The 288,358-nt window shown below is 31.6% G+C and overlaps 1 protein-coding gene and 1 long non-coding RNA gene across 3 annotated transcripts; one reads left to right on the top strand and one right to left on the bottom strand.

Annotated features, from left to right (window-relative positions):
• Positions 1 to 150,470: 150,470 nt before the first annotated feature.
• On the bottom strand, positions 150,471 to 265,278 carry LOC129968124 (sterol O-acyltransferase 1-like). Its single transcript, XM_056081945.1, has 13 exons — positions 265,266 to 265,278; positions 251,484 to 251,575; positions 174,590 to 174,652; positions 172,816 to 172,923; positions 170,584 to 170,735; positions 167,166 to 167,293; positions 163,964 to 164,039; positions 161,524 to 161,623; positions 159,241 to 159,514; positions 156,773 to 156,871; positions 156,082 to 156,210; positions 152,931 to 153,073; positions 150,471 to 150,682 (listed from the first exon to the last, which is right to left on the bottom strand). Exons 6-11 carry the CDS (start codon positions 167,277 to 167,279, stop codon positions 156,088 to 156,090), a joined length of 786 nt encoding a protein of 261 aa, XP_055937920.1. The 5' UTR covers positions 167,280 to 167,293; positions 170,584 to 170,735; positions 172,816 to 172,923; positions 174,590 to 174,652; positions 251,484 to 251,575; positions 265,266 to 265,278; the 3' UTR covers positions 150,471 to 150,682; positions 152,931 to 153,073; positions 156,082 to 156,087.
• Positions 265,279 to 267,175: 1,897 nt separating this feature from the next.
• On the top strand, positions 267,176 to 282,169 carry LOC129969613 (uncharacterized). Of its 2 annotated transcripts, none has more exons than XR_008784543.1 (4): positions 267,176 to 267,712; positions 270,493 to 270,764; positions 278,489 to 279,158; positions 280,243 to 282,169. It is a non-coding gene; the product is annotated as an uncharacterized LOC129969613 (long non-coding RNA). The 2 variants fall into 2 exon arrangements; XR_008784544.1 differs by lacking the exons at positions 267,176 to 267,712; positions 270,493 to 270,764 and adding exons at positions 276,595 to 277,143; positions 277,268 to 277,426.
• The last annotated feature ends 6,189 nt before the right edge of the window (positions 282,170 to 288,358 follow it).

Here is a 288,358-nt window from a genome sequence, read left to right as displayed (position 1 = left end):
AACGCGGGAACGAAGCTTCGTGGCCAGATCGGCAGCACGAGCCATCTAGTTTTTCTGGTCTTCAGTTCGAGTCTCGAAACTGAGAACTTTTTAAATATATTTTTCTTTTCTTTTTTTTACATTTTTTTAGATATTTTTATCCTTTATTCCCACACTTACTACGAACTTTTCCAAATCTTATACTACTAAAATAAAATTTTATGTCAAAATATTTCTATATTCAAGAGAAATTTTAGTCGTCGAGTTCACGCACATGCGCAGAATTCATTCCTATTCAAAACATTGTGCTTTTAGACCAGAATGACACCACGTTAAAACTTTTAGTGGATAATCATAATAAGAGTCTTAGACCATACAGAATCGCTGCGGGTACGAAGCTTCATGGCCAGATCGGCAGCACGAGCCATCTATATTTGCTGGTCTTCAGTTCGAGTCTCGAAACTGAGAACTTTTTAAATATATTTTTCTTTTCTTTTTTTTACATTTTTTTAGATATTTTTTTCCTTTATTCCCACACTTACTACGAACTTTTCCAAATCTTATACTACTATAATAAAATTTTTATCAAAATATTTCTATATTCAAGAGAAATTTTAGGAGTCGAGTTCACGCACATGCGCAGAATTCATTACTATTCAAAACATTGTGCTTTTAGACCAGAATGACACCACGTTAAAACTTTTAGTGGATAATCATAATGAGAGTCTTAGACCATTCAGACGCGCTGCGGGTACGAAGCATCGTTGCCAGATCGGCAGAACGAGTCATCTAGTTTTGCTGGTCTTCAGTTCGAGTCTCGAAACTGAGAACTTTTTAAATATATTTTTCTTTTCTTTTTTTTACATTTTTTTAGATATTTTTATCCTTTATTCCCACACTTACTACGAACTTTTCCAAATCTTATACTACTAAAATAAAATTTTATGTCAAAATATTTCTATATTCAAGAGAAATTTTAGGAGTCGAGTTCACGCACATGCGCAGAATTCATTCCTATTCAAAACATTGTGCTTTTGGACAAGAATGACACCACGTTAAAACTTTTAGTGGATAATCATAATAAGAGTCTTAGACCATACAGAATCGCTGCGGATACGAAGCTTCATGGCCAGATCGGCAGCACGAGCCATCTATATTTGCTGGTCTTCAGTTCGAGTCTCGAAACTGAGAACTTTTTAAATATATTTTTCTTTTCTTTTTTTACATTTTTTTAGATATTTTTATCCTTTATTCCCACACTTACTACGAACTTTTCCAAATTTTATACTACTAAAATAAAATTTTATGTCAAAATATTTCTATATTCAAGAGAAATTTTAGGAGTCGAGTTCACACACATGCGCAGAATAATTTCCTATTCAAAACATTGTGCTTTTAGACCAGAATGACACCACGTTAAATCTTTTAGTGGATAAATATAATGAGAGTCTTAGACTATTCAGACGCGCTGCGGGAACGAAGCTTCGTGGCCAGATCGCCAGCACGAGCCATCTAGTTTTGCTGGTCTTCAGTTCGAGTCTCGAAACTGAGAACTTTTTCAATATATTTTTCTTTTCTTTTTTTTACATTTTTTTTAGATATTTTTATACTTTATTCCCACACTTACTACGAACTTTTCCAAATTTTATACTACTAAAATAAAATTTTATGTCAAAATATTTCTATATTCAAGAGAAATTATAGGAGTCGAGTTCACGCACATGCGCAGAATTCTTTCCTATTCAAAACATTGTGCTTTTAGACCAGAATGACACCACGTTAAAGGTTTTAGTGGATAATCATAATGAGAGTCTTAGACCATTCAGACGCGCTGCGGGTACGAAGCTTCGTGGCCAGATCGGCAGCACGTGTCATCTAGTTTTGCTTCTCTTCAGTTCGAGTCTCGAAACTGAGAACTTTTTAAATATATTTTTCTTTTCTTTTTTTTACATTTTTTTAGATATTTTTATCCTTTATTCCCACACTTACTACGAACTTTTAAAAATCTTATACTACTAAAATAAAATTTTATGTCAAAATATTTCTATATTCAAGAGAAATTTTAGGAGTCGAGTTCACGCACATGCGCAGAATTCATTCCTATTCAAAACATTGTGCTTTTAGACCAGAATGACACCACGTTAACACTTTTAGTGGATAATCATAATGAGACTCTTAGACCATTCAGACGCAACGCGGGTACGAAGCTTCGTGGCCAGATCGGCAGCACGAGCCATCTAGTTTTTCTGGTCTTCAGTTCGAGTCTCGAAACTGAGAACTTTTTCAATATATTTTTCTTTTCTTTTTTTTAAGTTTTATTTTAGATATTTTTATCCTTTATTCCCACACTTAATACGAACTTTTCCAAATCTTATACTACTAAAATAAAATTTTATGTCAAAATATTTCTATATTCAAGAGAAATTTTAGTCGTCGAGTTCACGCACATGCGCAGAATTCATTCCTATTCAAAACATTGTGCTTTTAGACCAGAATGACACCACGTTAAAACTTTTAGTGGATAATCATAATGAGAGTCTTAGACTATTCAGATGCGCTGCGGGTACGACGCTTCGTTGCCAGATCGGCAGCACGAGTCATCTGGTTTTGCTGGTCTTCAGTTCGAGTCTCGAAACTGAGAACATTTTAAATATATTTTTCTTTTCTTTTTTTTACATTTTTTTTAGATATTTTTATCCTTTATTCCCACACTTACTACGAACTTTTCCAAATCTTATACTACTAAAATAAAATTTTATGTCAAAATATTTCTATATTCAAGAGAAATTTTAGGAGTCGAGTTCACGCACATGCGCAGAATTCATTCCTATTCAAAACATTGTGCTTTTGGACAAGAATGACACCACGTTAAAACTTTTAGTGGATAATCATAATAAGAGTCTTAGACCATACAGAATCGCTGCGGATACGAAGCTTCATGGCCAGATCGGCAGCACGAGCCATCTATATTTGCTGGTCTTCAGTTCGAGTCTCGAAACTGAGAACTTTTTAAATATATTTTTCTTTTCTTTTTTTACATTTTTTTAGATATTTTTATCCTTTATTCCCACACTTACTACGAACTTTTCCAAATCTTATACTACTATAATAAGATTTTTATCAAAATATTTCTATATTCAAGAGAAATTTTAGGAGTCGAGTTCACGCACATGCGCAGAATTCATTACTATTCAAAACATTGTGCTTTTAGACCAGAATGACACCACGTTAAAACTTTTAGTGGATAATCATAATGAGAGTCTTAGACCATTCAGACGCGCTGCGGGTACGAAGCATCGTTGCCAGATCGGCAGAACGAGTCATCTAGTTTTGCTGGTCTTCAGTTCGAGTCTCGAAACTGAGAACTTTTTAAATATATTTTTCTTTTCTTTTTTTTACATTTTTTTAGATATTTTTATCCTTTATTCCCACACTTACTACGAACTTTTCCAAATCTTATACTACTAAAATAAAATTTTATGTCAAAATATTTCTATATTCAAGAGAAATTTTAGGAGTCGAGTTCACGCACATGCGCAGAATTCATTCCTATTCAAAACATTGTGCTTTTGGACAAGAATGACACCACGTTAAAACTTTTAGTGGATAATCATAATAAGAGTCTTAGACCATACAGAATCGCTGCGGATACGAAGCTTCATGGCCAGATCGGCAGCACGAGCCATCTATATTTGCTGGTCTTCAGTTCGAGTCTCGAAACTGAGAACTTTTTAAATATATTTTTCTTTTCTTTTTTTACATTTTTTTAGATATTTTTATCCTTTATTCCCACACTTACTACGAACTTTTCCAAATTTTATACTACTAAAATAAAATTTTATGTCAAAATATTTCTATATTCAAGAGAAATTTTAGGAGTCGAGTTCACACACATGCGCAGAATAATTTCCTATTCAAAACATTGTGCTTTTAGACCAGAATGACACCACGTTAAATCTTTTAGTGGATAAATATAATGAGAGTCTTAGACTATTCAGACGCGCTGCGGGAACGAAGCTTCGTGGCCAGATCGCCAGCACGAGCCATCTAGTTTTGCTGGTCTTCAGTTCGAGTCTCGAAACTGAGAACTTTTTCAATATATTTTTCTTTTCTTTTTTTTACATTTTTTTTAGATATTTTTATACTTTATTCCCACACTTACTACGAACTTTTCCAAATTTTATACTACTAAAATAAAATTTTATGTCAAAATATTTCTATATTCAAGAGAAATTATAGGAGTCGAGTTCACGCACATGCGCAGAATTCTTTCCTATTCAAAACATTGTGCTTTTAGACCAGAATGACACCACGTTAAAGGTTTTAGTGGATAATCATAATGAGAGTCTTAGACCATTCAGACGCGCTGCGGGTACGAAGCTTCGTGGCCAGATCGGCAGCACGTGTCATCTAGTTTTGCTTCTCTTCAGTTCGAGTCTCGAAACTGAGAACTTTTTAAATATATTTTTCTTTTCTTTTTTTTACATTTTTTTAGATATTTTTATCCTTTATTCCCACACTTACTACGAACTTTTAAAAATCTTATACTACTAAAATAAAATTTTATGTCAAAATATTTCTATATTCAAGAGAAATTTTAGGAGTCGAGTTCACGCACATGCGCAGAATTCATTCCTATTCAAAACATTGTGCTTTTAGACCAGAATGACACCACGTTAACACTTTTAGTGGATAATCATAATGAGACTCTTAGACCATTCAGACGCAACGCGGGTACGAAGCTTCGTGGCCAGATCGGCAGCACGAGCCATCTAGTTTTTCTGGTCTTCAGTTCGAGTCTCGAAACTGAGAACTTTTTCAATATATTTTTCTTTTCTTTTTTTTAAGTTTTATTTTAGATATTTTTATCCTTTATTCCCACACTTAATACGAACTTTTCCAAATCTTATACTACTAAAATAAAATTTTATGTCAAAATATTTCTATATTCAAGAGAAATTTTAGTCGTCGAGTTCACGCACATGCGCAGAATTCATTCCTATTCAAAACATTGTGCTTTTAGACCAGAATGACACCACGTTAAAACTTTTAGTGGATAATCATAATGAGAGTCTTAGACTATTCAGATGCGCTGCGGGTACGACGCTTCGTTGCCAGATCGGCAGCACGAGTCATCTGGTTTTGCTGGTCTTCAGTTCGAGTCTCGAAACTGAGAACATTTTAAATATATTTTTCTTTTCTTTTTTTTACATTTTTTTTAGATATTTTTATCCTTTATTCCCACACTTACTACGAACTTTTCCAAATCTTATACTACTAAAATAAAATTTTATGTCAAAATATTTCTATATTCAAGAGAAATTTTAGGAGTCGAGTTCACGCACATGCGCAGAATTCATTCCTATTCAAAACATTGTGCTTTTAGACCAGAATGACACCACGTTAACACTTTTAGTGGATAATCATAATGAGACTCTTAGACCATTCAGACGCAACGCGGGTACGAAGCTTCGTGGCCAGATCGGCAGCACGAGCCATCTAGTTTTTCTGGTCTTCAGTTCGAGTCTCGAAACTGAGAACTTTTTCAATATATTTTTCTTTTCTTTTTTTTAAGTTTTATTTTAGATATTTTTATCCTTTATTCCCACACTTAATACGAACTTTTCCAAATCTTATACTACTAAAATAAAATTTTATGTCAAAAAATTTCTATATTCAAGAGAAATTTTAGCCGTCGAGTTCACGCACATGCGCAGAATTCATTCCTATTCAAAACATTGTGCTTTTAGACCAGAATGACACCACGTTAAAACTTTTAGTGGATAATCATAATGAGAGTCTTAGACTATTCAGACGCGCTGCGGGTACGAAGCTTCGTTGCCAGATCGGCAGCACGAGTCATCTGGTTTTGCTGGTCTTCAGTTCGAGTCTCGAAACTGAGAAAATTTTAAATATATTTTTCTTTTCTTTTTTTTACATTTTTTTTAGATATTTTTATGCTTTATTCCCACACTTAATACGAACTTTTCCAAATCTTATACTACTAAAATAAAATTTTATGTCAAAATATTTCTATATTCAAGAGAAATTTTAGTCGTCGAGTTCACGCACATGCGCAGAATTCATTCCTATTCAAAACATTGTGCTTTTAGACCAGAATGACACCACGTTAAAACTTTTAGTGGATAATCATAATGAGAGTCTTAGACCATTCAGACGCGCTGCGGGTACGAAGCTTCGTTGCCAGATCGGCAGCACGAGTCATCTAGTTTTGCTGGTCTTCAGTTCGAGTCTCGAAACTGAGAACTTTTTAAATATATTTTTCTTTTCTTTTTTTTACATTTTTTTAGATATTTTTATCCTTTATTCCCACACTTACTACGAACTTTTCCAAATCTTATACTACTAAAATAAAATTTTATGTCAAAATATTTCTATATTCAAGAGAAATTTTAGGAGTCGAGTTCACGCACATGCGCAGAATTCATTCCTATTCAAAACATTGTGCTTTTAGACCAGAATGACACCACGTTAAAACTTTTAGTGGATAATCATAATAAGAGTCTTAGACCATAAAGAATCGCTGCGGATACGAAGCTTCATGGCCAGATCGGCAGCACGAGCCATCTATATTTGCTGGTCTTCAGTTCGAGTCTCGAAACTGAGAACTTTTTAAATATATTTTTCTTTTCTTTTTTTAACATTTTTTTAGATATTTTTATCCTTTATTCCCACACTTACTACGAACTTTTCCAAATCTTATACTACTAAAATAAAATTTTATGTCAAAATATTTCTATATTCAAGAGAAATTTTAGGAGTCGAGTTCACACACATGCGCAGAATAATTTCCTATTCAAAACATTGTGCTTTTAGACCAGAATGACACCACGTTAAATCTTTTAGTGGATAATCATAATGAGAGTCTTAGACTATTCAGATGCGCTGCGGGAACGAAGCTTCGTGGCCAGATCGGCAGCACGAGTCATCTAGTTTTGCTGGTCTTCAGTTCGAGTCTCGAAACTGAGAACTTTTTAAATATATTTTTCTTTTCTTTTTTTTACATTTTTTTAGATATTTTTATCCTTTATTCCCACACTTACTACGAACTTTTCCAAATCTTATACTACTAAAATAAAATTTTATGTCAAAATATTTCTATATTCAAGAGAAATTTTAGGAGTCGAGTTCACGCACATGCGCAGAATTCATTCCTATTCAAAACATTGTGCTTTTAGACCAGAATGACACCACGTTAACACTTTTAGTGGATAATCATAATGAGAGTCTTAGACCATTCAGACGCACCGCGGGTACGAAGCTTCGTGGCCAGATCGCCAGCACGAGCCATCTAGTTTTGCTGGTCTTCAGTTCGAGTCTCGAAACTGAGAACTTTTTCAATATATTTTTCTTTTCTTTTTTTTACATTTTTTTTAGATATTTTTATACTTTATTCCCACACTTACTTCGAACTTTTCCAAATCTTATACTACTAAAATAAAATTTTATGTCAAAATATTTCTATATTCAAGAGAAATTATAGGAGTCGAGTTCACGCACATGCGCAGAATTCTTTCCTATTCAAAACATTCTGCTTTTAGACCAGAATGACACCACGTTAAAGGTTTTAGTGGATAATCATAATGAGAGTCTTAGACCATTCAGACGCGCTGCGGGTAGGAAGCTTCGTTGCCAGATCGGCAGCACGAGTCATCTGGTTTTGCTGGTCTTCAGTTCGAGTCTCGAAACTGAGAACTTTTTAAATATATTTTTCTTTTCTTTTTTTTACATTTTTTTTAGATATTTTTATCCTTTATTCCCACACTTACTACGAACTTTTCCAAATCTTATACTACTAAAATAAAATTTTATGTCAAAATATTTCTATATTCAAGAGAAATTTTAGGAGTCGAGTTCACGCACATGCGCAGAATTCATTCCTATTCAAAACATTGTGCTTTTAGACCAGAATGACACCACGTTAACACTTTTAGTGGATAATCATAATAAGAGTCTTAGACCATACAGAATCGCTGCGGATACGAAGCTTCATGGCCAGATCGGCAGCACGAGCCATCTATATTTGCTGGTCTTCAGTTCGAGTCTCGAAACTGAGAACTTTTTAAATATATTTTTCTTTTCTTTTTTTTACATTTTTTTAGATATTTTTATCCTTTATTCCCACACTTACTACGAACTTTTCCAAATCTTATACTACTAAAATAAAATTTTATGTCAAAATATTTCTATATTCAAGAGAAATTTTAGGAGTCGAGTTCACACACATGCGCAGAATAATTTCCTATTCAAAACATTGTGCTTTTAGACCAGAATGACACCACGTTAAATCTTTTAGTGGATAATCATAATGAGAGTCTTAGACTATTCAGATGCGCTGCGGGAACGAAGCTTCGTGGCCAAATAGCCAGCACGAGCCATCTAGTTTTGCTGGTCTTCAGTTCGAGTCTCGAAACTGAGAACTTTTTCAATATATTTTTCTTTTCTTTTTTTTAAGTTTTATTTTAGATATTTTTATCCTTTATTCCCACACTTAATACGAACTTTTCCAAATCTTATACTACTAAAATAAAATTTTATGTCAAAATATTTCTATATTCAAGAGAAATTTTAGTCGTCGAGTTCACGCACATGTGCAGAATTCATTCCTATTCAAAACATTGTGCTTTTAGACCAGAATGACACCACGTTAAAACTTTTAGTGGATAATCATAATGAGAGTCTTAGACCATTCAGACGCGCTGCGGGTAGGAAGCTTCGTTGCCAGATCGGCAGCTGGAGTCATCTGGTTTTGCTGGTCTTCAGTTCGAGTCTCGAAACTGAGAACTTTTTAAATATATTTTTCTTTTCTTTTTTTTACATTTTTTTTAGATATTTTTATCCTTTATTCCCACACTTACTACGAACTTTTCCAAATCTTATACTACTAAAATAAAATTTTATGTCAAAATATTTCTATATTCAAGAGAAATTTTAGTCGTCGAGTTCACGCACATGCGCAGAATTCATTCCTATTCAAAACATTGTGCTTTTAGACCAGAATGACACCACGTTAACACTTTTAGTGGATAATCATAATGAGAGTCTTAAACCATTCAGACGCAACGCGGGTACGAAGCTTCGTGGCCAGATCGGCAGCACGAGCCATCTAGTTTTTCAGGTCTTCAGTTCGAGTCTCGAAACTGAGAACTTTTTCAATATATTTTTCTTTTCTTTTTTTTTACATTTTTTTAGATATTTTTATCCTTTATTCCCACACTTACTACGAACTTTTCCAAATCTTATACTACTAAAATAAAATTTTATGTCAAAATATTTCTATATTCAAGAGAAATTTTAGTCGTCGAGTTCACGCACATGCGCAGAATTCATTCCTATTCAAAACATTGTGCTTTTAGACCAGAATGACACCACGTTAAAACTTTTAGTGGATAATCATAATAAGAGTCTTAGACCATATAGAATCGCTGCGGGTACGAAGCTTCATGGCCAGATCGGCAGCACGAGCCATCTATATTTGCTGATCTTCAGTTCGAGTCTCGAAACTGAGAACTTTTTAAATATATTTTTCTTTTCTTTTTTTTACATTTTTTTAGATATTTTTATCCTTTATTCCCACACTTACTACGAACTTTTCCAAATCTTATACTACTAAAATAAAATTTTATGTCAAAATATTTCTATATTCAAGAGAAATTTTAGGAGTCGAGTTCACGCGCATGCGCAGAATTCATTCCTATTCAAAACATTGTGCTTTTAGACCAGAATGACACCACGTTAACACTTTTAGTGGATAATCATAATGAGAGTCTTAGACCATTCAGACGCACTGCGCGTACGAAGCTTCGTGGCCAGATCGGCAGCACGAGCCATCTAGTTTTTCTGGTCTTCAGTTCGAGTCTCGAAACTGAGAACTTTTTCAATATATTTTTCTTTTCTTTTTTTTAAGTTTTATTTTAGATATTTTTATCCTTTATTCCCACACTTACTACGAACTTTTCTAAATCTTATACTACTAAAATAAAATTTTATGTCAAAATATTTCTATATTCAAGAGAAATTTTAGGAGTCGAGTTCACACACATGCGCAGAATAATTTCCTATTCAAAACATTGTGCTTTTAGACCAGAATGACACCACGTTAAATCTTTTAGTGGATAATCATAATGAGAGTCTTAGACTATTCAGATGCGCTGCGGGAACGAAGCTTCGTGGCCAGATCGGCAGCACGAGTCATCTAGTTTTGCTGGTCTTCAGTTCGAGTCTCGAAACTGAGAACTTTTTAAATATATTTTTCTTTTCTTTTTTTTACATTTTTTTAGATATTTTTATCCTTTATTCCCACACTTACTACGAACTTTTCCAAATCTTATACTACTAAAATAAAATTTTATGTCAAAATATTTCTATATTCAAGAGAAATTTTAGGAGTCGAGTTCACGCACATGCGCAGAATTCATTCCTATTCAAAACATTGTGCTTTTAGACCAGAATGACACCACGTTAACACTTTTAGTGGATAATCATAATGAGAGTCTTAGACCATTCAGACGCACCGCGGGTACGAAGCTTCGTGGCCAGATCGCCAGCACGAGCCATCTAGTTTTGCTGGTCTTCAGTTCGAGTCTCGAAACTGAGAACTTTTTCAATATATTTTTCTTTTCTTTTTTTTACATTTTTTTTAGATATTTTTATACTTTATTCCCACACTTACTTCGAACTTTTCCAAATGTTATACTACTAAAATAAAATTTTATGTCAAAATATTTCTATATTCAAGAGAAATTATAGGAGTCGAGTTCACGCACATGCGCAGAATTCTTTCCTATTCAAAACATTCTGCTTTTAGACCAGAATGACACCACGTTAAAGGTTTTAGTGGATAATCATAATGAGAGTCTTAGACCATTCAGACGCGCTGCGGGTAGGAAGCTTCGTTGCCAGATCGGCAGCACGAGTCATCTGGTTTTGCTGGTCTTCAGTTCGAGTCTCGAAACTGAGAACTTTTTAAATATATTTTTCTTTTCTTTTTTTTACATTTTTTTTAGATATTTTTATCCTTTATTCCCACACTTACTACGAACTTTTCCAAATCTTATACTACTAAAATAAAATTTTATGTCAAAATATTTCTATATTCAAGAGAAATTTTAGGAGTCGAGTTCACGCACATGCGCAGAATTCATTCCTATTCAAAACATTGTGCTTTTAGACCAGAATGACACCACGTTAACACTTTTAGTGGATAATCATAATAAGAGTCTTAGACCATACAGAATCGCTGCGGATACGAAGCTTCATGGCCAGATCGGCAGCACGAGCCATCTATATTTGCTGGTCTTCAGTTCGAGTCTCGAAACTGAGAACTTTTTAAATATATTTTTCTTTTCTTTTTTTTACATTTTTTTAGATATTTTTATCCTTTATTCCCACACTTACTACGAACTTTTCCAAATCTTATACTACTAAAATAAAATTTTATGTCAAAATATTTCTATATTCAAGAGAAATTTTAGGAGTCGAGTTCACACACATGCGCAGAATAATTTCCTATTCAAAACATTGTGCTTTTAGACCAGAATGACACCACGTTAAATCTTTTAGTGGATAATCATAATGAGAGTCTTAGACTATTCAGATGCGCTGCGGGAACGAAGCTTCGTGGCCAAATCGCCAGCACGAGCCATCTAGTTTTGCTGGTCTTCAGTTCGAGTCTCGAAACTGAGAACTTTTTCAATATATTTTTCTTTTCTTTTTTTTACATTTTTTTTAGATATTTTTATCCTTTATTCCGACACTTACTTCGAACTTTTCCAAATCTTATACTACTAAAATAAAATTTTATGTCAAATTATTTCTATATTCAAGAGAAATTTTAGTCGTCGAGTTCACGCACATGCGCAGAATTCATTCCTATTCAAAACATTGTGCTTTTAGACCAGAATGACACCACGTTAACACTTTTAGTGGATAATCATAATGAGAGTCTTAAACCATTCAGACGCAACGCGGGTAGGAAGCTTCGTTGCCAGATCGGCAGCACGAGTCATCTGGTTTTGCTGGTCTTCAGTTCGAGTCTCGAAACTGAGAACTTTTTAAATATATTTTTCTTTTCTTTTTTTTACATTTTTTTTAGATATTTTTATCCTTTATTCCCACACTTACTACGAACTTTTCCAAATCTTATACTACTAAAATAAAATTTTATGTCAAAATATTTCTATATTCAAGAGAAATTTTAGGAGTCGAGTTCACGCACATGCGCAGAATTCATTCCTATTCAAAACATTGTGCTTTTAGACCAGAATGACACCACGTTAAAACTTTTAGTGGATAATCATAATAAGAGTCTTAGACCATACAGAATCGCTGCGGGTACGAAGCTTCATGGCCAGATCGGCAGCACGAGCCATCTATATTTGCTGGTCTTCAGTTCGAGTCTCGAAACTGAGAACTTTTTAAATATATTTTTCTTTTCTTTTTTTTACATTTTTTTAGATATTTTTATCCTTTATTCCCACACTTACTACGAACTTTTCCAAATCTTATACTACTAAAATAAAATTTCATGTCAAAATATTTCTATATTCAAGAGAAATTTTAGGAGTCGAGTTCACACACATGCGCAGAATAATTTCCTATTCAAAACATTGTGCTTTTAGACCAGAATGACACCACGTTAAATCTTTTAGTGGATAATCATAATGAGAGTCTTAGACTATTCAGATGCGCTGCGGGAACGAAGCTTCGTGGCCAGATCGGCAGCACGAGTCATCTAGTTTTGCTGGTCTTCAGTTCGAGTCTCGAAACTGAGAACTTTTTAAATATATTTTTCTTTTCTTCTTTTTACATTTTTTTAGATATTTTTATCCTTTATTCCCACACTTACTACGAACTTTTCCAAATCTTATACTACTAAAATAAAATTTTATGTCAAAATATTTCTATATTCAAGAGAAATTTTAGGAGTCGAGTTCACGCACATGCGCAGAATTCATTCCTATTCAAAACATTGTGCTTTTAGACCAGAATGACACCACGTTAACACTTTTAGTGGATAATCATAATGAGAGTCTTAGACCATTCAGACGCACCGCGGGTACGAAGCTTCGTGGCCAGATCGCGAGCACGAGCCATCTAGTTTTGCTGGTCTTCAGTTCGAGTCTCGAAACTGAGAACTTTTTCAATATATTTTTCTTTTCTTTTTTTTACATTTTTTTTAGATATTTTTATACTTTATTCCCACACTTACTTCGAACTTTTCCAAATCTTATACTACTAAAATAAAATTTTATGTCAAAATATTTCTATATTCAAGAGAAATTATAGGAGTCGAGTTCACGCACATGCGCAGAATTCTTTCCTATTCAAAACATTCTGCTTTTAGACCAGAATGACACCACGTTAAAGGTTTTAGTGGATAATCATAATGAGAGTCTTAGACCATTCAGACGCACCGCGGGTACGAAGCTTCGTGGCCAGATCGGCAGCACGAGCCATCTAGTTTTTCTGGTCTTCAGTTCGAGTCTCGAAACTGAGAACTTTTTCAATATATTTTTCTTTTCTTTTTTTTAAGTTTTATTTTAGATATTTTTATCCTTTATTCCCACACTTAATACGATTTTTTCCAAATCTTATACTACTAAAATAAAATTTTATGTCAAAATATTTCTATATTCAAGAGAAATTTTAGTCGTCGAGTTCACGCACATGTGCAGAATTCATTCCTATTCAAAACATTGTGCTTTTAGACCAGAATGACACCACGTTAAAACTTTTAGTGGATAATCATAATGAGAGTCTTAGACCATTCAGACGCGCTGCGGGTAGGAAGCTTCGTTGCCAGATCGGCAGCACGAGTCATCTGGTTTTGCTGGTCTTCAGTTCGAGTCTCGAAACTGAGAACTTTTTAAATATATTTTTCTTTTCTTTTTTTTACATTTTTTTTAGATATTTTTATCCTTTATTCCCACACTTACTACGAACTTTTCCAAATCTTATACTACTAAAATAAAATTTTATGTCAAAATATTTCTATATTCAAGAGAAATTTTAGTCGTCGAGTTCACGCACATGCGCAGAATTCATTCCTATTCAAAACATTGTGCTTTTAGACCAGAATGACACCACGTTAACACTTTTAGTGGATAATCATAATGAGAGTCTTAAACCATTCAGACGCAACGCGGGTACGAAGCTTCGTGGCCAGATCGGCAGCACGAGCCATCTAGTTTTTCAGGTCTTCAGTTCGAGTCTCGAAACTGAGAACTTTTTCAATATATTTTTCTTTTCTTTTTTTTAACATTTTTTTAGATATTTTTATCCTTTATTCCCACACTTACTACGAACTTTTCCAAATCTTATACTACTAAAATAAAATTTTATGTCAAAATATTTCTATATTCAAGAGAAATTTTAGTCGTCGAGTTCACGCACATGCGCAGAATTCATTCCTATTCAAAACATTGTGCTTTTAGACCAGAATGACACCACGTTAAAACTTTTAGTGGATAATCATAATAAGAGTCTTAGACCATATAGAATCGCTGCGGGTACGAAGCTTCGTGGCCAGATCGGCAGCACGAGTCATCTAGTTTTGCTGGTCTTCAGTTCGAGTCTCGAAACTGAGAACTTTTTCAATATATTTTTCTTTTCTTTTTTTTTTTTACATTTTTTAGATATTTTTATCCTTTATTCCCACACTTACTACGAACTTTTCCAAATCTTATACTACTAAAATAAAATTTTATGTCAAAATATTTCTATATTCAAGAGAAATTTTAGGAGTCGAGTTCACGCACATGCGCAGAATTCATTCCTATTCAAAACATTGTGCTTTTAGACCAGAATGACACCACGTTAACACTTTTAGTGGATAATCATAATAAGAGTCTTAGACCATACAGAATCGCTGCGGATACGAAGCTTCATGGCCAGATCGGCAGCACGAACCATCTATATTTGCTGGTCTTCAGTTCGAGTCTCGAAACTGAGAACTTTTTAAATATATTTTTCTTTTCTTTTTTTTACATTTTTTTAGATATTTTTATCCTTTATTCCCACACTTACTACGAACTTTTCCAAATCTTATACTACTAAAATAAAATTTTATGTCAAAATATTTCTATATTCAAGAGAAATTTTATGAGTCGAGTTCACACACATGCGCAGAATAATTTCCTATTCAAAACATTGTGCTTTTAGACCAGAATGACACCACGTTAAATCTTTTAGTGGATAATCATAATGAGAGTCTTAGACTATTCAGATGCGCTGCGGGAACGAAGCTTCGTGGCCAGATCGCCAGCACGAGCCATCTAGTTTTGCTGGTCTTCAGTTCGAGTCTCGAAACTGAGAACTTTTTCAATATATTTTTCTTTTCTTTTTTTTACATTTTTTTTAGATATTTTTATACTTTATTCCCACACTTACTACGAACTTTTCCAAATCTTATACTAGTAAAATAAAATTTTATGTCAAAATATTTCTATATTCAAGAGAAATTATAGGAGTCGAGTTCACGCACATGCGCAGAATTCTTTCCTATTCAAAACATTGTGCTTTTAGACCAGAATGACACCACGTTAAAGGTTTTAGTTGATAATCATAATGAGAGTCTTAGACCATTCAGACGCGCTGCGGGTACGAAGCTTCGTGGCCAGATCGGCAGCACGTGCCATCTAGTTTTGCTGGTCTTCAGTTCGAGTCTCGAAACTGAGAACTTTTTAAATATATTTTTCTTTTCTTTTTTTTTACATTTTTTTAGATATTTTTATCCTTTATTCCCACACTTACTACGAACTTTTCCAAATCTTATACTACTAAAATAAAATTTTATGTCAAAATATTTCTATATTCAAGAGAAATTTTAGGAGTCGAGTTCACGCACATGCGCAGAATTCATTCCTATTCAAAACATTGTGCTTTTAGACCAGAATGACACCACGTTAACACTTTTAGTGGATAATCATAATGAGAGTCTTAGACCATTCAGACGCACCGCGGGTACGAAGCTTCGTGGCCACATCGGCAGCACGAGCCATCTAGTTTTTCTGGTCTTCAGTTCGAGTCTCGAAACTGAGAACTTTTTCAATATATTTTTCTTTTCTTTTTTTTAAGTTTTATTTTAGATATTTTTATCCTTTATTCCCACACTTAATACGAACTTTTCCAAATCTTATACTACTAAAATAAAATTTTATGTCAAAATATTTCTATATTCAAGAGAAATTTTAGGAGTCGAGTTCACGCACATGCGCAGAATTCATTCCTATTCAAAACATTGTGCTTTTAGACCAGAATGACACCACGTTAAAACTTTTAGTGGATAATCATAATAAGAGTCTTAGACCATACAGAATCGCTGCGGGTACGAAGCTTCATGGCCAGATCGGCAGCACGAGCCATCTATATTTGCTGGTCTTCAGTTCGAGTCTCGAAACTGAGAACTTTTTAAATATATTTTTCTTTTCTTTTTTTTACATTTTTTTAGATATTTTTATCCTTTATTCCCACACTTAATACGAACTTTTCCAAATCTTATACTACTAAAATAAAATTTTATGTCAAAATATTTCTATATTCAAGAGAAATTTTAGGAGTCGAGTTCACACACATGCGCAGAATAATTTCCTATTCAAAACATTGTGCTTTTAGACCAGAATGACACCACGTTAAATCTTTTAGTGGATAATCATAATGAGAGTCTTAGACTATTCAGATGCGCTGCGGGAACGAAGCTTCGTGGCCAGATCGCCAGCACGAGCCATCTAGTTTTGCTGGTCTTCAGTTCGAGTCTCGAAACTGAGAACTTTTTCAATATATTTTTCTTTTCTTTTTTTTACATTTTTTTTAGATATTTTTATACTTTATTCCCACACTTACTACGAACTTTTCCAAATCTTATACTACTAAAATAAAATTTTATGTCAAAATATTTCTATATTCAAGAGAAATTATAGGAGTCGAGTTCACGCACATGCGCAGAATTCTTTCCTATTCAAAACATTGTGCTTTTAGACCAGAATGACACCACGTTAAAGGTTTTAGTTGATAATCATAATGAGAGTCTTAGACCATTCAGACGCGCTGCGGGTACGAAGCTTCGTGGCCAGATCGGCAGCACGTGCCATCTAGTTTTGCTGGTCTTCAGTTCGAGTCTCGAAACTGAGAACTTTTTAAATATATTTTTCTTTTCTTTTTTTTAACATTTTTTTAGATATTTTTATCCTTTATTCCCACACTTACTACGAACTTTTCCAAATCTTATACTACTAAAATAAAATTTTATGTCAAAATATTTCTATATTCAAGAGAAATTTTAGGAGTCGAGTTCACGCACATGCGCAGAATTCATTCCTATTCAAAACATTGTGCTTTTAGACCAGAATGACACCACGTTAACACTTTTAGTGGATAATCATAATGAGAGTCTTAGACCATTCAGACGCACCGCGGGTACGAAGCTTCGTTTCCAGATCGGCAGCACGAGCCATCTAGTTTTTCTGGTCTTCAGTTCGAGTCTCGAAACTGAGAACTTTTTCAATATATTTTTCTTTTCTTTTTTTTTTACATTTTTTTAGATATTTTTATCCTTTATTCCCACACTTACTACGAACTTTTCCAAATCTTATACTACTAAAATAAAATTTTATGTCAAAATATTTCTATATTCAAGAGAAATTTTAGGAGTCGAGTTCACGCACATGCGCAGAATTCATTCCTATTCAAAACATTGTGCTTTTAGACCAGAATGACACCACGTTAACACTTTTAGTGGATAATCATAATGAGAGTCTTAGACCATTCAGACGCCTTGCGGGTACGAAGCTTCGTGGCCATATCGGCAGCACGAGCCATCTAGTTTTTCTGGTCTTCAGTTCGAGTCTCGAAACTGAGAACTTTTTCAATATATTTTTCTTTTCTTTTTTTTAAGTTTTATTTTAGATATTTTTATCCTTTATTCCCACACTTAATACGAACTTTTCCAAATCTTATACTACTAAAATAAAATTTTATGTCAAAATATTTCTATATTCAAGAGAAATTTTAGGAGTCGAGTTCACACACATGCGCAGAATAATTTCCTATTCAAAACATTGTGCTTTTAGACCAGAATGACACCACGTTAAATCTTTTAGTGGATAATCATAATGAGAGTCTTAGACTATTCAGATGCGCTGCGGGAACGAAGCTTCGTGGCCAGATCGCCAGCACGAGCCATCTAGTTTTGCTGGTCTTCAGTTCGAGTCTCGAAACTGAGAACTTTTTCAATATATTTTTCTTTTCTTTTTTTTACATTTTTTTTAGATATTTTTATACTTTATTCCCACACTTACTACGAACTTTTCCAAATCTTATACTAATAAAATAAAATTTTATGTCAAAATATTTCTATATTCAAGAGAAATTATAGGAGTCGAGTTCACGCACATGCGCAGAATTCTTTCCTATTCAAAACATTGTGCTTTTAGACCAGAATGACACCACGTTAAAGGTTTTAGTTGATAATCATAATGAGAGTCTTAGACCATTCAGACGCGCTGCGGGTACGAAGCTTCGTGGCCAGATCGGCAGCACGTGCCATCTAGTTTTGCTGGTCTTCAGTTCGAGTCTCGAAACTGAGAACTTTTTAAATATATTTTTCTTTTCTTTTTTTTAACATTTTTTTAGATATTTTTATCCTTTATTCCCACACTTACTACGAACTTTTCCAAATCTTATACTACTAAAATAAAATTTTATGTCAAAATATTTCTATATTCAAGAGAAATTTTAGGAGTCGAGTTCACGCACATGCGCAGAATTCATTCCTATTCAAAACATTGTGCTTTTAGACCAGAATGACACCACGTTAACACTTTTAGTGGATAATCATAATGAGAGTCTTAGACCATTCAGACGCACCGCGGGTACGAAGCTTCGTTTCCAGATCGGCAGCACGAGCCATCTAGTTTTTCTGGTCTTCAGTTCGAGTCTCGAAACTGAGAACTTTTTCAATATATTTTTCTTTTCTTTTTTTTTTACATTTTTTTAGATATTTTTATCCTTTATTCCCACACTTACTACGAACTTTTCCAAATCTTATACTACTAAAATAAAATTTTATGTCAAAATATTTCTATATTCAAGAGAAATTTTAGGAGTCGAGTTCACGCACATGCGCAGAATTCATTCCTATTCAAAACATTGTGCTTTTAGACCAGAATGACACCACGTTAACACTTTTAGTGGATAATCATAATGAGAGTCTTAGACCATTCAGACGCCTTGCGGGTACGAAGCTTCGTGGCCATATCGGCAGCACGAGCCATCTAGTTTTTCTGGTCTTCAGTTCGAGTCTCGAAACTGAGAACTTTTTCAATATATTTTTCTTTTCTTTTTTTTAAGTTTTATTTTAGATATTTTTATCCTTTATTAACACACTTAATACGAACTTTTCCAAATCTTATACTACTAAAATAAAATTTTATGTCAAAATATTTCTATATTCAAGAGAAATTTTAGGAGTCGAGTTCACGCACATGCGCAGAATTCATTCCTATTCAAAACATTGTGCTTTTAGACCAGAATGACACCACGTTAACACTTTTAGTGGATAATCATAATAAGAGTCTTAGACCATACAGAATCGCTGCGGATACGAAGCTTCATGGCCAGATCGGCAGCACGAGCCATCTATATTTGCTGGTCTTCAGTTCGAGTCTCGAAACTGAGAACTTTTTAAATATATTTTTCTTTTCTTTTTTTTTTTTTTTTACATTTTTTTAGATATTTTTATCCTTTATTCCCACACTTACTACGAACTTTTCCAAATCTTATACTACTAAAATAAAATTTTATGTCAAAATATTTCTATATTCAAGAGAAATTTTAGGAGTCGAGTTCACGCACATGCGCAGAATTCATTCCTATTCAAAACATTGTGCTTTTAGACCAGAATGACACCACTTTAACACTTTTAGTGGATAATCATAATGAGAGTCTTAGACCATTCAGACGCACCGCGGGTACGAAGCTTCGTGGCCAGATCGGCAGCACGAGTCATCTGGTTTTGCTGGTCTTCAGTTCGAGTCTCGAAACTGAGAACTTTTTAAATATATTTTTCTTTTCTTTTTTTTACATTTTTTTTAGATATTTTTATCCTTTATTCCCACACTTACTACGAACTTTTCCAAATCTTATACTACTAAAATAAAATTTTATGTCAAAATATTTCTATATTCAAGAGAAATTTTAGTCGTCGAGTTCACGCACATGCGCAGAATTCATTCCTATTCAAAACATTGTGCTTTTAGACCAGAATGACTTCACGTTAACACTTTTAGTGGATAATCATAATGAGAGTCTTAGACCATTCAGACGCACTGCGGGTACGAAGCTTCGTGGCCAGATCGGCAGCACGAGCCATCTAGTTTTTCTGGTCTTCAGTTCGAGTCTCGAAACTGAGAACTTTTTCAATATATTTTTCTTTTCTTTTTTTTAAGTTTTATTTTAGATATTTTTATCCTTTATTAACACACTTAATACGAACTTTTCCAAATCTTATACTACTAAAATAAAATTTTATGTCAAAATATTTCTATATTCAAGAGAAATTTTAGGAGTCGAGTTCACGCACATGCGCAGAATTCATTCCTATTCAAAACATTGTGCTTTTAGACCAGAATGACACCACGTTAACACTTTTAGTGGATAATCATAATGAGAGTCTTAGACCATTCAGACGCCTTGCGGGTACGAAGCTTCGTGGCCATATCGGCAGCACGAGCCATCTAGTTTTTCTGGTCTTCAGTTCGAGTCTCGAAACTGAGAACTTTTTCAATATATTTTTCTTTTCTTTTTTTTAAGTTTTATTTTAGATATTTTTATCCTTTATTAACACACTTAATACGAACTTTTCCAAATCTTATACTACTAAAATAAAATTTTATGTCAAAATATTTCTATATTCAAGAGAAATTTTAGGAGTCGAGTTCACGCACATGCGCAGAATTCATTCCTATTCAAAACATTGTGCTTTTAGACCAGAATGACACCACGTTAAAACTTTTAGTGGATAATCATAATGAGAGTCTTAGACCATTCAGACGCACCGCGGGTACGAAGCTTCGTGGCCAGATCGGCAGCACGAGCCATCTAGTTTTTCTGGTCTTCAGTTAGAGTCTCGAAACTGAGAACTTTTTCAATATATTTTTCTTTTCTTTTTTTTAAGTTTTATTTTAGATATTTTTATCCTTTATTCCCACACTTAATACGAACTTTTCCAAATCTTATACTACTAAAATATAATTTTATGTCAAAATATTTCTATATTCAAGAGAAATTTTAGTCGTCGAGTTCACGCACATGCGCAGAATTCATTCCTATTCAAAACATTGTGCTTTTAGACCAGAATGACACCACGTTAAAACTTTTAGTGGATAATCATAATGAGAGTCTTAGACCATTCAGACGCGCTGCGGGTACGAAGCTTCGTTGCCAGATCGGCAGCACGAGTCATCTGGTTTTGCTGGTCTTCAGTTCGAGTCTCGAAACTGAGAACTTTTTAAATATATTTTTCTTTTCTTTTTTTTACATTTTTTTTTAGATATTTTTATCCTTTATTCCCACACTTACTACGAACTTTTCCAAATCTTATACTACTAAAATAAAATTTTATGTCAAAATATTTCTATATTCAAGAGAAATTTTAGTCGTCGAGTTCACGCACATGCGCAGAATTCATTTCTATTCAAAACATTGTGCTTTTAGACCAGAATGACACCACGTTAACACTTTTAGTGGATAATCATAATGAGAGTCTTAAACCATTCAGACGCACCGCGGGTACGAAGCTTCGTGGCCAGATCGGCAGCACGAGCCATCTAGTTTTTCTGGTCTTCAGTTCGAGTTTCGAAACTGAGAACTTTTTCAATATATTTTTCTTTTCTTTTTTTTTTTACATTTTTTTAGATATTTTTATCCTTTATTCCCACACTTACTACGAACTTTTCCAAATCTTATACTACTAAAATAAAATTTTATGTCAAAATATTTCTATATTCAAGAGAAATTTTAGGAGTCGAGTTCACGCACATGCGCAGAATTCATTCCTATTCAAAACATTGTGCTTTTAGACCAGAATGACACCACGTTAACACTTTTAGTGGATAATCATAATGAGAGTCTTAGACCATTCAGACGCCTTGCGGGTACGAAGCTTCGTGGCCATATCGGCAGCACGAGCCATCTAGTTTTTCTGGTCTTCAGTTCGAGTCTCGAAACTGAGAACTTTTTCAATATATTTTTCTTTTCTTTTTTTTAAGTTTTATTTTAGATATTTTTATCCTTTATTAACACACTTAATACGAACTTTTCCAAATCTTATACTACTAAAATAAAATTTTATGTCAAAATATTTCTATATTCAAGAGAAATTTTAGGAGTCGAGTTCACGCACATGCGCAGAATTCATTCCTATTCAAAACATTGTGCTTTTAGACCAGAATGACACCACGTTAAAACTTTTAGTGGAAAATCATAATGAGAGTCTTAGACCATTCAGACGCACCGCGGGTACGAAGCTTCGTGGCCAGATCGGCAGCACGAGCCATCTAGTTTTTCTGGTCTTCAGTTAGAGTCTCGAAACTGAGAACTTTTTCAATATATTTTTCTTTTCTTTTTTTTAAGTTTTATTTTAGATATTTTTATCCTTTATTCCCACACTTAATACGAACTTTTCCAAATCTTATACTACTAAAATATAATTTTATGTCAAAATATTTCTATATTCAAGAGAAATTTTAGTCGTCGAGTTCACGCACATGCGCAGAATTCATTCCTATTCAAAACATTGTGCTTTTAGACCAGAATGACACCACGTTAAAACTTTTAGTGGATAATCATAATGAGAGTCTTAGACCATTCAGACGCGCTGCGGGTACGAAGCTTCGTTGCCAGATCGGCAGCACGAGTCATCTGGTTTTGCTGGTCTTCAGTTCGAGTCTCGAAACTGAGAACTTTTTAAATATATTTTTCTTTTCTTTTTTTTACATTTTTTTTTAGATATTTTTATCCTTTATTCCCACACTTACTACGAACTTTTCCAAATCTTATACTACTAAAATAAAATTTTATGTCAAAATATTTCTATATTCAAGAGAAATTTTAGTCGTCGAGTTCACGCACATGCGCAGAATTCATTTCTATTCAAAACATTGTGCTTTTAGACCAGAATGACACCACGTTAACACTTTTAGTGGATAATCATAATGAGAGTCTTAAACCATTCAGACGCACCGCGGGTACGAAGCTTCGTGGCCAGATCGGCAGCACGAGCCATCTAGTTTTTCTGGTCTTCAGTTCGAGTTTCGAAACTGAGAACTTTTTCAATATATTTTTCTTTTCTTTTTTTTTTTACATTTTTTTAGATATTTTTATCCTTTATTCCCACACTTACTACGAACTTTTCCAAATCTTATACTACTAAAATAAAATTTTATGTCAAAATATTTCTATATTCAAGAGAAATTTTAGGAGTCGAGTTCACGCACATGCGCAGAATTCATTCCTATTCAAAACATTGTGCTTTTAGACCAGAATGACACCACGTTAACACTTTTAGTGGATAATCATAATGAGAGTCTTAGACCATTCAGACGCACCGCGGATACGAAGCTTCGTGGCCAGATCGGCAGCACGAGCCATCTAGTTTTTCTGGTCTTCAGTTCGAGTCTCGAAACTGAGAACTTTTTAAATATATTTTTCTTTTCTTTTTTTTACATTTTTTTTAGATATTTTTATCCTTTATTCCCACACTTACTACGAACTTTTCCAAATCTTATACTACTAAAATAAAATTTTATGTCAAAATATTTCTATATTCAAGAGAAATTTTAGTCGTCGAGTTCACGCACATGCGCAGAATTCATTCCTATTCAAAACATTGTGCTTTTAGACCAGAATGACACCACGTTAAAACTTTTAGTGGATAATCAGAATGAGAGTCTTAGACCATTCAGACGCGCTGCGGGTACGAAGCTTCGTGGTCAGATCGGCAGCCCGAGACATCTAGTTTTGCTGGTCTTCAGTTCGAGTCTCGAAACTGAGAACTTTTTAAATATATTTTTCTTTTCTTTTTTTTAAGTTTTATTTTAGATATTTTTATCCTTTATTCCCACACTTACTACGAACTTTTCCAAATCTTATACTACTAAAATAAAATTTTATGTCAAAATATTTCTATATTCAAGAGAAATTTTAGGGGTCGAGTTCACGCACATGCGCAGAATTCATTCCTATTCAAAACATTGTGCTTTTAGACCAGAATGACACCACGTTAAAACTTTTAGTGGATAATCATAATGAGAGTCTTAGACCATTCAGACGCGCTGCGGGTACGAAGCTTCGTTGCCAGATCGGCAGCACGAGTCATCTGGTTTTGCTGGTCTTCAGTTCGAGTCTCGAAACTGAGAACTTTTTAAATATATTTTTCTTTTCTTTTTTTTACATTTTTTTTTAGATATTTTTATCCTTTATTCCCACACTTACTACGAACTTTTCCAAATCTTATACTACTAAAATAAAATTTTATGTCAAAATATTTCTATATTCAAGAGAAATTTTAGTCGTCGAGTTCACGCACATGCGCAGAATTCATTTCTATTCAAAACATTGTGCTTTTAGACCAGAATGACACCACGTTAACACTTTTAGTGGATAATCATAATGAGAGTCTTAAACCATTCAGACGCACCGCGGGTACGAAGCTTCGTGGCCAGATCGGCAGCACGAGCCATCTAGTTTTTCTGGTCTTCAGTTCGAGTTTCGAAACTGAGAACTTTTTCAATATATTTTTCTTTTCTTTTTTTTTTTACATTTTTTTAGATATTTTTATCCTTTATTCCCACACTTACTACGAACTTTTCCAAATCTTATACTACTAAAATAAAATTTTATGTCAAAATATTTCTATATTCAAGAGAAATTTTAGGAGTCGAGTTCACGCACATGCGCAGAATTCATTCCTATTCAAAACATTGTGCTTTTAGACCAGAATGACACCACGTTAACACTTTTAGTGGATAATCATAATGAGAGTCTTAGACCATTCAGACGCACCGCGGATACGAAGCTTCGTGGCCAGATCGGCAGCACGAGCCATCTAGTTTCTCTGGTCTTCAGTTCGAGTCTCGAAACTGAGAACTTTTTCAATATATTTTTCTTTTCTTTTTTTTTAAGTTTTATTTTAGATATTTTTATCCTTTATTCCCACACTTAATACGAACTTTTCCAAATCTTATACTACTAAAATAAAATTTTATGTCAAAATATTTCTATATTCAAGAGAAATTTTAGTCGTCGAGTTCACGCACATTCGCAGAATTCATTCCTATTCAAAACATTGTGCTTTTAGACCAGAATGACACCACGTTAACACTTTTAGTGGATAATCATAATGAGAGTCTTAGACCATTCAGACGCCTTGCGGGTACGAAGCTTCGTGGCCATATCGGCAGCACGAGCCATCTAGTTTTTCTGGTCTTCAGTTCGAGTCTCGAAACTGAGAACTTTTTCAATATATTTTTCTTTTCTTTTTTTTATGTTTTATTTTAGATATTTTTATCCTTTATTAACACACTTAATACGAGCTTTTCCAAATCTTATACTACTAAAATAAAATTTTATGTCAAAATATTTCTATATTCAAGAGAAATTTTAGGAGTCGAGTTCACGCACATGCGCAGAATTCATTCCTATTCAAAACATTGTGCTTTTAGACCAGAAACACCACGTTAACACTTTTAGTGTATAATCATAATGAGAGTCTTAGACCATTCAGACGCACCGCGGGTACGAAGCTTCGTGGCCAGATCGGCAGCACGAGCCATCTAGTTTTTCTGGTCTTCAGTTAGAGTCTCGAAACTGAGAACTTTTTCAATATATTTTTCTTTTCTTTTTTTTAAGTTTTATTTTAGATATTTTTATCCTTTATTCCCACACTTAATACGAACTTTTCCAAATCTTATACTACTAAAATATAATTTTATGTCAAAATATTTCTATATTCAAGAGAAATTTTAGTCGTCGAGTTCACGCACATGCGCAGAATTCATTCCTATTCAAAACATTGAGCTTTTAGACCAGAATGACACCACGTTAAAACTTTTAGTGGATAATCATAATGAGAGTCTTAGACCATTCAGACGCACTGCGGGTACGAAGCTTCGTTGCCAGATCGGCAGCACGAGTCATCTGGTTTTGCTGGTCTTCAGTTCGAGTCTCGAAACTGAGAATTTTTTAAATATATTTTTCTTTTCTTTTTTTTACATTTTTTTTAGATATTTTTATCCTTTATTCCCACACTTACTACGAACTTTTCCAAATCTTATACTACTAAAATAAAATTTTATGTCAAAATATTTCTATATTCAAGAGAAATTTTAGGAGTCGAGTTCACGCACATGCGCAGAATTCATTCCTATTCAAAACATTGTGCTTTTAGACCAGAATGACACCACGTTAACACTTTTAGTGGATAATCATAATGAGAGTCTTAGACCATTCAGACGCACCGCGGATACGAAGCTTCGTGGCCAGATCGGCAGCACGAGCCATCTAGTTTTTCTGGTCTTCAGTTCGAGTCTCGAAACTGAGAACTTTTTCAATATATTTTTCTTTTCTTTTTTTTTAAGTTTTATTTTAGATATTTTTATCCTTTATTCCCACACTTAATACGAACTTTTCCAAATCTTATACTACTAAAATAAAATTTTATGTCAAAATATTTCTATATTCAAGAGAAATTTTAGTCGTCGAGTTCACGCACATTCGCAGAATTCATTCCTATTCAAAACATTGTGCTTTTAGACCAGAATGACACCACGTTAACACTTTTAGTGGATAATCATAATGAGAGTCTTAGACCATTCAGACGCCTTGCGGGTACGAAGCTTCGTGGCCATATCGGCAGCACGAGCCATCTAGTTTTTCTGGTCTTCAGTTCGAGTCTCGAAACTGAGAACTTTTTCAATATATTTTTCTTTTCTTTTTTTTATGTTTTATTTTAGATATTTTTATCCTTTATTAACACACTTAATACGAGCTTTTCCAAATCTTATACTACTAAAATAAAATTTTATGTCAAAATATTTCTATATTCAAGAGAAATTTTAGGAGTCGAGTTCACGCACATGCGCAGAATTCATTCCTATTCAAAACATTGTGCTTTTAGACCAGAAACACCACGTTAACACTTTTAGTGTATAATCATAATGAGAGTCTTAGACCATTCAGACGCACCGCGGGTACGAAGCTTCGTGGCCAGATCGGCAGCACGAGCCATCTAGTTTTTCTGGTCTTCAGTTAGAGTCTCGAAACTGAGAACTTTTTCAATATATTTTTCTTTTCTTTTTTTTAAGTTTTATTTTAGATATTTTTATCCTTTATTCCCACACTTAATACGAACTTTTCCAAATCTTATACTACTAAAATATAATTTTATGTCAAAATATTTCTATATTCAAGAGAAATTTTAGTCGTCGAGTTCACGCACATGCGCAGAATTCATTCCTATTCAAAACATTGAGCTTTTAGACCAGAATGACACCACGTTAAAACTTTTAGTGGATAATCATAATGAGAGTCTTAGACCATTCAGACGCGCTGCGGGTACGAAGCTTCGTTGCCAGATCGGCAGCACGAGTCATCTGGTTTTGCTGGTCTTCAGTTCGAGTCTCGAAACTGAGAACTTTTTAAATATATTTTTCTTTTCTTTTTTTTACATTTTTTTTTTAGATATTTTTATTCTTTATTCCCACACTTACTACGAACTTTTCCAAATCTTATACTACTAAAATAAAATTTTATGTCAAAATATTTCTATATTCAAGAGAAATTTTAGTCGTCGAGTTCACGCACATGCGCAGAATTCATTTCTATTCAAAACATTGTGCTTTTAGACCAGAATGACACCACGTTAACACTTTTAGTGGATAATCATAATGAGAGTCTTAAACCATTCAGACGCACCGCGGGTACGAAGCTTCGTGGCCAGATCGGCAGCACGAGCCATCTAGTTTTTCTGGTCTTCAGTTCGAGTTTCGAAACTGAGAACTTTTTCAATATATTTTTCTTTTCTTTTTTTTTTTTACATTTTTTTAGATATTTTTATCCTTTATTCCCACACTTACTACGAACTTTTCCAAATCTTATACTACTAAAATAAAATTTTATGTCAAAATATTTCTATATTCAAGAGAAATTTTAGGAGTCGAGTTCACGCACATGCGCAGAATTCATTCCTATTCAAAACATTGTGCTTTTAGACCAGAATGACACCACGTTAACACTTTTAGTGGATAATCATAATGAGAGTCTTAGACCATTCAGACGCACCGCGGATACGAAGCTTCGTGGCCAGATCGGCAGCACGAGCCATCTAGTTTTTCTGGTCTTCAGTTCGAGTCTCGAAACTGAGAACTTTTTCAATATATTTTTCTTTTCTTTTTTTTATGTTTTATTTTAGATATTTTTATCCTTTATTAACACACTTAATACGAACTTTTCCAAATCTTATACTACTAAAATAAAATTTTATGTCAAAATATTTCTATATTCAAGAGAAATTTTAGGAGTCGAGTTCACGCACATGCGCAGAATTCATTCCTATTCAAAACATTGTGCTTTTAGACCAGAATGACACCACGTTAACACTTTTAGTGGATAATCATAATGAGAGTCTTAGACCATTCAGACGCACCGCGGGTATGAAGCTTCGTGGCCAGTTCGGCAGCACGAGCCATCTAGTTTTTCTGGTCTTCAGTTAGAGTCTCGAAACTGAGAACTTTTTAAATATATTTTTCTTTTCTTTTTTTTAAGTTTTATTTTAGATATTTTTATCCTTTATTCCCACACTTAATACGAACTTTTCCAAATCTTATACTACTAAAATATAATTTTATGTCAAAATATTTCTATATTCAAGAGAAATTTTAGTCGTCGAGTTCACGCACATGCGCAGAATTCATTCCTATTCAAAACATTGAGCTTTTAGACCAGAATGACACCACGTTAAAACTTTTAGTGGATAATCATAATGAGAGTCTTAGACCATTCAGACGCGCTGCGGGTACGAAGCTTCGTTGCCAGATCGGCAGCACGAGTTGTCTGGTTTTGCTGGTCTTCAGTTCGAGTCTCGAAACTGAGAACTTTTTAAATATATTTTTCTTTTCTTTTTTTTACATTTTTTTTAGATATTTTTATCCTTTATTCCCACACTTACTACGAACTTTTCCAAATCTTATACTACTAAAATAAAATTTTATGTCAAAATATTTCTATATTCAAGAGAAATTTTAGTCGTCGAGTTCACGCACATGCGCAGAATTCATTTCTATTCAAAACATTGTGCTTTTAGACCAGAATGACACCACGTTAACACTTTTAGTGGATAATCATAATGAGAGTCTTAAACCATTCAGACGCACCGCGGGTACGAAGCTTCGTGGCCAGATCGGCAGCACGAGCCATCTAGTTTTTCTGGTCTTCAGTTCGAGTTTCGAAACTGAGAACTTTTTCAATATATTTTTCTTTTCTTTTTTTTTTTACATTTTTTTAGATATTTTTATCCTTTATTCCCACACTTACTACGAACTTTTCCAAATCTTATACTACTAAAATAAAATTTTATGTCAAAATATTTCTATATTCAAGAGAAATTTTAGGAGTCGAGTTCACGCACATGCGCAGAATTCATTCCTATTCAAAACATTGTGCTTTTAGACCAGAATGACACCACGTTAACACTTTTAGTGGATAATCATAATGAGAGTCTTAGACCATTCAGACGCACCGCGGATACGAAGCTTCGTGGCCAGATCGGCAGCACGAGCCATCTAGTTTTTCTGGTCTTCAGTTCGAGTCTCGAAACTGAGAACTTTTTCAATATATTTTTCTTTTCTTTTTTTTTAAGTTTTATTTTAGATATTTTTATCCTTTATTCCCACACTTAATACGAACTTTTCCAAATCTTATACTACTAAAATAAAATTTTATGTCAAAATATTTCTATATTCAAGAGAAATTTTAGGAGTCGAGTTCACGCACATGCGCAGAATTCATTCCTATTCAAAACATTGTGCTTTTAGACCAGAATGACACCACGTTAACACTTTTAGTGGATAATCATAATGAGAGTCTTAGACCATTCAGACGCACCGCGGATACGAAGCTTCGTGGCCAGATCGGCAGCACGAGCCATCTAGTTTTTCTGGTCTTCAGTTCGAGTCTCGAAACTGAGAACTTTTTCAATATATTTTTCTTTTCTTTTTTTTATGTTTTATTTTAGATATTTTTATCCTTTATTAACACACTTAATACGAACTTTTCCAAATCTTATACTACTAAAATAAAATTTTATGTCAAAATATTTCTATATTCAAGAGAAATTTTAGGAGTCGAGTTCACGCACATGCGCAGAATTCATTCCTATTCAAAACATTGTGCTTTTAGACCAGAATGACACCACGTTAACACTTTTAGTGGATAATCATAATGAGAGTCTTAGACCATTCAGACGCACCGCGGGTACGAAGCTTCGTGGCCAGATCGGCAGCACGAGCCATCTAGTTTTTCTGGTCTTCAGTTAGAGTCTCGAAACTGAGAACTTTTTCAATATATTTTTCTTTTCTTTTTTTTAAGTTTTATTTTAGATATTTTTATCCTTTATTCCCACACTTAATACGAACTTTTCCAAATCTTATACTACTAAAATATAATTTTATGTCAAAATATTTCTATATTCAAGAGAAATTTTAGTCGTCGAGTTCACGCACATGCGCAGAATTCATTCCTATTCAAAACATTGAGCTTTTAGACCAGAATGACACCACGTTAAAACTTTTAGTGGATAATCATAATGAGAGTCTTAGACCATTCAGACGCGCTGCGGGTACGAAGCTTCGTTGCCAGATCGGCAGCACGAGTTGTCTGGTTTTGCTGGTCTTCAGTTCGAGTCTCGAAACTGAGAACTTTTTAAATATATTTTTCTTTTCTTTTTTTTACATTTTTTTTAGATATTTTTATCCTTTATTCCCACACTTACTACGAACTTTTCCAAATCTTATACTACTAAAATAAAATTTTATGTCAAAATATTTCTATATTCAAGAGAAATTTTAGTCGTCGAGTTCACGCACATGCGCAGAATTCATTTCTATTCAAAACATTGTGCTTTTAGACCAGAATGACACCACGTTAACACTTTTAGTGGATAATCATAATGAGAGTCTTAAACCATTCAGACGCACCGCGGGTACGAAGCTTCGTGGCCAGATCGGCAGCACGAGCCATCTAGTTTTTCTGGTCTTCAGTTCGAGTTTCGAAACTGAGAACTTTTTCAATATATTTTTCTTTTCTTTTTTTTTTTTACATTTTTTTAGATATTTTTATCCTTTATTCCCACACTTACTACGAACTTTTCCAAATCTTATACTACTAAAATAAAATTTTATGTCAAAATATTTCTATATTCAAGAGAAATTTTAGGAGTCGAGTTCACGCACATGCGCAGAATTCATTCCTATTCAAAACATTGTGCTTTTAGACCAGAATGACACCACGTTAACACTTTTAGTGGATAATCATAATGAGAGTCTTAGACCATTCAGACGCACCGCGGATACGAAGCTTCGTGGCCAGATCGGCAGCACGAGCCATCTAGTTTTTCTGGTCTTCAGTTCGAGTCTCGAAACTGAGAACTTTTTCAATATATTTTTCTTTTCTTTTTTTTTAAGTTTTATTTTAGATAATTTTATCCTTTATTCCCACACTTAATACGAACTTTTCCAAATCTTATACTACTAAAATAAAATTTTATGTCAAAATATTTCTATATTCAAGAGAAATTTTAGTCGTCGAGTGCACGCACATGCGCAGAATTCATTTCTATTCAAAACATTGTGCTTTTAGACCAGAATGACACCACGTTAACACTTTTAGTGGATAATCATAATGAGAGTCTTAAACCATTCAGACGCACCGCGGGTACGAAGCTTCGTGGCCAGATCGGCAGCACGAGCCATCTAGTTTTTCTGGTCTTCAGTTCGAGTTTCGAAACTGAGAACTTTTTCAATATATTTTTCTTTTCTTTTTTTTTTACATTTTTTTAGATATTTTTATCCTTTATTCCCACACTTACTACGAACTTTTCCAAATCTTATACTACTAAAATAAAATTTTATGTCAAAATATTTCTATATTCAAGAGAAATTTTAGGAGTCGAGTTCACGCACATGCGCAGAATTCATTCCTATTCAAAACATTGTGCTTTTAGACCAGAATGACACCACGTTAACACTTTTAGTGGATAATCATAATCAGAGTCTTAGACCATTCAGACGCACCGCGGATACGAAGCTTCGTGGCCAGATCGGCAGCACGAGCCATCTAGTTTTTCTGGTCTTCAGTTCGAGTCTCGAAACTGAGAACTTTTTCAATATATTTTTCTTTTCTTTTTTTTTAAGTTTTATTTTAGATATTTTTATCCTTTATTCCCACACTTAATACGAACTTTTCCAAATCTTATACTACTAAAATAAAATTTTATGTCAAAATATTTCTATATTCAAGAGAAATTTTAGTCGTCGAGTTCACGCACATTCGCAGAATTCATTCCTATTCAAAACATTGTGCTTTTAGACCAGAATGACACCACGTTAACACTTTTAGTGGATAATCATAATGAGAGTCTTAGACCATTCAGACGCCTTGCGGGTACGAAGCTTCGTGGCCATATCGGCAGCACGAGCCATCTAGTTTTTCTGGTCTTCAGTTCGAGTCTCGAAACTGAGAACTTTTTCAATATATTTTTCTTTTCTTTTTTTTATGTTTTATTTTAGATATTTTTATCCTTTATTAACACACTTAATACGAACTTTTCCAAATCTTATACTACTAAAATAAAATTTTATGTCAAAATATTTCTATATTCAAGAGAAATTTTAGGAGTCGAGTTCACGCACATGCGCAGAATTCATTCCTATTCAAAACATTGTGCTTTTAGACCAGAATGACACCACGTTAACACTTTTAGTGGATAATCATAATGAGAGTCTTAGACCATTCAGACGCACCGCGGGTACGAAGCTTCGTGGCCAGATCGGCAGCACGAGCCATCTAGTTTTTCTGGTCTTCAGTTAGAGTCTCGAAACTGAGAACTTTTTCAATATATTTTTCTTTTCTGTTTTTTAAGTTTTATTTTAGATATTTTTATCCTTTATTCCCACACTTAATACGAACTTTTCCAAATCTTATACTACTAAAATATAATTTTATGTCAAAATATTTCTATATTCAAGAGAAATTTTAGTCGTCGAGTTCACGCACATGCGCAGAATTCATTCCTATTCAAAACATTGAGCTTTTAGACCAGAATGACACCACGTTAAAACTTTTAGTGGATAATCATAATGAGAGTCTTAGACCATTCAGACGCGCTGCGGGTACGAAGCTTCGTTGCCAGATCGGCAGCACGAGTCATCTGGTTTTGCTGGTCTTCAGTTCGAGTCTCGAAACTGAGAACTTTTTAAATATATTTTTCTTTTCTTTTTTTTACATTTTTTTTTAGATATTTTTATCCTTTATTCCCACACTTACTACGAACTTTTCCAAATCTTATACTACTAAAATAAAATTTTATGTCAAAATATTTCTATATTCAAGAGAAATTTTAGTCGTCGAGTTCACGCACATGCGCAGAATTCATTTCTATTCAAAACATTGTGCTTTTAGACCAGAATGACACCACGTTAACACTTTTAGTGGATAATCATAATGAGAGTCTTAAACCATTCAGACGCACCGCGGGTACGAAGCTTCGTGGCCAGATCGGCAGCACGAGCCATCTAGTTTTTCTGGTCTTCAGTTCGAGTTTCGAAACTGAGAACTTTTTCAATATATTTTTCTTTTCTTTTTTTTTACATTTTTTTAGATATTTTTATCCTTTATTCCCACACTTACTACGAACTTTTCCAAATCTTATACTACTAAAATAAAATTTTATGTCAAAATATTTCTATATTCAAGAGAAATTTTAGGAGTCGAGTTCACGCACATGCGCAGAATTCATTCCTATTCAAAACATTGTGCTTTTAGACCAGAATGACACCACGTTAACACTTTTAGTGGATAATCATAATGAGAGTCTTAGACCATTCAGAAGCACCGTGGATACGAAGCTTCGTGGCCAGATCGGCAGCACGAGCCATCTAGTTTTTCTGGTCTTCAGTTCGAGTCTCGAAACTGAGAACTTTTTCAATATATTTTTCTTTTCTTTTTTTTTAAGTTTTATTTTAGATATTTTTATCCTTTATTCCCACACTTAATACGAACTTTTCCAAATCTTATACTACTAAAATAAAATTTTATGTCAAAATATTTCTATATTCAAGAGAAATTTTAGTCGTCGAGTTCACGCACATTCGCAGAATTCTTTCCTATTCAAAACATTGTGCTTTTAGACCAGAATGACACCACGTTAAAACTTTTAGTCTATAATCATAATGAGAGTCTTAGACCATTCAGACGCGCTGCGGGTACGAAGCTTCGTTGCCAGATCGGCAGCACGAGTCATCTGGTTTTGCTGGTCTTCAGTTCGAGTCTCGAAACTGAGAATTTTTTAAATATATTTTTCTTTTCTTTTTTTTACATTTTTTTTAGATATTTTTATCCTTTATTCCCACACTTACTACGAACTTTTCCAAATCTTATACTACTAAAATAAAATTTTATGTCAAAATATTTCTATATTCAAGAGAAATTTTAGTCGTCGAGTTCACGCACATGCGCAGAATTCATTCCTATTCAAAACATTGTGCTTTTAGACCAGATTGACACCACGTTAACACTTTTAGTGGATAATCATAAAGAGAGTCTTAGACCATTCAGACGCACTGCGGGTACGAAGCTTCGTGGCCAGATCGGCAGCACGAGCCATCTAGTTTTTCTGGTCTTCAGTTCGAGTCTCGAAACTGAGAAATTTTTAAATATATTTTTCTTTTCTTTTTTTTACATTTTTTTAGATATTTTTATCCTTTATTCCCACACTTACTACGAACTTTTCCAAATCTTATACTACTAAAATAAAATTTTATGTCAAAATATTTCTATATTCAAGAGAAATTTTAAGGGTCGAGTTCACACACATGCGCAGAATAATTTCCTATTCAAAACATTGTGCTTTTAGACCAGAATGACACCACGTTAAAACTTTTAGTGGATAATCAGAATGAGAGTCTTAGACCATTCAGACGCGCTGCGGGTACGAAGCTTCGTGGTCAGATCGGCAGCCCGAGACATCTAGTTTTGCTGGTCTTCAGTTCGAGTCTCGAAACTGAGAACTTTTTAAATATATTTTTCTTTTCTTTTTTTTAAGTTTTATTTTAGATATTTTTATCCTTTATTCCCACACTTACTACGAACTTTTCCAAATCTTATACTACTAAAATAAAATTTTATGTCAAAATATTTCTATATTCAAGAGAAATTTTAGGGGTCGAGTTCACGCACATGCGCAGAATTCATTCCTATTCAAAACATTGTGCTTTTAGACCAGAATGACACCACGTTAAAACTTTTAGTGGATAATCATAATGAGAGTCTTAGACCATTCAGACGCGCTGCGGGTACGAAGCTTCGTTGCCAGATCGGCAGCACGAGTCATCTGGTTTTGCTGGTCTTCAGTTCGAGTCTCGAAACTGAGAACTTTTTAAATATATTTTTCTTTTCTTTTTTTTACATTTTTTTTTAGATATTTTTATCCTTTATTCCCACACTTACTACGAACTTTTCCAAATCTTATACTACTAAAATAAAATTTTATGTCAAAATATTTCTATATTCAAGAGAAATTTTAGTCGTCGAGTTCACGCACATGCGCAGAGTTCATTCCTATTCAAAACATTGTGTTTTTAGACCAGAATGACACCACGTTAACACTTTTAGTGGATAATCATAATGAGAGTCTTAAACCATTCAGACGCACCGCGGGTACGAAGCTTCGTGGCCAGATCGGCAGCACGAGCCATCTAGTTTTTCTGGTCTTCAGTTCGAGTCTCGAAACTGAGAACTTTTTCAATATATTTTTCTTTTCTTTTTTTTTTACATTTTTTTAGATATTTTTATCCTTTATTCCCACACTTACTACGAACTTTTCCAAATCTTATACTACTAAAATAAAATTTTATGTCAAAATATTTCTATATTCAAGAGAAATTTTAGGAGTCGAGTTCACGCACATGCGCAGAATTCATTCCTATTCAAAACATTGTGCTTTTAGACCAGAATGACTTCACGTTAACACTTTTAGTGGATAATCATAATGAGAGTCTTAGACCATTCAGACGCACTGCGGGTACGAAGCTTCGTGGCCAGATCGGCAGCACGAGCCATCTAGTTTTTCTGGTCTTCAGTTCGAGTCTCGAAACTGAGAACTTTTTCAATATATTTTTCTTTTCTTTTTTTTAAGTTTTATTTTAGATATTTTTATCCTTTATTAACACACTTAATACGAACTTTTCCAAATCTTATACTACTAAAATAAAATTTTATGTCAAAATATTTCTATATTCAAGAGAAATTTTAGGAGTCGAGTTCACGCACATGCGCAGAATTCATTCCTATTCAAAACATTGTGCTTTTAGACCAGAATGACACCACGTTAACACTTTTAGTGGATAATCATAATGAGAGTCTTAGACCATTCAGACGCCTTGCGGGTACGAAGCTTCGTGGCCATATCGGCAGCACGATCCATCTAGTTTTTCTGGTCTTCAGTTCGAGTCTCGAAACTGAGAACTTTTTCAATATATTTTTCTTTTCTTTTTTTTAAGTTTTATTTTAGATATTTTTATCCTTTATTAACACACTTAATACGAACTTTTCCAAATCTTATACTACTAAAATAAAATTTTATGTCAAAATATTTCTAGATTCAAGAGAAATTTTAGGAGTCGAGTTCACGCACATGCGCAGAATTCATTCCTATTCAAAACATTGTGCTTTTAGACCAGAATGACACCACGTTAACACTTTTAGTGGATAATCATAATGAGAGTCTTAGACCATTCAGACGCACCGCGGGTACGAAGCTTCGTGGCCAGATCGGCAGCACGAGCCATCTAGTTTTTCTGGTCTTCAGTTAGAGTCTCGAAACTGAGAACTTTTTCAATATATTTTTCTTTTCTTTTTTTTAAGTTTTATTTTAGATATTTTTATCCTTTATTCCCACACTTAATACGAACTTTTCCAAATCTTATACTACTAAAATATAATTTTATGTCAAAATATTTCTATATTCAAGAGAAATTTTAGTCGTCGAGTTCACGCACATGCGCAGAATTCATTCCTATTCAAAACATTGTGCTTTTAGACCAGAATGACACCACGTTAAAACTTTTAGTGGATAATCATAATGAGAGTCTTAGACCATTCAGACGCGCTGCGGGTACGAAGCTTCGTTGCCAGATCGGCAGCACGAGTCATCTGGTTTTGCTGGTCTTCAGTTCGAGTCTCGAAACTGAGAACTTTTTAAATATATTTTTCTTTTCTTTTTTTTACATTTTTTTTAGATATTTTTATCCTTTATTCCCACACTTACTACGAACTTTTCCAAATCTTATACTACTAAAATAAAATTTTATGTCAAAATATTTCTATATTCAAGAGAAATTTTAGTCGTCGAGTTCACGCACATGCGCAGAATTCATTTCTATTCAAAACATTGTGCTTTTAGACCAGAATGACACCACGTTAACACTTTAAGTGGATAATCATAATGAGAGTCTTAAACCATTCAGACGCACCGCGGGTACGAAGCTTCGTGGCCAGATCGGCAGCACGAGCCATCTAGTTTTTCTGGTCTTCAGTTCGAGTTTCGAAACTGAGAACTTTTTCAATATATTTTTCTTTTCTTTTTTTTTTTACATTTTTTTAGATATTTTTATCCTTTATTCCCACACTTACTACGAACTTTTCCAAATCTTATACTACTAAAATAAAATTTTATGTCAAAATATTTCTATATTCAAGAGAAATTTTAGGAGTCGAGTTCACGCACATGCGCAGAATTCATTCCTATTCAAAACATTGTGCTTTTAGACCAGAATGACACCACGTTAACACTTTTAGTGGATAATCATAATGAGAGTCTTAGACCATTCAGACGCACCGCGGATACGAAGCTTCGTGGCCAGATCGGCAGCACGAGCCATCTAGTTTTTCTGGTCTTCAGTTCGAGTCTCGAAACTGAGAACTTTTTCAATATATTTTTCTTTTCTTTTTTTTTTAAGTTTTATTTTAGATATTTTTATCCTTTATTCCCACACTTAATACGAACTTTTCCAAATCTTATACTACTAAAATAAAATTTTATGTCAAAATATTTCTATATTCAAGAGAAATTTTAGTCGTCGAGTTCACGCACATTCGCAGAATTCATTCCTATTCAAAACATTGTGCTTTTAGACCAGAATGACACCACGTTAAAACTTTTAGTCTATAATCATAATGAGAGTCTTAGACCATTCAGACGCGCTGCGGGTACGAAGCTTCGTTGCCAGATCGGCAGCACGAGTCATCTGGTTTTGCTGGTCTTCAGTTCGAGTCTCGAAACTGAGAATTTTTTAAATATATTTTTCTTTTCTTTTTTTTACATTTTTTTTAGATATTTTTATCCTTTATTCCCACACTTACTACGAACTTTTCCAAATCTTATACTACTAAAATAAAATTTTATGTCAAAATATTTCTATATTCAAGAGAAATTTTAGTCGTCGAGTTCACGCACATGCGCAGAATAATTTCCTATTCAAAACATTGTGCTTTTAGACCAGAATGACACCACGTTAAAACTTTTAGTGGATAATCAGAATGAGAGTCTTAGACCATTCAGACGCGCTGCGGGTACGAAGCTTCGTGGTCAGATCGGCAGCCCGAGACATCTAGTTTTGCTGGTCTTCAGTTCGAGTCTCGAAACTGAGAACTTTTTAAATATATTTTTCTTTTCTTTTTTTTAAGTTTTATTTTAGATATTTTTATCCTTTATTCCCACACTTACTACGAACTTTTCCAAATCTTATACTACTAAAATAAAATTTTAAGTCAAAATATTTCTATATTCAAGAGAAATTTTGGGAGTCGAGTTCACGCACATGCGCAGAAATCATTCCTATTCAAAACATTGTGCTTTTAGACCAGAATGACACCACGTTAACACTTTTAGTGGATAATCATAATGAGAGTCTTAGACCATTCAGACGCACTGCGGGTACGAAGCTTCGTGGCCAGATCGGCAGTACGAGCCATCTAGTTTTTCTGATCTTCAGTTCGAGTCTCGAAACTGAGAACTTTTTCAATATATTTTTCTTTTCTTTTTTTTAAGTTTTATTTTAGATATTTTTATCCTTTATTATCACACTTACTACGAACTTTTCCAAATCTTATACTACTAAAATAAAATTTTATGTCAAAATATTTCTATATTCAAGAGAAATTTTAGGAGTCGAGTTCACGCACATGCGCAGAATTCATTCCTATTCAAAACATTGTGCTTTTAGACCAGAATGACACCACGTTAAAACTTTTAGTGGATAATCATAATGAGAGTCTTAGACCATTCAGACGCGCTGCGGGTACGAAGCTTCGTGGTCAGATCGGCTGCAAGAGCCATCTAGTTTTGCTGGTCTTCAGTTCGAGTCTCGAAACTGAGAACTTTTTAAATATATTTTTCTTTTCATTTTTTTACATTTTTTTAGATATTTTTATCCTTTATTCCCACACTTACTACGAACTTTTCCAAATCTTATACTACTAAAATAAAATTTTATGTCAAAATATTTCTATATTCAAGAGAAATTTTAGTCGTCGAGTTCACGCACATGCGCAGAATTCATTCCTATTCAAAACATTGTGCTTTTAGACCAGAATGACACCACGTTAACACTTTTAGTGGATAATCATAAAGAGAGTCTTAGACCATTCAGACGCACTGCGGGTACGAAGCTTCGTGGCCAGATCGGCAGCACGAGCCATCTAGTTTTTCTGGTCTTCAGTTCGAGTCTCGAAACTGAGAACTTTTTCAATATATTTTTCTTTTCTTTTTTTAAAGTTTTATTTTAGATATTTTTATCCTTTATTAACACACTTAATACGAACTTTTCCAAATCTTATACTACTAAAATAAAATTTTATGTCAAAATATTTCTATATTCAAGAGAAATTTTAGTCGTCGAGTTCACGCACATGCGCAGAATTCATTCCTATTCAAAACATTGTGCTTTTAGACCAGAATGACACCACATTAAAACTTTTAGTGGATAATCAGAATGAGAGTCTTAGACCATTCAGACGCGCTGCGGGTACGAAGCTTCGTTGCCAGATCGGCAGCACGAGTCATCTAGTTTTGCTGGTCTTCAGTTCGAGTCTCGAAACTGAGAAATTTTTAAATATATTTTTCTTTTCTTTTTTTTACATTTTTTTTAGATATTTTTATCCTTTATTCCCACACTTACTACGAACTTTTCCAAATCTTATACTACTAAAATAAAATTTTATGTCAAAATATTTCTATATTCAAGAGAAATTTTAGGGGTCGAGTTCACACACATGCGCAGAATAATTTCCTATTCAAAACATTGTGCTTTTAGACCAGAATGACACCACGTTAAAACTTTTAGTGGATAATCAGAATGAGAGTCTTAGACCATTCAGACGCGCTGCGGGTACGAAGCTTCGTGGTCAGATCGGCAGCCCGAGACATCTAGTTTTGCTGGTCTTCAGTTCGAGTCTCGAAACTGAGAACTTTTTAAATATATTTTTCTTTTCTTTTTTTTAAGTTTTATTTTAGATATTTTTATCCTTTATTCCCACACTTACTACGAACTTTTCCAAATCTTATACTACTAAAATAAAATTTTATGTCAAAATATTTCTATATTCAAGAGAAATTTTAGGGGTCGAGTTCACACACATGCGCAGAATAATTTCCTATTCAAAACATTGTGCTTTTAGACCAGAATGACACCACGTTAAAACTTTTAGTGGATAATCAGAATGAGAGTCTTAGACCATTCAGACGCGCTGCGGGTACGAAGCTTCGTGGTCAGATCGGCAGCACGAGACATCTAGTTTTGCTGGTCTTCAGTTCGAGTCTCGAAACTGAGAACTTTTTAAATATATTTTTCTTTTCTTTTTTTTAAGTTTTATTTTAGATATTTTTATCCTTTATTCCCACACTTAATACGAACTTTTCCAAATCTTATACTACTAAAATAAAATTTTATGTCAAAATATTTCTATATTCAAGAGAAATTTTAGGAGTCGAGTTCACGCACATGCGCAGAATTCATTCCTATTCAAAACATTGTGCTTTTAGACCAGAATGACACCACGTTAAAACTTTTAGTGGATAATCATAATGAGAGTCTTAGACCATTCAGACGCACTGCGGGTACGAAGCTTCGTGGCCAGATCGGCAGCACGAGCCGTCTAGTTTTGCTGGTCTTCAGTTCGAGTCTCGAAACTGAGAACTTTTTAAATATATTTTTCTTTTCTTTTTTTTACATTTTTTTAGATATTTTTATCCTTTATTCCCACACTTACTACGAACTTTTCCAAATCTTATACTACTAAAATAAAATTTTAAGTCAAAATATTTCTATATTCAAGAGAAATTTTGGGAGTCGAGTTCACGCACATGCGCAGAAATCATTCCTATTCAAAACATTGTGCTTTTAGACCAGAATGACACCACGTTAACACTTTTAGTGGATAATCATAATGAGAGTCTTAGACCATTCAGACGCACTGCGGGTACGAAGCTTCGTGGCCAGATCGGCAGTACGAGCCATCTAGTTTTTCTGATCTTCAGTTCGAGTCTCGAAACTGAGAACTTTTTCAATATATTTTTCTTTTCTTTTTTTTAAGTTTTATTTTAGATATTTTTATCCTTTATTATCACACTTACTACGAACTTTTCCAAATCTTATACTACTAAAATAAAATTTTATGTCAAAATATTTCTATATTCAAGAGAAATTTTAGGAGTCGAGTTCACGCACATGCGCAGAATTCATTCCTATTCAAAACATTGTGCTTTTAGACCAGAATGACACCACGTTAAAACTTTTAGTGGATAATCATAATGAGAGTCTTAGACCATTCAGACGCGCTGCGGGTACGAAGCTTCGTGGTCAGATCGGCTGCAAGAGCCATCTAGTTTTGCTGGTCTTCAGTTCGAGTCTCGAAACTGAGAACTTTTTAAATATATTTTTCTTTTCATTTTTTTACATTTTTTTAGATATTTTTATCCTTTATTCCCACACTTACTACGAACTTTTCCAAATCTTATACTACTAAAATAAAATTTTATGTCAAAATATTTCTATATTCCAGAGAAATTTTAGGAGTCGAGTTCACGCACATGCGCAGAATTCATTCCTATTCAAAACATTGTGCTTTTAGACCAGAATGACACCACGTTAAAACTTTTAGTGGATAATCATAATGAGAGTCTTAGACCATTCAGACGCGCTGCGGGTACGAAGCTTCGTGGCCAGATCGGCAGCACGAGACATCTAGTTTTGCTGGTCTTCAGTTCGAGTCTCGAAACTGAGAACTTTTTAAATATATTTTTCTTTTCTTTTTTTTACATTTTTTTTAGATATTTTTATCCTTTATTCCCACACTTACTACGAACTTTTCCAAATCTTATACTACTAAAATAAAATTTTATGTCAAAATATTTCTATATTCAAGAGAAATTTTAGGAGTCGAGTTCACGCACATGCGCAGAATTCATTCCTATTCAAAACATTGTGCTTTTAGACCAGAATGACACCACGTTAACACTTTTAGTGGATAATCATAATGAGAGTCTTAGACCATTCAGACGCACTGCGGGTACGAAGCTTCGTGGCCACATCGGCAGCACGAGCCATCTAGTTTTTCTGGTCTTCCGTTCGAGTCTCGAAACTGAGAACTTTTTCAATATATTTTTCTTTTCTTTTTTTTAAGTTTTATTTTAGATATTTTTATCCTTTATTAACACACTTAATACGAACTTTTCCAAATCTTATACTACTAAAATAAAATTTTATGTCAAAATATTTCTATATTCAAGAGAAATTTTAGTCGTCGAGTTCACGCACATGCGCAGAATTCATTCCTATTCAAAACATTGTGCTTTTAGACCAGAATGACACCACGTTAAAACTTTTAGTGGATAATCAGCATGAGAGTCTTAGACCATTCAGACGCGCTGCGGGTACGAAGCTTCGTTGCCAGATCGGCAGCACGAGTCATCTAGTTTTGCTGGTCTTCAGTTCGAGTCTCGAAACTGAGAAATTTTTAAATATATTTTTCTTTTCTTTTTTTTACATTTTTTTTTAGATATTTTTATCCTTTATTCCCACACTTACTACGAACTTTTCCAAATCTTATACTACTAAAATAATATTTTATGTCAAAATATTTCTATATTCAAGAGAAATTTTAGGGGTTGAGTTCACACACATGCGCAGAATAATTTCCTATTCAAAACATTGTGCTTTTAGACCAGAATGACACCACGTTAAAACTTTTAGTGGATAATCAGAATGAGAGTCTTAGACCATTCAGACGCGCTGCGGGTACGAAGCTTCGTGGTCAGATCGGCAGCACGAGACATCTAGTTTTGCTGGTCTTCAGTTCGAGTCTCGAAACTGAGAACTTTTTCAATATATTTTTCTTTTCTTTTTTTTAAGTTTTATTTTAGATATTTTTATCCTTTATTCCCACACTTACTACGAACTTTTCCAAATCTTATACTACTAAAATAAAATTTTATGTCAAAATATTTCTATATTCAAGAGAAATTTTAGGAGTCGAGTTCACGCACATGCGCAGAATTCATTCCTATTCAAAACATTGTGCTTTTAGACCAGAATGACACCACGTTAAAACTTTTAGTGGATAATCAGAATGAGAGTCTTAGACCATTCAGACGCGCTGCGGGTACGAAGCTTCGTGGTCAGATCGGCAGCACGAGACATCTAGTTTTGCTGGTCTTCAGTTGGAGTTTCGAAACTGAGAACTTTTTAAATATATTTTTCTTTTCTTTTTTTTAAGTTTTATTTTAGATATTTTTATCCTTTATTCCCACACTTACTACGAACTTTTCCAAATCTTATACTACTAAAATAAAATTTTATGTCAAAATATTTCTATATTCAAGAGAAATTTTAGGAGTCGAGTTCACGCACATGCTCAGAATTCATTCCTATTCAAAACATTGTGCTTTTAGACCAGAATGACACCACGTTAAAACTTTTAGTGGATAATCAGAATGAGAGTCTTAGACCATTCAGACGCACTGCGGGTACGAAGCTTCGTGGCCAGATCGGCAGCACGAGCCATCTAGTTTTTCTGATCTTCAGTTCGAGTCTCGAAACTGAGAAATTTTTAAATATATTTTTCTTTTCTTTTTTTTACATTTTTTTTTTAGATATTTTTATCCTTTATTCCCACACTTACTACGAACTTTTCCAAATCTTATACTACTAAAATAATATTTTATGTCAAAATATTTCTATATTCAAGAGAAATTTTAGGGGTTGAGTTCACACACATGCGCAGAATAATTTCCTATTCAAAACATTGTGCTTTTAGACCAGAATGACACCACGTTAAAACTTTTAGTGGATAATCAGAATGAGAGTCTTAGACCATTCAGACGCGCTGCGGGTACGAAGCTTCGTGGTCAGATCGGCAGCACGAGACATCTAGTTTTGCTGGTCTTCAGTTCGAGTCTCGAAACTGAGAACTTTTTCAATATATTTTTCTTTTCTTTTTTTTAAGTTTTATTTTAGATATTTTTATCCTTTATTCCCACACTTACTACGAACTTTTCCAAATCTTATACTACTAAAATAAAATTTTATGTCAAAATATTTCTATATTCAAGAGAAATTTTAGGAGTCGAGTTCACGCACATGCGCAGAATTCATTCCTATTCAAAACATTGTGCTTTTAGACCAGAATGACACCACGTTAAAACTTTTAGTGGATAATCAGAATGAGAGTCTTAGACCATTCAGACGCGCTGCGGGTACGAAGCTTCGTGGTCAGATCGGCAGCACGAGACATCTAGTTTTGCTGGTCTTCAGTTCGAGTCTCGAAACTGAGAACTTTTTAAATATATTTTTCTTTTCTTTTTTTTTACATTTTTTTAGATATTTTTATCCTTTATTCCCACACTTACTACGAACTTTTCCAAATCTTATACTACTAAAATAAAATTTTATGTCAAAATATTTCTATATTCCAGAGAAATTTTAGGAGTCGAGTTCACACACATGCGCAGAATAATTTCCTATTCAAAACATTGTGCTTTTAGACCAGAATGACACCACGTTAAAACTTTTAGTGGATAATCAGAATGAGAGTCTTAGACCATTCAGACGCGCTGCGGGTACGAAGCTTCGTGGTCAGATCGGCAGCACGAGACATCTAGTTTTGCTGGTCTTCAGTTCGAGTCTCGAAACTGAGAACTTTTTAAATATATTTTTCTTTTCTTTTTTTTTTTACATTTTTTTAGATATTTTTATCCTTTATTCCCACACTTACTACGAACTTTTCCAAATCTTATACTACTAAAATAAAATTTTATGTCAAAATATTTCTATATTCAAGAGAAATTTCAGGAGTCGAGTTCACGCACATGCGCAGAATTCATTCCTATTCAAAACATTGTGCTTTTAGACCAGAATGACACCACGTTAAAACTTTTAGTGGATAATCATAATGAGAGTCTCAGACCATTCAGGCGCGCTGCGGGTACGAAGCTTCGTGGTCAGATCGGCTGCAAGAGCCATCTAGTTTTGCTGGTCTTCAGTTCGAGTCTCGAAACTGAGAACTTTTTAAATATATTTTTCTTTTCTTTTTTTTACATTTTTTTAGATATTTTTATCCTTTATTCCCACACTTACTACGAACTTTTCCAAATCTTATACTACTAAAATAAAATTTTATGTCAAAATATTTCTATATTCCAGAGAAATTTTAGGAGTCGAGTTCACGCACATGCGCAGAATTCATTCCTATTCAAAACATTGTGCTTTTAGACCAGAATGACACCACGTTAAAACTTTTAGTGGATAATCAGCATGAGAGTCTTAGACCATTCAGACGCGCTGCGGGTACGAAGCTTCGTTGCCAGATCGGCAGCACGAGTCATCTAGTTTTGCTGGTCTTCAGTTCGAGTCTCGAAACTGAGAAATTTTTAAATATATTTTTCTTTTCTTTTTTTTACATTTTTTTTTAGATATTTTTATCCTTTATTCCCACACTTACTACGAACTTTTCCAAATCTTATACTACTAAAATAATATTTTATGTCAAAATATTTCTATATTCAAGAGAAATTTTAGGGGTTGAGTTCACACACATGCGCAGAATAATTTCCTATTCAAAACATTGTGCTTTTAGACCAGAATGACACCACGTTAAAACTTTTAGTGGATAATCAGAATGAGAGTCTTAGACCATTCAGACGCGCTGCGGGTACGAAGCTTCGTGGTCAGATCGGCAGCAGGAGTCGAGTTCACGCACATGCGCAGAATTCATTCCTATTCAAAACATTGTGCTTTTAGACCAGAATGACACCACGTTAAACCTTTTTGTGGATAATCATAATGAGAGTCTTAGACCATTCAGACGCGCTGCGGTTACGAAGCTTCGTGGTCAGATCGGCTGCACGAGCCATCTAGTTTTTCTGGTCTTCAGTTCGAGTCTCGAAACTGAGAACTTTTTCAATATATTTTTCTTTTCTTTTTTTTTACATTTTTTTAGATATTTTTATCCTTTATTCCCACACTTACTACGAACTTTTCCAAATCTTATACTACTAAAATAAAATTTTATGTCACAATATTTCTATATTCAAGAGAAATTTTAGGAGTCGAGTTCACGCACATGCGCAGAATTCATTCCTATTCAAAACATTGTGCTTTTAGACCAGAATGACACCACGTTAACACTTTTAGTGGATAATCATAATGAGAGTCTTAGACCATTCAGACGCACTGCGGGTACGAAGCTTCGTGGCCAGATCGGCAGCACGAGCCATCTAGTTTTTCTGGTCTTCAGTTCGAGTCTCGAAACTGAGAACTTTTTCAATATATTTTTCTTTTCTTTTTTTTAAGTTTTATTTTAGATATTTTTATCCTTTATTCCCACACTTACTACGAACTTTTCCAAATCTTATACTACTAAAATAAAATTTTATGTCAAAATATTTCTATATTCAAGAGAAATTTTAGGGGTCGAGTTCACACACATGCGCAGAATAATTTCCTATTCAAAACATTGTTCTTTTAGACCAGAATGACACCACGTTAAAACTTTTAGTGGATAATCAGAATGAGAGTCTTAGACCATTCAGACGCGCTGCGGGTACGAAGCTTCGTAGTCAGATCGGCAGCACGACACATTTAGTTTTGCTGGTCTTCAGTTCGAGTCTCGAAACTGAGAACTTTTTAAATATATTTTTCTTTTCTTTTTTTTAAGTTTTATTTTAGATATTTTTATCCTTTATTCCCACACTTACTACGAACGTTTCCAAATCTTATACTACTAAAATAAAATTTTATGTCAAAATATTTCTATATTCAAGAGAAATTTTAGGAGTCGAGTTCACGCACATGCGCAGAATTCATTCCTATTCAAAACATTGTGCTTTTAGACCAGAATGACACCACGTTAAAACTTTTAGTGGATAATCATAATGAGAGTCTTAGACCATTCAGACGCGCTGCGGGTACGAAGCTTCGTGGCCAGATCGGTTGCACGAGACATCTAGTTTTGCTGGTCTTCAGTTCGAGTCTCGAAACTGAGAACTTTTTAAATATATTTTTCTTTTCTTTTTTTTACATTTTTTTTAGATATTTTTATCCTTTATTCCCACACTTACTACGAACTTTTCCAAATCTTATACTACTTATATAAAATTTTATGTCAAAATATTTCTATATTCAAGAGAAATTTTAGGAGTCCAGTTCACGCACATGCGCAGAATTCATTACTATTCAAAACATTGTGCTTTTAGACCAGAATGACACCATGTTAAAACTTTTAGTGGATAATCATAATGAGAGTCTTAGACCATTCAGACGCGCTGCGGGTACGAAGCGTCGTGGCCAGAACGGCAGCACGAGCCATCTAGTTCTGCTGGTCTTCAGTTCGAGTCTCGAAACTGAGAACTTTTTAAATATATTTTTCTTTTCTTTTTTTTAAGTTTTATTTTAGATATTTTTATCCTTTATTCCCACACTTACTACGAACTTTTCCAAATCTTATACTACTAAAATAAAATTTTATGTCAAAATATTTCTATATTCAAGAGAAATTTTAGGAGTCGAGTTCACGCACATGCGCAGAATTCATTCCTATTCAAAACATTGTGCTTTTAGACCAGAATGACACCACGTTAAAACTTTTAGTGGATAATCATAATGAGAGTCTTAGACCATTCAGACGCGCTGCGGGTACGAAGCTTCGTGGTCAGATCGGCTGCACGAGCCATCTAGTTTTGCCGGTCTTCAGTTCAAGTCTCGAATCTGAGAACTTTTTAAATATTTTTTTCTTTTCTTTTTTTTACATTTTTTTTACATATTTTTATCCTTTATTCCCACACTTACTACGAACTTTTCCAAATCTTATACTACTAAAATAAAATTTTATGTCAAAATATTTCTATATTCAAGAGAAATTTTAGGAGTCGAGTTCACGCACATGCGCAGAATTCATTCCTATTCAAAACATTGTGCTTTTAGACCAGAATGACACCACGTTAAAACTTTTTGTGGATAATCATAATGAGAGTCTTAGACCATTCAGACGCACTGCGGGTACGAAGCTTCGTGGCCAGACCGGCAGCACGAGCCAACTAGTTTTTCTGATCTTCAGTTCGAGTCTCGAAACTGAGAACTTTTTCAATATATTTTTCTTTTCTTTTTTTTAAGTTTTATTTTAGATATTTTTATCCTTTATTCCCACACTTAATACGAACTTTTCCAAATCTTATACTACTAAAATAAAATTTTATGTCAAAATATTTCTATATTGAAGAGAAATTTTAGGAGTCGAGTTCACGCACATGCGCAGAATTCATTCCTATTCAAAACATTGTTCTTTTAGACCAGAATGACACCACGTTAAAACTTTTAGTGGATAATCATAATGAGAGTGTTAGACCATTCAGACGCGCTGCGGGTGCGAAGCTTCGTGGTCAGATCGGCTGCACGAGCCATCTAGTTTTGCTGGTCTTCAGTTCGAGTCTTGAAACTGAGAACTTTTTAAATATATTTTTTTCTTTTTTTTACATTTTTTTTAGATATTTTTATCCTTTATTCCCACACTTACTACGAACTTTTCCAAATCTTATACTACTAAAATAACATTTTATGTCAAAATATTTCTATATTCAAGAGAAATTTTAGGAGTCGAGTTCACGCACATGCGCAGAATTCATTCCTATTCAAAACATTGTGCTTTTAAACCAGAATGACACCACGTTAAAACTTTTAGTGGATAATCATAATGAGAGTCTTAGACCATTCAAACGCGCTGCGGGTACGAAGCGTCGTGGCCAGATCGGCAGCACGATCCATCTAGTTTTGCTGGTCTTCAGTTCGAGTCTCGAAACTGAGAACTTTTTAAATATATTTTTCTTTTCTTTTTTTACATTTTTTTTAGATATTTTTATCCTTTATTCCCACACTTACTACGATTTTTTCCAAATCTTATACCACTAAAATAAAATTTTATGTCAAAATATTTCTATATTCAAGAGAAATTTTAGGAGTCGAGTTCACGCACATGCGCAGAATTCATTCCTATTCAAAACATTGTGCTTTTAGACCAGAATGACACCACGTTAAAACTTTTAGTTGATAATCATAATGAGAGTCTTAGACCATTCAAACGCGCTGCGGGTACGAAGCGTCGTGGCCAGATCGGCAGCACGAGCCATCTAGTTTTGCTGGTCTTCAGTTCGAGTCTCGAAACTGAGAACTTTTTAAATATATTTTTCTTTTCTTTTTTTTACATTTTTTTTAGATATTTTTATCCTTTATTCCCACACTTACTACGAAACTTTTCCAAATCTTATACTACTAAAATAAAATTTTATGTCAAAATATTTCTATATTCAAGAGAAATTTTATCAGTCGAGTTCACGCACATGCGCAGAATTCATTCCTATTCAAAACATTGTGCTTTTAGACCAGAATGACACCACGTTAAAACTTTTAGTGGATAATCATAATGAGAGTCTTAGACCATTCAAACGCGCTGCGGGTACGAAGCGTCGTGGCCAGATCGGCAGCACGATCCATCTAGTTTTGCTGGTCTTCAGTTCGAGTCTCGAAACTGAGAACTTTTTAAATATATTATTCTTTTCTTTTTTTTACATTTTTTTTAGATATTTTTATCCTTTATTCCCACACTTACTACGAAACCTTTCCAAATTATATACTACTAAAATAAAATTTTATGTCAAAATATTTCTATATTCAAGAGAAATTTTAGGAGTCGAGTTCACGCACATGCGCAGAATTCATTCCTATTCAAAACATTGTGCTTTTAGACCAGAATGACACCACGTTAAAACTTTTAGTGGATAATCATAATGAGAGTCTTAGACCATTCAAACCCGCTGCGGGTACGAAGCGTCGTGGCCAGATCGGCAGCACGAACCATCTAGTTTTGCTGGTCTTCAGTTCGAGTCTCGAAACTGAGAACTTTTTTAATATATTTTTCTTTTGTTTTTTTTACATTTTTTTTAGATATTTTTATCCTTTATTCCCACACTTACTACGAAACTTTTCCAAATCTTATACTACTAAAATAAAATTTTATGTCAAAATATTTCTATATTCAAGAGAAATTTTATCAGTCGAGTTCACGCACATGCGCAGAATTCATTCCTATTCAAAACATTGTGCTTTTAGACCAGAATGACACCACGTTAAAACTTTTAGTGGATAATCATAATGAGAGTCTTAGACCATTCAAACGCGCTGCGGGTACGAAGCGTCGTGGCCAGATCGGCAGCACGATCCATCTAGTTTTGCTGGTCTTCAGTTCGAGTCTCGAAACTGAGAACTTTTTAAATATATTTTTCTCTTCTTTTTTTTACATTTTTTTTAGATATTTTTATCCTTTATTCCCACACTTACTACGAAACCTTTCCAAATTATATACTACTAAAATAAAATTTTATGTCAAAATATTTCTATATTCAAGAGAAATTTTAGGAGTCGAGTTCACGCACATGCGCAGAATTCTTTCCTATTCAAAACATTGTGCTTTTAGACCAGAATGACACCATGTTAAAACTTTTAGTGGATAATCATAATAAGAGTCTTAGACCATTCAGACGCGCTGCGGGTACGAAGCTTAGTGGTCAGATCGGCTGCAGGAGCCATCTAGTTTTGCTGGTCTTCAGTTCGAGTCTCGAAACTGAGAACTTTTTAAATATATATTTCTTTTCTTTTTTTACATTTTTTTTAGATATTTTTATCCTTTATTCCCACACTTACTACGAACTTTTCCAAATCTTATACCACTAAAATAAAATTTTATGTCAAAATATTTCTATATTCAAGAGAAATTTTAGGAGTCGTGTTCACGCACATGCGCAGAATTCATTCCTATTCAAAACATTGTGCTTTTAGACCAGAATGACACCACGTTAAAACTTTTAGTGGATAATCATAATGAGAGTCTTAGACCATTCAAACGCGCTGCGGGTACGAAGCGTCGTGGCCAGATCGCCAGCACGAGCCATCTAGTTTTGCTGGTCTTCAGTTCGAGTCTCGAAACTGAGAACTTTTTAAATATATTTTTCTTTTCTTTTTTTTACATTTTTTTTAGATATTTTTATCCTTTATTCCCACACTTACTACGAACTTTTCCAAATCTTATACTACTAAAATAAAATTTTATGTCAAAATATTTCTATATTCAAGAGAAATTTTAGGAGTCGAGTTCACGCACATGCGCAGAATTCATTCCTATTCAAAACATTGTGCTTTTAGACCAGAATGACACCACGTTAAAACTTTTAGTGGATAATCATAATGAGAGTCTTAGACCATTCAGACGCGCTGCGGGTACGAAGCTTCGTGGCCAGATCGGCAGTACGAGCCATCTAGTTTTTCTGGTCTTCAGTTCGAGTCTCGAAACTGAGAACTTTTTCAATATATTTTTCTTTTCTTTTTTTTAAGTTTTATTTTAGATATTTTTATCCTTTATTCCCACACTTACTACGAAACATTTCCAAATCTTATACTACTAAAATAAAATTTTATGTCAAAATATTTCTATAATCAATAGAAATTTTAGGAGTCGAGTTCACGCATATGCGAATAATTCATTCCTATTCAAAACATTGTGCTTTTAGACCAGAATGACACCACGTTAAAACTTTTAGTGGATAATCATAATGAGAGTCTTAGACCATTCAGAATCGCTGCGGGTACGAAGCTTCGTGGCCAGATCGGCAGCACGAGCCATCTAGTTTTGCTGGTCTTCAGTTCGAGTCTCGAAACTGAGAACTTTTTCAATATATTTTTCTTTTCTTTTTTTTAAGTTTTATTTTAGATATTTTTATCCTTTATTCCCACACTTACTACGAACTTTTCCAAATCTTATACTACTAAATTAAAATTTTATGTCAAAATATTTCTATATTCAAGAGAAATTTTAGGAGTCGAGTTCACGCACATGCGCAGAATTCATTCCTATTCAAAACATTGTGCTTTTAGACCAGAATGACACCACGTTAACACTTTTAGTGGATAATCATAATGAGAGTCTTAGACCATTCAGAATCGCTGCGGGTACGAAGCTTCGTGGCCAGATCGGCAGTACGAGCCATCTAGTTTTGCTGGTCTTCAGTTCGAGTCTCGAAACTGAGAACTTTTTAAATATATTTTTCTTTTCTTTTTTTTAAGTTTTATTTTAGATATTTTTATCCTTTATTCCCACACTTAATACGAACTTTTCCAAATCTTATACTACTAAAATAAAATTTTATGTCAAAATACTTCTATATTCAAGAGAAATTTTAGGAGTCGAGTTCACGCACATGCGCAGAATTCATTACTATTCAAAACATTGTGCTTTTAGACCAGAATGACACTACGTTAACACTTTTAGTGGATAATCATAATGAGAGTCTTAGACCATTCAGACGCACTGCAGGTACGAAGCTTCGTGGCCAGATCGGCAGCGCGAGCCATCTAGTTTTTCTGGTCTTCAGTTCGAGTCTCGAAACTGAGAACTTTTTGAATATATTTTTCTTTTCTTTTTTTTAAGTTTTATTTTAGATATTTTTATCCTTTATTCCCACACTTACTACGAACTTTCCCAAATCTTATACTACTAAAATAAAATTTTATGTCAAAATATTTCTATATTCAAGAGAAATTTTAGGAGTCGAGTTCACGCACATGCGCAGAATTCATTCCTATTCAAAACATTGTGCTTTTAGACCAGAATGACACCACGTTAACACTTTTAGTTGAAAATAATAATGAGAGTCTTAGACCATTCAGACGCACTGCGTGTACGAAGCTTCGTGGCCAGATTGGCAGCACGAGCCATCTAGATTTTCTGGTCTTCAGTTCGAGTCTCGAAACTGAGAACTTTTTAAATATATTTTTCTTTTCTTTTTTTAAAGTTTTATTTTAGATATTTTTATCCTTTATTCCCACACTTACTACGAAGTTTTCCAAATCTTATACTACTAAAATAAAATTTTATGTCAAAATATTTCTATATTCAAGAGAAATTTTAGGAGCCGAGTTCGCGCACATGCGCAGAATTCATTCCTATTCAAAACATTGTGCTTTTAGACCAGAATGACACCACGTTAAAACTTTTAGTGGATAATCGTAATGAGAGTCTTAGACCATTCAGACGCGCTGCCGGTACGAAGCTTCGTTGCCAGATCGGCAGCACGAGCCATCTAGCTTTGCTGGTCTTCAGTTCGAGTATCGAAACTGAGAACTTTTTAAATATATTTTTCTTTTCTTTTTTTTACATTTTTTTTAGATATTTTTATCCTTTATTCCCACACTTACTACGAACTTTTCCAAATCTTATACTACTAAAATAAAATTTTATGTCAAAATGTTTCTATATTCAAGAGAAATTTTAGGAGTCGAGTTCACGCACATTCGCAGAATTCTTTCCTATTCAAAACATTGTGCTTTTAGACCAGAATGACACCACGTTAAAACTTTTAGTGGATAATCATAATGAGAGTCTTAGACCATTCAGACGCGCTGCCGGTACGAAGCTTCGTTGCCAGATCGGCAGCACGAGACATCTAGTTTTGCTGGTCTTCAGTTCGAGTCTCGAAACTGAGAACTTTTTAAATATATTTTTCTTTTCTTTTTTTTACATTTTTTTTTAGATATTTTTATCCTTTATTCCCACACTTACTACGAACTTTTCCAAATCTTATACTACTAAAATAAAATTTTATGTCAAAATGTTTCTATATTCAAGAGAAATTTTAGGAGTCGAGTTCACGCACATTCGCAGAATTCTTTCCTATTCAAAACATTGTGCTTTTAGACCAGAATGACACCACGTTAACAGTTTTAGTGGATAATCATAATGAGAGTCTTAGACCATTCAGACGCGCTGCGGGTACGAAGCTTCGTGGCCAGATCGGCAGCACGAGCCATCTAGTTTTGCTGGTCTTCAGTTCGAGTCTCGAAACTGAGAACTTTTTAAATATATTTTTCTTTTCTTTTTTTTACATTTTTTTTAGATATTTTTATCCTTTATTCCCACACTTACTACGAACTTTTCCAAATCTTATACTACTAAAATAAAATTTTATGTCAAAATGTTTCTATATTCAAGAGAAATTTTAAGAGTCGAGTTCACGCACATTCGAAGAATTCTTTCCTATTCAAAACATTGTGCTTTTAGACCAGAATGACACCACGTTAAAACGTTTAGTGGATAATCATAATGAGAGTCTTAGACCATTCAGAATCGCTGCGGGTACGAAGCTTCGTGGCCAGATCGGCAGCACGAGCCATCTAGTTTTGCTGGTCTTCAGTTCGAGTCTCGAAACTGAGAACTTTTTAAATATATTTTTCTTTTCTTTTTTTTACATTTTTTTTAGATATTTTTATCCTTTATTCCCACACTTACTACGAACTTTTCCAAATCTTATACTACTAAAATAAAATTTTATGTCAAAATATTTCTATATTCAAGAGAAATTTTAGGAGTCGAGTTCACGCACATGCGCAGAATTCATTCCTATTCAAAACATTGTGCTTTTAGACCAGAATGACACCACGTTAACACTTTTAGTGGATAATAATAATGAGAGTCTTAGACCATTCAGACGCACTGCGGGTGCGAAGCTTCGTGGCCAGATCGGCAGTACGAGCCATCTAGTTTTTCAGGTCTTCAGTTGGAGTCTCGAAACTGAGAAGTTTTTCAATATATTTTTCTTTTCTTTTTTTTAAGTTTTATTTTAGATATTTTTATCCTTTATTCCCACACTTACTACGAACTTTTCCAAATCTTATACTACTAAAATAAAATTTTATGTCAAAATATTTCTATATTCAAGAGACATTTTAGGAGTCGAGTTCACGCACATTCGCAGAATTCTTTCCTATTCAAAACATTGTGCTTTTAGACCAGAATGACACCACGTTAACACTTTTAGTGGATAATCATAATGAGAGTCTTAGACCATTCAGACGCGCTGCGGGTACGAAGCTTCGTGGCCAGATCGGCAGCACGAGCCATCTAGTTTTGCTGGTCTTCAGTTCGAGTATCGAAACTGAGAACTTTTTAAATATATTTTTCTTTTCTTTTTTTTACATTTTTTTTAGATATTTTTATCCTTTATTCAAACACTTACTACGAACTTTTCCAAATCTTATACTACTAAAATAAAATTTTATGTCAAAATATTTCTATATTCAAGAGAAATTTTAGGAGCCGAGTTCGCGCACATGCGCAGAATTCATTCCTATTCAAAACATTGTGCTTTTAGACCAGAATGACACCACGTTAAAACTTTTAGTGGATAATCATAATGAGAGTCTTAGACCATTCAGACGCGCTGCCGGTACGAAGCTTCGTTGCCAGATCGGCAGCACGAGCCATCTAGCTTTGCTGGTCTTCAGTTCGAGTATCGAAACTGAGAACTTTTTCAATATATTTTTCTTTTCTTTTTTTAAAGTTTTATTTTAGATATTTTTATCCTTTATTCCCACACTTACTACGAAGTTTTCCAAATCTTATACTACTAAAATAAAATTTTATGTCAAAATATTTCTATATTCAAGAGAAATTTTAGGAGTCGAGTTCACGCACATTCGCAGAATTCTTTCCTATTCAAAACATTGTGCTTTTAGACCAGAATGACACCACGTTAACACTTTTAGTGGATAATCATAATGAGAGTCTTAGACCATTCAGAATCGCTGCGGGTACGAAGCTTCGTGGCCAGATCGGCAGCACGAGCCATCTAGTTTTGCTGGTCTTCAGTTCGAGTCTCGAAACTGAGAACTTTTTAAATATATTTTTCTTTTCTTTTTTTTACATTTTTTTTAGATATTTTTATCCTTTATTCCCACACTTACTACGAACTTTTCCAAATCTTATACTACTAAAATAAAATTTTATGTCAAAATATTTCTATATTCAAGAGAAATTTTAGGAGTCGAGTTCACGCACATGCGCAGAATTCATTCCTATTCAAAACATTGTGCTTTTAGACCAGAATGACACCACGTTAACACTTTTAGTGGATAATAATAATGAGAGTCTTAGACCATTCAGACGCACTGCGGGTGCGAAGCTTCGTGGCCAGATCGGCAGTACGAGCCATCTAGTTTTTCAGGTCTTCAGTTGGAGTCTCGAAACTGAGAAGTTTTTCAATATATTTTTCTTTTCTTTTTTTTAAGTTTTATTTTAGATATTTTTATCCTTTATTCCCACACTTACTACGAACTTTTCCAAATCTTATACTACTAAAATAAAATTTTATGTCAAAATATTTCTATATTCAAGAGACATTTTAGGAGTCGAGTTCACGCACATTCGCAGAATTCTTTCCTATTCAAAACATTGTGCTTTTAGACCAGAATGACACCACGTTAACACTTTTAGTGGATAATCATAATGAGAGTCTTAGACCATTCAGACGCGCTGCGGGTACGAAGCTTCGTGGCCAGATCGGCAGCACGAGCCATCTAGTTTTGCTGGTCTTCAGTTCGAGTATCGAAACTGAGAACTTTTTAAATATATTTTTCTTTTCTTTTTTTTACATTTTTTTTAGATATTTTTATCCTTTATTCAAACACTTACTACGAACTTTTCCAAATCTTATACTACTAAAATAAAATTTTATGTCAAAATATTTCTATATTCAAGAGAAATTTTAGGAGCCGAGTTCGCGCACATGCGCAGAATTCATTCCTATTCAAAACATTGTGCTTTTAGACCAGAATGACACCACGTTAAAACTTTTAGTGGATAATCATAATGAGAGTCTTAGACCATTCAGACGCGCTGCCGGTACGAAGCTTCGTTGCCAGATCGGCAGCACGAGCCATCTAGCTTTGCTGGTCTTCAGTTCGAGTATCGAAACTGAGAACTTTTTAAATATATTTTTCTTTTCTTTTTTTTACATTTTTTTTAGATATTTTTATCCTTTATTCAAACACTTACTACGAACTTTTCCAAATCTTATACTACTAAAATAAAATTTTATGTCAAAATATTTCTATATTCAAGAGAAATTTTAGGAGCCGAGTTCGCGCACATGCGCAGAATTCATTCCTATTCAAAACATTGTGCTTTTAGACCAGAATGACACCACGTTAAAACTTTTAGTGGATAATCATAATGAGAGTCTTAGACCATTCAGACGCGCTGCCGGTACGAAGCTTCGTGGCCAGATCGGCAGCACGAGCCATCTAGTTTTGCTGGTCTTCAGTTCGAGTCTCGAAACTGAGAACTTTTTAAATATATTTTTCTTTTCTTTTTTTTACATTTTTTTTAGATATTTTTATCCTTTATTCCCACACTTACTACGAACTTTTCCAAATCTTATACTACTAAAATAAAATTTTATGTCAAAATATTTCTATATTCAAGAGAAATTTTAGGAGTCGAGTTCACGCACATGCGCAGAATTCATTCCTATTCAAAACATTGTGCTTTTAGACCAGAATGACACCACGTTAACACTTTTAGTGGATAATAATAATGAGAGTCTTAGACCATTCAGACGCACTGCGGGTGCGAAGCTTCGTGGCCAGATCGGCAGTACGAGCCATCTAGTTTTTCAGGTCTTCAGTTGGAGTCTCGAAACTGAGAAGTTTTTCAATATATTTTTCTTTTCTTTTTTTTAAGTTTTATTTTAGATATTTTTATCCTTTATTCCCACACTTACTACGAACTTTTCCAAATCTTATACTACTAAAATAAAATTTTATGTCAAAATATTTCTATATTCAAGAGACATTTTAGGAGTCGAGTTCACGCACATTCGCAGAATTCTTTCCTATTCAAAACATTGTGCTTTTAGACCAGAATGACACCACGTTAACACTTTTAGTGGATAATCATAATGAGAGTCTTAGACCATTCAGACGCGCTGCGGGTACGAAGCTTCGTGGCCAGATCGGCAGCACGAGCCATCTAGTTTTGCTGGTCTTCAGTTCGAGTATCGAAACTGAGAACTTTTTAAATATATTTTTCTTTTCTTTTTTTTACATTTTTTTTTAGATATTTTTATCCTTTATTCAAACACTTACTACGAACTTTTCCAAATCTTATACTACTAAAATAAAATTTTATGTCAAAATATTTCTATATTCAAGAGAAATTTTAGGAGCCGAGTTCGCGCACATGCGCAGAATTCATTCCTATTCAAAACATTGTGCTTTTAGACCAGAATGACACCACGTTAAAACTTTTAGTGGATAATCATAATGAGAGTCTTAGACCATTCAGACGCGCTGCCGGTACGAAGCTTCGTTGCCAGATCGGCAGCACGAGCCATCTAGCTTTGCTGGTCTTCAGTTCGAGTATCGAAACTGAGAACTTTTTCAATATATTTTTCTTTTCTTTTTTTAAAGTTTTATTTTAGATATTTTTATCCTTTATTCCCACACTTACTACGAAGTTTTCCAAATCTTATACTACTAAAATAAAATTTTATGTCAAAATATTTCTATATTCAAGAGAAATTTTAGGAGTCGAGTTCACGCACATTCGCAGAATTCTTTCCTATTCAAAACATTGTGCTTTTAGACCAGAATGACACCACGTTAACACTTTTAGTGGATAATCATAATGAGAGTCTTAGACCATTCAGACGCGCTGCGGGTACGAAGCTTCGTGGCCAGATCGGCAGCACGAGCCATCTAGTTTTGCTGGTCTTCAGTTCGAGTCTCGAAACTGAGAACTTTTTAAATATATTTTTCTTTTCTTTTTTTACATTTTTTTAGATATTTTTATCCTTTATTCAAACACTTACTACGAACCTTTCCAAATCTTATACTACTAAAATAAAATTTTATGTCAAAATATTTCTATATTCAAGAGAAATTTTAGGAGCCGAGTTCGCGCACATGCGCAGAATTCATTCCTATTCAAAACATTGTGCTTTTAGACCAGAATGACACCACGTTAAAACTTTTAGTGGATAATCATAATGAGAGTCTTAGACCATTCAGACGCGCTGCCTTTACGAAGCTTCGTTGCCAGATCGGCAGCACGAGCCATCTAGCTTTGCTGGTCTTCAGTTCGAGTATCGAAACTGAGAACTTTTTAAATATATTTTTCTTTTCCTTTTTTAAAATTTTTTTTAGATATTTTTATCCTTTATTCCCACACTTACTACGAACTTTTCCAAATCTTATACTACTAAAATAAAATTTTATGTCAAAATGTTTCTATATTCAAGAGAAATTTTAGGAGTCGAGTTCACGCACATTCGCAGAATTCTTTCCTATTCAAAACATTGTGCTTTTAGACCAGAATGACACCACGTTAAAACTTTTAGTGGATAATCATAATGAGAGTCTTAGACCATTCAGACGCGCTGCCGGTACGAAGCTTCGTTGCCAGATCGGCAGCACGAGACATCTAGTTTTGCTGGTCTTCAGTTCGAGTCTCGAAACTGAGAACTTTTTAAATATATTTTTCTTTTCTTTTTTTTACATTTTTTTTAGATATTTTTATCCTTTATTCCCACACTTACTACGAACTTTTCCAAATCTTATACTACTAAAATAAAATTTTATGTCAAAATGTTTCTATATTCAAGAGAAATTTTAGGAGTCGAGTTCACGCACATTCGCAGAATTCTTTCCTATTCAAAACATTGTGCTTTTAGACCAGAATGACACCACGTTAACAGTTTTAGTGGATAATCATAATGAGTGTCTTAGACCATTCAGACGCGCTGCGGGTACGAAGCTTCGTGGCCAGATCGGCAGCACGAGCCATCTAGTTTTGCTGGTCTTCAGTTCGAGTCTCGAAACTGAGAACTTTTTAAATATATTTTTCTTTTCTTTTTTTTACATTTTTTTTAGATATTTTTATCCTTTATTCAAACACTTACTACGAACTTTTCCAAATCTTATACTACTAAAATAAAATTTTATGTCAAAATATTTCTATATTCAAGAGAAATTTTAGGAGCCGAGTTCGCGCACATGCGCAGAATTCATTCCTATTCAAAACATTGTGCTTTTAGACCAGAATGACACCACGTTAAAACTTTTAGTGGATAATCATAATGAGAGTCTTAGACCATTCAGACGCGCTGCCGGTACGAAGCTTCGTTGCCAGATCGGCAGCACGAGCCATCTAGCTTTGCTGGTCTTCAGTTCGAGTCTCGAAACTGAGAACTTTTTAAATATATTTTTCTTTTCTTTTTTTTACATTTTTTTTAGATATTTTTATCCTTTATTCCCACACTTACTACGAACTTTTCCAAATCTTATACTACTAAAATAAAATTTTATGTCAAAATGTTTCTATATTCAAGAGAAATTTTAGGAGTCGAGTTCACGCACATTCGCAGAATTCTTTCCTATTCAAAACATTGTGCTTTTAGACCAGAATGACACCACGTTAAAACTTTTAGTGGATAATCATAATGAGAGTCTTAGACCATTCAGAATCGCTGCGGGTACGAAGCTTCGTGGCCAGATCGGCAGCACGAGCCATCTAGTTTTGCTGGTCTTCAGTTCGAGTCTCGAAACTGAGAACTTTTTAAATATATTTTTCTTTTCTTTTTTTTACATTTTTTTTAGATATTTTTATCCTTTATTCCCACACTTACTACGAACTTTTCCAAATCTTATACTACTAAAATAAAATTTTATGTCAAAATATTTCTATATTCAAGAGAAATTTTAGGAGTCGAGTTCACGCACATGCGCAGAATTCATTCCTATTCAAAACATTGTGCTTTTAGACCAGAATGACACCACGTTAACACTTTTAGTGGATAATAATAATGAGAGTCTTAGACCATTCAGACGCACTGCGGGTGCGAAGCTTCGTGGCCAGATCGGCAGTACGAGCCATCTAGTTTTTCAGGTCTTCAGTTGGAGTCTCGAAACTGAGAAGTTTTTCAATATATTTTTCTTTTCTTTTTTTTAAGTTTTATTTTAGATATTTTTATCCTTTATTCCCACACTTACTACGAACTTTTCCAAATCTTATACTACTAAAATAAAATTTTATGTCAAAATATTTCTATATTCAAGAGAAATTTTAGGAGCCGAGTTCGCGCACATGCGCAGAATTCATTCCTATTCAAAACATTGTGCTTTTAGACCAGAATGACACCACGTTAAAACTTTTAGTGGATAATCATAATGAGAGTCTTAGACCATTCAGACGCGCTGCCGGTACGAAGCTTCGTTGCCAGATCGGCAGCACGAGACATCTAGTTTTGCTGGTCTTCAGTTCGAGTCTCGAAACTGAGAACTTTTTAAATATATTTTTCTTTTCTTTTTTTTTACATTTTTTTTTAGATATTTTTATCCTTTATTCCCACACTTACTACGAACTTTTCCAAATCTTATACTACTAAAATAAAGTTTTATGTCAAAATGTTTCTATATTCAAGAGAAATTTTAGGAGTCGAGTTCACGCACATTCGCAGAATTCTTTCCTATTCAAAACATTGTGCTTTTAGACCAGAATGACACCACGTTAACACTTTTAGTGGATAATCATAATGAGAGTCTTAGACCATTCAGACGCGCTGCGGGTACGAAGCTTCGTGGCCAGATCGGCAGCACGAGCCATCTAGGTTTGCTGGTCTTCAGTTCGAGTCTCGAAACTGAGAACTTTTTAAATATATTTTTCTTTTCTTTTTTTTACATTTTTTTTAGATATTTTTATCCTTTATTCAAACACTTACTACGAACTTTTCCAAATCTTATACTACTAAAATAAAATTTTATGTCAAAATATTTCTATATTCAAGAGAAATTTTAGGAGCCGAGTTCGCGCACATGCGCAGAATTCATTCCTATTCAAAACATTGTGCTTTTAGACCAGAATGACACCACGTTAAAACTTTTAGTGGATAATCATAATGAGAGTCTTAGACCATTCAGACGCGCTGCCGGTACGAAGCTTCGTTGCCAGATCGGCAGCACGAGCCATCTAGTTTTGCTGGTCTTCAGTTCGAGTCTCGAAACTGAGAACTTTTTAAATATATTTTTCTTTTCTTTTTTTTACATTTTTTTTAGATATTTTTATCCTTTATTCCCACACTTACTACGAACTTTTCCAAATCTTATACTACTAAAATAAAATTTTATGTCAAAATGTTTCTATATTCAAGAGAAATTTTAGGAGTCGAGTTCACGCACATTCGCAGAATTCTTTCCTATTCAAAACATTGTGCTTTTAGACCAGAATGACACCACGTTAAAACTTTTAGTGGATAATCATAATGAGAGTCTTAGACCATTCAGAATCGCTGCGGTACGAAGCTTCGTTGCCAGATCGGCAGCACGAGCCATCTAGTTTTGCTGGTCTTCAGTTCGAGTCTCGAAACTGTGAACTTTTTAAATATATTTTTCTTTTCTTTTTTTTACATTTTTTTTAGATATTTTTATCCTTTATTCCCACACTTACTACGAACTTTTCCAAATCTTATACTACTAAAATAAAATTTTATGTCAAAATATTTCTATATTCAAGAGAAATTTTAGGAGTCGAGTTCACGCACATGCGCAGAATTCATTCCTATTCAAAACATTGTGCTTTTAGACCAGAATGACACCACGTTAACACTTTTAGTGGATAATAATAATGAGAGTCTTAGACCATTCAGACGCACTGCGGGTACGAAGCTTCGTGGCCAGATCGGCAGCACGAGCCATCTAGTTTTGCTGGTCTTCAGTTCAGTCTCGAAACTGAGAACTTTCTCAATATATTTTTCTTTTCTTTTGTTAAAGTTTTATTTTAGATATTTTTATCCTTTATTCCCACACTTACTACGAACTTTTCCAAATCTTATACTACTAAAATAAAATTTTATGTCAAAATATTTCTATATTCAAGAGAAATTTTAGGAGTCGAGTTCACGCACATGCGCAGAATTCATTCCTATTCAAAACATTGTGCTTTTAGACCAGAATGACACCACGTTAAAACTTTTAGTGGATAATCATAATGAGAGTCTTAGACCATTCAGACGCGCTGCCGGTACGAAGCTTCGTTGCCAGATCGGCAGCACGAGCCATCTAGTTTTGCTGGTCTTCAGTTCGAGTCTCGAAACTGTGAACTTTTTAAATATATTTTTCTTTTCTTTTTTTTACATTTTTTTTAGATATTTTTATCCTTTATTCCCACACTTACTACGAACTTTTCCAAATCTTATACTACTAAAATAAAATTTTATGTCAAAATATTTCTATATTCAAGAGAAATTTTAGGAGTCGAGTTCACGCACATGCGCAGAATTCATTCCTATTCAAAACATTGTGCTTTTAGACCAGAATGACACCACGTTAACACTTTTAGTGGATAATAATAATGAGAGTCTTAGACCATTCAGACGCACTGCGGGTACGAAGCTTCGTGGCCAGATCGGCAGCACGAGCCATCTAGTTTTGCTGGTCTTCAGTTCAGTCTCGAAACTGAGAACTTTCTCAATATATTTTTCTTTTCTTTTGTTAAAGTTTTATTTTAGATATTTTTATCCTTTATTCCCACACTTACTACGAACTTTTCCAAATCTTATACTACTAAAATAAAATTTTATGTCAAAATATTTCTATATTCAAGAGAAATTTTAGGAGTCGAGTTCACGCACATGCGCAGAATTCATTCCTATTCAAAACATTGTGCTTTTAGACCAGAATGACACCACGTTAACACTTTTAGTGGATAATCATAATGAGAGTCTTATACCATTCAGACGCGCTGCGGGTACGAAGCTTCGTGGGCAGATCGGCAGCACGAGCCATCTAGTTTTGCTGGTCTTCAGTTCGAGTCTCGAAACTGAGAACTTTTTAAATATATTTTTCTTTTCTTTTTTTTACATTTTTTTTAGATATTTTTATCCTTAATTCCCACACTTACTACGAACTTTTCCAAATCTTATACTACTAAAATAAAATTTTATGTCAAAATATTTCTATATTCAAGAGAAATTTTAGGAGTCGAGTTCACGCACATGCGCAGAATTCTTTCCTATTCAAAACATTGTGCTTTTAGACCAGAATGACACCACGTTAAAACTTTTAGTGGATAATCATAATGAGAGTCTTAGACCATTCAGACGCACTGCGGGTGCGAAGCTTCGTGGCCAGATCGGCAGCACGAGCCATCTAGTTTTTCTGGTCTTCAGTTCGAGTCTCGAAACTGAGAACTTTTTAAATATATTTTTCTTTTCTTATTTTTACATTTTTTTAGATATTTTTATCCTTTATTCCCACACTTACTACGAACTTTTCCAAATCTTATACTACTAAAATAAAATTTTATGTCAAAATATTTCTATATTCAAGAGAAATTTTAGGAGTCGAGTTCACGCACATGCGCAGAATTCATTCCTATTCAAAACATTGTGCTTTTAGACCAGAATGACACCACGTTAAAACTTTTACTGGATAATCATAATGAGAGTCTTAGACCATTCAGACGCGCTGCGGGTAGGAAGCTTCGTTGCCAGATCGGCAGGTCGAGCCATCTAGTTTTGCTGGTCTTCAGTTCGAGTCTCGAAACTGAGAACTTTTTAAATATATTTTTCTTTTCCTTTTTTTTACATTTTTTTTAGATATTTTTATCCTTTATTCCGACACTTAGTACGAACTTTTCCAAATCTTATAATACTAAAATAAAATTTTATGTCAAAATATTTCTATATTCAAGAGAAATTTTAGGAGTCGAGTTCACGCACATGCGCAGAATTCATTCCTATTCAAAACATTGTGCTTTTAGACCAGAATGACACCACGTTAACACTTTTAGTGGATAATCATAATGAGAGTCTTAGACCATTCAGACGCACTGCGGGTACGAAGCTTCGTGGCCAGATCGGCAGCACGAGCCATCTAGTTTTGCTGGTCTTCAGTTCAGTCTCGAAACTGAGAACTTTCTCAATATATTTTTCTTTTCTTTTGTTAAAGTTTTATTTTAGATATTTTTATCCTTTATTCCCACACTTACTACGAACTTTTCCAAATCTTATACTACTAAAATAAAATTTTATGTCAAAATATTTCTATATTCAAGAGAAATTTTAGGAGTCGAGTTCACGCACATGCGCAGAATTCATTCCTATTCAAAACATTGTGCTTTTAGACCAGAATGACACCACGTTAACACTTTTAGTGGATAATCATAATGAGAGTCTTATACCATTCAGACGCGCTGCGGGTACGAAGCTTCGTGGGCAGATCGGCAGCACGAGCCATCTAGTTTTGCTGGTCTTCAGTTCGAGTCTCGAAACTGAGAACTTTTTAAATATATTTTTCTTTTCTTTTTTTTACATTTTTTTTAGATATTTTTATCCTTAATTCCCACACTTACTACGAACTTTTCCAAATCTTATACTACTAAAATAAAATTTTATGTCAAAATATTTCTATATTCAAGAGAAATTTTAGGAGTCGAGTTCACGCACATGCGCAGAATTCTTTCCTATTCAAAACATTGTGCTTTTAGACCAGAATGACACCACGTTAAAACTTTTAGTGGATAATCATAATGAGAGTCTTAGACCATTCAGACGCACTGCGGGTGCGAAGCTTCGTGGCCAGATCGGCAGCACGAGCCATCTAGTTTTTCTGGTCTTCAGTTCGAGTCTCGAAACTGAGAACTTTTTAAATATATTTTTCTTTTCTTATTTTTACATTTTTTTAGATATTTTTATCCTTTATTCCCACACTTACTACGAACTTTTCCAAATCTTATACTACTAAAATAAAATTTTATGTCAAAATATTTCTATATTCAAGAGAAATTTTAGGAGTCGAGTTCACGCACATGCGCAGAATTCATTCCTATTCAAAACATTGTGCTTTTAGACCAGAATGACACCACGTTAAAACTTTTACTGGATAATCATAATGAGAGTCTTAGACCATTCAGACGCGCTGCGGGTAGGAAGCTTCGTTGCCAGATCGGCAGGTCGAGCCATCTAGTTTTGCTGGTCTTCAGTTCGAGTCTCGAAACTGAGAACTTTTTAAATATATTTTTCTTTTCCTTTTTTTTACATTTTTTTTAGATATTTTTATCCTTTATTCCGACACTTAGTACGAACTTTTCCAAATCTTATAATACTAAAATAAAATTTTATGTCAAAATATTTCTATATTCAAGAGAAATTTTAGGAGTCGAGTTCACGCACATGCGCAGAATTCATTCCTATTCAAAACATTGTGCTTTTAGACCAGAATGACACCACGTTAACACTTTTAGTGGATAATCATAATGAGAGTCTTAGACCATTCAGACGCGCTGCGGGTAGGAAGCTTCGTTGCCAGATCGGCAGCACGAGCCATCTAGTTTTGCTGGGCTTCAGTTCGAGTCTCGAAACTGAGAACTTTTTAAATATATTTTTCTTTTCTTTTTTTTACATTTTTTTTAGATATTTTTATCCTTTATTCCCACACTTACTACAAACTTTTCCAAATCTTATACTACTAAAATAAAATTTTATGTCAAAATATTTCTATATTCAAGAGAAATTTTAGGAGTCGAGTTCAAGCACATGCGCAGAATTCATTCCTATTCAAAACATTGTGCTTTTAGACCAGAATGACACCACGTTAAGACTTTTAGTGGATAATAATAATGAGAGTCTTATACCATTCAGACGCGCTGCGGGTACGAAGCTTCGTGGGCAGATCGGCAGCACGAGCCATCTAGTTTTGCTGGTCTTCAGTTCGAGTCTCGAAACTGAGAACTTTTTTAATATATTTTTCTTTTCTTTTTTTTACATTTTTTTTTAGATATTTTTATCCTTAATTCCCACACTTACTACGAACTTTTCCAAATCTTATACTACTAAAATAAAATTTTATGTCAAAATATTTCTATATTCAAGAGAAATTTTACGAGTCGAGTTCACGCACATGCGCAGAATTCTTTCCTATTCAAAACATTGTGCTTTTAGACCAGAATGTTACCACGTTAAAACTTTTAGTGGATAATCATAATGAGAGTCTTAGACCATTCAGACGCACTGCGGGTGCGAAGCTTCGTGGCCAGATCGGCAGCACGAGCCATCTAGTTTTTCTGGTCTTCAGTTCGAGTCTCGAAACTGAGACCTTTTTAAATATATTTTTCTTTTCTTATTTTTACATTTTTTTAGATATTTTTATCCTTTATTCCCACACTTACTACGAACTTTTCCAAATCTTATACTACTAAAATAAAATTTTATGTCAAAATATTTCTATATTCTAGAGAAATTTTAGGAGTCGAGTTCACGCACATGCGCAGAATTCATTCCTATTCAAAACATTGTGCTTTTAGACCAGAATGACACCACTTTAACACTTTTAGTGGATAATCATAATGAGAGTCTTAGACCATTCAGAATCGCTGCGGGTACGAAGCTTCGTGGCCAGATCGGCAGCACGAGCCATCTCGTTTTGCTGGTCTTCAGTTCGAGTCTCGAAACTGAGAACTTTTTAAATATATTTTTCTTTTCTTATTTTTACATTTTTTTAGATATTTTTATCCTTTATTCCCACACTTACTACGAACTTTTCCAAATCTTATACTACTAAAATAACATTTTATGTCAAAATATTTCTATATTCTAGAGAAATTTTAGGAGTCGAGTTCACGCACATGCGCAGAATTCATTACTATTCAAAACATTGTGCTTTTAGACCAGAATGACACCACGTTAACACTTTTAGTGGATAATCATAATGAGAGTCTTAGACCATTCAGACGCACTGCGGGTGCGAAGCTTCGGGGCCAGATCGGCAGCACGAGCCATCTAGTTTTTCTGGTCTTCAGTTCGAGTCTCGAAACTGAGAACTTTTTCAATATATTTTTCTTTTCTTTTTTTTACATTTTTTTTTAGATATTTTAATCCTTTATTCCCACACTTACTACGAACTTTTCCAAATCTTATACTACTAAAATAAAATTTTATGTCAAAATATTTCTATATTCTAGAGAAATTTTAGGAGTCGAGTTCACGCACATGCGCAGAATTCATTCCTATTCAAAACATTGTGCTTTTAGACCAGAATGACACCACGTTAACACTTTTAGTGGATAATCATAATGAGAGTCTTAGACCATTCAGACGCACTGCGGGTGCGAAGCTTCGTGGCCAGATCGGCAGCACGAGCCATCTAGTTTTTCTGGTCTTCAGTTCGAGTCTCGAAACTGAGAACTTTTTCAATATATTTTTCTTTTCTTTTTTTTACATTTTTTTTAGATATTTTTATCCTTTATTCCCACACTTACTACGAACTTTTCCAAATCTTATACTACTAAAATAAAATTTTAATTCAAAATATTTCTATATTCAAGAGAAATTTTAGGAGCCGAGTTCGCGCACATGCGCAGAATTCATTCCTATTCAAAACATTGTGCTTTTAGACCAGAATGACACCACGTTAAAACTTTTAGAGGATAATCATAATGAGAGTCTTATACCATTCAGACGCGCTGCGGGTACGAAGCTTCGTGGGCAGATCGGCAGCACGAGCCATCTAGTTTTGCTGGTCTTCAGTTCGAGTCTCGAAACTGAGAACTTTTTAAATATATTTTTCTTTTCTTTTTTTTACATTTTTTTTAGATATTTTTATCCTTTATTCCCACACTTACTACGAACTTTTCCAAATCTTATACTACTAAAATAAAATTTTATGTCAAAATATTTCTATATTCTAGAGAAATTTTAGGAGTCGAGTTCACGCACATGCGCAGAATTCATTCCTATTCAAAACATTGTGCTTTTAGACCAGAATGACACCACGTTAACACTTTTAGTGGATAATCATAATGAGAGTCTTAGACCATTCAGACGCACTGCGGGTGCGAAGCTTCGTGGCCAGATCGGCAGCACGAGCCATCTAGTTTTGCTGGTCTTCAGTTCGAGTCTCGAAACTGAGAACTTTTTAAATATATTTTTCTTTTCTTTTTTTTACATTTTTTTTAGATATTTTTATCCTTTATTCCCACACTTACTACGAACGTTTCCAAATCTTATACTACTAAAATAAAATTTTATGTCAAAATATTTCTATATTCTAGAGAAATTTTAGGAGTCGAGTTCACGCACATGCGCAGAATTCATTCCTATTCAAAACATTGTGCTTTTAGACCAGAATGACACCACGTTAACACTTTTAGTGGATAATCATAATGAGAGTCTTAGACCATTCAGACGCACTGCGGGTGCGAAGCTTCGTGGCCAGATCGGCAGCACGAGCCATCTAGTTTTTCTGGTCTTCAGTTCGAGTCTCGAAACTGAGAACTTTTTCAATATATTTTTCTTTTCTTTTTTTTACATTTTTTTAGATATTTTTATCCTTTATTCCCACACTTACTACGAACTTTTCCAAATCTTATACTACTAAAATAAAATTTTAATTCAAAATATTTCTATATTCAAGAGAAATTTTAGGAGCCGAGTTCGCGCACATGCGCAGAATTCATTCCTATTCAAAACATTGTGCTTTTAGACCAGAATGACACCACGTTAAAACTTTTAGAGGATAATCATAATGAGAGTCTTATACCATTCAGACGCGCTGCGGGTACGAAGCTTCGTGGGCAGATCGGCAGCACGAGCCATCTAGTTTTGCTGGTCTTCAGTTCGAGTCTCGAAACTAAGAACTTTTTAAATATATTTTTCTTTTCTTTTTTTTACATTTTTTTTTAGATATTTTTATCCTTAATTCCCACACTTACTACGAACTTTTCCAAATCTTATACTACTAAAATAAAATTTTATGTCAAAATATTTCTATATTCAAGAGAAATTTTAGGAGCCGAGTTCGCGCACATGCGCAGAATTCATTCCTATTCAAAACATTGTGCTTTTAGACCAGAATGACACCACGTTAAAACTTTTAGTGGATAATCATAATGAGAGTCTTATACCATTCAGACGCGCTGCGGGTACGAAGCTTCGTGGGCAGATCGTTAGCACGAGCCATCTAGTTTTGCTGGTCTTCAGTTCGAGTCTCGAAACTGAGAACTTTTTAAATATATTTTTCTTTTCTTTTTTTTACATTTTTTTTAAGATATTTTTATCCTTAATTCCCACACTTACTACGAACTTTTCCAAATCTTATACTACTAAAATAAAATTTTATGTCAAAATATTTCTATATTCAAGAGAAATTTTAGGAGTCGAGTTCACGCACATGCGCAGAATTCTTTCCTATTCAAAACATTGTGCTTTTAGACCAGAATGACACCACGTTAAAACTTTTAGTGGATAATCATAATGAGAGTCTTAGACCATTCAGACGCACTGCGGGTGCGAAGCTTCGTGGCCAGATCGGCAGCACGAGCCGTCTAGTTTTTCTGGTCTTCAGTTCGAGTCTCGAAACTGAGAACTTTTTAAATATATTTTTCTTTTCTTATTTTTACATTTTTTTAGATATTTTTATCCTTTATTCCCACACTTACTACGAACTTTTCCAAATCTTATACTACTAAAATAAAATTTTATGTCAAAATATTTCTATATTCTAGAGAAATTTTAGGAGTCGAGTTCACGCACATGCGCAGAATTCATTCCTATTCAAAACATTGTGCTTTTAGACCAGAATGACACCACGTTAACACTTTTAGTGGATAATCATAATGAGAGTCTTAGACCATTCAGAATCGCTGCGGGTACGAAGCTTCGTGGCCAGATCGGCAGCACGAGCCATCTCGTTTTGCTGGTCTTCAGTTCGAGTCTCGAAACTGAGAACTTTTTAAATATATTTTTCTTTTCTTATTTTTACATTTTTTTAGATATTTTTATCCTTTATTCCCACACTTACTACGAACTTTTCCAAATCTTATACTACTAAAATAAAATTTTATGTCAAAATATTTCTATATTCTAGAGAAATTTTAGGAGTCGAGTTCACGCACATGCGCAGAATTCATTCCTATTCAAAACATTGTGCTTTTAGACCAGAATGACACCACGTTAACACTTTTAGTGGATAATCATAATGAGAGTCTTAGACCATTCAGACGCACTGCGGGTGCGAAGCTTCGTGGCCAGATCGGCAGAAAGAGCCATCTAGTTTTTCTGGTCTTCAGTTCGAGTCTCGAAACTGAGAACTTTTTCAATATATTTTTCTTTTCTTTTTTTTACATTTTTTTTTAGATATTTTTATCCTCTATTCCCACACTTACTACGAACTTTTCCAAATCTTATACTACTAAACTAAAATTTTATGTCAAAATATTTCTATATTCAAGAGAAATTTTAGGAGTCGAGTTCACGCACATGCGCAGAATTCATTCCTATTCAAAACATTGTGCTTTTAGACCAGAATGACACCACGTTAAAACTTATAGTGGATAATCATAATGAGAGTCTTAGACCATTCAGACGCGCTGCGGGTACGAAGCTTCGTGGGCAGATCGGCAGCACGAGCCATCTAGTTTTGCTGGTCTTCAGTTCGAGTCTCGAAACTGAGAACTTTTTAAATATATTTTTCTTTTCTTTTTTTTACATTTTTTTTAGATATTTTTATCCTTTATTCCCACACTTACTACGAACTTTTCCAAATCTTATACTACTAAAATAAAATTTTATGTCAAAATATTTCTATATTCAAGAGAAATTTTAGGAGCCGAGTTCGCGCACATGCGCAGAATTCATTCCTATTCAAAACATTGTGCTTTTAGACCAGAATGACACCACGTTAAAACTTTTAGTGGATAATCATAATGAGAGTCTTAGATCATTCAGACGAGCTGCGGGTCCGAAGCTTCGTGGGCAGATCGGCAGCACGAGCCATTTGGTTTTTCTGGTCTTCAGTTCGAGTCTCGAAACTGAGAACTTTTTAAATATATTTTTCTTTTCTTTTTTTTACATTTTTTTAGATATTTTTATCCTTTATTCCCACACTTACTACGAACTTTTCCAAATCTTATACTACTAAAATAAAATTTTAATTCAAAATATTTCTATATTCAAGAGAAATTTTAGGAGCCGAGTTCGCGCACATGCGCAGAATTCATTCCTATTCAAAACATTGTGCTTTTAGACCAGAATGACACCACGTTAAAACTTTTAGTGGATAATCATAATGAGAGTCTTATACCATTCAGACGCGCTGCGGGTACGAAGCTTCGTGGGCAGATCGGCAGCACGAGCCATCTAGTTTTGCTGGTCTTCAGTTCGAGTCTCGAAACTGAGAACTTTTTAAATATATTTTTCTTTTCTTTTTTTTACATTTTTTTTAGATATTTTTATCCTTTATTCCCACACTTACTACGAACTTTTCCAAATCTTATACTACTAAAATAAAATTTTATGTCAAAATATTTCTACATTCAAGAGAAATTTTATTAGTCGAGTTAACGCACATGCGCAGAATTCTTTCCTATTCAAAACATTGTGCTTTTAGACCAGAATGACACCACGTTAAAACTTTTAGTGGATAATCATAATGTGAGTCTTAGACCATTCAGAATCGCTGCGGGTACGAAGCTTCGTGGCCAGATCGGTAGCACGAGCCATCTCGTTTTGCTGGTCTTCAGTTCGAGTCTCGAAAATGAGAACTTTTTAAATATATTTTTCTTTTCTTATTTTTACATTTTTTTAGATATTTTTATCCTTTATTCCCACACTTACTACGAACTTTTCCAAATCTTATACTACTAAAATAAAATTTTATGTCAAAATATTTCTATAATCTAGAGAAATTTTAGGAGTCGAGTTCACGCACATGCGCAGAATTCATTCCTATTCAAAACATTGTGCTTTTAGACCAGAATGACACCACGTTAACACTTTTAGTGGATAATCATAATGAGAGTCTTAGACCATTCAGACGCACTGCGGGTGCGAAGCTTCGTGGCCAGATCGGCAGCACGAGCCATCTAGTTTTTCTGGTCTTCAGTTCGAGTCTCGAAACTGAGAACTTTTTCAATATATTTTTCTTTTCTTTTTTTTAAGTTTTATTTTAGATATTTTTATCCTTTATTCCCACACTTACTACGAACTTTTCCAAATCTTATACTACTAAAATAAAATTTTATGTCAAAATATTTCTATATTCTAGAGAAATTTTAGGAGTTGAGTTCACGCACATGCGCAGAATTCATTCCTATTCAAAACATTGTGCTTTTAGACCAGAATGACACCACGTTAACACTTTTAGTGGATAATCATAATGAGAGTCTTAGACCATTCAGACGCACTGCGGGTGCGAAGCTTCGTGGCCAGATCGGCAGCACGAGCCATCTAGTTTTGCTGGTCTTCAGTTCGAGTCTCGAAACTGAGAACTTTTTAAATATATTTTTCTTTTCTTTTTTTTACATTTTTTTTAGATATTTTTATCCTTTATTCCCACACTTACTACGAACTTTTCCAAATCTTATACTACTAAAATAAAATTTTATGTCAAAATATTTCTATATTCTAGAGAAATTTTAGGAGTCGAGTTCACGCACATGCGCAGAATTCATTCCTATTCAAAACATTGTGCTTTTAGACCAGAATGACACCACGTTATCACTTTTAGTGGATAATCATAATGAGAGTCTTAGACCATTCAGACGCACTGCGGGTGCGAAGCTTCGTGGCCAGATCGGCAGCACGAGCCATCTAGTTTTTCTGGTCTTCAGTTCGAGTCTCGAAACTGAGAACTTTTTCAATATATTTTTCTTTTCTTTTTTTTACATTTTTTTAGATATTTTTATCCTTTATTCCCACACTTACTACGAACTTTTCCAAATCTTATACTACTAAAATAAAATTTTATGTCAAAATATTTCTATATTCAAGAGAAATTTTAGGAGCCGAGTTCGCGCACATGCGCAGAATTCATTCCTATTCAAAACATTGTGCTTTTAGACCAGAATGACACCACGTTAAAACTTTTAGTGGATAATCATAATGAGAGTCTTATACCATTCAGACGCGCTGCGGGTACGAAGCTTCGTGGGCAGATCGTTAGCACGAGCCATCTAGTTTTGCTGGTCTTCAGTTCGAGTCTCGAAACTGAGAACTTTTTAAATATATTTTTCTTTTCTTTTTTTTACATTTTTTTTTAGATATTTTTATCCTTAATTCCCACACTTACTACGAACTTTTCCAAATCTTATACTACTAAAATAAAATTTTATGTCAAAATATTTCTATATTCAAGAGAAATTTTAGGAGCCGAGTTCGCGCACATGCGCAGAATTCATTCCTATTCAAAACATTGTGCTTTTAGACCAGAATGACACCACGTTAAAACTTTTAGTGGATAATCATAATGAGAGTCTTATACCATTCAGACGCGCTGCGGGTACGAAGCTTCGTGGGCAGATCGTTAGCACGAGCCATCTAGTTTTGCTGGTCTTCAGTTCGAGTCTCGAAACTGAGAACTTTTTAAATATATTTTTCTTTTCTTTTTTTTACATTTTTTTTAAGATATTTTTATCCTTAATTCCCACACTTACTACGAACTTTTCCAAATCTTATACTACTAAAATAAAATTTTATGTCAAAATATTTCTATATTCAAGAGAAATTTTAGGAGTCGAGTTCACGCACATGCGCAGAATTCTTTCCTATTCAAAACATTGTGCTTTTAGACCAGAATGACACCACGTTAAAACTTTTAGTGGATAATCATAATGAGAGTCTTAGACCATTCAGACGCACTGCGGGTGCGAAGCGTCGTGGCCAGATCGGCAGCACGAGCCATCTAGTTTTTCTGGTCTTCAGTTCGAGTCTCGAAACTGAGAACTTTTTAAATATATTTTTCTTTTCTTATTTTTACATTTTTTTAGATATTTTTATCCTTTATTCCCACACTTACTACGAACTTTTCCAAATCTTATACTACTAAAATAAAATTTTATGTCAAAATATTTCTATATTCTAGAGAAATTTTAGGAGTCGAGTTCACGCACATGCGCAGAATTCATTCCTATTCAAAACATTGTGCTTTTAGACCAGAATGACACCACGTTAACACTTTTAGTGGATAATCATAATGAGAGTCTTAGACCATTCAGAATCGCTGCGGGTACGAAGCTTCGTGGCCAGATCGGCAGCACGAGCCATCTCGTTTTGCTGGTCTTCAGTTCGAGTCTCGAAACTGAGAACTTTTTAAATATATTTTTCTTTTCTTATTTTTACATTTTTTTAGATATTTTTATCCTTTATTCCCACACTTACTACGAACTTTTCCAAATCTTATACTACTAAAATAAAATTTTATGTCAAAATATTTCTATATTCTAGAGAAATTTTAGGAGTCGAGTTCACGCACATGCGCAGAATTCATTCCTATTCAAAACATTGTGCTTTTAGACCAGAATGACACCACGTTAACACTTTTAGTGGATAATCATAATGAGAGTCTTAGACCATTCAGACGCACTGCGGGTGCGAAGCTTCGTGGCCAGATCGGCAGCACGAGCCATCTAGTTTTTCTGGTCTTCAGTTCGAGTCTCGAAACTGAGAACTTTTTCAATATATTTTTCTTTTCTTTTTTTTACATTTTTTTTTAGATATTTTTATCCTTTATTCCCACACTTACTACGAACTTTTCCAAATCTTATACTACTAAAATAAAATTTTATGTCAAAATATTTCTATATTCAAGAGAAATTTTAGGAGCCGAGTTCGCGCACATGCGCAGAATTCATTCCTATTCAAAACATTGTGCTTTTAGACCAGAATGACACCACGTTAAAACTTTTAGTGGATAATCATAATGAGAGTCTTAGATCATTCAGACGCGCTGCGGGTACGAAGCTTCGTGTGCAGATCGGCAGCACAAGCCATCTAGTTTTGCTGGTCTTCAGTTCGAGTCTCGAAACTGAGAACTTTTTAAATATATTTTTCTTTTCTTTTTTTTACATTTTTTTTAGATATTTTTATCCTTTATTCCCACACTTACTACGAACTTTTCCAAATCTTATACTACTAAAATAAAATTTTATGTCAAAATATTTCTATATTCTAGAGAAATTTTAGGAGTCGAGTTCACGCACATGCGCAGAATTCATTCCTATTCAAAACATTGTGCTTTTAGACCAGAATGACACCACGTTAACACTTTTAGTGGATAATCATAATGAGAGTCTTAGACCATTCAGACGCACTGCGGGTGCGAAGCTTCGTGGCCAGATCGGCAGCACGAGCCATCTAGTTTTTCTGGTCTTCAGTTCGAGTCTCGAAACTGAGAACTTTTTCAATATATTTTTCTTTTCTTTTTTTTAAGTTTTATTTTAGATATTTTTATCCTTTATTCCCACACTTACTACGAACTTTTCCAAATCTTATACTACTAAAATAAAATTTTATGTCAAAATATTTCTATATTCAAGAGAAATTTTAGGAGTCGAGTTCACGCACATGCGCAGAATTCATTCCTATTCAAAACATTGTGCTTTTAGACCAGAATGACACCACGTTAAAACTTATAGTGGATAATCATAATGAGAGTCTTAGACCATTCAGACGCGCTGCGGGTACGAAGCTTCGTGGGCAGATCGGCAGCACGAGCCATCTAGTTTTGCTGGTCTTCAGTTCGAGTCTCGAAACTGAGAACTTTTTAAATATATTTTTCTTTTCTTTTTTTTACATTTTTTTTAGATATTTTTATCCTTTATTCCCACACTTACTACGAACTTTTCCAAATCTTATACTACTAAAATAAAATTTTATGTCAAAATATTTCTATATTCTAGAGAAATTTTAGGAGTCGAGTTCACGCACATGCGCAGAATTCATTCCTATTCAAAACATTGTGCTTTTAGACCAGAATGACACCACGTTAACACTTTTAGTGGATAATCATAATGAGAGTCTTAGACCATTCAGACGCACTGCGGGTGCGAAGCTTCGTGGCCAGATCGGCAGCACGAGCCATCTAGTTTTTCTGGTCTTCAGTTCGAGTCTCGAAACTGAGAACTTTTTCAATATATTTTTCTTTTCTTTTTTTTAAGTTTTATTTTAGATATTTTTATCCTTTATTCCCACACTTACTACGAACTTTTCCAAATCTTATACTACTAAAATAAAATTTTATGTCAAAATATTTCTATATTCAAGAGAAATTTTAGGAGTCGAGTTCACGCACATGCGCAGAATTCATTCCTATTCAAAACATTGTGCTTTTAGACCAGAATGACACCACGTTAAAACTTATAGTGGATAATCATAATGAGAGTCTTAGACCATTCAGACGCGCTGCGGGTACGAAGCTTCGTGGGCAGATCGGCAGCACGAGCCATCTAGTTTTGCTGGTCTTCAGTTCGAGTCTCGAAACTGAGAACTTTTTAAATATATTTTTCTTTTCTTTTTTTTACATTTTTTTTAGATATTTTTATCCTTTATTCCCACACTTACTACGAACTTTTCCAAATCTTATACTACTAAAATAAAATTTTATGTCAAAATATTTCTATATTCAAGAGAAATTTTAGGAGCCGAGTTCGCGCACATGCGCAGAATTCATTCCTATTCAAAACATTGTGCTTTTAGACCAGAATGACACCACGTTAAAACTTTTAGTGGATAATCATAATGAGAGTCTTAGATCATTCAGACGCGCTGCGGGTACGAAGCTTCGTGGGCAGATCGGCAGCACAAGCCATCTAGTTTTGCTGGTCTTCAGTTCGAGTCTCGAAACTGAGAACTTTTTAAATATATTTTTCTTTTCTTTTTTTTACATTTTTTTAGATATTTTTATCCTTTATTCCCACACTTACTACGAACTTTTCCAAATCTTATACTACTAAAATAAAATTTTATGTCAAAATATTTCTATATTCTAGAGAAATTTTAGGAGTCGAGTTCACGCACATGCGCAGAATTCATTCCTATTCAAAACATTGTGCTTTTAGACCAGAATGACACCACGTTAACACTTTTAGTGGATAATCATAATGAGAGTCTTAGACCATTCAGACGCACTGCGGGTGCGAAGCTTCGTGGCCAGATCGGCAGCACGAGCCATCTGGTTTTTCTGGTCTTCAGTTCGAGTCTCGAAACTGAGAACTTTTTCAATATATTTTTCTTTTCTTTTTTTTAAGTTTTATTTAGATATTTTTATCCTTTATTCCCACACTTACTACGAACTTTTCCAAATCTTATACTACTAAAATAAAATTTTATGTCAAAATATTTCTATATTCAAGAGAAATTTTAGGAGTCGAGTTCACGCACATGCGCAGAATTCATTCCTATTCAAAATATTGTGCTTTTAGACCAGAATGACACCACGTTAAAACTTATAGTGGATAATCATAATGAGAGTCTTAGACCATTCAGACGCGCTGCGGGTACGAAGCTTCGTGGGCAGATCGGCAGCACGAGCCATCTAGTTTTTCTGGTCTTCAGTTCGAGTCTCGAAACTGAGAACTTTTTCATTATATATTTCTTTTCTTTTTTTTAAGTTTTATTTTAGATATTTTTATCCTTTATTCCCACACTTACTACGAACTTTTCCAAATCTTATACTACTAAAATAAAATTTTATGTCAAAATATTTCTATATTCAAGAGAAATTTTAGGAGTCGAGTTCACGCACATGCGCAGAATTCATTCCTATTCAAAACATTGTGCTTTTAGACCAGAATGACACCACGTTAAAACTTATAGTGGATAATCATAATGAGAGTCTTAGACCATTCAGACGCGCTGCGGGTACGAAGCTTCGTGGGCAGATCGGCAGCACGAGCCATCTAGTTTTGCTGGTCTTCAGTTCGAGTCTCGAAACTGAGAACTTTTTAAATATATTTTTCTTTTCTTTTTTTTACATTTTTTTTAGATATTTTTATCCTTTATTCCCACACTTACTACGAACTTTTCCAAATCTTATACTACTAAAATAAAATTTTATGTCAAAATATTTCTACATTCAAGAGAAATTTTATTAGTCGAGTTAACGCACATGCGCAGAATTCATTCCTATTCAAAATATTGTGCTTTTAGACCAGAATGACACCACGTTAAAACTTATAGTGGATAATCATAATGAGAGTCTTAGACCATTCAGACGCGCTGCGGGTACGAAGCTTCGTGGGCAGATCGGCAGCACGAGCCATCTAGTTTTGCTGGTCTTCAGTTCGAGTCTCGAAACTGAGAACTTTTTAAATATATTTTTCTTTTCTTTTTTTTACATTTTTTTTAGATATTTTTATCCTTTATTCCCACACTTACTACGAACTTTTCCAAATCTTATACTACTAAAATAAAATTTTATGTCAAAATATTTCTATATTCAAGAGAAATTTTAGGAGCCGAGTTCGCGCACATGCGCAGAATTCATTCCTATTCAAAACATTGTGCTTTTAGACCAGAATGACACCACGTTAAAACTTTTAGTGGATAATCATAATGAGAGTCTTAGATCATTCAGACGCGCTGCGGGTACGAAGCTTCGTGGGCAGATCGGCAGCACGAGCCATCTAGTTTTGCTGGTCTTCAGTTCGAGTCTCGAAACTGAGAACTTTTTAAATATATTTTTGTTTTCTTTTTTTTACATTTTTTTTTAGATATTTTTATCCTTTATTCCCACACTTACTACGAACTTTTCCAAATCTTATACTACTAAAATAAAATTTTATGTCAAAATATTTCTATATTCAAGAGAAATTTTAGGAGTCGAGTTAACGCACATGCGCAGAATTCTTTCCTATTCAAAACATTGTGCTTTTAGACCAGAATGACACCACGTTAAAACTTTTAGTGGATAATCATAATGAGAGTCTTAGACCATTCAGAATCGCTGCGGGTACGAAGCTTCGTGGCAGGATCGGCAACACGAGCCATCTAGTTTTTCTGGTCTTCAGTTCGAGTCTCGAAACTAAAAACTTTTTAAATATATTTTTCTTTTCTTTTTTTTACATTTTTTTTAGATATTTTTATCCTTCATTCCCACACTTACTACGAACTTTTCCAAATCTTATACTACTAAAATAAAATTTTATGTCAAAATATTTCTATATTCTAGAGAAAATTTAGGAGTCGAGTTCACGCACATGCGCAGAATTCATTCCTATTCAAAACATTGTGCTTTTAGAGAAGAATGACACCACGTTAACACTTTTAGTGGATAATCATAATGAGAGTCTTAGACCATTCAGACGCACTGCGGGTGCGAAGCTTCGTGGCCAGATCGGCAGCACGAGCCATCTAGTTTTTCTGGTCTTCAGTTCGAGTCTCGAAACTGAGAACTTTTTCATTATATATTTCTTTTCTTTTTTTTAAGTTTTATTTTAAATATTTTTATCCTTTATTCCCACACTTACTACGAACTTTTCCAAATCTTATAATACTAAAATAAAATTTTATGTCAAAATATTTCTATATTCAAGAGAAATTTTAGGAGTCGAGTTCACGCACATGCGCAGAATTCATTCCTATTCAAAACATTGTGCTTTTAGACCAGAATGACACCACGTTAAAACTTATAGTGGATAATCATAATGAGAGTCTTAGACCATTCAGACGCGCTGCGGGTACGAAGCTTCGTGGGCAGATCGGCAGCACGAGCCATCTAGTTTTGCTGGTCTTCAGTTCGAGTCTCGAAACTGAGAACTTTTTAAATATATTTTTCTTTTCTTTTTTTTACATTTTTTTTTAGATATTTTTATCCTTTATTCCCACACTTACTACGAACTTTTCCAAATCTTATACTACTAAAATAAAATTTTATGTCAAAATATTTCTATATTCAAGAGAAATTTTAGGAGTCGAGTTCACGCACATGCGCAGAATTCTTTCCTATTCAAAACATTGTGCTTTTAGACCAGAATGACACCACGTTAAAACTTTTAGTGGATAATCATAATGAGAGTCTTAGACCAGTCAGAATCGCTGCGGGTACGAAGCTTCGTGGCAGGATCGGCAGCACGAGCCATCTAGTTTTTCTGGTCTTCAGTTCGAGTCTCGAAACTGAGAACTTTTTAAATATATTTTTCTTTTCTTTTTTTTACATTTTTTTTTAGATATTTTTATCCTTCATTCCCACACTTACTACGAACATTTCCAAATCTACTACTACTAAAATAAAATTTTATGTCAAAATATTTCTATATTCTAGAGAAATTTTAGGAGTCGAGTTCACGCACATGCGCAGAATTCATTCCTATTCAAAACATTGTGCTTTTAGAGAAGAATGACACCACGTTAACACTTTTAGTGGATAATCATAATGAGAGTCTTAGACCATTCAGACGCACTGCGGGTGCGAAGCTTCGTGGCCAGATCGGCAGCACGAGCCATCTAGTTTTTCTGGTCTTCAGTTCGAGTCTCGAAACTGAGAACTTTTTCATTATATTTTCTTTTCTTTTTTTAAAGTTTTATTTTAGATATTTTTATCCTTTATTCCCACACTTACTACGAACTTTTCCAAATCTTATACTACTAAAATAAAATTTTATGTCAAAATATTTCTATATTCAAGAGAAATTTTAGGAGTCGAGTTCACGCACATGCGCAGAATTCATTCCTATTCAAAACATTGTGCTTTTAGACCAGAATGACACCACGTTAAAACTTATAGTGGATAATCATAATGAGAGTCTTAGACCATTCAGACGCGCTGCGGGTACGAAGCTTCGTGGGCAGATCGGCAGCTTGAACCATCTAGTTTTGCTGGTCTTCAGTTCGAGTCTCGAAACTGAGAACTTTTTAAATATATTTTTCTTTTCTTTTTTTTACATTTTTTTTAGATATTTTTATCCTTTATTCCCACACTTACTACGAACTTTTCCAAATCTTATACTACTAAAATAAAATTTTATGTCAAAATATTTCTATATTCAAGAGAAATTTTAGGAGTCGAGTTCACGCACATTCGCAGAATTCTTTCCTATTCAAAACATTGTGCTTTTAGACAAGAATGACACCACGTTAAAACTTTTAGTGGATAATCATAATGAGAGTCTTAGACCATTCAGACGCGCTGCGGGTACGAAGCTTCGTTGCCAGATCGGCAGCACGAGCCATCTAGTTTTGCTGGTCTTCAGTTCGAGTCTCGAAACTGAGAACTTTTTAAATATATTTTTCTTTTCTTTTTTTTACATTTTTTTTAGATATTTTTATCCTTTATTCCCACACTTACTACGAACTTTTCCAAATCTTATACTACTAAAATAAAATTTTATGTCAAAATATTTCTATATTCAAGAGAAATTTTAGGAGTCGAGTTCACGCACATTCGCAGAATTCTTTCCTATTCAAAACATTGTGCTTTTAGACAAGAATGACACCACGTTAAAACTTTTAGTGGATAATCATAATGAGAGTCTTAGACCATTCAGACGCGCTGCGGGTACGAAGCTTCGTTGCCAGATCGGCAGCACGAGCCATCTAGTTTTGCTGGTCTTCAGTTCGAGTCTCGAAACTGAGAACTTTTTAAATAAATTTTTCTTTTCTTTTTTTTACATTTTTTTTTAGATATTTTTATCCTTTATTCCCACACTTACTACGAACTTTTCCAAATCTTATACTACTAAAATAAAATTTTATGTCAAAATATTTCTATATTCAAGAGAAATTTTAGGAGTCGAGTTCACGCACATGCGCAGAATTCTTTTCTATTCAAAACATTGTGCTTTTAGACCAGAATGACACCACGTTAAAACTTTTAGTGGATAATCATAATGAGAGTCTTAGACCAGTCAGAATCGCTGCGGGTACGAAGCTTCGTGGCAGGATCGGCAGCACGAGCCATCTAGTTTTTCTGGTCTTCAGTTCGAGTCTCGAAACTGAGAACTTTTTAAATATATTTTTCTTTTCTTTTTTTTACATTTTTTTTAGATATTTTTATCCTTCATTCCCACACTTACTACGAACTTTTCCAAATCTACTACTACTAAAATAAAATTTTATGTCAAAATATTTCTATATTCAAGAGAAATTTTAGGAGTCGAGTTCACGCACATACGCAGAATTCATTCCTATTCAAAACATTGTGCTTTTAGACCAGAATGACACCACGTTAAAACTTATAGTGGATAATCATAATGAGAGTCTTAGATCATTCAGACGCGCTGCGGGTACGAAGCTTCGTGGGCAGATCGGCAGCACGAGCCATCTAGTTTTGCTGGTCTTCAGTTCGAGTCTCGAAACTGAGAACTTTTTAAATATATTTTTCTTTTCTTTTTTTTACATTTTTTTTTAGATATTTATATCCTTTATTCCCACACTTACTACGAACTTTTCCAAATCTTATACTACTAAAATAAAATTTTATGTCAAAATATTTCTATATTCAAGAGAAATTTTAGGAGTCGAGTTAACGCACATGCGCAGAATTCTTTCCTATTCAAAACATTGTGCTTTTAGACCAGAATGACACCACGTTAAAACTTTTAGTGGATAATCATAATGAGAGTCTTAGACCATTCAGAATCGCTGCGGGTACGAAGCTTCGTGGCAGGATCGGCAACACGAGCCATCTAGTTTTTCTGGTCTTCAGTTCGAGTCTCGAAACTAAAAACTTTTTAAATATATTTTTCTTTTCTTTTTTTTACATTTTTTTTAGATATTTTTATCCTTTATTCCCACACTTACTACGAACTTTTCCAAATCTTATACTACTAAAATAAAATTTTATGTCAAAATATTTCTATATTCTAGAGAAATTTTAGGAGTCGAGTTCACGCACATGCGCAGAATTCATTCCTATTCAAAACATTGTGCTTTTAGAGAAGAATGACACCACGTTAACACTTTTAGTGGATAATCATAATGAGAGTCTTAGACCATTCAGACGCACTGCGGGTGCGAAGCTTCGTGGCCAGATCGGCAGCACGAGCCATCTAGTTTTTCTGGTCTTCAGTTCGAGTCTCGAAACTGAGAACTTTTTCATTATATATTTCTTTTCTTTTTTTTAAGTTTTATTTTAAATATTTTTATCCTTTATTCCCACACTTACTACGAACTTTTCCAAATCTTATAATACTAAAATAAATATTTATGTCAAAATATTTCTATATTCAAGAGAAATTTTAGGAGTCGAGTTCACGCACATGCGCAGAATTCATTCCTATTCAAAACATTGTGCTTTTAGACCAGAATGACACCACGTTAAAACTTATAGTGGATAATCATAATGAGAGTCTTAGACCATTCAGACGCGCTGCGGGTACGAAGCTTCGTGGGCAGATCGGCAGCACGAGCCATCTAGTTTTGCTGGTCTTCAGTTCGAGTCTCGAAACTGAGAACTTTTTAAATATATTTTTCTTTTCTTTTTTTTACATTTTTTTTTAGATATTTTTATCCTTTATTCCCACACTTACTACGAACTTTTCCAAATCTTATACTACTAAAATAAAATTTTATGTCAAAATATTTCTATATTCAAGAGAAATTTTAGGAGTCGAGTTCACGCACATGCGCAGAATTCTTTCCTATTCAAAACATTGTGCTTTTAGACCAGAATGACACCACGTTAAAACTTTTAGTGGATAATCATAATGAGAGTCTTAGACCAGTCAGAATCGCTGCGGGTACGAAGCTTCGTGGCAGGATCGGCAGCACGAGCCATCTAGTTTTTCTGGTCTTCAGTTCGAGTCTCGAAACTGAGAACTTTTTAAATATATTTTTCTTTTCTTTTTTTTACATTTTTTTTTAGATATTTTTATCCTTCATTCCCACACTTACTACGAACATTTCCAAATCTACTACTACTAAAATAAAATTTTATGTCAAAATATTTCTATATTCTAGAGAAATTTTAGGAGTCGAGTTCACGCACATACGCAGAATTCATTCCTATTCAAAACATTGTGCTTTTAGACCAGAATGACACCACGTTAAAACTTATAGTGGATAATCATAATGAGAGTCTTAGACCATTCAGACGCGCTACGGGTACGAAGCTTCGTGGGCAGATCGGCAGCACGAGCCATCTAGTTTTGCTGGTCTTCAGTTCGAGTCTCGAAACTGAGAACTTTTTAAATATATTTTTCTTTTCTTTTTTTTACATTTTTTTTTAGATATTTTTATCCTTTATTCCCACACTTACTACGAACTTTTCCAAATCTTATACTACTAAAATAAAATTTTATGTCAAAATATTTCTATATTCAAGAGAAATTTTAGGAGTCGAGTTCACGCACATTCGCAGAATTCTTTCCTATTCAAAACATTGTGCTTTTAGACAAGAATGACACCACGTTAAAACTTTTAGTGGATAATCATAATGAGAGTCTTAGACCATTCAGACGCGCTGCGGGTACGAAGCTTCGTTGCCAGATCGGCAGCACGAGCCATCTAGTTTTGCTGGTCTTCAGTTCGAGTCTCGAAACTGAGAACTTTTTAAATATATTTTTCTTTTCTTTTTTTTACATTTTTTTTAGATATTTTTATCCTTTATTCCCACACTTACTACGAACTTTTCCAAATCTTATACTAATAAAATAAAATTTTATGTCAAAATATTTCTATATTCAAGAGAAATTTTAGGAGCCGAGTTCGCGCACATGCGCAGAATTCATTCCTATTCAAAACATTGTGCTTTTAGACCAGAATGACACCACGTTAAAACTTATAGTGGATAATCATAATGAGAGTCTTAGACCATTCAGACGCGCTACGGGTACGAAGCTTCGTGGGCAGATCGGCAGCACGAGCCATCTAGTTTTGCTGGTCTTCAGTTCGAGTCTCGAAACTGAGAACTTTTTAAATATATTTTTCTTTTCTTTTTTTTACATTTTTTTTAGATATTTTTATCCTTTATTCCCACACTTACTACGAACTTTTCCAAATCTTATACTACTAAAATAAAATTTTATGTCAAAATATTTCTATATTCAAGAGAAATTTTAGGAGTCGAGTTCACGCACATGCGCAGAATTCTTTCCTATTCAAAACATTGTGCTTTTAGACAAGAATGACACCACGTTAAAACTTTTAGTGGATAATCATAATGAGAGTCTTAGACCATTCAGACGCGCTGCGGGTACGAAGCTTCGTTGCCAGATCGGCAGCACGAGCCATCTAGTTTTGCTGGTCTTCAGTTCGAGTCTCGAAACTGAGAACTTTTTAAATATATTTTTCTTTTCTTTTTTTTACATTTTTTTTAGATATTTTTATCCTTTATTCCCACACTTACTACGAACTTTTCCAAATCTTATACTACTAAAATAAAATTTTATGTCAAAATATTTCTATATTCAAGAGAAATTTTAGGAGCCGAGTTCGCGCACATGCGCAGAATTCATTCCTATTCAAAACATTGTGCTTTTAGACCAGAATGACACCACGTTAAAACTTTTAGTGGATAATCTTAATGAGAGTCTTAGATCATTCAGACGCGCTGCGGGTACGAAGCTTCGTGGGCAGATCGGCAGCACGAGCCATCTAGTTTTGCTGGTCTTCAGTTCGAGTCTCGAAACTGAGAACTTTTTAAATAAATTTTTCTTTTCTTTTTTTTACATTTTTTTTTAGATATTTTTATCCTTTATTCCCACACTTACTACGAACTTTTCCAAATCTTATACTACTAAAATAAAATTTTATGTCAAAATATTTCTATATTCAAGAGAAATTTTAGGAGTCGAGTTCACGCACATGCGCAGAATTCTTTTCTATTCAAAACATTGTGCTTTTAGACCAGAATGACACCACGTTAAAACTTTTAGTGGATAATCATAATGAGAGTCTTAGACCAGTCAGAATCGCTGCGGGTACGAAGCTTCGTGGCAGGATCGGCAGCACGAGCCATCTAGTTTTTCTGGTCTTCAGTTCGAGTCTCGAAACTGAGAACTTTTTAAATATATTTTTCTTTTCTTTTTTTTACATTTTTTTTTAGATATTTTTATCCTTCATTCCCACACTTACTACGAACTTTTCCAAATCTACTACTACTAAAATAAAATTTTATGTCAAAATATTTCTATATTCAAGAGAAATTTTAGGAGTCGAGTTCACGCACATGCGCAGAATTCATTCCTATTCAAAACATTGTGCTTTTAGACCAGAATGACACCACGTTAAAACTTATAGTGGATAATCATAATGTGAGTCTTAGACCATTCAGACGCGCTACGGGTACGAAGCTTCGTGGGCAGATCGGCAGCACGAGCCATCTAGTTTTGCTGGTCTTCAGTTCGAGTCTCGAAACTGAGAACTTTTTAAATATATTTTTCTTTTCTTTTTTTTACATTTTTTTTAGATATTTTTATCCTTTATTCCCACACTTACTACGAACTTTTCCAAATCTTATACTACTAAAATAAAATTTTATGTCAAAATATTTCTATATTCAAGAGAAATTTTAGGAGTCGAGTTCACGCACATTCGCAGAATTCTTTCCTATTCAAAACATTGTGCTTTTAGACAAGAATGACACCACGTTAAAACTTTTAGTGGATAATCATAATGAGAGTCTTAGACCATTCAGACGCGCTGCGGGTACGAAGCTTCGTTGCCAGATCGGCAGCACGAGCCATCTAGTTTTGCTGGTCTTCAGTTCGAGTCTCGAAACTGAGAACTTTTTAAATATATTTTTCTTTTCTTTTTTTTACATTTTTTTTAGATATTTTTATCCTTTATTCCCACACTTACTACGAACTTTTCCAAATCTTATACTAATAAAATAAAATTTTATGTCAAAATATTTCTATATTCAAGAGAAATTTTAGGAGCCGAGTTCGCGCACATGCGCAGAATTCATTCCTATTCAAAACATTGTGCTTTTAGACCAGAATGACACCACGTTAAAACTTATAGTGGATAATCATAATGAGAGTCTTAGACCATTCAGACGCGCTACGGGTACGAAGCTTCGTGGGCAGATCGGCAGCACGAGCCATCTAGTTTTGCTGGCCTTCAGTTCGAGTCTCGAAACTGAGAACTTTTTAAATATATTTTTCTTTTCTTTTTTTTACATTTTTTTTAGATATTTTTATCCTTTATTCCCACACTTACTACGAACTTTTCCAAATCTTATACTACTAAAATAAAATTTTATGTCAAAATATTTCTATATTCAAGAGAAATTTTAGGAGTCGATTTCACGCACATTCGCAGAATTCTTTCTTATTCAAAACATTGTGCTTTTAGACAAGAATGACACCACGTTAAAACTTTTAGTGGATAATCATAATGAGAGTCTTAGACCATTCAGACGCGCTGCGGGTACGAAGCTTCGTTGCCAGATCGGCAGCACGAGCCATCTAGTTTTGCTGGTCTTCAGTTCGAGTCTCGAAACTGAGAACTTTTTAAATATATTTTTCTTTTCTTTTTTTTACATTTTTTTTAGATATTTTTATCCTTTATTCCCACACTTACTACGAACTTTTCCAAATCTTATACTAATAAAATAAAATTTTATGTCAAAATATTTCTATATTCAAGAGAAATTTTAGGAGCCGAGTTCGCGCACATGCGCAGAATTCATTCCTATTCAAAACATTGTGCTTTTAGACCAGAATGACACCATGTTAAAACTTTTAGTGGATAATCATAATGAGAGTCTTAGACCATTCAGACGCGCTGCGGGTACGAAGCTTCGTGGGCAGATCGGCAGCACGAGCCATCTAGTTTTGCTGGTCTTCAGTTCGAGTCTCGAAACTGAGAACTTTTTAAATATATTTTTCTTTTCTTTTTTTTACATTTTTTTAGATATTTTTATCCTTTATTCCCACACTTACTACGAACTTTTCCAAATCTTATACTACTAAAATAAAATTTTATGTCAAAATATTTCTATATTCAAGAGAAATTTTAGGAGCCGAGTTCGCGCACATGCGCAGAATTCATTCCTATTCAAAACATGGTGCTTTTAGACCAGAATGACACCACGTTAAAACTTTTAGTTGATAATCATAATGAGAGTCTTAGACCATTCAGACGCACTGCGGGTACGAAGCTTCGTGGCCAGATCGGCAGCACGAGCCATCCAGTTTTGCTGGTCTTCAGTTCGAGTCTCGAAACTGAGAACTTTTTCAATATATTTTTCTTTTCTTTTTTTTAAGTTTTATTTTAGATATTTTTATCCTTTATTCCCACACTTACTACGCACTTTTCCAAATCTTATACTACTAAAATAAAATTTTATGTCAAAATATTTCTATATTCAAGAGAAATTTTAGGAGCCGAGTTCGCGCACATGCGCAGAATTCATTCCTATTCAAAACATGGTGCTTTTAGACCAGAATGACACCACGTTAAAACTTTTAGTTGATAATCATAATGAGAGTCTTAGACCATTCAGACGCACTGCGGGTACGAAGCTTCGTGGCCAGATCGGCAGCACGAGCCATCCAGTTTTGCTGGTCTTCAGTTCGAGTCTCGAAACTGAAAACTTTTTCAATATATTTTTCTTTTCTTTTTTTTAAGTTTTATTTTAGATATTTTTATCCTTTATTCCCACACTTACTACGAACTTTTCCAAATCTTATACTACTAAAATAAAATTTTATGTCAAAATATTTCTATATTCAAGAGAAATTTTAGGAGTCGAGTTCACGCACATGCGCAGAATTCATTCCTATTCAAAACATGGTGCTTTTAGACCAGAATGACACCACGTTAAAACGTTTAGTGGATAATCTTAATGAGAGTCTTAGACCATTCAGACGCTCTGTGTGTACGAAGCTTCGTGGCCAGATCGGCAGCACGAGCCATCTAGTTTTGCTGGTCTTCAGTTCGAGTCTCGAAACTGCGAACTTTTTAAATATATTTTTCTTTTCTTTTTTTTACATTTTTTTTAGATATTTTTATCCTTTATTCCCACACTTACTACGAACTTTTCCAAATCTTATACTACTAAAATAAAATTTTATGTCAAAATATTTCTATATTCAAGAGAAATTTTAGGAGTCGAGTTCACGCACATGCGCAGAATTCATTCCTATTCAAAACATTGTGCTTTTAGACCAGAATGACACCACTTTAAAACTTTTAGTAGATAATCATAATGAGAGTCTTAGAAAATTCAGAATCGCTGGGGGTACGAAGCTTCGTGGCCAGATCGGCAGCACGAGTCATCTAGTTTTGCTGGTCTTCAGTTCGAGTCTCGAAACTGAGAAATTTTTAAATATATTTTTCTTTTCTTTTTTTTACATTTTTTTTAGATATTTTTATCCTTTATTCCCACACTTACTACGAACTTTTCCAAATCTTATACTACTAAAATAAAATTTTATGTCAAAATATTTCTATATTCAAGAGAAATTTTAGGAGTCGTGTTCACGCACATGCGCAGAATTCATTCTTATTCAAAACAATGTGCTTTTAGACCAGAATGACACCACGTTAAATCTTTTAGTTGATAATCATAATGAGAGAATTAATCCATTCAGACGCGCTGCGGGTCCGAAGCTTCGTGGCCAGATCGGCAGAACGAGCCATCTAGTTTTGCTGGTCTTCCGTTGGAGTCTCGAAACTGAGAACTTTTTAAATATATTTTTCTTTTTTTTACATTTTTTAAAAATATTTTTATCCTTTATTCCCACACTTACTACGAACTTTTCCAAATCTTATACTACTAAAATAAAATTTTATGTCAAAATATTTCTATATTCAAGAGAAATTTTAGGAGCCGAGTTCACGCACATGCGCAGAATTCATTCCTATTCAAAACATTGTGCTTTTAGACCAGATTGACACCGCGTTAAAACTTTTAGTGGATAATCATAATGAGAGTCTTTGACCATTCAGACGCGCTGCGGGTACGAAGCTTCGTATCCAGATCGGCAGCACGAGCCATCTAGTTTTGCTGGTCTTCAGTTCGAGTCTCGAAACTGAGAACTTTTTAAATATATTTTTCTTTTCTTTTTTTTAAATTTTATTTTAGATATTTTTATCCTTTATTCCCACACTTACTACGAACTTTTCCAAATCTTGTACTACTAAAATAAAATTTTATGTCAAAATATTTCTATATTCAAGAGCAATTTTATTAGTGGAGTTCACGCACATGCGCAGAATTCATTCCTATTCAAAACATTGTGCTTTTAGACCAGATTGACACCGCGTTAAAACTTTTAGTGGATAATCATAATGAGAGTCTTAGACCATTCAGACGCGCTGCGGGTACGAAGCTTCGTATCCAGATCGGCAGCACGAGCCATCTAGTTTTGCTGGTCTTCAGTTCGAGTCTCGAAACTGAGAACTTTTTAAATATATTTTTCTTTTCTTTTTTTTACATTTTTTTAGATATTTTTATCCTTTATTCCCACACTTACTACGAACGTTTCCAAATCTTATACTACTAAAATAAAATTTTATGTCAAAATATTTCTATATTCAAGAGAAATTTTAGGAGTCGAGTTCACGCACATGCGCAGATTTCATTCCTATTCAAAACATTGTGCTTTTAGACCAGAATGACACCACTTTAAAACTTTTAGTAGATAATCATAATGAGAGTCTTAGAAAATTCAGAATCGCTGGGGGTACGAAGCTTCGTGGCCAGATCGGCAGCACGAGTCATCTAGTTTTGCTGGTCTTCAGTTCGAGTCTCGAAACTGAGAAATTTTTAAATATATTTTTCTTTTCTTTTTTTTACATTTTTTTTAGATATTTTTATCCTTTATTCCCACACTTACTACGAACTTTTCCAAATCTTATACTACTAAAATAAAATTTTATGTCAAAATATTTCTATATTCAAGAGAAATTTTAGGAGTCGAGTTCACGCACATGCGCAGAATTCATTCTTATTCAAAACCATGTGCTTTTAGACCAGAATGACACCACGTTAAATCTTTTAGTTGATAATCATAATGAGAGTCTTAATCCATTCAGCCGCGCTGCGGGTCCGAAGCTTCGTGGCCAGATCGGCAGAACGAGCCATCTAGTTTTGCTGGTCTTCCGTTGGAGTCTCGAAACTGAGAACTTTTTAAATATATTTTTCTTTTTTTTTACATTTTTTAAAAATATTTTTATCCTTTATTCCCACACTTACTACGAACTTTTCCAAATCTTATACTACTAAAATAAAATTTTATGTCAAAATATTTCTATATTCAAGAGAAATTTTAGGAGCCGAGTTCACGCACATGCGCAGAATTCATTCCTATTCAAAACATTGTGCTTTTAGACCAGATTGACACCGCGTTAAAACTTTTAGTGGATAATCATAATGAGAGTCTTAGACCATTCAGACGCGCTGCGGGTACGAAGCTTCGTATCCAGATCGGCAGCACGAGCCATCTAGTTTTGCTGGTCTTCAGTTCGAGTCTCGAAACTGAGATCTTTTTAAATATATTTTTCTTTTCTTTTTTTTACATTTTTTTAGATATTTTTATCCTTTATTCCCACACTTACTACGAACTATTTCAAATCTTATACTACTAAAATAAAATTTTATGTCAAAATATTTCTATATTCAAGAGAAATTTTAGGAGTCGAGTTCACGCACATGCGCAGAATTCATACCTATTCAAAACATTGTGCTTTTAGACCAGATTGACACCACGTTAAAACTTTTAGTGGATAATCATAATGAGAGTCTTAGACCATTCAGACGCGCAGCGGGTACGAAGCTTCGTGGCCAGATCGGCAGCACGAGCCACCTAGTTTTGCTGGTCTTCAGTTCGAGTCTCGAAACTGAGAACTTTTTAAATATATTTTTCTTTTCTTTTTTTTACATTTTTTTTAGATATTTTTATCCTTCATTCCCACACTTACTACGAACTTTTCCAAATCTTATACTACTAAAATAAATTTATGTCAAAATATTTCTATATTCAAGAGAAATTTTAGGAGTCGAGTTCACGCACATGCGCAGATTTCATTCCTATTCAAAACATTGTGCTTTTAGACCAGAATGACACCACTTTAAAACTTTTAGTGGATAATCATAATGAGAGTCTTAGAAAATTCAGAATCGCTGGGGGTACGAAGCTTCGTGGCCAGATCGGTACCACGAGTCATCTAGTTTTGCTGGTCTTCAGTTCGAGTCTCGAAACTGAGAAATTTTTAAATATATTTTTCTTTTCTTTTTTTTACATTTTTTTTAGATATTTTTATCCTTTATTCCCACACTTACTACGAACTTTTCCAAATCTTATACTACTAAAATAAAATTTTATGTCAAAATATTTCTATATTCAAGAGAAATTTTAGGAGTCGAGTTCACGCACATGCGCAGAATTCATTCTTATTCAAAACAATGTGCTTTTAGACCAGAATGACACCACGTTAAATCTTTTAGTTGATAATCATAATGAGAGTCTTAATCCATTCAAACGCGCTGCGGGTCCGAAGCTTCGTGGCCAGATCGGCAGCACGAGCCATCTAGTTTTGCTGGTCTTCCGTTGGAGTCTCGAAACTGAGAACTTTTTAAATATATTTTTCTTTTTTTTTACATTTTTTAAAAATATTTTTATCCTTTATTCCCACACTTACTACGAACTTTTCCAAATCTTATACTACTAAAATAAAATTTTATGTCAAAATATTTCTATATTCAAGAGAAATTTTAGGAGTCGAGTTCACGCACATGCGCAGAATTCATTCCTATTGAAAACATTGTGCTTTTAGACCAGAATGACACCACGTTAACACTTTTAGTGGATAATAATAATGAGAGTCTTAGACCATTCAGAAGCACTGCGGGGACGAAGCTTCGTGGCCAGATCGGCAGCACGAGCCATCTAGTTTTTCTGGTCTTCAGTTCGAGTCTCGAAACTGAGAACTTTTTAAATATATTTTTCTTTTCTTTTTTTTACATTTTTTTAGATATTTTTATCCTTTATTCCCAGACTTACTACGAACTTTTCCAAATCTTATACTACTAAAATAAAATTTTATGTCAAAATATTTTTATATTCAAGAGAAATTTTAGGAGTCGAGTTCACGCACATGCGCAGATTTCATTCCTATTCAAAACATTGTGCTTTTAGACCAGAATGACACCACTTTAAAACTTTTAGTAGATAATCATAATGAGAGTTTTAATCCATTCAGACGCGCTGCGGGTCCGAAGCTTCGTGGCCAGATCGGCAGAACGAGCCATCTAGTTTTGCTGGTCTTCCGTTGGAGTCGCGAAACTGAGAACTTTTTAAATATATTTTTCTTTTTTTTACATTTTTTAAAAATATTTTTATCCTTTATTCCCACACTTACTACGAACTTTTCCAAATCTTATACTACTAAAATAAAATTTTATTTCAAAATATTTCTATATTCAAGAGAAATTTTAGGAGCCGAGTTCACGCACATGCGCAGAATTCATTCCTATTCAAAACATTGTGCTTTTAGACCAGATTGACACCGCGTTAAAACTTTTAGTGGATAATCATAATGAGAGTCTTAGACCATTCAGACGCGCTGCGGGTACGAAGCTTCGTATCCAGATCGGCAGCACGAGCCATCTAGTTTTGCTGGTCTTCAGTTCGAGTCTCGAAACTGAGAACTTTTTAAATATATTTTTCTTTTCTTTTTTTTAAATTTTATTTTAGATATTTTTATCCTTTATTCCCACACTTACTACGAACTTTTCCAAATCTTGTACTACTAAAATAAAATTTTATGTCAAAATATTTCTATATTCAAGAGCAATTTTATTAGTGGAGTTCACGCACGTGCGCAGAATTCATTCCTATTCAAAACATTGTGCTTTTAGACCAGATTGACACCGCGTTAAAACTTTTAGTGGATAATCATAATGAGAGTCTTAGACCATTCAGACGCGCTGCGGGTACGAAGCTTCGTATCCAGATCGGCAGCACGAGCCATCTAGTTTTGCTGGTCTTCAGTTCGAGTCTCGAAACTGAGAACTTTTTAAATATATTTTTCTTTTCTTTTTTTTACATTTTTTTAGATATTTTTTTCCTTTATTCCCACACTTACTATGAAATTTTCCAAATCTTATACTACTAAAATAAAATTTTATGTCAAAATATTTCTATATTCAAGAGAAATTTTAGGAGTCGAGTTCACGCACATGCGCAGATTTCACTCCTATTCAAAACATGGTGCTTTTAGACCAGAATGACACCACTTTAAAACTTTTAGTAGATAATCATAATGAGAGTCTTAGAAAATTCAGAATCGCTGGGGGTACGAAGCTTCGTGGCCAGATCGGCAGCACGAGTCATCTAGTTTTGCTGGTCTTCAGTTCGAGTCTCGAAACTGAGAAATTTTTAAATATATTTTTCTTTTCTTTTTTTTACATTTTTTTTAGATATTTTTATCCTTTATTCCCACACTTACTACGAACTTTTCCAAATCTTATACTACTAAAATAAAATTTTATGTCAAAATATTTCTATATTCAAGAGAAATTTTAGGAGCCGAGTTCACGCACATGCGCAGAATTCATTCCTATTCAAAACATTGTGCTTTTAGACCAGATTGACACCGCGTTAAAACTTTTAGTGGATAATCATAATGAGAGTCTTAGACCATTCAGACGCGCTGCGGGTACGAAGCTTCGTATCCAGATCGGCAGCACGAGCCATCTAGTTTTGCTGGTCTTCAGTTCGAGTCTCGAAACTGAGAACTTTTTAAATATATTTTTCTTTTCTTTTTTTTACATTTTTTTAGATATTTTTATCCTTTATTCCCACACTTACTACGAACTTTTCCAAATCTTATACTACTAAAATAAAATTTTATGTCAAAATATTTCTATATTCAAGAGAAATTTTAGGAGTCGAGTTCACGCACATGCGCAGAATTCATTCCTATTCAAAACATTGTGCTTTTAGACCAGATTGACACCACGTTAAAACTTTTAGTGGATAATCATAATGAGAGTCTTAGACCATTCAGACGCGCAGCGGGTACGAAGCTTCGTGGCCAGATCGGCAGCACGAGCCATCTAGTTTTGCTGGTCTTCAGTTCGAGTCTCGAAACTGAGAAATTTTTAAATATATTTTTCTTTTCTTTTTTTTACATTTTTTTTAGATATTTTTATCCTTTATTCCCACACTTACTACGAACTTTTCCAAATCTTATACTACTAAAATAAAATTTTATGTCAAAATATTTCTATATTCAAGAGAAATTTTAGGAGTCGAGTTCACGCACATGCGCAGAATTCATTCTTATTCAAAACAATGTGCTTTTAGACCAGAATGACACCACGTTAAATCTTTTAGTTGATAATCATAATGAGAGTCTTAATCCATTCAAACGCGCTGCGGGTCCGAAGCTTCGTGGCCAGATCGGCAGCACGAGCCATCTAGTTTTGCTGGTCTTCAGTTCGAGTCTCGAAACTGAGAACTTTTTAAATATATTTTTCTTTTCTTTTTTTTACATTTTTTTAGATATTTTTATCCTTTATTCCCAGACTTACTACGAACTTTTCCAAATCTTATACTACTAAAATAAAATTTTATGTCAAAATATTTTTATATTCAAGAGAAATTTTAGGAGTCGAGTTCACGCACATGCGCAGATTTCATTCCTATTCAAAACATTGTGCTTTTAGACCAGAATGACACCACTTTAAAACTTTTAGTAGATAATCATAATGAGAGTTTTAATCCATTCAGACGCGCTGCGGGTCCGAAGCTTCGTGGCCAGATCGGCAGAACGAGCCATCTAGTTTTGCTGGTCTTCCGTTGGAGTCGCGAAACTGAGAACTTTTTAAATATATTTTTCTTTTTTTTACATTTTTTAAAAATATTTTTATCCTTTATTCCCACACTTACTACGAACTTTTCCAAATCTTATACTACTAAAGTAAAATTTTATGTCAAAATATTTCTATATTCAAGAGAAATTTTAGGAGCCGAGTTCACGCACATGCGCAGAATTCATTCCTATTCAAAACATTGTGCTTTTAGACCAGATTGACACCGCGTTAAAACTTTTAGTGGATAATCATAATGAGAGTCTTAGACCATTCAGACGCGCTGCGGGTACGAAGCTTCGTATCCAGATCGGCAGCACGAGCCATCTAGTTTTTCTGGTCTTCAGTTCGAGTCTCGAAACTGAGAACTTTTTAAATATATTTTTCTTTTCTTTTTTTTACATTTTTTTAGATATTTTTATCCTTTATTCCCACACTTACTACGAAATTTTCCAAATCTTATACTACTAAAATAAAATTTTATGTCAAAATATTTCTATATTCAAGAGAAATTTTAGGAGTCGAGTTCACGCACATGCGCAGATTTCACTCCTATTCAAAACATTGTGCTTTTAGACCAGAATGACACCACTTTAAAACTTTTAGTAGATAATCATAATGAGAGTCTTAGAAAATTCAGAATCGCTGGGGGTACGAAGCTTCGTGGCCAGATCGGCAGCACGAGTCATCTAGTTTTGCTGGTCTTCAGTTCGAGTCTCGAAACTGAGAAATTTTTAAATATATTTTCCTTTTCTTTTTTTTACATTTTTTTTAGATATTTTTATCCTTTATTCCCACACTTACTACGAACTTTTCCAAATCTTATACTACTAAAATAAAATTTTATGTCAAAATATTTCTATATTCAAGAGAAATTTTAGGAGCCGAGTTCACGAACATGCGCAGAATTCATTCCTATTCAAAACATTGTGCTTTTAGACCAGATTGACACCGCGTTAAAACTTTTAGTGGATAATCATAATGAGAGTCTTAGACCATTCAGACGCGCTGCGGGTACGAAGCTTCGTATCCAGATCGGCAGCACGAGCCATCTAGTTTTGCTGGTCTTCAGTTCGAGTCTCGAAACTGAGAACTTTTTAAATATATTTTTCTTTTCTTTTTTTTACATTTTTTTAGATATTTTTATCCTTTATTCCCACACTTACTACGAACTTTTCCAAATCTTATACTACTAAAATAAAATTTTATGTCAAAATATTTCTATATTCAAGAGAAATTTTAGGAGTCGAGTTCACGCACATGCGCAGAATTCATTCCTATTCAAAACATTGTGCTTTTAGACCAGATTGACACCACGTTAAAACTTTTAGTGGATAATCATAATGAGAGTCTTAGACCATTCAGACGCGCAGCGGGTACGAAGCTTCGTGGCCAGATCGGCAGCACGAGCCATCTAGTTTTGCTGGTCTTCAGTTCGAGTCTCGAAACTGAGAACTTTTTAAATATATTTTTCTTTTCTTTTTTTTACATTTTTTTTAGATATTTTTATCCTTCATTCCCACACTTACTACGAACTTTTCCAAATCTTATACTACTAAAATAAAATTTTATGTCAAAATATTTCTATATTCAAGAGAAATTTTAGGAGTCGAGTTCACGCACATGCGCAGATTTCATTCCTATTCAAAACATTGTGCTTTTAGACCAGAATGACACCACTTTAAAACTTTTAGTGGATAATCATAATGAGAGTCTTAGAAAATTCAGAATCGCTGGGGGTACGTAGCTTCGTGGCCAGATCGGCAGCACGAGTCATCTAGTTTTGCTGGTCTTCAGTTCGAGTCTCGAAACTGAGAAATTTTTAAATATATTTTTCTTTTCTTTTTTTTACATTTTTTTTAGATATTTTTATCCTTTATTCCCACACTTACTACGAACTTTTCCAAATCTTATACTACTAAAATAAAATTTTATGTCAAAATATTTCTATATTCAAGAGAAATTTTAGGAGTCGAGTTCACGCACATGCGCAGAATTCATTCTTATTCAAAACAATGTGCTTTTAGACCAGAATGACACCACGTTAAATCTTTTAGTTGATAATCATAATGAGAGTCTTAATCCATTCAAACGCGCTGCGGGTCCGAAGCTTCGTGGCCAGATCGGCAGCACGAGCCATCTAGTTTTGCTGGTCTTCCGTTGGAGTCTCGAAACTGAGAACTTTTTAAATATATTTTTCTTTTTTTTACATTTTTTAAAAATATTTTTATCCTTTATTCCCACACTTACTACGAACTTTTCCAAATCTTATAGTACTAAAATAAAATTTTATGTCAAAATATTTCTATATTCAAGAGAAATTTTAGGAGTCGAGTTCACGCACATGCGCAGAATTCTTTCCTATTCAAAACATTGTGCTTTTAGACCAGAATGACACCACGTTAAAACTTTTAGTGGATAATCATAATGAGAGTCTTAGACAATTCAGAATCGCTGCGGGTACGAAGTTTCGTGGCCAGATCGGCAGCACGAGCCATCTAGTTTTTCTGGTCTTCAGTTCGAGTCTCGAAACTGAGAACTTTTTAAATATATTTTTCTTTTCTTTTTTTACATTTTTTTTTAGATATTTTTATCCTTTATTCCCACACTTGCTACGAACTTTTCCAAATCTTATACTACTAAAATAAAATTTTATGTCAAAATATTTCTATATTCAAGAGAAATTTTATGAGTCGAGTTCACGCACATGCGCAGAATTCATTCCTATTCAAAACATTGTGCTTTTAGACCAGAATGACACCACGTTAAAACTTTTAGTGGATAATCATAATGAGAGTCTTAGACCATTCAGACGCGCTGCGGGTACGAAGCTTCGTGGCCAGATCGGCAGCACGAGCCATCTATTTTTGCTGGTCTTCAGTTCGAGTCTCGAAACTGAGAACTTTTTAAATATATTTTTCTTTTCTTTTTTTTACATTTTTTTAAGATATTTTTATCCTCTATTCCCACACTTACTACGAACGTTTCCAAATCTTATACTACTAAAATAAAATTTTATGTCAAAATATTTCTATATTCAAGAGAAATTTTAGGAGTCGAGTTCACGCACATGCGCAGAATTTATTCCTATTCAAAACATTGTGGTTTTAGACCAGAATGACACCACGTTAAAACTTTTACTGGATAATCATTATGAGAGTCTTAGACCATTCAGACGCGCTGCGGGTACGAAGCTTCATGGCCAGATCGGCAGCACGAGCCATCTAGTTTTGCTGGTCTTCAGTTCGAGTCTCGAAACTGAGAACTTTTTAAATATATTTTTCTTTTCTTTTTTTTACATTTTTCTTAGATATTTTTATCCTTTACTCCCACACTTACTACGAACTTTTCCAAATCTTATACTACTAAAATAAAATTTTATGTCAAAATATTTCTATATTCAAGAGAAATTTTAGGAGTCGAGTTCACGCACATGCGCAGAATTCATTCCTATTCAAAACATTGGGCTTTTAGACCAGAATGACACCACGTTAAAACTTTTATTGGATAATCATAATGAGAGTCTTAGACCATTCAGACGCGCTGCGGGTACTATGCTTCGTGGCCAGATCGGCAGCACGAGCCATCTAGTTTTGCTGGTCTTCAGTCGAGTCTCGAAACTGAGAACTTTTTAAATATATTTTTCTTTTCTTTTTTTTACAATTTTGTTATATATTTTTATCCTCTATTCCCACACTTACTACGAACTTTTCCAAATCTTATACTACTAAAATAAAATTATATGTCAAAATATTTCTATATTCAAGAGAAATTTAGGAGTCGAGTTCACGCACATGCGCAGAATTCATTCCTATTCAAAACATTGTGCTTTTAGACCAGATTGACACCGCGTTAAAACTTTTAGTGGATAATCATAATGAGAGTCTTAGAAAATTCAGAATCGCTGCGGGTACGAAGCTTCGTATCCAGATCGGCAGCACGAGCCATCTAGTTTTGCTGGTCTTCAGTTCGAGTCTCGAAACTGAGAACTTTTTAAATATATTTTTCTTTTCTTTTTTTTACATTTTTTTAGATATTTTTATCCTTTATTCCCACACTTACTACGAACGTTTCCAAATCTTATACAACTAAAATAAAATTTTATGTCAAAATATTTCTATATTCAAGAGAAATTTTAGGAGTCGAGTTCACGCACATGCGCAGATTTCATTCCTATTCAAAACATTGTGCTTTTAGACCTTAATGACACCACTTTAAAACTTTTAGTAGATAATCATAATGAGAGTCTTAGAAAATTCAGAATCGCTAGGGGTACGAAGCTTCGTGGCCAGATCGGCAGCACGAGTCATCTAGTTTTGCTGGTCTTCAGTTCGAGTCTCGAAACTGAGAAATTTTTAAATATATTTTTCTTTTCTTTTTTTTACATTTTTTTTAGATATTTTTATCCTTTATTCCCACACTTACTACGAACTTTTCCAAATCTTATACTACTAAAATAAAATTTTATGTCAAAATATTTCTATATTCAAGAGAAATTTTAGGAGTCGAGTTCACGCACATGCGCAGAATTCATTCTTATTCAAAACCATGTGCTTTTAGACCAGAATGACACCACGTTAAATCTTTTAGTTGATAATCATAATGAGAGTCTTAATCCATTCAGCCGCGCTGCGGGTCCGAAGCTTCGTGGCCAGATCGGCAGAACGAGCCATCTAGTTTTGCTGGTCTTCCGTTGGAGTCTCGAAACTGAGAACTTTTTAAATATATTTTTCTTTTTTTTACATTTTTAAAAAATATTTTTATCCTTTATTCCCACACTTACTACGAACTTTTCCAAATCTTATACTACTAAAATAAAATTTTATGTCAAAATATTTCTATATTCAAGAGAAATTTTAGGAGTCGAGTTCACGCACATGCGCAGAATTCATTCCTATTCAAAACATTGTGCTTTTAGACCAGATTGACACCACGTTAAAACTTTTAGTGGATAATCATAATGAGAGTCTTAGACCATTCAGACGCGCAGCGGGTACGAAGCTTCGTGGCCAGATCGGCAGCACGAGCCATCTAGTTTTGCTGGTCTTCAGTTCGAGTCTCGAAACTGAGAACTTTTTAAATATATTTTTCTTTTCTTTTTTTTACATTTTTTTTAGATATTTTTATCCTTCATTCCCACACTTACTACGAACTTTTCCAAATCTTATACTACTAAAATAAAATTTTATGTCAAAATATTTCTATATTCAAGAGAAATTTTAGGAGTCGAGTTCACGCACATGCGCAGATTTCATTCCTATTCAAAACATTGTGCTTTTAGACCAGAATGACACCACTTTAAAACTTTTAGTGGATAATCATAATGAGAGTCTTAGAAAATTCAGAATCGCTGGGGGTACGAAGCTTCGTGGCCAGATCGGCAGCACGAGTCATCTAGTTTTGCTGGTCTTCAGTTCGAGTCTCGAAACTGAGAAATTTTTAAATATATTTTTCTTTTCTTTCTTTTACATTTTTTTTAGATATTTTTATCCTTTATTCCCACACTTACTACGAACTTTTCCAAATCTTATACTACTAAAATAAAATTTTATGTCAAAATATTTCTATATTCAAGAGAAATTTTAGGAGTCGAGTTCACGCACATGCGCAGAATTCATTCTTATTCAAAACAATGTGCTTTTATACCAGAATGACACCACGTTAAATCTTTTAGTTGATAATCATAATGAGAGTCTTAATCCATTCAAACGCGCTGCGGGTCCGAAGCTTCGTGGCCAGATCGGCAGCACGAGCCATCTAGTTTTGCTGGTCTTCCGTTGGAGTCTCGAAACTGAGAACTTTTTAAATATATTTTTCTTTTTTTTACATTTTTTAAAAATATTTTTATCCTTTATTCCCACACTTACTACGAACTTTTCCAAATCTTATACTACTAAAATAAAATTTTATGTCAAAATATTTCTATATTCAAGAGAAATTTTAGGAGTCGAGTTCACGCACATGCGCCGAATTCATTCCTATTGAAAACATTGTGCTTTTAGACCAGAATGACACCACGTTAACACTTTTAGTGGATAATAATAATGAGAGTCTTAGACCATTCAGAAGCACTGCGGGGACGAAGCTTCGTGGCCAGATCGGCAGCACGAGCCATCTAGTTTTTCTGGTCTTCAGTTCGAGTCTCGAAACTGAGAACTTTTTCAATATATTTTTCTTTTCTTTTTTTTAAGTTTTATTTTAGATATTTTTATCCTTTATTCCCACACTTACTACGAACTTTTCCAAATCTTATACTAGTAAAATAAAATTTTATGTCAAAATATTTCTATATTCAAGAGAAATTTTAGGAGCCGAGTTCGCGCACATGCGCAGAATTCATTCCTATTCAAAACATTGTGCTTTTAGACCAGAATGACACCACGTTAAAACTTTTAGTGGCAAATCATAATGAGAGTATTAGACCATTCAGAATCGCTGCGGGTACGAAGCTTCGTGGCCAGATCGGCAGCACGAGCCATCTAGTTTTGCTGGTCTTCAGTTCGAGTCTCGAAACTGAGAACTTTTTAAATATATTTTTCTTTTCTTTTTTTTTTACATTTTTTTAGATATTTTTATCCTTTATTCCCACACTTACTACGAACTTTTCCAAATCTTATAGTACTAAAATAAAATTTTATGTCAAAATATTTCTATATTCAAGAGAAATTTTAGGAGTCGAGTTCACGCACATGCGCAGAATTCTTTCCTATTCAAAACATTGTGCTTTTAGACCAGAATGACACCACGTTAAAACTTTTAGTGGATAATCATAATGAGAGTCTTAGACCATTCAGAATCGCTGCGGGTACGAAGTTTCGTGGCCAGATCGGACGCACGAGCCATCTAGTTTTTCTGGTCTTCAGTTCGAGTCTCGAAACTGAGAACTTTTTAAATATATTTTTCTTTTCTTTTTTTACATTTTTTTTAGATATTTTTATCCTTTATTCCCACACTTGCTACGAACTTTTCCAAATCTTATACTACTAAAATAAAATTTTATGTCAAAATATTTCTATATTCAAGAGAAAGTTTAGGAGCCGAGTTCACGCACATGAGCAGAATTCATTCCTATTCAAAACATTGTGCTTTTAGACCAGAATGACACCACGTTAAAACTTTTAGTGGCAAATCATAATGAGAGTATTAGACCATTCAGAATCGCTGCGGGTACGAAGCTTCGTGGCCAGATCGGCAGCACGAGCCATCTAGTTTTGCTGGTCTTCAGTTCGAGTCTCGAAACTGAGAACTTTTTAAATATATTTTTCTTTTCTTTTTTTTTTTACATTTTTTTAGATATTTTTATCCTTTATTCCCACACTTACTACGAACTTTTCCAAATCTTATAGTACTAAAATAAAATTTTATGTCAAAATATTTCTATATTCAAGAGAAATTTTAGGAGTCGAGTTCACGCACATGCGCAGAATTCTTTCCTATTCAAAACATTGTGCTTTTAGACCAGAATGACACCACGTTAAAACTTTTAGTGGATAATCATAATAAGAGTCTTAGACCATTCAGAATCGCTGCGGGTACGAAGTTTCGTGTCCAGATCGACAGCACGAGCCATCTAGTTTTTCTGGTCTTCAGTTCGAGTCTCGAAACTGAGAACTTTTTCAATATATTTTTCTTTTCTTTTTTTTAAGTTTTATTTTAGATATTTTTATCCTTTATTCCCACACTTACTACGAACTTTTCCAAATCTTATACTACTAAAATAAAATTTTATGTCAAAATATTTCTATATTCAAGAGAAATTTTAGGAGTCGAGTTCACGCACATTCGCAGAATTCTTTCCTATTCAAAACATTGTGCTTTTAGACCAGAATGACACCACTTTAAAACTTTTAGTGGATAATCATAATGAGAGTCTTAGAAAATTCAGAATCGCTTTGGGTACGAAGCTTCGTGGGCAGATCGGCAGCACGAGTCATCTAGTTTTGCTGGTCTTCAGTTCGAGTCTCGAAACTAAGAAATTTTTAAATATATTTTTCTTTTCTTTTTTTTTACATTTTTTTTTAGATATTTTTATCCTTTATTCCCACACTTACTACGAACTTTTCCAAATCTTATACTACTAAAATAAAATTTTATGTCAAAATATTTCTATATTCAAGAGAAATTTTAGGAGTCGAGTTCACGCACATGCGCAGAATTCATTCTTATTCAAAACAATGTGCTTTTAGACCAGAATGACACCACGTTAAATCTTTTAGTTGATAATCATAATGAGAGTCTTAATCCATTCAAACGCGCTGCGGGTCCGAAGCTTCGTGGCCAGATCGGCAGCACGAGCCATCTAGTTTTGCTGGTCTTCCGTTGGAGTCTCGAAACTGAGAACTTTTTAAATATATTTTTCTTTTTTTTACATTTTTTAAAAATATTTTTATCCTTTATTCCCACACTTACTACGAACTTTTCCAAATCTTATACTACTAAAATAAAATTTTATGTCAAAATATTTCTATATTCAAGAGAAATTTTAGGAGTCGTGTTCACGCACATGCGCAGAATTCATTCCTATTGAAAACATTGTGCTTTTAGACCAGAATGACACCACGTTAACACTTTTAGTGGATAATAATAATGAGAGTCTTAGACCATTCAGAAGCACTGCGGGGACGAAGCTTCGTGGCCAGATCGGCAGCACGAGCCATCTAGTTTTTCTGGTCTTCAGTTCGAGTCTCGAAACTGAGAACTTTTTCAATATATTTTTCTTTTCTTTTTTTTAAGTTTTATTTTAGATATTTTTATCCTTTATTCCCACACTTACTACGAACTTTTCCAAATCTTATACTAGTAAAATAAAATTTTATGTCAAAATATTTCTATATTCAAGAGAAATTTTAGGAGCCGAGTTCGCGCACATGCGCAGAATTCATTCCTATTCAAAATATTGTGCTTTTAGACCAGAATGACACCACGTTAAAACTTTTAGTTGATAATCATAATGAGAGTCTTAGACCATTCAGACGCGCTGCGGGTACGAAGCTTCGTGGGCAGATCGGCAGCACGAGTCATCTAGTTTTGCTGGTCTTCAGTTCGAGTCTCGAAACTAAGAAATTTTTAAATATATTTTTCTTTTCTTTTTTTTAACATTTTTTTTAGATATTTTTATCCTTTATTCCCACACTTACTACGAACTTTTCCAAATCTTATACTACTAAAATAAAATTTTATGTCAAAATATTTCTATATTCAAGAGAAATTTTAGGAGTCGAGTTCACGCACATGCGCAGAATTCATTCTTATTCAAAACAATGTGCTTTTAGACCAGAATGACACCACGTTAAATCTTTTAGTTGATAATCATAATGAGAGTCTTAATCCATTCAGACGCGCTGCGGGTACGAAGCTTCGTGGCCAGATCGGCAGCACGAGCCATCTAGTTTTGCTGGTCTTCAGTTCGAATCTCGAAACTGAGAACTTTTTAAATATATTTTTCTTTTCTTTTTTTTACATTTTTTTAAATATTTTTATCCTTTATTCCCACACTTACTACGAACTTTTCCAAATCTTATACTACTAAAATAAAATTTTATGTCAAAATATTTCTATATTCAAGAGAAATTTTAGGAGTCGAGTTCACGCACATGCGCAGAATTCATTCTTATTCAAAACAATATGCTTTTAGACCAGAATGACACCACGTTAAATCTTTTAGTTGATAATCATAATGAGAGTCTTAATCCATTCAAACGCGCTGCGGGTCCGAAGCTTCGTGGCCAGATCGGCAGCACGAGCCATCTAGTTTTGCTGGTCTTCCGTTGGAGTCTCGAAACTGAGAACTTTTTAAATATATTTTTCTTTTTTTTACATTTTTTAAAAATATTTTTATCCTTTATTCCCACACTTACTACGAACTTTTCCAAATCTTATACTACTAAAATAAAATTTTATGTTTAAATATTTCTATATTCAAGAGAAATTTTAGGAGCCGAGTTCACGCACATGCGCAGAATTCATTCCTATTCAAAACATTGTGCTTTTAGACCAGAATGACACCACGTTAAAATTTTTAGTGGCAAATCATAATGAGAATTTTAGACCATTCAGACGCTGTGCTTTTAAGAAGCTTCGTGGCCAGATCGGCAGCACGAGCCATCCAGTTTTGCTGGTCTTCAGTTCGAGTCTCGAAACTGAGAACTTTTTCAATATATTTTTCTTTTCTTTTTTTTACATTTTTTTTAGATATTTTTATCCTTTATTCCCACACTTACTACGAACTTTTCCAAATCTTATAGTACTAAAATAAAATTTTATGTCAAAATATTTCTATATTCAAGAGAAATTTTAGGAGTCGAGTTCACGCACATGCGCAGAATTCTTTCCTATTCAAAACATTGTGCTTTTAGACCAGAATGACACCACGTTAAAACTTTTAGCGGATAATCATAATGAGAGTCTTAGACCATTCAGAATCGCTGCGGGTACGAAGCTTCGTGACCAGATCGGCAGCACGAGCCATCTAGTTTTGCTGGTCTTCAGTTCGAGTCTCGAAACTGAGAATTTTTTAAATATATTTTTCTTTTCTTTTTTTTTACATTTTTTTAGATATTTTTATCCTTTATTCCCACACTTACTACGAACTTTTCCAAATCTTATAGTACTAAAATAAAATTTTATGTCAAAATATTTCTATATTCAAGAGAAATTTTAGGAGTCGAGTTCACGCACATGCGCAGAATTCTTTCCTATTCAAAACATTGTGCTTTTAGACCAGAATGACACCACGTTAAAACTTTTAGCGGATAATCATAATGAGAGTCTTAGACCATTCAGAATCGCTGCGGGTACGAAGTTTCGTGGCCAGATCGGCAGCACGAGCCATCTAGTTTTTCTGGTCTTCAGTTCGAGTCTCGAAACTGAGAACTTTTTCAATATATTTTTCTTTTCTTTTTTTTAAGTTTTATTTTAGATATTTTTATCCTTTATTCCCACACTTACTACGAACTTTTCCAAATCTTATACTACTAAAATAAAATTTTATGTCAAAATATTTCTATATTCAAGAGAAATTTTAGGAGTCGAGTTCACGCACATTCGCAGAATTCTTTCCTATTCAAAACATTGTGCTTTTAGACCAGAATGACACCACTTTAAAACTTTTAGTGGATAATCATAATGAGAGTCTTAGAAAATTCAGAATCGCTGGGGGTACGAAGCTTCGTGGGCAGATCGGCAGCACGAGTCATCTAGTTTTGCTGGTCTTCAGTTCGAGTCTCGAAACTGAGAAATTTTTAAATATATTTTTCTTTTCTTTTTTTTTTTACATTTTTTTTAGATATTTTTATCCTTTATTCCCACACTTACTAAGAACTTTTCCAAATCTTATACTACTAAAATAAAATTTTATGTCAAAATATTTCTATATTCAAGAGAAATTTTAGGAGTCGAGTTCACGCACATGCGCAGAATTCATTCTTATTCAAAACAATGTGCTTTTAGACCAGAATGACACCACGTTAAATCTTTTAGTTGATAATCATAATGAGAGTCTTAATCCATTCAGACGCGCTGCGGGTACGAAGCTTCGTGGCCAGATCGGCAGCACGAGCCATCTAGTTTTGCTGGTCTTCAGTTCGAATCTCGAAACTGAGAACTTTTTAAATATATTTTTCATTTCTTTTTTTTACATTTTTTTTAAATATTTTTATCCTTTATTCCCACACTTACTACGAACTTTTCCAAATCTTATACTACTAAAATAAAATTTTATGTCAAAATATTTCTATATTCAAGAGAAATTTTAGGAGTCGAGTTCACGCACATGCGCAGAATTCATTCTTATTCAAAACATTGTGCTTTTAGACCAGAATGACACCACTTTAAAACTTTTAGTGGATAATCATAATGAGAGTCTTAGAAAATTCAGAATCGCTGGGGATACGAAGCTTCGTGGCCAGATCGGCAGCACGAGTCATCTAGTTTTGCTGGTCTTCAGTTCGAGTCTCGAAACTGAGAAATTTTTAAATATATTTTTCTTTTCTTTTTTTTTACATTTTTTTAGATATTTTTATCCTTTATTCCCACACTTACTACGAACTTTTCCAAATCTTATACTACTAAAATAAAATTTTATGTCAAAATATTTCTATATTCAAGAGAAATTTTAGGAGTCGAGTTCACGCACATGCGCAGAAATCATTCTTATTCAAAACAATGTGCTTTTAGACCAGAATGACACCACGTTAAATCTTTTAGTTGATAATCATAATGAAAGTCTTAATCCATTCAGACGCGCTGCGGGTACGAAGCTTCGTGGCCAGATCGGCAGCACGAGCCATCTAGTTTTGCTGGTCTTCAGTTCGAATCTCGAAACTGAGAACTTTTTAAATATATTTTTCTTTTCTTTTTTTTACATTTTTTTTAAATATTTTTATCCGTTATTCCCACACTTACTACGAACTTTTCCAAATCTTATACTACTAAAATAAAATTTTATGTCAAAATATTTCTATATTCAAGAGAAATTTTAGGAGTCGAGTTTACGCACATGCGCAGAATTCATTCTTATTCAAAACAATGTGCTTTTAGACCAGAATGACACCACGTTAAATCTTTTAGTTGATAATGATAATGAGAGTCTTAATCCATTCAGACGCGCTGCGGGTATGAAGCTTCATTGCCAGATCGGCACCACGAGCCATCTAGTTTTGCTGGTCTTCAGTTCGAGTCTCGAAACTGAGAACTTTTTAAATATATTTTTCTTTTCTTTTTTTTACATTTTTTTTAGATATTTTTATCCTTTATTCCCACACTTACTACGAACTTTTCCAAATCTTATACTACTAAAATAAAATTTTATGTCAAAATATTTCTATATTCAAGAGAAATTTTAGGAGTCGAGTTCACGCACATGCACAGATTTCATTCCTATTCAAAACATTGTGCTTTTAGACCAGAATGACACCACTTTAAAACTTTTAGTGGATAATCATAATGAGAGTCTTAGAAAATTCAGAATCGCTGGGGGTACGAAGCTTCGTGGCCAGATCGGCAGCACGAGTCATATAGTTTTGCTGGTCTTCAGTTCGAGTCTCGAAACTGAGAAATTTTTAAATATATTTTTCTTTTCTTTTTTTTTACATTTTTTTTAGATATTTTTATCCTTTATTCCCACACTTACTACGAACTTTTCCAAATCTTATACTACTAAAATAAAATTTTATGTCAAAATATTTCTATATTCAAGAGAAATTTTAGGAGTCGAGTTCACGCACATGCGCAGAATTCATTCTTATTCAAAACAACGTGCTTTTAGACCAGAATGACACCACGTTAAATCTTTTAGTTGATAATCATAATGAGAGTCTTAATCCATTCAGACGCGCTGCGGGTGCGAAGCTTCGTGGCCAGATAGGCAGCACGAGCCATCTAGTTTTGCTGGTCTTCAGTTCGAATCTCGAAACTGAGAACTTTTTAAATATATTTTTCATTTCTTTTTTTTACATTTTTTTTAGATATTTTTATCCTTTATTCCCACACATACTACGAACTTTTCCAAATGTCGAACTACTAAAATAAAATGTATTGTCAAAATATTTCTATATTCAAGAGCAATTTTAGGAGTCGAGTTCACGCACATGCGCAGATTTCATTCCTATTCAAAACATTGTGCTTTTAGACCAGAATGACACCACTTTAAAACTTTTAGTGGATAATCATAATGAGAGTCTTAGAAAATTCAGAATCGCTGGGGGTACGAAGCTTCGTGGCCAGATCGGCAGCACGAGTCATCTAGTTTTGCTGGTCTTCAGTTCGAGTCTCGAAACTGAGAAATTTTTAAATATATTTTTCTTTTCTTTTTTTTTACATTTTTTTTAGATATTTTTATCCTTTATTCCCACACTTACTACGAACTTTTCCAAATCTTATACTACTAAAATAAAATTTTATGTCAAAATATTTCTATATTCAAGAGAAATTTTAGGAGTCGAGTTCACGCACATGCGCAGAATTCATTCTTATTCAAAACAATGTGCTTTTAGACCAGAATGACACCACGTTAAATCTTTTAGTTGATAATCATAATGAGAGTCTTAATCCATTCAGACGCGCTGCGGGTGCGAAGCTTCGTGGCCAGATCGGCAGCACGAGCCATCTAGTTTTGCTGGTCTTCAGTTCGAATCTCGAAACTGAGAACTTTTTAAATATATTTTTCATTTCTTTTTTTTACATTTTTTTTAGATATTTTTTTCCTTTATTCCCACACTTACTACGAACTTTTCCAAATGTCGAACTACTAAAATAAAATGTATTGTCAAAATATTTCTATATTCAAGAGCAATTTTAGGAGTCGAGTTCACGCACATGCGCAGAATTCATTCCTATTCAAAACATTGTGCATTTAGACCAGATTGACACCACGTTAAAACTTTTAGTGGATAATCATAATAAGAGTCTTAGACCATTCAGACGCGCTGCGGGCACGAAGGTTCGTGGCCAGATCGGCAGCACGAGCCATCTAGTTTTGCTGGTCTTCAGTTCGAGTCTCGAAACTGAGAACTTTTTAAATATATTTTTCTTTTCTTTTTTTTACATTTTTTTTAGATATTTTTATCCTTTATTCCCACACTTACTACGAACTTTTCCAAATCTTATACTACTAAAATAAAATTGTATGTCAAAATATTTCTATATTCAAGAGAAATTTTAGGAGTCGAGTTCACGCACATGCGCAGAATTCATTCCTATTCAAAACATTGTGCTTTTAGACCAGATTGACACCATGTCAAAACTTTGAGTTTATAATAATAATGAGAGTCTTAGACCATTCAGACGCTATACATGTCCGAAACTTCGTGGCCAGATCGGCAGCACGAGCCATCTAGTTTTGCTGGTCTTCAGTTCGAGTCTCGAAACTGAGAACTTTTTCAATATATTTTTCTTTTCTTTTTTTTACATTTTTTTTAGATATTTTTATCCTTTATTCCCACACTTACTACGAACTTTTCCAAATCTTATACTACTAAAATAAAATTTTATGTCAAAATATTTCTATATTCAAGAGAAATTTTAGGAGTCGAGTTCACGCACATGCGCAGAATTAATTCCTATTCAAAACATTGTGCTTTTAGACCAGATTGACACCATGTTAAAAGTTTTAGTGGAAAATCATAAATTGAGTCTTAGAACATTCAGACGCTCTGTGTGTACGAAGCTTCGTGGCCAGATCGGCAGCACGAGCCATCTAGTTTTGCTGGTCTTCAGTTCGACTCTCGAAACTGCGAACTTTTTAAATATATTTTTCTTTTCTTTTTTTTACATTTTTTTTAGATATTTTTATTCTTTATTCCCACACTTACTACGAACTTTTCCAAATCTTATACTACTAAAATAAAATTTTATGTCAAAATATTTCTATATTCAAGATAAATTTTAGGAGCCGAGTTCACGCACATGCGCAGAATTCATTCCTATTCAAAACATTGTGCTTTTAGACCAGAATGACACCACGTTAAAACTTTTAGTGGCAAATCATAATGAGAGTATTAGACCATTCAGAATCGCTGCGGGTACGAAGCTTCGTGGCCAGATCGGCAGCACGAGCCATCTAGTTTTGCTGGTCTTCAGTTCGAGTCTCGAAACTGAGAAATTTTTAAATATATTTTTCTTTTCTTTTTTTTACATTTTTTTTAGATATTTTTATCCTTTATTCCCACACTTACTACGAACTTTTCCAAATCTTATACTACTAAAATAAAATTTTATGTCAAAATATTTCTATATTCAAGAGAAATTTTAGGAGTCGAGTTCACGCACATCCGCAGAATTCATTCCTATTGAAAACATTGTGCTTTTAGACCAGAATGACACCACATTAACACTTTTAGTGGATAATGATAATGAGAGTCTTAGACCATTCAGACGCACTGCGGGTACGAAGCTTCGTGGCCAGATCGGCAGCACGAGCCATCTAGTTTTTCTGGTCTTCAGTTCGAGTCTCGAAACTGAGAACTTTTTCAATATATTTTTCTTTTCTTTTTTTTAAGTTTTATTTTAGATATTTTTATCCTTTATTCCCACACTTACTACGAACTTTTCCAAATCTTATACTACTAAAATAAAATTTTATGTCAAAATATTTCTATATTCAAGAGAAATTTTAGGAGTCGAGTTCACGCACATGCGCAGAATTCTTTCCTATTCAAAACATAATGCTTTTAGACCAGAATGACACCACGTTAAAACTTTTAGGGGATAATCATAATGAGAGTCTTAGACCATTCAGACGCGCTGCGGGTACGAAGCTTCGTTGCCAGATCGGCAGCACGAGCCATCTAGTTTTGCTGGTCTTCAGTTCGAGTCTCGAAACTGAGAACTTTTTAAATATATTTTTCTTTTCTTTTTTTTACATTTTTTTTAGATATTTTTATCCTTCATTCCCACACTTACTACGAACTTTTCCAAATCTTATACTACTAAAATAAAATTTTATGTCAAAATATTTCTATATTCAAGAGAAATTTTAGGAGCCGAGTTCGCGCACATGCGCAGAATTCATTCCTATTCAAAACATTGTGCTTTTAGACCAGAATGACACCACGTTAAAACTTTTAGTGGATAATCATAATGAGAGTCTTAGACCATTCAGACGCGCTGCGGGTACGAAGCTTCGTGGGCAGATCGGCAGCACGAGCCATCTAGTTTTGCTGGTCTTCAGTTCGAGTCTCGAAACTGAGAACTTTTTAAATATATTTTTCTTTTCTTTTTCTTACATTTTTTTAGATATTTTTATCCTTTATTCCCACACTTACTACGAACTTTTCCAAATCTTATACTACTAAAATAAAATTTTATGTCAAAATATTTCTATATTCAAGAGAAATTTTAGGAGCCGAGTTCGCGCACATGCGCAGAATTCATTCCTATTCAAAACATTGTGCTTTTAGACCAGAATGACACCACGTTAAAACGTTTAGTGGCAAATCATAATGAGAGTATTAGACCATTCAGAATCGCTGCGGGTACGAAGCTTCGTGGCCAGATCGGCAGCACGAGCCATCTAGTTTTGCTGGTCTTCAGTTCGAGTCTCGAAACTGAGAACTTTTTAAATATATTTTTCTTTTCTTTTTTTTACATTTTTTTTAGATATTTTTATCCTTTATTCCCACACTTACTACGAACTTTTCCGAATCTTATACTACTAAAATAAAATTCTATGTCAAAATATTTCTATATTCAAGAGAAATTTTAGGAGTCGAGTTCACGCACATCCGCAGAATTCTTTCCTATTCAAAACATAATGCTTTTAGACCAGAATGACACCACGTTAAAACTTTTAGGGGATAATCATAATGAGAGTCTTAGACCATTCAGACGCGCTGCGGGTACGAAGCTTCATTGCCAGACCGGCAGCACGAGCCATCTAGTTTTGCTGGTCTTCAGTTCGAGTCTCGAAACTGAGAACTTTTTAAATATATTTTTCTTTTCTTTTTTTTACATTTTTTTTAGATATTTTTATCCTTCATTCCCACACTTACTACGAACTTTTCCAAATCTTATACTACTAAAATAAAATTTTATGTCAAAATATTTCTATATTCAAGAGAAATTTTAGGAGCCGAGTTCGCGCACATGCGCAGAATTCATTCCTATTCAAAACATTGTGCTTTTAGACCAGAATGACACCACGTTAAAACTTTTAGTGGATAATCATAATGAGAGTCTTAGACCATTCAGACGCGCTGCGTGTACGAAGCGTCGTGGGCAGATCGGCAGCACGAGCCATCTAGTTTTGCTGGTCTTCAGTTCGAGTCTCGAAACTGAGAACTTTTTAAATATATTTTTCTTTTCTTTTTCTTACATTTTTTTAGATATTTTTATCCTTTATTCCCACACTTACTACGAACTTTTCCAAATCTTATACTACTAAAATAAAATTTTATGTCAAAATATTTCTATATTCAAGAGAAATTTTAGGAGCCGAGTTCGCGCACATGCGCAGAATTCATTCCTATTGAAAACATTGTGCTTTTAGACCAGAATGACACCACGTTAAAACTTTTAGTTGATAATTATAATGAGAGTCTTAGACCATTCAGACGCGCTGCGGGTACGAAGCTTCATGGCCAGATCGGTAGCACGAGCCATCTAGTTTTGCTGGTCTTCAGTTCGAGTCTCGAAACTGAGAACTTTTTAAATATATTTTTCTTTTCTTTTTTTTTACATTTTTTAAAAATATTTTTATCTTTTATTCCCACACTTACTACGAACTTTTCCAAATCTTATACCACTAAAATAAAATTTTATGTCAAAATATTTCTATATTCAAGAGAAATTTTAGGAGTCGAGTTCACGCACATGCGCAGAATTCATTCCTATTCAAAACATTGTGCTTTTAGACCAGAATGACACCACGTTAACACTTTTAGTGGATAATAATAATGAGAGTCTTAGACCATTCAGACGCATTGCGGGTACGAAGCTTCGTGGCCAGATCGGCAGCACGAGCCATCTAGTTTTGCTGGTCTTCAGTTCGAGTCTCGAAACTAAGAACTTTTTCAATATATTTTTCTTTTCTTTTTTTTACATTTTTTTTAGATATTTTTATCCTTTATTCCCACACTTACTACGAACTTTTCCAAATCTTATACTACTAAAATAAAATTTTATGTCAAAATATTTCTATATTCAAGAGAAATTTTAGGAGTCGAGTTCACGCACATGCGCAGAATTAATTCCTATTCAAAACATTGTGCTTTTAGACCAGATTGACACCATGTTAAAAGTTTTAGTGGAAAATCATAAATTGAGTCTTAGAACATTCAGACGCTCTGTGTGTACGAAGCTTCGTGGCCAGATCGGCAGCACGAGCCATCTAGTTTTGCTGGTCTTCAGTTCGAGTCTCGAAACTGCGAACTTTTTAAATATATTTTTCTTTTCTTTTTTTTTACATTTTTTTTAGATATTTTTATCCTTTATTCCCACACTTACTACGAACTTTTCCAAATCTTATACTACTAAAATAAAATTTTATGTCAAAATATTTCTATATTCAAGAGAAATTTTAGGAGTCGAGTTCACGCACATGCGCAGAATTAATTCCTATTCAAAACATTGTGCTTTTAGACAAGATTGACACCATGTTAAAACTTTTAGTGGATAATCATAATGAGAGTCTTAGACCATTCAGAATCGCTGGGGGTACGAAGCTTCGTGGCCAGATCGGCAGCACGAGTCATCTAGTTTTGCTGGTCTTCAGTTCGAGTCTCGAAACTGAGAACTTTTTAAATATATTTTTCTTTTCTTTTTTTTACATTTTTTTTAGATATTTTTATTCTTTATTCCCACACTTACTACGAACTTTTCCAAATCTTATACTACTAAAATAAAATTTTATGTCAAAATATTTCTATATTCAAGATAAATTTTAGGAGCCGAGTTCACGCACATGCGCAGAATTCATTCCTATTCAAAACATTTTGCTTTTAGACCAGAATGACACCACGTTAAAACTTTTAGTGGCAAATCATAATGAGAGTATTAGACCATTCAGAATCGCTGCGGGTACGAAGCTTCGTGGCCAGATCGGCAGCACGAGCCATCTAGTTTTGCTGGTCTTCAGTTCGAGTCTCGAAACTGAGAACTTTTTAAATATATTTTTCTTTTCTTTTTTTTACATTTTTTTTAGATATTTTTATCCTTTATTCCCACACTTACTACGAACTTTTCCAAATCTTATACTACTAAAATAAAATTTTATGTCAAAATATTTCTATATTCAAGAGAAATCTTAGGAGTCGAGTTCACGCACATCCGCAGAATTCATTCCTATTGAAAACATTGTGCTTTTAGACCAGAATGACACCACGTTAACACTTTTAGTGGATAATGATAATGAGAGTCTTAGACCATTCAGACGCACTGCGGGTACGAAGCTTCGTGGCCAGATCGAAAGCACGAGCCATCTAGTTTTTCTGGTCTTCAGTTCGAGTCTCGAAACTGAGAACTTTTTCAATATATTTTTCTTTTCTTTTTTTTAAGTTTTATTTTAGATATTTTTATCCTTTATTCCCACACTTACTACGAACTTTTCCAAATCTTATACTACTAAAATAAAATTTTATGTCAAAATATTTCTATATTCAAGAGAAATTTTAGGAGTCGAGTTCACGCACATGCGCAGAATTCTTTCCTATTCAAAACATAATGCTTTTAGACCAGAATGACACCACGTTAAAACTTTTAGGGGATAATCATAATGAGAGTCTTAGACCATTCAGACGCGCTGCGGGTACGAAGCTTCGTTGCCAGATCGGCAGCAAGAGCCATCTAGTTTTGCTGGTCTTCAGTTCGAGTCTCGAAACTGAGAACTTTTTAAATATATTTTTCTTTTCTTTTTTTTACATTTTTTTTAGATATTTTTATCCTTCATTCCCACACTTACTACGAACTTTTCCAAATCTTATACTACTAAAATAAAATTTTATGTCAAAATATTTCTATATTCAAGAGAAATTTTAGGAGCCGAGTTCGCGCACATGCGCAGAATTCATTCCTATTCAAAACATTGTGCTTTTAGACCAGAATGACACCACGTTAAAACTTTTAGTGGATAATCATAATGAGAGTCTTAGACCATTCAGACGCGCTGCGGGTACGAAGCTTCGTGGGCAGATCGGCAGCACGAGCCATCTAGTTTTGCTGGTCTTCAGTTCGAGTCTCGAAACTGAGAACTTTTTAAATATATTTTTCTTTTCTTTTTCTTACATTTTTTTAGATATTTTTATCCTTTATTCCCACACTTACTACGAACTTTTCCAAATCTTATACTACTAAAATAAAATTTTATGTCAAAATATTTCTATATTCAAGAGAAATTTTAGGAGCCGAGTTCGCGCACATGCGCAGAATTCATTCCTATTCAAAACATTGTGCTTTTAGACCAGAATGACACCACGTTAAAACGTTTAGTGGCAAATCATAATGAGAGTATTAGACCATTCAGAATCGCTGCGGGTACGAAGCTTCGTGGCCAGATCGGCAGCACGAGCCATCTAGTTTTGCTGGTCTTCAGTTCGAGTCTCGAAACTGAGAACTTTTTAAATATATTTTTCTTTTCTTTTTTTTACATTTTTTTTAGATATTTTTATCCTTTATTCCCACACTTACTACGAACTTTTCCAAATCTTATACTACTAAAATAAAATTTTATGTCAAAATATTTCTATATTCAAGAGAAATTTTAGGAGTCGAGTTCACGCACATCCGCAGAATTCTTTCCTATTCAAAACATAATGCTTTTAGACCAGAATGACACCACGTTAAAACTTTTAGGGGATAATCATAATGAGAGTCTTAGACCATTCAGACGCGCTGCGGGTACGAAGCTTCATTGCCAGATCGGCAGCACGAGCCATCTAGTTTTGCTGGTCTTCAGTTCGAGTCTCGAAACTGAGAACTTTTTAAATATATTTTTCTTTTCTTTTTTTTACATTTTTTTTAGATATTTTTATCCTTCATTCCCACACTTACTACGAACTTTTCCAAATCTTATACTACTAAAATAAAATTTTATGTCAAAATATTTCTATATTCAAGAGAAATTTTAGGAGCCGAGTTCGCGCACATGCGCAGAATTCATTCCTATTCAAAACATTGTGCTTTTAGACCAGAATGACACCACGTTAAAACTTTTAGTGGATAATCATAATGAGAGTCTTAGACCATTCAGACGCGCTGCGGGTACGAAGCTTCGTGGGCAGATCGGCAGCACGAGCCATCTAGTTTTGCTGGTCTTCAGTTCGAGTCTCGAAACTGAGAACTTTTTAAATATATTTTTCTTTTCTTTTTCTTACATTTTTTTAGATATTTTTATCCTTTATTCCCACACTTACTACGAACTTTTCCAAATCTTATACTACTAAAATAAAATTTTATGTCAAAATATTTCTATATTCAAGAGAAATTTTAGGAGCCGAGTTCGCGCACATGCGCAGAATTCATTCCTATTGAAAACATTGTGCTTTTAGACCAGAATGACACCACGTTAAAACTTTTAGTTGATAATCATAATGAGAGTCTTAGACCATTCAGACGCGCTGCGGGTACGAAGCTTCATGGCCAGATCGGTAGCACGAGCCATCTAGTTTTGCTGGTCTTCAGTTCGAGTCTCGAAACTGAGAACTTTTTAAATATATTTTTCTTTTCTTTTTTTTACATTTTTTAAAAATATTTTTATCTTTTATTCCCACACTTACTACGAACTTTTCCAAATCTTATACCACTAAAATAAAATTTTATGTCAAAATATTTCTATATTCAAGAGAAATTTTAGGAGTCGAGTTCACGCACATGCGCAGAATTCATTCCTATTCAAAACATTGTGCTTTTAGACCAGAATGACACCACGTTAACACTTTTAGTGGATAATAATAATGAGAGTCTTAGACCATTCAGACGCATTGCGGGTACGAAGCTTCGTGGCCAGATCGGCAGCACGAGCCATCTAGTTTTGCTGGTCTTCAGTTCGAGTCTCGAAACTGAGAACTTTTTCAATATATTTTTCTTTTCTTTTTTTTACATTTTTTTTAGATATTTTTATCCTTTATTCCCACACTTACTACGAACTTTTCCAAATCTTACACTACTAAAATAAAATTTTATGTCAAAATATTTCTATATTCAAGAGAAATTTTAGGAGTCGAGTTCACGCACATGCGCAGAATTAATTCCTATTCAAAACATTGTGCTTTTAGACCAGATTGACACCATGTTAAAAGTTTTAGTGGAAAATCATAAATTGAGTCTTAGAACATTCAGACGCTCTGTGTGTACGAAGCTTCGTGGCCAGATCGGCAGCACGAGCCATCTAGTTTTGCTGGTCTTCAGTTCGAGTCTCGAAACTGCGAACTTTTTAAATATATTTTTCTTTTCTTTTTTTTTACATTTTTTTTAGATATTTTTATCCTTTATTCCCACACTTACTACGAACTTTTCCAAATCTTATACTACTAAAATAAAATTTTATGTCAAAATATTTCTATATTCAAGAGAAATTTTAGGAGTCGAGTTCACGCACATGCGCAGAATTAATTCCTATTCAAAACATTGTGCTTTTAGACAAGATTGACACCATGTTAAAACTTTTAGTGGATAATCATAATGAGAGTCTTAGACCATTCAGAATCGCTGAGGGTACGAAGCTTCGTGGCCAGATCGGCAGCACGAGTCATCTAGTTTTGCTGGTCTTCAGTTCGAGTCTCGAAACGGAGAACTTTTTAAATATATTTTTCTTTTCTTTTTTTTACATTTTTTTTAGATATTTTTATTCTTTATTCCCACACTTACTACGAACTTTTCCAAATCTTATACTACTAAAATAAAATTTTATGTCAAAATATTTCTATATTCAAGATAAATTTTAGGAGCCGAGTTCACGCACATGCGCAGAATTCATTCATATTCAAAACATTGTGCTTTTAGACCAGAATGACACCACGTTAAAACTTTTAGTGGCAAATCATAATGAGAGTATTAGACCATTCAGAATCGCTGCGGGTACGAAGCTTCGTGGCCAGATCGGCAGCACGAGCCATCTAGTTTTGCTGGTCTTCAGTTCGAGTCTCGAAACTGAGAACTTTTTAAATATATTTTTCTTTTCTTTTTTTTACATTTTTTTTAGATATTTTTATCCTTTATTCCCACACTTACTACGAACTTTTCCAAATCTTATACTACTAAAATAAAATTTTATGTCAAAATATTTCTATATTCAAGAGAAATTTTAGGAGTCGAGTTCACGCACATCCGCAGAATTCATTCCTATTGAAAACATTGTGCTTTTAGACCAGAATGACACCACGTTAACACTTTTAGTGGATAATGATAATGAGAGTCTTAGACCATTCAGACGCACTGCGGGTACGAAGCTTCGTGGCCAGATCGGCAGCACGAGCCATCTAGTTTTTCTGGTCTTCAGTTCGAGTCTCGAAACTGAGAACTTTTTCAATATATTTTTCTTTTCTTTTTTTTAAGTTTTATTTTAGATATTTTTATCCTTTATTCCCACACTTACTACGAACTTTTCCAAATCTTATACTACTAAAATAAAATTTTATGTCAAAATATTTCTATATTCAAGAGAAATTTTAGGAGTCGAGTTCACGCACATGCGCAGAATTCTTTCCTATTCAAAACATAATGCTTTTAGACCAGAATGACACCACGTTAAAACTTTTAGGGGATAATCATAATGAGAGTCTTAGACCATTCAGACGCGCTGCGGGTACGAAGCTTCGTTGCCAGATCGGCAGCACGAGCCATCTAGTTTTGCTGGTCTTCAGTTCGAGTCTCGAAACTGAGAACTTTTTAAATATATTTTTCTTTTCTTTTTTTTACATTTTTTTTAGATATTTTTATCCTTCATTCCCACACTTACTACGAACTTTTCCAAATCTTATACTACTAAAATAAAATTTTATGTCAAAATATTTCTATATTCAAGAGAAATTTTAGGAGCCGAGTTCGCGCACATGCGCAGAATTCATTCCTATTCAAAACATTGTGCTTTTAGACCAGAATGACACCACGTTAAAACTTTTAGTGGATAATCATAATGAGAGTCTTAGACCATTCAGACGCGCTGCGGGTACGAAGCTTCGTGGGCAGATCGGCAGCACGAGCCATCTAGTTTTGCTGGTCTTCAGTTCGAGTCTCGAAACTGAGAACTTTTTAAATATATTTTTCTTTTCTTTTTCTTACATTTTTTTAGATATTTTTATCCTTTATTCCCACACTTACTACGAACTTTTCCAAATCTTATACTACTAAAATAAAATTTTATGTCAAAATATTTCTATATTCAAGAGAAATTTTAGGAGCCGAGTTCGCGCAAATGCGCAGAATTCATTCCTATTCAAAACATTGTGCTTTTAGACCAGAATGACACCACGTTAAAACGTTTAGTGGCAAATCATAATGAGAGTATTAGACCATTCAGAATCGCTGCGGGTACGAAGCTTCGTGGCCAGATCGGCAGCACGAGCCATCTAGTTTTGCTGGTCTTCAGTTCGAGTCTCGAAACTGAGAACTTTTTAAATATATTTTTCTTTTCTTTTTTTAACATTTTTTTTAGATATTTTTATCCTTTATTCCCACACTTACTACGAACTTTTCCAAATCTTATACTACTAAAATAAAATTTTATGTCAAAATATTTCTATATTCAAGAGAAAATTTAGGAGTCGAGTTCACGCACATCCGCAGAATTCTTTCCTATTCAAAACATAATGCTTTTAGACCAGAATGACACCACGTTAAAACTTTTAGGGGATAATCATAATGAGAGTCTTAGACCATTCAGACGCGCTGCGGGTACGAAGCTTCATTGCCAGATCGGCAGCACGAGCCATCTAGTTTTGCTGGTCTTCAGTTCGAGTCTCGAAACTGAGAACTTTTTAAATATATTTTTCTTTTCTTTTTTTTACATTTTTTTTAGATATTTTTATCCTTCATTCCCACACTTACTACGAACTTTTCCAAATCTTATACTACTAAAATAAAATTTTATGTCAAAATATTTCTATATTCAAGAGAAATTTTAGGAGCCGAGTTCGCGCACATGCGCAGAATTCATTCCTATTCAAAACATTGTGCTTTTAGACCAGAATGACACCACGTTAAAACTTTTAGTGGATAATCATAATGAGAGTCTTAGACCATTCAGACGCGCTGCGGGTACGAAGCTTCGTGGGCAGATCGGCAGCACGAGCCATCTAGTTTTGCTGGTCTTCAGTTCGAGTCTCGAAACTGAGAACTTTTTAAATATATTTTTCTTTTCTTTTTCTTACATTTTTTTAGATATTTTTATCCTTTATTCCCACACTTACTACGAACTTTTCCAAATCTTATACTACTAAAATAAAATTTTATGTCAAAATATTTCTATATTCAAGAGAAATTTTAGGAGCCGAGTTCGCGCACATGCGCAGAATTCATTCCTATTGAAAACATTGTGCTTTTAGACCAGAATGACACCACGTTAAAACTTTTAGTTGATAATCATAATGAGAGTCATAGACCATTCAGACGCGCTGCGGGTACGAAGCTTCATGGCCAGATCGGTAGCACGAGCCATCTAGTTTTGCTGGTCTTCAGTTCGAGTCTCGAAACTGAGAACTTTTTAAATATATTTTTCTTTTCTTTTTTTTACATTTTTTAAAAATATTTTTATCTTTTATTCCCACACTTACTACGAACTTTTCCAAATCTTATACCACTAAAATAAAATTTTATGTCAAAATATTTCTATATTCAAGAGAAATTTTAGGAGTCGAGTTCACGCACATGCGCAGAATTCATTCCTATTCAAAACATTGTGCTTTTAGACCAGAATGACACCACGTTAACACTTTTAGTGGATAATAATAATGAGAGTCTTAGACCATTCAGACGCATTGCGGGTACGAAGCTTCGTGGCCAGATCGGCAGCACGAGCCATCCAGTTTTGCTGGTCTTCAGTTCGAGTCTCGAAACTGAGAACTTTTTCAATATATTTTTCTTTTCTTTTTTTTAAGTTTTATTTTAGATATTTTTATCCTTTATTCCCACACTTACTACGAACTTTTCCAAATCTTATACTACTAAAATAAAATTTTATGTCAAAATATTTCTATATTCAAGAGAAATTTTAGGAGCCGAGTTCGCGCACATGCGCAGAATTCATTCCTATTCAAAACATTGTGCTTTTAGACCAGAATGACACCACGTTAAAAGTTTTAGTGGATAATCATAAATTGAGTCTTAGAACATTCAGACGCTCTGTGTGTACGAAGCTTCGTGGCCAGATCGGCAGCACGAGCCATCTAGTTTTGCTGGTCTTCAGTTCGAGTCTCGAAACTGCGAACTTTTTAAATATATTTTTCTTTTCTTTTTTTTAAATTTTATTTTAGATATTTTTATCCTTTATTCCCACACTTACTACGAACTTTTCCAAATGTTATACTACTAAAATAAAATTTTATGTCAAAATATTTCTATATTCAAGAGAAATTTTAGAATTCGAGTTCACGCACATGCGCAGAATTCATTCCTATTCAAAACATTGTGCTTTTAGACCAGATTGACACCACGTTAAAACTTTTAGTGGATAATCATAATGAGAGTCTTAGACCATTCAGACGCGCTGCGGGTACGAAGCTTCGTGGGCAGATCGGCATCACGAGCCATCTAGTTTTGCTGGTCTTCAGTTCGATTCTCGAAACTGAGAACTTTTTAAATATATTTTTCTTTTCTTTTTTTTACATTTTTTTAGATATTTTTATCCTTGATTCCCACACTTACTACGAACTTTTCCAAATCTTATACTACTAAAATAAAATTTTATGTCAAAATATTTCTATATTCAAGAGAAATTTTAGGAGTCGAGTTCACGCACATGCGCAGAATTCATTCTTATTCAAAACATTGTGCTTTTAGACCAGAATGACACCACGTTAAAACTTTTAGTGGCAAATCATAATGAGAGTATTAGACCATTCAGAATCCCTGCGAGTGCGAAGCTTCGTGGCCAGATCGGCAGCACGAGCCATTTAGTTTTGCTGGTCTTCAGTTCGAGTCTCGAAACTGAGAACGTTTTAAATATATTTTTCTTTTCTTTTTTTTACATTTTTTTAGATATTTTTATCCTTTATTCCCACACTTACTACGAACATTTCCAAATCTTATACTACTAAAATAAAATTTAATGTCAAAATATTTCTATATTCAAGAGAAATTTTAGGAGTCGAGTTCACGCACATGCGCAGAATTCATTCTTATTCAAAACCATGTGCTTTTAGACCAGAATGACACCACGTTAAATCTTTTAGTTGATAATCATAATGAGAGTCTTAATCCATTCAGCCGCGCTGCGGGTCCGAAGCTTCGTGGCCAGATCGGCCGAACGAGCCATCTAGTTTTGCTGGTCTTCCGTTGGAGTCTCGAAACTGAGAACTTTTTAAATATATTTTTCTTTTTTTTACATTTTTTAAAAATATTTTTATCCTTTATTCCCACACTTACTACGAACTTTTCCAAATCTTATACTACTAAAATAAAATTTTATGTCAAAATATTTCTATATTCAAGAGAAATTTTAGAAGTCGAGTTCATGCACATGCGCAGAATTCATTCATATTCAAAACATTGTGCTTTTAGACCAGAATGACACCACGTTAAAACTTTTAGTGGATAATCATAATGAGAGTCTTAGACCATTCAGACGCGCTGCGGGTACGAAGCTTCGTTGCCAGATCGGCAGCACGAGCCATCTAGTTTTGCTGGTCTTCAGTTCGAGTCTCGAAACTGAGAACTTTTTAAATATATTTTTCTTTTCTTTTTTAACATTTTTTTTAGATATTTTTATCCTTTATTCCCACACTTAATACGAACTTTTCCAAATCTTATACTACTAAAATAAAATTTTATGTCAAAATATTTCTATATTCAAGAGAAATTTTAGGAGTCGAGTTCACGCACATGCGCAGAATTCTTTCCTATTCAAAACATTGTGCTTTTAGACCAGAATGACACCACGTTAAAACTTTTAGTTGATAATCATTATGAGAGTCTTAGACCATTCAGACGCGCTGCGGGTACGAAGCTTCGTGGGCAGATCGGCAGCACGAGCCATCTAGTTTTTCTGGTCTTCAGTTCGAGTCTCGAAACTGAGAACTTTTTCAATATATTTTTCTTTTCTTTTTTTTAAGTTTTATTTTAGATATTTTTATCCTTTATTCCCACACTTACTACGAACTTTTCCAAATCTTATACTACTAAAATAAAATTTTATGTCAAAATATTTCTATATTCAAGAGGAATTTTAGGAGCCGAGTTCACGCACATGCGCAGAATTCATTTCTATTCAAAACATTGTGCTTTTAGACCAGATTGACACCACGTTAAAACTTTTAGTGGATAATCATAATGAGAGTCTTAGACCATTCAGACGCGCTGCGGGTACGAAGCTTCGTGGGAAGATCGGCAGTACGAGCCATCTAGTTTTGCTGGTCTTTAGTTCGAGTCTCGAAACTGAGAACTTTTTAAATATATTTTTCTTTTCTTTTTTTTACATTTTTTTAGATATTTTTATCCTTGATTCCCACACTTACTACGACTTTTCCAAATCTTATACTACTAAAATAAAATTTTATGTCAAAATATTTCTATATTCAAGAGAAATTTTAGGAGTCGAGTTCACGCACATGCGCAGAATTCATTCTTATTCAAAACATTGTGCTTTTAGACCAGAATGACACCACGTTAAAACTTTTAGTGGCAAATCATAATGAGAGTATTAGACCATTCAGAATCCCTGCGAGTACGAAGCTTCGTGGCCAGATCGGCAGCACGAGCTTTTAGTTTTGCTGGTCTTCAGTTCGAGTCTCGAAACTGAGAACTTTTTAAATATATTTTTCTTTTCTTTTTTTTACATTTTTTTAGATATTTTTATCCTTTATTCCCACACTTACTACGAACATTTCCAAATCTTATACTACTAAAATAAAATTTTATGTCAAAATATTTCTATATTCAAGAGAAATTTTAGGAGTCGAGTTCACGCACATCCGCAGAATTCATTCCTTTTGAAAACATTGTGCTTTTAGACCAGAATGACACCACGTTAACACTTTTAGTGGATAATAATAATAAGAGTCTTAGACCATTCAGACGCACTGCGGGTACGAAGCTTCGTGGCCAGATCGGCAGCACGAGCCATCTAGTTTTTCTGGTCTTCAGTTCGAGTCTCGAAACTGAGAACTTTTTCAATATATTTTTCTTTTCTTTTTTTTAAGTTTTATTTTAGATATTTTTATCCTTTATTCCCACACTTACTACGAACTTTTCCAAATCTTATACTACTAAAATAAAATTTTATGTCAAAATATTTCTATATTCAAGAGAAATTTTAGAAGTCGAGTTCATGCACATGCGCAGAATTCATTCATATTCAAAACATTGTGCTTTTAGACCAGAATGACACCACGTTAAAACTTTTAGTGGATAATCATAATGAGAGTCTTAGACCATTCAGACGCGCTGCGGGTACGAAGCTTCGTTGCCAGATCGGCAGCACGAGCCATCTAGTTTTGCTGGTCTTCAGTTCGAGTCTCGAAACTGAGAACTTTTTAAATATATTTTTCTTTTCTTTTTTAACATTTTTTTTAGATATTTTTATCCTTTATTCCCACACTTAATACGAACTTTTCCAAATCTTATACTACTAAAATAAAATTTTATGTCAAAATATTTCTATATTCAAGAGAAATTTTAGGAGTCGAGTTCACGCACATCCGCAGAATTCATTCCTTTTGAAAACATTGTGCTTTTAGACCAGAATGACACCACGTTAACTCTTTTAGTGGATAATAATAATAAGAGTCTTAGACCATTCAGACGCACTGCGGGTACGAAGCTTCGTGGCCAGATCGGCAGCACGAGCCATCTAGTTTTTCTGGTCTTCAGTTCGAGTCTCGAAACTGAGAACTTTTTCAATATATTTTTCTTTTCTTTTTTTTAAGTTTTATTTTAGATATTTTTATCCTTTATTCCCACACTTACTACGAACTTTTCCAAATCTTATACTACTAAAATAAAATTTTATGTCAAAATATTTCTATATTCAAGAGAAATTTTAGAAGTCGAGTTCATGCACATGCGCAGAATTCATTCATATTCAAAACATTGTGCTTTTAGACCAGAATGACACCACGTTAAAACTTTTAGTGGATAATCATAATGAGAGTCTTAGACCATTCAGACGCGCTGCGGGTACGAAGCTTCGTTGCCAGATCGGCAGCACGAGCCATCTAGTTTTGCTGGTCTTCAGTTCGAGTCTCGAAACTGAGAACTTTTTAAATATATTTTTCTTTTCTTTTTTAACATTTTTTTTAGATATTTTTATCCTTTATTCCCACACTTAATACGAACTTTTCCAAATCTTATACTACTAAAATAAAATTTTATGTCAAAATATTTCTATATTCAAGAGAAATTTTAGGAGTCGAGTTCACGCACATGCGCAGAGTTCTTTCCTATTCAAAACATTGTGCTTTTAGACCAGAATGACACCACGTTAAAACTTTTAGTGGCAAATCATAATGAGAGTATTAGACCATTCAGAATCGCTGCGGGTACGAAGCTTCGTGGCCAGATCGGCAGCACGAGCCATCTAGTTTTGCTGGTCTTCAGTTCGAGTCTCGAAACTGAGAACTTTTTAAATATATTTTTCTTTTCTTTTTTTTAGATATTTTTATCCTTTATTCCCACACTTACTACGAACTTTTCCAAATCTTATACTACTAAAATAAAATTTTATGTCAAAATATTTCTATATTCAAGAGAAATTTTAGGAGCCGAGTTCGCGCACATGCGCAGAACTCATTCCTATTCAAAACATTGTTCTTTTAGACCAGAATGACGCCACGTTAAAACTTTTAGTTGATAATCATTATGAGAGTCTTAGACCATTCAGACGCGCTGCGGGTACGAAGCTTCGTGGGCAGATCGGAAGCACGAGCCATCTAGTTTTTCTGGTCTTCAGTTCGAGTCTCGAAACTGAGAACTTTTTCAATATATTTTTCTTTTCTTTTTTTTAAGTTTTATTTTAGATATTTTTATCCTTTATTCCCACACTTACTACGAACTTTTCCAAATCTTATACTACTAAAATAAAATTTTATGTCAAAATATTTCTATATTCAAGAGGAATTTTAGGAGCCGAGTTCACGCACATGCGCAGAATTCATTCCTATTCAAAACATTGTGCTTTTAGACCAGAATGACACCACGTTAAAACTTTTAGTGGCAAATCATAATGAGAGTATTAGACCATTCAGAATCGCTGCGGGTACGAAGCTTCGTGGCCAGATCGGCAGCACGAGCCATCTAGTTTTGCTGGTCTTCAGTTCGAGTCTCGAAACTGAGAACTTTTTAAATATATTTTTCTTTTCTTTTTTTTAGATATTTTTATCCTTTATTCCCACACTTACTACGAACTTTTCCAAATCTTATACTACTAAAATAAAATTTTATGTCAAAATATTTCTATATTCAAGAGAAATTTTAGGAGCCGAGTTCGCGCACATGCGCAGAACTCATTCCTATTCAAAACATTGTTCTTTTAGACCAGAATGACGCCACGTTAAAACTTTTAGTTGATAATCATTATGAGAGTCTTAGACCATTCAGACGCGCTGCGGGTACGAAGCTTCGTGGGCAGATCGGAAGCACGAGCCATCTAGTTTTTCTGGTCTTCAGTTCGAGTCTCGAAACTGAGAACTTTTTCAATATATTTTTCTTTTCTTTTTTTTAAGTTTTATTTTAGATATTTTTATCCTTTATTCCCACACTTACTACGAACTTTTCCAAATCTTATACTACTAAAATAAAATTTTATGTCAAAATATTTCTATATTCAAGAGGAATTTTAGGAGCCGAGTTCACGCACATGCGCAGAATTCATTCCTATTCAAAACATTGTGCTTTTAGACCAGAATGACACCACGTTAAAACTTTTAGTGGCAAATCATAATGAGAGTATTAGACCATTCAGAATCGCTGCGGGTACGAAGCTTCGTGGCCAGATCGGCAGCACAAGCCATTTAGTTTTGCCGGTCTTCAGTTCGAGTCTCGAAACTGTGAACTTTTTCAATATATTTTTCTTTTCTTTTTTTAAAGTTTTATTTTAGATATTTTTATCCTTTATTCCCACACTTACTACGATTTTTTCCAAATCTTATACTACTAAAATAAAATTTTATGTCAAAATATTTCTATATTAAAGAGAAATTTTAGGAGTCGAGTTCACGCACATCCGCAGAATTCATTCCTATTGAAAACATTGTGCTTTTATACCAGAATGACACCACGTTAACACTTTTAGTGGATAATAATAAAGAGAGTCTTAGACCATTCAGACGCCCTGCAGGTACGAAACTTCGTGGCCAGATCGGCAGCACGAGCCATCTAGTTTTTCTGGTCTTCAGTTCGAGTCTCGAAACTGAGAATTTTTTCAATATATTTTTCTTTTCTTTTTTTTAAGTTTTATTTTAGATATTTTTATCCTTTATCCCCCCACTTACAACGAACATTTCCAAATCTTATACTACTAAAATAAAATTTTATGTCAAAATATTTCTATATTCAAGAGAAATTTTAGGAGTCGAGTTCACGCACATGAGCAGAATTCATTCCTATTCAAAACATTGTGCTTTTAGACCAGAATGACACCACGTTAACACTTTTAGTGGATAATCATAATGAGAGTTTTAGACCATTCAGACGCACTGCGGGTGTGAAGCTTCGTGGCCAGATCGGCAGCACGAGCCATCTAGTTTTTCTGGTCTTCAGTTCGAGTCTCGAAATTGAGAACTTTTTCATTATATTTTTCTTTTCTTTTTTTAAAGTTTTATTTTAGATATTTTTATCCTTTATTCCCACACTTACTACGAACTTTTCCAAATCTTATACTACTAAAATAAAATTTTATGTAAAAATATTTCTATATTCAAGAGAAATTTTAGGAGTCGAGTTCACGCACATGAGCAGAATTCATTCCTATTCAAAACATTGTGCTTTTAGACCAGAATGACACCACGTTAAAACTTTTAGTTGATAATCATAATGAGAGTCTTAGACCATTCAGACGCGCTGCGGGTACGAAGCTTCGTGGGCAGATCGGCAGCACGAGCCATTTAGTTTTGCTGGTCTTCAGTTCGAGTCTTGAAACTGAGAACTTTTTAAATATATTTTTCTTTTCTTTTTTTTACATTTTTTTTAGATATTTTTATCCTTTATTCCCACACTTACTACGAACTTTTCTAAATCTTATACTACTAAAATAAAATTTTATGTCAAAATATTTCTATATTCAAGAGAAATTTTAGGAGTCGAGTTCACGCACATGAGCAGAATTCATTCCTATTCAAAACATTGTGCTTTTAGACCAGAATGACACCACGTTAAAACTTTTAGTTGATAATCATAATGAGAGTCTTAGACCATTCAGACGCACTGCGGGTACGAAGCTTCGTGGCCGGATCGGCAGCACGAGCCATCTAGTTTTTCTGGTCTTCAGTTCGAGTCTCGAAACTGAGAACTTTTTCAATATATTTTTCTTTTCTTTTTTTTAAGTTTTATTTTAGATATTTTTATCCTTTATCCCCCCACTTCCAACGAACATTTCCAAATCTTATACTACTAAAATAAAATTTTATGTCAAAATATTTCTATATTCAAGAGAAATTTTAGGGGTCGAGTTCACGCACATGCGCAGAATTCATTCCTATTCAAAACATTGTGCTTTTAGACCAGATTGACACCACGTTAAAACTTTTAGTGGATAATCATAACGAGAGTCTTAGACCATTCAGACGCGCTGCGGGTACGAAGCTTCGTGGCCAGATCGGCAGTACGAGCCATCTAGTTTTGCTAGTCTTCAGTACGAGTCTCGAAACTGAGAAATTTTTAAATATATTTTTCTTTTCTTTTTTTCACATTTTTTAAATATATTTTTATCCTTTATTCCCACACTTACTACGAAGTTTTCCAAATCTTATACTACTAAAATAAATTTTTATGTCAAAATATTTCTATATTCAAGAGAAATTTTAGGAGCCAGAGTTCGCACACATGCGCAGAATTCATTCCTATTCAAAACATTGTGCTTTTAGACCAGAATGACACCACCTTAAACTTTTAGTTGATAATCATAATGAGAGTCTTAGACCATTCAGACGCGCTGCGAGTACGAAGCTTCGTGGCCAGATCGGCAGCACGAGCCATCTAGTTTTGCTGGTCTTCAGTTCGAGTCTCGAAACTGAGAACTTTTTAAATATATTTTTCTTTTCTTTTTTTTTTTTTTTTACATTTTTTTTAAATATTTTTATTCTTTATTTCCACACTTACTACGAACTTTTCCAAATCTTATACTACTAAAATAAAATTTTATGTCAAAATATTTCTATATTCAAGAGAAATTTTAGGAGCCGAGTTCGCGCACATGCGCAGAATTCATTCCTATTCAAAACATTGTGGTTTTAGACCAGATTGAAAAAATGTTGTCTTTTAGTGGAAAATCATAATGGGAATTTTAGACCATTCAGACGCTGTGCGTTTAAGAAGCTTCGTGGCTAGATCGGCAGCACGAGCCATCCAGTTTTGCTGATCTTCAGTTCGAGTCTCGAAACTGAGAACTTTTTCAATATATTTTTCTTTTCTTTTTTTTAATATTTATTTTAGATATTTTTATCCATTATTCGCACACTTACTATGAATTTTTCCAAATGTTGAACTACTAAAATAAAATGTATTGTCAAATTATTTCTATATTCAAGAGAAATTTTAGGAGTCGAGTTCACGCACATGAGCAGAATTCATTCCTATTCAAAACATTGTGCTTTTAGACAAGAATGACACCACGTTAAAACTTTTAGTTGATAATCATAATGAGAGTCTTAGACCATTCAGACGCGCTGCGGGTACGAAGCTACTTGGGCAGATCGGCAGCACGAGCCATTTAGTTTTGCTGGTCTTCAGTTCGAGTCTTGAAACTGAGAACTATTTAAATATATTTTTCTTTTCTTTTTTTTACATTTTTTTTAGATATTTTTATCCTTTATTCCCACACTTACTACGAACATTTCCAAATCTTATACTACTAAAATAAAATTTTATGTCAAAATATTTCTATATTCAAGAGAAATTTTAGGAGTCGAGTTCACGCACATGCGCAGAATTCATTCCTATTCAAAACATTGTGCTTTTAGACCAGAATGACACCACGTTAAAACTTTTAGTGGATAATCATAATGAGAGTCTTAGACCATTCAGACGCGCTGCGGGTACGAAGCTTCGTGGCCATATCGGCAGCACGAGACATCTAGTTTTGCTAGTCTTCAGTTCGAGTCTCGAAACTGAGAACTTTTTAAATATATTTTTCTTTTCTTTTTTTTTACATTTTTTAAAAATATTTTTATCCTTTATTCCCACACTTACTACGAACTTTTCCAAATCTTATACTACTAAAATAAAATTTTATGTCAAAATATTTCTATATTCAAGAGAAATTTTAGGGGTCGAGTTCACGCACATGCGCAGAATTCATTCCTATTCAAAACATTGTGCTTTTAGACCAGATTGACACCACGTTAAAACTTTTAGTGGATAATCATAACGAGAGTCTTAGACCATTCAGACGCGCTGCGGGTACGAAGCTTCGTGGCCAGATCGGCAGTACGAGCCATCTAGTTTTGCTAGTCTTCAGTACGAGTCTCGAAACTGAGAAATTTTTAAATATATTTTTCTTTTCTTTTTTTCACATTTTTTAAAAATATTTTTATCCTTTATTCCCACACTTACTACGACGTTTTCCAAATCTTATACTACTAAAATAAATTTTTATGTCAAAATATTTCTATATTCAAGAGAAATTTTAGGAGCCAGAGTTCGCACACATGCGCAGAATTCATTCCTATTCAAAACATTGTGCTTTTAGACCAGAATGACACCACCTTAAACTTTTAGTTGATAATCATAATGAGAGTCTTAGACCATTCAGACGCGCTGCGAGTACGAAGCTTCGTGGCCAGATCGGCAGCACGCGCCATCTAGTTTTGCTGGTCTTCAGTTCGAGTCTCGAAACTGAGAACTTTTTAAATATATTTTTCTTTTCTTTTTTTTTTTTTTTTACATTTTTTTTAAATATTTTTATCCTTTATTTCCACACTTACTACGAACTTTTCCAAATCTTATACTACTAAAATAAAATTTTATGTCAAAATATTTCTATATTCAAGAGAAATTTTAGGGGTCGAGTTCACGCACATGCGCAGAATTCATTCCTATTCAAAACATTGTGCTTTTAGACCAGATTGACACCACGTTAAAACTTTTAGTGGATAATCATAACGAGAGTCTTAGACCATTCAGACGCGCTGCGGGTACGAAGCTTCGTGGCCAGATCGGCAGTACGAGCCATCTAGTTTTGCTAGTCTTCAGTACGAGTCTCGAAACTGAGAAATTTTTAAATATATTTTTCTTTTCTTTTTTTCACATTTTTTAAAAATATTTTTATCCTTTATTCCCACACTTACTACGACGTTTTCCAAATCTTATACTACTAAAATAAATTTTTATGTCAAAATATTTCTATATTCAAGAGAAATTTTAGGAGCCAGAGTTCGCACACATGCGCAGAATTCATTCCTATTCAAAACATTGTGCTTTTAGACCAGAATGACACCACCTTAAACTTTTAGTTGATAATCATAATGAGAGTCTTAGACCATTCAGACGCGCTGCGAGTACGAAGCTTCGTGGCCAGATCGGCAGCACGCGCCATCTAGTTTTGCTGGTCTTCAGTTCGAGTCTCGAAACTGAGAACTTTTTAAATATATTTTTCTTTTCTTTTTTTTTTTTTTTTACATTTTTTTTAAATATTTTTATCCTTTATTTCCACACTTACTACGAACTTTTCCAAATCTTATACTACTAAAATAAAATTTTATGTCAAAATATTTCTATATTCAAGAGAAATTTTAGGAGCCGAGTTCGCGCACATGCGCAGAATTCATTCCTATTCAAAACATTGTGGTTTTAGACCAGATTGAAAAAATGTTGTCTTTTAGTGGAAAATCATAATGGGAATTTTAGACCATTCAGACGCTGTGCGTTTAAGAAGCTTCGTGGCTAGATCGGCAGCACGAGCCATCCAGTTTTGCTGATCTTCAGTTCGAGTCTCGAAACTGAGAACTTTTTCAATATATTTTTCTTTTCTTTTTTTTAATATTTATTTTAGATATTTTTATCCATTATTCGCACACTTACTATGAATTTTTCCAAATGTTGAACTACTAAAATAAAATGTATTGTCAAATTATTTCTATATTCAAGAGAAATTTTAGGAGTCGAGTTCACGCACATGAGCAGAATTCATTCCTATTCAAAACATTGTGCTTTTAGACCAGAATGACACCACGTTAAAACTTTTAGTGGATAATCATAATGAGAGTCTTAGACCATTCAAACGCGCTGCGGGTACGAAGCGTCGTGGCCAGATCGGCAGCACGAGCCATCTAGTTTTGCTGGTCTTCAGTTCGAGTCTTGAAACTGAGAACTATTTAAATATATTTTTCTTTTCTTTTTTTTACATTTTTTTTAGATATTTTTATCCTTTATTCCCACACTTACTACGAACTTTTCTAAATCTTATACTATTAAAATAAAATTTTATGTCAAAATATTTCTATATTCAAGAGAAATTTTAGGAGTCGAATTCACGCACATGAGCAGAATTCATTCCTATTCAAAACATTGTGCTTTTAGACCAGAATGACACCACGTTAAAACTTTTAGTTGATAATCATAATGAGAGTCTTAGACCATTCAGACGCGCTGCGGGTACGAAGCTTCGTGGGCAGATCGGCAGCACGAGCCATTTAGTTTTGCTGGTCTTCAGTTCGAGTCTTGAAACTGAGAACTTTTTAAATATATTTTTCTTTTCTTTTTTTTACATTTTTTTTAGATATTTTTATCCTTTATTCCCACACTTAATACGAACTTTTCTAAATCTTATACTACTAAAATAAAATTTTATGTCAAAATATTTCTATATTCAAGAGAAATTTTAGGAGTCGAGTTCACGCACATGAGCAGAATTCATTCCTATTCAAAACATTGTGCTTTTAGACCAGAATGACACCACGTTAAAACTTTTAGTTGATAATCATAATGAGAGTCTTAGACCATTCAGACGCACTGCGGGTACGAAGCTTCGTGGCCAGATCGGCAGCACGAGCCATCTAGTTTTTCTGGTCTTCAGTTCGAGTCTCGAAACTGAGAACTTTTTCAATATATTTTCTTTTCTTTTTTTTAAGTTTTATTTTAGATATTTTTATCCTTTATCCCCCCACTTACAACGAACATTTCCAAATCTTATACTACTAAAATAAAATTTTATGTCAAAATATTTCTATATTCAAGAGAAATTTTAGGAGTCGAGTTCACGCACACGAGCAGAATTCATTCCTATTCAAAACATTGTGCTTTTAGACCAGAATGACACCACGTTAAAACTTTTAGTTCATAATCATAATGAGAGTCTTAGACCATTCAGACGCGCTGCGGGTACGAAGCTTCGTGGGCAGATCGGCAGCACGAGCCATTTAGTTTTGCTGGTCTTCAGTTCGAGTCTTGAAACTGAGAACTTTTTAAATATATTTTTCTTTTCTTTTTTTTACATTTTTTTTTAGATATTTTTATCCTTTATTCCCACACTTACTACGAACTTTTCTAAATCTTATACTACTAAAATAAAATTTTATGTCAAAATATTTCTATATTCAAGAGAAATTTTAGGAGTCGAGTTCACGCACATGAGCAGAATTCATTCCTATTCAAAACATTGTGCTTTTAGACCAGAATGACACCACGTTAAAACTTTTAGTTGATAATCATAATGAGAGTCTTAGACCATTCAGACGCACTGCGGGTACGAAGCTTCGTGGCCGGATCGGCAGCACGAGCCATCTAGTTTTTCTGGTCTTCAGTTCGAGTCTCGAAACTGAGAACTTTTTCAATATATTTTTCTTTTCTTTTTTTTAAGTTTTATTTTAGATATTTTTATCCTTTATCCCCCCACTTACAACGAACATTTCCAAATCTTATACTACTAAAATAAAATTTTATGTCAAAATATTTCTATATTCAAGAGAAATTTTAGGAGCCGAGTTCACGCACATGCGCAGAATTCATTCCTATTCAAAACATTGTGCTTTTAGACCAGAATGACACCACGTTAAAACTTTTAGTGGATAATCATAATGAGAGTCTTAGACCATTCAGACGCGCTGCGGGTACGAAGCTTCGTGGCCATATCGGCAGCACGAGACATCTAGTTTTGCTAGTCTTCAGTTCGAGTCTCGAAACTGAGAACTTTTTAAATATATTTTTCTTTTCTTTTTTTTACATTTTTTAAAAATATTTTTATCCTTTATTCCCACACTTACTACGAACTTTTCCAAATCTTATACTACTAAAATAAAATTTTATGTTAAATTTTTCTATATTCAAGAGAAATTTTAGGGGTCGAGTTCACGCACATGCGCAGAATTCATTCCTATTCAAAACATTGTGCTTTTAGACCAGATTGACACCACGTTAAAACTTTTAGTGGATAATCATAACGAGAGTCTTAGACCATTCAGACGCGCTGCGGGTACGAAGCTTCGTGGCCAGATCGGCAGTACGAGTCATCTAGTTTTGCTAGTCTTCAGTACGAGTCTCGAAACTGAGAAATTTTTAAATATATTTTTCTTTTCTTTTTTTTACATTTTTTAAAAATATTTTTATCCTTTATTCCCACACTTACTACGAACTTTTCCAAATCTTATACTACTAAAATAAATTTTTATGTCAAAATATTTCTATATTCAAAAGAAATTTTAGGAGCCAGAGTTCGCACACATGCGCAGAATTCATTCCTATTCAAAACATTGTGCTTTTAGACCAGAATGACACCACCTTAAACTTTTAGTTGATAATCATAATGAGAGTCTTAGACCATTCAGACGCGCTGCGAGTAGGAAGCTTCGTGGCCAGATCGGCAGCACGAGCCATCTAGTTTTGCTGGTCTTCAGTTCGAGTCTCGAAACTGAGAACTTTTTAAATATATTTTTCTTTTCTTTTTTTTTTTTTTACATTTTTTTTAAATATTTTTATCCTTTATTTCCACACTTACTACGAACTTTTCCAAATCTTATACTACTAAAATAAAATTTTATGTCAAAATATTTCTATATTCAAGAGAAATTTTAGGAGCCGAGTTCGCGCACATGCGCAGAATTCATTCCTATTCAAAACATTGTGGTTTTAGACCAGATTGAAAAAATGTTGTCTTTTAGTGGAAAATCATAATGGGAATTTTAGACCATTCAGACGCTGTGCGTTTAAGAAGCTTCGTGGCTAGATCGGCAGCACGAGCCATCCAGTTTTGCTGATCTTCAGTTCGAGTCTCGAAACTGAGAACTTTTTCAATATATTTTTCTTTTCTTTTTTTTAATATTTATTTTAGATATTTTTATCCATTATTCGCACACTTACTATGAACTTTTCCAAATTTTGAACTACTAAAATAAAATGTATTGTCAAAATATTTCTATATTCAAGAGAAATTTTAGGAGTCGAGTTCACGCACATGCGCAGAATTCATTCCTATTCAAAACATTGTGCTTTTAGACCAGATTGACACCACGTTAAAACTTTTAGTGGATAATCATAACGAGAGTCTTAGACCATTCAGACGCGCTGCGGGTACGAAGCTTCGTGGCCAGATCGGCAGTACGAGCCATCTAGTTTTGCTAGTCTTCAGTACGAGTCTCGAAACTGAGAAATTTGTAAATATATTTTTCTTTTCTTTTTTTAACATTTTTTAAAAATATTTTTATCCTTTATTCCCACACTTACTACGAACTTTTCCAAATCTTATACTACTAAAATAAAATTTTATGTCAAAATATTTCTATATTCAAGAGAAATTTTAGGAGCCAGAGTTCGCACACATGCGCAGAATTCATTCCTATTCAAAACATTGTGGTTTAGACCAGAATGACACCACCTTAAACTTTTAGTTGATAATCATAATGAGAGTCTTAGACCATTCAGACGCGCTGCGAGTACGAAGCTTCGTGGCCAGATCGGCAGCACGAGCCATCTAGTTTTGCTGGTCTTCAGTTCGAGTCTCGAAAGTGAGAACTTTTTAAATATATTTTTCTTTTCTTTTTTTTTTTTTTTTTACATTTTTTTTAAATATTTTTATCCTTTATTTCCACACTTACTACGAACTTTTCCAAATCTTATACTACTAAAATAAAATGTATTGTCAAAATATTTCTATATTCAAGAGAAATTTTAGGAGTCGAGTTCACGCACATGAGCAGAATTCATTCCTATTCAAAACATTGTGCTTTTAGACCAGAATGACACCACGTTGAAACTTTTAGTTGATAATCATAATGAGAGTCTTAGACCATTCAGACGCGCTGCGGGTACGAAGCTTCGTGGGCAGATCGGCAGCACGAGCCATTTAGTTTTGCTGGTCTTCAGTTCGAGTCTTGAAACTGAGAACTTTTTAAATATATTTTTCTTTTCTTTTTTTTACATTTTTTTTAGATATTTTTATCTTTTATTCCCACATTTACTACGAACTTTTCTAAATCTTATACTACTAAAATAAAATTTTATGTCAAAATATTTCTATATTCAAGAGAAATTTTAGGAGTCGAGTTCACGCACATGAGCAGAATTCCTTCCTATTCAAAACATTGTGCTTTTAGACCAGAATGACACCACGTTAAAACTTTTAGTTGATAATCATAATGAGAGTCTTAGACCATTCAGACGCACTGCGGGTACGAAGCTTCGTGGCCAGATCGGCAGCACGAGCCATCTAGTTTTTCTGGTCTTCAGTTCGAGTCTCGAAACTGAGAACTTTTTCAATATATTTTTCTTTTCTTTTTTTTAAGTTTTATTTTAGATATTTTTATCCTTTATCCCCCCACTTACAACGAACATTTCCAAATCTTATACTACTAAAATAAAATTTTATGTCAAAATATTTCTATATTCAAGAGAAATTTTAGGAGCCGAGTTCACGCACATGCGCAGAATTCATTCCTATTCAAAACATTGTGCTTTTAGACCAGAATGACACCACGTTAAAACTGTTAGTGGATAATCATAATGAGAGTCTTAGACCATTCAGACGCGCTGCGGGTACGAAGCTTCGTGGCCATATCGGCAGCACGAGACATCTAGTTTTGCTAGTCTTCAGTTCGAGTCTCGAAACTGAGGACTTTTTAAATATATTTTTCTTTTCTTTTTTTTACATTTTTTAAAAATATTTTTATCCTTTATTCCCACACTTACTACGAACTTTTCCAAATCTTATACTACTAAAATACAATTTTATGTCAAAATATTTCTATATTCAAGAGAAATTTTAGGAGCCGAGTTCGCGCAAATGCGCAGAATTCATTCCTATTCAAAACATTGTGGTTTTAGACTAGATTGACACCATGTTAAAACATTTAGTTTATAATAATAATGAGAGTCTTAGACCATTCAGACGCTATGTGTGTACGAAGCTTCGTGGCCAGATCGGCAGCACGAGCCACCTAGTTTTCTGGTCTTCAGTTCGAGTCTCGAAACTGAGAACTTTTTCAATATATTTTTCTTTTCTTTTTTTTAAATTTTATTTTAGATATTTTTATTCTTTATTCCCACACTTACTACGAACTTTTCCAAATCTTATACTACTAAAATAAAATTTTATGTCAAAATATTTCTATATTCAAGAGCAATTTTAAGAGTGGAGTTCACGCACATGCGTAGAATTAATTCCTATTCAAAACATTGTGGTTTTAGACCAGATTGACAATATGTTAAGTCTTTTAGTGGAAAATCATAATGGGAATTTTAGACCATTCAGACGCTGTGCTTTTAAGAAGCTTCGTGGCCAGATCGGCAGCACGAGCCATCCAGTTTTGCTGGTCTTCAGTTCGAGTCTCGAAACTGAGAACTTTTTAAATATATTTTTCTTTTCTTTTTTTTACATTTTTTTAGATATTTTTATCCTTTATTCCCACACTTACTACGAACTTTTCCAAATCTTATCCCAAGCAGCAAAAGAAGTCGCTAAACGATTGGCCAAGCATCGCAGCCATCTGATACACGCCGCCCGTATTTTGCCAATGTCACCTTTGCATTGGCGCGACATCGGATTTTGACCATATTTTTTTCTGTCGCCTCTGAAGATCGCTTTTTCATCGGGGCGAACTCCTACGGCGACTTAGTGAAAAAGACCGGCTCAAAGCAATCGGCCCATAGTCGCCTTGATGTCGGGAAAGTTGCTTTTCCTAGGTGGCGCTATGCGAACATATTTTAGAAATTTCCCATGAATCACCTGGCGTGTATTGGATTTTGAAATTCAACCAGCAACAGCAACGCATACTGTCATTTCAAGAAACTTGGTAAGTGTAAAGTTTTTATTATTATATATTTGTAAATAATATATTATTTATTCTAAATAGTGAATAAAAAAGATTATTTTTGTTGAAGCCGTTCGAACTCGTTGCTTAACATGGAGTTGCACGTGATATTATTAGCGTTAGGCGTAAGCTACGATTATCATTCCTTTTCTTGTTTGTATTCTTTTCAAGTGATTTTATTTCCTATCTTTTTTTTTTGTGTGTGTGTCTGTTCTTAAATTATTGCAGATATTTTTCCATTTCATTTACAATGCCTTTCCTTTTGTTAACAACAATTTCTAATGAAAAAAGTTAAAAAAAAAAATATTAAATTACGTTCTTATGTTTTGGTTTTGCAATAACATTTGTGTTATTATTTTTATTTCGACATAAAGCTAAAAAAATAGATTAGCAGAATATATTTATTGTAAATTTCAAAAAAAAATCTTTAAAACTTGCAATTATGTAGTTATATTTGAATACTCTTATGTGAATAGTTTATAATTATTTCACCTTTCATAAAATAGTAACATAAATTTTACACCCATTAGTTTATATTATTTTTCTCTATTGTCCTAAACATTATTATAATATTTGCCTATATAGTTTTATCAGATTGAAAACATTATCAAGCTTATGAAGTTCTATATATCTATTTTACTCCTTAATTACATATCTCCAATTGTCAACAAATATTTTATTTGTACTTCTAAAAGAAGTGAAAGCTCAATCATTATTCTAATTAAGGAATATGTTTTTTAGGTTCATCAAATCTGCAAAAAGAAGAGTGAACTTGAAGAAAAGTATATGTATAATTCTTTATATGTATTACCAGCAAAATATGAAATCCAGTATTCTATAGAATGCCCAAGCATTGTATATAATGCCTAAAACAAGCCAGTAATGTATGAAACAATTTGTATTTCATACATTTTCTAAGCATTCTATAGAATGCCAAATGACAACCTGGCAAAGTATGAAATACATCTCTCATTCAATGAAATAAAAATTTTGTGCAACCTTTGTTTCAAAACTGAAAATGCAATTAAAGATAAAATAAATTTTAAAATTGATCTATAAATATAAACAAAAAAAAATTTCTCAATATTTTTTTGGAAACTACTGTGCAAGAATCTATTCCTGACTTCAAGAAAGAGCAAAATATTGGAAGTTATAATTAATGTGACGGAGTATGGTTTCTACCTACTTGGAACATCAGAAGGAAATTTAAAACAATTATATGTCCCAATTCACATTATATCCTAAGAACTTGTTTAGAATTGAAGATATTCCAAATCAGAAAATTTCTCTCTGGTCAGTTGCAATTACTCAGAGCAGTGGAAGCAATCAAGGATTTATCAGATGTATGTGTTTAAGTGCCAAAATATGTAATGTCTTTTCGTGAAAAATGTAGTAAAACTTCAAAATGTTGCAATGTGATAGGCTTGAATGACAAGTAGGTAAATTTTAATTTCTGATTTTTTATCTGAAAACTTATTTGCCTTAATTAGAAAGGCATAAATTTTGTTTTGTACAAATTTTATTTTTCTATATAATTTGAATAAATTTTTTTAATGGCAACCTCATTATTTTTTCAGACTGACAAGTCAAGTGATTTTAATTCTATTTAGCTTAGTTAATTTTCCTTTTCATTTACAATTTTTCTATGAAAGAAGTTTAATAAAGTATTAAATAACATTTTTATATTTTGGTATTGAAATAACATTTGTGTAATTATTTTTATTTTGACATGAGGCTAAAAAAAAGTTTAGCAGAATGTATTTATTTTAAACTTCAAAAAAAAAAAAACTTTAAAACTTGAGATTATGCAGGCACTTTTGAGTTCTCTTATATGAATAGTTTCAAAGTATTTAGCATTTCATATTAAGTAACATAAATTTTACTCCCATTAGTTTGAGTTTTTTTTTTTTTTTTCTTTATTATCCTAAACATTATTATAAAGTTTGCTTACACAGTCCAGTATCAGAACAAAAATATTATGCTTATGAACCACTTGTCAACAAATGTTTTATTTGTACTTTTAAATGAAGCGAAATCTCAATTACTATTATAATTGTTTTCTAGGTTCAGCAAAAAGGAAAAATGAAATGTATAAATAAATGTATAATTTTTTATATGTAGCTGAAGATTCAGTTATACATATATAGAATATTTATATAAATGTGTGTGGATTTTTAGAAATTTCAAACTCTTCAAGTATTACATAATAAATAAAGTTTAAATAAATTTTTTATAAATTACTTTGTGTCAATATTATTTATTCTTCTAAATTATAAGTCATAGTTTCAGGATTTTGCTTGGGTGTATAAGTCATTACAGAAAATTCAGTAAAAAATTTCAAGTAAATTATTATTTTACTTTGTATTTCTAAAATATTATTTAATGAAGGTCTTTGTAAATAAATTGTTTTGCATAGTTGTTTTTCTTTTCTCCTAAAAATAAAGAGGGGGAAATAATAATTAAAAAAATATTTGTCTAAAGAAATTTTGTATAATTGAAAGTAGTGTTTACATTTTTAGGTATGGAGTGTTTGTAAAATATTCAGAGTTAATCATAGATTAAATTTGGTTCTTGTGCCATGAAACAAAACCAAACTAATCATAGATTTTTAAAAAAAATTAGAAATTTGAAGTAAATTGTTAATTTGTGCTTGTAAAATGTTATCAATTGGACATTAGCTAACACTAACATTTGTAATAAGGTATAAAATTTCTACACCATAAAGTAACTTTGTAAGTTAATAATAATAAAGTAACTTTGTAAGTTAATAATAAGATTTCGTATAAGTAAAAGAAGTGTTGTATTTTTGTACATGGAATTTTTGTGAAACATATTTTTCAAATATTCAGAGTTAATCATAGATCAAATTTGGTTATTTTGCCACAAATCTAAACCTCACTAAACATAAATTATGAAAATATTAGAAATTTGAAGTAAGTTATTAAATAAGAAGTAAGTTTGTGCTTGTAAATTGTTGTTTATTGAATATTAGCTAACACTAACATTTATAATGAGGTTTAAAATTAATGCAATATGAAGTAACTCTGTAAATTAATAGTAAATAAAATTTCCTATAATGGGAAGAAGTGTTCCATGTTTGGGTATGGAATTTTTGTGAAATATTCAGTGTTAATCATTAATTAAATTTGGTTCTTGTGCTACAAAACCAAACAACTAAATATAGATCAAGAAAATATTAGAAATTTGAAGTAAATTATTAAGTTGTGCTTGTAAAATGTTGTATGTTGGACATCAACCGACACTAACATTTATAATGTGTAAAATTTCTACAACTTGAAGAAACTTTACATGTTAATAGTAAATATAAGGAATTTTGTAGAATTGAAAGAAGTGCTGCATTTTTGTGTATGGAATTTTTGAGAAATATTCAGTGTTAATCAAAGATCAAATTTAATTCTTGTGCCATAAAACCAAACTAATCATAGATAATAAAAAAAATATTAGAAATTTGAAGTAAATTATTATTTTGTGCTTGTAAAATGTTATCTATTGGACATTAGCTAACACTAAAATTTATAATGAGGTATAAAATTTCTTCATGAAGTAATTTTGTAAAATCAATAGTAAATAGAATCAGTAAAATTGAAAGAAGCGTTACATTTTTGTATATGGAATTTTTATGAAACATATTTGTGAAATATTCGGGGTTTAACATTGATCAAATTTTGTTATTTTGCTACGAATCTAAACCTCACTAAACATAAATTATGAAAATATTAGAAATTTGAAGTAACTTATTAATTTGTGCTTGTAAAATATTTTCTATTGAAGAAACATATAATAGAAATTATATAATTTAGTGTTTGAAACTATTTTTAACCAATGCATTAAATTTTAGGGTGTTAAAATAGGAATTTATGTTTTATTCATTATTCTTTAGGAATTATTTGTTTATTGCTCACATTAAGCAATATAAAAATGTGTATAGTAAAAAAATATATATATATATATTTTTTTAATAGGAATTATATATTTTTCTGTTTCGAATTTTTATAAAATAGCTTTTAAAAACAAATGATATAGGCAATATATATAATACATCTACTTTTAAATTTCTAATATCAGTTAAAATCATACTGATTAATTATATAATTGAAACTATGATTATGTTAACATTTCTTCCCATGCATTAAACAATGAAAATAAATAGGAAATATCAATGAAGGAAATAAATCTTATATGTAGATAGATGTTCAGGGGATCAAATTTAAAATTATTTCAGATAATTTTAACATTTGTTTATTTTTTTTTAAAGAACAGTAAAAAAATGTCATTTAAACATTTTATAGGGTAAAATTGTGGTAAAATCTATGCTATAATAATAGTTAAAAAAAAAGTTGGAAGAATTGTTAGAATGACATTTTTCATGAATTTTTATCGAAAACAAGTATTTTATGGAATTTTAAATTTATTAAAATAAATAACAAACACTATTATTAATAGGTAAAAAAGAAAAGTAAACTATTCAAAATATCTCGTATTTTCAGGCTTTTGACAAAATTTTGAAAGTATGATAGTTTTAAATATTATGACACTAGTTTCTAGAGTTTGAGAAAATTGAATAACCATTAAACTAATATTTCAATTTGACACCAGCAAGTGTTCAGAAATAAATTGCCTATTGATTGGCATTTGGTTGCCCATTGCTAAAATACATGGGGAAATGATTGGTATTGGGTCGCCCATTGCTAAAACACATGGGGAAATGATTGGTATTGGGTCGCCGATTGTTAAAACACATGGGGAAATGATTGGTATTGGGTCGCCGATTGTTAAAACACATCGGGAAATGATTGGTATTGGGTCGCCGATTGTTAAAACACATCGGGAAATGATTGGTATTGGGTCGCCGATTATTAAAACAAATCGGGAAATGATTGGTATTGGGTCGCCGATTGTTAAAACACATCGGGAAATGATTGGTATTGGGTCGCCCATTGATAAAACAGGTCGCGAAATGCTTGGTATAACGTCGCCCGTGATAATAACAAGTCGCCAAAAGATCGGCAAATTCGTCGAAAACAAGTCGGGGCGACTATCGCGCGGCGTACCGCCGGGGGACATGACCAATGTCGGGGCGAGATCGCCTCCGATCTCGCCCCAATCTCGCTCGTTCCGTGGGGCGATGCTTGGCCAATGGTTGGCCAACGATCTTTTGCTGCTTGGGATACTACTAAAATAAAATTTTATGTCAAAATATTTCTATATTCAAGAGAAATTTTAGGAGTCGAGTTCACGCACATGCGCAGAATTCATTCCTATTCAAAACATTGTGCTTTTAGACCAGAATGACACCACGTTAACACTTTTAGTGGATAATCATAATGAGAGTTTTAGACCATTCAGACGCACTGCGGGTACGAAGCGTCGTGGCCAGATAGGCAGCACGGGCCATCTAGTTTTTCTGGTCTTCAGTTCGAGTCTCGAAACTGAGAACTTTTTCAATATATTTTTCATTTCTTTTTTTTAAGTTTTATTTTAGATATTTTTATCCTTTTTTCCCACACTTACTACGAACTTTTCCAAATCTTATACTACTAAAATAAAATTTTATGTCAAAATATTTCTATATTCAAGAGAAATTTTAGGAGTCGAGTTCACGCACATGCGCAGAATTCATTCCTATTCAAAACATTGTGCTTTTAGACCAGAATGACAACATGTTAAAACTTTTAATGGAAAATCATAATGGAAGTCTTAGACCATTCAGACGCTCTGTGTGTAAGAAGCATCGTGGCCAGATCGGAAGCACGAGCCACATAGTTTTGCTGGTCTTCAGTTCGAGTCTCGAAACTGAGAACTTTTTTAATTTATTTTTCTTTTCTTTTTTTTTTACATTTATTTTAGATATTTTTATCCTTCATTCCCACACTTACTACGAACTTTTCCAAATCTTATACTACTAAAATAATATTTATTGTCAAAATATTTCTATATTCAAGAGAAATTTTATGTGTCAACTTCACGCCTATTCAAAACATTGTGCTTTTAGAAACGGATGACACCATGTTAAATATTTTTAGTGGATAATCATAATGAGATTCTTAGACCATTCTGACGCTATACGTGTACGAAGCTTCGGTGCCAGATCGGCAGCACGAGCCACCTAGTTTTGCTGGTCTTCAGTTCGAGTCTCGAAACTGAGAACTTTTTCAATATATTTTTCATTTCTTTTTTTTAAGTTTTATTTTAGATATTTTTATCCTTTTTTCCCACACTTACTACGAACTTTTCCAAATCTTATACTACTAAAATAAAATTTTATGTCAAAATATTTCTATATTCAAGAGAAATTTTAGGAGTCGAGTTCACGCACATGCGCAGAATTCATTCCTATTCAAAACATTGTGCTTTTAGACCAGAATGACAACATGTTAAAACTTTTAATGGAAAATCATAATGGAAGTCTTAGACCATTCAGACGCTCTGTGTGTAAGAAGCATCGTGGCCAGATCGGAAGCACGAGCCACATAGTTTTGCTGGTCTTCAGTTCGAGTCTCGAAACTGAGAACTTTTTTAATTTATTTTTCTTTTCTTTTTTTTTTACATTTATTTTAGATATTTTTATCCTTCATTCCCACACTTACTACGAACTTTTCCAAATCTTATACTACTAAAATAATATTTATTGTCAAAATATTTCTATATTCAAGAGAAATTTTATGTGTCAACTTCACGCCTATTCAAAACATTGTGCTTTTAGAAACGGATGACACCATGTTAAATATTTTTAGTGGATAATCATAATGAGATTCTTAGACCATTCTGACGCTATACGTGTACGAAGCTTCGGTGCCAGATCGGCAGCACGAGCCACATAGTTTTGCTGGTCTTCAGTTCGAGTCTCGAAACTGAGAACTTTTTCAATACATTTTTCTTTTCTTTTTTTAAAAATTTATTTTAGATATTTTTATCCATTATTGCCACGGTTACTACAAACTTTTCCAAATCTTATACTACTAAAATAAAATTTATTGTCAAAATATTTCTATATTGAAGAGAAATTTTAGGAGTCGAGTTCACGCACATGCGCAGAATTCATTCCTATTCAAAACATTGGGCATTTAGACAAGATTGGCACCGTGTTAAAACTTTTAGTGGATAATCATAATGAGAGTCTTAGACCATTCAGACGCTCTATGGGTACGAAGATTCGTTGCCAGATCAGCAGAACGAGCCACTTAGTTTTGCTGGTCTTCAGTTTGAGTCTCGAAAATGAGAACATTTTAAATATATTTTTCTTTTCTTTTTTTTAAAATTTATTTTAGATATTTTTATCCATTATTCCCACACTTACTACGAACTTTTCCATATTTTGTACTACTTAAATAAAATTTATTGTCAAAATATTTCTATATTTTAGAGAAATTTAAGGAGTCCAGTTCACGCACATGTGCAGAATTCATTCCTATTCAAAGCATTGTGCTTTTAGACCAGATTGACACCATGTTAAAACCTTTAGTGGAAAATAATAATAAGAGTCTTAGACCATTCAGACGCTGTGCTAGTACGAAGCTTCGTGGTCAGATCGGCAGCACGAGCCACATAGTTTTGCTGGTCTTCAATTCGAGTCTCGAAACTGAGAACTTTTTAAATATTTTTTTCTTTTCTTTTCTTTTTTTTTAAAAATTTATTTTAGATATTTTTATCCATTATTCCCACACTTACTACGAACTTTTCCAAATCTTATACTATTAAAAAAAAATTTTATTGTCAAAATATTTCTATATTCAAGAGAAATTTTAGGAGTGAAGTTCACGCACATGCGCAGAATTCATTCCTATTCAAAACATTGTGCTTTTAGACCAGAATGACACCACGTTAAAAGTTTTAGTATATAATCATAATGAGAGTCTTAGACCATTCAGACGCTCTATGGGTACGAAGCTTCGTTGCCAGATCAGCAGAACGAGCCACTTAGTTTTGCTGACCTTCAGTTTGAGTCTCGAAAATGAGAACTTTTTAAATATATTTTTCTTTTCTTTTTTTTTTAAATTTATTTTAGTAATTTTTGTCCATTATTCCCACACTTACTATGAACTATTCCAAATATTATACTTCTAAAATAAAATTAAAGCATAAATTTACGGAAAATACAGAAATGTTGTAACCGAAAAATGTTAACCCTAGCCTCATTAGAGTGGGGGAAAAAACTTGGCGACCAACCGGTTCACCAATATTAATGCTCGTTAAAATTTTAATAGTTAAATATTTTATGTAACTCGTATTTTAATAGTTTCTTCATGGATATATTTTAAAGTTACAAATTTTGATAGTCATATAATTCATTCATAATATTATAAATGCCTTCAACTATAACGTAATATGTATCTCCCTAATTTTCTTTTAGCCCCCGTAGAATTTATGCTTTAAATTAAAGTGGAAATGGTTAAATTGCAATTTAAATCAGGAAATTTTTTACTGAAACTATGAATTTTTTTTCTTTTAAAATATGAGTACTAAAAACACAGTCGCTTTGCATTTAAGCTAAACCTTATGCAAAATTAAGAATATCTTTCTTAATTTATGTAATATCTTAAGAAGTTTTCTACAAAATTTTCTCAGATTCATCATGAACAGATCGATTAATTAACATTGTTTAGTTTTAAATGCATCAAACACTAAGAAAATAAACACAATCCTTTGAAATAATCTGTCGAAAACATATTAAACCTTCAAAACGAAGATCGTATCCATTGTCGACAATCAGAACACAATACGCATGCGTGAATTTTCAGCGAAAATTATGGTAACGCAAATGCTTGAATTTTCTACGCCAGTTGGGGTAACACTATGCCGATTAGAAATTTTTAATTTCCTTTAATCTGAGCTATTTTAATTCAAAAGTACTTCAGAATGAATCTGAAAGATCGATTAATTAATAATCTTTAATTTTAAATGCATAAAACATTAAGAAAATGAATAGAATCGTTTGAATTAATCGGCAGGAAAATGTTACGCCTAAGCCTCATTGCTGTTGGGAAAAAATGTTGAAGCCTTACTCATTTGGCGGTGGGGAAAGAAATAATTTGTTTGGCGGGAAAGTTAGTTTTTAATTAAAAGTTAAAATTCTAATTAAAAATTCAAAAAAAGGAACCCCAGGTGCACATTCCCGACCTCCAAGGTATACATGTACCAAATTTGGTAGGTGTAGGTGAAATGGTCTGGCCTGTAGAGCAGTCTCCAAAATTAGAGGCACTCTATTTCCAAATACATGTTAGACATATATCCAAAATTAAATTTTCATTGGATTGTCTGGAATTCTATTTATTTAGAATACAGGTCGAGTTAGATTGTTATATTTTTACTAAAAAACTTTTTAACTAAACTTTTACGCTAAACTGGGAAAGATATCACATTGCAATGGAGAAACCGAGGAACTGCATAGTCTAGCCAAGAATCCTGTAAAGGAAATTAAAAATAATAAATTATTCATTATTGAGGAACATGATATTGTATAAAGTAATCGATCACAATTAATCTTATTATATCCATCATTTTAGTTTGGAATTTTTGGAAATCAGAAATATATTTAATACAACTCAAAATTTTTTACGCATCTAAAGCAGAAAGTTTATGCTAATTAGTTTATTACTACGAACCTACTGTCAATGCGAGCATGATTTTTTTTAAATATAATTATTTCTAAATCTGAAATGAATTTCATCATAATATATATTTTAAAAAAAATTATATGTGATCCATTTTTAAAAGAACTCGTAGAAAGAAAAGAAGGGGAAAAAAAAAATTGAAATCTGCTATCGCAAATTTCAAGTAATCATATGATAACATTATTTGTTTTAAATTAAGTGGTATCGATCCGATAGAAAAACATGTTCTCACATGACTCATATCTCGCAATCACCAACATTTAGGAAAGCGATGGTTTTTGACCATCTTAAAATCAATAAATAAATCTTAAAATCAATAAAAATTTTTCGCGAGGCCAGATTTTTTTCTTGCAAAGCCAGTTTAAACCGGTTTTAAAAAATTACGTAACTATCAGATTACGCATATACGTCGATATTTAGAAAACGACTTTTTTTTAATTCTCAAAATCGTTCGAGCTCCAAAAATTTTTGCTAGCCAGAAAAATTGAAAACTAAGAAAAAAAAACAAACATATATTATATAGCTTTCGATACTTCTGTCACTGTTCCGCGTTCATTTCACTTTTCTTCTATGCGCTTTTCCGGACGATAACTTCCAACGTCCCTCCCCTTTATTGGCCAGACCGGAGAATCGGGTACATGGCAAACATTCGTGCCATTTTATACCTTTTGTTGGCTATAAGTCACCAAATGTGACAATCATCATTATCATTTTCTAACAACCCTAAAAGCAAAAAACTGGTGCCTCAAAAGCGATAAATCGCCGATTTTCTGCCCGTGCATTTCGAGGCTTCAAACACCCCAAACCAAAACAACATAATTTTCTCACAAGATAAAATGCTAAGTGATAAATTGAAAGTGATAGAAAGACATTGAGTGATAGTGAAAATAATCATGCTGAGTGATAAAAAAACTCTAGATACTTTTTTCTAGATATTAATTTATAAAGGAAAAAAGTAACAAGGATGCAACAGTGCATGTCATTAACATTGATGTCTGAGATGTGGATGCGTTATACCCCAACTTTCAACTAACGGAAGTATCATCTCAACAATCTAATATATCGCGTTCTGTGCTTAGTTCCGTCTCGTAAAGAAAAGAATCGAGCACTTCTTTTGCAAGTCAACTTCCAGTAGAGCAATTAGATTCTTTAATTTATACAGATTTGCAAGTTTGATCGCAAATTAGTTTAAAGCATTTATAAATTTTCGAATTCACATACGAGCAAACGGATACACCAACAAGCATTTCATTCTTTGATAGATTTAATCTAAAAAAAGGGATATAGATTTGTGATTATGATAATAAAACCATAAATCAAATTTCAGTCCAGATTTTTGGGATTTTGAATTCTGTTTAAATGCAATTGGAAAGATAGAGAATAGATATTAGACAATGATTACGAAAGAGCATGCGATTTTTGGCGATTAATCGCCAGGATTTGGTTAGTACAAAGTACCAGAAAATCGAATGTATATACTTTTTTCCCGTCCAATTAAAAATGAAATTTGACATAAAACTTCAATGATAGTTTCAAAATCACATATCATATTTAAAATCTTTTAGTCATCACGTTAAAGTGTAGAAAAAAGTAAAGAAAAGCTTGTGAAAGATGGTTAAGCCCTGCACGGATTTGGTTCTAAATTAAATGCAGGTCTACACTTTAAATTTTAAATTTGGGTACCAAATTTTATCCATCCAGCTTTTTTGTTTGATATTTATCGTGTTAAGATATACTGGAACAATTGAAGGGACAGACCTTCGTTTGAAATGATCTTGTTCAAACTTTGACAGAAATCTTCAAATTTGTTGTAAAAACCATACAACAAATTTCGCTCGGCTAGCTCAAACCATTTTTTAGTTATCGTGTTCACAGACAGACAAGTATACTTCCAGAAACGTGTTTTTCGGATTCAGGCAGTTCTGAAACGTTGAGTTTCAACGAAATCTCGACTTGCAATTTTTTGACGTGTATAATATTTTCTCTTTCTATACTTCGTGTGTAGGAAGTAAAACTAAGTTAAAGGAGGAAAAACCTACTAAAATCCTCGGGCAGTTGATCCTGGCAGACATTTCCAAAGAGTAGAAAACTAGTAAAAGTCCATATCCTAGCAACAAAGTAAACCAAAGGAAAAAGTTCCAGAAGTTTGAGGTTCTTCTTCGAGTCATAAAAATGAATATAACTGAAAAAAAAATATTGGATTTTTATTAATAGTTTGGTGCAAATTTAAAAAAAAAATTAAGATCGAGACAGTTACAAAAGAATACAAAAATTGGAAAAATTTGAATAAATTAAAACTAGATATTTATGTAACTTTGATTTAGATATAACATGCCAAAATTTAATAAATTATGATTATTCATATAATAAGGGTTAAAAGAGAGGCTAAATCATTCTTATGCCTATAAAAAAGAGTATTTAATAATATGAGCTTAAATAAAGCATACTGGAGCTAATATTTCTTAAATAGTAAAGCAATGTATCGGTTGATTATAATTAAAATTGCACTTTCAAAAGGCTGTTAATAAAGAACTACTGGTCAGAATGACACAATATTTCATATTGAAAAATTCGTTTTATGAATGAAAAAATTCAAAAGTTTACCGATATATGGGGCTGTATTCTTCACAGTATGTTGAAATCTGTTGCTTTAAAAGATGTGTTAATTTAAAGGTGCAAATTCAGAGACATGATATGCGCAGCTCACATTATTCTTGTGATAAAAATAAGGAACAAGCAGTTTCTGCGTTTCAGAAGATAGTCGTGTCTCTACTATGAATATTTTTACAAGAATGGTGACTATGCGAAAATTACCTTCAAGTAATCCCGGACGTTACGGGATTTTAGAAGCGGTTCCGGTAAAATAACAGCATTCGGTCTGAAGAAGATGATTGATAAAGCTGAAGAGACGGGCTCATTTGAAGTGAAATGTGGCATAGAGAGGAAAGCAATTGCTTCGACATCAGGGGAGGATGTGGCTACACCACTATAGAAAGTGCCAAGTACTGCTCTGGTAATGCGCAGTATATAGGGAATTTTCCAGACTTCAGACATATGTGTGTGCATGATTCGTAAAAATTTGCCAATCTTGCAATACTACCCATTCAAAATTACACATTTTCAGGAGTTACTTCCTATTGATCTGTCAAAACGAGGAGCTATTACTGAAGCCGGTTCTTTTTTTTTTTTTTGCTTCAAAGGAAATGGACAATGCATAGCCATAAATCATTTTGTAGACAAAAAAGCCCATTTAATTCTCCAAAGTTCTGTCGACATTCACAATTCCAAAACACTGGTAAGAGAGAATATGTTCCAAATGCAACCATCACCTCTTCATTTTCAAAAGGGCACCGTGTGGTGAGAGCTTACGGCAGGCTTTATTATTGATTGCTTAATTTTTGAACAGATTGATATTTTGAATCCTATAACCGGTACAGTCAATAGGATACGTTATGAATCTCTTTTGCGCAACAACTCATTTCAACACTGCAACAGAGTGGATGTGGACATCACAATTTTTATGCTGGGTAGCACTCCCCAGAACATTTCAACACAGCAAAGCAGCTCTTGATTCTTCACTTTGGAAATGACAAAATTATCAGTCGCCATTTTCCAACAGCTTGGCCGTTACGATCAACATACTTGAACCCTGTGGAGTTACCTATAAATGTTGTGTACAGACGTCCGAATGCGGTCTTAGGTGAATTGCAAACATGCATTATGCAACACATTTATATTATCACCACTGAAACACTCCGATATGTTGTGAAACATGCAGTTTTTGCGCTTTCAGCTGGCAGGAGGAAACGGTGGACAGTATACTGAAAATTTCTCAAGCAAATCATCCCCAAACTTCCTTTTCTTGAAGGTTTTACCAGTTTTGATTTAGAAACAGTTAAAAATCGATTTCATTTTTGCTTTTTTTTTTTTTTTTTTACAGTTTCTGGTTAGATACAGTTAAAAACAGATTTCAATTTTTTTTTAGCATAGGGACTATTAAAAACCGATTTCATTTTTACTTTTTTACGGTTTTTAGTCTAAAGACAGCTAAAAATCGATTTTTCCCACCTTATCGGGAAGGTGCCACAACGGATAAGGAACAAAGAGTCCCTCGACAACATGTCAGGATTTTTAATTAGCACTTTATGACGAATAGAGGGCCTTTCAGGGCCGAATCAGTCAACTTTTGAACTTTATTTTTTATTTTTCAAAGTCAATTTTCATTGTCCTACTTATACTCAGATCTCACTGTAAAAATATCCCAAATTTTATATAGAAAATCTTTATTATAAATTTCCACTCCAAAGGAAAAAAGAAGTTTAATCCATATCTGTTATTATTCGATATGATATAAATGTTATTTTTCAATTTAATATTTCTACTGAATTTAGATAATTTAATATATTTATTGACAAAGTTTAATGTTCAGTATTAATGTTTTTTAATTTAAATTAATTAAAATACTTTCAACTTTTATATTGATATTTTAAAATCCATTTTGAGGAATCCCAAAATAATTTCACTTATAAACGGTTTAAATAAGGCGTATTCGAAAGTATTCAATTCTACAAAAAAAAGCATTCTTAGTTTTGTTAAAACATGCCAAAGCAGTTTTAAATACTTGTATTAGCTTTATTTGATTCCTTCTATAAACGTGAAATTTATAATCACTTTTATACTCAGTTATACTGAAAAATCGATTTTATACTTAGTTTTGACTCCATATGCATGGCTCAATTTATATATTGAATCTTCAAGAAAAAAGGATTTTCAGATTTCATAATATTTACAATAGCTAATTACAAAATATTTATTAAAAGGTTAATTAAAAAATTTCTAAATACGCTTTTATTAGTTTGTTGAAAATTTGAAAATAATTTTAAAATGTGAAGGTGAAAACAAAATCGTGTAATCATGAAGTAGTGAAAACAATACTATAAAGAAACAGAAGCAAAATTAATATTAAAAGAAAAAGAAATTGCAAATTAAAATGAAGAAAATTTCTGGGTATTCATTACAGATTTAAAAAATTATGTATATGACATATAATCGGTTACGGTTATTATATCTTGTATTCTGATGTTCCTATAAAAAAACGTGCTTTAAGCAGTACAGTACACAGATATAAACGTGCTTTAAATATGTTTTTATTTAGAATAATAAAAAAGTAATTCATAAAAGGATACTTACTACCAGCTATGTAAAATAATGTGAATAAAGGAGGGAATATAAATTGAGAGAAACGGCTACGATGTATTCATGAACAATTGCAGATAGCAGAAAAACTGACAACATAGCAACAGTTCTGCTTTTCAAAATCTAAACAAAAGATAAACGGCGATAAATAATCAAATACCTTTAAAAAGCAAAATATTCTGATGCTTTTAAAAAAGATTTAATACAATTAATTAGATTATATTAAAGATTTAATACAATCTAGAAATTATACAGCGTTATATTTTATGTAGAAAGAAATTAATATTTACTATTGTTTCTTCACTAAATTTTTTTTATTAATAGGCTTTTTTTTAATTATGAATTTGGAAACAAATATCCACTTCAATTCTTTTTCAACTTATAATATCTAAGATTTTTGTTAAGTTTATATATAGAATAATATATGTGAATTTCAGCTTAGAACTTATTACTGAATTCTTAAAACGCTTATTAAAGATTTCTTTTCTTTTCTTTGATATAAATATTTAAATACCATCAGTGTCGTGCAGATTAATTCTAGAGGAATTTTTGCCACAAAATACAAACACAAACGTATCATTCAGCTTGTCTTCCAAATGAACTAACGCTGTTCTCGAAACAGAGAACTTATTACATTTATGCATTATGTGGTTCATTTAAATATGCAAATAAATTTGTTACTTACAGCGTACATATCACAATATATGTAGAAGTACAGCCAATCATGTACAAGTATATTCCAAGATCGGTAAAATTTTGTATAGGAAGTACAGTTCCACCAATCCTTTAAATAAAAATACACGAGGTATCATCTTTTCTGGGTGCAAGTGACTTTCAGAAATACATTATTTCGTCAGTTCTTTCAGTTATTAGTAGCAGAGTAAAATAGATAAAGACAAGCATCAAAGAAAACAAAATTTAATTTGAAAAAGCAAGGGATGTTCTTTTTCACAGGCATACACGCTTGTAGTTTACTGCCTCAATAAGAAACGTTCTCCTAAAGCAAACGTGCATTCATAAGATTTAACTTCATAGAAATGTTCCGAGCCAAACTTTGAAGATATCACTTTCAATTCCAGAAAAAATGGCACAATACTAAATAGAATCTAGATTTCAAACAGTGTAGTTTTAATAGTCTTACATAAGTTATGTTCATCATGTATAAGAACCTTTTTAATGGAATTCAGCTCCATGACGTCAGAGCTCTATTATGTCCAGTTCATTCATCTTCTAAATGACGCGATTTTCATTTTTTATTCGTCTATAAACTACTCAGCTATTAATTAAAATCCTTCTTCTCAAGCATGAAACAATGAAAGAAAATCATGCGATTACGTACTGGAAGAAACAATGAAACCGATTTCCGTTTCATTCACAGCAATGGAAATATTATTGTCAAATATTCTTCAAAATAGATTTAAAGCCTAATTATATACATATAGATCTAAAAATCTTACAGGAATTAAATTCTGAATCACTGAAAAGATAAAAAAGATAATTGTCTGGACATTAAAACGATGCAAAACAAATATTTTTTTCAGAAGTTACCTCAAAAATCTAAATTATTTTAATTAATTTAAATTTAAATTAAAATTTCATAGAAATCACTCTGAAATGCCCATTCATACTTCTCAAAATCTGAGCAAAATTTAGTAACTCGAGGTCATTTAGAGCGCGCCCACATTCATCCATATCAATAGTAGAGATGGGATTCACATGAGGAATAAACCGAAATGACTAGGATATCACTGTGAAATACGATGTACATTAGAAGGTCCATTACACTAACAGCTCTGTTTTCAGCGAGGAAGCCTTGAGACTTTATTAGAAAATTTCACTTATACAACATACAAAAAACCTTGGAGGGGTATTAAAGAAAGCTTTAATATCTCTAACAATTTGAAGTTAACAAATTATTTTTGAGAAAATCATAAATATAATTATTATAAGATATTTAATTGAAGTTAAATACAACCAACATACTGAACGAAACATCTAATCGCCGAAGGCGGCTAATTGTCAATTAAATGAACACTCCAATCTATTATAATTTTAAAAATTGTAAACATTTATTGTAAATATATCAAAAAAATATTGGAAAAGAAAAGATATCTACATATAACAATTATAAATGAAATTATAAAATTGGTATATATAAAAATAGTCCTTGCAATTAAATTTAATAAAAAAATTCGCTTAAATTTAATAAAGTAAGCATATTTTTCCAAAGTTCTAACCACCACAACAAAAAATGGAGTTTAATATTTAAGGAAATCAATCAAGTTATTCAGAATTTTATGGGAAAGAAATATACAATAAATATCTGTATTGGATTTCTAGCAATGAAAATTTTAAATTGTTCGTTAATATTAGGATGTATCCATAGAAAACGGTATTTAATCTTATAAAATATCGATGTTTAAAACTAGGACAGCTAATGTAAGTAGGAGTTTTTTTGTTCATCCTCAAAAATTGTATGAAGCTTCCAGTAAGATGGTTCTTTTTTTTTGTTTGTTTATTTCATTTACTGCATTGGAATAAACTCAAAAAGGAAGCAAGTAACTAATTGTTGTCAGCTATATTACTTTTTTGGTGGTGAATCATAGACTAATTACTCCGACCCGTTGGAAGGCATACGGAAAAAAGAATGATTGGACTGCCGTGATAGCAACACTGTCGGGAACTGGGGTTGTTTCCTAAGGGCCATCACCGGCTACGGTACAACCCTGCCCTAAGAAGCCCTTCCCGTCATCGATAGGAAGTAGCCACCCCCACATTTTCGTATACCTACAAGGGTGGCGAGAACCAACCACCATGCCAAACGCTTCTCACTTTCAATTACGAGGTGCTCCCCCGTGGGATTTCCTGGTTGTGAAAGCGGGAAATCTCGTTACATTAACAAAACTAATCATGATAAAACTGAATACTGAAATTCAAACAAAGTCATGAGAAATACCTGACTCATCTAACAAGTGAGATTGATTTTTTTTAAAGAATTTTGAAAATTACATTTATCACTCACATAAAACAAACAAAAAAAAACCGTGTTTAAAATCTGCTTAAGAAAAAATCTTAAAAGAAGTCACTCCATCAGCAGTTATTATGAACATTTATAAACATATGAAATCAGCACGCAACTAGAAAGATACTTACTTCATAAAACAATCTGTCGCCAAACCTCAGCATTTCAGCAAAAGCATTCGGCAAACAGTGTAATATGGGATAAAACGTTACGAACGAGATCATACTACCTGCGAAGATTGCAATAGCCATCAAACACACAAAATGAGTGATGGGTATGGGTTCAATGCCCGCCTTGTTGAAGCTATTCGCTAAGAAACAAATGTAGACAATATAGTCACCCAATACAATAAGAAATAATTGCAAAAGATTCCAGGCAACGAAACCCCAGCGAATACCAGATGTTCTGAAAATAAAAGAAAAAGTGAAACACTTTTATAAACTTTTATTTAAACGTGACTTTTCCCTATTTTTAACCAGAGGGAGTAGTCTTTCAAAAATTTTCACTCACAGTCCCTAATAAAGCTGTTAACCCAGAGAGCACCCTGCATGGTATTGACCTATTTTAATTATGATCTATTCAACTTTGTCGTGAATTTACCATTTTTACTGAATGCATCGTGTCATTCTTGGCGAGTTTTTTTGGCGACAAATCTCTGACTTGTGTTAAAAGTATCCGAAAATCGAATTTGTATTTTTGACACGTTTTTCTCAACCGATTCAAACAGAAATTTGCTAAAAACTGCTTTTTGTAGTTACAAATCCCATGCTAAATTAGATATTTTTAAGTCACTGCGTTTATTTGTTTCTGAAAATACAAGCCAACAAGTAGTCAACCTCTTGTTGAATTTCTCTCCAAACTAGATACGTAATTACAATACAGTTGCTAAATTTATGTACTGAGTTTTATACATCTCTCTTCGTTTTGTAGTTATTGTGTTAGCTTGTCCTCAAACAGCCGTACAGACAGACTTCCTCAGAACGGATTTTACTGAAAAGTTGACAGATGGCCAGATATTTTTTAATTGTATTAGTAATTTAGAATTTTTCGAACGTATTTTGAAAAAAAATCCGTTCGAAAAAATACACAAATTTTGTGCAAACACTATATACTAAATTTCAACCCTTTAGCTCAAAGCTTATTTGAGTTATATTTGTCACAGACAGACGTAATGCCAAAAATGTGTTTTACAAACTCAGGAAGTTTTCAGTTTAACATATATTCATTTAAATCTCGAGTAAAATTTTTTTTAACGATTACAATACTTTTTCTACCTGAGGAAATAAAAATGGAACTTTATAATCAATTTTGAACGCATTATAGAGTTTTCAAATTAAGTATACTTATAAATTAGTAAATTATGCAATATTTAATTATTTCAGAATATAATTATCATCTGATGCATTTTTTTTTGCTATAGTATCACTATCTGATAGTGAATTTGAGAAAAAAATTTGTCTCAAAATTCTCTGATGTTTGTGTTAATGAATTATAAAATAATTAAAATTAGAAAATTCATTTTTAGTACATTCATACAAGATCACTTCCGAAATAATTTTTTTACTTAAATTTATTTTAAATCAAAGTTTTTTTTTTTTAAAAAAAAGAAATCAATTTACATCGATGCTTCATAAAAGAACTATTCGCCACTGATGAGATTGAGTAAATAGTTAAAGTTTTAACATCTCATTTGATATGCAGATGAATTTTATTTCAATATCGAATGAATTTATGAATAATTACAATATTTAGAATTTTAAAACATTTATCAAATTAAGGAAATGATTTCTTAATACTATTTCTACTACGATTTCGTGTATTTTTATTTCTTATATTGAATAAATGAAAATGAATTAATGTGTTCATGCTATTTTAAAATCTCATCTATGCAACAGAAAAATTCGCACAAATGGATATATTGTTTGTAAACAACATACCGTTGCATAGCAAGCAATATCGTCCTTTATTTCTGTTTTCCAAATATTAAAACTGGAGGAAATAATTGAATTTTTTGCAATCAGTTGCGAATATGGTATGATTTTTATTACATAGACATAGCATGTAGGTCTCATGTTCATACTAAATATAAAAAAGAAAAAAAAATCCCCCACAATCATTCATGCTTGCAAAAAAAAAAAAAATCAGTTTTTTTTTATTTCATGATGAAATTTGGAAAACAGAGGTATGTGGTTATTATCTTGTCAGTCGCAGTACATTGCACGTAAATTAACGAATGTAATTTTTTTCTATTATAGAGATGATATTTTAAAGCGACAGAAATATGTTAAAGCATTTTTCAAGAATTTGTCTAATTTTATTGATGATATATATATAAACATATGCATAACTGACTTGCAAAATTCGTAAAATATCATAAATGAAAGAATGAATGCAAGGATTTTTCCTTTTTGTACCTTGGACAGCTATCTCTGTAAATTAATGTAGGTGCAAATAAAAAATATATCAGTTTTCCTACTTCTAGACAAGGAGGTGAGTTTGATTCCTCATCATCATCTGAAAAAAAATCGTAAACAGAGATTTTTAATTTTTCAATATGGAAAAACAAAAGCAGTACATATTTTATAAAAAGTACAGAAAAAAATAGAGATCATTAAGAGCTACCAAAATTATGAAATTTCTTTAGTAATTACTTTCAAGCAGGCTTATTTTAACTTCTTAACGTATATAAAATATTAAAAAATGATGAAATTCAAAAAACTGGAATGCATTTTTAACATTTGTCATAATTGCTTGTTACGATTCATCCACGGTACTAAGGATTTTATTACTTTTAACATGATAATGATTGTTGGTTGGAATATTGCCTGCATATTATTTGGTGCAACATGCAAATTTAAAAATTATTCAAAATTTTCATGATCAGGCAAATTATTTCACCCTGAACAATCAGATCTAATATGTTTTTCAGTAGTAAGTTCTCTGAAAGGGATTTATCAAACTTTTAATTCTATTTTTAAATAAAAATTCATTAATAAATCTATTTTTTTCCCAGGCAGCTTTGGCGTATGATAATGCAATAAACTTTTGCAATGCTTTAAATTTCAAAAAGTTGATTTTTCAGTAATACCAATTTTAATTAATGATGCAATTGCGTAAAGTAAAGATGCTTAAAGTATTATCACAATACCAATGTTCGATTCTAGATTTATTTATTGTTTATTAATGGAAGGCTCTTTAATAAATGACTATCAATATTTTAAATAAGTCAAAAAATTTTTAAAAAAATTGTCATATTCATAATGCGCACGATTACAGCGGATTTATTCTAGTGAAGCTTTAACGTTTAGTTTAAGTTGAATTTATTTTTTGTAGGTGTTTTAAATAAATGCTTTTTCCAGATTTTAACTATGAAAAGAATGTTATGCACAATGACTACACTGAGAAAGGATCTCATTGTTTTGAATCGTAATTAGATGATTAGGAAAACATCAGAGCCACACCCCACACTTTAACACCACACACATTTGAGAATGTCTTGAATATCGACGGCAAGTTTTACATAAAGCTAGCCAACACACACAGTGAATATTCAGAAAAATCGAGTCTTATATTTATAATCTTTTCTTCTCAAAGCCGAGATATCACAATAGGATTAACAGTCTTGGGAATTCTTATAATCATCTTATTTGTAGTATTAAAATTTTCAGTGGGACACATTTTTGCTACTGAAATACTAAATAGTGTAATATTCGAACGCAATTAAGATTTGCGCACTGGGAAAGCAACTGAATGAATCATCGTCATCCTTGTAACCTGTAGTAAGTGAAATATTTTATCAAGATTTGACATTAAATATCAGCTAATGGTGTTTCAAATTTGATGTTGTTTGGGAGAATTCTACACTTAGATCGTGTTCTGTATTATATTAGGTAAAGATTCTAAGCTATCTGACAAAAATGTAAAAACGAGTAGATGAAATTAAACTAAGCAGATTTTTATCGAAAAACGCAGGTAGAAATGTGTAGCTAGTGTTACACATACACAAAGTAGAAATGACTGATTAAAAAGTGAAATCAAAAGAGACATTGGTAATTCAATTCTTAATGATAGGTACTGTTAAAGGCAAGCATCAACAATATCAGAAGATTTATATTGCTTTGAATGAATTGATTCTACTAGAGATCTTGAGCATTTCAAGCATATTTCCGGCAGCAACTGACATATTAGAAACTGGATTATCAATCTTGGATTAGACTGCGGTGGCCTGAGGAAAGGTTTAAGATCTGGATTCGTGGCAAGGAATTCCAGATTCTGTGCAAGTGGACTTAGTCACGTTGAATATGACATCGAGAACCGAACATCCTCTGAATAATATGGTGACATTTAGAGCAGGTAAGTACCAAATCTTTCAAGTATTCTGCATCCCAAATAACCCACGTGATGCTCCTGTCAATACTCCTTCGTACAGTGGTTGGCAGGGTGGCCGGCCTTGTACACAAGAGGACCTCGTGATGCATTTAAAGAAAAAGTCAATATAACTTATTCAAACTAAATCTAACCAAACCTTATGTTATAAAAACTGAAATTTGAATTAATATTGCGAGAGCTATAGATTAGGAGAGGGCCACATTTTTTGCCAGTCTGTGCTTTATTCTGATTTTCTTTTAAATCTTTTGATGTTAATGATGGTTGCACACGATAATTTATACATAAATTACAGTTGTATAGCTATTTTTTTATATCGTATATGCAATCTAACTTTATTAAAATTGTCATTCTAACGATAAACACCAGAAACAAAAATTTTCTTAATTTTTAATGGCATTGTATAATTTTATGGCTTTATCAGGATTGAATCACGAAAAATACGAATCAATTGAGATTTCACAATACCTTGATGGAGCTTATACTTTAAAACTCTGTTAATGTTTTCTCGAACAAATGCATAACTCTTCATAAAAAGTCTAAACTGAAATGGAAGAAATACAAAACATATGTCAATATAGATATAAAGCGAAATAAAATATATATAAGTAAAAATTGATACAAAAAATGCTAATATTTTTCCTTTACAGTTTAATATCAATGACAATGAATGAAACGATGAAAATGAAATTTGCAGTTAAAATATAAAAAAGATATTTCAAGACTATGAAAGATCGAATAATTTGAAAATCATAATTGTCTTAACTATATTTTTACTTGCCAAAATGCTTTTAATCCAGGCATCAGTATGTTATACTAAGCAATAGATCTGTCTTATCAATCAATATCTGCTATCAACGCTGTAGTCTATGTTGCTCTGTATTTTACGTTGTCATTATTGGCTTATCTTCATCAGATAGTTCCAAAATGTTGAATATTTCTTACTATACATCAAAGGATATAAACCATTTTTAATTGGACGTCAATAAATATTATGAGAATTAAAAATTTAGAGAGCATAAGGAAAATAAAGTTCGTTTTCTTTAGATGTATAAAACCTTTTTTAATGAATAAATGCATTATAAAAATGCAGATGATATTATTAGCTTGTATTAAAAAACTGTGATGACTACGAATAATCTATCACTATATGTTCCAAAAAGACTTGTTTTGGATTAATTTGCATAACTTATCCGCTCTATTTCCAATTTTTTTTTTTTTTCGTCGTTCATGATTCTGCAAATTTTTTATCTAATTCGATTGCACAGACTTTCTCTTTTATTGAGCTAACGAAAATGAGAATTCGTTTTAAATTAAGAAAATATAAAACATTTTTCAACTCACTGGAATATAATTCCTTTCATCAAATGCTCTGTTTTGAAAACTATCTCTGCCAAAAGCATCTATTGTATTTCCAATACAATCTTTATTTTTATAAGACTTAGCATTCTTTTATAAATCTATGCTTTGTCGTATATCATGTGCTGCCTAACCACAGAATTTAGACCAATAAAAATGAAATGCCAACTGCTTTTACTTTCATTTTTCAACAGCTAAACAATACTGATGAAATCTTATATTTTTTCTTTTGGTTAAATTATTCTTTGCTTGTAGGCGAGAATTGGCCTTTGTCAAAAGTTTTGGCTCTATAATTTGCTTCCCACATAGAAAACTTAACTTTAAATCAAAGTCTTTGAAAAGCACTTTTTTGATAGATATTACAGCTTGCATGCATTTGACTCATATTGTTTCTTCTTCTATAACTTCTTACTTATGAAAGCATTTCCTTATTGAGTCTGTGCATTTTCAATCTTTTTTTATCTATCAATTGATAATCTATTAATAAAGTCATTAATACCTTGTTTATCAGGAGGTACATATTCACAGACACTAAGGAAATACTGATAATCTGGAAGCAAATCATCGAAAACTTCAGTGATGAGCATATGGTCACGTATATTTCCCGTAGATTGCTTTAGTTTTACGTTCTAATTTCATTTAAACTGGGAATACATTCCGTCATTTGTTTTCCATCGCAAGTAGCATTAAAAATCTTTTTGTAACATACACATCTTTTGTAACATACACATCTTTTTGTAACATAACATCTTTTTGTAACATACATCAGCACAAATCCAAAGTGAGTATTCACTTTGGATTTGTGCTGATACAAAAAACATATTACTTTAGCAATATTACAGGTCCATTTTCGTTCCAGCTAGCTGTGATATCTTATGAATTTAAATAACTTTTCTTGCATTCAGTTAGCTGTTTTATGTCTTCCTCTAAATCGTCATTTATTGCTGGAGCAATTTTTTTAAATATTCTAAAATAGTTCTTCGCTCTGTAAAATTACTTTTACTTGGAATTTCCATAAATTTCAGTTCTGAGCTCCTTTGGAAAGCAATAATTCAGTACTATTACTTGATTCAATCTCAATATTGTTGTTTCAATCTTTAGTTCAACTATCTACTAAACCTAACGTTTTATTCCTCTGTTTAATTTCAACAAATTTATTTATAACTATAGCAGATATATGGTACCTGAAACCATTATCTGTTAAACGTTTAACCATTTTACTAGATAAGCGATTTTTACTGGATTTCAGATTTGTAAAAAAAAACTACTTTCTTATAACCATAAATAATTAACTTGAAAAAGAAATTTATAATCTACAAACTATATACATAAATGTTTTTTTTTCTGATCTTGATATTTAAACTGGTCCCATGTAATAATTAATGACCCTTAGAATTGAATATTGAACACTTGTAGTTTAGTTACCACATTATATTGCCTATTATGTATACTATCAGCGAAATAAAAATAAATAATGCCTCCGAAGGCATAATTCAATTACTATCAAGTATCATATCAAGATACCACTGAGCTAAATAATACAGAAGCGAAAAAAGAATTCTTTAAAACCACATAAAAATATGAAAAGAACTCGTATGCAATAATAATTCATTTACTCTCAATTGTTATTTTTATTGAATGGCAACACGTGGAACTCAAATATTGCGCGAAATGCTAATGCATAAGCCTGGTGTTTAATTAATAATTAAGTCCCGTAGGTCAACTTGGAAAAAAAGTTTATTCAGTAAAATAAATAAATAGAAAACACACTAAAATTAGAAAAGTTGCACAGATCAATTTTCAGTTACAAACTTCAAGTTACGATAATTAGAAATGTACTGAACTCTAGAATGATACAAAAATTATAGCTCTCCAATTGCAAACAAAATTATGATGATTCCTAAAATTTCCCAACTATTAATTCTAATTTATCATTTAGAATCAAGTTAATAAAAATTAATTCGAATTTTAAAATAGCTTTAAAAAAATTTCCATTTGGGATAATCCATCTGTGACCCATATTTCATCTCGATATATAAAACGATCCAAGAGTGTAAAGCGACGATTAAAACGAACAGAAAGATAAACCAGATCTTTTATATATTTAGAATATCATCCCTAAATGGTTTTGCAATTTATTAATTAATAGATTTCTGATGTTTCACCGAATGAGAGAAGTATTAATTATAACATAACGTAAATGTAAGAGAAATAAAGACAACATTAAATTCTTATTTAACTCTTAACTTGTATACTCTATTAACTCATATTTATGTATACTTGGTTTATAAAAAAAGAATACAATACTGACCTGTTCCATTACTAACGCGCAAGATGATGCAGGTGGTATATTGCAGTCTATGATTATTTTTGGTGGAATTATCAGCAAAGCCGCTTCATACAAAACGAATAAAGTGCAAAACATCAAATCATAAAGGCCTATAAAGAGATTAAAATATCCATTAATTTCATATCTATTCATACTAATCCATTGTTTTTGCTTTATACGAAATGAATAAAGTTCAAAATATCAAATCATAAAGGCCTATAAAGAGATTAATGTATCCATTACTTTCATATCCATTCATACTTATCCATTGCTTTTGCTTTATACGAAATGAATAAAGTGCAAAGCATCAAATCATAAAGGCCTATAAAAAGATTCAAATATCTATTACTTTCATATCTACTCATGTTTATCCATTGTTTTTGTTTCATACGAAATGAATAAAGTGCAAAATATTGAATCACAAAATCTATAAAGAGATTAAAGTATCCATCGTTATACATACAGAGCTCTAAATATTGAGCGATCATAAATTCTTTATTTCAGAAACGTTCTTTAATTTAATTTAAAATTAATTCTTTAATTTAAACGTAAGCCACTTTATACCAATTTTCCAGAAAAATGAAAAATAAAAATGGAAAAACTTCAATTCGTTATTTGAATAAATTATAATTATAAATTATAAAATAAATAAATTATAAAAAGTGTATTCTTAATAAATTTACCTAGTTATGACTTGATGTAATATCAGATTTTGTATACAAAATTGTTGTAACTGGAAAATCGTCTTTTTTAAATTACATTCCTTTGGTACTGAAAAGCAGAATTATAAAACACCTTTCAGGATTGAATAAAGGATGAGTAAATTATAGTACTGGTGTAAACTTGATATCTTCTTTGCGAAGAAATTGCGAGTTATTTCCTTTATATCAAATAATGAGTTTAAAAAAGTTAGATATGCGCTACATTGGTGATACGTAAAATATCCAATGGCTATTCAGTCTCAAATCTAGTGTTATGGGGCACGCATTTCAGACATTATTCCTCCAAAGATCTTGTAGCGAATGCCTATCATCTTTCCATATGAATCTGTAAACTACAGTCTCCGTCGAGGCTGTGTGTGACGTAATGGCGCGCTGCACATCATCCGGGTATTGACACGCACGATGCTTCTAAAAAGCTATTCTCTCCGTTTTCTTCGGAATGTTCGCGCACTCGCCTCGGTGAAGCTTGTAGTGAATCAAAATTATTTGTTTCATTTCTTAAGTTTAAAAGTAAATAAAATTATTTTTCTAACATGTTGCAATAATTGGAGTCAACCACAACTGCACGTAACCCTAATTACGACATCCTCAAAGCTTATTCATTTTTGGTCTTAAAAGAAATTTTTTTAGGGGGGGGGGTTATGGTCATTTCCATTCACATGACAACTGAGAAATTTAAAGTCACACACAAGCGTTCTTTTTTTAAATCTTTTAAATGAATTACTATTTTAACTGAATCCTTTAACGACGTATCATGCATTAAATACAGAATTTACGTTCTTTAATTCTGTATACGCTTATTTAAAATTAATAAAAATATTAATTTAAAAAACAAAAATCAATTAAATTCTCTTAAGAATATGAGATGCTCTTTTCTTTTTTAAGCAATAGCAATAGAAGTAAAAAATAAAACGTAGCATTTAATTAAAAGCTAAAATAAATTTATGGTTAAATACAGATTTAAAAATGAGAAATTCCCTAAGATAAAAGAGTTTGACAAAATATTAAAAAAAAAAAATCTGCAATGTTATGTTTTTGCATTCAAATTTTAAATCCTTTCAATAAAAGCGTAATCAAATTGCATAAGTACATAACCAATAACTGAGATTTTCAGCTTTTGTCAAAATAACGACCCGTTTTGAAACTATATTGGAGCTCTTTTAGGATTCAACTTTCAATTTAGAACGCGATTAAAAAATGCAGGTGAAAAGTGAACCACCATATCCTCTTCAAACCTCCGTCCAAATCTAGCAGGAGTGGACGGAGGTTTGCCATACAACAGCCCAGCGGTCAATCGAATCTCTATCCAGCAACCTTTTCAATCTTTAAGCCAAATATGACTCTTGCGCCAAATAAACTACAGAAAAACAACAACAATCAATCTTTAAACTGAACTCTTGGCAATAAACGACGATTCGGTATGAAGGAAATATTGGAATGTAATTTAGTTAGTTTTTTCATAGTTTTTTTTTTTTTTTAATTTCAAACAAAAAAATTATTTTTGTCATGGAAAGTTCACACATAACAACAACAAAAATACACGAAAAAATCCAAGTAGAATTTAAAGGATTAAAAAAAATCCAATTAGAATTTTAGGGAATTAAAAAAAAATTCAAATAGAATAGGGAACGCTTAAGAGAGAAATACAGCGCATCGTGGCATACAAATCCTGTAAAGATGAATGAAGTAGCATAAGTATATTTGCTGAATCAAGTCCTAAAAATGATTTATTCAAATCATCATTTTTGGAAAGATGTACTTGAAGTCGGAGTCTGAATTTTATAGTGCTAACATGGTCTTTTGTATTTCTTTATACACAAAGCGAGAATAACTGGAAGGACTAAGTTTTAGCTAAGGTATTTGAGATCATTTTAAAGACCTGAATCTCATAACTAAAAATAAATATCTTAAGGTTCTCTAAAGTCTTATTTGATTAGTTAAAAATTACTTCCAAAAGCAAAATATAAAATGTAAATCACAGTTCAAAGAAGTTAGTGCGTTTTAAGATCAAAAATATGACACCAAAGTATCTGGAAATTTAAATTTCATATTTCATAAAAATTATGTCTAAATGTTTCGAGCAGAAAACACATTCAGCTCTCGATTCTACCAGTTTCACAAGCATATGAAAAATTCTATCATCATATGAAGCTTTTGTTTTTTGTGCACAACGTTCTCTTTCGTTATAGAAATTTTAAATATAAGAAATGCCGTATCTTAATCACAATATAATTAAATTATATATTTTCTAAGGAACTATATAACAATCAGTTTTTCCATTTGCAACATAACACTAAGCTTTGAATTTGAAAGTCATAAAATATGCGGATGTTTTCATTTTAAATGTAACATGCTTTCAAAAATGATCAAAGATCTAGCAAAGCAACACTGACTTCAAAATTAAATATGTTTGTTTCAAAATGTTTGTAAACATTTTGGAAAATATTTCCCTTTAGTAAGCTTAAAAATATAAAATAATAATGAAAATACAAATTAACTTTTTATAAAGAAGATGAATAGTATCACTTGAATCATATGAATATTATCTTACTATCATCATATCTTTCACTTGAGACAACAGAAATCACTTCATTTCTACTTTATCCCATATTTTTCTGGACTATACATTATTTCAATGGCATATTTATTAAAGATACCCAAAAATACTTAATACTTACCCTTCTTCTTCGCAAATGCTCTAGAAGAAGCCCAGAATCGAAAGACAGGATGTAAAAAGAAAACAATCGATAAGTTGATGCCAATCCATACGGCAGTAACAATGTGAAACTGACCAAATGACCATGAAACCAATGCTAAATCTCTTTTTAACCTAAAATTTAAATCACAATAAAATAAAATAACGAATAGAATGCCACAATTATTCATAAAATCATAATTTAAATTTAAAAAAAAACTTTATTTGAGTTGGATTATGGACTTAAAAAATATTTACGCAACCTGATCGAATATATCCCTTAGTTTTTTAAGTATCAACTATTTTTTAAACATATTTTTTTATTAAGGTAGTTGGGTCGACCTAAAAGTCTCAATGGGAGTAAAGGTTTATATAAAAGAACAAATGAAAAATTAAAACATAGTTCAATTTAGCTTTGTTCGAATAATGTTACTATAAGAAATTATTTGGAACAGATTTCTCAATTTTTAGCAAATAAAAGAACAAATGAAAAATTAAAAAATAGTTCAATTTAGTTTTGTTTGCATAATGTTACTACAAAAGATTATTTGGAACAGATTTCTCAATTTTGAACCATGATCAAATGAATAAAAAGTAGCAAAATATGTAATTTTAAAGGTAGAAATATGTTTAACTATAAACAATTTACTAACATATTTTTAAAATAAGATTAAATTTAATTATAATTATAAAAACTGCACCTGACTGGAACACAAATAGCTTCTTGAATCGGAATAGCACAGAAAATAGTTATAATGCAGTTATAATAAATAGTATTCCTCAAAAGCTAGACTGAGAAGAAGGCAAAACACGAACACACTATTTCAATTAAAAATTTCAAATGTTTATCCAGAGAACATAAAAAAATGTGGCTATGTGATTTTAGAACATAATTCGAGAAAGAAATAAAAAAAATGATACAGAACATATGACATTGTATTAATGTAATATGTTTTATAAAAAGTTAATTATGTATATTATTGTGCTTAAATATAAATAATCAACAATAAAATCTGCGTTCAGTGAATTTATTTCGTCAACTCTGTACAGTTAAAATGTTTAGATTATCCAAATATCATAATAAAATTCATATAAAAATTTGCGTCACAAAAGTGTAAAAATCCATCACATATATGAAGACATAAAATAAAGTATATGTCATAAAGAGTGAAGAAATATGAGCGAATAGAAATTTTCATAAAATCAGTAAAAATAAAAAAGGGATTATTCCAAATATTTTAAATAAATGGAAGCAGAGTAATAAAAAAGAAGAAAAAACGATTAAAATTCAATTTATAAGAATTTATCGTCCAATTAATAATAGAAAAAATATTGTCAATAAACGAATAAAATAATGCAAATGATAATTTGCCCTGAACAAAAGGGAGGAAAATATGGATATCATGCTGTATTGTTTACTTTAAATTGTTAATCAGTGAATACCTTTCAAAATTGAATTAGGTTTATAACAATATTAAAATTTTTCCATGCGGATTATCATCATTAGGCTTTATATGATATTTAAAAGTAAAAACCTTTATTATAAATTGATCAGTGATCCAGTTTAAATTTGTGCATATCATAAATGATCAACTGGCGCATTTCTATATTCTGCGGCATGATTCAGATCACATTGTTTACTGATTTTTAACCCTCCTTTGCATGGTTTTTTTTTGTGAAATAAATCAGGATAATTCCTGCTCTAGATTAAAGGAAATCTTCAATGTCCCTCTCTTCTAAATTCCTCCACTCATTATCGTATTTATTAGAAAAAAAGAAAAGAAAAGAAAAAGAAATCAGATGTGTTATAAAAAATATTCAAGAAATAGAAAGTTTCTTCCAACCACAACAAGCAGCGAAATGGCAAGTTCAAACCTCCTATAATGATTGTGACATTTAAATTCTTTGACAGCTACGTTCCTTATTACGCAATTGGTGCGAAAAAGTCAATAAATTTACAGTACACCTGTTTTGAGTTCATTTTTTGTTCACTAGATGTTATGATGGAAATTTCTATCATCATGCAAAGATGGGTTAAGTAATGGTATGCTTACGTATTGTGATTAATAAACAAGTCTATGGTAGACGATTAAAATAAAAGAATTGTATGCTTATATATACATTTTTTTCAAATGAAGATTACAGCATAGTAATTTCTAGAAACTGAATGCAAACGGAATCTAAGAAAGAAAAGAAAAAAATATCTGGTACTTACCGTTCAACATTAAAGTAATAGAAGATAGCGATGTGCAGGTACAGGAATACAAAAAAAGCAAGAATTAAGTTGTATAAAGAGCGTACATTAGGACTTCTCCAAAGATTTCTGAATAGAAACGGAAAATCAATAATAATAATAAAAATAACTTTTTAAAATGCTTAATGTTTTAAATTTTTAACATTTAAACATAAAATCAGATAGAGATTCTTAAGAATTTCTTGATACATTTTATTAGAAATCAAAATTATTTAAAATTACATATTTTGATCAATAAAAGAATATTGTTTAAAAAAAAACCATGTTAACATTTCAGGTGGTATCAACATGCTAGCAATTTTATTTCTTCGTATGCGCAAGTATAGACATTTTTATTAAAAATTAAACAGCATTAAGATTCGCTAAAAATTCGCCATATTAGATATCGTCAAATTTAACAATGAACCGAATAAAACTATTCTTTGGAGCTACTTTTATTAATATATTTAAACTCAGAATAGCTTTCATTTAATTTTTTTTACTCTTCCTATTAATCTTTCATTCATAATTAAAATTATCGTGTAATAAGGTAATTATTTTTCTGAAATTATTTACAACGCAAAGGGAGTTTGAATTTGTGAAGCCACATATTTCGCATTTTCCCACACATTTAAATTCAACTCAAATTTAGTTGAATTGATTGATAAAATAAGAAATTAAGTTTCGAAGTATTAAAATATTTCTTTTTTTTGAAGTACTCAGGAATTAAAATTTTCTAATTTCCAGCATATCAGAATGCGTGTTAAAAAGGAATAACAATCGTCAGTCCTTCTTAACATGAAATAAATCAAATTTAAATTGAATAAAAATTCGTTTTTGAAATTATTTCTGCAGACATTTTCTTATTTGTAAAATAGCATATGTTTTATCGTGTACTATAAATGAGAATTAAGAAAATAATATAAACACAACGAAACTGCATGCATCCATAGAATATAAATTATGATTTTGCAGGAATTTCGTAAAAGAAAAAAGTCCCTGTTTTGAAACCTGACTCAAGTCTTCTATACTCTATTATGAAGTCAGCATAACTGAGCGATATTCACAAATTTTTTTGAAATATCTATTGACATACAAGTTAAATGAAAAACATTGCAAATATTTTCGATTATCGAGTTAAGTGACTTCGAAATGACCTCAGGTTTAGTGAAAAATGGAAAAAAAATTGCAAAGAAATCAGAATACAATTTAACGATAAAATAAAATTTATTATTTTGAAGCATATCGTAACATACGAGAATAGGAAAACTGTCCACAACTTGTAGGGCATCTCAAAATTCTTCTATGTATTCGAAGAATATTCGGGAATAATTATTCAGAAATGTAAAAAAAGATCTATTATTCTCTAGAAACATAAATTAGCAATAAACAACATTTAAAATGAAAGATTGAACCAAGCTACCATTAAAAAGATTTGAACCATGGTTAATCACATCGAGTTCAATATTCAACTAAGCCAAGATGGCTGGTGACTTATATACAAATCTAGGAATCGTGAGCTTTCATTTGAAATTATATATATTAAGTGGTTGTAGTCAAGGAACTATTCTTTGGTTTTCCTCGTAATTTTAAATATTTTGAAACAATAGTATTTATTAAACTTAAAAGTTATAAGAATTAATGATACTTTAGCAAAAATATTTAATGGCATGGCATCTAAAATAAAACATCATTTTCATGGTTATCTGAATGGAGTGAAATATATTTAAATTAAAGTAATAATCTTATGACTTACGTTAAAGTTGAATTTCTTAAAACAAATTCTTTTCTTCGTAATTCCCTCGGAGCTTCAGAACCTCTGAAAAATATTTTAGATGAATAAATGTGGATGGAAAACTGCAGGCAGAATATGGCGTCGTTCCCTGGTTATGAAAATTCATTAAGCAAAGAAATATTATATTTAATCAAACTACTATTGTTTGTAAATAATTAGTATAAGTTTATAGGCAAATTGTCTTAGTTAATTGCAACATAATTTTTATTGCTAGTGTAAAAGTGAAATTCTGCTATATATCTTTCGTTAAGCATTAAATTTCTTAGCGCTATATACTTTATCTATGGAACTACCTATGGATTCTCGAATTCTCAGACTCGGACACTACTTGCATTTTTACCCCTTCCGACGCCATGAAAGGATGATTTATAAGAACAAATCCGATTTAAGTGATGATTGTCGTTACTTATTCCACGGGGAATCTCAATTTCAAATTCTTGTCTCAGGAACAATGCTTGAAAAGTCCGAACAGTTTGTTCTGTATAGGCACACAATTCAGGTCTCCTTGAAACGTGTCAGTCCTAGATGCCTGAAATGTTTCTTTTGGTGCAATACGAATTTATTTTGTAGGATTGCGCTAAAAAATAATAAACAAGATCCAGAAATATATTACTTTTTTTAACCTGTCTTCTTCTTCTTTTAACTTGTTGGAAGGTCATTAACAGAATCAGATTTTTAAACTAATTTAATCAATTTATGAAATTAGCTATTTAGAATAGAGTTCACGACTCATTCCAGTTTTAAAGAAATGGCTAATTTCTTTCATGAATCCATATCGTGCTTTTTATCTCATAGATGAAATTTCTTGAAGAATAAATTTTCGATTTAATGCTTTTTGCTCGTCGTTTCTATGAAGAGACATTTCCGACAGGTAGAGCTACTAATTTATCGTTTGGTTTCTTAATTAAGACCTTTCACAGAGCGGTACTAGTTCACCGTTTGGTTTCTTACTTTTAATTAATCAATTTCGCGTCTCAAAGAATCATTTATCGTTAGAATTTTCAAACTTTTTATGTTTCTAAGTCACACTCGTGTAATACGCAACTAACATTTATTCTTTTAACTACTTTTTGTATACTTTAGATCCACATAATTTGAAGATTTGAACCGCATGTTACAAATAGTAAATGTTTCTCAAAGAAAATGTAAACTTGTGATAAATATTAGAACATATTTTAAAATCAAGCTACCTTATATTAATTGGATTTTACCACACATGCAACAGCTTTAAAAATATTGCAGTATTCTGTTTGTATGACGGATTTGAATGTTTGAGGTACTTTTTGGTTTTGAAATGATACCGATTCCCTTTACAGTATTATAATCATCGTCAAATAAGGCAAAAGAGAACAATAGTGTATTTCACATACAGTATATTAATAAGAGATATAATTACTGTTTTGAGACATAGGGAAAAACCTTATCTGTGATTGAAAGATTTGATGCTGTAGAATTAATATGTATTGAATTTTTTAAATAATTTTGTTGTCACCCTGTAACTCATTTATTTTGCCAAAAATATGCTAATTGAAATCATGTATTGTTTTTCTAAAAAATTTAATGCAGAAAATGTTAAGAAAAATTGACTTTTAATACTATTTACATTATGAATCTGACAGCAAGGCATTTAATTATATATTAAATGTCTATTAAAGTTTTAAAATTTAAGTTTGATCAGATTTTAAACACTTACCTTAAGCTGAAATTAATCAGGGATAAAATATTTCATAACAAGATAGAAATAGTATACAATTATAAATATTCATAGTTGTTAGTTGTCATTATCAATAATTTCTTTACAGTTTTACAAGAAAATATCTCTACATTTCTTACATCCTTAAACTAAAAATAATAGTAAATATTCCTTAAAGTTCATTAAATTGCATCATTTAGGTGCATCATTATAAATATACCCACATTAAATCTATCGAGTCAGAAAATTACAGCGAGAAATTTGGGTCACAATGATAAGGACTGTTATTGCTTTCGACTGATCCTTGAGAGGGTGGAGTTCGCTGAAGACACGGAACTATAATACTAGAACGTTTTTGAGACACTTTGTATACTAAAAAGATATTGAGAGGAAAAGCACGAAGGACATAAAAATTCACTAGGAAAAGCGATATAATGGAAATAAAAATGCAAACAAAATATGATTAATGTAAAATTTATTTATTAATGGAAGACTAATAATAAACTAATACATACAAAAGATTTCTAGATTAACATTGTCTATTTCGTTCTTTGCATTTTAGAGGCATTTTTCTTCACTATTAATGAACTAAAAAAAATCTGGCATATTTCAATATATTAAATCAAAAAGAAAATTAAAGAAAATATCTAAGCGCTGCTTCGATATTCTAAGTCACTAAAACATACATAATATTATATTATAACAAAATAATTTAGCAAAAAATACTCCACTTTCTGATTACATGTTAAAATAAATATCCGCTTTTTTAAGAAATAACACCTTTTATGTGTTCTGAAAATCTTTCAAAATTCAAATGTATAGAAACAGTTTTGATTTTCATTGAGATTAAATTGTTTTGCATAAATATAAAAATAATTTTCTGTTTTAAGAGCCATAAAAAAAAACTAAAAATAATAAAGATGCTTACTTGGGTAAAGATAGCTTATTCATAAAATCGTTTTGAGGTTTTTTATGTTTTAATTCAAGTTCCGTGATTATTCTATCAGGGTCTTTCTCGAAGTTGGCATCAACATCATTCAAAATATCAATACTCGGATCCTAATGAAGCAATGCATATATTAAGGATATTTAAATGAAAAAAAAATCACTTTAAGTTTCATTTAATTAAATTAACAGAATCTCTCTCTTTCTCTCTCTATATATATATAACGCTAACGTGTCATAGAAATCACTCTTATTACTTATCATCGAATGGCAACAGTCTAATGTAAACAAAGCGACATGCAAAGGTTTCAGACTACTTTATTGAACGTTTGTACAGCTGCACTTAATTCAAAACTTCGCATTTTAACGGAGCTGCAATTTTCAATTTATGGAGTTCAAATAATTAATAGAAAAACAAAATAGTATTAGAATTTTTGGGTTTGCTGTGTCATTATATACGGTGTACAGTCCCAGGAAAAAACATATAAAAGAAGTCAAGACGTTATAAACCAATTGAATTGAGTGCGAAAGCAGGCTGAACCGCCGCTTGATTGATGGTTGCTATATCTCGCTTATGAAAACTGATGCTCATATCTTCTAGAAGTATTCCATGTTTTTTTTTTTTTTGTGTGTGTGTGTGTGTGTGTGTGTTACTAAATTTTTTTTAAAAATTACCTTTATAATGATGTCAGTTTCACTTGCGTACATTTTTTCGATATTTTTAAAAATTTACTTTGATTTCAGTCGCATGCGTCCACCAATATTATAATCGATTCCTTTCCGATTCTATTTCAAAGTATGTACATTTCTTTTAATATTCGTGCCAGAAATTTTTAATAGGCAGATTCAATTTAAATAATCTTTTCAAGCGTATCGAATAACACATTGAAATTTTTAAAAAATAGATTCCCAATTAAGATAGAATTAAAAGACGATAAATAAAAATTAAATCCATAAAAGTAAATAGAAAGAAAGCCTTTCTTGATGGTTTATGCTGGTTTCTGTCAATTTAACCCTTTCTAGGGCAGTGGGAAATATGCTTCTCACCAAATTTATCAATCTTTGTATGAATTTATGTAGGTTGGCATAAGTTCTGACAATTTTTTTAGTAAGTCAGAAACTTAGATACTTCAGTTCTTTATCTCAGACAAAATGATGCGTCTTGATTTGTTACTTAATTATTGATAACCAAATTAATTAATTAATCAAATTAAATTTATCTAATAAGCTACATGAATCCCTTTTCTTATTCTAATTTCAAGCCTAAAAATATTTTAACATAATATGACTAAAAAAATGGCCATTTAAAGAGTTAAAGGAACTCTATTTCCTCAACACTTTTTATAAATACAAACTTTTACTTGTAAATAAAAGGAGATGTGAATGAGACAATTAAAGAATTATCCTATCTATATTTCCAAGATCCGAACTACAAGAGACACCATTCCTTAAAGGCATTATAATGGAACAGAAGAGACAGTGGCAGCGAACAGTAATGGCACACATTTATTGAGATTAAGCCGATGAGGATTAAAAAATAAACGCAAATCACAAATCTGGATTTATCTCTTTCATACCAATGAGAAACCAACCAAGAAAATACTCTCCAGTTTGACTCGATGCCTTTCGCATTCATTCAGCAAATGCAAGTAAAAAGAAGTTGCAAAAGAATTTCTAATCCATGCATATTCTGCAAATAAGACGCTTGGCGAAATTACACCAGTTTTTTCAAAAGAATATGAAACATTTCTATGGTACATTGAAAGATTCGAACAATAAAAACAGCATAGAAAGATTTCATGAAAAATTCAGTGAATTTCTTAACAATATAAAAAGGCCTTGAGAAACTAGCGCATTGTTGAAATATTCAATGCTATTTGAAAGGAATTTATGCTGCAGGATATTATTTTACATATTTATTGATCATTATAATGGAATATTATGTAAACAAAACTGAACTTATGCTACTTGCATGCCATCCAGTTTGTTGAAAGCACCAAAACTACTAACAAGATATGTAAAGAATCTGAAAAATGTCTGTTGCCTAAAATTACTCTCCACCGATTGTTTCCATATTTCCGAAACGGAAATTTTCAGATAAAACTTTTAATTCGAGTCATTCCACCTCAAACAGAAAAGATATATTTTTAAAGAATAAATTTGAAAATTTTTAATCAGTTGGAAAACACTCATGAAATATTCCTCAGTCCAGAAAGTATAGTAATTAATTGATTCATTTACCTGCAGCATTTGCCTTAGTTCCCAAAGCTCTATATCTCGAGCCTTCTTTCTGATCTCCACCCTGTTAGACATGATCCTCAACCCTCTTCTCTTGAACACCAACCCTGAATGTGATAAACTTCATACAGAGCGATCGACATAAAAGCAAATACAAGAAGTGCACAACAGGTGCGAGCTCGACGGCAGTAAGCAAACAATTTTAGACAGAATACGTGTCCGGTTAAAATCCTTTTCACGACGAAACAATCGTCTGCTCTTAAATAGCAAATATCTGTGTTCAGTTTTACATTTATTCCTTTCAGTAATTATAATAAAGCTAAGGTCCTGTGTTTTGATTTTATTTGCATTAAAAATTTATAAGGCATATTTTTGAAACTTGAGCAACTTATTATTCAATGAAAAAAGATTTTGAATAGATGATAACGGCAATTACAAATATCACTGCATTCCCAGATTTTCAAAACTTTAAATTTTAATATTAAAAGACCTCTTTAAATAAGCAATTTCAAAACAATCACATTGTTCTTATCTGGATATAAATGCCTTTTTGGCAATTTGAAAGTTTATGAAGGCAATTAAGATGCGACGTTATTTCCAAACACTTTTCTGAACAAACTAAAATTAAATCAACGCCAAGGAAGAGAGATACAAATTTAACTACATGATTGAAGAAACAGAACAATACTTAAAGATGCAAATCAACGTTCCCATTTAGTTTTTTGATTTAAAAAAAAAATTAGATTCTATGTGTGTGGGGGGGCTATCTATCAAACAATACGTTTCGTAGTCTTTCGATCGGTATAATGTTATTAAAAGAAGATACCATCACCTTCATCTCTTTCTTTCTTAAAAAAAAAAAAAAAAAAAAAATTAATTATTCATTTGCAAGCCAGCTTGCTTTTATGAATGTATGAAGCTACACTGAGGAAGTTTTTTCTACTCACCAACAAATCCTCTAAAGTTTTAGTATTTTTCTACGATGGAGAACAAAGAGAATGAATTATTGATTACAATTTATGAAAGCAAAACACAAAAGTTGTGTTCTTATAAAGCTTACCATGTAATGCAATGCAATTTTGCTTTTTAAATGGAATAAATATATAAAATTTCTTTTAACATTGGGGATAATAATTTAGAAATCACTATATTATTATATTCTTATTCATAAGAACACAAAATTCTTTTCATAAATGCATAAAATTATAAATAATGGCGCTCATACCGATTTCGGGACATTCGGATAATTTTAATTTAATCCATGTAAATTTCTATTCTAAGCTTTACAAGAGACTTAAATTTTTATGCTAATATATATATATATATATATGTAATGATATCTAGTTAAAACATGATTTCTTAATTTTATCTTAATTCAGCCCACATTATTTTTCTTCCGAAACATTCTCTTGCATCCTGATTTAATTCTTACTTTTTGCTTTGTTTATTGAATTATAACACATTCGAAGTAAAACTGCCGATTCCATAACAACGAAGGGATAAAAAATTTTATATTCTTTTCAACATTATCCTTCCCATGTCTGCACGTGTCCAAAAAATCCCTATCAAAATGTCATAGTAAAATCATTGAACAGAAACATTTTGCTCTTATGTCGCGATGTAGATAGACGAAATTCTATCACATTTTCGATGTTCATAATACGACTCTCGTGGTATAATAAATCAAAGTTAAAATTTCAAATATATATATTCTTATAATTAAATGAACGTAAATTGATATGTAGGAACCGGACCAAATGATAATTTTGTCTTAACATTTTAGCTTTTGAAGTTTCAAAATAGTTACATACATATAAATATTTCAAAATTCGAAGTGAATACGGTACTGAAAATTAAATCGACCCCTCCCCCCCACCAACGATCAAGACAGAACATAAAAATGAATGCAACATCAGAAATTGCCTTTTTACATATATATACCTAGCCACTGTCTCTATCGACTCTGTTTCAATTAACGAATAAATAATTAAATAATCGAGGAGAATTCAGCTGGAAGTAATGGAAGACATTTTCCATTCGATCACTTCAGGTTATCTAGCATTTAGATGGTAATAAAAGAGAAAATGCATGGATTCCCAACGGATGACTAATACCTCGTATTGGATATTAACTTCGAACCTCTATTACATCTAACTTTAAATAAAATTATTATCGAAATGCAGTTTCAATGGTCCTTTAAACTGTCCATAAAGAGAAATTGTTCAATTCTCCAAGTTTTTAATTAATTGAATTACCAGCTTATCGAGAAAAATCCACATAGTATTCCAAAAAGTATTCCACAAAATCCAAAAAGTATTACAATTTAAATTAAAGTTCTAAATTATTCCTTTTTTTTCCCACCTTGCAATTTTATTTGGAACGTATATTATCCTTTAATGGAAATTTCGCGCGGCAAGGAAAAGTAATGCACACCATTTCGAATTTCTGCCAACTCTTAACATTCCAGCGGGAGTGCGTACATATAACAGAATTTATAATAAAGTATAATTTCATTTAACTTTCAACATTAGGGCAGTAAGAAATCACAAATGCGACTATTCTTCCTGCTTTTAATTGAAGTTTGGAATTTCAGAATTAAAAAAAAAATTATGTTTATATCACATATACACACGATCCTTGAATCAAGTTCGTGCTCAAGTAGTGCGGTTATTTTTTTAAAAATTTACTTACAATCAATTGCCATATTATTCTAAAAGATCTGCGATTACTGCCAAGTGATTTTATAGATGGTATATTTTGAATTTTATGTTTTGAGCATTCGAAACGTGTTTACTTGAATTGCAACTATGCAATGAATTGAATACTGAGACCCAATCTTGGCTTTTTATTCATATCTAAATTTTAATCGTTTTCTTATTCCCATAACCGTTATTTTGCCAATGAGAAGATTTAAAATTTACCAAACCCGAAATTTTTTTAAAAAAAATTCTCCTTTTAATGATTTTTACTACAAAAGGCCACATCCCGTTACTAGACCGTTGGCCATTTACGATATATGGATTATATTTGAAATTTCAATTATTTTCAGATCATTTTATTACATTGTTTCCGTTCTTTTTAATAAACCATTTATAATTAATGAACTTAACCTTTTTACGACCATGATCAAACCAGTTAAATTTTATAAGTGTATCGGCCAAGCGGTCAGTTTTACCAGTATTTCCGATGATATCGTAATTATTTTTTCAAATTTACAAACTATTTAAAAATTCAAGAAACTGAAATTGGATAGTATTCAGTAAACTGACCATTATTTACGGGATATTATATAATTCAATAGTAATTAATTGAAGGTTGAAATTCGCATTTTTTTTTCTGCACTTGTTTTACGCTTGTCACGCGTCTTATTCAACATTAGCGCGAATTTCTATCCAAGTTTCATTTATTCTAAAGATTTAAAAATCGACTGCAGAAAACAGTTCCGGTTTTTCTGCTACGTACTGAGCAGCCTCTATGGTTGACAACGATTCGAAAATTGGTCAACATTCATGGTGTTCTATAACATCATTTTTTCGACTTTCATTTAAAGTAACGTTGCCCGATATTTAGAGATCATTGTGCATTATTGCTTTTAAAACTTAACCAGGAATTTTATGCCACAATACTTAAGCACTAGCCATGGCTCAGAGAGTAATAAACCTATGCAAGAAGTGCATTCTCCAGTTCGTTCCACCTTTTAATCCAATTTTACTGAAGAAGATTGTGAAAACATTTGACCTGTAATAACACTTTAATATAGCATCGCATTCCTTACCACACTGTAACAATAAAAGTGGGAATTTATTATAATTCTTAAATTAAATTTGACAAATTAACCATTTGCATTTATAAAAGTAACTTGATGCATAAATATACATCTATTTGTTAACCTCTGCGAAAAATAAACACAATTGTTTTAATAGAATATCCTCGAAAAATTAATTCTACATCATTTTACTACTCTTGAATATTCAAACAATCAAAATTGAAATATATATACAGTAGGTAAAAAAAGTTCCCGTGTGGAAGACAAAAATAAAAATAAATTAGCATAATTTCTAAACTTTGTTTTTTATCTTTGTAAACTACTTATATATGGTTAATATGAGTCTTTAAAAGGGAGTTTCATAATAAATTTATATTTTTACAAAACGCAGCAAGTTTTTTTTTGCAAGTTTTAAGATAACTGATGAAGTAACATGCAAAAAAAAAGTTTCCGCACGCAATATGAAAATTCTTCCTGACGTGTTCTATAACTGACTAGCAGTAAATATTCGAAATTTGATGGCTTGTCAGAGTGAAGAATACGACATAACAGTTGTTTAATTACAATTTGTAGAAGATCGTCTTAAAATGGAAGTTCAGAAATCCATTTGAGAGTTAGTGATTCGGTTGTTAAAAAGATAGGTTATTTATGAAAAAAATCAGAGAAATCATTAACAAACCAAAGTCTACAGTGCAGTATATTATTAAAAGATACCGTGAGCAGTAAATATTTAAAAGCAAGAGATCGATCTAGAAGACCTGTGTAGTCAATTTGCTTGCATAAAAGAAATAGCATGTGCAAGGGGCAATGTAATTCCGCCGATTAATGCACCTCAACTTGCAACTGATTTAATTGTTGATTACAACATTAAAGTCGCAGCACAAATGGTGAGAAATGTGATTGAAAAAAGGATTATAATGGGTGTGCGGCCCGTAAGAAGTCTGTTATAAATCTCAGCAACAGAAAAAAGTGTCTCGAATTTACAAAGAAGCATATAAGCAAGCTTCTATATTTTTGGGAATCAGTCCTTTTTAGTAATGAATCAAAATTCAATATCCGTAGGTCAGATGGTCGAGATATGGTCTGGAGGAACCAAAGCATAATATGTTAATTAGGAATTTATATGGAATTGTGAAGCATGGTGATGGCGGGAACATGGTATGGGGGTGTATGAGTGCTGCTGGTGTCAGATATTTGTTTTACGGAGATAACAAATATCTGACACAAAGACTTGTGGGGGTAATGTCACAACGTTTAAGAGAAGTGATAAAGCTCAAAGGAAGGCGTACCGATCATTAAATGCAAGTTGGCTAGCACAAAAAAGATCTTAAATGTACTATGCAAATACCGTACGGAAACTTTTTTTGTTCCTTATTAGTGGCATTTTCCGATTCTTTCAATTTACGTATTTAATTTTCTCCATAGTTTTTCCTTTAAAAAATTCATAAATGATAAATAAAATTGTGTTAAACCAATTTTCAAATTTTCATTTTCATAACAAAATACTTAGTGTCAAAAATTAAACTTTCATTAATAGTCATAACTGCGTACGGAAACATTTTTAACCTCTGTATATATGAAACGTCAAAATGATGCAACGGTTTGATTTGTGCCAGAGAAGAGCCATCAGAGTGCAAAGGTTCAAAAGGCCTTAATCTAAAAAAAATTAAATAAAAATTATTTCACGATTAATCTTTTGCCTCACAAGTATAACTATATTTGTTAATCACTCTGATACATAGGAAAATTTAAGTCTAGTTTACATACATTTCAAATAGAAAAAAGACGAACGTAGTTTGTCATCCCATGTTAAACATTCCAGTTTGAAGCGACAGGTGGAATACACATAAAAACGAATTTTGCCCAAAAATATCTTTTTAAAAATATTTTCTCGTATTCATAATTACAAAACACTAGGCACTTAAAAATATGCTTTCACGAAAAGTGATTTTGCAAATAGTGAAAAGTGATTTTACAAAAAATATTGCTTAGTCCTAGCATCAAACATATTCTCAAAAAGAAATAAAAAAGATACTGAATTCAAATAATTTTAGATTTCAGTTTCATAGAGCCCTACAATAATTACAAGACTGAAAATAGAGTTTCACTGCTGGATTTTGAATCAGAAATGGTCATATTCCTTTTAACCCTCTGACTGCGTAATTTTTTAAAATTACTATTTATTACTATTGCAAATAAGTTTAAATAATTTAAGTTTTAAATAAAGTGAATTGATACTTTATGTTACACGGTCTGTAATCTTAAAAATAAACACTCTAAACTTCCAAAAGCACGGGACGCAATTGAAAATGGACTGACTCTCAGTCCTCTGGAATCACGGGATAAGCAACTGGAGGGTTAAAATCAGATTTTGAAACATGGCATTTAATTATTGGTAGTTATAGGCAAGGTAAAAAGGTTTTTAAAAAAATGATGAAAGGAAACAACTTTTAAAGTTAGCAATTAAGATTACAAAAATAGATATTTTTTCTTTCGATAAAAGGCCGTTTTTGGGAGAACTATGGTGTAAATTTAAACATTTACACAAAGATACAAAACTGCAGTAGCCAAAAACAAAGAAGAATGGGACTGTTCCTTTCTTATCCACGTGCTCTCTAATCTAATAATATATTAATCTCCCTTTATAAAATTACTGACCTTCGGTAACACCGCGATTCGCACGAGCACCTAGATTCTTATTTTCAGCAACTAGATTTTCTGCTTCATGGTACAGTAAAGAAAAACATCGGACATCTTTTTTTCTAACCGATTAAAATCCAGACTCTACAAAAGACAATTTTAGTCACAAGGTCACATACCAAATTTCATTTAATTATAAACCTCTGCTTTTGGGAGTCGTCCCATTTACCTGCATGTGAATGTACTGATCGATTGACGGTCAAAGCTTTGACAGATTTGGTTCAAATTTTGATACTAATTTATGCTTCAGATACAAAATCTGCATATTAAAATTTATCTATCGCTTTGTGTTTAGTTATTTTGTTCACCTGCATTAGGACAGTATAGATAAATTAACATCCAGTTTTAAAGCAATACCAGGATTATTTCGGAACTGCCCTCGTCATTTTGAACCTCGGTCAGAAGACGACACCTGAGATGAAGACAGAAATTACGACGACATCTACTCTCTCCAAACTTCCGCACCACTCCAGTGGGAGAACGTTTGGTTCTGACGGATTTAACGTGCACCAGGCTCACTTACACGATGGTTCTTCGGTGGAATCGGCCTGAAACCTTCCGGTTCCGAAGCCGTGACATTACCACCTTTGCATTCAGACAGACAACCAGCCAGAATTTCTGCGTCGATGTAGAGCAAAGTTCGGTAGAATTTTTTAAAAATTCGTATTAAGATCACACATAAAATTTAAACCATTAAAAACGCTTTTGTGTTATCGTGTTCGGTGACCGGCAGCAGAGAGACGCCAGATAGACGTCATTCCAACGTTGGAGGGAGGGGTGAGGGGAAGGAAATCTCATGTTCGATTTTCTTTGCATATATCATATACGAGAACGTAAAAATGGAACAGCTGTATACTGGAGTATTTACTATCGCTTCTTTACAAAAACTAGGATTATTTTTAAATTAATAAGTTGTTTAATTAAGTGGATTAACATAAAAAGTATTTCGAAATTTTCTATTATGCTCAACAATTTATTTCGTACAATCCAGCAACATGAAATAAGAAAATAAGAATAAGAAAAAAATAGGATATTATAATTCTTCACGTTTTGCTACTATTGCTCGCTTCTAATTGGGCAAACAAGCAAGCTTATTTTGTATTAATTTCATGATTGAAAATTAGTTAGAAATCTACAAATTTGGTTTAAAGATCTCACTCCGAATTTAAGTACATTATAAATGGAATAAGAATTTTAATCGACTTGTATCTTTTCTATGCTTACGTTTTGACAATTTTTGCTAAGATCCATATTTTGATTTACAAATATACTTTCAACTACGTAGCTTTCAACTTATAAAAGCAACTTTAAATAATAAACATCAAAAGGTTTTAATTTAAATTTCTTAATTTTAGAAGTTATTACATTATGAAACGCAAAACTAAATACTCTATTGAATTGTTAAAAATTCGAACATTAAAATTTATTACTTCATATTTCGACCAACCCGATTCCGAAAGAGGAATTTATAGAATTAAATATGTCAGTCTGATTCAAAAATGGAAGTAGCATATGGCTTTCAGAGACATTACAGATCACTTAAATTTCGATCAAATCGGTCAAAATTAAATGCAATTGTGAAAGTGCAATTATCCTGCAAGTATCATGTAAGGATTTACTGGACAAAATTCTTAGCACCGAATTTAGGAAATATAAGACATTGTATTAGAGAGAGAGAGAAAGAAAAATTTAAGTAAAAGTAGTCATTTTACTTGAAAAATTTTTGGATTTTCAATATACAGTCAAAAGGTAAATGGTAATTTGTAATACTTTAATGACTTGTATGACATATGATTACACTGCTAAATTCATTACACGCTTTACTTTAAATTACTTACACGCTTACTGAAGAATTTAGTTTTTCGATTGGCGAACCCCACGTGTCAGGTATGTTTACTACAGCCGCAATCTTTAGATGTTTTATTACCAGTTTTTTTTTATAGTTTCTTATAATTACATATTTAGCTTTAGACGAAATTCCTATCAAAGAAAAATCAGTCCCAGAAATAAAAGAAAAGTCCTAGATGGCCATAGCATCACCCGTCAAAATATTTATCAAAATTTTCACGTCACCGAAAATATCTATACAAATAATTTATCAGAATAAAACAGGAGAATGCGTAAGATGGAATTAAGATATCTGAACTACAGGAAATAAAAGACGAAATCGTACTGTCTGACGCCCCAAGAAGAAACATCTAAAAATTATTAAAAGCTTTCGTTCAAACCATTGTAAGGATGAAAAAAGAATGAAGAGATTACAATTCTTTAAAATACCTGGAATTTATGGGCTTAGATATTACAGAACAGAAATGCTATTATTTAATTTTTATTTCTTTGAGAAATTAAAGAAACATGTATGATTATTTCAATATCTACAATATCACAACTTCTGTAACAAAGGTACAAATCTAAACCTACAGAACTTCAATTATAACTGCAATGTGTTTTAAAAGTGCCAGTTTTTACCATAATAATTGGCATTGCAAATGCAATTCCCGCTGCATCAAATTCAATAGCAGGCATTCCACCATTCATTGACAAATTAAAGAAAAACAACAGAAAAGCATTTGTAAAAAGAAAAGCCAGTTAGTTTCGTGGTGGGTATAAACGCACTTATCATTCCACTAGAAAATACACATCCTCCTTGATAAACAAGAAAATTTGAGAGAATTTTGCTATTTTCCATATCAAAATATCACAAAACAAAAGACCAAGGTTGGAAATCAAACAGAAAGCTGAAAACTCGTAACCAGACGAAAGGAGTTTACTGGATATCAAATATAATAAAAAATATTTGGAAGTATTTAAAAAATGCAATCATAATGAAAAAACAAATAAAGAAAAACTGCTCGATACTCTGATTACGTAATTTTTTAAAATCAATATTTAGATGCGTTCTTCGCAAATAAGTTAAAAAAATTTTCAAACAAAGTGACTTGATACTATATATTACACGATAATAATATGACATAATAAAAATCGAATCGTAAAAAGACACACTAAACTTCGAAAAACGCGGGATGCAACAACAACAATGGACTGATTGCTAACCCGCGGAAATATCGGGATAAGCAGTTGGAGGGTTAATTCACTAATGGAATAGTTCTTATAACTTTATACCTATCGTTAACTACTAGACCTGCTACGACTGGCCTCTCAGAAGCAATAGGAAATCCTCGAAAACTTACAATTTCAGAAAAATTATTTTCGTCTCCCTCTTCTATTCCTGAAGATGAAGCTCTCTTACCCCTCCTGCTTCATCAGAGCCTGTAATTCAGTTAACGATCCAGTTCATTTCTCCCACCACAAGTATAGCAAACGCCCATGCCATCTGGAAGTGCAAAGCTTCCCACAATCAGCCCTCACAAGAGATACTTTTTCCGCAAGTAGATGCTCTTTAAAAGTCATCTAAGTGTAAAAAGATGAGCTGAAATTAATGTAAATTATCTACCCGCAGTTACCATTGCACTCTTACAAAACGTAGGTTCAGAACTGCTTCTTAATGAGTCTTCGTAATTGCTCTCCTGCAAATCAGTGTTTTCAGAAATCTGTATATATTTTGATATTTATGCACAATGTAATCTTGAAATCAAGCAATTTACTTCTGATTTTTCCTACACATTACAGGGCATTGAATTATTCCCCAATATATATTAATATAACTATGAAAATATTTGCTAAATCAGATCATTGTTACGTAAGCATATTGCTCCGCCTCTTACTTGTAACGCCCTCAAGCGGTATATGTGAAAAACAATCAGATTTCTAAATTGATAGATGTAGCAGCAACGCCGAAAGGCAAAGCTCAAAGGAACTCCCGAAAGAGGAGAAACAAAATCTTTAAAATTCTAAAAAGGTCCGTCATTGTTGAACCTCTCCATTCTGGCCCTAGCGAGACGGATTAGCGAAAATATGGATAAAAATAAAGCTGAAACAGCCAAAGAGTTAAATAGCATACGTGGAAGAATAAAAGCCAAATTAACAAGTATTAAGAGGTTTGTTAAAAGTAGTTCAACGGTTGAAGAAGAAAAATTTATATTCAGCTGCCAGAAATAAATGAATTAGAAATTTATTCAAGGATTATTTAGAAATCAACGAAGAAGAAACACTAATCCAGAAGTGCGATCAAGAATTGTTGGATATCAAAGAAGAAAGAAACGAGATAGTGGTAAATTTGAAATGCTTATTCTCTCATTATAAAGTTAAGGAAAATGTAATGCATAATAAAAATGATCAAAATTCAAATTTGAAAGCTTATATCGATCATATTGAATTAAAATCGAAACTTCCGGAAATTCCCTTACCACTATTTTACGGAAAAAAAATGGAAGAATTCAATAATTTCAAAAATCAATTCATGTGTCTAATAAACGATAATACCGAATTAACGAATGATTAAAAGTTATTTTATTTAAAAGATGCCCTCCGAGGTGAAGCTAAATTTATAGAAACAAGTGACGATGCATTTGAGTCACTATTTGCTGGTCTCAAAGAACGCTTTGAAAATAAGCGAGCAATTGTAGCATATTTTGAATGTGAATATCAACAACTAGAAAAATTAAATTTTGAGTCTGCAAAAGGCTTACAAAATATCAGATACAATAAACAAAAGTCAGAGCTTTAAAAAGTTTGAATATAGAATGCAATAACTTAAATGCTCTATTAGTAAATATAACATTAGAAAGACTTGACAAGAAATGTCCATACAATCAAAACAAATACCTTCATTGAAGGAGCTCTTGCAATTTTTAGAATCAAGAGCGAAAGTACTCGATCAATTAGGGTAAACCCCTACAAATAACAAATTCCACATAGAATTTCAAGGCGCAATATAAATAAGCCAAAAAACTTTCTCCTTAATTTGAATTAACTAAGTAATGTAAAACCATGTATTTTATGTAAAATTGAACATCTTTTGCAAAGATGACCTGAATTTTTAAAATTGAGTCCTTCTAAAAGAATTGAACTTTTAGAAAAATATAACATTTGTAAGAACTGTTTGAAATTGCATAAGAAATCCACCCTGCAAATCCACATTCATCTGCCGAAGCTGTCGAAAATCGGGCCATAATTCTTTGATCCATTTCGATACCAAACCCAGAAGTACGCTCCTTCCAGGCGGCGAGGAGCAACTTAATGTAAGCAATGAAACATCTGGCTCGTCAAGGTCGCCACAAAAAACAAACAAATTTACCCCAATCATCCCTCATAACAGGTGGTTTTAATTAGAAATATCACTGAGCATTTCATGCATTAACCCACTGTTATGTCATGGTATGTAAGAGCGCCACCTATAACAAATATGATCTTGGACATTGAAATGCTGTAATCCGTTGGGAGCAGTTGCACAAAATAAAGCCTTAATAACTATAACATCATCCGTATTTTCTTCTACTATACATCCGATAACACGCCCGCATTTTTAAAAAACTGTAGTGCCGTTAAAGATGTTATCAACCCCCCTCCCCTCCCCCAATAAGAATTATAAACCTTGGGCAAGACCGTCAAGATTACGAGAACTCAAGACTTCTATTTTTAGAATCCCATAAGCGTTTTGCACTTAACAGCGCACAGAAAAAAAAAATCGGTTATGCCATTTTTCCATCTGATCAAAAAAGAAATTAACAATTTTAAGTAGCAAAATGACATAATCAAATTCATTTATCTCAGTTTTGCATTTGGATTGTCGCGGTTACATGTATGCGATTATACAGACTGACAGATGGCCATCTGCTTGAAGAATTTGCTTCAGAATCCGATATTAATCTGCACTACAAGGTGAGTCATCTATCAAATTATAACTCATTTCGTTTAGTTACCACGTTCATTTCTAATTGGACAAAAAAGCAAGGTTTCCCTTTATGAATTTCATTATTCAAAATGATAGAAACCTACAAATTAGGTTTAAATATACCGAATTTTAAGTACATTATACAATTTTTGGTAAGATTCATATTTTTAATTAACAAATATTACTTTCAACTACGTAGTTTGCTGATAAAAGCAAGTCTGAAAGCTTTTAATATTCATTATTTGATTAAATTTTCTTAATTTTGAAGTCAATCCCTTATATTAAATGCAAAAGTAAATATACTATTGCATTGCTAGAAATTCAAACCTCAAAATTGATTGCTTTATATTTCAAAACAATCCAATTTCGAAATAAGCATTTATAGAATTAAATATGTCAATCTGTTTCAAAGATGAGAACTGGCATTCACAGAAACTGGTGTTTCACAGGAATTGCAGACCAACCAAAATTTCGATCCAATCGATCTAAATTAAATGCATTTTGAAGGTTTACTTATCTTCATTATAGGACAAAGGGCCATGCTAAGGAAATCTAAGCGCCATACTAAGGAAACATAAGAGACTGTATATGAAATAGATAAATGAAATTTACTAAAACAAGTCATTTTACTAGGAAATATATTTCCAATATAAAGTCAAGAGGTAAATGATAATTTGGAAAACTTTAATGTCTTGTGTGATTTCTTGTGATTGCACAGGTAATTTCATTTTCACGATTTATTGAATTTATTTTTCGATGGGCGTGCCCTAAGTGTCATGTTTACTATAGCCGCAATCTTCAGGGGATTTTTTTATTACTAGTTTTATTTTTTTTATTTATTTTTTTACAGTTTATATATTTAGCTTTAGATGAAATTCCTATCAAAGAAAACTCAGTCTCAGAAATAAACTTAATGTCTCAGACGACCATAACATCACGAACCAAAATATTTTTCGGAATCTTCAGGTCACCGAATATATTTATACAAATGATTCATCAGAATAAAACATGAAAACGCATAAGATAGAATTAAGATGACTGAAAAACAGGAAATAAAGAAAAGACGAATTCATACTGTCTGGTACCCCAGAAGAAACATCGCTGATAATTACTAAATTCTTTCTTTCAAACTATTGTAAAGATGAAATGAGAATGAAGGGATTACAATTATTTAAAATACTAAGAACTTTTTCGACTTAGAAATTATTGACAAGAATGCTATTATACAATCCTTGGAAAATTAAAAGAAAATGTACGATTATCCCAATATCAAAACCTCAGTATCAAAAGCACTAATCGAAACCTACAGAATTCCAACTATAGTTAGAACGTGTTTTAACCGTGTCAGGTTTTACCATACCAATTAGTATTGCAAATGCAATTCGCGTTGTATAAAATTCAAGGCAGACATTCTATCACCGACAAATTAAGGAAAAACACCTGAACATTAGCAAAGAGAAAGGCCATCTGGTTTTGTGAGATAAACGCTCATAACAATCCACTAAATAGCATACAACCTTCCTGATAAGAAAATAGAAGAGAATTTTATTCATTTTCCATATCAAAAAGTAACAGACCACATTTAGAATTTAAACTGGGTAAGCTAAACAACTCATATTCAGACGAAAATAGCTTAGTTGATGTCAAAAGATATTTAAAAAAAACTAATTGGAGGTATTTAAAGAAATCCATACCCCACCCCCCAAATGGATTCTCAGGTCTCAAAAGCAATCACAATTTAACAAATAATGAGAATAAAAAAATCGGATTAATGCATTAATGAAAGAGTTCTCATAACTTCACACCTATCGTTAATTACTAGACCCGTTGTGATTAGCAGTTCAGAAACAATGAAAAATTCCTGGAAACTTCCAAAATTTCAGAATTACTTTCAATTCAATCGTACATTCCTGAAGATTAAGCTCTCACAGTGACTGAGTATTCACCTTTCCACTTACCCCTCCAGTTTCATCAGAGCCTGCAGTTCAGTTGAAGATTCACAGGTATAGTAAAAGTCCATGCTAACCACGAATTACATAGTTTTTAACAGTCGGCTCCTTGACAGAAGATACCCTATCTCGAAGCTGGTGCTCCTTAAACTCTGAATGAAAAAAGAAGCCAAGATGACCTGAAAGTAATGCAATCTATCCCCCTACTCTTAAAAAACGCAGGTTCCGAGTTGTTTCTTAAACGAGTATTTGTAATTGCACTGCACAAATAGCGTTTTCAGAAATATGCTTATATTATATGTAAATATTAAAATATCTTTTCATCAGGCATCGTTTAATTTATTGGAATTTTTCATTCATAAACATATTAAATTGAAAATATTTGCTAAAAAGACCACAAGCGCGACAATATCTTGCGACAGCACCGGCTAAATTACCTAGGACTGGAAGTTATCCGCTTAAGTATTGTTGCCTTTTATTCCAAAAAATTATCTTTGGTTTCACGAAAAACGGCAAAAGATATAGAAACTATTAAGAATAAAAGGCATCGTGCCAGATTGGCATTAATTCACAACATATATCATTGGATTAGTCTGAATCTGTGGGAAAAATGTGAGCAGAATTCACAGATTAGAAAATGAGTAGTCTGGTTTTGATTCAACATTTGCATATAGACACGAGTCGAGTTCAGAAAAGAAAATTTGTCTGATTGTAGGATTAGATTCTTAAAATCTATAGAAATTTGTTGCTTATTTTAATATGCAAGCATTAATGAGTACTATGAATGGCGATAATACCGCCAATTGCAGTTTTGAGTAGTTTAGAATAAATATTAAATCATTCAATAGCAAATAAAATCACTAGTTAGACTTCAAAACTATATGCTTCAATGATTCAAGAAAATGAAACTGTTTTTAATATTCAAAAATTCAATTATATTTCTTGCCTTTTAACTAATGAAACAATTATATTAAAACATATTCTGAATTTCTGATAAAAAAACAAAAACAATTCCTTTAAGATAAGAAAGCTATCACAGTCCTTAGTTAAAACTACCATTGGTAAACCGGATATTATTCAATTTATTGCATCCAATTTCCGTATCATTGACGATGAGAGGTGAAATAATGCAGGTTTTAAATCCCTTAACAAAAAGCCACCAACAGATAACCTCAGTTAATTTATATTTTATTATAAAATTTCAACTCTGAAATCCATCGCTCAAAGCCTTTGCCAATTGCCGATAAAAAGTTTACTTCATTTGAAGAAAACAAAAATCTGGAAATCCTCAATAAAAAAGGCTTTTATCTTTAAGCTTGTGGCAGTAACCGTATTGCAAATACAAAATTTCTAAATCTGCTAAATTCATTCTTACACATTTGTCCAGTGGAGAGCAGCTGTAAAATCCATAAAGTTCCATCTCATGCGCGATAATCGTGAAATATATTTGATTTTTGAGAAATTCATCATCTTCACCATAGAAACAGAATCTTGTACCAAGCCTATATTTTTCATTGCTTTGAGTGACAACTCCAATAACTTTGTCTCACCTCTGCTAACGTCCTTATCGGATAGGTTCTTATCAGTCCTCTCAATGATTATATTCATTTCAATGTTTCGAGTTCTTGCTGGCAAGACTTACTGAAAAAGGTTTCATGATTTCAGGGAATCCAGGAATGCCTTGCCTATATATCATTCGTGCAATCGCGGAAAAAGTGTACAATGTAGACGTAAAAAATTCAACTGAATAACGCTGCGGTTATCAAAGATATTGCTTAGAATTAAAAAACGAGCAGGCAAAGTTATTGAGTCTAATCCTAAAGATTATGGATTAATTTACGTAATAACAATTTGGATGGCTAAGACTGATTGTGAAACTAATCCATCTCCCCTTCAATAATCCAATTCTTGAGAAGATAAATTTTATACAGAGATGTTCCGCATTTCTAAGTTTATTCATTTAGAAAGTGATGTCACTAGCTTACTCACAATTCTTTTTGGTTTATTTAGATTTCCTCCCATATGACTATCGCAAGTTATCTCTCATCTCACTTCTGCCAGACAAGTTATATTTTGCTCATAAACGAGTCTTTGTATCCGTACTCCCACGAGAAGTAATTTTCAGACATTTATACATATTATATGCAAATACTAAAATATAATCTTTAAATAGTTCATCGTTTTATTTTTTGGATTTTCCCACAACTAACGGCTTCTAAAAGATTCCAGACATGGTGAAGTTGTGATCCGATTTAACAAATATTTTCAATTACTATAACAACGCGAAAAAATAAACAATATGTGCTTATAAGAATGATGTAAAAATTCTGCTTATTATTACGTAAATAATAAGCAGAATTTACTGATTTACCATATATTAAAGTATAAAATTCAAAGCTTCAATATCCATATCAAGTTTAGTTGCAAAAATTGGAACTGAAAATATTATGGCAATATTTTATTTAATAGGGCAGTTTACGGAAATTTAAAAGATTATATTTTTGAAACTTATTTACCTGTACATATATTGACTAAAACTATGTTTTAAAAAAATTGTTTACTTCAGGACAAGTATTTTTACAATTGAAGCGTGCACCCATTTCTAAATTAACCATTGAGGACATCCAGTAAATTCTTCTAGAAAAGATTTCTAATCCATAACTGAAAACTTTGAAAATAATACGAAAGAGGAAAGAGTAAATATACGAAGAATTATTTTTTCCCTGACGAATCATGCTTTTCTGTTTTATATAAAGAAGCACAAATTGTGCAAGGTTTTCGAATTGATAAAATTCAATTTGAACTAATTTTATAGATTATATTTATTTTATGTAAAATAAAAATCAACTACCAGTATGCTGGGGTCACTTATGCCTTTAAAAAATTAATGAAAACTGATTTCTCCCGTATCTTCTGCTCATATTTTTAAAAACTTAATCTTAAGAGAAATCTGAAGTTTCCATTATAGATATTCTTTCACTTTAATATTAAATCCAGAAAAATAATCTAGCACAATTTTATATATAGTATATATATATAATCTAGTATAATTATATATAATTACGCTTTTCTGTATTATATAATTTCAACAAACTTTGATCAAAATGGCAATATAACCACATATGGAGGTAGAGATGACAAAACGGGAGATTTTAGCTTCTTAGATTAGCACTGATACAAAAAAAAAGTACCAAAGTTACCAAAAAGTCCCAATTTTTTTTTAAAACTTAACAAATACGGCCTTAAAAATGAATATTTCAAAAAATTATCTAAATACTGTTTTTTTTTATTAGACAGACTTCTAATACAAAAGGATATAAACATTCAATAAATCAGAAATATTTCTGTTGAGGCAACAAGAATCGAAACCGAACAGCCATTGAGAAAAAGCAAAAACACCGAGACAACGAAGACGAACTTTTGATGGAAATGGAGAGATGGGTACTTTTGATGGAAATGGAGAGATGGGTACTTTTGATGGAAATGGAGAGATGGGTACTTTTGATGGAAATGGAGAGATCAATTGGTCTCGCTCCACGCTAGGTCTGATCTGATTACAGCTTTAATACCTCAATTCTAAGGGATAAAGAATTGCTTTTTTTTATTTTGATAAATAAATTAATTGTGGCAATCCATTCTATTTTACCTCCACCTTCTTTTGTCTTATTTGTTGATTCATTTTCTGTCTTATATTTTCACTGCTTTCTTCCCATTTTCTTAGCTTATCTTAAGTCTCAAGCATGTAAAAAAAAAGCACAGAACTCGAACCCCTAGACTTGAAAGTAAGCAAATGAAATAAAAGAAAACACAACCGGTAAAAATTATTTAAGGGGATGCTGCAGCTCTGCTGCTCTAAGAGACGTCCTTGATCCCGGATCAACAAGTTAATGCATCGTATTCATTAATACATACCGACATAATTTACAAACTGCATGCTTTTGCTTATATAGACGGTTTGGACAGTTTACCAAATCAATATCAATGATATATTAGGATTCCGCATAATAAAAATCTTATTGAACTAGTTAAATACGTTTGATGTGTATAACCGTCAATAGAAATCATTTTGGCACGGTCGAAATGTAATTTTTTTCTAATAAAATCATATTTTTGCATTACGTTCGACATGCATATGCGTCATTGCTTGGCTTGGCTTGACTTGACTTGAGGGACTTTAAATTCCGCAGTTAACTAGTTAAGCTAGTATTTTAACTTTAAGAAAACTCTTGCATTCACTAAAGGATCTAAAGGAAACCTATTCAGAAATTCATTTACACTTGAGACGAAACAATCATTTAAAAAAAAGTCGAACAAAAATCTGCAGCTTTCTTTTGAATTACGATACAAGCACCACTACCGTTAACTACACTTTGGTTACCAACTATTAGATGGAATTTCACCCAAATTAAAATTGTATATTCACTTCGCTAGCACATTCACACTCGAGATGAAACAAAAATCATTTGTAAAAAGTCTGCAGCCTTATTTTTCCAAGTTATTGGCAGAACGAACCGAAATGCACATGGGACAGATAAAAATCCACAAATCTTCAGTTACGTTTAACCAAACGAACTGCAAACAGTTGAAACATTAAAAGACTTTTTAAAAATTCTGTTCTGTTAAATTGTCAACCTCTAAAATTCTATTATAGATTTAAAATTTCGCATATTTTCTGACTTTACAATAAATTTGTTCACAAACTACTGGAGTGTAGATTGCATCTACTCAGTTTCCAACAATTCTAAATGTTAAAACCTTAATCTCCTCAGTAATGTATTCTATTTTCAAATTCTTTTTTATTTATTTCAGATTACAATTTTTGCTCATAAATAAATTATATGTACAAATTGTCCAATATGTCAATTCCTTCGTGATTTGGCTGTATTCTGCCAACAGTTTTTCAGACCAACAGAAACCAAACATTTTTCTATACATGTTTCTTTTTCAATGTTTTTAACCTGAAAATTCCTTGATTAAACGGAAAAAAACCAACTATAGCCTCTCAATGGAATAGTATCATCAGAATCTTAATTATCAATCCCAAATATTTCAGATACGACTTTTGAAAAATTTTTTTATCAAAGAATTTAGATTCCTGGATAATTCAAATTCATTAAATCTATTAAAATGCGAGCCATATTATACGAAAAACGGTGTTAAATTCTATTAAAATAGATTTTCTATTATATTTTCTTGCATTGGCAAATTACACTTTGCAATAAATTTATATTATTTAGAGTTTGATATAGGATACTTCCATCGAATTTCGACAACTTATAACAAAAATCGTTCAAAAAATTAAATGGAGTAACAAGTATTATCTCCAGCTTCAAAGTCTTTTGAAAATTCTTTGGAAGCTGTGGTAATACAGCTGGATTCACTCTTCAACCCCCACTTATCCCCTTATTAATCGAAAGTACAAAGAAGAGACAAGAAATTGACACTGATACTGCATCAGTATCCATTCTTTTACATTTGCGGAACAGTCCGGGTAATACCAAGTCTCAAACTGGTTTTCTCTTCCTTCTTAGAAAAACACATTTCGACTACATTTGTAAGGACTTTTACAGAATCCAACGAAAAATCAAGTACTTTTCTGGAACCCAAAATAGACCACAATGAAATAAAAGGAATTTAAGTATCTTGAGAAATACAGATTTAAATTAAGGTTTGAAATGCGCTAAAAATTCTTGAACACTTATAAATTAAGCACATACGAATGTAAAATGGGCATTATAACTAACAGTAAAATTTATTACGTTACTATGAACTGTATCTGCGGATACACCGGCGTCTATTAAAGCAAAACACATTGTAGGTCGTATATTTACTCTGTCTATGTATTTACATTTAATACGTCGTTTCAAAGATTGTATTTACATTTAATACGTCGTTTCAAAAATACACGATAAAAAATCCAACTAAAACAGCTGTATAACAAAAGCAAATGAAAAAAAAATTACCGACGAATTACTGACAACACTAGAAAACCGCGCTATTGATAAACGTAATAAAACTTAATACCTCAAATGAAAATAAAGGCAATATAAAATGTGCAACATTTAAAAAAAATCTGATTAGAGAAATGGTCTTTTAGAAAGGAAATTTATGTCACTATAAAGCTTAAATTTTAAGATTTTAGAAAATTTTCTACAAAGACTTCTTCAACATTTATGGTGGGAAAATTAAAATTTTTTTACCCTTATATCACCTCCTCCCCTTTATAGGGTCGTAGAAACCTTTTGACAGAATAAAAAGTCCTCTCAGCTGCTAAGGAATACGTATACTAAATTTCGTTTTAATCCTTATAGTGGTGTTGCGATTCAAACATACGTCTTGTTACAGCCAGGCTGTTACCATAGAGCTAAGCCGTATAAACAATATTTGTCGTGACTAATTGTTATGCCACTCACTATCCAGCTTCACAAGCAGCCAATTCTCGAAACCTGAACACAGTCTTATGTCCGGTCCGACCCATTCCTTCCCCTTCTCCTCTCTAGGGGCACACCATGTCGGAAAAATCATGTACCAACAGTCACTCTCCGGTTCACTCACATATTCACAATAGTACAAATATTAGAATTGTTTAACTACTTGCAAATCATTACATTAAACAATTAAAAGTTTCCGCACACTTTGACGCTTCACTTTTCCTGCCGATGCGTTCATTACTAATATAAAAGAATGCATGCCATTCTTGTAAAAAGGAAAAGTCAAGCCTTGTTAAATATGAGGGATAATTTTTTGTCTACATAGAATTTGATATTCCAATTCATTTCACATATCGGGAATCGAATGGATGTTGAGGCATTGCATTAACCTGCTCAGAGTTCAAATCTCATTCAGAATTTCAATCCGCAGACAATTGAAATATTTCAAAAAATAATTTGAATAATACACCGTTAAATTTTTAACTTCGTTTACTGATGCTTCATTTATTGCAATATAAATTATATATTTAAAAATATGCTTTATCTTTCAATATTCATAATCTCATACAATTCAGTACAATTTATTTGGAGATTAAAGCTTAAAATATATCAATTTTTAACAAATACGCCTTTATTATGCTTGCTTCGGGCAGAATTTAAAAAAAAAAAAAATTAGTTCGCTACAATGCCAGTCATTTTCAGAATATTGAATTCAGAATCTTTCAATTGAACGTTTTATAGAAATTGCCTTATTCACCCCGATTTTGAAACTATAAGAAAAGTACTCTGTTATGCTTGGCATATGTGCAATTAAACTATTCATTTAATACAAACACATTTTTAAATATTCGAATCATTTACTTTTAATTTAATATAATAGTACATTAAATTAAAAAGAATCCTTAAATTTTGCACGCTTAAACATGCTATACAAAAGAAACCGAAAATTTTGGAATTTCGAAAGTTCATATTGAATACTTCAATTTTTTTTATGAAGATGCATATAAATAGTGCGCACAAGAAAACAAAAAAATTCATATAAGTTAGAAGTCATGATCAGTTTTCTGCTCAACGGAGTGAGCCCGAATAATTTTTATCACTTTCTTGCCGATACCATAAATACTTTCGCGACCGAATCTAACGACAAATCATGAAAAAAATACGATTTAACGCGTATCATTACAGTCGCAACATTTGGCAGAGATAGACTGAAACACAGAGACAAAGGAAGATCAAAAGAAAGATCATTTGACAGTGGTGGCATTAGCACATGTCACAAATTGGATTATTCAGTTTATTATTGTTTTGAGAATAAACTAGAAAGGCTTTCCCCAAGCGTTTTCGAATACAGTCTATTAAAAAAAGTGACAGAGAACAACCGAGAGTTCCAGGTCTCAATTTTTTCATATTAGAAGTAATACCATAGAAATGTTTTATTTTTCAGTTCATAATATAGTGAAAAACCGTGTATGCATTTTGAACTTTTTTCTCTCCACAAGTTTGAAAGCAAAATTTGACACCTATATAACTAAATTAATAAATATCATATAAGTCGTTGCCTTTTTGATTTATCGCACTGGTGTACGTACGTAAGTATAGATCAATAAACTACCGAACCTTGAAGAAATTTAGTACAAATTCACAATAGAGATCTACTTTACATACTAAATTTATGCACAACATTTTATCCCTCTAGCTCTTGTTTTAGTTAGCGTTTTACCTTATATTCGAACAATCGGATAGACAAACCTCTAAACGTCTTTCATCAAAATTTGATACGAATCAATAAATGTAATGCTAAATGCAAAAGCCAATCTTCATCAATCTTGCTCAAAACATTTTTGAGTGAGGTTCACAGCCATACATAATTCTGATTTGAAGATGGTGAAAATCTGGCGATTCATCAAAATTTCGAGTTCAAAAAATGACAATTACAACACTTTCTCTTTGAATATATATTTGACAAAAAAGTTTAAAATAAGCTTAGAAGTTCTTGAAGAAAATCCAATTTTCTATGGCCAAACATTGCACAACAAAATGTACATGGCCGAATTTCAAGAGTGATTCGGAAAATCTTCCCAAAAAAATTCGAGAGAAAAAGCGTATAAACATTTTTTTCCGAATATTTTTTGGTCCAGATATGAAATATGGGTCAACGAATTCATCATACTAACATTTAGGACACTTTATTATACTTCCTTATTTCTAGAGGATTGGGGTGACTCGCCTAAAATTAGTGATAAAAGGGAACTATTTAATATTTCTTTTAAACAATCAAATAATCTTTACGTTGATTTAAGTTGATTTAAGTTATTTTTATTATTATCATTCATCATTAATTTGCTTCTGTCATCCCTCATAACATTTATTGTAATCTTTATAGTTTTGTTTATTTCTATTTAAAAAGCCTGAAAAATCTTTCTGAATAGCAATATTCAGCCTTTGACTATTAAATAACAGAATCCGAAAATGAAATGACAGAATAAAGGTTCTCGCAGATTAGAAAGAAAAAAGAAGTTAGCCTAAATATTCAAATAATTTCCTTCACGTAGTTTTAAATATTTAGATTCAATATTTAATTGCAATAAATCTATTTATTAATCATTCTTTTTCAATTATCTTCATTTCCTTAACGGTATTCCTGATTTATCCGCATCGACAAATGGTTTCGGCAAGGGGATCATTGTTAATAATTTCTACGTCATTCCTTTCACAAACTAAATAAAAAGCTTTGCTTCAAGGTGAAAAATTTGATGTCTACTTTTAAAACAATATTCAAATATTCAATTCGAAATATTCAATATGGTATTTTACTCATACGTAGAACTCAAGACAGATGCGTAGAACTGAAAACTGCAATCCGAAGAGTACGAAAATGAAAACATCCAATAGGTTTCTAATAACATTTTTTCGATTACAATGTTTATTTAAAACGAAAGATTTAGGTCTTAAAATTAAAAATTTATTCCGTTAAGTTATTTTCAAAAATATTAAAGAATGTTTTACAGTAGTCTAAAACGTTAATTCTTTTCAATGAAGATAGTATAAGAAATCATTTATAACTTCTATCTTCAAGTTGAAATACACTGATAAATCCACTAAACTTTGATCTCGGAGGAATAATTTTCCATCAAAAATATATTAACTGTTTTTTTAATCACGATAACTCAATTATTTAAATGCAAAATGCTTCCTATTGCGCAATTTCTACTGATAATTTATTTTAACATCAAATCATTAATTTCTTCAATTATTACACAAGAATTCAGGAGTAATTTAGCAAATCTTACGAAATGCACGAATTTTTCTTTGAAACATCTATTCCCGACATTAAAAATAAATCTTAGCGTTTCCGAATTTCTTTGTCTTCTATTAATATGATTACAAGTGAACGGGAAAAGAAATTAAATTCATTCAGTTGCAAAATGATTTAATCAGAAATATTAGTTTCCAATAACAGCCTCGCCATCTTTACAACAGAGCTGTCATTGGAAATTTTGACGCTGTTCAAAGATATTAGCATTACAGACGTCATTTAAATTGAACTCTCAAAACGTTAATTCAATTGATAACCATCTGAACATTCAAGACAATAATCCATTCAAATGAGCAGCACTGTTAATTCGGTTATGAATTGTAGATTATCTGTAGCAAGTAATATTTATATAACTAACGCTCCAGTGAATACTTTAATTACAAACTGCCTTCAATACTAAAGAAATCAAAATTTAAACAATTTTTAGGTATCTTAAATATATTTAAGATATCTATCCTAACATACTGAAAAACCACAATTGTTTGGGTTAGAGGGAAGGAGCAGGATGAAAATGATTTCGGGATCACATTCCCGAACTACTATTCGTTTAATATTTCAACGAATGTACAACGTAAATCGCAACAGCCAGCCAATGCAGAGAAAACGCAGTTTTCAAACTTTTGACTGCTTATATATTAGTAAAAAAATATTATAAGGGTTATTATTTTGTAACATAAAAACTGTCTTTCTACAAAATATTTTTTATCATCTTCAGCTCTGTATTTTTGCGTACTACATCCTTCTATTTGCAGTAATAATAGCACAAAAATTTTTTCTGAAACGTTTCTTTAAAATATCTATAGCACAGACGATTTTAAAAACTATCAATAGGTTTTTAGCCCCTAAGTTTGAAATATTTATTATATTAGTCCAGCAAATTTTAATCATGGATGCTCAAATATAGAACAAACTTTTAAGATCATTTTGCGAGAACTGAATAATTTTCATTCATAACAAAACTTGAAAATATGTCAGTTTTCCTGATATCAATTATTAATTCCCTCTACTTTTAAAGTTCTCTTAAATGATGGATAATGTATTTTGGCAACAGCTCTTTGTACATATTCTTGTTTTATCAACGATAAAAACACATTTCATTTGCTCGTAAAATATTTCTTTTTGCATTTATTCGCTCGAATTTGAGCAAATAACTTGTGTTCTTTTACGGTCATCGTTAAATCAGTACTTTAAAACAAACAAGAAACAGTATCAACAGTTATGTATTAACGTGAGACATTAACAAAATATATTAGAAAAGCCTTTATATTTCCTGGAGAAGTACCTATAAATATCCATAGCTTCCGCTAAACGTTCTTAAAAGTCAATATCGATCAAAAAATTAGAAATAAAATTGACATAGTTAATATAGTTAAACTAAAGGAATATTAATTACTACAGAAACGATAAAATTCTATGAAATAATTACTTCTAGATTATATGCTCCGCTACAATTGAAAAAAATAATTGGTTTGATTAATCTGGTTTAATCATAATATTACTGTTTGCATCTTTAAACAAGTTTCTGTTTTTTTGTTTGAAAACGTGTCTCTAACAAAAAGCTGAAGTCATATTTTATTTAAATAACTTGAAAGTTTCACACAAATATAAAATTAAAAGAGAAAGGGGTCTATTTTTAAATAAAAATAGACCCCTATTTTTAAAGTTATTAAATAAAAAAAATTTAAAGAATGGTGATCGTGAAAAAAAAAAATCAATTTTCCAAAACAAACCCCCACTTTTTGGGGAATATATTTTTTTCGAAGTTAATTTAGATAGTGAGAATAGGATCCTAAATTCAAATAAGTACATTGGAATTCTTTAAAAAAATTTGGTGATTAAATATTGTAAATTAAAAATTTTAATTCCAAGTGTTTGAACATGTTTAATATTTAATGTTCTGAACAATTTACATGTAATGACTACAAAAAACGACAATTTTTTTAGAATATGTAAAGTCCTTTTTAAATAGGAATCTTTGGTGAATGGAAACCATATTAGTTCAATTTTTCGCATCTGTATAAGAAAAAAGTAAAGTTAAAGTTTGAATTTTAAAATGCAACAAGAATATTTTCTGGCATAATTTGCTCTGAAGTTATTATAGAAAGCACACTCAATTTTGGTGTTTTTTTTTCTCATAGCTAGAAGCTGAAATTGCCATTGATTATCTTTTTCAATTACTGACGAAAGCTTTCTTTTCCCTGCTTCCGTGTCAGAGATTGAAGTACGTTTACGTTTCAGAACGTTAAATTATTTAATTTGCATTAAAAATGTTAACATTTATATACAAAATAAAATAATTTATAAAAATAGTGGTAATCAAAATAATCAAAAGTTGCCCAGAAATGTATCTACAAATATCCTTACATCAATATTCTCTGCGACTGAGTTTCTCAACAATAATAATTGAAAGAAAATATAGGCAAAAATAATGATACTTGTGAGATTAAAAAAGTAACATTTCATTATGCAATTTACAGTTAATTTCTTCCGAAATTCTGTGGCAAAAAAGAGGCAAAATCTAAATTAATACCCTGAAGCGGTTGCTATCAGCGTTCATTGTTTCATTTTACTTGCAAAGTTTCAAATTATTTTTCTTGAATCCCTGTGAGTGATTGACTTATGTTTGCTTTTAAGCATTGCTAAATCACTAGATGCAAACAAATGAAAACTTAATGAAATGATATGCATTAAAACAAAATTTTAAAATGGTAAAATAATTTGAATTTAATTTTTTTTAAATACAGAAATAATGTGGAAAATATAATTGATCTCGTTAAAGTAGTTACATTTTTAATTTTAAAAAAATTACCGAAATAGTTTTTATAAAGTTCGATCCGAAATTATTGCAGAAAAAAAAAAGGTAAAAATTTCATTTAATTTCTAATTTAACATTTAATTAACTTCTGAACTTTAAAAAATGCAGTATTCTTTCTCCTGTTTTGAGGAACAAATGTGTAAAGTTTGGTGAAAATTGGTTTAATCGTTTAGACAGACACACACCTTAGATTAAGACTGTCGACTCTTTCAGCTGCCAAACATCGCGGTCGTCAAGGTAATCGCTTAGTAACTGGAGAAAAGATTTCGGTCTTGAATGACTTTTCCAAATTTACAACTTAAATTTTAATTTACGTTTAAATAATTTATACTAATAATAAATGAAATAAGTATAATTTAAATTAATGATAGCAATTTAAAATAATTCCAATCATTTGATTCTGATACGCATACAGTGTCCATACTCAGCTATTTCAACTATCTATGATATGTTAAAGTAGCCGTAGCAGCCACGCCTCCAGCTACGTTTATTTGTTCTGTTTTTGCATGTACGTAATATGTATAATTTCACGTCGTAAAATTTTTAAAATCGCATACTCAATCCTTTAAGATGCTTTAGAGTCCTCAATATTAATTTCATTAGCAATTAATATTAAAGATTTTGGATAAACATTTACACTGAGTCTTTCATTTGTCTTATGTAAAGCTTCCTTGGACTTCCCACTGTAGAACTCTTCAATACGTATTTCAACGTAAAAAGAAAAGGACCTTTCTAATTTAGAAGTTAAGACGCGTAACAATACATACAAATCTCTAAATATTAAATGCAACTTAAATAGAATTCCGATAATTACAAAATTCAAATAAGTAAACAATTTTATGGAGCAAGGACCAACGCGCACTCAGCGGAATGCCAACACGAAACATGAAATTAATGTTTTTGTTTTTAAATAGCTGCGTTTATTCATAAATTTTTTTGTGGGAATATTCTGATTTCGCAGAAATTCCTTTATTTACATGCACACCTATATTGATTTAGGAAGAATGGTATTCAATTCTTTTAACTTAACTAAATATTCACATTCTAGTGTTTGAATCTTGACCTCTGATATTGGTTAACAGCGAGGGAAAATGCCTCAACCGAAAATATCCCCAAGTTAAAAAGAGGCCGAAACTATAGTTTGTTAAAGCTAGAAAAGAATGTCCGTTACAGGTTTCTAAAATGGAAGACGTGTAAGAAATGTGAAACCGTTGCAATAAAATATAAAGTTAATGAGACGCAATATAATAAAAATTTATCGAGTGAAGTTCTTATTCATTGGCCAAATTTAAAAAAAAAACGATCATGTAAAGGAATATGTCAAATAGGACATTAAAATTTTCAAAACACTAAAATATGGAGCAAAAATGATGCAAACAATAAAAGAAAAATTCTGACAATTTTGAACAACAGTATTTAAAGATAGACTGCATTTTCGAAGAAACCAAAAGGCAGAAGAAAAAATAATTTTAAACATTGGCAAAAAGTACGTATGAGAGATGCGATTTATAAACAGTTAAAAGGACTCAATACCCCCAAAATTCTTTCCAGAATTTTCAAATGTTATAATTGATGTTAATTGTGCAGATATTAAAATTTCTAAAATAGTTTCCAGATTCAAAAGTTACAAATTTAAATATTTTGAATTAAAAAAAATATTTACCCTTTTTTTAAAAATGCTTCTACGATTTTCAATATTTTTTCCCCAAATTTTTTCAAAGGGGCCTCACAATGTATTTAACAGAATTAGGGAGGAGATTTTTAATATCTATATTAGTTTTGGAGATAAGAAAAATTGCTCAAAATATTCTGAAATTTTTTGGGAAAAAAATTCTAATCAAATTTTTTACAAACCTATCTCCAATTCTATTAAGCATGCATTTAACAGCGAACAGAAAAATTCCTGAAATTGCAATAAAATGTGATTGACTTAACATTTTGCAACAGATAGAATTTTAGAAGAAAACAAAGATAAACAGCTTTAAAATTTTCAACACAATAAAAAAACGTAAGTCAACTGGTTTTTTTTTTCATCAGAGCAATAACGTGACATTTTTAAGTTCTAAGATATCAATTTCGTTAGTATATATTATATTTTTAAGGACCATTATCGTATATAGGGATTATTAGAAAAAAAATCACTTTTTTTATTAGATAAAAATTTTTACGTCAAAATATTTATTAAATTATCTGCAGTTCTATTTATCAAATATCTTAATACACTGCGAAAACTCTAGACCATTTGATTAAAATTCAAATAAAAGTTCGGAATTTTGAAGATTATTATAACCAGCAAGAAATTCAATCGAAAAGAGAGCATTAAGACTATAAACAATGATTTAACCGTTACTGTATGAAACAACTGTCCTGCTTTTTATTTCATGTAAAAAATTAAGCGGCTTGGCTACTTGCACATGAAATATTTTTGACGTAAACACTCAAAGTGGTCGTGGCACAGGATATCACGTTAGACAAAATAATTCCATACCTCACTAAATACTTGCCCAACGGTTTTGAAATTTTCAAATTAAGTTGTTGTTGTTGTTGCTAATCTCCATGGTCTGACGTAGTCAGACCAAATCCAAAAATCCGTTGACAAGAAGAAAGTCAAAAACGAGGAAGGGAGAAGAATAAATTTCTCCCCAATGAAGTCCTAAACAGTCCAGAATATGTTCAGCAGAGGCCTGATGCTGGCAGCATTTCGGGCAAAGAGGGTAAAATTTTTTACCCTGAGAAAAGAAAAGACATTTAAGGTGGCCACTGGCAAGGCGCGACAGGCAAGTGTTGGTTTTTCTATCACAAGGAAGATTTAAGGACTGCCCCGGCTTATTGGCTCTATACCAATCATGAGTAGGGGGAACCATCCAATTCTTCTTATTTAGGAATTTCGCCTGAGAGAACAGTTCTAAGTGTGTGAGCTCAGCAGAAGAGGAAGTCGCTAGGCTGCTTCCTTTCTTTGCAAGCCTATCTGCTATTTCGTTACCAAGTAGATCCACATGAGATGGGATCCACTGGAAATGAATATCATGTTGAAATGAAATGAGCTTCAACTTCTGAAGAATAGACACACTTGCTTTATCTCCAACATAGGTCCAATTGTTAAGGTGTTCCATTGAGCTGCGGCTATCAGTAAGAATCCAAAGGTTCTTATAATTATTTTCGTGTAAAATTTTCTTAAGTCCCTCATCGATTGCTAAAAGTTCGTTTCTAAAAACGGAACAAAAGTCTGGATTTCGCTGACATAGAGCAAAACTAGACTGAGGAGTTACAATATAGATGCCACTACTTGCAGAATTGTCGATTTTGCTGCCGTCAGTATACAATTTAATGTCACATTTAGGGATTTTATTAATGACTTCCAAGGCCAATTGTCTAAGGTATTCTGACGCATTTTCCTTTTTATTAATGGGAACAGGAAGGTTGAAATGAAAGTGAACCCTGGTAAGTTCTTCAGTAGGATTCATACAGGAGTGAAGAGAATGTGGCTCTACATTTTTAGGAATTATATTCTGAGACAAGACTTGACTAAAGGGACTGTTTTTCTTGAGTCTCTGGAGGTTAGTCCAATTTCTTAGGTATTTTGAGGTGTTGTTTTGAATGCCATAACTGGAAAGTTTATTGTAATATTTGATAAGGTTGGCATGCCTTATAACATGGAGAGGTTTATGGTCGGCTTCATAAAGGACAATGTCTGAGGGGCAACTTCGTTTCAGACCAGTTATTATACGAGCTGCACTCAGCTGAACCTGTTCAAGTTTCTTCAAGTTGGAAACGAAGGCACAGCAATAAATTGGGAATCCATATTCAAGTAAAGGTCTGATGATAGCTAGATAGGTAGTTCTAAGGGTAGTCGAATTAATAAGTTAAAGGTTCAAAGGCCATTTTTCACTCAAAATTGGAAAAATCGATATATTCATCGACTTTCCGAAATCCACAGGGTACCGAGTCCCCTTAATTAGGCTTATTATTTTAAAGAAAAAAGGAAGTGTTCTAAGTTACGTGTAAATTAATACTGATAACTGCTTAAAGTAGAGAAATAGTTGTATAGAAGTAAATTTTATGTCACTGAATTTTTAAAATTTTGAATTGCAATAGGTTGTGAAAATTTTTGTATTATGTCTAATAATTATGACGTTATAAGGTAAAATTATATTTTCATCTCAACCACGGCAGAAATTTCAATAACGCAGTAAATGCCTCTCATCCTAAGGAGTTTCTGTTTTATGGCAAAATATCTTTGGCTAATCCTCGCCACACTCGAGATATTAAGGAATGTAAATGTGTGAAATTTGGCTCCTTTCTGTATTATATATAAATTATTCTGCATATTCTTTTACGAGAAACTAATATTTAATTCGATTCCAAGGAACTTGCACGTTTGCTCAAAGGAATTGGACAACTAGAGCAAAGTACAATTAAGGTGGCCTATTTTTTTTTTTTTTTTTTAACCCGGAATTCTACCAATACCTTCAGGTAATATTTCCTCTTTTGAATTTTTGTTTGAGATTTTTAATGTTCGTATGAAATCTAAATGTTAAAATGTTTATGAAAATGCTTCACTTTCTTTGCCTTCTTCAGACCATCTGTCTACGCATTCCATAAAACCCGTTTCTTACTATTTCCTTTCAATTATTGAAGATTGTAATGTTTGTATTTAATAAATTCTGAGCTATTATCAATTATTAGAATGTATTAAAATTTAAAACTTAATGATTTTTAGATATTTATTTACATTATTTACCGCCTTTAAAGATATTTAATTATTTTAGTTTAATTCTAGTTAAAATTTAATTTTTAAAGTATTAGGAGAGTGGGCATTTATTTCTTCATAAATATTAAAACTTACGATTTACAAATAATTATACTTCACTTGATAAGTTTCTCAAGTTTCGTTAAAATTGTTTATCAAGGACTGAACCCTGACAACCCGATTGTTGACAGCGCTGATGACCACGCTATTTCGAAGCCTTAAGATGAAAACATTCCAAAATATATAAGCAATGCCAGATGCCCATTTCCTTGAAATGGACCGACTATTGCACTTGGAACATTTTAATGAACGAATCTAAATGTATATTATTATAATACTCATTTTCCACTATATTATATAAAAGATTTTTAAACAGTGTAAACATATTTTATCAGATGCTTGGCCGAATAGAAGAAGAAAATCTTGAGCTTCGATTTACTCCATCCTGGGAGGCATAATTTATGTACAAGAATAAATGGTAAATACATCAGTCTATATCACGGCCCAAGAACAGAAGAGCAAAAGATACCGAAATGTTTCCTTCAGTGATTTTTACATTGACATTTTAATAGATATTTCTTTGACACGTGTCGATTTAGGACTGGGAAATTTAGGTATCTTTAAAAGAAATTTCTAAACATTAAGGATTTTTTTCCCTTCTCTCTGAGCGTGAGAAAATGCAGAAATGAGCATTTCTCAAGAGTGCGTGTAGCATTAATTGAATACAAAGTAAGAATTGGATCAGGAAATAAGCGAACATTTTAGAATGAAGTTAATATGGGTTAAATTAAGATAAAAATTTGGAAATTAAGATTTAAATTAGATTTTAAAGCACCATTATTATATATAATTCCAATCCATATTTCTACTTGAGAATATTAATTTAAGCCGTCTTAACAATTTTGGGCACCAATCAAGATAGCAATGAGAAATGAATGAAAAAAAAACAAAATAGAATAGAGAAAGAAAGTATCTTGATCAAGGCTTATATATCTTGCAAATCGTTGTCTTTTCAAATTAAAATGACATAATTTATTTTCTCCACTATCTAAGATATAAATTTTATTTGCTATATTACAGAAAGTGTTCTATAAATTATTTAATAATAATATTGAACAATATTTTTAATACATAGAATATAATAAAACAAACACCTGGCATTTTACATAACACTAATAAACTTGCACGATTCAAAAATATGCCATTTAACATATAGTATGAAAAAGTATCATTAAAACAAATTCCATATTCGTTAAATATATATAATAAGTATATAATTACATAAACATTCTACGAATACATAAAATAATACATATACATAAAATATTCTATAAATATAAGTAATAAATAATAATAAGTAAAAAATATGATTACATAAAATATTCTACAATATTTGTACAATCAATTTCAGAATCAATACAGTGAATTTTTAGGCGCTCTTGCATCACTGGCACTCCTTGTTACATACTTATTAATCTAATGCATAAGCTTAACCTGGCATTAATGAATTTTCTTTATCAGTCTTCAACTTTTAAAATAAATGCGAAAACTTTCAAATTTAAAGCTTCTTAGACACAATTACTCTCAAAGAATTTTATGATTACCTCATGATTTTTGAAATTTTATGAAATTATGATTAACAGAAACACGTGCAGATTTCAATACTTACCTAAAGCCGTGGAAATTTAAATATTAAAGCAAAATGTACCAATTAATTCACCTGTAAGCATTACTTACATTCACAAGAAAGCATTCATTAAATATCATTCATTAAATATCAAAATTGCAATACAGAGATTGAATATGAAATCGCATTATTAAATATAACCATGCAAATGTGAATTTTTTTTACACAGTTATCGAACTGCACATGCGTAAGTAAAAGGAATTCCTCTAATCAATGTGACGATCGTACCGGTGTCGCTCTGGTGTTGTTCTCATTTCGTTGGAGCGATTCATTCGATGAGATAGTCCTCGAGAAGGAACAAACCGATCTCGCAGTGTTGACCAAGCAAGAACTTTTGTTCCTGCAACACGTTTTATTGGTGGGAAGGGGTGAAAACGGATATTGCACAAAGGCGTAAAGGATTTGAAACCGTATTTTTAATGACAACGATTTATTTGTAATCATTCGTTCAGATAACATCCTGCTTTAGTGATTATCATTCATATGAAAAATGAACACCCATCAGCGGCACGAGTATAGTAGCGAGTGACAAGTGTAGAAGAAAATCAATGGGGAGGCACAACAGGTGTCAAGCAGAGAGGGTTCCAAATAGGAAGTTTTAACCCTATGCCCCGGAAAAGTAATTCGATGCATTATTATTCACTAAATGCAGGGACTTGTAAGTTATTCAAAAAAAATTAATTTGAGTTGAGTTTTCCAGAAAAATTTATCTACATCATTTTACTACCCTGTAGGTATTGCTAATAATTAAAATTAAAATAAAATGCCTAAATGATACACTGTCTTGAATAGTGATTGAGAGAAGAAATACGATTTTAGTTTAGTTATTATTACGCCCAGTTTTAAAACACCATTAGGGCTATTTTGATTCGGACATCGTAATTTTGAACCACGATCAGATGACGAAAGCGACACTTGAGCTGGCACCTCACTCTTCAATACTTCCACACCACACCAGAGGGAGGACTTTGGCTTCGTCGAATTTAATCTGTACCAGACTCCCTCACACAACTGTTCTTCGGGGACATCGGATCTCGAACCTGAAACCCTCCGGTTCCGAAACCGAGACCTTACCACCAGGCCACCACGGTCCGAAGACATTGGACCGAAGTGCAAAGATTTAAATTTTTAAACAGTTGTAAATTCGGCGTTGGATTTTGGTGTGGGCACTTCTATATATTTCAGCATTGGGGAGAGGGACAGTTTCAACTTCTTAAAAAAAATTCTGGAGCTGAGTGCGTTTCAGTTCTGAAAATCTATTTTCAACAATATATAACTTCCTTGACTTTTACGTAACCTCCCATTCTCCATATGAAACTTAACAATGCCGCTGACGGTATTGAAAGATATTAAATTTTGCGGGATGTTTGGCGATTCCCAAATAGAAACAATCTGCAAAATTTTACAGATGTTCGGGGACGAAACGATGGTTTATACGTAGATAAACGAATGATGCCAACATCTTCAGTCTCACATTAGTGGAGAGAGAAGCTAGTTCTAGTAGGACTCCAATATTCAGGTTTGAGATCGTTACTGATCCAGTTTGGTTTCTATTGATGCAGAATCGATGAGTCGGTATCGGAAAACTTGGATACGAAAAATGAGCATTTGATCTAAAAATTCTCTTTTCATATAGGGTCAGCGTCAATTAATACATCTATCACGATAACGCACCCATTTATCTCCTCCCCCCCCATTTTATAAGTGTTTGGTCTAAACCAATATCCATACTTTGTCAAGATCCTTAGTCATACGATATGAATCTTTCCACAAAGCATGAAAAATAATCAGTTGATTTATTTATGAATAAAATTTGGGTATTATTTGAACAGTGGTTATAATTTCTTCAGTAAACATCTGAATCCTAAGCTAAATCGTTGAGAAAAATGCATTTAACTTTTTTTATCTAAGAGATTACAAAGATACTTTTCAAATTTTTACTTAAAACTGTTTTCAAAGTTTAGCCATTTCTCTACAATTAATTTTGATTCGTTAAATAATTCAGCAATAATTTCCTCCAGATCATCCTGCTGAGATCTAAAATTGTGCTTAAGTTATAACTATTTCTAGCATGTATCTTTTGGTACTTTAAGGATTACACCATGATTTTGTATGTAAAGTTACGGTTTCATTAGATGGAGAAACGATGAATTGATAACAATAAAATTGGGGACGAGGGGTTAGCATTTGATCTGTAAATTCTCTTTTGAGATAGGTCATACACTAAAACTAAAAATATAACACCATTTTGTAGCACCATTAAATATAATTAGATTGGAAAATCCCTGTTTCAGTTGCAACGGGAAAATACAGAAATTGCTGTATAAATTTTATTTTCGCATTCCCCCCCCCCTCAACAAAGTTGCAATTTAGGCATTAATTCTACAAAAATGTAAAGATTTAATCCTCTAACTTTGGTAGCGATTTCGCTATCTGAATGTACTCCATGAATTGTGTTTTCACTCGTGAAAATTTGTAAAAACACAAAACTCAGTATTGAAATTAGTATTCAGATATGCAAATAGTAGAAATAATACAGGTAATATATTTTTTACATACATTTCAAATTACTGCCTTATTCATTTTAGTTCTGATTCTTCGGATGTTTCGCATTTCAGGTAGGGAGAAGTTATTGTAAAAATTAAAAACATTCTGAAATTGATGCAAGCTTACAATCTGGAAGTGAAGAATTGAATAATTCTTTCAAAAATGTCGAATTCGATGTCTATTATGAACATCACTTGCTATGCACTAATAAAAAGGAGGAAAGTTTAAATACAAGCAGATGGCGGAATAGAATGAGATTGTTGATAGGTCTTGAAGAGGACACTGACGGAAGCAATGAAAAACAAGATATTGAAGTTACTATTGACAGAACAGATAGTGATATCCAGAAGAGGAGCATGAAACAACATGCTCTTCTGTAAAGCCATCTTTTCAAACATGTATCTAATCAAACTGGATACACAAAATGAAACATTAAGCAACAAGGTGTGCACCGTATTTTATTTAAAGCAAATATGTCAAAAGACATTTTCTGTTCGAAATAGGTATACATAAAACAATGACAGATACAATGGTAAGTAGAAACTGCACTTATTAAAAATATTATAACATTTAAAGGTTTGATCGACAGTATTTATTACAAATTCATTCGTTGAAAATTACTCATAAAATGAAATAAAATTTAATTTTTGTAGCATGATTAAAAGTTCAAACATGAAAACGCTAAAGAAATCCTTTGGAACATTCAGACAAAGAAAAATCCAACTCGTATTTGGATTTAAGGTTGAAGTTCGATTATATGATACATGGATAGAAATAGAGAAAATTATGCCTCATCTGCCACACAAGTTAATTTTAAAGACTGGCGTCATTTCACGTCTCTAAAAAATTGAAGTTCTGAAGGGTCTCGTTAAATCACAACTGCAGTACACTAGATAAAGTTCTAAAACTATATTAATTATTATTAGAACGGGTTTTTGCTTGTAATATTTCATAAATTTCTATATTCTTTTTAAAATCAAAATTTTAGATTCCAAGAAAAATATTTCATTTTCAATAGAAATGGAGAGCTTTTATTTGTGAAAAAACTGTTTATGATGTAGGCATGAAACCAGATTTACGTGTTTTTCAGGCAAACGCGAAAGAAATATTTTTTTACTCCTTGACATAATTCGTTTTGAATAGGTTCGGTTAAAATAGCAAATTATTTCGTCAATAAAACTTTGCAATATCTGTTGCCTTTTGAATACTATTCCGCGCATCACCAAATTAATTATGTTTGAAACGAAAAAAACTTTCTAAAAAATCGGTATTCAGAGGATTAAGGAGATGAAAGAAAATGGAATAATTAAATCACTGGCCTCTACCCGAATGGGTTTTCGCATGAAAAATTTAAGATTCATCGCAGGATAATTCTTTAAACTATTTACTTAAAACGAAATTTTATAAAAATTCATATATCCGAGGATTTAAATGATGGCATACATTCTTTTCAAAACTGAAATAAAAAAGAAAGCAACATTCAAAACTGGCAACGTTATGACAGTTTTACTTCAGTGATTGAAGAAACATTGATTTAACTTGAGAAAAAAAGTTCACTGCTTTATAATTTTGGATTTTTAATATTTTGAATACAATTAAATTATCTGAGCATTTGTAATTTCGGAAAAATGTATGCAAATGTGATCGAAGCAAATGTAACATCGGGAAAGAGCTATTAAGTCTTTTCAAGTGGGAAAAATTAAGTGTTGCATTTCTTTCAAATATATTTATGATGGAATAAAAATCGACATTCAGGAGAGCTGCACATCAAAGATTTAAACCATTACATCTTAAAAAATTTACTTTCCCCAAATGCTTCGCAGTTTAGCTTACTCAAACAGAAATTCATCAAAAGGAGGAAAGCACTTGAACTACAAAATAAGGAAGAGTTGGTTGCTCTCTCAAAAAGAAAGCACTTCTTAAAAGCAAGGCAAAGTGAAAAAAATATAGCTTCGACATTTTTAAAAGTAAAAAGAGTTTAAGAAAGAAGTTGATTTTTTTTTAAGGAAAAATGCAGAAACCATAAATCTTGAGCTCAAAAGTATTTTATTAGAGTCTATATACAACCCGCTTCCATTTAATGAAATTTTCTACAGGACTCCGACTTCAAACGGCATTTGCGTGTTATTTAAACTCGCCTTTGTGAAAGATATTCTCTATTCAACGAAGTTCAGCTCGACTCATTTTTATTCCAATATTTGGCGATTTTTCATTTGTCAATTCCTAATAGAACCAAACAAACCGACTGCTGTAAAAAGAATGGCATTTTCTAATATGCAATAACTCTCATTATTTTCTTTACACTGATTGCAAACTCCCCTTTCAATGCTAAGACAGACCGCGAAATGTTACGAAGTATAATGACACTACAGTGTGTTATGAAAATTGTAACGAAGTATTTATTTTAAAAATAAATGCCAGGGTCTCAATTTCGAAAGCGAATATCAGCATTAAAAAAAAAGTGTGAAAATTTTAATGGAAATTGTGTTATACTTAACATAGTACAAGGTACGATTACAAATTTTTCCATAGTTGAGGATACGCGCTAAATGCTAGAAAGTGCGTAACTAAGACTGATTTTTTTTTTTTTAAAAATTCTTTTAATTTAATTCTTGTATAGCGAATTGGAAACCGGATGTTATTAATACATGTCATCCAAGATAAACAGCAGTTATAAAGAATAATTAGTGAAGATCTAAATCGAATCTAATTTCATATTATTCTTTACACTGCTTGAACAGAAATCCCAGACAGCAACATTATAAAAAGGAAGCCTAGGAATCTTTCTTCGTAATTTACTACAAGACCGAAAGAATGCAATGACAATTTACAGTCGCTTATTTACTTTTCTACCGAACTTAAATTCAGATACAGTGGCTTGCTTAAAATTGTGTTCATTTTATTGCATTGACTCTCTAAATCTTGAATTTCACAAAATTTTCTTGACATTGATATTCGTATTCCTAAATATTTTAAATGCCTTAGAATACTTGTAAAATTTGTTTTTAATACAATTTCAATGTTCTTAAACGCTTAGAACTTTCAAAACTTCTTTTTTTATTATTATTTTGTATCAAGCCGCAATGCAACTGGTGATCTTGCAATGAAGAATATCTTAGAACAAATAAAAATAGAGATATACTCAAACTTTTTGTCTAAACATTATACGATCAAAGAAATAATGAAATTTTTATGTAATTCCGCATCTAACTTGAGACTAATTGCTTGACTAGATAAATATGCGTCACTTTATAAAAAGGAAATCTAAAATTAGTACAGCTCATTCAATTCAGATTTCTTTATAAATTAACGTAAAGAAATATTTTTCTTGTTCTTTTAAGTAAAATAAAAAAAAATCAATAATTAATAAAAGAGGAAAACTTTTGTAGAATACGTCGAAATCGAATTGTAGAATTGTATTTGTAAAATTAAAATCGAATGAGCTTTGCTTATATTCAAGGAGCTCTTCAAAATGGACACTATTGAGTTGCATGACCTGCATTTCTGTTTTGATAAATTATTCGAAGTGCCATTTCCCCAGATAAGGAAGGAGTAACAGATTTATTACCTTAAAGAAACTTGACATTAAACGTGCAGGTAATTTGAATAAAAGCGAACATCCATATCAAAATATCAAGCTTCAATGCAATTTGGTCCGCCATTTTTAGTGTGCAAAGGAATAGTTTCTTTTCGAACAGTGGAATTTCTTTTCGAAAGGTTCTCATATTTATTAACAGAATATTGTCATTTGGGTCAACTTGGTTCAGAACTGTCTAGTGAAAAGTTCTATTCTCATATAATATAAGAGAAACTTCAAAATTCTTTTGTATATGATTCGCTCTTTTTGAAGCGCTTCGTTAAGGACAGTAACCATTCCTTCTATACGGCTCTAATACCTATCTGCACGCCTAACTCACAAAATTGTTAAGGGACATTGCTATAATCTCTTCTCTCACTGCTAACATTTTCTAATAAAGAAATAATGACAAGTTACTGCACCATATCTTTTTATATATTTATCACCGTTTTTGCGACTTTCCAGACTTTAACTAATACATTTTTCTATGAACAAAAAGCGAAACAAAATATGATTAGGAAAGAATTCAATGCATTGAAATGAGACAAAGAATCATTTCAATATCTCCAATTTAAAATAATTTGATTTCTTAGCAGTTTTGATTGTGCAATATTGAATAGTAAACATTACAATCGAATGAATTTTTTTTAAATTCATTTTAATTTCAAGATCAACAGGTTAATCGGCGAGTTATGTGGCGGGATACATTTATTGTTTATCATAATTTATTCTTCTCTCGAGTTATTACCTATTATGTAATGACTTCATGGATAAAATTAAAAATATCGATATAGCAAATAAATTCTGTTTTAATAGTATCAAAAATAGTACTTATAGTACTTTAAAAAATGGAATGTTGCCTTTTCTAGCCTCGGGGATTTATAGCTTTGTGGCGCAGATCTGAAACACAGACATCTAAATTTTTAACTCTAGACGTTAAAATCCTTTCAAAATTGAATACAAGTATTTTCTTTATTTCAACACGAAATAAATGCAAGATACTTCTATTATAACTCCATATCAGAAAGTATATACTATGTAACATAATGATAAAATCACGGGGTATATATTAATGATTACATTATTGTACCGCGTTGCTCATATCTGTACGTTTGGCTACCATTACCAGAATAAGCATCCTGCGTTGCTGCTGATCAGAATGTAAAAATCTTAAAAAATATACTATTTTTATCACAATTTGGTGAAGCTATAAGGGGTATTACTTTTCCGAAAAACTATATTTTAATTTTTATTTTATGATAGAGTTTGAGATGCGCATGGTATACAAAAGATTATCGTTTAGGAAAGAGTTGCATGCATATTATTTACTTGCTGTGAAACTATTCATTTCACTTTCATAGGAAAAAAGCGAGTTTTATTCATAACTGCTCCGAAACTCTTAGTGATGTTTAACCTCCAGAGTTAGAAGAAAATATTTTCCCCAGTAGATTTAATTTCGCGAATCTAACTGTAAATTAATTATTGGATTAAATTTTAAATGAACTAAAAAAATTTCTGAACTGTAATCACGACTGTTCAGAAGATAACTGCTGAGATAAATCAGAACTCTAAAAGAGTTGAAATCTAAATTCTTTCTTAGCATACAGTAAAAAACCATGAAATATTTAGAAATAGTATTTTGTTTTATGATTGCAAATGCTGTATATGATATTTACGAAAGGAAAAAAGAACTTGTCATTTTAAAATTATCGTTCAGCCAAAAAGATAAGTATTTGAGAAAATTAAATTTTCAATCTTCATATTCCATTTCTGATGTTTCGATTTTACCGCATTTCAACATGCGCAGATTCAAAAAAACTTATGAAATTTCATTCATTGTATAAAATATTTAAGGTAAGATCAATGGATAATTCAACTAAAGAAGAAAATTTTCTCAAGTTCAAATAAAAATAATTATCCAAGTAACGTGATGTGGTCTAATCAAAATGTAATGCTAATCATCTGCCTATGAATCACTAACCTGTCGATCATATTTTTTTTCACATTGTGGTAATAATTTCTATTTTTAATTACTTCTTTAGAGAATGAAGTTTAGTTTAATTTCCCATTATGAAGATGTAGAAATTGTGAACTACAGTCAGATGAAAAGGATGAGACGCGAGCTGGAATCTCTGCCAGCGCCAATGGGAGAAACTAAAGATTTAGCGAGTACTAGACCAACTAATACTACGGCTCTTCGGCTGAATCGAGTCTTGAAATTGAAACGTTCCCGCTCCGATGGCGAAATCCTACCACTATAACGTCTTTCACAAAATAAAGAAACTGGTTAAAGTTTTCAGGTTTCTTTTCACCAGAAGTCAAAAAATTTATTAAAGTGAATGAGATGTTTCTACCAGAAATTAAATATTAAAAAAATGCCCAACATTATTAATATGACACAGACATATTGCAAAGAATCAAAATCTTATAAAAATAGAAGCATATATTAAATTTCCAATTTGAAAATATAAAAATTTCAGAACAGTTTTATTTAGTGACCTTGTATTAATAATCTATTATACCACTTAAATAAAGAAGATACCATAATAAAGGGCTTTATTTTAGTATTATATATAGGGTGTTCATTAATTATTGTCGGGGTTTCCGTACCTCATAACTTTCGAGTAAAAAATATTACGCAAAAACCGATTACGTATTCGTAAATTACAACTCAAAGAATTTTATTAATGATATTAAAGTGTAAAGCTTGCACAATTTGCACTTTGTAGGCATTCAGCTGAAAGCAATTATGTATTCGTAAATTCGCTGAACAAATTTTGACTTTTGATAATATGCTCCGAGCCTCATATTCTACAGTTATGTTTATTCACTTTTTCTGACACATGAAAAGTGGATTCGTCACTGAAGAACCTTTTCCGAAGATAATTTTCATCATCCTCAATTCGAGTCGAAATTTGTTCAGCGAATTTACGAATACATAATCGCCTTCAGCTGAATGCCTACAAAGTGCAAATTGTGCAAGCTTTACACTTTAATATCATTAATAAAATTCTTTGAGTTGTAATTTAAGAATACGTAATCGATTTTTGAGTAATATTTTTTATTCGAAAGTTATGAGGTACGGAAACCCAGGCAATAATTAATGAACACCCTGTATATCAGGTTAAATGTAGAATTCGTGACCTATCAAACGAAAGGCCAGCATTTCATTTTGATAAACTTTTGTAGAAAATGAATCAGATTTTTTATAAGAATATTTTTGTTGATAATTCAGAACTATGCATAATTTTAATTGATGCATTCTTCTCACTTCCCTCAAAATTCAAAATTATTTTCAATGTTCTACAACTTCCCATGAAAAACTAACTTTACTTCGGTTTCTAATGGACTGAACAAAATTCGTAGCTTTAGACAAATGAAACTAGTTTTAAACAAGGCAATTTTAAATGAAGGGTTTGGGGGCAATTTTAAATGAAGGGTTTGGGGGCACCTTTAATGCACTGAGAAACATAACACGAAGCATTAGTAAAATCAAGGGGCGTAAGGCGGTATTAAATGGTTATTAATCTTTCTTTTACAAACTTTTATAAAAACTTTAATTCGAAGTGACCTTATTTTTTGCAAATTTCAGTTAAATATATTTGCCCAGTCTTGTAGTGAACTGAATAAGCAATAAATGGAAACGGAAAGTCTTAAGAGGAATTTAAATTTTGTGGATGCATGATCAGTTCATATTCCTGTATTCACAGGATATTTCATGCTCTTAGGAAGGGAAAAAAAATCTCAGAAAATAACTGAAAACAATGTCAAAAAATTAGAAACATTTCTTCGGACAAAAATGTTTCCTTAGTTACATATGGAATTACTGTATCGTCATCACATACGGCAAAACCTCAATATAAGATGAAGTTTGTGAAATATTAATTTACGTTTACAGCATTTCAGAGAAAATACAAACAGATGCATTTACAATTATAAATCTATATACTAAATAAATATTTTATTTAGTATGCCTTATAAATACTACATTAAAACAAAAATCATACTTTAGTATAGAAAGAATACAGGTTGCTCAAATGCTCTGTCGTAATGACAGACTAAAGTTACGAAGACTAACTACTTTAAAAAGTTTGTTAAATATTGTAAAAAAAATATTGGTATTTAAATAAAAATTCATAAAAAAAGTATTTCTCAATTCAATCTTTAATATATGCATTTTTCAACTCACAAAAACTATCTTCTTATCTTCATAGAAGTGCGACTGAATCTCTTAAATGCATAATATAAAACAGTTTGAAATGTGCTTTTTATCAAGCTTCTTAGAAAATTTTAAATAAAATTTAAATGTACACAAATAGAGCATAATGTCAAATTTGCTTATCTCTATCCGCCTAATTGTTTAAGGATTATTTTTAATGAACCACTGACATACGATTCAAAAATTGTTTCCAATGAAAATGCACTAAAATTCAAGCAAAGCAATATTAGAATATTCCTTGTACATAATATACAAGAGAATGAAATACAATATGCATAACCAATTATAAATTATTCATTATAAATTATTATAATGAATTATTACCATAAAATAATGTTGGTAAATGTAATTTGAATTCAATTTTTAAGCACAAAGTACAGATTATGACATCTTAATTATAGCAAGAAACATTTCTGAAGTTCTAACAAGTGTTAAGAATTCAATTTCTTAAAATTTCTTCCAATTCATTAGTAAAAAATGATTTTAACAGGCACTTTGTTACACTACGTGTTTTCTCTGAATCTTAAAAAATTCTTCTTTTAATCAGATTTTTAAATTATAAAAGTAAAATTTCAATATGCAAAACGCACATTTACACATTTATAATTTCATACATGTTGAAAATTCAAATTTTAAATTTAAAAATTTCACAATTAAGTACATACATATCATTTGCACAAAAGCATTTGTAATGAGATTTCATAAAAATTTCTACATTATTTTCAAGTGTCTCTTTGGGGAGCAGGGATTTTTTTTCTTCTTCTTTTCCCTCCTTCCTTCTGGTTTTTTTTATTTCAAGAGACAAGAACAGCAGTGAAATATACAATATTCATTAATTGCATAAAAATAATAGATATTTTTCATTTTAAAGGCTTAGGAGAAGTATAGATCAAACAGCTCTAAAAGCAACCATTTAAAACATTACCAATCTCTGAATGGGATCCAGTTTTAGATTTGGTATATGCACGATTTGAGAAATTTCACACCGGATATTAAAACATTTTTTTTTTAATATTTCTTAAGAGTTTAACAAAATACAAACTTGGACATTATAGGAGCCACGACAGAAAGGAGGCATTCTATAAATTTCAGGTTATACAGAGGATTTCATAACTGATATTCATAAAAGGTTTTCGAAATTTCAATGGTATCCGAGCTTGCCCAGAAAATTGCTTGGAAGAGCTACGTTCTGGACAGATCGGCCCGTGCAATCTATTTCAATGAATTATATTCAAATTTCACTAAATAATTTATGGAATAAAACAAAATATAGCAAACTGAGATGTCAAAACGCCATCATTACACAACTTGTGAGCAATACAGAAGAGAATATTTAGTGAAATCGAATTTTTAATTTGTATAGACAAATTTTAATTAATGCAGCAATCCTCGAATGCAGTTTTTTTTATTTACTGACCTCCATTTTATGTAAATTTAAATAAAATTGGAACTTTATTTTATCCGTTAATAAAAAAAATTGAAAGATCAAAATTATTAGGTAACATTCACAGATGTATTTACGATATTTCATTTACCAAATATGAAAGTATAAATACTATTAAATTTTGCGCCAGTACTTAGTATTGCATATTTAAAAAGTATGTGAGCATTAGTATTGCATTGTTGAACAAATATATAATTTAATCTTATTTAGTGAGTTTACTCTTTTCGAATAAACAATTATAAAGTTTTTTTTCCAACTAATTAGATTATAAATATTGTATTCAATACTTTGACATTCATTTGTGAAAAATACTATTTTTGAAAACTGCAACATCATATAAACATACAACATGATTTGTTATACATTTCAATTATTTTATTCATCACCATCTTCTAAACACATTTCCATCTGCAGCATCAATTTATAAATACCAACACAAAACCAAAAGTTTTTTTTTTTTTTTGAGCTGGCTGTTTATCAAATTGAATGAATAGATTTCCACATAAGAGTTCTAATTAAAGTTCATTCGTATTAGTTTTTAATTGGTTTCAAAGGTGCTTGATAAATTTTCGAAATCACCTTCAAAACACATGGCAGATGAATATACTGAATGCAGGAAGATAGTCTTCAATTCGGTTTTTTTTAAATGTTAGCAGTGTTTATGTGTCCAACTTTTCCTGCTATTGAATATTGTTTCATAGAACATACGCATTAGAACAGTCTCGCACTTCGATCAAGCCAGTTATGCTGCGCTCTTCCCTTAAGTTCGCAGGCACCATTATGATGAGGAAAGGTAATTATTGGCGACGAAGTACATTGGGCAAATCCAGTATAGTCAATTCAAGAGTGAAGGCCATTCTTTGCCCAGCTGGAATATCAGGCTTTAAGTTTAACTATTCTCAAGGCAGGCACTGGCTTAGTAGGTAGGCACACGCTGTAGATCAAATGTTTAGTTTGCACACACAGATCATATCATTGGCAGTCAATCATTTGAAGACGGACTGTTCGCTTTAATTTGGCTGGCAAATAGGCTATTTCGTCCATTTCTTTGAATGGAGAAGACTTCTGATCCAATGAAGTCGACACCACTGATATCCCGAACTATAATTGCCAAAAACTGTAGATGGAAATCTTTGTCTGCACATACTGACCATATCACTGTCAGAATGGTTTGAAGACAAATTATTTACTTTAGTGGGTTGGCAAATAGACAGTTTTATCGGACTTCCTCAGTGGAAACTATTTGATACATTTAATGCAGACAATGTTGGATCCTTAATATGAAAATGACATATCCCTGTGTGGAGCCCATATAAATTGTACTCGATGACGAACAAGCAAGACTGATAAGCAGGCTGGAATATGGTCCTGGATGGCAAGTTTGTCTATGCAGATTAGTAATTCCTTGAGCTTGCATGGCTGAATTCATTTATCCAAAAGATGTCCAGTACTTGCCATGAGCTTAAGCGATTAAAAAGACTTCTGCACCACAGAAGTTTCCTACATATTTCTGCAGATTCGAAAGTAAGGACACTGCTGGATACCAACAGATATGGCGTTATCAGAAAAATGGCAGTTTTGTAAACACTTTTTTTTTGTACTTGGAACACGAACATTGGACTGACTGCTTAAAACTTTGAAAGTTATTTTTGATCAGTTACACATATATAAGGCTATCCAATAAAGATCCCAGCATTGGGAGTTTTAACTTTGATGACAAACAAGTTCAAAAGATGCAAAGTTCCAGATGCTGTTTTCACGTGAGAGTGCACACAATGTTATGTTCAGTAAATCTAATACTGTTCACAAGCTACAAATATCTAATAAATTGCGATGAAAAGGTATTTTGGCAAAGTAAATAATATCCATCAATTTAGGATGCTGCAGTTTTTGAAAAACAGTATATTTCCTACATAACTATATGCAAGTTTAAAATTTTTGAAAACATTCTAAGAAAGTCAATAAAGAAATGCTTTTTATGCATGCATCTCATAAATAACTCATGTTATTTTTAAATACCGAACTCAAAATATTATTTAAAGGTTTACAAATATAATTTAAAACACTTTTTAACATATTAACGACAATACTTCAAATATGAAACGAAATATTTACAGATATGGTTTCTGCATTCATAGCTGAATATCTAATGATACGTATAACACTTTAAAAATAGTGATATATTCTATTTAGAATTTTTAATACGTACAATACAATATTGCATACGATATTTTTATGACTCAAAGGCACTGCAAATATATATTAAAGCATACAAATATATATATTAATTATTTTCTATTTGCATTTCAGAATAAAATAAATGCATGTATACAAGCAACCAAAATGAGCGTTTCTGTGAGGTATTTTAAGATAAAGTTAAGAAAAAAATTATGAAACAGTTCAGCAACATTTTCTGAAGTAATGTTACTTTGCTTTCTTTTTAAATTCGCACTTTAAAATTTCAAAACAGGCTATTTTAAGGCTTCCAAGTTTCATTCGATTTTAAACTATTCAGTTTCAAGCCTTTTCTTTTAATTTCGAGGTATTTTTTAACTTTAAATTATATATAATTTTAATTTTTCATCCAGCTTTATTTCAATTAACAGCCATTTTAATTTCCGGGTGATTTTTTTTTTTTAAAATTTCCAGCTGTTTTTTTTATTTCTAGCCGTTTTTTTTTTTATTATTTCTAGCCGTTTTTTTTTTATTATTTCCAGCTGTTTTTTTTTTAATTTCCAGCTGTTTTTTTTTTATTTCCAGCTGTTTTTTTTTTTATTTCCAGCTGTTTTTTTTTTAATTTCCAGCTGTTTTTTTTTTTATTTCCAGCTGTTTTTTTTTTATTTCCAGCTGTTTTTTTTTTATTTCCAGCTGTTTTTTTTTATTTCCAGCTGTTTTTTTTTTTATTTCCAGCTGTTTTTTTTTTATTTCCAGCTGTTTTTTTTTTTATTTCCAGCTGTTTTTTTTTTTATTTCCAGCTGTTTTTTTTTTTATTTCCAGCTGTTTTTTTTTTTATTTTTATTATTATTATTTCCAGCTGTTTTTTTTTTTTATTTCCAGCTGTTTTTTTTTTTATTTTTATTATTATTATTTCCAGCTGTTTTTTTTTTTTTTATTTCCAGCTGTTTTTTTTTATTTTTATTATTATTATTTCCAGCTGTTTTTTTTTAATTTCCAGCTGTTTTTTTTTTTATTTTTATTATTATTATTTCCAGCTGTTTTTTTTTTATTTCCAGCTGTTTTTTTTATTTTTATTATTATTATTTCCAGCTGTTTTTTTTTAATTTCCAGCTGTTTTTTTTTTTATTTCCAGCTGGGTTTCTTTTAAGTTTGCATACAGTTTTACTCGATTTTTAAACTTTTCTTTGAATTTAAGTATCTTTTTTAATTTCAAGATAACGATTAAAAGTTTTTCGGTATCTTGAAATTAAAAAAATTCAAGATACCGAAAATCGATCGAAATCGATTTTCCAGTTTACGCCTTTACAGATTACTTCGAGTTTAACAAGCAAATTATATAATATATATATTCAAAACTTCACAGAAACGCTCAATTCATTGACATAAATGATAAAGAAACGAATTTCCAAATTTGCAACCTAGGCACAAACGCAAAAAAGTTCTATTCACAAAATCTAACGTACTGCATTTTGACATCTCAGTTTCTTCAGAATATTTATACAGACATAATATCAATGAATTCTTTAGTGACATTCCAGATGCCTATATAAATATTACAACATTCAATATTAATAAGCTTAACAAAAACTTTGGAATCATTTTCTTCGTAAAGACATTTAGGTTTTAAATAGTTTTTAAAAACCTGTTTACTTTGCAACTTTCTAATTAAATTTTTAAATGGTAATCTTTAAGAAAGCACATGCATTTACTTTAATTTTAAAAAAAATTAAAATCTGCTGTTAAAAGATAAACAGTTTAATGTCAGTAATTCTAAACTAATATTAAAAAACAAGACATTTACAAAAAAAATTTTTCATTTAAAATTTAACAAAGATTTTAACTGAATCATTCAACAGCATATATTTTAAGCAAATCAGTATACCATTTTCTTTACATATGCCGTCAAATGACTTAGGAAAATTAAAAGAGCAACCATAATTATGTATTTATTTAATCAGATGACTATTCATCAGAATAGGCAGTATTTATAATTGTAACATACTAATAGTACAACCGTTATATATGCTGTAAACGTAAATAATTCAATTTTATAGAAAGTAGGTTTAAATACAGTTATTAGCTGTATTTTGAAAAATAAAAAGGTTGATTCCATAACATAATTCCTTTCATTTCATTTCAACAAGATTTGTAACAGCAAATCACTTCATTTTAATTCAGCATATTTCGGCGAAATGCATTCGCTCATCTTACAGTATAGAATTTGTAATCAAAGGAAGTGAAGGGACTTAAAGGGAAATGAATATTAAAATTATCAAACATCTGCAAAGTATACATGCATTCTCAAGATATATTATGATCTTATGAATAAAAGAAGTTGCAATAAATAAATTTCAACCAATCCCAAATCAGCATAAAGCGTTTTTACCAACGAAAAAAGTTCCTCAGTTGTGACCATAAAGTAATTCCAGATAAATCTCACAAGGTGACTAACCAATACAAGACGAAATTGCTGCAGAAAAGTGATTTTTTTTTATATTTCAGCTTTGATAGCTATTTAAATTCGATTTATTTATTTTAATTATGAGCTTTTTACAGGTGTAAGGCCAAATTTGGCATACACCTAATCATCAGAATATTTCAGCACTCGTGATGCAAGACCTGCATTTTATTTACAGTTAGTGGTTAATATACGAAATACGTTACAATAGGGAATAACGTAATATAGTTCAGCATAACTTATCTAATAGAATAAAGTAAAACTTTCGTATATACGTTAGTGGTGCATACGAAAGTTAAAATTTAGCAAACAAAAATTTCAGGTTGCTCAAATAGGTAGTCGTATCTCTAACAATGGAAATTCCGTAAAAATTAAGTACTTTAGGAAGTTATTCATTAGCTTTAAAATTTCTAAAATTCATTTAATTTTAAAATTTATAGGAAATATTTTTCAACCCAATTTACTTTTGACTCAGATTTGTGCATCTTTTCATTGCTCATCTCCATACGTTTTTGGATTTTCAAGAATATAAGGAATATCAAGCACCTTTGAAAATTTATCGTGTTTAGAAGAAATTATTTAAAATCGAATACAAATAGCCTCATAAATAGAATATTTATTCCATTTATAATTTTTTTTAAATAATCACCAGTGGGATTCCAAAATTTTTTACACAATGTAAAAATTGACTGCCATTACACTGGAATTCGAGACAATACACTGAAGTAGTACATTTAATTCTCATAATTATATTATTGGAAGTACATACCATATATTAAAACTATTATTAATACAAGAATTTATAACCAAGAAATATTATTGGTATAAATAATTTCAATTATATATTTAAACATAATGCACAGAAAGATTACACTGAACAATGACTGAAACCTTCAACTTCTAACATTATTATAGTTGGTTATTTACAAAATAAACTTCAGTTTTCATTATTATTATTATTATTTGCTAATAAGCACTATTACTTCAATTTGTAACGTGCAATCTTTTGAAATGTAATGAAAATTTGTGGCAGTCAAAGTTTTTAAAAAGTTACATATTTACAATTTATATATGGAAACTCTACATTAACATATTCATAATTTTGCAGTATTCCAAATACAGTTCATATATTCAAAAATGCAAAAAGCCATCAAAATAATTTTTAATTAATGAAACTTAAAGAATTGCTCTGTATTTATCATTGCTTTTTTTTTCCTTTTATTGGGAAAGGGAGATTTTTTTTTTCTTTTCTCCCCACTCCTTATTTCCATTTTTTTTAAATCTTGTGCAATAAAAATAAATATCTGAATAAAATAATTGAAACAAAATTAATTTATTTAGTCCAGTAAAAAAATTAAACTGTTCTAGTTGCATTAATTTGGCTAAATACCAATAGTTATTTTTTTTCATTTTTAAACGCATAGATGTTATAAATCTTACAGTTCCTTTTACAACCATTTAAAATGTTACTAGTCCCAACATGGGACTTGTTTTTCAAATTAACATACGAAATTTTAATATCTTTCTTGTAAATACTTTAATAATTTGAAAAAACACAAATATGGAAATAGGGCTATGATAGAAATAAAGCATTTTATAAATCCAGACAGAGGTATTTTTTGAATGAAATGTACGAGAAGTTTCCGAAATTTTACTGTGGTAGCTAGCTCAGAAAATGAAGAATAACTCGTGCAGTTCATATCAATAAATGAAATAAAATAAAATAAGCAATAGGTTTATGCATTACTATATATGAATTATGGACTGAGACATCAAAATGCAATCACAATTCGTTTGAACAATTTGTAAATAATTTAGAATAATAAGAATTTTAAGACGGATTTTTTCTATATAGAGAGTCGGATTTTTTTCTCTTCTATTTCTAAAACAATTTGATGTACTTTCTCCGACCACCCAGGAAGTTTAAATAAAATTACAGCATTTCTATACATTTAAGAATCAGAGCTATTAAGAAGAGTACACTGAAATTTACCTGGTAAAATATCGGGATTGCTTTAGATAGCTTGTTAAATAAATTTTGCGCCAATACTTAGATACTAAATATTTTAAGATATCGAAGTTTACCAAGAAAGTGAATAAATTTTAAATCCATTTAGGTAATTTCTTTTCATGAATACTTTTTGAATTTAATTCTTCTTATAAACATTATATTTAATATACGCCATTTATTTTGTGGAAAAACTGCCTCTTTGAAAACTGCATCACCATAGAGAAATTGTACAATAGATACTGAATAACAAGTCATTTTCATTCACTGTTTGGAAATTTCATATTAATCAGTTCTGCATCTTCTGATCACATTACAGTCTTCAATGACAACTGCTGGATATTGCAGAAGAGAAAGGTTACCACGTGTTCAAGAGAAGCTGTTCATCTTGTGGGAAATCCATTCGTCCAATTTTAAAGTTCCGAGAAAAGTTCGTTTGTACCAAGTTTTTAGATTGCATGAGAGACGTTCAGTAGATAATCGAACTTTTAAATTTTCTTTTCAAACGGCATAGCAACGAATACACAGAATGCAAGAGAATGATATTTGTTCAATTTTCAACTCGACTTTTTTTTTTTTTTTTTTTTTTTTATTGAAGGTAACAAAGTTTTTCAGAAATTCCCAGAGTTGATTTAGGAGATATTTTTTGCTGTAGATTACGTAGTATCTTAGGGCATATGATTTTGAATAGTCTCGCACTTCGATCTTTCCAGTCATTCTATGCTCGCTCTCTTTAACCCCACATGTATCAGAATGGTGGAGAAAGCGGGTCTTGGGTCAAGCGGAGAAGGTCATCGGATATGGTATAACAGTCAGCCGAAGCGTGAAGGCCATTCTATATCAGCGGATGTGCCAGGTGCTTAGGTCCAACTATTCCCAGAGTCTCAGAGCTGCCTTCAGTGTATTTTATTAGTTAAAAGTATTTGGTTTGCACATTTTGAACACATCGTTAGCAGATTATCATTTGAAGACAGACTATATGCTTCGACTTGGTCAGCAAAGACATGTTTCATCGAAGTCACGGAATGAATCAGTACAGCTTGCCGGACGCCATTTCTCAAATATGAGATTAACTGCATCTCTTTGCCTTTCTGAATCCAAGAGCTTTTTCTTGGAGAATTTTTGAAGTTGCCAGCTTGTGGTTTTTGGTGGACACGGGAGATTGTCTATAAAATGATTGTAATTTGATAATTACGCAAGTAGATTCATTTAACAAAAAGGTATCCCGTATCACGCAAAGGCCTCCACGGCTTCCGAAACTTCAATTTTACAGGAATCCTCGTAATTAGTGCTAAGAAGCTAGTCCATAAAAATTTGTCTTGCTTTTGCCAGCATATTTTCCTAAGGACGAACACTGCTAAACAGTAACTGCACATTTTTTTTTTTTTTTTTTTTTTTTTTTTGCACTGGAACAAGAAGAACCTTGGACCTATTGGAACGTTGTGTCATCTAGCGAAACTTATTACTATAGCATTAAGTTTATATATAGGTTGATGAGGTTATCCAGATCCTTGAAAGGGAATTTTCTTGTGGAAAATAGTAAGTCTCGATGCATAGGTTCTAACAGAAGCTTTCACGTGAGAGTACATACGATGTTATGCAGAAGAGCGATTGTTATTCTCAAGTTGCAAACAGATCTAGCATCAATGAAAGTTTGAAAATGTCTTGGCACAGGTACATAACAATGACTGTATAGGCACACAGAACTTCATGAGTCATTTGAACAGTTTAAAATGATGTTGCAGTTTTCGAAAAAGAGTATATATTTCATTATCAAATTTTTAAAGTTAAGGCAAGTGTTCTACCAAATGCTGTGTTAATAAATGGAAAAATAGCTTTATATTTACATCTGACCAAATTACTAGCGTAGTTTTAACACAGAATAAATATAAAATATATACAAAATTCAGTATTTGAAATAAGTTAAAGAATATTTTCGGATTTATAGCGAACTTTGAATACATGTAACTTACATAACATTACATAGTACATCTTGGGATTTTTTAAAATTTCAAGCGATTTTTTTTTATTTTTTTATTTCAAGCGCGCGCTTTATTATTATTTTTTGAATTTCAAGCGCGCGCTTTTTTTTTTTTATTTCAAGCGCGCGCTTTGTTTTTATTTCAAGCTCGCGCTTTATTTTTTTTATTTCAAGCGCGCGCTTTTTTTTTTTTTTATTTTTTATTTCAAGCGCGCGCTTTATTTTTTTTTATTTTTTATTTCAAGCGCGCGCTTTTTTTTTTATTATTATTTTTAAGCGCTCGTTTCTAACTTCATGTGAGCACTGTTTTTAAACAGGGAGCGATCTCTAATTCAAATTATATAAAAAATTATAAAAATCATTTAAAATTGAACTTTATACGAAATTTTTGATTAATTAATTGTTTTTTTTTTTTTTTTTAAATTTCATAGATAATCTCAGTTCGCTCATGCAAAAGATAAAATAATAAAATTGCCTATCTATGCACTGGCGCAAAAATTAGACATTTTCAGAATCTAAAATATTACAATTTAAAGTCTCAGTTTTTTCAAAAAATAATCATACAGACATAATATCAATACTCTTCAGTAAAATTCGAGGAAAATGTTGCGATACTTGATATATCATTAATATATATATATTATAAACATACGTATATATACATACATATTATATACACACATAACTTAAAATTTTGGAATCATGCTATTCAATTAGGTTATTTTTGTTTTAAAAATATTTTTTTTTTAAATGCAATTTAACGAGCAATTTTTAACTCAATTTTAAATGAGAATGATAATTATGCAAAATGCGTTTCATCGTATTTTTTTACTGAAAATAAAGTTATATGTTTGCTTTTAAAAGATAGTATGGTAAATAATTAAATGACAAAAATATACATTTTGATAGGAGAGATATTAATAAATTTAAAAAATATCCTTCACATTATCTTCAATTTATCAGAAGGTTGGAAGATTTTATCCGAACTTTTGCAAACTGATCCAATTTTATTTGAATGAAATGCCATTTTTTTACTCCCACTGTTAAATCAGCTGCGGAGTTAAATAAACAACAGTTGAATATATTTTATATAAATGAGCAACCGTCTATTTTATAAAGAACGTAAATTTTAAAAACAAATAATACTAATTATATTTAAAAATATAAGGATTCCTTGTTAAAATTATATTTTTTTGGCAATCTTTATTCAGTTACCAGTTTATTGTATGAGACATTATCCGTCCAATGACAAATAAGAAATCCTTTTAGTGTATTTTTATTGGCTGCTTATTAATTGGTAGGGGGTGAGAATTTTCACTAGAATATTTTTCATTGTTTTATATTACAAAGCCACATTCATATTTCAAAATTCAGGATCGCTATACAGCATATTTTGGTATAATTATTAGTCTTTCTGGTCTTAAAATTTGAAAGCAGGCATTTATTTGCAGCTAAAGTATTTCATCTTGCATAGAAAACATTTTTAAATTTCTTGCTGGCTAGAATTAATGACAAATATTTTCCTTTGGAAACAAATTAAAAATGGAACATAAGACAGTAATTTGCAACTCTCTGAGAGTGCGAAAACGGAAGTGACCGAATTATTCAAACGCCTTGATCTTGAGAAAATTAAAAATTAAATTCAAGATACAGTTCACTACAAAACTGTTCAAAGTACGGTGAACTAAAAATAATTTAAACTTATGCATCTATCTTCAAGAAATAAGTTCTACGAAATAGTAAGATAATCTGCAGAACACGAAGTTATAAATTTTGCTTTACGACTACAAGCGGAATACAGGAGTTTATTTAAGCATGAGAAAAAATTCTTTAAACAATTAACGAAGTCAATGATCTATCTTAGCTTTAAAATACTAGTTCTTCCCGAATAAAATGTTGCACAAAAATGAGTAAAATCAGATTCAGTAACAAATTTCGAAAAAGAAATATAGACTGATTCACCTCTCTTTAATGACATTGGATATTCATTCACAACAAATTCAATAAATCAAACACAAAAAGTGTTCTTTTTTATTTAGGTACGTCTCAAGTTATGATGCAAAACAGCATCAAGATTTAAAATACAACGTGCGCAAAGCAGAAAACAAGAATGCAGTATATTAAATAGAATAAGCACACATAGAGCAGATATGTATTTGCTAAGAGGTACCCTATAAATTCATCTCAGACCACTTATTTTTGGAGGAAAGTGAGAATAATACATTGCCATTTGGAAACTACATCAGTAACGATTGAGTCCAATAAAATTTATAATTTACATAATTTATATTTATATAAATTAAATTTATTTTAATATAAATTAATGATTTTTATTTTCTTGAGTATCTTGACTTTAAATTATATTTACACGTTATTATTCCCTATATTACAAGAGGAATTTTGATATAACAAAATCTTAATTTGTATTTACTTATATAAGGTTTCGAAACTTTTCACCTACTATTGTTTTAAACAAAATAAATAGATTGCATTATTAATTAGTTGGAATTGAAAAGCAGGGCATCTGTTAAGATGATACAGAACAGTCCGATTTTCTTCATATTGATGAAGATTACAGCGAATTCTGTAATCAATGATCACTAAGGAAACATGGCATATTGGAAATCTTCCGAAAAATAATGAAAACAAAAGATGTTTATGAAGAGATTTAAAAAATCTTCACAAGAAATCCAAAGGAATTTTTATACAATACGAGGGAACTAATTTCTAGAAAACGTTGAAAGTAACGTATTTCAGTCTTTACAAGATTGGAAGAATTTATGAAAAGAATAGATTTATTTAAATTTGTATTTACTTTTCAAAAATTTTTATGCGGAGCGATAACATTACATTTTGTGATAATAAAGACAGACCTTTTCAAATAATCAAATAAATATCCAAAACCCAATGTGATACACCTACATTTAAAAAGATTTGATAAGTGTTAATAGTCAAATAAAATATGAACACATATTTGCACCATCGGGATACTGTTGATAAACACATTCATCAGAAGACTTTCTGAAACTCGATGAAAATTAAAAATACATATTCAAAAGTGAATTGGAGTGAAAAGTGAATTGTTTCTTATATAATTATGATTCATAGGCAGATGATTCACTCTTGATCGACAAAAATTGCCGGTTCGAAATTAATAAAAAATTTATGAAAGCATTTGTAGTCAAGTGGAGTTGCATGTCTAACTATCAGCCGAACCACAACCTTTCTCAATCAGTTCACCAGCCTTCTTTGAAGTAAAACCGTGCTAATAAAACTACACATTTTATCAAATGCATTCATTGACTGCTTTCAAGAAAGTTCGGAAAAACGAAATATAGAACATTTATGCTACAGGTTAAAATCTAAAAAGTTTCCGACATGGAATATAAAGAATCAAGATATTCAGTTAACTGTCTAAATTGTTGGAATCTGAAATAATACTTACACGAATTTCTTTATCATTACACTAAAAATGTATTATTCAGCGTTCTTTTCTGAAAACCTATCTCAAAACTGGATTTTATTAAGGGTTTTTCCTGTCGTAATAAGCGTTTGAAATCTTTTTGTTTTCAGCTAGAGAAGATGGTTTCATTTGAAAGGCACTATTTTCCCATAATTTTTATTTATTGGATAGGCATATGCAAGCATTTTGGTATTCTTTTTAAAAGTTCCTGTTCTGTATCAGCAGCAATTCTGGTTTCATTGTTTTTACTTATCATAAAATGCATATACCTTAATACTGATTACATATTTTATTTATGAAAGCTCAGCAGCAGCTAACTAGTTCTTAACCATCTCTTTCATTAAGAGTAAAATACCCCATTAACTTATTTTGACTTACGGGACAATTTTATAGTATTGCAATTTAATAGAAAAAAAACTAGCTTGAAAAGAAAATTGATTTATCTTTTTAGTCAATTTTTTCCCTCAAAATATTATTTTTAAATTTCTAAATTATTTTTTTAAATATGAATTTTTTGTTCTAATTTTACTTAGAAATTTATATAGATAATTATGCATGAATTGTAAGCACATCTTAAATAGGATAAAGGCCTTAGCATTTTTTAAGCATCAAATTGTAAAAAACCTTAACATGGTGAAAGTTCAATTTAAAATAGTCGTTATCGAATGCACTTCCTTTATCATAGTAAATTAAAATTTAAAGTAACTATTTAAATACTAAAGACACTGTCAATGATACAATAAAAAGAATAGCGAAATAGGCTTTCAAAAAAATTCGTCTAATTTTCAGGCACTGATTTTTAAATTCTTGAAGAGAAATCAAACTTGAATCAACTTTTTAAGCCGATTCTTTTACAACATTAATTTTTAAAAATAATACATGGATTAGATTATTTTTTGTCTTGTTAATTTATACCGAATACAATTTACAGATTTGGAAATGAAACACCGTTCAAAATCTTAAAAGAATAACAGCAAATCAATATTTAATACAAATTATTTATCAATAATTTAATATTCACTTTTTAGTACATTTAAGATATCTGGAAATTCTAAACGAATTTTCTTTGGATAAATGGCGAATGCGCTAAGGATTTTTTTTTAAGTTGCATCTTTTACATTTTTGTATGAAATATTTTGTTCTCTCGGCAGGCCTTTAATTATTTCAAGAAGTTGTTTTTAATTTTAAACGTTATTTGTAAATATAACAAATTTCCATTTTTTTTTTTTTTTTTTGTTAAATAAAAAAAAAATCAATGTTTCAAATTCATTTTAATTTAATTTTTCAAATTTTTTAGACAGTATTTCGAATTTGTTAAAGAAACATTCTTTGAGTTAATTAGTGAGAATTTTTTCCAAGTACAGATATCGAAAGAAAATCTAAATCGCAAACAGCACTTTCTAGTTAAACTTGAGAAATAAGAGGGAAAATGTGATCTCAAATTTTGCTAAAGACACTCCACTATTTTTAGTAATATTTGTATGCAACACTCTGAACCACTATTAAGATTTGAAGATAAAGCAATAAATCGTTTGATTCGGGCGTAAATCGATATGTATTCATGCATTCCTATGAATCAAATTGTTCATTCGGTAAGTTTGAAATTATTTCAAAGAATATATTCCACTTCTCGAGAAGATACATGCCAAAGGCTATAAAAACTTTTAGCGTTCAGACATTTTTTATATTCTTAAATTCTTATATAATAAAATACACCTACATTAAATCTCTATAGATAAGAGGAATGTTGAAACAGTACGTTTATTAGATGAACTTTACAGAAACAAAGCGTCTCATCCTCAACTTAAATACAGGGGTAAACTGAATTTCAGGTTTCTGCTTAGTCTTTTTTTCCAAAAGAAAAGCTATATTATGCAAGACTAGAAATATTTTTCTATAAAAAATAAACTATTTATAGCCAATGAAGACAAAAAAAAGCTTTCCTATGAATAGCTCGATTTCCATCCCCCCCCCAAAGATACACTTTCCTCCTAACACGCAAAGAGTATTACATTAAAAATAAAAAATAAAAATCAATATTTTCAACCCATTTAAAAAATATCCCTCTAAACAACCAAAATCTATCTTCCTCTTCTAAGATAAGCATAAACAATTTTAGTTACATTAACGTTCCGTTTAAAAGCAACTTTAGGGCTATTTTGTAACGGTTCTGGTAATTTTGAACTACGGTCAGATGACGAGGCCGAACCTGAGGTGGCACCCCCTCCCTCTCTCTCTCCAAACCTCAATGCCACAACAGCTGGAGGACGGATTTAACGTGCGCCAGACCCGCTTACACGACTGTTCTTCGATGAAATAGGGTCTTGAACCTGAAACCATCCGGTTCCGAAGTTGACACCTTACCACAAGGCCACCGTGGCCCATAAAGGCATAACCAGAAACCTACTTTTGAGCTCAAGACTATATTGTAGGAAAGAGATGACAACAAGTCGAATAAGGAAATTTCTATCAAAGTTATCTATGTTTAAAATATTATAAATTACAGCGATAATTCATAATATTGAAAAATGTTACGAAGTTACTTTCCTTTGAAATTCATAATTACTGAAACATGCAAGTTGCCAATTAATCAAGAGGCTGGATAACATGGCAAAAATAAAAATTTTCGATAAGAAATACAGTACAAAATATGCCACAATTTAAAACAAAGCTCCTAAAAATATCGGTCGATGCTTAACTGATTATTTGACAATGTTTGGATTCATTAGCTCAATCTGTTCAATTTATGAACACTCAACAAATAATTTAGTATTTTTATATTGAAAATGAGAACTGCTTAAATAGTGTCTCAAATCCATCCAATTGAAAATAAACTAGTGGATTATATTGAAACATCACGAAGGATTGTTTGCTAACATCTCCCGTGTTAGCAAGCGAGCATGTAAAGAATCCGAAGATAACCGCATCACTAGAAACGAGTTTCTTTTTACCTTATAAGAAAAACTTCTGTTGAAGAACTTTGTTTTTTGATTATGGATTGCATTTCGAATAAATTTTTACTTTATTTAAAAAAGTCGCAGGGAAGAGGTTTTACTACATTCTAATGAAATGCCACAAAACCTATTTAAATAATCAGAAACATATGCGTGTCTCTACTTTTCAACCATTCACCCGTTGTGCATATACTCCATTGCATCATGAATTTAAAATATTTCAAGTTTCTTTTATTTCTACTGAACTTTTCTTCACGATACCAAACTTCTGCTTTAAACTTTTTTTATATGTGATGGCAAGCAAATATTTAGGGCAAATTTATTTTCTTTAAAATGTTTCAGTGTTTTAACATCAATGCGATTTAAAAATATCAATACCTGTCACTACATTTACTTCCAATATGTGAGCTGAAAAATCCCGATTTGCTTTATAATTAAGTAAAGTATAATTTCCAACTATTTTCTACAATGTTAATTGTATAGATTTCAGTATTTAATTATATATATTCCATTATTTGTCATAATTTTAGGGTTATATGAGACCCACTACATTTCGTTTGAAGTCCAAATGATGTATGTTGAAAGAGAAGAAATATTCAGCATTCCCGATAAGAATGAAATTCAAAAAAGGATGAAATTCTTATAAGCTGTCAATGGTACTTTAAAATCGCTTATTATGACTTTCTATACTTTTAAAAGTCATCTGAAATACTTCCCCTCAGTTAGAAATATGGAAACTATATAATATTAGTATTATCTTATTCAAATTTCTTTTTGAACCAGAAAGAGAAACAAAACCAAAATTTTATGTGGTCTTCAAAGTCTTTCGAGTCTTAAACTCACATTTTATGAAAAATTAGATCTTCAAGGACAAAACTTAAATATTGCAGGCAGCGTGTACAATTCTATTATTAAATAAAGGAAATGAATATGCCATCTATTGTAAACTTCTATATTATCTACAGAAGCCAACGGCGAGACTTAATATTTTGTCGAAAAACATATGCCACCTTCAAATTCGGAAAAAGCAACTTTAGGGATTTCCAACAAAAATATTAATCGAAATTCTTCGAATAAAAACTAACCAATTAGATTAATAATGTATTTTCTATTTAAGCAAAATAATTCAAACCAAGATAGAAGAATATTTGGGAATTCGGTTTCATAAAGAGTCCGAATGAACTCCATTGTTTGAATTAACATTTCCAGAAGAGCGCATGCATCGGCATCAATCATTGGTTTTAGTAAAATTATTCCCCAAAATACTTGATTAAATGAAAAACTACCAGAGCTGGTCAGAAATGTTTCAGTACAAAAAACAAAAATCAAATGTCAGTTGTACAATCACTAAAGCAAACAGTGTGTATGAACTACAGTCTTGATCAGAATACACCTATCATCCCTGAATCAAACGAGTCTTTAGGCTTTTAAAACGCTACAGAAACGACATAATCGGAATTTTTGAAAAAAGTTTTGCTACTTTTTTTTCGCTTTTGCAAAGAACATCAAAGACTTACGATTCAGGGTTCGATTTTTTTTTTGTATTTACATTTTTAACTTGCCAGGTATTTTTCAAATTTTCTTTCAAAATCATTGATTTTTTACTAGCAGATCGGTTATTTATGATTTTGTTTCGTTTTTGTCTTTCAAATTAGTTCTAAATTTAGTTTTCTTTTAATTTGTATTTGCTAACATGCCTTCACTGTGACAATATTCAGTGTAGTATTACATAGTGCATGCTCAGACAATTTTATTGTACTATAGCGATAATTTCTCTTCATCGCAAATTTTTACAGTTCAGGACAGCGCTCGTTTAAGTTCGAAATATTCTCAAGAACTTCATCTCATGTCAGTTGCTGCCTGTACGGAATTCGTATAACATTTAATCTGGACAGATTTATAATTCGATATACATTTAAAAAATTTGCACCACACAACTGCCTATTTTCGCCAAATAAATCCATCATTTCTCTTGGATTCAATAATTGGATCTTGTTAACTATTTTAATAAGCAACTATTAACTTAATTATTGAATGTGCTAACTTTTGATTTTTAGATGTAAATTTATTCTAAGCGATGTAATACATCTTCAAAGTCTTGTATCTGAATGTCTAGACATCAGTGAATATTGCAATGAACTGATGAAATGGAAAGATTACATTTATTCAAATCTTATGTAAGAATTGTACGTCATTCAAAGAAAGAATTCATCAGCTTTGGAATAAGGTTTGGATGCTACAGAGAGCTGCGGTAAGAATTCAGGTAAAATTTTCAAATACCAGATGTTTCTTAGGAATCAACAACTAGCATGGAACTGTAAAAGAAATTCCAATTTTAACTCATTCACTGCTACTGTTGGATTTAGCAAAATTTTTACTTCTGCTTTTCACGAACCAGAAGTACACATACAAAAGGTTCATAGAGTGTCGGAAAAAAATAATCTTAATTATTCTTTTTATTTTTATAATAACCAAACAACTATGCAATCTTTTCCGATCAGTCTTCAGTTCATCAGGAAATTTATCATTAACGCAACTGCTTAGAAGAAATCAGTTGACCTATTTCATGAACTAAAAATATTTTATGGAGGGCAGAGATGGACTGAACCAAACTTCAGAATGATTGAGCAGTGTGTTTTCCTAAATGGGAAAATAAGATCTTCCGAAAAAAGGATAGGTAAAAGATTTTGCTGTTTTATGCTTTATAATTGTACTCGTCAAAGTTCAGTTTCAACGTGTCTTTAGTTTCTCATGTATATAAAGCAGAAGGAATGCATTCAACGAACCATCCTTTCAGACTATAATTCGTTCTCAGATTAATAATTATTTGTATTTCAATTATTTTTTTATGGAGAAAATTTCCAGAAACAAAATTGCGTTGTTTTCTTCCTTTTCTTTAAGGACCGGTGTGCCTCCTTAACATTACAATTCGTTCTCAGATTAATAATTATTTGTATTTCAATTATTTTTTTATCGAGAAAATTTCCAGAAACAAAATTGCGTTGTTTTCTTCCTTTTCTTTAAGGACCGGTGTGCCTCCTTAACATTACCTTTCCAGTCGATCATGGTTGCTATGCAAAAAATGCGTCTTCAAATTAGACATCTTCACGCAAATCGCCACATCGCTGTGGCTTCCGTTGAGTTTATTCCCATTGTATTATTTTTTGTTTACATTAATCACATGATTTAAAAGTGGGTGTCGAGCATGAGAATGAATGCACAATAAAAAATTTATGAAGTGAAACCTTTTTACGATTGATACATTTACCAAAGACGTTGCATCCTATGATAATAGTGTTGCAAGGTAATTTTATTTACATAACACTTTTAGATCTTCCTGCTACTGTATGGTATTTTTTTTTATTTTGAAATAGTCAATATTATTTAAGTACTAAATATATACATGAATAACACTGGGCTCATAAGAATCGAAAATTCGTCAGCTTTTGTGGGTTTCTCAAAACCATCGCAAACCTTTCTTGTGAGTTCGAGAGAGAGTTTCCTCTCTAGAGTTAATTTTTTCCAATAATAATTCCCATAAATTTCTTTGAATTGTGCTTTTGAATTCTCAGTTTAATTAAGAGATTCGAATACTTTTTGAAATAGTTATTCCTTTAATTACATGAATTCAGATAAATTTATTACTAGAACTACTAATACAGCTGCTAAATATCGTAGACAACAAAACAGCAGACAAAAATTAACATATATATATATCTGTTTTTAAATTCAAATCCCTGCCATGTTAAATTGTTCTAACCCGAGTTCTGTTCAGTTATATTTGCTTTATTTTTAAACTGTATAGGAAAAGTAAAAAAAATACGCTGGTGATATAAGAAACAAGATCTCTATAAACAGTTGCAGAAAGAATAACGCGTCTCTTCCTAAGCAACTCTAAAGTTACTTTAAGGGATGCTGCTTTGCGTATTGCATATATACATTAATATTATAAAATTCAAAATAAAATAGAGTATTATGTATCATTCATGTAAGAAAAAAAATTAGTTTAAGCTGTTATATTCATTCGATTCCTTCCTAAATTTTGAGTGTTGGAGAGAAAACGTTTGATCCTAAACCGTGAGTAAAATTCACGGCTATTAATAAGCAATCGTATTTATTTTTCAATACAAATCTGAAATAATTTAAAAAATATTTTAAATATCAAATTTAAAATATAAATATTTTAAACGATCAACAAATTTACATGCAGCGTAACTATAACATGAAATTCATTAAAGGATCAACACTTTACAGGCTAATTTTTTCCTCCAATAGAACCCAAATTTATCCTCCCAATGAAATTAAATGAGAAAAGTTCAAATTTTCATTTCGGATATAAATTCAACCAAGGCGGAATTCAAGTAAAGTGAGGGTTTCGCAGAATGCATTATTTTCGATAATTCTCAGATGACTACACATTAGAAAAACATTCTTAACATATCTAGCAGTGAATGAGTCAAAAATGGTTCCAAATTCTGATCCAAGACTGTAGAACAATGTCTTGCAAAAATACGAGATTCAAATTCGTTCTACCTTTGTGTCATCTCAAATTTTCAGCCCTTCCCACTAGATAAAACGCGTTGCAGAAATAGAAGTTCATGCTTGACCAACACTTAGAAATCGATTTGTTCCTTCTCGAGGACTGTCGCGTCGAATGAATCTTTCCAACGGAACGAGAACAACAACAGAGCGACACGGGTAGGAGCGTCACACTGATTAGAGAAAGAATTTCCTTTTACTTACTCATGCGTAGTTAAATAGCTGCATTAAAAATACACACTGCATTACATATATTTTTAAATGAGATTCCACTACAAATAAATGTATTGACACTATCACAAAATAAACCTTTTGCATTCCGATGGCCACAGGGAAATAATGCAAATACTAAAACTACAGAAATGGAGCAAATCATTTTCGGAAATTTTTTTTGTAAAATCATTTCCCATGGATAGACATTTACAATCTCTTCCCTGTTTCTGATCAACTAGTCTTAAATCGAAAAACTTTAGGTCTGCTTGTACAATTACTAATTATACAAATGTAGTATAATAATTATTCAATTAATTTGGGTAGACTTTATGTTGTTTTTGAGTGTGTGTAAATTTACGATAGGTTTTTTTCCCCTCATTTGTGCATTTTTGTTATTTTCTGCTGAATTACTGCTTATTTTGAAGCTACATTCCCTAAATGTTAGCTGATAATTCTGAGTAGGATTTTCATCATGCACAAAAATATAACTTCAGATTTACATTAATTAATTTCTGACTTTACTGTCGTAACAAAATCCTACACTAAGAGTCGTTTTGGTAAGAGGGTTAATTAACCGTTCTTCATTCATTTAAGTATTCATTCGATTAAGACTTACAAAACATTTTTGAAATCAAATTATTTCTTCACTAGCGAATCAAGTTCTTTATTTTTGCGAATTTTCCGATATTTATTAACATATTGTTGTGATATTATTCTCTTACATATAGAGAGACATCTCAGTCATTTCTTTAAATCATGTTTATTCCCCCCCCCCTTTCATAGCTTATACAAATAATTTAACGATAAAATTGCCAGTAAAAAAAATTAATTATATACCGTTTACATTAGATGCTAATAGTTGAGATTTCTTAGCATTCTATTTAGATTACAGAGTTAAAAATTTTAGTTTAAGTGAGTAAGCCTTGGAAAATTTGAATATTTTTTAACGAAGTTTAACATCTACAAATGATTTATTTGCTGTTTATAAATTTTATTTTATAAGCTCCAAATATCAATCAAGCACAAGTGACACTTGAGAAAATGATTAATTCTACTGTTTTAATTCAGTTTACTAAAAAACTCGCAACTTCTTTGAAATAACTAATGCATGGCATTTTCTTAGCCTGCACTCCGATCAAAAGGATAACTTGAAACTTGCAAAATTTTACAAACAAGGAAAATAAAAGATTTCTTAAAGCTTATGCAAAACTGATCTACATTTTTCAAAAAGAATATGTTGAAAAGAATTTTAAACAGTTCTCAAACTATACTATTATTTCCAGTAATAGATATTTAAACATGAAATTTTTACATTTAAAATCCTTTTTTCATTTTAACAGAAGAGAAAGGATTCAGTCATTTAAAAGGCAACGCAGATTAAGATACATTCATTCGTTCGTTTTTTGAAGAAAACAGGGTCCAAAAATTAAATGCAAGCGCTGATATATTTATAATTCAAAATATTATTTACAGATTAAAATTTTTAAATTGTTAAGGTCATATCTGTATGGAACTTGATACCCTAAAAAGGGTTGGAATGAAAATCAAAAGTTTAGAAATGGTTTGAAAATTAAGTCTTAGAAAAATTCGAAAAAATATTTAGTCAGTGATGCAATTGTTTTGGTAGGTTTTATCGTCTCTCCTTATTTGGGATAATTTTACAAAACAAAAACAGCTAGCATTTTTAAGGTATCAACACAATTCCTTTATTACTTAAATTTCGAAAAGGTTTGAAAATGTTCTTATAATTTAATAAAATGTCAATTAAAAGATTTTCAATGAAAAAATTTTATGTGAAATGTCAAGACTAAGACGATAAATCGGATGTTTCAAATAAATCAATTTATAAGAGATTTCAAAATCTGAGAGTCAAATTCGTTAATTTAAACCAAAATTAAAGACACTGCGGATACAACTAAAATTTCGAAGTCAATATTTGGAATAGCTCTTTACATTACAGCACTGTTTCCAGCAAAACATTTTGCGATTAAAATTTTTGCAGTGTTTTTTTATTCCATGTCTTCCTGAAAACAGCCGACCTGTTTCAAGACTTTCGTTATTTTTTTTTAATAGCTTACAATTATTTCACTGCTTTTAAAAGAATTTAATATAAAGGAGAATGACTTTGTAAATTCGTCGACTAGAAAAATGTTATCAAATAAAAAGTTTTTAATTTTTGCTTAACAATTACTAATTATATTGATATAGTAACAATTATTAAATTGCTACTTTCCGATTTAAACATGCTTGTTTATTATAGAGTTATTAGAGATATATAGTTTATTACATTTTATATAAACCGGTATTATAAAATTTGTGTTTAAACCTTGAAAGTTCTCAATTTCAGTTTTTCGAAATCGTCTCCACTAAAATGTCAAAAATCGTAGCAGTAAAAATTTTAAGAATAAAAATGGAGCATTCAATTTTTGACCGATTGAAATTTTACAAAAAAAAAATAAATTCTCGGCTTCCAAAATCAAATCTAATTTTAATGAAGATTTTATAAAAATTTTAAAAAAATGTACAGCAAAATTAAATATTAACGGAAAACTTTCTAAAAAGGACTATTTTTTTAAAAGTTCTTAATCTTAATTTTCTAAATATGAAAAATATTTGAAAATATTAGTTATTGCACAATTTAGATGCAATTATTGCAAAACAAAGCAAATTTGATCCAAACTATCATCAAAAAGAAATTTTTTCCTTAAACGAGGTAACATTGTAGTTTTCACCTAATTTAAGAGCTAAATAGTTTTAAAAGCATCAAATACGTATACGCAGTCTTTTAAACCGCAACTATCTATTCCTGATGCGAAAGTATGGTAAACGTTTTGATCTTGAAACTTCGGCTAAACATACAGCCTAGCAAGTGCTTTAAATTAATGATTTTACTATCTTTGTAGATTGATACATATCACCTTGTAATTATTTTAATAAAGCCAACTTTTATGAAAAATCAATGAATATAACCGAGTGTAACTATGAATTTGACAATAATGAATACTCATTTACGAATTGAGGACTCAATTTTTCCTGCATATGCAAAGGAAAGAGACAATAACTGAATAAAATTAATATTAATTAAAAATATTGTATATAATATTTAACTCTTTTTGAAAAAAATATTGAATACGATAGGATAAACAGTTTTCATTTTGGTATTCCATTGGTCATTTTAAACATACTTAAAACAATTCAAACGGCAAAATATTTTTTCCAGCTAACATTCTGCAGCAATTCATCGTTAAATACAACTGAAAAAGTACTCTAGTGAATGGTTTATATTGATACTAGAATATATGCGTTTAAAGAAATTTTTGGATGTTTCATCTTTGCTGATGGCATAGAGCAATTAAATATCGATAAAATGTATGACTTCATTCTATTACATTTCTGATCAAATTAGCTCAATTTTCACGAAAGAGGCTAAACAAAAACTAGGAAAAACGCTTGGGATCTTGGTAAGCTCAACAGCAAAATTATTACCGACTAAAACTCTTGAACCTTCAATGATAAAATAGTTCCTTAATGGACTTTCTAGGTTATTTAAATAGAAAAAAAAAGTAAGCAGCAATTCAATCACAGCAATTAAAAAAGTCCTCAAAGAAATGACCGAAAAACAGAATTCGTACCTATTGCCGATAACCGAGTTGTTTATTGCTCGAAAGATATTTTTGAAAAATATAAATTGGGACAATTTATGATGACGCCTATGATTGTCCTGAATTCTATCTTAAAATTGTATATATATCTATTATTTGTTCCTATATTTAATAAGAATCTTGAATTGTCCTTATATTATAAAATAGTGCTCATTATCAAAAAATGACTAGGCGTAATTGTTTTTTGAAAGTTAATTTAGAAAATTCTCTTTTCAAGTTTTTCCAGTTTAATAATCACTGTAAATGAATATTAAAAAGATTTTACGCAAAATGCATCTTATTTTTAAGTAGAAACTAGTTTATTTTTATCTGATCTTTTTATTATTAACAGGAGATTCCTCGAACACTAAATTCACTCATTCATTAGTGTTTAGAAAATGTGATTTTAACGATGTCCTTTATATATGATCTTCACATATAAATTAACTTTAAAATTTAATATCTGAAACTTTTTAATATGACTCATTCCAGTGACGAATTTAACCTTTTGTGTCCCTAAGCATGGGCGTTCTAACTCAGTAAATTACCTTTACCTCATATTTTTAGCTTAGAATATTAATGCTTTATTTTAGGTTACATTTTTATTTTAGCAGCTTTGTGAAGGTATCCTTATTTTTAATTATTTATAGTAAACCACGACTGCGCGGTCTTGACGTTTGTATTATTTAAGCGGAGGCTCAGTTTTAGTAAATTTATCCAAGATTTATGTGAACGTAAGGAAACGGATAAGAATTGACTATTTGTATTTGATACACTATCAATATATTCTAATAGTTCATGAAATTTCTTCTATCAAATTCGTAAAAAAACGTTTCTATTGATCAGCTTGCAGTCTAATGTAATAGTTTAACCTCTCGAATCAAAAAATAGAAATAAATTATTCCAAAATATACCAGTTTTAATAATGCATCATTCTTCAACCCAATATAAAAAGACCGAAACTCGATGGAAACAATGAATTCGAACCGAAATTAAACAGAATACCGAGAAATACCCGACTTCACAAAAGAAAATGTGTGTGAAATCTATGAGTGCGTCTTGGTAAAGAATATAAATGCTTAAATAGTATGAATTTGTTTTATCACCAATGACGATTAAGGGAAAAAAAATGCGCCAGATGAAAGTCAATCCGGGAATTCAACAATATAAAGAAAAATAATGAATATAATGTATTTTAGAGGACTGGGTTTGGCTTTAGTCGATGGTATTTTTTAACTAAGGGAATTAGAATCTATGAATGGCGCTTATTTATCACAGTGGCCATAGAAATGCAAAAAGCATATACCACAATTAAAGCTGTAATTCAAAATACTCACATGACGGTATAAACTGCTTTCATACAGTCTAGGAAGCTTACACAGTATGCAACTACTTACCTTCATCAATGTTCTTTTGCATGAAATTTTGTAATTATTCACTTTATGATTAAAATTCACTGTCAAATAAAAGCATATTTACAACAGGACAATTGAAAATAATTGGGACATTATAACTAGTACCGAAATTTTGCGAGACTAAAATCATACTAAGAAGCGACCAAGTTATGTAAAAAAATATGTTGCGTCATTATGTCTCCTAAAACTTTTGAAAATAAATTTGTCGAAGATTAGATTTAAATTGATTATTCTATCTTTTAAAATAACGCATAATTACAGAAAGTGCTAGAGAACAGTCTAGAATAAATATCATTTGAAACTAGTGATCTAATGACATTTTTTTAAGCATCTAATCAAAAATTTCAGAAATACAAAATTACAAAATACACTAATAAACAAAAAACCTATTGTTTTCAGTAAAATATCATCTAATAATCTTGGCTAAAATAAATATAGAAACAATAGAAAAAGTATAAAAACTATTAAATAAGCAAATATAAATTATATTTAATATTTATATGATGACGTAAAAACAATAAAACTAAGTCAAAATTAAAACAGAAGTAACAATGTTTTGAATATTTTGATGGATTATCCGCCATTTATTTCATATTCTCTGAAATTCCACTTTATCAAAATTCTTTCTGAATTTATTATTAATCCGACAATAATTTGCATTAAACAAGAGGAAAAATGTTACAAACTTTACCAGGAAACAAAATTTAAAAATATGCGTATATATTTTTGCTTATGCTTTTAATTCGTCTTTGGGTTCTAACAAAATCTGTCAATTTTTCAAAAACTATTTAACGACTGCATTCCAAAATAATGCTATTCTCCGATTCGGAGTCATATAGTTTGATACAGTCTAACAACGACTTGACTTTCATAAATAGCAGAAATGGTTTCAAGCCAAGTAATCACTAAATGCTCATAAATTGGAACCAAATATCAAATTGATTTAAAAAATTCCACAAATTATCGAATTTTAAAAATATTATGTATTTAACAGCAACAAAAATCGTACCAATCAATTTTTTTACATTCTTGAATAAGAAGTAAGCAAACCGAATTTATTGCAATTATTAGAAAGTTCATGCTCGACATTTTGGAGAATCCCCCACATTTCATACTTCTAGTCCGATGAAATCCTTTTTGAACTCGTATAACCCAAAAATACTTAAAGCCAAATGAAAAAAAAAATTCGCGTGAAGTTTGTAAATCAAGTTTATTAATTTATATCAACTTTTATTCAAAATCCGTTAACTGAAGTTTGAGGACAAAGAAACAATTATAAAATATAGCGAGTTCCATATATCGAATCTGATACATAATTGGCGCTCTTACAGTGCAGATCCGTACTCGATTTCGACTGAACCCTGTTTAATGCTTGACCGTCTTTTGTGACATTCTCACGCAATAACTCAAAAAATAATCTATATAAATTAAATTTGGTATATGACCTTGTAATTCTGTGTCAAAGTGTAGTTTCAAACGTCTAAATAAAAGCCATTTAAAATGCATACTCGGGTTTATTCATTATACGACGAATCACAAAACGCCCATAAACAAATCCTGGGAATAAAGACATTAAACACACGTGGCAGGTCTAACCTGTCCCAAGGTGTAGTATTAATGCGGTTTAAGGAAAGAAATCACCCCCACATATTACAGAATATGTGAAAATTTCAAGCACACAAGCCAATTAATCTATTGCATTCTTAATTCATTGTTAAATCATCCGATGATTATTGCAATTGGACCACATAATTATGACCGAAAATCAATTAAAAATTTTGCACGCTACATAAACAAGACAATTTTATATTTAAGAAAAGAGTACGCCATCTAAGGCCTTTTATAAGGCCATACTTCTAAATTTACAAATAACTTTCTGTCGGGATTGGACCTAAAACATGTTATCCGCCTATCTAAAGCTTTTTAGTGCAATTAGGCAACAACGATTTCAGCAGACTCTTGCGTAAGAAAATTCCCCAAAACAAAACCGATACCGCCTTCCCATTTCGGTAGATACTAGTAAATGCTTTTTTTATATAGTAACTACTTGAAATATTTTTTTTTATTAGTCAAGTGCACTTATGTATTTGGCCAATCCATCACAAAAAAAAAATGAAATTTGAATAAAACTTACATTGATGTAGAGATGAATGGATGAAATGATGAATCCACAAAATGATGTAGAGATGAATGGATGAAATAAGTCGACAAAATGATGCCACTTGTCTGAAAGAATAAGTTTTATTAATAAAAACAAATGCCAGTGACTGGGTATAAGTATTAAAAAAACATTTATAAAAATAATAAAACACATTAATAAAACTAAAGACATTTAAGAAGTGGCAGCTACTTTCAATACAATACTGAAGAAAAAATAACGAAGAAAAATGGATACAAAATGCTATGGATTAAGACATAACAGCATGCAGTGGGCATTTTTAGGCTTCTCGTTTCATAGTTTTAGACAAAAGCAAATGGTCAATTCAGTTTAACATTTTAATACTTATTTTTCCTTCACTCATTCTATGAAAATGTAATTTTATGTTTATTTTAATTATGAAAACATTTGGAAATAAACATTATTCAAGCTGATGCCCAGTTCTTTACGAATATTAGAAAAACAAATTGAGCATAATGAAGCAAATAGAAAACAGAGCAATTCTATTTGTGAAGGAATTAATAATTGTCATTTATATTCTAAAGAATTCGTAATATTTAACTAATTTAGCAACTAGGCAAATAATATCGTTTTAATAAACCCCTTCAATGACGCCTCTTATTTTCGCATCGAATTACAGAATTTTTAATTTTAAATCCATAATTAAGTTAAAGTAATGAATTTAAAATGCAAAAATCACCTAAAAATGCCGCAATATGTCAAAGTTTCTAATATTATTATAGGAATTAAAATAATTTCTGTCCCAGGTAGGATATGCCTCCTCTAATTAGCTAAATAAATTCGTACGTCAAGGAGTTAAAGCTCTCATCTCAGTCCACCGGCCTAATCCGGAATTCTACTACTAAATACATAGGATGTTGGTTGGAATCTCATTTCGAACCTGCAGTCCTCTAGTCACATACTTAAAAATCATCCATAAATTGATTAATCTATTTTTACAAAACTGTTCTATTTTCATTAAGTTTCTTTTGCAGTCCTCTTTTCTTACATTTTGCATTCACTTTAATGTAACATTTAAAACTAGAAAATTTCAGAGTGATATATTATCAAATTCCTTTACCATAAACCGTTAAAAAAAAAAAAAGAAAGTCTGGAAGTTATTTTATATTAACTTAAAACTGAAAACGAACAAAAAAATGTCAACCTATAAAAGAAATAAATTAAAGCATGACAAATAGGGTACTGGTTAGGTGCATGTCTAAGTTTTTAAAAATGATAAATTGCACGCTAACATAAAATCAAAAGTGGTAAACGGCACGTCGCACGAAAAAAAAAAAAAAAAAAAAAAAAATCAAAACTGTATATATTATGCGTTTAATGATACATCTGTAATTTTATTTTTTTACTATTACTTAAAGTATTTTTTTTTTCAAATAACAGATTTTTATTTTCAAAAATGTAAGTTATTTAAATTTGACATAGATGTAAAAAAAAAATTACAATACGTTTTATATAAAGATGCGTACTTCCATAAATACTTAAAAACTTTCCAAAAACGTCCTTCTGTTCTTTTTAAAAAATTTAATTTAAACAAAATATTGACAAAATTTAAACAAAATATTGAAAAATATAATTTTTAAAAGAATAAATTACCTAATGCAATCGCTTACAGGCGATTTTCTATTTTCGAAAAAATTTCAGTCATTTCTTTGCACAGAGGATTTGAGAATTTTTAAAAATTATTTTTCGGATTTGGCTCAAACCTCATCTCTGAATAATGTGCCTTGATCCTAGAATTATCCATATACTTATGGAAATCTGGTCTAAATTAATATACACTAATTTTTACATACTGCGACAATGCATGCTAAGACGAACAAAACACAATATCGGAGAATTTTATACTAACGTATCCATGTTACGTACGAATATGAACGCTCGCGACTTAAAAGCGAAATAAACGTCAAAAGATTTCACACTGCTCTTCAAATAACATCTGCCGTTCTGAATAAAAAAGGGAAGAACATAGCAGGCAGCCAGAAAGCTCCAGGTGCCACTCCATGAAATATGAAAGATAAAACAACTCCTAGCCAGACTGAAAAATTCAGAGTCAAGTTCAATTTTGACTTCTGTATACCGCTCCTAAGCAATATCTAGTCATAACATCTCGTATACTTACAGATAAGGGTGAATTCTGGATTGGGCAAAAGTAATGCATAAATACTCACTTTAATACATAGTTTCGCTTGTATTTTTATGACTTAATTGTCCCCTCCCTTGATTCATCTGCGCGAGGTTTGTATAAAGTAAATATAATTTCATGAAACTTCTAATCGGCAGATCCCATCGCTATTTATCTCAGGCCAACTTTTTTTTAAAACAATTTGACAGGCGCAGATGAAAAAAAAGGGTTCGATTTGCAGAAGTTTTGACTTTATTATTCATGAGATTCGAGCCAAACTTCCCGTCAAGAAATGTTACGATTAGTAGGCGTTGGAATTACTTTTGCCAATGCTGCTGCTGGAAGAGATTACAGAAAAGACTAAATAAATGAGGCAACTGCAGACTATTGTTCTAAATAATTTCAACCATTCGGTCTTTCACATTTAACATCTATTTTGGAAATCTTGAAAGTTTTTAAGAAAAAGTACAAACAGAATATTTCAGCTGATAGAAATGATTAAAAAAATTTGTCGAATTAATCGAAATATGATTTTAAAAAACGCGGCTATTTACTGAAGTATTTAATCTCAATTGCATTGGTAAATAGGCAATCATACTCTGTGTATAAAGAAAATTGAGAAAGGGAATTCATTAAACTTAATGCTTTAAACACGACATTTCAATAAATTGCTTGCTTATAATATATGCGAATAAGGGGTAATATTCAAATGTAGGACAAAAAGAAAGTTGTAATGCAATAAATGAAATCAAGTTATTGAGCTTTTATTTTTAAATTTTAATTCGAAACGAAGTAATTTTACCTATAATATTTATGAATTAATAAAATCTGCTTATACAACAAATGCCTTTATTTAATCAAATTCGTGGGGCTGTTTACATGTCTCCTTTTACTTACATGTCTACATTATACTTGACATTTCGATGCACTACTCCACTAAAACGAAGCTTTTTAGAAGTCCACTGAGAAATTACTTTCAAAAACAAATATTGCAAAAAAATTATGAATACTTTGCTCCAGAAAAAAAGTCGCGGTAAAAGTGTGCCCTTTGCTGAGCCAACAATACCATGTCGCCAATAAATATGGCGGACAAAATAAACAAATACTTCCGCGGAACAGTTACGGTTACCATTTCCCGCCATATAATTAGGACTTTTTACTGATAAGTATTTTTTCCAGACTGCCCGGTGCCTTCCACAAATCTGTAGAAGGCGCCGGGCAGAATTTTAACTAAAAAAAACATCCTACGGCTTCGCTAGCAGCGCGAGCGGGAACCTAGTAGCTTCACTAGCACATGGAACATAAGGACTGAGGATAACAGGAACAGTACATAACCAAAAGAAAAGAAAAAAACGGAGAAATAAGCAATCGGAACATTCTCCATGCAAAATTTCAATGATCCTTTTCCCAACTTCATCAACTCGTAAAAATATATTCCACTCACCCTTCATCCATTCTGCCGGTTCGATATCAAACCATTATCCATATAAAATTTCAAACAAGCATCCTTTCCGAACTTCATCAAATCTTAATTATATATATATTTCGCTCCCCTTCATCCATTCTGCAGGTTCGAAATACTGTCTTCCATCCCATTTACTTCACATCTATTCTTGCACAATTGCCATCATAAATTATGAAGGGAACCAACCGTTAGAACACCAAAAGAATAACTAGAACTGCGAAGAATTCCATTGCAGCTGTCTTTTAAAGTGAGAATACAGACGATTTCATAAAATAGGAATTCAGACGATTTTTAAAGCGCATACTGACAATTAAAAATTACAAAAGAATAAATATTTTCTGTTCGTATTCACATTAAAAAAAGAAAGAAAATAACTTTTAATTATAAGCTTAACTTTAATAAACTTTTAATTATAATAAAAAACAAAATTAAAATCGTTAATCGATATTTCTTTAATATTTTTAATTTGACATTTTTCAAAATATAGTTGTAGTTCATGTACAACTCAACCATTGCAAAAAGTAATAAAAACAGCATTAGGGTTGCTGGAAGAGCGTTCCAATGGGTTGCCATATTGGTGACAAACTCAGGGGCACACTATTCTTTACTTCATCCCATGTCGCAAAATTGGGAAAATATTAAAGTTTCGAATATCATTTCTAGTGACAACGTAAAACTCGCGTACAACATCCTTTTAAGATTCTGAATAAACAATTTTAAATACAGACGTCATTCATTTTCATATGAATCGTTTCATTAAAGATTGTTTTAAAAATCTGGTCATTTAAAGAGGTCAAGTATAAACATGCATTTGATTCATTCACATCAATAAATAGTAGAAGTTGATTCTAAAAGCCGAATAAGTTTCTAGTCATTTCCGTAACTTGGAAATCGAAATAAAAGTAAATTACTAAAACGATTATCTACTTAAGTTGTAAAATTTACATCACTATCCAATAAAATAATTTTTTTGTAAGAGACGTTGTATGCAATAGATGTTGCATTTAATGGTCGTTGGTTTATATAGTCAAGAAAAATGGTATTCTTACCCTTAATATTTTTCAATTTTGCGACCTGCAGATATTTGGCTAAAAGTGATCCCATTAAAAAAGAAAAATGAGATGTTCTTGTCATAAAATATCTGTATAAGGTAAAACAGCAAATATCAATAAATTGTCGGCATGCAAAAAATGTTACAAATTTACAAGAACATTTTATACTGTAATAGAGATGGCCTTTTCGCTTCTACAATTATTTTAGCTGTATACCGATGACATGAGTAAAGTTTGTTATGCAAATATATAGTTTATTCATCACGAATATGTTATCTTTTATGGTGGAAATTCTTAGAAACCTTTGAATTGTAATTCATATATAATTAGATGCTACATTTGCACATATATATATGCAAGCGATTGCTTTAGACATACTGATTATCTTTCATATCATTACACTTTAATTATTCATTTTTATTAACCAACAGAAAAATGATTCATCCAGCCGATTGTACTGAAATCTACAGAAATGTATTTTAAGAAATTCTAATGAATTACAAATCTTTAGTGAATAATTTCATAATGTTTCTAAATGAAACTATTTAGCCTACCTACTACTTTTTGGTACTCCATCTCACTGCAAATTTTTCAATTCAATATACTTACATAACAATCTAAACAAATATGCTTTTGCTATTCTAAAAGTGCTATAAAACTCAATTTCAATTCCATTCCAAAATACAATAAGCGGGGGGGGGACAGAAAAAGAAAATGTATAATTCACCAAGTTCAAATACATATACAGATTAATTGGTTTGTATATTTTTACACAGGCAAAAACGAAAAAAAAAATTCCTAGCATATTGAGACCTGGCAACAAATACTAAGAAATAAAATAAGTATGACTAATTGAACAATAAAACGAATAATAAACAAAATATTTTGAATTACATAAAAGAAAAAACATTACGAAAAAGAATTGAAATGTGTCGCCTGAGATCAAAATGCATTTCACAACGTCAAAATTTGATTAATTTTTTTAATAAAATTTCATATTTTTTCATTTATGATGATACGAGTATAAATATTAAATGCACTAATATATGCCGTAAGGGACTCCAATGGGAATCTTCCGAGTTCCCCCCCCCCCCTAAAAATTATTAATAGTCTGACACACAATTTTCAGGTTATTTTAATTTCGTAGGACAAATTACACAAATTTCGTACAGTTTAAAAAATAACCAAGATATCTTTAAAATGTAATTATATCCCGATTACATATATTTTTTAAAGAAACTAAACATCAAAATAGAGAAGAATTTAACTCATTTTCATATAATTATAAGATAGAAACGATAACAAAGAAATCGCATCTGAAAATAATTGATAAAAACAGCCATTCACTCATAATATTGAATGGTAATTGTTTTATTTTTCATCTGATGTACTCGGATATGAAAATTTGCGTTAAATGGAATTTAATTATTATCGTCAATACTGTGTTACAAGAGCGCTTGGCTTTAATCATAAGTATGCTCTCGAATATGAAAGTATAATGTATATCAGAAAAGGCGACAAAGTAAAACTAAACATCACGACTTCAGGATTTTTGACAACTGATAAATTAATTAACAGAAAATTATGGAACAATAATTTAATGAAAAATAAATGACAATATTTCACCTATCTTTGAAGATTCAAAGAGTGCCATTTAAAAAAATACCATATTTATTTCTTTTTTCTAAAAAATATTGAGAAATTTTAAAAGAGCTTAACACGATTTTTAGTACAGTAATTGTATATAATCACAAATGATCAGCATATCATGTCAAGTATAAAGTATTTCAAATTAAATATCTAATGGCGTGCATATAAATACAATAAAATAAATGCATCAATAAAACTGATGATTTTCCTCTCTAACGATAAATATTTTATTTCAAATTCCGATTATTTCCAATAATTATAAAATTACTACATTTAAATTAATTTTGTTACATTTAATTTTTAATAATAAAAGTAGTCAAACATGGGTTTTAACATAATAAGCTTAATGTCTTTCTTTGAAAGACGTACAGTCGTTCTTTACTGTCCATGCAAGAATAATTTCTCCAATACCTATTAATTACACATTTTTAGTCTTAAATTACATCTAGCAATAAAAATTGCATTCAGTTATAAAAATTATTAAATAATCAATACATCAAACACTTCTGTATCCGATACTTATTAAAAAAATCGCAAAATTAAACAGCGTTATAGCAACCATCAAAGAACTAAGACTAGAAAAATGTTAAAACTTACCAAATACGCATGCAAGAGAACGTCAAGATGGCCGATAATCTAGAAGTTCGAAGATGCCATTTTTTTTCTTTGTCCGATATTTTAACGAAATCCACAGAAGATTAAATTAATCTTGATGTCCCTTGATTGTTTCAATTGATAATTAAAGGCATATTTCTTGCAATCCTTAGGAAATTAAAAATTCTTGAAAAGAATCGTATAGCAATTGCAAATTGAATCGGAATCTAATAAACGAATATCTGTGACACTTCTCCCACCACCACGACATAACAAAAGGATTAAAAATGCGAAAGCAAAGTGTAATGCGCAGACAATATGTTAATCAGAATTTTGACGTCACAGTTTCCAGAAACTTCTTTACAAATTCAGCAAATGGTTTTCAAGGATGATAAAACATAATGAAATCTGCATCACATATTATCCAATCGGGAACGAGTGATGTTTTCAAAGAATAATTTCTAATAACCGTCTGGTTTTTTTGCATAAATGTTTTTTTTAATCAAATTAAATGTTTATCACCTATTTGAATGTAGAACAAACTTCTGAGCTAGATTCTCGTCGGTTTGGCGAAATTTGTTTTCAAAAGCGTGGCCAAAATATCTTTCTGCATTTCATTTTATGAAGAATTTTTGTGTTTGATAAAAAATCGTTTTCAAGTTCACGATATTTTAAACTTAATTAGGAAATATAATCCGTTCTAATAATTATTAAAATTTAATAAAACACAACATTTCAGTTCAGATCAAATTCATATGTTAGACAAATAAATAAATAAAGAAAATTCGGGATTAATCGCTGAATTTTTTTGTTTTAATAACTACGCAATTGAATTTCGGGGTGGATACTAGCACAGCCCACCTCTTGGCGCTTTTTTGAATTCTTGCCAAACGAGTGGCGATAACCTTGCCAATGTGGCAAGCTAGACGGATTTCTTTATTTTTATTTTATTTTTTATTATATTTATTTCATTGTATTTATTTCTTTTATTTATTATATTTTTTATTTATTTTTATTTATTATATTTATTTTTTATTATATTTTATTTATTATTATTTCTGGCCTTCAAGTATCATTTCTTAATTGAAAAATAATAATAAATATTCAATTAGTAGTCAACTTGGTGAGATTTCAAATAAGTCGCCAACAGGTGGGCCCTTCTAGGATTTTACCGAATTTCGTATAACAAGAATTTGCTATATTTCTTATTAAAATAAGAGAGTTTATCTTTGTATCACTTAATTACTAATCATCTTTCAACTTTACATAAAATTCATTAAATTTTCAGATGTGAATAAATATATATATCAGACCGATTGAACCTAATTTAATATTTTAACCTTGCATCGTAATTTGCGATTGCATATATTAATCTTACAAATAGTTCAGTTATGAAATTAATTCGTACATGAAAGCAAAGAAAATCAAGACGAGGGATGCATTTTTAATTGAGATCGTTTAGTTAGAATAACACCTATACAAATAATCCTTCCAAATCATAACAATGTTAAAACAACAGTCTGCCGGCGTCCTTGCATAGGGGTAGCGCATCTTCCCCGTAATCTGGGCGTCCTGGGTTCGAATCCCCGCTCGGACATGGTTGTTCTTCATCTGTGTTCTATCTGTAACGTGTGTGAATGCACCCCCCTGTAAAAAGGGGTTGTGCAAACGAATGTGCGAGTTTCATCTTCATATGAGCTAGAAGTCAGACTTCTGCCCTCGGGTGCTCAGGGGTTTTTACCCTCAGAAGCTACTGCACCTCCTTTCGTGGTAACGCGGACACGACATCATCTTCAACAACTATCTGATTTTCCATGTTGGAAAAATGCGGTTTAAAAATAATTTTCATACGAGTTCGGGACCCATTAAAATTATCAACAGGAGTCAGATGTCTAAAAGCTTTAAAGAGTACAACAACGCACAGAAATAATAAAAGGAATTCGATTATAGAAATATGGAAATAATAAATGGAATGGATTATGGAAATAATAAAAGGAATTCGATTATAGATATTATTATGCGCTATTTTATTGCTTTAAAATTTCTTATAATATCTATCAACAAATACAAAATCTATTAAAATGACTTTTTATTAAATCTTTGCTGATTGTAGTAATACAAATTTTAATTAATTTTCTTTTTTTTCGGAATTTTATTTTACATCACAATTAGGGATTGCAATACCGGTATGCTGAATACCGGCATTTTGAGCCATTTGAACAAATTTGTAATACCGGTATTCACTAGTTTAAATACCGATTTTTCGGTATTTATTAGAATTTTTTTAAATTGTCTCCACTGCTTGTTCAGGGATCGCCAACATAGCAAAATAGTATAAGTTTTTGTTTTTATGTCTCCCTAACGGGCGAAATTAATTAGCTAATTAATGGCTTAATTAATTGCTTAAATCTAAATGAGCGAAACATGGATTATCCCTGAAAGACGATACTGTATCCATAACGACTCAGAGGGCAGCAATTATGAAAAAAGTTGGAAAGTTGATTGGTGCAAATCAGCAATTGTGTTATGCTCATGGAATTCAATTAGGAGTAATAGATGTATTATATCGAAAAAAAAAGAAAGAAAGAACAGAAGAATTCAAATAATGTGGATATAGAAAATTCGGATTCCAAATTTGAAGAGAGTAAGAGTGAGTGATATCGACCATGAAGATAATAACAATGTAATTGTTGAAGAAGATATTGCTAATAAGAATGAAATATTTACCCATCAAGAATGCCTTCCTATAATTTATAAAGTTAGAAAAATTGATGAGATATTTAAACGTTTCCCTATAAAAAATGACATATTACTAAAATATATACTAATTGAAAATAAAACAGAATATATGTTAATATTAGATTCTAAAACACGTTGGAACAGTTTACTCCAAATGATGGAACGATTTTTGAAACTGAGAAATTCAATCCAAAAAGCAATGATCGACTTAAACATGTAAATTAATTTTTCAGAGAGTGAATTCGACTTAATATCCAGAACTATATCAGCTCTACTTCCAATAAAACTGACTATTGAGGCATTATGTCGGAGAGATTCTAATTTATTAACAGCTAATGCAACAATAAATTTCAAGTTGCAGTCACTGAAAGAACAGCGCACATCACTATTTGAAGAATTATCTATTACATTGAAAAATCGCACAGAAGAAAAGCATACCGAAATAGAAAATGTCTTATGGTATTTACATAATTATAATGATTTTAAAAATGAAAATGAAAAAGAAAAGAAAATGACCAATTCAAATCTGATTAAGTTTAGAGTAAATTTTCTTAAAACTTTTTACCCACAACCCTATCCACATTCAGAAGAATTCGGTTCAATTATCTAAGATTATGATGTCACTACTGTCGATAGTGAAAAGGAATTGTCTCTTGAACAAAAATTAGAATTAGCGATAAATAAAAAAATTTCAACGAACCAAAATACAATACAGAAATCAGCTATATCCAAAACCATCCGACGAGAAATCGATTTATTTGAAGATGAGGGATTTAGAGGTAAATACTTAGGAAAAGTATATTGCGCATTGCTAACAGTACCACCAACTAGCGTGCATTATGTTTTTTAAGATCAGATTTCAAAAAGTTGTAATAGTACTCCAGACTGAATAGTGATATTTACACTTTCTTGTGATTTAAATAAATAAGATGTTTCTTTACTTTTTGGCGATTATATACTGTTATAATTTATAAGTTAAAAATTATTTTTTGTGATATTTACACTCTCTAACAAAACTGGCAAATAAAACAAAGAAACACCTGTGTTTTCTTTCTTTTTCTAAATTTTCTAATACCGGTATTAAAACCGGTATCCTGGTATTAAGATTTAAAAAATACCGAATAATGGTATTGCAATCCCTAATTATAATTAAGAGATAGAAAAGAAAGGATAATCTAATTAAATAGGTGGTCCGAATATTTGGTTTGGGCCGTGGCAGCTGTGTATGCTTTATGAGTTCATATTGAGTAACAGTTAAAAATACACAATGCAAACAAAGCAAATTCGAACATAATGCAATCCAAATAAAAACTCTTTGTATTCCATTTTGTGTGTGTGTGTGTGTGTGACTAAAATATCATTTGCTGTGTACACACACACTGTTTGCTGTGTTCAAAGGATTTCATTATTGTGCATGGAATTCAATAAAGAATTTTACGAAAATGAAAACATTAGATGTAAAATATATTACTTGCTTTAAGTTTTTCTTTTTAAATGTGGTATTCAAATGACTGTTTAATAGCACTTAAAATTACTTATTTTTTAAAATTATTAAAAAATCAGAATTCTATATTAATTATTTCAAATAGTGCATAATTAAACTAACATATTAAAATTAAATCCCAACTACAATTTCTTTAGTTTTAATTATTTTTCCTCTTGTATTCATTTCAGTCAATTTTGTTTAGTAAGGCAAATAAAGTTTTAATTATGACCTCGTCAGCTTCGAATCAACCGTATTTCTTCAAACAGGAAGCTGCATTTTAAAGGGAATCTCTATTGCAAAGTAATAGAGCATAATTCTTCTTTGAGAACTATAACATTTTAAGTTCTTTTTTATCGATAAAAATTACACATAAAGATTGAAAACTGATAAATAATTCAACACCAATTGCAATTTCGATTGATTGCAATTAAGTCAACAATTACTATTTTTATTTATGAACTAGCCGCCTTTGGCGAGCAGCCGGTTCGCCAATCTTAATGTTCTTTTATAATTTTAATAATTATATATTTTACGCTATTCCTATTTTAATAGATTCTTCATCAAAATATTAAAGCTTCAAATTTTGATAGTCATATAATTCATTCATAATATTATAAAGGCCTTCAGTTATCACGTAATATGTATAAGTCTCATTTTCTGTTAGCTCCCGTAGAATTTATGCTTTAAATTAAAGTGGAAAGAATTAATCTGCAATTAATATAATAATATTTTTTACTGAAACAAAGCACTTTTTTATAATATAATTACTGATAACAGAGTCACTGAGCGTTTAAACTTTAGGGCACTAAAGAATATCTTTCTTAATTTATGTAATATCTCAAGAATTTGTCAACAAAATTTCCTCAGATTCATCATGAACGGATCGATTCATTAACAATGTTTAATTTTAAATGCATCAAACAATAAGAAAATAAAATGAATCGTTTAAAATAATCGGTCGAAAACAGGTTTAAAAAACTACTTAAAAAACGATGTACTACTTAAAATTATAAGCATATGCAAATAATATATAACTAACATAAATACAATTTAATTACAAAAGCATGAAACTAACCTAAAAATAATTTAAATCAAGAATCATCCGTTGATAATATTGTCAACAATCAGAACGCAATGCGCATGCGTGAATTTTCAACGCCAGTTACGGTAACGCAAATGCGTGAATTTTTCTACGCCAGTTGGGGTAACGCTATACAGATTAGAAATTTTTAATTTCCTTTATTCTGTATTTAGAAATTATTCTGTACTTTATTCTGTAATTAAATTATTTGGAATTACCACAAAAACTAACATTTTTTACTTTAAATCTTTGAATTAAAACACCAAATACGAGTTTTATTCTTTAACTAGTTTATTAACTCTTAAAATAGAATTTCAACGAAATCATTTCAGGTATGCAGATAATACTTAAATCCCACTTCCAAAAAGACGGAGTGTGATTTCACGTCATGAATTTAAAATATTTCTACAGATTCAAATGATACTGATGAGTCGGAACCAGAAATTTTTATGACCACGTGATATTTGCAAGAACTTTTTATTCCAAGTAGAATGTTTTGAAATTTTTATAAAAACATTGTAATTTTTTTTCCTACCAGACTTCTAGATCGCGGTTAAATATTGAAAGTATAGTAAAATTCTCAGATGAAACATTAATTATGAGAAAAATGAATTCTGTACAAATTTCTGTAGCATTTCCATAATTATGATACAAAAGAAATTTACATGAATATTTCAGTAGAATGCCTTTTGGGACCCTTCAATAAAGGCGACTCTTGCATTTCAAATGACATTCCAACAGAAAAAAAGTTACATCTAAATCTCAGAATTAAAAACCCCTGGAATATCCTTAAAAGCATATAGATTACAATTTTTCAACATTTTCGAATTAAATTCATACATTCAAAAGCAGAATTCCATTTCCAAATATTAAGGAATGAACTCTCCAATGAAAGCAATTCAATCTTATTAGTCGAAATGAATATTTGGATATATTAACATAGTCGCAAACATATTTTGAGTATTGTTTATATACATTTATTAACACTTTCAATAAAATAGTAAGCCTATATAAGAAATTGAAATGCAAAGCAGATGATATAGATAGTATTTACAATATCGTATTATTGTAGGTTAAAAGAAATAAATATGCAGGCGTTACTCATTCTAAAATTATAAACAGATTAACTCATTCAAAAAGTTGAGATTCTTAGAAACAAGATAGTTTACGTCTGAAATTCATACATTGTTAATCTTAATGATCCCGTATAGTTTAAGCAGTCATTGCAAGAATAATTAATCAAAAGAACATTTATAAATTAAAAATCGTCCGCAACCATGAAATTAAATGTTTTTAGTTGAAAATTCAATAGAAACTCATTTTATTATAATCGAATCACAAATTTGCATTTTGGAAATAATAATTTATCAAAACATGCAATACAAAAACCTTAAACAAGTAGCACAACATTCTGTTTTTTACTTGGATAATTCGATTCTCAAATATACTCATTAAAGTTTAATTTTGATAACATTATCGATTTCAAAACTTTTTTTATACGTATTATCTACGTGTACTATGAAAAGATTTTGAAATTTATTTACTTACATTGAATTGTAAACTTTTTGTGACAAATCAAATAAATATACGATAGTCGCTTATAAACAATTCCAAGGAAAAGGTTGAAAAGTGGGAAACGATAAAGTGACGAAATAGCATTTGCATACTAGAATGTCAGGTTATTCTAAAAAGATTCTGGCGTGAAATATCAGCAAATGGAAGTAAAGGTTACAGATTTTATATGATAAAATGATAATAATTTTCCTGTAATTGAGTTTAAAAAAATATTTGCCTCAGAATTAGATGAATCTGAATTACTTGCAAAAATTGCTTCAAATATTCTCTGAAAGCAGAACTATTTGATCAAAGATTTTTTTTATTATAGTGTTTGATTATAAAGTCTAAGTTTCGCGAAAAAAATACCCCCCCCCCCCTTTCATGATATAGAAAGTTGCCAGATGAAAATTCAACATTTTAAAGTAATTCTTATGTTTGAACGTCATAGAAGATGCTGTAAAAGATGTATCTCCAACAACTCTAACAAGATTCAAAATGACTGATGCTCAAAATTTACTCTGACAAGTAAAAATGGATACTGAGAGGGATGAAACTGATATCTAAAACAATGAAATATTATCATAAATTTTCAGACATAGTATTTTTAAAAATATTTTATTTTTCGGTACTTTTAAGATAGCCCTTTTAAAATCGATAATCTGTTCGATGTTTTGTAAATAGAAGAAATGAGTCATATCAAATTTAAGTAAACTTCCCGTAGGAAACTGGAATCTTATATGGATAATATGGCATTATAATTTTAGAGGATAAAATTTCATCTTCGCCATCGTAGAATGACAAGTGCAATTCAATTTATGATCCTGATGAATCCAATCCACCTGGGTTAAGCGTCTTCAGCTTGTGTTGGATTCAGTTTCTGCTAAAAGGATGCTTGGATCCTGTCTGCTGAACAATACTCACGATTTTGAGGTCCCAACAAAAAAGTTCATGCCTTCAAACTAGAGCTTAGATTCATTTCCATCGAGTCTAGTATTTACTTAAGAGTCATTATTTTTCTGGTGTATCGAAATTTTCAAATAAATGCAATAAATGTAAATTCTCAGAATAAAACACTTTTTCCGCGAGATAGAATATATTTTTAACACATTTTTTTTTCTTTTTTGTTTATAATAATCACTGAGGCGGGAGTGTGCGTAATTATTATATTATTATATTAATTATAATTATTATATTATTATTAATTATTATATAATTATTATATATTTATTAATATTAATTATTATATTATATACCCTTCAATATTTATAAGAATCCATTTGGGATAGTTGAACTATTCGAAATTCCTGTACACAAATAGACATTCTGCAATCAGCACATGAATAGCAGATTTGAAATAAAATATTTAAACATTTATATTTACACGATTACTCATAATAAAATGTTGTAATTATTTTTTTTATTAAAATCACGCAATCAATAACTTCCAGAGAAACTTTCAGGCAGGAACGTCATCCTCATTATAAGACCAAATTTATAAAATCAGTCCTAAAATAAGTCTCGTGTTGCATTAAAATAGTATTTCATATAATTAAATTACGGAACAGAAAAGTTAAAATAATGTATCGTCAGTTCTGTATTCTTACATTTCTTATATTTTCGATCAAATATTGGCGGTCTTCGGCTTCCTACTTTTTTGTTGGAAATATTGTGTGGCTTAGTATTAATTACATCACTTTTGTAAGATCCATTCGGGAAACGGAAGAAAGAAGACGAGTAACAAAATCCAGCTAGGACAAAGACTACATAACCAGCTCTTTGAAGTATTTAATAAAGTTTTTCCGGAACATGTCAGAAAATATTAGTTAGGATTCGGAGCCAAACAGTATCATGGTGTACCTTCATTGACGCCTATGCTACTGAGTCCTCACTTTTTGATGTTCCTTAAGTGAAAATCCGCTTATAGCACATGGAATGATCACCTGTGATTGCTAACCATTTTACAGGCTACCTTTGTTTCACTTTGCCCTCATTTTCTACAAAATCCGAAAGATTTCTTTTCAAATATATCGAAATTATTCTTGCCTATTTAAAAATATTTATATTTACTGCGTTTGCCTCTTTAGGGTTCAAATTTGGATAATTATTTTTGTAGCCCTTTTTTAATATCGGCTTGTTGAGTAGCCACCTTGCATTTATCTTTGGAAGAAGAGAAGGATTGATGAGACATTTCAAGACTCTCAAAAACCGATAAATATTCTGAAGATTTGCTACTTCTCATTTTGTTGTTCCTTGTATAAGGTTGAAGACTGATTTTGTAAATTATAGAAAATGTCTGTATATATTCGAACTCGAAAGATAATGCAATTTATTAATGTCTATGGTACTACTGAATGTTTTAAATATCCCGAAGTCTTCAGTACTAGCAGGTACCATTTTTAAAACCTGTTCACTATAGATGCTGGACTAGATGATAATGGGTAAGCTGTGTTTTTTTTCCCGAGTTCACATGAATATAATAAAGAAATACGAGTATTTTATTTACTGAAGATTCGAACACTTTTTCGACTGAAATATCCATTCTCAATAAATTTCTTTTTTCTGAACAGGTTTATTGCATTATTTTGAATGTGTATCACAATTTATATAATTAATGAGTATATCATGACTGCTGTCATTTACTAAATTGAAATGAATCAATTTAAAATGTGAAAGTTGTTCATTAACTTTATGGAATTTAATTACTATGAAGTGTAATAATATTACATAGTTTAAATTTTTGTTGAATTAGTTTCTGGATTCGGGAAATTCAACTAAAAATTCGACAATACTATTCTACTAGGATAAAGTCAAGCGTTTCAGTTTTTCTTGGGAATATTTAATTCAAAATTCTATCAAAAACGAAGAATGTTCGAGATTCATCTTATAAATAAGTGTACAAAAAATTCATATAATAGAAAATTTTAGAACTTTCTTTTTATAAAAAAATATCAGATTTGAAAAAGCACCAAACTTGACAGAGTTCTTAGTTTTCATAAAACGGAAGAAATCTGAATGGAAAGTAAATAAAAAAATCATTCAAGCTAGTTTTGTGTATAACTGTTATTGAAGTTCACGAATACTTTCAAATAACTAATTTCTATTAAAGAAATAATTTATTTTCATGACTTTGAATATGATTTAGATACAAAAAATGAGAATAATCCAGTTCATCATTTCACCATTGTCCAAGTAGTTTTACTTGTTTATTTAACTTTTTAGTGAATAATTCGTATTCTTTTCAAAGTTAAAAAAATCTATAATGTTGCAGATAGTTGTAGTTTCACTTCTATTCGAAATTACTTTGCTTTGGCACATTATTGCCTCTCGTTCAATATAAGTGTAAAAAAAAGTGGACTGTAAAATTCCCCTGAATTCAAGTCATTTCGCATTTCAAGTCTTTTCCGCATTTCAAGTCTTTTGAATTTCGAATACATCTGTTTTTGAGCAAATTAAAAACTTGTGCATGTCTTTCGCAAGATAAAATGAGAAATAATGTTATGTTCTTGTATCAAGGATTTGATATCCACCAGCATTCAAATGAATTTGTTTGTGGCAGCTTAGTATCAAACTGATATAAAATGAGCAAAGCAATGTATTCCTTAATTCAAAATAATTTAGATGACAATTATCTGTATTTATACTACTAATAAAGATGAAAATCATTAGTAAGCTGAATTAGTATACAGAAAAGAAGCGTTGTTACTATTTCTTAAAACTAAAAAAAACTTGAAAAAATGAAACACGCTGAAAAAATAGAGTATCATTGAAAAAAAAAATTTTGATTTCGTATAAAAATAGGTTTGTTATTTGTTCCAGAATGGCTGAAGAAACATTTTTTTATTAGTAGAAATAAATATGGGAATAAATTTAAATTTTAGTTAAAAATCTAAAATATGGGGGGGGGGAGAATGAATCTTTTTGTAAATGTCACGCCTCGGTAAGTTACTATTAGCCAAATTTAATCATTTCAGGTCCAAATGTCTGCACGAAGAGCTTTACATTCAATGCATAATGAGCGTCATCAATCCTCACAATTTATGGAAAGCTTACTGGAAAATTTCTAATGAGCAGCATAATGTAGGATGTAAATTTTAACAGTCCATGCTTCTAATAGCACTAAATTAATACGTTGTATGACATGGGATTAGAGGTGACAGATCCTCGACTTGGCTGCGATGCTAAGACTGGCTCGAAGAGGTTTTCTGAAATACAAGATTTGAAAGAATATGAATCTTTATAAATTTTTACCGTTTACCATCGTAAATACAAAGCTGTGAAAAAAAAGTAATGCTATATAAAACATATCAAAGTTTTGTTTATGTTTAAAATATAAACCCTTAATTTTTTGCATTTGCATTCTATAGTTTTATTTTTTTGATAGCACATCATGCAAAACCGTCGCAAAGCTCTAGTTTCGTGTCGTAGTTTTCTTTAAAAAAACACTTGAAATTGAGATTTCTATTTCTTCAATTCTATTACTATAACATTTTGTAAACGCATTCAGAGCCGTAGGCGTGACCGATGAATCTTGTGCAATAAAATTATATTATTACCACAGCTTACTTTGAAATATTATTTACAACAAGTAACATTTGTGGCATAAAACAGCTCACTGTGGTGCCACAGAAAAACCCTGTAAAACTAGTAACGCTTTCAAAGGTGCCAAGAAGAAACTCTTTAAATGTACATATGCGAAAATATATGTAGTAATGCCAATGAAAGTTATATTTCCTTCATCTTACGTAAAATGTTATTAAACGCACAGGACTGTAACATCGTTATGTTAGGGCAAGATCACGTTTTCTGCCATGCAGTGGGATGTTCATATATTTTAATATTCTATTGCGTCTTTAACATGCACGTTGCATTCTCATTTGGTGCAGCTTGGTCAGCTCTAGCCCTTGTGCAATGAAAAATTATTCATTCATTCTGTCACATTTCCTATGTTATTGTAAAGCTAAATAAAGCAACTCGAGGAGGAATGTTTACTATTATAAATAGTGGTTCGGTGGCCTAGATAAGAGACAGTGAAATTGCACTTTCTCAAGTTTAGTTCATTCCAAAATTTTATTCGTAATGCGAAATGACCGTAAAGCGAAAAAGAATTTTCGATATGAATCAATATAAAATATGTTCCAATTCGAAAAAAAATAGAAAAAATTTTCTGCAGTTTGTTTATAATTTGCGTAAATATTATAAATTGCATTTTCTCTTATAGCTCATCATTCCGCAAAGATTAAGTGTGAAGTAGAAGCGACACCTTCATCTTTATACCCAACTCTCCTGATGTGATGGATTTCATATATCGAAGTTATCGTCGCTGCCAAGTGTCGTCCTTTCGATTTCTTTTTGAAAATACAATACTGGATCCAAGCTGGTTTCGGAAAAGATCCCCATCTGAATCGCACCACACTGAACCAAGCCATTTTTAGATGGAAGAGGAAGATATTTTCTCTTGGATTTCCCATTCTATCGCATTAGACTAACCAGGTATGTCTATATAATTGTGGCATCTTACCCGCTTAGAGATTACATGCATCGAATATTCAGAAAGTATCAATGTTTCTTCCCTATTCTTTCAAAATACTAGATTCAGATTTTGTTGCCTTCCAAGAATTTACAAATCGAGCAAATTTAATTCCAATCAAGATAATTTTAAAAGAACACGAAAGGCAGTTTGAATACGGAGCAATCGAATTCTTTCAAAAATGAATGAACCGCAAAGCAAGAGTAACCTGGCAATAATTAAAATTCCCAGAAGTTAAAAACGAAAATTAAATATTTTCTGATACAATAATTATTAAAATCATTAAAGGGAATTTTCCAAAATCACAGAAAATGTTGTTCATTTTTATGCCAGTAATTTTCGCTATTTTTTTCTTATTCGGATATCAAACGCTCTCTAAATATGGATTCTTCATAAAATGCTTTCATTTAAATCCCGGTTTAGTTTCATTTCGGTATATTTCTAATTAATAATTCCTGTAGTTTCTACCTAATATTCAAACGTGATCTAGGTTTGCTGATTATATGCTGTTATTCCAACTTTTGCTTATGCATTGTGATATGGTAAATCGCGGATTGAGCAGTAAAAATTAAATTTTTCATCTGGATAAATTTGTTGTCAAAGTAAATTAATATTTAATCGAAAGGGGAATTTTGATGTTGTTGCGCTTAAAATTTAATTTCATAGTTGATACTTGATGTTAGGGCCAAAGCAGAATTTAATTGAATCCAAGATTAATTGTTTTGTAAGAAAAGGAATAAAATGTTGGTACATATTTTAAAACTCCAAGCATTAAAACAATTTCCTGCACTATAGAACTGAAAAATTTCAAATTTCCTATGTTTAGAGAAATGATTTAGTGTTAAATGCTTAAGAACATTTCGAAAATTCAAGGTAAAAATATGCGTGTTGTAAATGAAACTTTTCTTCTGAATGGTAAAAATATAAAAGCAAATTGGAAAAAATACTTTAACCGATTTTTTTTTTTTTTTTGAAATGATAAATTTCTGAGTGATAAGGCCATTTTCCAATTCTGTTCTATTGAAATTCTGATTTCCCTAACATTTCATAGGATGTCAAATAGCATTACTTTGTAGTAGGTGTTATTGAGGATGAATGAAGTGCTTTTCGTTAATTTCGAATCCGTAGTGCCTGATATTGCCGATCGTTACCTTCAACATTCTCTCTCTGTTCGAACTAATTCTTTCTCTTTAAATTTTCTTCAATGGCACACTACTGTTTCACATTAAAATGAAATAATTCCTTTTTATTAGTAGTGTAGGTCTCCCCTTTTTATTTTGATATCATTCATGTAAGTTTATATTAATGGAAAAAATCTAAATTGCATCAACATATTTGATATTTTTGAATATTTATATACTAAGAGCTATTTTGTTAATATTGTCCGCTTTCATTTCGTTGGAATTGTCTTTATTCAATCAAATCATGAATTCTCGGACATGCTATTACTTGAAATGAGATGTTTTAACATTTCAGAGGGTGTATTTTTATCGTTTTCCGCCTGAAAATTACTTTGTTAAATAAACGTTAAAATTCAATGTTATTAGCTGAAATTTTAAAAAATACTTTGTCTTGTCATTTAAGTGCCACTAATATCTGAAATTTCAGTTTGTATGTTTTAAAGTGTAATTTTAAAGCAATTCCAAGGAAAATGTTAATAGTGCTCCATGCTTTACGTCAGATTCGTGCATCCAAATACGTGCTTTTAAATTTAAGTGTCGAACCATTCGTGTATTATCCAAAGCAAACAGCATTTTAATTAAAATTTGATTTATTCATAATGTAATTTGATTGCAATGAGCCGAATTTTTCTGAGTTCAGAGACATAATCGGGAATTGATGGAGATCAGATTTGGACAAGCTGGTATTGAGAGAAATCCAATATTAAAATTCATAAATTGTCTGGGAAAGCCGTATAGAGTATAGGAAATATTTTTATGGAATTTCGAAAGTTAATACTCATTTGCATATGACGAATCCTGTTTTATTTACTACTAGCCACCTTTGGCGGTCAGCCGGTTCGCCAATCTTAATGTTCGTTAAAATTTAATAATTAAATATTTTATCCAATTCCTACTTTAATAGCTTCTTCATCAAAATATTTTAAAACTTCAAATTTTGATAGTCATATAATTCACTCGTAATATTATAAAGGCCTTCAGTCATAATGTAATATATATCTCTCTAATTTTCTGTTAGCTCCTCTAGAATTTATGCCTTAAATTAAACTGGAAAGGATTAATTGGCAATTAATATAACAATATTTTTTACTGAAACGAAGCATTTTTTTTATAATATGATTACTAAAAACAGTCACTGAGGGTTTAAACTTTATGGGCACTAAAAAAATACCTTTCTTAATTTATGTAATATCTCAAGAATTTGTCAACAAAATGTTCTCAGATTCATCATGAGCAAATTAATTAACAGTGCTTAATTTTAAATGCATCAAACATTAAGAAAATAAAATGAATCGTTTGAAATAATCGGTCGAAAAATCTTTAGCCTAGCCTCATTAGCATGGGAAAACTTAAGCCTTACTCATTTGGAGGTGGGGAAAATGAGAATTTTTTTTGGCGGGAAAGCAAGTTTTTAATTAATAATTAAAATTCTAATTAAAAATTCAAAAACGGGACTTCAGGTGCATACACCAAGGTATACATGTACCAAATTTGGTAGTTGTAGGTCAAACGGTCTGGCCTGTAGAGCGCCAACACGCACACACACATTGAGCTTTATATAAGTATAGATTTCCCTGCTTTAGTAAATATGTAGCTCATCAAAACCATCATAAAGAAACCCTGGGTTCGGTATTTTTTAAATTCTGTTTTCGTGTTCATTTCAATGCAAAATATTTGATCTCCTTGACGCAATGAGGAGTATTGTCGTTCGTTTTGTTCTCATTTTGAAATGCATAATGCGAATGAGAAAATTGCCTAGTGCTGCACATTTTTCACGTCTCATGTTACGCACAGATATATTGTGAGGAAGAGAATTAATGCACTTTATTGGAGTATATTGTGTCTGAAGCCTAATCTTTGCAATGGCGAATTATGCAGTGAATGGAGAAAGCAATGAATACAACATAATCGAATGTGGAAAGGGTCAATGGGAAATATGAAAGCGTGGCAAGTCATTTCGCCATCTATTGTGTTGTAAAACAGAAATGATTCACTCGTCCTTATTCGGATGATGTATGTAAAATTGAGAAGCGGAAATTTATGGAGTTATCGGCATGAGTAATGGCGTGTGTGAGAGTATGGGAATTGTGGCCTGAGGCTGGTGTTAGCAGTACGTGTTGCTTTGAGAGAATCATGGAGCGGTGGAGTAGCTTGCGAATTCTGGTTTCGGAACGCGGGGGGGGGGGTGACGGCATAGATGTGTGTGGGATTGCAATCTATTTCGAGGGTGGTGCTAGAAGCGGGTTGTGTAATTTCGAGGGTGGTGTTGGAAGCGGCGTGGGTAATGTGTGTGACTGTGGATTGTAATGTCGAGGGTGGAGTTGGAAGCGGCGTGGGTAATGTGTGTGACTGTGGATTGTAATGTCGAGGGTGGAGTTGGAAGCGGCGTGGGTAATGTGTGTGAGTGTGGATTGTAATGTCGAGGGTGGAGTTGGAAGAGGCGTGGGTAATGTGTGTGAGTGTGGATTGTAATGTCGAGGGTGGAGTTGGAACCGGCGTGGGTAATGTGTGTGAGTGTGGATTGTAATGTCGAGGGTGGTGTTGGAAGCGGCGTGGGTAATGTGTGTGAGTGTGGATTGTAATGTCGAGGGTGGTGTTGGAAGCGGCGTGGGTAATGTGTGTGAGTGTGGATTGTAATGTCGAGGGTGGTGTTGGAAGCGGCGTGGGTAATGTGTGTGAGTGTGGATTGTAATGTCGAGGGTGGTGTTGGAAGCGGCGTGGGTAATGTGTGTGAGTGTGGATTGTAATGTCGAGGGTGGTGTTGGAAGCGGCGTGGGTAATGTGTGTGAGTGTGGATTGTAATGTCGAGGGTGGTGTTGGAAGCGGCGTGGGTAATGCGTGTGAGTGTGGATTGTAATGTCGAGGGTGGTATTGGAAGCGGCATGGGTATTGCGTGTGTAAATTGTGATTTTGAAGTTTTGGCGCAGTGTATGAAATGTGTGTGTCAGAATTGTGAAAATAGAAAATGTTAAATGGAAAAATGGTGCCGATATTGTGTATTTCATAAGAATAAGCTACTTCATCTATTTCAGCGTAGCTTAGTTTGACATTACGAACAATATTTCGATAGAACGCAAGACAATTCGAAGTAGAAAAGTAATGCGAAATGAAGCTTAACAGAATGCTTAGTCAATTCTTAAATGTTAAATCCAGTTCATTTCTGAAGGCCTTTGTTAATAATTAAAACAAAAACATTTTGAATTTGAATTCCACCAATCCAGCAGTTATGGATTTTTTTATGGGTATATGACTGATTAATAATGCCGAGTTCCCACTCTGCCTTGGAATATTCTCCCGTCAGAAGAAAGATTGAACAATCAATTAACAGATAAATCGAGTGAACTAATGAAATTTGCTTCGTGACATTATTTCCGAAAATCTCTCATAATGAGAACTCTCAGCTCAAGACAACAAATGCAATTGATAAAGATTGTAGCCAATAAATGTAGTAAATTTTTAATGGTTGAGTAGTATCGACACATAGCATTTTAATGCTTACATTCTGAGGAGCAGAAATAAATTAAATTCATATTTCGTTAAATTTGATAGGAGTCCTAAAAAAATTCGCTCTTTTCCCCATAAAATTTCAAATACTATTAAAATAAAAATATTTATTTCATGGACGTTCCTAGAAAATCTGTAAATTTCTTCGAATAATACTTATTCTCATTTGGAAGGGCTTAAGAGGACTTTTAACTGGAATGAAGCTTAGGTTAATTTCAAAATTTCTATACTTTCAAGTAAGTTTATTTTAATTGTATTTTAAATTTAAACGCGCAGTTCTTGCAATATAGAACAATAATTGCTCCTTTTCCATAATGTTCAATTATGAAACATTTCGCTCTTTTAACCACCCTTCTTTCTCCGTCTTGGAACTAAAATCCCTATCTAATATGAAAAGTAATCTTGTGGGCCTCGGCTATTTAATATTCTATATATTCATTATTCTTCTAATTGATATAACAATTTCACATCCCATGAAAAAAAGTTTTGATTGAGGCTTGCATTGTCGATCAACCGTAAACTGATAAGCTATTTCTGATGTTGAAGGCATGTCATTTCTTCTGAATAGAGTAGCTCGGCTTATTTGAACTTCTCTCCTCCCAGAATTTAGAAACAATTTAGTTCGCTCCATATCGCAACAGAAAGGAAGTTTGAATAACCTCATATATCGAATGCGGGGAGAATTTCACTAACTTTCAATGAAAATAAGTAATTGGCTGGAGCATCGATAGGAAAACTTGGGTAATCGAGCTTTAGAGATAAAAAATAAACATTTTTAAATGTAGCTATTCTAATTTTATTTATACAAATTTGGTATTGAACCTCTTTGAACTTAAACATGTAAAAAAAATCATTTTCATAAAATTTTTAAAAATATGAAATGTTTTAAGACAAAGACGTAGTTTGAAAGCAACGTTGCTTGTTGTAAACAAAAAAAGCACAATTTGATCACTTTTCTGCAATTCACCTTCAAAAATTTAAAAACGGTAATCTTTACTTTCTGAATTGAATTACAGTTATGTTTTGAACCTTGAGCTTCAGCGCAGATTATCCTACAAAAGTATCTTGTACTAGAATAATATCTATATAAAAACGATAATCGCTAGCAATGAGTTGCCGCTGAACTATTTTTAACTATTTGAAACTTTCTAAGATGAATTAAAATATACACGCTTGATGGACGCTTAGATAGAATGAGGAAGAAACATTAATAGTCTCTGGATATTCCATGCATGTGGCTTCTAAACGACGTGAGTGCCAGAATTATATGGGTTTTACATGGTAAAGGCTAATGACAGAGACAAGAACCATGGTGATTGTTTTCTTGTGCCTTTTTCTACAAATGTGCCGATTGAATGAATGTTAAGTTGGCATCTTCAATGTGTAAAAATGATTGGAACATTAGATCTTGAATTTAAACTGTTTCACTAAACCACATAGTTTCTGTTAGATTCATTACATTTTTTAATCATTTGAGTGAAATGGAAAGTCACAGAAATCATTAAAGAAGCAGATTAGCCGTTTAATGGGAACAATTGCACAACGTCATTCACCATAAGAAGAGGGAGGGACTGCCTTTACAGCTTTTGGCAAAAAGCACGGATAGTAGCTGTCCAGATGGCCAAAAAAAAATTTTGTTTCACACAAAGTAATATCGGTAAGTTATGCTATTTATGATAATTGTTATATCGAAATGAAGATTAAATAAAATCGTTTGATTTTATGCAATGGTAAAAGGAACTATAAAAATGTATTCATTTTATTGCATCATTTATTCATAGGCTGGATAACTTTTGACGCTTAATAGATACTAATTTGCGTGATAAAGATATGATGCCAAACACCGTATTTTCTCAGTTCCATACACATGTCATCTATATCAATTTTGCTGGATGCGAGGAAGTATTCGCTTAAGATACGTCTATGTATCCAAAGGCACAGTAAGTACTCGAATTTTATTAATGAAACTGACAAAACGATATGGCATTTGGAAGTTATTTTAATTTGTTCATCAAGAAAGCAAGTTTCTGGTGGGAAAAAAAGATACGAAATATAATTATTTGAAAGCATTTATCAAAATTGATTCCTCCTAGTATAAGAACTACAAGAATTTGAATATTAAATGCGTGTAATCCATGAGCCAAATTTCGATAGTTGTGTTTCCAAGTAATTACTCGCCTGAAAGGGGAGTCTGCTTGGAATGGTCATCATCGCTAGAAAAATATTGCTTGGCCAGGAACCCTTTCAAATAACCGGTTCCAGCACCTATGAAAAGGTAAAAATATTTGTAGGTAATTTTGTATTGTTTCTGTATGGGCCAAAGTGAAACTTTCTTTCTAGTATGACCAAACGTATTGCTATTAAGAAAAATATATTAATTTTCTTTCAGATTCTTCATTTGTTGTAACAGTAGATGTTTAAGATCATTAAATTCTTGTTTAAGCATCTATTTAAGAAATTTTATAAAATTAAAATTGCAGCCTTACAAAATTAAAATGGATTTGTTTTTAAATGAAATTTCATATTTTATCTCGATGCATAATATGGCTTTTTATTAGAAGAGCATTCTAACTAAAATTCGTTTTCATATAAACCTTATGATATAAAGTATAATCAATAATTCTGCTTGAAGAATAATTAATAAACTGGATGCTCCATTTATTTTCTCTAAATGAATAGGCGTATCGCTAGAAAAAAAATAATTAGAATCGTCTTTTTTAAAAGAATAAATGAAATGGGTGGGTGAAATGTTTTACTAATGTATTTCAAATACGAAAAGATTTAAAAATTTTCAAGTCATTTTTCCTTTAACTAAAATTTTCTTAGTTAAAAAACAGTTAATTTTTTTCCATAAATAAACTCGCTGGCAAATTCTTTTCGAGAGTTTGAATTACCGGTGCAGATTAAAAGTGCAAAATTGTAATTGCATATACTCCTGCATTTCATGGTATTCTTGATGGATGGTTTCATATCTGTTGATTTAAATTATTTAATTTTTTCAGATTGACATGTTTTGACCGAAATGACCATGGCTCAACAGGAAATATCTGGAACCTACAAGTGGATTTTGGAATTTGGACCCTTTTCAAATTAAATTATGGTCAGAGATCCAACAGATATAATTGATAGTTTCAAAAGCTAGGAATATTAAACCAAGTTCAAAATGCATCGCCTTTAATACTCGCAAATTATCAAGACTTAAATTCAGTCTGCACAGTGGATTGAAAGTGAAAGGTTTATGATCTCTCCATATACCAGACAAGTGGTTTCAAAGAAACGAGGGCAAAATCATGTGGATTTAACATGTGTAATCCGTGATAGAAGAAAATAACCATGAAGATTTCTTCTTATTAAACTATGGAATCAATGTTAATTTGGAGGATTTTTTTTTTGTGCAATGACAGCAAGAACTTGTGAGATAACATCCGTTTGCTCCAGTTTACTTGTACTTAAATACTTGGGTGAAATAGAACGTCATATAAAGCAAACAAAGATCAACTAATCTGCATTTGATTCTACAGCAGCGCACTGTGCAAAGAATACATCTGATGTCATCTATTTGAATAACGAAACTCCATCTGTGGAATGAAAGGCCTTTTCAGTTCCAGCTACAAACTCTATATACAAAGGATGTCTGGATGCACAGGAAAGAACGGTACTGAAGTGATTTCGGTAAGTTTTGCAAATTAAGATAACTGTCGTATTAAAATGAAGATTGTATCCAATCATTTGAATCGACTGTCAAATAACTAACAATGTACTTTTTCATTTTGTTAGTTATTTTAATAGGTTAGACAATTTACCGATGCAATTTTTCTGGGAAAAAACGCATCCGCACTTGGTATGTTACGACTTTTTCGATTCCATACTCACGCCCTCAATACACATTAATTGTGCTTATTTCATGGAAAATATTCTCAAGATGACATGCTAAATTCCTGAATTATAATAGAAATCTCAGATTTGACATTTGATCATTTTATTTGAGATTTTCAAGAGATATGTTGCATGGCCAGAAATCTCTTCAAACCTACGGATGTGATAAATAAGTAAAATATGTTCCAGTGTAATTTTGTTTCAAGTCTTATTTCATCCTCCAATTAACTCATTTTTTAGAACGAATCAAACATATTGCAGTTGATATTTAAAATATTATCTTAGTTAATCGTAGTAAGTAATCGGTACATACTTGTATCAGTTAGGTTATTTTCAAGTATTTAAATAAACCAGAAAATTTCATCTACAAACCTACGAAAGAAATACTTTTCAAGCAAAACTTTGGACTATGTTTTGTCTTATGCACGAAAGCGTCTGCTTTGGAGCCTAAGTGGCTTTTGAGAACATTTTGACGACTTTGCAAAATAACCTACTGTATTCAGAAGAATAACCAGTGACGGCAGTTATTGGACGGTTGTTTCAGCATCCATTATTAGCGCCACTTCTAATCCTTGGAGAATAAACTTTTTCGGAAAATTCAGGAACGAAATATTTTTTATTTAGCTAATGATTTAAGTGAAACTTTAATATAAATGTAAATTTCAAAAAGCGAAATGGTAAGTAAGCCGAAGTGTTAATTAATCTACATTTTAAAATTTTTATTTTCATTTCTATGTATAACAAAATTGTAAGCAAATTCTTTTATGGAATAACTGGATAATTGATTTAAAGTGCAAAATTAAGTCACTTCTACTCCAGAATTTAAAGATATTCTAGATATTTTCAGATATATATTAATTCAAATATTTAATATTTTCAGATATTAACAGGAGTTGGCCGAAATGATAGCGGTAAAACGGATGGCATTCAGAATCTTCATCAAGCGAATATTAGAACTCGGTGCCTTTAAAAGGAAATATTGGATGGCGATCCAACAGATGCAGCTTGTGTCTTTGGTCTGATATTAGAGCAAACCCAAAATGAGTATTTTGTGCCAATATATTATCAATGATATGCATGGTGGAAATGTAAATGTATATGTAGTTAACATTACTTGAGGATATCAATACATCTCTGAAATACTTTGTTCTTCTATTTTAAGGTGTTGAATATTTATATATTTTTGGAGAATTCTTTCAATCAATGCGTAATTGTTCTTGAACTTGGAATTCTTGGAACTTGGAAAAGGTTGAAGTGCATGGAATGTAAATCGTTCAAAGCCTGTGTTTGGCATATGAATCAATATTTCTTAACTGTTCTGGAAATTGTTATGCATATGTCCATTTTAATAGCTTCTGGTACATTATATTTCCTTCAAAGTGGATATTTGTATTCTACTCTTTTAGACACAAGTATTTTTTTAAATATTATAGACATATGAAACATTTTTATGGATAAATTAAAATTTGATAGTGTGTTTGATTTTTTGCTGAATATCTAAAACCAATTTCCATCAATTTTTCTTTCAACGCGTATAAAATTGACTTCAAAATTTCATTTGTAACCATACTCTTATTAGAAGTTAACAAGTCGAACTTTTGTTACTCTCCCAGCAATATAGCCAGTGATCTCAACCACTGTCACAGAATTGAAATAAAAAATATATAACGCCTTAATTTGCATTTGACATTTCTCCATTGTCAACGGAGAATACACTTTCATGATATTGGATGATTTGTTAACATTCTTTTTCATCATCGATTGCATTATTAAAATTCTAAAAATTTAATTTTTTGTCAACCGATTAGGTGTTATTCCTTCTCATCAACATAATTGTTTGTAGACAGTTTTCAATTTTTTGACAGATTTTACAAAGTAGTCTTTCTTTATTTTCATTTATTACTGAATGTCAAAGATCGCGAAAGCAATTTCATTCATTTTTCCTGAATAGAAATTTAAATATAGTGTCAAAGATCATTATTTGAAATTTAATTTCAACACTTTGAGAAATTTTATCACGATTTTTGTAGCTATATTAATCAAATATCTGTACATTGCATCCATTTTCAATTATTTTTTTAAATCAAGATTCTATTCTTATTAAATTTATTAAAAATTGGTGATAATAAATGATTAATAGAACTTCACTTTGTGACTATGAAATAAGTTACCACAAACTCAGTATATTTAGTGTAATGGCTATGTGCGTATAATTCTGATTTAGGAAATATTTTTTTTTTCTATAAGGGTCTTAACATTAGCCTTTGAAATATTGTTTTATAATTTTTTTATTAAAATTTTGATCTGAAAGCAAAGTTTGTGAAAATGAAATTTGCTTTAATATGTATCTGCATGTTTATCTAGTTTAAAATATATCAAAAATCACTGCTGTCAATGGCGGGAGAAACGCGTCTGTATCCTGTATGAAAGAAATGGCAAAAAAAAAATGCGTTGTCCACATGTCTACTTTGTTTTCTTAAAGATTATTTGAAATATAAATATTTTCCCATAAATATGGCTGAAATTTATGTTTGCCTACGTGAAACAGTATTGTGCATTGCAAAGATATTTTATGTTTATATATTGAATTTGGTAATATTAATTATTGGAACTGTAATTATTCTTAAATAATGCGATATGATAGTGCTTTCTTCTCTTTTCATTAACTTTCACATTTGAATAATCGTAAAATGCACAGCATTCATTTTTCCTGAACAGAAATTTAAAAACATATCAATGATCGTTAATTTGTAACCTAATTTCAATACTTTCAGAAAAATTTTAACATAGTATTTGTAATTATATTAAATAAGCATCTGTTCATTGCATCCATTTGCAGTTAGGCTTTTAAAAAATATTTTATTCTTGTTAAATTTATTTTAAGTAAATTAATGATAAATTTATTTTAAAAAAAAGTTAGCATTTCAAGTTTACCATTAATCTTATAATAAGTAATGATTTCTAAATCTCGCCATTTTGGCCTTCAATTTTACTTCCATCCGCGGATAGAGGATACTTTGATTGACTCGGCCGGCCAGCCAATCAAAATGTCCTTCGATTCTTCGAAGGCATTTGATCATTGTGCCTGATCATCACAATGATCTATGTACCTTAGAAGAAAAGGATTCTCGCGCTTGATTAGCAAGAATCAAAATTTCTAAAAATCTACTCGAGTATAATAAAATATTAGTTGAGGGGAAAAAAGTGAATGGATGCGATGAATGTTCAATAATGTAGGTAAGATTGCTTTCTTTTATTAATAATACGAGTAAATTAAGTTTTATGAGCTTTTCAGAAGATTTTAATTTCAATTTTTATTCCAAGTTATTTAATAAAATATTAAATTATCACTTATTCTAAATTGAATTATGCATTGGAAAAATCTTAGAATGAATGTTCAATTTATATACTATCCTTAAATAATAATTTATATAAATGTGTTTCTTTAATTACATTTTAATAATCAATGCTTGTATTAAATTTTCCATTTCAAGTATGTCAATTTTATGTTAACTGAGTACTTTTATTTTCAAAATTGTTTGAATTCCTTTTAAGCTTTTTGTATAAGACAGCAGTTTGATACCTGTTTAATTTGATATCTGTACTGAATTCTTAATTCAATGCGTTTGTCCTACTTTTTATGTTGTAGTAATTTTGTAAACGATCAATTGTTGTATATTAAACTTGCAAATAAAGTTTGTGTATTTAGAATTCATTTTGTATTTAATTGCCAAATATTCTTGTCTCCTTTCGAATAATTGTTTCGATAAACGTATTAAATTTCTTGAAAGCCACTCCTATAACAAATCCGTGAACTGAATATAAGACGTACATACATACATCCAAGTCCTTTGAAGAATATTGAGTTAATTTAAAGTAGAAAAGCACAAGATGAATGAATAGATTTGTTTCCATCCTTTACCTTAAATGATTTCATTATTTTCAAACGTAAATTAGTTGCATGTAAATCATTGGGATTTAATTCGCTAGTTTAATGAAAGAGTATAGATAAAAAGTTAGAAATAGGCCATGCTCTAGAAATGCATTAGTAGAATTTGACAAATTGGAACTTTTGTCTGCTTTTTAACAATGTGTTCATAGAAATTTCATTATGTTTGTCGTATTCATCTGCTTTCGAATTTCAAACTAAAAACTAATAGTATGTTCGTTCCTGATAGTGAAAGGGTAAATTTAAGATCTTGCTGAAGAATGCATTTTTAGGTACTTTGAACTGGTTAGATGTGAATTTTAAAGTTTGCTTTGAAGTTTCGTTGTTATTTTTCATATTAATTTATCTGAAAATAAATTAAAATGTTCTTTTATTACTTTCTTAAAATCTGTTATTAAATATTACATATAGTATATATCATTTAAATATTATTTTTAATTTGATATCCTGATTACTACTCTTTTCCGCTTTGTAAATTGTGACAGATAGCGAATTTTTATTGTAGTGAAAAATTTTTCTTTTTGTCAGTTAAAGAATTGTAATATTTTATATTATGAATATCTTCTGGTCTTCGTTCTAGATTAAATGACTAACTATTAAACGATCCTAAGAGTGCGAAATGTCACATAAATGAAAATTGCATTATTATAAACTTAAATATTTTATCAAATAATGAACAGAAAAATAATTTTATTGAATCTGGAAGTCAAAACAAAAATGGTAAATGTGCGAGGTATAGGTAGAAAATCTTTCAATGAATTGAAATCGTATTTCTATTTATAATTCATCTAAATTTTATTTTAAAAAATATTTGCAATTTTGGAGGAAAAAACTACCATTAAAGCTCTCACCGGGAACAGCTTTCTCCGAGTGTACTATTCTAAACAGCCATAAAATATCATAGGGGGAAAATAATTCGGCTTTAAATTTATACGAATGGAAGGGAGATTTCTGAAGGATTATTTCAAAGCATTTAAAGCATTTATTATGTACAAAAAATACACGGAGACATTATAGTAAATTAATTAAAAAGAAAACTGAAGAAGGTTAGGAACGGTATCGGAATGATTCTCAATAAAGAAGCATCCATGACGGAAAGGTCCAATATCTGACGCATATGCGACTTGGACAGCTTACATAATGGCAGATTTTATTTTAGGAGAAAAGGAAAATAAGAGGTTTATTTCTAATACTATGAAAATTCTATTTTGTATGCAGAATATATATATAATATACTACTACAAGAGCAAATATTTTAATTCACGAAAAAAAATGATTCCAATGTAAAAATAAATGTATGTATTAATACTACTTTAAAATATTTTCTTGTTTTGTCTTAACATTATGGACAAAAAAGTAATACCATAAAAATGTGAGATACCGAAGGGGATATTTTAGATAATTTGGAATTTAAACTGCATTCATAATTTTTATTGACATACTGAAATTGCGTTTTGCAAGTCTTCAGTTCGAATCCCGAAATCAAGGAATTTTTTTTATATTTTTAATTTCTTTTTTCTTAAATTTATTTTCGGTATTTTTATTCCCACACTTACTATGAACTTTTCCAAATCTTATACTTATAAAATAAAATTTAATGTCAAAATATTTCTATGGTCAAGAGAAATTTTAGGATTCACGTTCCCGCACATCCGCAGAATTCACTCCTATTCAAAACATTGTGCTTTTAGACCAGAATCACACCGTCTTAAAACTTTTAGTGGATAATCATAATGAGAGTCTTAGACCATTCAGACGCTCACCGGGTACGAAGCTTCGTGGCCTGATAATCAGAACGAGCCGCTTAGTTTTAATGGTCTTCAGTTCGAGTTTCAAAAATGACAATTTTTTAAATATATTTTTCTTTTCTTTATAAAAAAAATTTATTTCAGATATTTTTATCCATTGTTCCCACACTTACTACGAACATTTCGAAATCTTAATACTACTAAAATAAAATTTATTGTCAAAATATTTGTATATTCAAGAAAAATTTGAGGAGTCCAGTTCACGCACCTGCTCAGAATTCATTCCTATTCAAAATATTGTTTTTTTATACCAGATTGACACCGTGTTGAAACTTTTAGTGAATAATCATAATGAGAATCTTAGACCATTCAGACGCTTAGCGCGGAAGAAGCTTCGTGGCCAGATCGGCAGTACGAGCTACATAGCTTTGCTGGTCTTCAGTTCGAGTCTCGAAAATGAGAACTTTTTAAATATATTTTTCTTTTCTTTTTTTTAAAAATTTACTTTAGATATTTTTATCCATTATTCCCACACTTACTACGAACTTTTCCAAATCTTATACTACTAAAATAAAATTTATTTTCAAAATATTTTTATATTCAAGAGAAATTTAATCAGTCAAGTTCACGCATATGCGCAGAATTCATTCTTATTCAAAACATTGTGCTTTTAGACCAGATTGACACCATGTTAAAACTTTTAGTAGATAATCATAATGAGAGTCTTAGACCATTCAGACGCTTAGCGGGTACGAAGCTTCGTGGCCAGATCGGCAGCACGAGCTAAATAGTTTTGCTGGCCTTCAGTTTGAGTCTGGAAAATTAGAACTTTTAAAATATATTTTTCTTTTCTTTTTTTTTAAATTTATTTTAGATATTTTTATCCATTATTCCCACACTTACTACGAACTTTTAAAAATCTTATACTACTAAAATAAAATTTATTGTCAAAATATTTCTATATTCAAGAGAAATTTTAGGAGTCAAAATCACGCACATGCGCAGAATTCATTCCTATTCAAAACATTGTGCTTTTAGACCAGATTGACACCATGTTAAAACTTTTAGTGCATAATCATAATGAGAGTCTTAGACCATTCAGACGCTCTGCGAGTACGAAGCTTCGTGGCCAGATCGGAAAAAGGAGCCGCCAGGTTTTGCTGGTCTTCAGTTCGAGTCTGGAAAATTAGAACTTTTAAAATATATTTTTGTTTTCTTTTTTTTTTTTAATTTATTTTAGATATTTTTATCCATTATTCCCACACATACTACGAACTTTTCCAAATCTTATACTACTGAAATAAAATTTATTTTCAAAATATTTCTATATTCAAGAGAAATTTTAGGAGTCAAAATCACGCACATTGCATCAATTTGACACCATGTTAAAACTTTTAGTAGATAATCATAATGAGAGTTTTACACCATTCAGACGCTCTGCGAGTACGAAGCTTCGTGGCCAGATCGGAAGCACGAGTCACCTAATTTTGCTTGTCTTCAGTTCGAGTCTGGAAAAAGATTTTTTTAAATATATTTTTCTTTTCTTTTTTTTAAAATTTATTTTAGATATTTTTATCCATTATTCCCACACTTACTACGAACTTTTCCAAATCTTATACTACTAAAATAAAATTTTTTGTCAAAATATTTCTATTATCAAGAGAAATTTTAGGAGTCCAGTTCACGCACATGCGCAGAATTCATTCCTACTCAAAACATTGCACTTTTAGATCAATTTGACACCATGTTAAAACTTTTATTGGATAATCATAATCAGAGTCTTAGACCATTCAGACGCTCTGCGAGTACGAAGCTTCGTGGCGAGATCGGCAACGCGGGCCGCCAGGTTTTGCTGGTCTTCAGTTCGAGTCTGGAAAATTAGAACTTCTAAAATATATTTTCTTTTCTTTTTTTTAAAATTTATTTTAGATATTTTTAACCATTATTCCCACACTTACTACGAACTTTTAAAAATCTTATACTACTAAAATAAAATTTTTTGTCAAAATATTTCTATTATCAAGAGAAATTTTAGGAGTCCAGTTCACGCACATGCGCAGAATTCATTCCTACTCAAAACATTGCACTTTTAGATCAATTTGACACCATGTTAAAACTTTTATTGGATAATCATAATGAGAGTCTTAGACCATTCAGACGGTCTGCGAGTATGAAGCTTCGTGGCCAGATCGGCAGCACGAGTCACACAGTTTTGCTGGTCTTCAGTTCGAGTCTGGAAAAAGAGAACTTTTTAAATATATTTTTCTTTTCTTTTTTTTTGTTAAATTTATTTTATATATTTTTATCCATTATTCCCACACTTACTACGAACTTTTCCAAATCTTATACTACTAAAATAAAATTTATTTTCAAAATATTTCTATATTCAAGAGAAATTTTAGGAGTTAAGTTCACGCATATGCGCAGAATTCATTCCTATTCAAAACATTGTGCTTTTAGACCAGATTGACACCATGTTAAAACTTTTAGTAGATAATCATAATGAGAGTCTTAGACCATTCAGACGCTTAGCGGGTACGAAGCTTCGTGGCCAGATCGGCAGCACGAGCTAAATAGTTTTGCTGGCCTTCAGTTTGAGTCTGGAAAATTAGAACTTTTAAAATATATTTTTCTTTTCTTTTTTTAAAAATTTATTTTAGATATTTTTATCCATTATTCCCACACTTACTACGAACTTTTAAAAATCTTATACTACTAAAATAAAATTTATTGTCAAAATATTTCTATTATCAAGAGAAATTTTAGGAGTCCAGTTCACGCACATGCGCAGAATTCATTCCTACTCAAAACATTGCACTTTTAGATCAATTTGACACCATGTTACAACTTTTATTGGATAATCATAATGAGAGTCTTAGACCATTCGGACGCTCTGCGAGTACGAAGCTTCGTGGCCAGATCGGCAGCACGAGCTACCTAGTTTTGCTGGTCTTCAGTTCGAGTCTCGAAAATGAGAACTTTTTAAATATATTTTTCTTTTCTTTTTTTTTTGTTAAATTTATTTTATATATTTTTATCCATTATTCCCACACTTACTACGAACTTTTCCAAATCTTATACTACTGAAATAAAATTTATTTTCAAAATATTTCTATATCCAAGAGAAATTTTAGGAGTCAAGTTCACGCACATGCGCAGAATTCATTCCTATTCAAAACATTGCACTTTTGGATCAATTTGACACCTCGTTAAAACTTTTAGTAGATAATCATAATCAGAGTCTTAGACCATTCAGACGCTCTGCGAGTACGAAGCTTCGTGGCCAGATCGGCAGCACG

This window comes from Argiope bruennichi, chromosome 5, assembly GCF_947563725.1.
Source record: "Argiope bruennichi chromosome 5, qqArgBrue1.1, whole genome shotgun sequence".
Lineage (NCBI taxonomy): Eukaryota > Metazoa > Arthropoda > Arachnida > Araneae > Araneidae > Argiope > Argiope bruennichi.
Note: the sequence above shows the minus strand (reverse complement) of the source record. Positions and strands in the feature narration are given on the sequence as shown.

Excerpts from the sequence above, each read along its gene's own strand:
- LOC129968124 (XM_056081945.1), bottom strand. The coding sequence starts at position 167,279 with ATGTTTTGCACTTTATTCGTTTTGTATGAAGCGGCTTTGCTGATAATT. Across the intron at positions 159,515-161,523 it reads TACAGAGATAGCTGTCCAAG|AACATCTGGTATTCGCTGGG; the intron begins GTACAAAAAGGA and ends TTTTATTTTCAG. Across the intron at positions 156,872-159,240 it reads GCGACAGATTGTTTTATGAA|GATTGGTGGAACTGTACTTC; the intron begins GTAAGTATCTTT and ends TTTTATTTAAAG.